We start from the raw sequence: 244,644 nt of genomic DNA on the forward strand, positions 1-244,644 counted from the left end.
TAACTGGTGTAGAGGAGAATTGAAGAACCCTTCCCAGGTAAGAAAGACAGAAGTGTGGCATATAGTGAAGGCTAAAAGCAGACCTGATTCCTTGATCAGGTCCAGGTTCCATCTGAAAAAATAATGTCTATTAGGTCCTTGAGAATCAAACACCTATCTATCTATCATCTAAAGATCAACGTAGTGAGACAACCAGATAAACTTCCCCTGTGCAAATGGGCAAGCATTATATCTCATGGGACACAAGTGACAAAATCTACACAACCACAGCTAAGCAAGGTGTAGCTTTCTTACTCTGGGTGGCTGTATGGTAACAGAAAATCATCACCTAAATTACAGTCTTCAGAATCATGATTTAAGACATAGAAAACAAGAAAAGATCCACACCATACACAACTCAAATCCAGAATGAGGCCCAAGAAGCAGAATTTCAGTATTTAAGCTATGGCCAGAAAGATAAAGGGAATCTCCCCTCATTTTGCAAAGTACTTAGTGACTTAAGAGAAGACAAATACAGAAAAAGTTCCCCTCTCCAACAAAAAATAGTTAAACACTAAGCCCAGACTCATCTAAAAGAGAAATTCTAAAAAATGCTATCAGCAAAACACAAGGTAAAGTCTGGGTCTCAGTGCTTTAGCTTATGGCAGCAGAGTAGGAAGTGCACAGATTTCCCTTGGATATCATTAGAATTGTGATTACATCCAAGTCATTAACCAAGACTAAACACAGGGCAAATCACAATATGGAACAAGTAACAGAACCTGGTCTGAGCCAGTCCAAAAAATGCCATGAACCGTCCTACCTAAAAGAGACAGAAAAATGTATCTATCTTTACAGTAAGAATATTTTTTATTTTAATTTTATTACCTTCATCTCCTTCCATGCTGTAACCTTACATACTCAAACAATAATGGAACAGAAAGATGCCAAATACTTACCTTGCTAGCAAGTAAGATGCAGAATCTAAAATACAGATGTTAAAACCTTTACCAATAAAGGGCATTTTGCTGCCACAGTAACAGTCATTTTCCATCCTGGTTTGGAAAACAATACAGATTCTTTCATAATGAAACTCAAAGCACTTACACTACACTAGAGGAAGCACTATTTATTCTAAGACAGAGGTGATCAAGTCTATTACTAGAGTCAGTTATATACAGTAAGTACTTCCTAATATAACCATATGAGACATATGTCAGAAAACAAAATCTACAAGGAAATTAGTGCTTTAAAATTTAAACAGAAAGGTAAGTTTATAATGAATGACAGTAGAATCTGATTCATCTTCCTCACAAGTCTCATCAATGGATTTCACACAAAGAATGAATGTCACTAAGTTTCCACAGAAGTATGCAGATGACAACACAGAAGTCACTGTTTTCAAGAGGTAGATACAAGGTTTAATAGGTGCAAAAATGTAGACTTCACTGAAGAGCATGGTCACACGTGATTCCACGTACGACGACATAATGAGATTGTTTCCACTATCCTGTTCTCTTTTCAGTGAATTAATAGCAATTTTAGTCAAGATGATGACTTATGCTTTTAATTAAATTGAAGAATCTTGCTATAAAACTAATACAGGGCTTACACTTAAAAATAATGGCTTCACTGGTCAAGAAGGCATGATTCATCCACTCTGCCAGATGGGAAGAGGCAATGAGCTACTACAGATATTACTGGTCTGGCCACTTTTGAAACATACTCTTGCTTGAGTAAAAATTCTCTACCAGAGAAATCCTAAGGGTTAAATCCACTGCCCATTGACATCAAGCAACATCATTATTCCTCAGTTTCAAGTGACTGAGCCTTTAGCCATTTCAAAGGGCACTGTGGAATGTGGCAGTGGACAAACCTTTCAAAGCAAGCTCATTTAATCCTAATTGCTGCTAAAAACACTGTAGGAACTCAAACCTGTACAAAGGTATTAGACTTCAGTCTATGCTGCAAATGCATAAAAATACCTTTTCTTAAAGAAGATTCAAATTCCATTGCATGCAAGTCAAATCTGATTGAACGGGCTGGGTAACAGCCATTCAGGATTCTTGCAGTATGTTCAAACCTTTGTAAGGCTATGTGAGCAGCAGATCAGCAGCAGTGTTGATAAAAGATGGCACAAGAGGTGTGTTTACACCCACCCACAGAACTCCCCAAACACACCTCCAATGCCTTCAAGTTCCGGATTCCTTGTGCAAGTAATAGAGTGAGTGGGTAAAACACACCCTACACTTCCTCAAAACAGTGGACTGATTATCAGAGTTTGTGAACAGAAGGACAAGTACAAGACTGCTGAACTGAAGACAACAGAGCCCAGATTCAATTTCATCTACTGTGTTTTTCAGTCTTCATGGCTACAGAACTAGATAAATCAGCCTTTTAGCAAGGGACAAGTAGTTCCACTGGAAAGGACGCAAGTTTTTCTCCTTACAAGCATCAAACTTATGCAAACCAACTTGCTGCTTTGCTTGTATTTGGAATTTCTACTTGACTCCAATTCATGCGTCGAAATGAGCAGTTTTGTTTCCAAAGCTGCTTGTTCAGTGACAGAACAAAGTGACATGAGGACAGCTGCCAGCCTTAAAGCTAACACACAAATTGGTTTTGGTCAAGCTGATCTGAAAGTAATTCTGAATTGATAAAGAAAACTTAGAAACGGACTGGATTCCATTATTTATAAAGTACAAATAAGAGGGCAACTATAGTTACCACTTATAGTTACCAATTCCACTTATGATATTGTGGTTTTACCCCTTCATTTTCACACAACTGATCACTTTGCAAAAACTTCCCAAGACAAGTGCACTGAACCTTGTCAAAAAGGCAAAAGAGAAAGCAATAAGGGCAGTGACGTACATGTGGGTTTTTTATTTCTGTATGCAATGTAATGTTTAGGCACGTTGTTTGGGACGCCTTCTAAAATAAATCATTGGCCATTGTTTAGAATATCCTTTTGGCTTTAAATACTGGTCAGGAAAACAAATTATGTAAAAAATGAATGAGTATGACTATTACAGAAACAAAAATGGTTTTGCGTCTAAAAGTGCAGGAGTATTTTAACCCTTTCACCAGACAATGTGGCAATATAGAGTATATTGCTTCTGTTTGTTTGAGAAGGCTGTTGGAATTTTACACTGACATAGAAAATTATAAATTACACAGAATTAGTTTCCATAATCACTATATATATACACAAACCAGCTGTGAAAAAACTGGTTTAGAACATACAAATGAAAGCCTCACACAGATCAGTACAGTGAAATTACCAATTAACATGCTCTGCTGCCAAAATTTGTATTAAAAACACTATTTACTTTTAAAATGCAGGTACTGTAATTACATTAGCAGCATGAGCATTTCTTTTACTTGACTTGTCTAAAAGGATTATAGCGTTTTAAATACGCAGATTGTTCTGAAATGTTCCATTGTATAATGCTTGGTATTAAACTAAATCTTGGTGAACTGTTTAAAGGCAGGTGAACCACTTAAACACAACAAGCCATGTGCACTCCAAATATTCTAGTGTTTCACCTGGAAGGTATTGTTTCAAGCAAACTAGACTTAACAGAACATATGGCTTTACAGTAACATCAATTTGTCAACTAAGCTGTTGCAATAAATACTTAAAATCTCTACCAATAGACTTACATTTGTTGATCTGTTTAGAACAATACAGAAAACAATTACCAATTAAAAAACCTGTTGTAAAATGTTGAACACCAAAAAATTCTTATTTAAATCACTTTTGTCAGCTAAACCAACCAAAATAACATTTATAGGGCATTTCAGTTTCAGAAAAAACATGAATTTTCTTTTTCTTTTTTACAAGGTGAAAAATGTAAGAAAACTGCTAAATACTTTGGTCACACTAATCATCAAATAGTTATGTCTCAAATACATTAGATTTTTGTATTCACTTTTTTATAAAACTATTCTTACAGCCATTTTAACTATAGTAACACTACTGTCATCATTACATGGGTAGCAGGATCTTATTTCACAGGCCCCCCATTATTTAGAACAATACAATATAAACATACGCAAAAATTATTGGTATTTCGCAATGTGCAATATTTTTACACTTATGAATTTCTGTACAATGTCTTAAAATCTAGAATATAAATGTTGCTGGTCCTGATTCCTTGCGAAATTAGTGCAGCAGTGACTGGCTTCAACAGGGTCTAGATGATATCCTCAAGAAACACTCAAACACCTGGACATCAGTTCTTGCTCTTCAGCCAAGGCAGTAGACATCATGTATCATACAGGGCCATTAACAGATGCCTCTCCTAAATGGGTGTGTTGATCAGTCCTAAGAGGCCAAAAAAAGAAATCTAAGTATACAAAAAAGATTCAAGGCAAATTCAAGTAGGTGCAATAAAAAGCAAATAAAAAACCAAGAACCCCAGATCCTGTGTAGCATAACCCATGAACTGAAGGAAGGCAACATGTGCTAATAACATGCTCATGCCAATTATCTTCTGCAGTCCAGCATTTCTGGAGTCCTTATTTCCTGATTTTAATAGCACTCAATTAACTGAGCACACCACTGAAGAACATGTGGTCTTCATTAACTGATATAATAAGTGATCTCTAGAGATGTGGTATCTCAGAGAATTACTAATAAATAGCACATTTCTGATACTTATTCAAATCTTATTCAGAGGCAAAATGTGATATCAGGAGAATTTAAGGTTGCACTGGAAAGCCAGCAGCTAAGACAACAGGAAAAAACAACAGCATCTTAAAAAATTGCTTTAGTTATTAATCTAATCTACAAAGAGCCTTTCACAAGTACTTTGAATGTCAGTCCATTAGGATGAAACTTCCATGAAGTATGGACGAAAATGGAGAGAAAACCTACAAGAGTGAAAACAGTAACAGTATATACATTTCTAGATAAAAGTTTAGTGTAAACACGGGCTCAATTGCTCTGGACTGGCACAAAGAGATCAAACCAATGCATGAGGACATTAAAAATATGCAAGCAACAGAGGTTAAAAAATCTCAACTTCCATTCAGTGCAAGTCTATGGAATACATTTGAAGATTCTCTAAAAGAATGCAAATACTGCTTGAAACTACAGATGAGGAAAGTTACCTGTAACTCCTGTTCTCTGATGGTGGACATCACAGAGAAGCCACTCTGGGGTCCGTGCTCTACATGCACATGACCAGCAGGAGCCCCCTAGCTAAGTCTTTGGCTGCTAAGCTCTAAAAACACTTTTTAAAAAACATATGTAAACATTAGAGAAAAGACAGACACCACTAGACAAAAGCAAACACTTTTTAGAGAAATCTGGAAGGTAAGAAACAAATGTTGCATGGACAGGAAGTGTGACAGTCTACACAACCATCACTCACTTATTAACTGGAAAAAAGTCCATGACAGAACAGGGCTCCTAGCAGAGATTACCCCTGCTAGCCACCAGCCAGAGACCTACCTAGGGGACTCCTTCCACTAGTCATATGTACATAGAGCCCCAAAAGCACCATTAGGTTTATCTTGGTATTTACCCTGTGCTTATGAGGATCTACTGCAACAGCCACCTTTAGAGAAAGTTCTGAGCTTCGCTGAAGCCAGCAGGATTCACTGAAAGGAGTTCCTTGAGACTTCCCACAACCTAAAGGCAATCTAGCAAACTGCTAGCTCTGAGAACCCTGTTGGTTCAGACAGGTATCTCTACCCAAAAGATAATTACCTAGTACCTACAATATAATGCTTATAAGTGTTTAAAAAATATTGTCATCTTGATTAAGACAGCATCTATAGGAGACACTGTGAAAGAGTTTTTGGGTCTCCCACTTTACGTATACAGGGTTGTTTTTTCTCATTAGAATAGCCTTCTTGATCAAGTTTGAGATTTATGCAGAGCAGGAGGTTAGAAGAAAGGAGCTACTTAAATACTGGTTCATAAACAAGTCTTAAAAACCAGAATCTAAATTTGTCAAACACACATCTCTTTAATCTATCTAGAGTACAATCAGAACACGCAGTAGAGTTCTGTGCATCAATTCACTATTCTAAGTTGGTAACATCTTCACAAAACAGAAAGGGGATATTTACAACTCCCTGCAAGATAAATACACCTTTGATGACTCAAGAGTCTTAGAAAGAACTGAAAATTCAACTTTTGAGAATTTAATAAAATAAAAGCAAGCACATTTTTAGAGTGAGCTAAACTCAATCTCTTTAGATCAATCCTGTTAGAAAAGCACACAAACTGATATTTAGAGAATTGAATGCATCCTTGAATGCAGTTACCTCTGTTCTGGACTGCTGTTAGTAGGCTGAAGACCTGAAGGGACCTCTTCTGCAACCTCTGTATTCTCTTCTACTACATATTTACAAGAAGGATCCTGCGAGGTAGTCAATTTTCCTTCCTCACTTGAAAAACAAAACAAAAGCAAGTGATTATTCAACGTATTTAACTTTGAAGTTCATTTATAGGGAATTTCAGGCAACAGGAGAAAACTGAGACGGGTCCATATTTCACATGCAAATGGATTTTAAGTCATGATTGCAATATGAAGATCAAGCACATGGCTCTAGAGTTTACAAACACCTAATGATGCACTGGTGTTTACATCCATTAAAACTTAACTGGATAAAAGGGCAGGAAACACAGTGATTGCAAGTAGGATCAGAAAAGAAAAAAGGAGTCTATGTGATGCCTGAAGTGATAACAATCATGATCCTTTACTATACATACCGATAGGATTTCAACACTCTGAAGCCAGAAGTATGCAAAAATGGAAGAAAGTATAAAAGAAATTCAAGATTCCCTCAGAAACCGGCATTAATAAAGTCTGTCCATGAAACACACCAGCAAAATCATTAACTCATCACTATCTTACATAATAAACTCCCTAGTAACTCCACAGTGAATACTATGTATGGTTTATGGGCTACAAAGACTGCAGCCCAATCTACTTCATAAACTTCCTCTTGTAGACAAGAACAAAGTTCAGTGAAAAAGCTGTACACTCACACTATATAAGACAGTACCATTTAACCAGGCAGCCTCAAAAGTCATTAGTGAACAATCTTCTGGTTTGCCTCTAAACCCAAACTTTTCTGCCTTTCTATTCCACCCTCTTCCACCTCAATCACACCATTATGAGTGAACTAAAATACAAATTTGAGCATATATACCTGCAAGAGATAGTTATAAAGTAGCTCTGAAGTAGACAAACATCAATCTTATACCTCTGTAGCAACAAATCTATTTATTCAAGAAGTGCCAATCTCCTCTGCTGGTTTTCTTCCTATTCTCACAGTTCTCCTTTCCATGGATCCTTTAAATTTCAATGAATCCTTCTCTTTTCTCCTTCTATCCTGCAGCGCCTGCAAAAATACTGTCTTTTGCATTGCAATCTCTCATCACGTTTTCCCCATCTAAGCTCCCCGTCTCATTTGCCTTGACACTCTCCGCATTCCTTCCAAATAAAATACTTGTCACCATCACCATCGAAAGTGATGTCCTAGGTTTTTTTATTTTTTAAAGATGCAGTCTCTGCTGGCATTCTTCATACTTGTTCTCCACTCTGAACTAAGTTCAGAAATCACATTTTTGTCCTTTGCAGCTTTCCACAAATTAACTACTGTGCGTATAAATCCCCTCAATATTGACTTCACACCATCAATTTTCTATTGACAGAAACCTAGATAAAGCTGAAGTCTGGAAGCATCCTTCCTTTCAAAAGGAAAGGCAAACAGGCCAGAGTAGGACTTCCCCTCACTACTATAACTGTCCCTTAATTTAGACCTTTTCCCTGTAAGCTGGTTTTAAAAAATGCCATTTGAGCACTGACTCACTATGAAGCTGCACATGCCTATCAGAGTAGAACAGTCTATACATGTAAGACCTCATCTTTGAGCCCCCTTGTATGCTCCTTTGACATTTCCCTTCCAAATCAAGATCCAAAAAAATTTCAATATACAATAGGCCAGAGTGCCTGGTAATCTCATCTGGGTTCCATTTCCCATAAAAGATTAGACAGTATAAACTTTCAAGGTCCCTTCTGACTGGGGCAATTCTATGATATTGCCTCCCTTTGCACCTCTATGTCCTTTTAACTACAGTTCCAGCAGGTAATTCCATGAAGGGAGTCAGGAACTGTCACCAGATACTGCCTCCTCATGTTAGTTTTTGCACCAGTATCACAAGTCACACAACTTCAAATTGCATGTCAGCTAAACTAGTTTAAGGAGAAGTTTAAAGACACCATGGATAACTAACCCAAGTTTGTGAACATCTGAAAGTGAAGACCATGCAAAAGAATTGTGCAAAAGACAACAATTCTTTGTTGACACATCATTTACTAAATCAACAATGCACTATGGATAGCTTCATGTGACATTGATCTGCATGGAGTCCCAACACCTCTCTAAAGTGCTGTGGTTCATTCCTATATCAATGCCATTTTATTTAGAAGCACTGTGCAGTCACAAGTTTTCTCTCCTCTGTGCTGAAAAACCATCAGAAGTTCAGTCACTCAGATAACCAAAAGGATGGAATCAAGAGTGACAGAAAACTGTTTGGTTTTCAAGGTCTATTCATTTTGGATAGTTCAGGAATTAACTCCTACCACCTCTCCTAATGAAGTAAATTAATTTAAACAACAGGAAGTGTAAGGAGTAACACTGGAAAAATTTCTTATACTGGAATCGAGTCAGTGTTGATTTTTTAAGCAATTTCCAAGACATACTGACAATTTCTTTTTAGTATTTAAAGCTAGAATAGGGACAGATACTAGGAAGTTATTCTAGAAGAATGAGAAGAGGGCTGCATGTTGAAACGCTCCAGCAGTGTGTTCTTATTTGTTAACATCAGGGTGGAGCCAGGACACATCAGCTTCAGTAAAGGCAAAATTTTTGCATGTCATACTGTTTGTAGCTTCTGTTTCCCTACATAAATATTTGATACTAAACAAAAAGCACTTGATCATTAAATATGAGATCACAATATCTTAGTAGATGGGATGGAGTAAACAACACTGAAATATGATTTATTCTCATAAAAGGATTGCAGTGTAGATATACATATAATATACAATTTGACCATGTTGCAAGACACTTATTCCTAAATCTTTGTGTCAAACGACAGCAAAACTACAAAGTTGTTCTTCCAGTTATTCTAGAATTCCATGTGCCACCTGAAGTCTAGAACAGATTTAAGACCATTGTGCATCCCACCAACAGTGATCAACCTAAGTGTCTGATGAGCTACACTGAAAAGCACTGCCTGGCTGGCCTTCAATTTCTGCCTTCCATCCTCCTGGATAAGAAGAATGAAATTCCAATCCAAACCTAACAATTCTGTGCAAAATTTTAAAAGCTTCGTTTTGATGTGCAATGTTAAAAGAACTGTACATGAAAAATGCACAATAATGTGCATCAGGGACAAAAGCTGAGTTAGTCCTCTGCTAATAACCTTGCACTGAAACTGAGGCTTGATAAGTAAAGTCGCATGTTAGAGTAACTAACTAGAAGTCAAATTTCAAAACAACTACTTTGAAAGGTTTCTAGTAAAGCCTCAGGAATTATCACTTAAACTCTCTTTGGTGATACAGTGTTCCATCAACAGTGTTCTATTTACATGGTGGGAAGACAAACAGGCATTCTTACCTTTTGAAAACGGCGGTTTCAGTTTTAGCATCTACAGTTAGGCTCAGTGTCTCCTTCATGCTGCCATTCATGACTGTCTCAGTTACCTTGTCTGCATTTTCCACATCATCCTCTCCATCTGAGCTGGCCTCCATAGCAACACTTCCTGGGGCTGCAAGCAGAAACAGAAGCAATTTAGCATATGGCTTGTTATGTTTCTATTCCATGTGCAAGCACATAAGCAAATATATCAAGAACAGTATTTCTGCCGTTTTGCACACTTCTTGAATTCTTTGTTACAGAGAATGCATGTGGCACTTTCTGCAAGAGCCACATAGAGAACATGTGGCTTAAGATGGCTTAAGAAAGAGCCACAGTCTGTAGCTTTTTTAATTTTGACTGACAATGGTTACTGCAACAGTTTTACCTAAACAATGCCTTAGTAGGTGACAAATTATTTTCCTGTACAGTCAAATTCATGACAAGTCTACAGAGTACAAATGTGTCTTTAAGCTTCCTAGTACTGACAAATATTTGGGATGTTCAGTGTGCCTGGACTTCTCACCTGCATTTCTTGCTCTCTCTGGTAATAATAGATACAAAAAAAAGCTCATTGAAGTATTTTTGTCCTTTTACCAGTTCATACACGTAAAACAAACAAATAGGGCATGCATACTGAAGGCAGCTTTAGAAAGGCATGAGCAGGAAGGAGAAATTTGAGCACATTGAGGCTACTGGCCTATTGCCACAAAGGTCAAGACTGGAGGCTACCATTCTTTATGGGCATCAGCTGAGCTAAAGGCTGACACAAGTGAGAAGATTCTCTAATCGAACAAACTTACAAACTTTGTTTCTTTGTAATGCTTTTCTGTTCATAATGTGCAAACTGTTTAGAGGGATCAGTACACTGGCTCTTGTTTTAAATGGGAAACTATTTTAAACAGTTTATAAATTCTTTGAAGAGACACTTTTAATACTTGTCAGAACAGCAGCAGAGCCAGAGAGGAGTCCAAACCTAAAATTTTAAAGTTCATGCAGATTTTTCTTATGTACAACTCCTATGATCAAGCCATTTGCATTTAGAAATGCAGTGCAGTTTACTTACTCTCTAGCTGTGTTGTAAGAGTAGTTGCATTTGCACTCAAGGGATCACCTGGATCTGTGTTTGTTTCCATTTCCACAGGAGAATTACTTCTTAAGGAGTCTTTTGAGCTTCAAGCAGAAAAAAAAAACTTTAGAAACATTTCTGAATAGCAAAATGAAGTGTTCTTAAAACAGTATTAGTTCTCTATGAGAGCTGTAAGGCCTAGAACTATACTGAAACTGAATTAAGCAAGTTTGTTCTAAGAGTGCTGGAAAGACGTACTAAACTGAAGTCTAGTAATGCAAAATGCACCAGAACTGAGCCGAGGGTGTTTGATGGTAATCTTATTTTCACTTGACTTTGTTACAGTACAAGTACTAGTGGACATGTCCCTGGTAACTAAGGCATACAGGTATTACCAGCTCCTTGCAGTGTTTCGAAATTTTTTTAACTGGTTTGCTAAATGCATTTTTCCAATTCGATAGCTCTCTATTTAGACTTTTATACTTTTTCATACTTTTATATCTGAGCTGTTTTAATGCCCAGACAGAAAGTCAAAAGTTAAATGTATAAAAGCAAAGTCTTCCAATATGAGAAGGAATTAGTTCTTGACTGCCAATATTGCCAACTCAAAATTTACATCTATTTAATTAGGTACATACACAAGAATTCAGCAGAGTGTAGTGTCAATCCAAAAAAGAACAGCATTATTTTGGGTATTATCAAAATCATGCAGAACCAGTTAACCTAGTTATCACAGCTGCACAACAATATGACATTTTAAAAAACCCAAAACACTAGTACCCACCCATCCTGGAAAGGGAGATCATACAGACACATGCTGTTGGGACACACAGTGTTATTCAGACACTTTACATACACCCGCAACACAGGCTCGTGTAGAGATGGACACTCCAAGAAAACCAAGCTCACCCTGAATAACATGAGGTAAAAATAATGACATTTTTACCTCAAAGAGGATGTGAAGTCAGAAAAGGAAGCCCAGCCAGTTTCTTTAGCTGGCACAGGTGCTTCAGTACTCCACACAGCAGAGCCAACAGAATCCAGAGTGGCACCATGTGCAGTCTCCATGGGTACATCGAAGTTCGCTGACCAGTTAGGTGCTGAAAAACCATCACCAGGGTCATTAGGAACAAATTTCTATAAAGAACACGAGTGCACACATGCCTAATACTGATTCCCTCTATGTACATTTCATAAAGAGAAGCAAGATTCAGAACTAGACTTGAAAGCACATGCAGAAAAAACCTGTACATCCTGTTAAAAAAATTAATGTATTCCCTAAAAGGAAAATTCTGCTAGTAAGGCAGAATTTTAAGATCAGTAATTCAGAGTACTCCGCTAAAAAAAAGTTTATCTGAAGAACAAAACTAATACAACATTAAATCACAAGTACAATCCTGCTTTATCCTTGAAATTAACCTCAATATTTGTTACCATTTTTCGAACTAATTTCTATAATAATAAAGATCACAAAAGTTTTTATCCCTTTTTCAATTTCTTGAAATAATTTCTCATGCACTAACACCACTGCTAAATTTCAGAAAAGTTTAAGGCTTTTTACAACTTAAAATATTTATTGATATTTAAATTTGGGAGCAACTGTGAATAGCATCTAATTTAGGATAGGTCAATTCAAAAAACTTCACCTACCCAAGGGAAACATGTTTTTCATTAACACTTACATACAAAAAAACAGGCTGAAAAGGAAGCTCTGACTAGCAATTAGAAATTCCAACCCAGGCAGATATGGGAGGAGACCCACATGGATCAAAACTTGTTTGACACACAGATGCCAACGACACCAATCTGACAAAAGAAAAGAAAACCCTTAACTTTTCCTTCTAATTTAATTCCTTACAGTCTAGATAAACACAGGGCTTTTACCTACAGACATTGCCAGTTTAACAAAAGCCAGTTTAGTCTGACTTGAATGTGAAAACTTTTCAACCTATTTACATCAGTTAAGATTCCACAGAAGAGTCTCCCAATGTGTATCTTTCACTCACATTTGAAACCAGAACAATGCAAATTCACTGAGCTTCTGTAGGAAGTCTTCTAAAAGAGCATTGTTAGACAAAAAGCTGGTCTGAAAGGCTTCCAGTAAAAATATCATCTTTTGGGTTTGGATAATAACACATCAGATTATTGTAGGCATTCAATATTTATAAACCAGCATTTAATCCTCCCCTTTCTGACAACTCCTCCTTTTGTAACTCTTGAAGAGTAGAAACATGAATTTTAGAGAGAGTAAGTAATTTAGGACAGGTAAGGAATTCCAATTTCCCAATATGTGCATGCTCTGTGGCAAGTGAGAAAGACTAAGACAGTTGGAATAAAAGCAGTCAACAAGGAAACTCCTACAAAATCAGGCTGCTAGATCTAACAATTTCCTATAACCCAAAGCTCCAGGGGAAAAAGCTACGTACGTTCACTTAAGTCTACTTCCATTTTGTCCTCTGTATTGGTGTGGGATTCGAACAAATCTTGTTTAGTTCCATCCTCTTCTTCAGAATCTGTACTTTCTTCACTGTCTGTACTGCCCGAACTTCAAATACAAAAAGAGAGTTTACATTCTGGTCTTAGCATAACACCCTGGGCACAATGAAATACTGCAGAGTTTCAGGCTAGAGAGAATTACAATTATTTCTGACAGAATACTTGAAGTATAATTTTTAGCTCTTAGTATTCCCCTCATTTCTCTCTCAAAGAAACAAGGTTTAAGATTTTTCACTTGATCACATGAAGAGGCTTTCAGCAGATATCGAGGGAGGGTGCACAGCCCTGAGTTGTAGGGACTAGATTCTCCTTCTACTAACTGCATTTCCCTTTGTTCACAGCTGTACTGGTACTGTGAGGACAGCAAGGTCTAATAGAGGTATGAAGCTGGGCTGCCTTGTCCAAAGCAAGGACAGTCAGGCCAGTTTAAATGCAGAAGGAAAGAATACACACCAGGGAAAAAAACCCAAACCAACAAGCTACAAAACCCAAAGTGCATCTTCTGCAAATTATGGCTGGAAAACAAAGCACTAGAGCCACATCTCCACCATTTCTCCACAGAATGGAAATACCTAGTTAAGCTGGACAGTCTGTACTAAGAGACAGACTGAACCAGAGGACAGGTGTATTACTGCAGGCTCACTACACTGCTATTTGGATGAGAAACACCCTTCTCACCTGGACCGCCTCTGGGACTCTGGTGCAAATGCAATATGTTTTTCTTCCCAAATGTCTTCTTCATCAGAGCCACCATCATCAAACTGCTGTATCCGCTCCTTACAGCATGCCTCAAACAAGGCTATATTGCCCTAAATACAGCCAAAGTATAAAATCCATAATACATTAGTAAACATCTTGATAATACATGACTAATCTAAAGACAATCTTAAGCATTTCTCTAAAAGCAGCAGAAATCCAGAATGCCTTAATTTAAAGTTTGTCAAGAAAATGCACAGTGCTGCTTGTTTTACTTGGCTACTAACAAGCTGAGTGGACCACAGAACACTTAGGAGCTTCCATCATGTTTAAAAATGGGATGTGGGAGTGACCCCAAAGAGCATTCCAGAAAACCAGGGCACAAAGTACTCCAGGCTTTATTTTCTGTACTGGGGGGTCATTTTAGCTCAACCAACAAATAATATTGAGGTTCAGAGACTCTGTCCTGACTTTCCTGTCACTACAATCTCACTGAAGATTAAAATAGCTTCTAATCATAAAACACAAGTGTGCAACATGCATAAATCAGATCTAAGCCCAATCTTAAACCCAGTTATACAAATTAGAAGCAATTATAATATTGATTCTTAAGAAGCAATTCTTAAGAATTCTAACACTGATTCTTAGAAGCAATTCTTAATACTGATCAGAAAGAACAACAGTGTCTTCCAACTAGCAAATCTCATGACATGGGAATAAGGCAGGGTAATTATTTTCCAGTGATTTCCACTTAAAGGAGTAAATATAACCACTACCAAAGCTCAGACGTCATGCCAAAGCTTAAAAGACAGTAATTTTTCTGATAATACTGGAACACATACTTACACTTTCATTTGTATTGAGGGTAAAGTTGATGTCTGAAACCCGATCAAAAGAAACACTACAAGAAAAAAAAAAAGGTACTCAATTAAACAGGACTTTCTATTGTGACATGAAGACATTTAATTTCTGTTTGGTTTCTTATATTCCAATAATCTAAAAACAGAAGATAAAAGACAGTCTCCAACACAAAACACTCAAAATTACACACCAAGGAGACCTGGCATTCCTGTTATTTTTTTTTAACCATTAAAATTTTTAACAAAAACACAGAACATTGCCATCTACAGTTAGGTGTATGCAACAAGTCTAAACAAGCATAACTGAAATAATATACCCAAATCTCAAATACTGTATTGCTATGCACTGGAGAAAACCTAGGCCAAAGGATGCCTAACCTGACTATGCTCTACCATGATATACCTCAAAATCCTGCAAATACCTGAATCTGCAGTTCTAATATATTGTAACTGATTTCACTCTTCTATCAAAGGACCTTTTCAACAGGAAGGAACAAAATGAAAAATAGTATCAAGTTCTGTTTCTTAACAAAAGAACCCCAAAAATATTTTTTTAACCAATCAGTGAAATATTTTCCCAAACATAACACTATATATTAGGCTTGACACATCTTTACACGTCAGAAGAGTTCATATATTCTTTGTGTAGCCATGAGTGCATTCAGCAGAGCAGACATTACTCCTCCTCTAATATTCATTGCATTACAAAGCAGGGAAAAAGTAAGTGGTCTAAAGGAACCTAAGTTGCTAGTGTGACTGTATTACTGCACAATGCTATGCAGGTAACTTAGAGTGCAATTGATTCTTGCACAGAAGGCATAACTTCAAAGTAACTTCACCTACAGCTTAATTCAACTCATGAGTACATCATCAGTGTACCTGACACAAGTCTTGAGACCTCTTCTTTCTACCAAGAGAAGAGACTTCCAAAGGCATGAACTTAAAGGAATTCCAACTCCTATCCTTCCCAAAATCCATTTGCTTCTAACAAAGTTAAGGAGTATCCTGGGTTACCTCCTCTACCATCATATCTTAATCTCTAATCTCAGCAGGTTCTGTGGTGTAAAAAAGCAGCAATGCTTCTTGGATGGAAGACACAAGCTTCAGTCAGACATCACTTACTAAACATGTCTTATAGAAGAGCACTGAGATTATTATAACACCCTTCTAAAAACCATCTTGAAGTAATGCTTTTTATTTCTATCTGCATGTTCTGGCATCCCAAGCCATAAAATCTTATAAAAATAATGATGAACTTTATCCTCTCCAAGAACCCCCATTCTCCCCTTTTCCCTTTACTTACAAAGAAAGACACCAGCTTTTCTGAGGGGTGCTTTTTATTGTGTGCTGGTTTTTGTCTAGTTTGGAGTTTTTTAATTTGACCAAGACTGTTCTCATTTCCTCATCTTTCACCTAAGACTATTTGTAGAAATCAGTCTTAACTGCCTCGACCTTATAAAGAAAGGTAGATTTACAATGCCCTTCCTTACTCTCCCCTACAGAAAAGTACACTCAGAGACATGTTGTTCCTGTCATCCTTTCCAGGAAAACTCAGAAGCAGAGCTATTCATCTGGTCATCAGCAGGGGAAAAAATCCACTTTGAGACAAAGTGAAAGTGACCCAAACAATATCAGGTCAACAGAGAGCCACAGCTGTCTGTTAAAAAGCAGAGTTATAATTCAGTTTTTTGTTCACAACACAGTGTTCTCAACATTGGCACAACCAGAAGATTAGAAAAATAAAAGAAGCTGCTGCTTCCCTCTGTTCAGGGAGGCTTCTATCAATGCACACAAATGGCACAAAAATACAGGACTGATTGGCAACTGCTTCACATCAGCAAATGTTTGTACTTATCACCAGCAAAACCACAGCCAAAAACACAGTCAGAAAGAAAACTCACAAGACTATAGTCAAATTCAGTGTAATATTGTACTCACTTGCCAATGTCATCTTGATCAGCAAACTTCTCATCGTTGAAGCCAAACTGGTCAATAAAATTGGACGTCATTTGTTGCATCTGATAATCAGAAAAGGCCTGGCAACCCCAGGACCAACGACAGTGATATAATGATTCTACTAATACTCTAAAATCTATTTGCCCATTTTGCTTCAAAGAAATAAAAGTCTATCTAAACTAAACATAAAAGGACAAGAAAAGGATTTGTCTTAACCTCTGAATTTTGAAAGGTAGTATCAACTACAATCCTCCTTATATTGACTGACTTGAAAGCCAATCTAACAGCTTTTAATAAAGAAGTTAAATCCTTTAACATTAACCAGCACCATTCCAGCAGCCCAAAGAAGTAGAGAAACAACACTATATAAAAGAAAAAGCTGCCTTTGCTCAAAATAACATATAATTGTAAGTGGTAAGAACTAGAAAAGTAAATTATATATAGATACTACAGCACAGTTGCACATTTATTATGCAGATATCACTAGCAAAATCGGTCTCCGGTACACACACCAGCAGCATCTATTAAAATATTAGAAGAATTAAACCACTGAACATTTTACATCTCAGTGCAGTGTCACTGACACAACTGTGCTGGTTTTTTAAATAAGGATGAGTGTCAACTGCCAGCAGATTGGTATATACACTACGGTACATGTGGGCAACATCTATCCCAAACAACAGCTTTTGTCTCTTATTTCTCAAGACTATCATTAAATTATAAATTACTATACATCCCCTAGGGACTTTTAGTAACATTTTTTCCATGTGTAAAGTCAGCCAACACTAAGATATTCTAGGAAGTAAAGCTGTCATGTCAACTCTTTGTTTCTTGCCCAGGTAGCTGAGGGGACACAGTATGGTGGTAAAGTTGAACAAAGTGAATATGGAAAGAAAACAAAAGAACAATCAAAAAACCCCAAGTTTAGATCAAGGTATTATGAAAATTGAAGGAAAAAGAAAAAATATATAAAAGGAGGAGGTATACAGCAAGACAAACTTGAAAGAAGCAGCACTGGACCATCTGCATTTCTCCAGATTAACTACCTGGAACTGCTGGGATTGCCTAGGCACAGCAGGTCACTAAGGGGATGCATGAAAAGCACAGAGATATTAGAAGATCTTACTTTCTCACTAAAGCTGCTAAAGATAGCACCCAACTTATCAAGTTTTTGTACAGGTGCATCTTATAGGTACAAAAGCACTTAATCAGATAAAAATGCATCAGATTCTTTAAGACTGAGCCACCACCCACAATTCAAACTTAGGCAAACAATTATTTATTATAAAAACTATAGAAAATGCATAAAATACCAAAGCCAATATTAGATTAGGTAGTTACTACACAGCTTTTAGTGTGATCTGAAAGATTTTGGCTAGTAACCCCGGCAAATAATGCATCTAAAGCATCTGATTCCATCTAAGTGATCTAGTGGCAATCTTGTGCCACAAGGCTCCCACTCCTTCACTACCAGCAAAAGAATTCAAAGAGATGCTTATGAGTCTGGTAAGACACAGTTGTGTGCATGCACACATGCCTAGGTTTTAATTTAAACTTTCTAGATTTATATTTGCTTGTGAGAGAAAATATAAGTTCCACTGCTTTTTAAAAAATTACTTAATTTACTTTTACAGAAAGAGCAACTTAAGCTGTTAAAAGAATTCAACTCACCTGCTGCAAAGAAGAATCCTGTGAGAAGCCAGTTTCTTTAAAGTCTATTTCATCATCACTGGAAGAATGAATGTGGCAAGTAGTGACCTAGACAAATGAATTGGGTCGTTGGCATAGTAGATAATGTATTTGTTTGTTTCAGATAAAAGAAATTGTTTTAATGCTTTGTCTTTCTATCCTACTGAAAACTGTGGAGTTTGGAGATAAGTTTTCAATTAAGTTTTACTGTTACTACGTCAAGTACCTCCAAGCACATGATTATGTATCTAAAGAGCCAATTAGTACCATATTTTATAAGATTAAAATTCTTCCTCTTTACATGATCCTTCTTTTGGTCTTGACCAAGACATAGTTTCTACCAAGAGGAAAAAGAACATTCACCTGCAAGCCCTACACACTTCTTTGCATTCACAAGCTCAAGAAAAAATGCCTTATGTAGATCTTTTGGACCTGTTCACAACTTGCACCATTTCAGATGAATTTCTATTGCTCTATTGACATCTGTTAACATCACGCTCCAGTTAATATTTATGTTGAAATAGCAAATTCAGCAATTAATTATAGTCCAAATAACAGAAGACCAGCAAAAGTTAATGAAGCCACATGCAAATCACACATTCCTAGAGAAGTCAGGTAAAATAAAATTCATGAATTGGTCTGTTGACATCACAAACTGCCTCTGCTTATTAGAGTCTCCAAGTGATTACTCTTAAGACTATTTTTAACATGATTACACAAACCTCTTCTACTTGAGTTAAGTGTTTTTCCAAAAGTGTAATTGCTACAACTGCAAGCAGAAGAAATGTGGCAGGTGCACAACAGTAAGCAAAGTTACTTAAGCAAGGTCAGAAACACAGGCAGTGGAATGCAGGTAGCAGTCTTCTGTTAAGCTTTTACTGGGTCATTTACATCCTGTAGAGAAAGCAATCAACACCAGTGCCTGCACTTTTAGTTTGTACTCTCAAGCAGACTGGAGTTTTCAAGGACAGGACCTCCAAGAGGTAAAGAAATCCTCCTCCTTGCAGATTGCCTGGGATTAGCTACACTAGGCAATGAGCCAATTAGCTATTACAAGCTGATCATATGCATTATGCCTGCACAAGTATTAACAATATGGCTTTTGTTGAAAAGTAAACTAAAGAATTATCAGTTCCATAACTCAGCAACTAGAGGACTCCTTAAAAGTACACTGGGTTTTGGAAGACTAACAGTGCTGCTGACAGAAAGAAACTGTCCAAGTAAAGCAGCAGCAATTTTCATACCTTACCCATCACTACTTACCAGATCCACTGTATTCCTCTTGTTGGTTTCTCCTAAAGAGCTTGTGCAGAATGTTTCCCATCGCTCTCTCACCTCCTCTGGAAGCTCTAGCACAGGAAACAAAACACCAAACCAATTAGAAACTATCAACAATGAAGCATGACTTAATTTTCAAATATTTTTTTCTGCTCTACCAAAAATACTGGTAAGAAAATACATACACATCCTCCTAAATCCATAAATGTAACTTCATCCAGCAAACAAGTCCTAATTAAGCAGGTCAGCATCTCTTTGCATCTATTTCAGGGAGCTTTAACACTGTTTGAAATTAAAATACTTAAGCATTTATTTAAGGACAACTGCTTTAAATTGGGTATTTCAGAAGTAATCCAGTTATTTTCTTCGTTAATCCAACAGCTGCCTTCTAATTTAAGTTTCCTTAATATCCTGAGCATTTGATAATGAGAGCCCTGAAGTTAAAGTTAGGACCATGAATTAATACCTTTGATGAGCTGCTGGACTAGTGTGCTGTTTGGCCCCTTATCTGTACTGTGCACAATGCAGTTTGCTATCCTTGTCAGGTGACCCATGTAGCCATGCCTTCTTCCTCCTTCAGCCCTGCAAGAGACCAAGAGTTCATCTGCTGCACTCAGAGCAGCTCTGATACCGTATGTTGTTGTAGAAGACTGCCAGAGTCAAGATGGTACACAAGACAATGAACTGGGGTTCTTAAGTTGAAGTTGCATCCTAAAACCATAGATTCACAAAAATACTTTAAAATTTAAGGTATCAACTGGTTTGACTTCACTGAGCCAGTTTTGGAGATTTAACAAGGACATAAAGTACCAAGAAGGACATACAAGTGTTAGTATTGCTTTTGTGTGTGTGCAGAAAGCAAAATGCACAGCATTAGCAAAATGACAGAATTAGCAAGACCCCCTCACCCAGCTAGACAAACCTCCCATGACTGAAATCTTTGTAAAGCGACAGCAGCTCATGAAGTATCTTATGTTATGCAAACACAGATCACATTATTTATTTTCCACCGTTATCATCTAATATATGAGGTAACTGAAATTATGTTATGTCTATGCAAGATATCATGAATAAATTACCACAGTGTTTACAGCTTGCTTAGGTAACAAGCACATTCAAAATAAGCAGCATATAACAGCAAAGGTTATAGTTTCTAATACAGGATATGACACAGAATGCTTCTATTTAACAAACTAGACTGACTTGACATTGCCTTGCCAGAAAGTCTGGAATACAACTGTATCTTTTGTTAGCAAATGCTTATTAATCCCAATGAACCAAACAACTTTTACTATGTCAGATTTTTACCAGCAGAACGCAGTCACCTTTAAGCTTCTGGAGCTGCTTGAAATAATGTTAAGTGACAGAATATAAAAGGACTAAAAAAATACCCATTTCCTGAAACACCTAAGCTAAAAGTACCATTAAAGATTTATCTTTTACAGCTGGAGCCACACCTCTACAAAACTGGATAAAGGAGTGAATTCATTACAAGTCTGTTTCCAGATAAAAGTACTACCTAAAGTCTGAAACACTATTTTCTTTATTAGTATTCCCAAATGTGAGACTAAATATTTAATTAAATCATTCATATGATAAGCACAGGATCAAGAACAGTCTTATCCAAGTAAAACTTTTAAGTTTTAGGTTGGAATTACAGAGAAAACTTTTCATATTTCTCTCCTACAAGAACCTAATTGCCAGTAAAGTTGGCAATCCCTTATAACCGCAGAAGAATTGATATAAAATGGAAGACATTCAGGAGAGCATGTTTTCTACAGTTAAATTTAGTGCTTTCCTTTTTCTACTTCCCCCGCTCCCCTTCACCATCCTTATTTCCAGGTCAGTTATATTAACCATCTATTTACTATCTGATTCACTTCTGATACGAACGTTTTGGGGAGTGGAACGGTCTCAACATTCCACTGAACCAGCAGCGCTGCCCCAGCTAGTCAATTCAGTATTTTGACAGGTCAGAACTAACATTTACTGTTCAGTACCTCCAGAGCTAAAATTATTTGGCCTTCGCAAGAACATTTTACCACCTCAGGTGACAACTGCGGATTTTTTTTCCTCCTGCTACAAAAACAGTTTCAGACCATATTAGCTACGTGAAGCTTACATTCTTTCAAACACATAATTTTAGAAGGTATTCTATTGCTGAGGAATTCACTTTTACTATTTAGGAGTCTGATGCTCCCCAGTATGTGATATGCTTTGATGTGCTCACAAGTAAATTCCCAACTGCTGACTGGGGAAAAGTATCTCCTGTCCCCTTAAACCTTACAGTATGCTTATTTTTTACTTGAACATGGGTAAATTTAAAGATCATAGTAGTATCTTTTACATGGCAAGAATGACAACTCTTGTGCCACAGGAAAAAGAATTAGAATGCTACCAAAAAGTACAAGAGAAAGCTTTAACCCAAATATTAACATACAAGGATTTTAGAACTGGCTAGATCACTTCAGAATTGGTTCCACATTCATTTCACAACTCAAGTCTGATTTAGACAATTGCAGGGAATGAGGAAACTAATTACTCACTGTTTCTTTTCATTCATCTCCCATGCTTCAAGTATTCTTTCTATTAATTGGCACTTAAGGAAGAGCTGTCAAAAAAGCAAAATATGCTTAGTAGAAGTAAAATGGAACACTATTTATGCATTTTACAGTGGATACTAAAGTCTGCAAGACTATTAATTTCAAGTTCAGGATCTATACTTTCATTAAAGGGTTGAAAGTCCAGCAGTCAGATCACAACCAGAAACTAAAAGCTAAACCTGTATTAATTCTACTCTGCTTTCTAAGTGCTGAGTTGTTGGAGTAGCATAAAGGTACTGAAATAGCAATTTTAAGCCTTAAAAATAGGATGAACTTCAGGGAAAATATATACTTACAGCTCTTCACCATGCTCACTTTGGAGCAACAAAAAAAATCTACTCTATGGCAGTTTCACATTTAACACTCTGAATTAACATTTTAAGTAAAACCAGAAAGACATTCTTTTTCATTCTATACATTAAGTAGAAAGGGGTGTATTTTATGTAAAATTAACTGCAAGGAAATGGGAAAATTCAAGAGATTCACAAAACACAACTTACATGTTTCAGTAAGAGATTGTCCCCATTGGAATCCTGACCTGTAATTGTGCCATTTTCCGAGTTTTCAAGAGGACTTGCAAGAATCAATGCAATACAGATTTCTACTTGAGTATGCAAAAAGTTATTCCATGTATACTTAAAAAACATGTCCTGAAAAACAAATTCACCAAGGTTTACACAAACCAAGATACTTTCATTAAACATAACCAACAGTCTCACCCACCTAATCATTTGAATGACTACACTGGAAGAAATCTTAAGTTTTGCTCTAAGTATTTTTGTACAAGAAAAAATTTGTGACTCACAAAACCAGTAACTTTTGCTGGTTTTGTGAGTCACAAATACTTACCATTTTCTGAATGCAAGGAATACTATACTGGATCAGAACAAGAATGCAACTAACTGGATTTATTGCACGGGTCACAAGTAATGCACTTTCAGACTATGAAGACAGGGAGAAGTAATGTCCCCTACTTACATTCCTTCTGCCAGCTGCAGCCCAGAAAGTCCCACAGTCAGAAGTGTTATTTATGACCTTAAAAGTCCTTGACTTTTCTGAGTTCACTTAACTTTCTAGTATCTATAATACCCTTCTATAAATGTGCTCCTCACTTCAGTGAGATTCCTTATGAAATCGTATCTACCTGTTTCAAACCCATCATCCCATACCTCAGATAATCTAGAAGCAGTTTAACATTATTAACAAAGTACAAGACTAATACTGAGGTTGAAATACAAAAAACAGCTTCCATTTAGTCAAGTTCCTCCTTCTCCACATTTTTTCTCTTAAACACAAGTAAGACTTTTGTCAAGCCTAGTTATTTTAGGCTACTCACTGCAAAATTCTAATGACTACTGTCACTGGAAAAATGTAGTGAGTTCTGGAAATATGTGCAGTGATTAGAACAGTATTGAACAATTTTAGTCTCATTCTAAGTACAGCTAAAGGTCTTCCATCTATCTTCAGTCCTCCTAAACTAATGATATTCGCCCATAACTTTCCTGAAGCCAAGTCTGCTCAGTAAAACATGTGCTTTTTCAGCAAACAGCATGAAGCACTGAGGTTTCCATGGCTACAATGACTTTTTTTTTAATGTAAAACCTGCAACAGAAAAGTCTGTTCAAACCTCACTGAACATAATTCACAAAATAATCTACAAGAATATGCAAGCATTCATAGTGTGTATGCTCCCTTAGACAATGGATCCAGGAAAAACTGCAGCTACAGTGAAGTCAGCTATTTGTATAAAAGTTAGTACCTGTATGCAAACCCAATTGTGAAGAAAAATTGAGATGAAAACATTTCAAACAAGCTGTAATAATCACTCACAGGAAAAAGGGGATTTGGACTAAAATCAGGGAAGAGAAGGTATTTACACTTTAAGCTTGCAACTGCCAACTTAGAAGTTTACGTATTGTTATTCAGTAACCAGCTTAAGTTCTATATTATTTCAAGTTGTTTTTTAATCAACCAGCATTTGGATTTCTTGGGTGAACCAAAACACAAAATGCATCTGCTACAGTGGAAGTACTCAAAGTACATGTTCACATCAGCAAAGAGCAATGAGTTAGGTAACTGAGTTGGTTGTACACCATCTAGCTTTGAAGTTTGAAGGAGTACAAGCTACCAAAAACAACTGTTCCTTTACAGGACACTGCTGAAATACCATTCCGTAGGCCATATATTAAGTGAGAAAAAGGGGCTTTGAGGGAAAAACTTAGGGAAAAAATTAAATAGCAATGAAGCCTTGAACATAAAGTTGAAAACTCGAGAACATCCAGTTGAAAATAAGCTTATTAAGAAAACCACTTCATGTATTTATGAAGGTGTAGCAAGTAAGAACCATTCAAGTGGTCAGAAGAAAACACTTCCCTCAGACAGATTAACATTAAAATCCAGTATTAAAAGTTCTTAAACAAAGCAACAGACATCACAATACAAAGGTGCTGAAAAGTTATGCTGGAAAATTAAGTTAAACTGGAAAATTATCTGGAGAGTCAGAAAAAGCAGACAAGATCTCAACAGCAATCCAAAAAATGAAGACAGCATAGAGTTCTTACCAGTATGACTCCTATGCTGTTAAGTTCTATAAGCTCCTGATTCACACTGCTTGTATTTGTCTGTAAAAGGCTAGATATTAATCTAATCACATTTAAACGTGTGTTTCCTACAGGTGGATCCAGTACACCCCAGGTCGTCTTCATGACACTTTTCTGAAAAAGAAAAAAGTTTCATACATAAACCCATAAAAATATCGTTTAAAAATTCAGCTTATCATTTCTACATACAATAACTGAGCAGTGCTTAAAAATAGATACATTTAGTCCTTGAGCAACTGTTTTACCTTCATCCTACAAAAACCCCCTATTTTTAATTCCAAATACTGTGGCTTATTTTAATTCCACAGACAGGAAGCACTAAAATCAGTCACATGAAAGCTACAACTTGGTAAAAAAATGATTGCTAACTACAGACAGGATCTCAAAGTAGATGAAGTCTACTCAACCTTGACAGGAATTATGAGATAGTTACTCAGAAATAATTCTCATTCAATCCAGCTATATTCTACATTGCTACAATGTACAAGAACAGCTAGGTGGACAGTCTAGATATATTATAATGTCTCAGCAAACCTAACTTCATATATTTAAAAACAATTTCATATTCATTTTTCTGTTAAAATCTGCAGCACCCAGTTCAGGGTGCAGTGCTCCAACTGAAATTCTGCCAGTAAAAATGTGAAAATGGATCACAGGTAAACCCCCCTATTTATACCTTTTTTTTATCTTTGGCAAGAGCATGACAGAGGTAAGTTTATTAATCAGTTAAAAAGCCCAAGGAATTTAACATGCCTAGGGTGCAGAGATGTGTCATGGAGCTAATCTACTTGGGTCCTGGGAAAGTCAAGAGAATTGCACAAGTCTAACGTGGGCCATTCCAAAGTTCCAAACAACTGCAGCATCTATAGTCTGTGTTTCCTATCCAGACTGGATTTCCAAGCACAAAATCCTCCCTTGAGAATACATAGCAAATCTCTTTTTGTTGCTTTTAGAAAGGAGTAATTGCTCCGAGGTTACTTTGCTAATTAAACCAAGTTTGTGCTGGAAAAGCACAAAGCATTGCTGTTCATGATTACTGTTTGCCTGAGCCAAAGCTCACAACAGGCTAGGAAGTAGCCTGGGTGCCTGCCTGAAAGTTGTCAGATTGGGTTTTGTTTATTATAATCTGCCTAAAACAGACACATGGTGAGGAGTTCTGCTTCAATTAATTTGTTAACGCAAGATTTCACTTACTTTTGGAGGCTCAAGTAGGAGCTCATGGAAGGATGAAAGTCGTGCTTTTATGGCTTCTAGAACACTTTTGTTGACAGAATATGTGGAATTGCTCATGCCTGGAGGACAGATCTCTATATGACCTTCAAATCTAAAATGCACATAAGCAAAATTTGGTAATTAGTACCAAAACTAGCTGTAAAACATCTCTGTAGTATGTAACTGTTCTGAAAGGATGTGAAAATAACAAAGAGGCAAAAACCGCAAAAGCCTAGGGTCACACACACATAAAAATTAAGTGTGGCATAATGGTTGAACAAGAGATTTTCCCAAACACTAGCCCTAGTATTTCTAGGTTTATTGTGCTTGAAATCCCCAAAATAGTTTTGAGATTAAAAAATACATTTTAATTTGCTTTATTGAAGCAGATAAAGAGCTTCATTTGTCTATCTGAAACAACGTAGGTTGAATGTACCAGAGAGATGTGTTCAGCAGTTTCTCCAAATTAAGTTGCAACAATATTACACAAAACTTTTAAAAAGTCAATATTCAGTCACTGCACTATACCTATTTATTCTATTCCCTGTATCCAGAAACAAACTGATGAAATGTATTTAGTCTGATCTATTGGTACTCACACTAGAAAAAGCTGAAGGAAGACCAGTCATTTGGTGAAAGTGTAGTAATGCCAACCACACTCACTTGATTTACTCCTTCAGCTACAACAGGTCACAGAAATGGTTTGGTCTCAAGCACAAGGAAAGCATTTGCTACTGCAGGCATAAACCAAGTGAAATAATAACACTTACGTCTGTCGTCTTGTCTCAAGTAAGGTCAAGAGGATTTGGATTGCACTGACAATTGCAGATTCGTTTTTTTCTTTATGAAAAATATTAGACAGAAGCTGCTCTATTATTTCTTGTCTGAAAAGAAAAGCATTGGTAACAGATGAAATCACTTCAGGATAGCTGTTAGCAAAAGTAACTACTATTTGCCCACATAAAAAAGGGAAAATGGAATACAGAATCTTTTCTGGCAGAAGCATTCACTTAGATTAACTTAAAAGAAGTAACAGAACAAAGCTGAAGTTTCCCATATTTAGTCTGCACGGGATCAAGCTGACCTCCACACATAAGATATCGTTCAATTGGGCAGCACAGGAAATAATTTAGTGAGACAACTTCTCTCCCACATTCCCCACTAGAAAATCCTCCAGGTGTCCTCTGCTTACTTGCCAACTTATTTTTCACTACACAAAAAGACAGGTAGTCAAGAAAATTAACCTGAAAAGAGCTTGCCATTTCTGAAGATTTTCAAGGTCAAAAGTTAAAAACTAGTTTCTTATGAAGTGAGAATAAAATCAAAAATTCAAACCAACTTACTTCTCTAAACTTGCAAGCAGTGGATCTGGTTCTGAACTGTTCTGTACTTGTAGCATCTGGTCTCTGCTTAGACGAATAATTTCACAGAGTGACTGTGATGCATTTGAATGCCTCTGAAACAGAAAAACAGCACTTTGCACTACAAGAATAACATGCTAGACTCTAATTCTTCAGTTTAAAAAGGTAAAAGTTTCAACATGAACAAGAGCTCTCCCACTCAAAAAACATTCAGGCAGTAGCTTTATGCCATAACTAACCTTTAACAAAACAAAACAAAAAAAACCAACCCTTGAAGCACGAGGCAAGAATCTATTTCCAACATTAAGGTGGCAAAACATGAGAGCTGAATCTTCCAACAACTCCAAGTATGCCTAACGCTTTGATATGGATCTCAAAAAGGGGGTAGGGAGGTGAACAAAACCACCAAACCTTCCTCAAATAACCACACTTAATACAGAAATCAGCTTACTGAAAAAAGCAAGCAGAAAACAGTAAAACTAAAAGTTCTAACACCATGTTGTACAGCTGAACAGACAGACCCAGGAGAGTACCAGTGCTGCCTTAAATTTTAGCTTTTCTATTTTTCAGGTCCTGTATTGCACTAGTGTGTAAGTGAACTTCATAAAGTGTTAGCAAGCTCACTTCACAGTTTGGTCAGACAAAATCCTTCCAGGCCTGAGAACCAAGGTCACCATCACAGCCTCAGGCCTGAAAAGTATCAGCAAAAGTGAATCGAGAGGAGAATCAAACCAGGGCAACAACTTCATTATCTCAAGCTATAATTGGACAATTAACCTCTGATATGCAAATAGACCAAACTTCCATTGTCTGAGAAAACTCATGACCGCCGTCCATCTTGGGTGTAGCCTCTGCGAGGCTCCTGCGCTGCCCAAGGTGTATCTGCTAAAGGCCTTTAATAAACACCCACTTTATTCTCTAAATCTGTCTAGCCTCTGCGCTAGGTAGCCAGTCCAAGGCATCATCAGGCCAATACTTACATCTTCATCTTGAGATGGATGTACGATTTCTACAAGCCGCTGGATAATTCTCTCCTCATTCAGCCACTGTAAAAATGTTTGTGGATGTTAATAAGAATTTTTCCCAAGTGAATTAATTAAATGAACTCATGAAATTGAAAGGAGCCTTTTGACAATTGCCATAAGTCATAATGTCAATACTTCTAAATAAAGATTAACAATACTTCAGAACAAAAAGAAATCTAAAATCAGTATTTCACAGCCACAGTAAAAAAGAAAATCTTAGGTTAATTTCAACAAACTTTGATGCCAAAATGTGTTTGGTGTAAGTTAGATACCAATGACTGGGGAAGAGACCAGCCACTCGGGTTCTAAGTTGTCCCCAGCAGCAGCAGAGTTTCACTGGAAAAATATTGGCAGCTCAGAAAAAAAAAAAACAAACAAACAAAAACAAAAAACCAAGAACAAACAAACAAAAACCACAAACAAACAAACACCTACACATCTAATTTCAGCATATTCGAGAAATAAACTTAGTTAAAGCCAGCAGAAGTGAAGCCAGCTTAGAGTTCACACATGTCAGACCAAAGGTCTGCGATATTTTACTTACATTTAGCACTTCTTGCCGGGGCTGTGGAGGTTCTATGCAAGTCAGTAGCCTGAGCAACAAGTCCATGATAGCAGAGGTCCCTATGTGCTTAATAATGAGGTCTACAAAATCATGCTTCCTCTTTAAAAAATCTACAATCTGGAAATGAAAAAGTAAGCTTGTATTTGCTTCATGTATTTTACATAATAAATTACACCAATCACTTTCCATTTCACTCTCCTATCAAAAATAGATGAGAACTTCTTAAACTTCTGCCACTTAAAGCCTTCAGTACAAAACAAGATAAAATAAAAGCCAGGCACAGGGCAGATCCATACTACAGGCAGTATGTCCTGGGTCCCCTCTCAAACCCAACTGGCTGACCATAACCTACTTATAACCCAAGGCAGAGTCAGGTTTTCTTTTTGATATGAATCAGTCTCACCTCTGCTTAGTGGGTAAAGCTCAACACAGCAAAACTCTTAATACAAACAGTATCTCAAGTTTGAGAACCAAGTCATTGCAGCTGTTTGCAATATTGCACCACATACATTGAGCACAAGAGCATTTCTGAGCAAGGACTCCAAATGTTTTTCTCCTTGTTCTAAATAATTCTTCACACCAAGTCAGGACCACTATCACTGATTCAAGTCATTTACATTTGCTTTTAACAGCAATAAATGCAAATATGATCATATAAAACAGAGCTAAGCCAAAAGGTAGGCACTCAAACACTCGCTGCATAAATAGCTCAGGCAAATCTGAATCAAATACATCCTACTCATCCAAGTGTATTTTTTAATCGTGTGCATAATGAAAAGGGGTCTTCAGTTAAGGTGGAACCTGAATGCTCTCTTTCGACTCTGCTGCTACCCCTCAACTGTATATCTTAAAGCAGAATTGCTGAGTACCACAGCTTTATTAGAGCACTTGTAAAATAGGAGAGTTTACAAATAGTTACCTGTTCTGGTTTTCTGCTGATAAGAATACTTAACACCTTGCTGAAGAAACTGGCCAGTAGGGGGTTTAGAGGAGATTCATTTAAGAGGAAGCTGTACAGTTTCAGAAGTAAGGATTCTTCTTCTCCCAACCTATCATTGATCTGTGAGACATCTGATGTAAGCAGCTCACATGATATGTTTGGGTATCTGGGGAAAAGAAAAAATCATCCATCACTCATACATCAGAACTCTCATACTTGCACCTCTGAATTCAGAACCTGGTAATGCATCTGACTAAATTTTCAAGCAGGGGTGGTCTACACTAAAATAGCAAACTAACACAAAGTAATAAAACTGCACATTCAGCCTATAAGCTCTGTTTTCATTTAAGAAGGGCACTACTTCCATCTTCAGTAGCAACAGAACACTTTCTGAAAAAGGAGATAGTAAGCTTTCGTTTCAAGATCTATTGTTAAATCTATCTCTTCAAGTACTGACTTATTTGCTCTACTAGAAATAGGCTTGGTTTTTCAGAAATGGTGAAGTTCTGCAGCTAAGAGTGTAACTTATTTCACATTATTTTAACACACCATTTTAAGAAAAAAAGCACCTTTCTGTACAGACAACACTAAAATAGGCCAAAAGCAGTAGAAGTGCTTGTCTACAAATTGCTAGATGGATTTTGAGCTTGAACCTTCTCAGCAAGCCAGAAGTCATGGCCATACACTCTGGAAAGGAAAACATCAGCATTGAGACCTTAAGGACATTGTTCCAAGGAGTATCACGATCTTCTAAAAGGTATCTTCAAAACATCTTACAAATCAACAAAACAAAGTTAACCATTCAGTTATACTACCCAAAAAGGGTTTTCCATTGAACTATATTCTTAAACACAACTACAGGAATCTTAATGCGAGTCCTGGTTGAACCTTTTTTTAGCAACTCCTTTGGACATGAATTGGTTTTGAAAGCATTTGTGGATAAGAAGCTTCCATTTGAAAACCATGCATATATTAGAATGATTTACTTAGAAGTTCAATGAAGCCTCTTGAAAACATACTTAATCTCAAACACACCAATACTGTACTATATACCAGTACATAGGGATTCACACTCTCAAATTAACTAGATTTATTTAGTCCTCTTTCCACCTTCCAAATCTCCCCCAACTCCAAAAGTTTTCCTACTTATATCGAATTTTTTCATCCATGTCTTGAGGTGGCTCTTCAATAATAAATGTAACTAAGTCTTCCAAACATTCTGACTTCAACAGAAACTCTATAAGTTTGCGATTCTGAGCCTTGCACTCCTGTAGAACATCCTCTTCATCCATCAACTCCTTCAGTGTTACATCTTCTCTCTCTAGAAGGGTATCTATGTGCGATGACGAATGGAGATCAAATTTCCAAAACATGCTGGTCTGTGTAAGAAGAATAGCAATATATTAGCAGTAGGTATTATTCTAACATCCAAAGGTAAGAGTCAGGCAGGGTTTTACTTACATGAGAGGAATGTACTAATTTGCATTAAAGAAAAAGGTATGAAATTTGCTTTTCCCATTCCTTGTTTTTAATCTATGCATTGAGTCAGAGATTCAGAGCTATTTGCTCAGCAATTAATCGAGCTGGGTGAAGATGAAATGGACAGAGAATAACTGCACTGAAATACCACCCCCACCACTGAAGAAAGCATCTATAAAGGTAGAGGAATTAAAAGAATTTTAGCTTGCAGAGAGCATACTTCAGAAAGGAAGAAATAATTTCAACACTACACTAATTGTCCCTGCCTCCACAAACTTGACAGAGGAGGAATAGCAAAGGCCAAGATGTGTGACACAAACACGTCAAAGGCAGTGGCCCCAACCCCTGAAACACTCAAAGAGGCTGTAACAGATCTGTAAGAATTAACAACTTCACCTTTTCCTACAAAATGCTTTGGCACCTCTATATCAATTCTGTTCCTCTAAGACACTTTTTGAACAGTTGCTACTGAGACAACTGTGCTATCAGAAAAGAGTATTTCAGTCTACAATATATCCAATAAATTCTTGCTTTCACCTCTCATTAAGCTCCATACAAACACTTAATTTCTCTCCAGCCCTGAAAACAAGGCTTTCACATGATATTTGACGTCTGACACAGTATTAACTGGGCTTATATGAATGCAGATTTTAATTGGACTGAAAAGAGATACTAGAACACAGTAAGAAAAACTTTCCTTTCCTTACAATTGAAAGCAGCAATTTTGAGAAGCACACTTAAAGCAAGAAACACTCCTTTTGGTCCTTTAGTAAATATTTTCCACATGTGAAAGATTAAATCAATATATTAGTTACTGCTGTGCATTAGCAAAATCAGCTGCGAGGACATGTAGTTAAGGCAGGGAATTTCAGTGAACAGTATTATTTTAGCAAGGACATTTCTGTCAACTGTAGGCTGTATACAGGAACAAGCTTAAAGGCAATAATCCAACTATGCTGTTATCATACACTCAAAACACCCCATAAATACAGAATAGAAATACCCAATGCTTTTGCAACTAAGAGGCAGCATTTAAGCACTTCCAACTTGAAATTGATTCAGCATGCACATTACAGCTACTCAGAACAGCACTGTGTCAAATTTAGTAATTGAGCAGTTTGGAAACAGAAACAACCTCAAGGATCTAGCAAAACCTTTGCGTGTAAAATCTTTCCACTAGCAAGACTTTCACTATTCATCCTAAATATTATAAAGCTTGGTATATTCACTTTCGAGACATTTTAATTGCTTTGAGGGTTTTAATTGTTGCTTTAATCACTACATAGTGATCACCTTACTCTGTTGACCTTTTTTCAGAAGTTGTAACATTCATAACTGACCTTAGATTACACAGCTTTCTGTTTATAAAGTCATGGATTCAAATAAAATCAATCAGGTAATGTATAGATTTATTTGACTGCAGTACTGGTACTAATCTAACATCCCATGTAAGTATTAAATTATTAGGAAGCAGAAAAAAACCTATTTTATACTAAAAGTATTAGTAAACTTTCAAGCAGGGTTTAACACACTTGATCTTACAAATTAGCTTAAATCAACTCATACAGTTATGAAAAACACCAGCTTGTGGGTAATGCAAGCTACACACAAACTTACTGTCAGGAAGTGAAAACAGTGCATTATTAAAGCCAGAGGATATTTTTTGTGATTGGGATTTTTAAACCTCTAGAAAGTAGATCAAATCCCTCCCCTTGCCCCAATTAGTGAAAGTACCATGCTCATAAGTAACCACTTTCAATGCTAATTCAAGATGTAAATACTTCCGTGGTGATTAATGCTCATTTCAGTAGCTTCAATGTATTTCTCAGTCAGTTATTTCAAGAGAAATTCAACAATGGAAAAGAGCAATAACAAAAAAAGAGGCGTACTACTGCAAACATGTTACTGCGTTATTTCACAAACTGTCTCCCAGGCAAGCTCCTTTAGGGGCTGCTCCCTCAATATGTCAGGTGCCGGCCACAGATTATTCCATCACTTCTCAACAGGAGCCCAGGTCCTTTGAAATAAGGAAAAATAAACAACATAAACTGTGCCAAAGGGAAAGTCAAGGAACCCTGAAGAGAAGAGAATTTTCTTAGGCATTATTACTGACAGTAATCTAGAATCAGCCTAGCATAGTTTTGATTGGAAATTTTAAAATCAAAACATGTTACTGCTATTTTTCTCAAAGCCTACTGTTCTACCCTCCCTCCCAAAATCTACTAATTCTGAAATTCTGAATCATCATCATGCTTTTTCAAATTTCAGTCCCATTAACAACGTTAGCATTAGGCCTTCTGTCCAAAACCCAAAAGTGTGCTCCTTCCAAAACTTCACTACCTGCAAATTTACAAAAAACTCAATGGGTCAAATGGGTTGTATTACTCCCAATGTTACCTCACTTTCAGTCAGAGCAGAAAAAGACATTTGGACTTAATGCAAGATACAAAAGACTTCCAAATACGAGACATGCTCAAGATTAGAAACTACAAGAAACAAAATAAGCCAAGATGATGTAAAAACTCATGTGGAAAGACAAAATATGTTAAAGTTGGTAAAGATGCTGCGTGTATTAAACTGTCTTTGGTAACATGTTAGTCTTCTGTAATCTCTGAAAGTTCCCAGGAAGCAAGACTGACATCCAGTTCATTAAACAATATTTACAAAAGTTTACATGAAGCTGTTGATGCACAACTTATGACACTTCAAGATCCTGAGTAACATCTAATATCCATAAAAATATTGGTTTGTTTTATTAACTAATATTGTTAACAGATTCTTCTCTGAATTAATGCTAAATAGCATTCCATGTAATAAACACTTGACTTAAATCTGAAAAGAAACAAGCAGTTCAACAAAGCAAAGAAAGCCTGCTTTCAATTGCTGGCATTGAGGTAACTGAAATTCTCACTTTTATTATGTGCTAAATGGAAGAAAAAGCTTAGAAATAATCCTTTCAGACCAAGAAGGAAAATTAAATCTTCCGTCTGTCACAGGGAAAGAAAAACACACAGGTATTTTTAACAGTAACTCATCAGTGGTTCTTTCTGGAGGTCAAGTGCTTAAGTGGCATTTCCATCAAAAAAGGTTGGCAACAGTTGTATCACAAAGTCTCTAAGCTACCTTCAAGGGATGGTAGCTGTCACACACACCTTTCCTGAATAGCCATATTCCCGTTTTCAAGCTACCAGACTAAGATGTGAATTCCAGTCAGAGAAGCATATGGTTTTGGACAATGTCTCCTAAACTGAACCTTTTACAAAACAGACTAACAAGTCTTTAAGGCATTCAGAAGTCTTTCCAGTAAATAGTAAAACTACAGTAAGCTGCTCCTTTGAGTTGAAATTTTAAGCATCATACTTAGGTTAAACAAACATGAGAAGGGTGTTTTACACTGAGTTCCTTCTGACTCAGTACCTCAGATTTCCATATAAAAGTGAGTAGTGGCAGCTCCAAGCAAACATGGGCATCTAGACCAGTGTAGAAAGAAAACCAGGATTTCAGTAGCCATTTGAAGGCTATTTACCTGATAACTACATAGATGTCAAAGGCATATACACAGAGCTTCACTAAGGAACTTGACAGATTTTACTGCAATGGCCAGTTTCATTTTTCAAGCAAGAGAAACTTTTAAGTGTATCAGTGTCAAGCTGAAGATTCCTTAGTATGTGAAATTCTGAGAAATGCTGTATATAAAGTTGTAACAACTACTGCATTATAAAGAACTCAGAATCTGTCACTTTTCTTTGTGCACTACTGAGTTTTCTTACTACAGAGTTCAAGTACACAGATGGAAAAGAAATTCAGTTACTTTTGCACCAACAAACATTTCCACAATTGAAATGCATCTTAAGTGATGCAGCCTACTTCAGCAAAACAGGACTTATAATTTCCGTGCAGCAACTAGCAAAAGCCAACCTAGTTGTTGGATGCAAGGAGAGCAACCACCAAAGGAGTCCTTGATTTTAGGAGGGTCTTGCACTTCTTAATGAAACAAGCTTTTCCAATGCAAAGAATCCCTTGCATCCTAAAAACCAAGTAGGTAGGGAAGTTTATGAAGGATAAAGTAATAGTGAAGATAATTTATTAAGCTTTTATCATGAAAAATTTTGGTAGACTATCTTCTAAGACCTTTAAACACATTAAGAGATTTATTTCAAATGCCAAGCATGCCCTTCTGCCAGCTTCATATAACCTCACCTAGTTACTATCTAGGTATGTTTAGTGAGATTCCAGTTTAGGGCAGGAGGTCGCCTTCCTTCAAATCAATGGACAGTAATGAGACGCTGTCCTAGCATTTATAAAGTGCTTCTTTTGACACTGAAAGTGGACCATTTGTTCAAAACAAAACTAAGTATGAATGCACCTCTGAAAAAACTTTAGAGCCGAAGAGAATTACCAGTGAAAGAAAATGACAGAAGACACTCTAGCTGCTACTTTTTAAACTGCCTGTTGTACTCAGCAGATCATCACCCATTGTAAACTTGCAGTCTACAAGTGCCTGTCCTAACCTATTTGGAATAAATTTCTTTTCAATCAGAGCAGTGAGGTTCACTGAGTACTATTAGCTACAAAGATGTAAGTTGGTGTTCAAAATCCCTCATTTTAATTACAGTGCTTTACAATTACACCCAGCAAGCACAAAAAAAAAAAAAAAAAAAAGCAGTAATAAGCTTTCGTGGTACAGTTGCCACATTTCTTAAACAAAATATAAGATCAATTTGACACAGAATACAAGTCTCAAGTGAATACAAAATAACATGTAGCTGTTTCTTCAGTGTCAGACCAGCCTATTCACATCACAAACCTGAGACCTAGTGGAAAAGAAATACTTCATTACTTATAATAAGCTAGTGAAGTTTCAAAGAAACTCTGTGAAGAAAGGAACAAATAAATGGTTTGAAATTAATAGGAATTAAATAGAAAAGAAAACAGAAACACCTCTACCTCAACAGTTTAACACATAGTTCTAATACCACGCACATTCCTTCCTAGTCCACAGGCATAACAAACTAGAAGAGATATTAAAAGGGAAACAAAACCAACCAACAATTCCTTCATGGAAGGCTGGGAGATCTTGTGTAGGCTGGCTGCACTTCCTTCCTCAGAGCAGGATTTCTGGATGCTTCACCCTCTTCTCAGCCACTGCTGGACACAGGGGGCTGCAGAGTGGGAGGTTACCAAGGATCTCTGACCTTCCTGCAAAACTGCTGCCACTGTCTCATGCAGGGGAGCCCAGACACAAGATGAAGAGCAGGCTGAAGCTTAGGCACACGAGAGGAGGTCGAGGGCAGTCCCTGTGTCCAAGGAGCAGCAGGAACAGGGAAGCGATCCCTGAAAAGGGGACCTCGGTCTACCTAAGCCTCCCTCTCCCACATGAGCACATCTCTTAGGCCACAGCCTCCCAAGCTCCCAGGACAGCCATAGTTGGCCACATACTGCAGCCAGAGTGGCCTCCTGATGCCATGACAGGATTCCTTCCAGACACTATAGTCTTTCACAGCACATATGCTCCTCTGCTAACTACTATACTTTCAGAGGGTAACTACATCCTCTTGAGAGGAATGCAGGAGATGCCATGTGGCAGTCTTTCCCTGACTGTAACAAAAACATGCCAGAGAACTGGATGAAGACAGTGATCTCCTAACACGCTCTTTAACAAGGTACCACCTCCTACTGAGGCAAGTTATTAAAGGAGGGACTTTCATTCCTCTATCAGTCATGAGAAGAAGGAGCCTGCTATTGTGACAGAACAGTTAAAAATGAAGTGAAATCACTTTTACCCTCATTTATCAATCTCAGCTGCACTCCTATCTAGATGAGAACTAGAAAAACACATCTGTGAATGAGCCAGCAGCGTACCCTGGTGGCCACGAGGGACAATGGTATCCTAGGGTGCATCAGGAAGAGTGTGGCCAGCAGGTGGAGGGGAGGTGAGCCTGTCCCTCTATTCTGAATAGTGCTATGGTCAATCTAATCTCCACGGTTCAAGCGAGAAAAGGAGCTACTGGAGAGGGATCAAGCAGAGGCCACAATGATGGGCTTGAGGTCTGGAGCATCACTTATGAGGAGAGACTGTGAGAGCTGGGCCTCTTTGTCCAGACAAGAAAAGACTGAGAGGACATCTCATTCTTGAAAACAAGTATCTAAGCTGGGTGCCAAGATGATGGTGCTGGACTCTTTTCCATGGTGCCCAGCAACAGGATAAGGAGCAATGGCCATAAACTAAATGACAAGAAATTCCATCTCAACGCAAGGAAGAACTTCTTTACACTGAGGGTGACAGAGCACTGGAACAGGCTGCCCAGGGAGGTCTGGAGACAATCAAACCCTACCTGAGTATGCTCCTGTGTCACCTGCTCTAGGTGACCCTGCCTTGGCAGGAGGGTGGACTAGATGATCTCCAGAGGTTCCTTCCAACCCTAACTATTCTGTCATCCTATGATTTTTTATATAATACATTATATATATATACACACACACATATCATATGCACATACACCCCCCCTTATGACTGAATGCCCCAATAATCTATAGCTTTGACATGAAGTATGTAAATATATCCAAACTAGTTCACGTTTACTCCAAGACACCAATCCCTCAAAATTCAAGAGGTCATAACTGTTCAACAGAAGTACAAAAATCAGGTGAAACTACAGTCTGCAGTGAATTTACAAGAGCAATTTCATACCAAGTAACAACTATATCCTCATCAATTCCTACACTATCTCAAACCACTGGTTACTAAGTGTTAATAAATAAAGATCTTAATTACATGCAATAATTACAAATTAAGACACTAATCTCTCCTGCTCAAGTAGAGAAGATGAATCATTTTCTAGTCATTTCACATCAACTGCCAATTACTAATTTAAAATATCCACTGGTCACAGAATTCAGTTAGATTTTTTCCTATTCTGAATTCTTCCAATTAGCTTCAAAATGAAAATGAAGATATTATTGCACTAAGAAATGCACATGACTCCGTAATAATATAAAGTGCAAGCTCAACAATGCATAGGTACCCAGAAGACACCTTTGCACAGAAACATGAAGTTTAGTACCAAAAAATTCAGTTGCAAAAGGCAGTATTGCTTCAGTATAATAATCTATAAACCTCACTCATATCTGCTGTATGTCAGTTCATGCACACATTTGCTTTGAAACTTTCAAAAAGGTTGGGCAGCAGATACACTTCCTGGCACAAAAGCAAAATGCTGTAAAACAAACAGAACATCCACAACTGTGTGTCTGGAACACCCCTGATTGTCACAGTGAACCAAAGCAGGGTGCAGAAAGATAGTGCAAGAGCAGGGTAGGTTAAAAGACATAAGTTAGAATCAGCCAGCTAGAAAGTAGTCGGAAAAAAGATGCAAGAAAAGGGAATGCATGGCCACAAAGCCTGAACTGAAGAAGGAACTGCAACTTAGAAAGTGATAAATGTGAACTTACAAAATCAGGTGACTTTAGTGGACATCAGGGACATGAAAAGTTTACAATTTAAGTGGTTTCTGAGTGCTTTAGGATAAGGCTTTATAGATGCAGAAGCTAAATCTACTGCTGTAGGTGAAGTTTAATAGTTTCTTACCTGTTAAAACACAAAAGTTTTTAAAAGTTAAAAAATCAGAACGTTTTGATTCTCTCAGGCTTCTTGCCCATTACAGGGTATCCTGGCAACAGCAAAAATATCTTTCAATCTACAGTACTAGCAGATTAGCAGGACTGAATTAGCATTGAATTAGATGAAGCAGATTTCTTCCTACAACGACAAAAAAAAATTGTATCATTCAATATTGTTAATAGGTTCTATTCAAAAGCTTGACAACTGCACAAACACTAAGGACTGTTTTGCAACAAATATAACACGTGAACAGAGGAAAGAAATAACTTGCTAGGAAGAAAAGTGTCAGTTCAGCAGAACATACACTGAAAATAAAATGAAAAGCAGCATGTCATCTGAAATACCTATTTACTTTTAAACCAATTTTAACATTTCCTTCCAGTTTTGGGAGTCAAAGAAGAAACTTCACCTCACTGAAATAAAACTGCCTTTATAATTGTAATTCACTGAAATCTAACACTAATCCAGATTTTAGGAAAAAAAAACCTGTTAGCAATTTCCCATAAAATAACATCTTCAGATCTGGAAGACCTGAAATACCCATTACTAGAGCTTTCTGCAGTAGTTTTTTTCATATCTTCATAACTATTCCCTTATATTAATGTCATTTATCCACAAACCTACACAGAAATAAACTAAGAAGCATTAAGAATGCCTGTTAGGTAGGAAAAAGTCAATAAAGAATTCAGCCAGTTTCCATCTGAAAACAGGTCAACTTCAAAAAAACCAAGAGACTACATCCAGGCTTCCAAAGCAACAAGGTAAATTAAGACAGCATTCAATCACCATTATGAAAATCTCTACTTCTGATAGTTTAATATTACTTTGTTTTACAATGGAAGAACTACGAGCTCTATTAAGTATCCTTAACTGACTTCAGACTGACACTTACCTGTCCGTACTCTAGTCAACACCAAACAAGCAAGAAAAATCACCCTACAAACTGCTTTTCCTTTCCAATTAGCTGTTTGTAGTAGTTGCAGGAAGAATTTCTGAAACAAAAATTCACCTTCACTTTCCAGCATTTTGAGGGGCTTTTTGATTTTGCTTTTTAACACAGGTTTCAAGCAACACAATTCTTCAGTTTCTTTTGGGAACATGGGTAATATTGTTAATGGAAAATAAAGTACTAGCAACTAAGAAGAGGAGCAAAATTAGTGGCATGTTTATTAACTCAGGTCAGTGACTACACAGTATTTGGCATATTCAGCTAAAAAACCCCAACTATTCACCTCAGTAGCTTTTCAAGTATTCTGATTAATTGTATTAATTTTCCACCTTCCATGTTAAAGATAAGGAGCTGTGTCTTCAAAGCTGGTTTTTGATCTTTGCAGGTGATTTAACAGATGGTCTGTGTCAACCTAAAGATCATAGATTCAAAGAATACCTTGGGTTGGAAAGGACCTTAATTTCTCAGGTTATTTTAGCAACCAACATACACATGAACTGAAGCTCAGTGTAATACACTGACCATAATTCTCTTAAAGGTCTTTTAAATGCATTTTTCCACCTGCAGACCTTGAGGTCTCCATGCCTGACAGACCTTCCAATACCCTGTGAGTCAAGTGATGAACTAGAGCAGAAAAAGTAAACAAATTTTCTGGACTCAATTCACTTCACTGAAGTTTTGTAGGTTATTGTTCCTGCATTTTACAAGTGCACCTATGTTCCAAAGTAGAGCTCCAAAAAGGGAGAGAACATCACTTCTTCAATTATGTCATGTGGAAACAAAGTAAGAAGCCTGCTTAGCTTAATGCACTTTCAGAAGAGTTTACACATTCTTAAGATCCACAGATTTCAATTGCTAGTGGAACTATCCAAATGAAAACCACTATTATTACTCCCCTTACAAGGATGTCTTTGTTATTTCTCTACTCTGCTTTCTGTTTGAAGACTTCAGTGTCTAAATACCATCGTCTAACACCAGAACAGTTGGCTTCTGAATTCATTACAGCAGGATTACACAGTAAATTAGACACCAGTGTAATTAAAATTAGCAAGATACTTGGAGTGCATGTATTACAGCATACTCTGTGAAGGGTGTACCACCAGAACCCTGCTCTGGTCAATCAGGACTTTTTCAGTCCACCTCAAAATCTGCAAGAGTATAGAGGCTGGTCTAAAGACTGACTTACACTTAGTGGTACATATGGTTTTTTAACTCAGACTGCTCCTCTCTGCAGGACAGATTGGGTACTGCATTATGAAAAAAGGGACAAACCCTCACCCCCAAAAACTCACAGGAGGTCTTTCCATAAAGCAATGTAAAAAAAGAATCACCTGACTGGATGAGGTTCAAGTCTATTTAAATCTGGCTTTCCTACATCCAGGGATGGCTTGCATTCAGCAATAGTTCAGCCAAGTTAACACAGTCCTGTCATGAAGAAGTATCCAATGATGGAAGGTTAAAACCTTAGACCTGAAGGTAACATGCAGGATGGAAGCATTGTCATGTGTACAGATGGATTACATTCAAACACAGAACTATGAAGAGTCATCACAACCAGGACCACATCCATGTTCATGTTTATGTAATATACCATGAAATAAAGGAAGGCACAACTACCCAGGGTATGATCCATCTTCACATGAAACACAACAGCATGGCAAAATCTCTTTTAAGTATTACCTAAAAAACTTTGTTCACACATTTTTAGATAAGAGAAGTTAACAACCATGTGTCCAGTTGCCATAAAGAGGACTAAACTGATTTTATTAATGCTGCATGAACTGGGCCATGTCTGTTTCTAGAACTATTCCCATGCATCTCTATTGGCCCAAACATTGAAACCAACCAAGAGTCTCTATGGATAGAAACCAATGCAACATTTGTGCGTCCTGGTTAAAAAGTGCAGGAACTGCAAAGCTCCTGAATAGTGCTGCTCTTACAGTAATTCTCTGCATGCATTAACTTATATAACTTCATATATCTGAAATAAAGTTGTTACATAAGCTTGACAAAACCACTAGCAGAACACCAGCATCTCTTCTCGAACGTAAGGGCCTGGACTACAATTAATAAAGGGAAGCACAGGACATGGGATGGATTAGTTCTGTCACCTCTCTAGGCCAGAAAAAGTCCAAGAATTTTTATGCAACACACATGAAAAACAGCTGAAGCACAAAATAGTAGAGTCTTTTCCCTTCTTCCACTGGCTTACTGGCCCAGAAAGATTCCGCCAGTGAAATTACAGGCTAGCAACACAAAACTGTTTAATGTAACATTCAGGCAGAGCACTGTGAAATCGTAACTTAAGACTCAGCATTGTCCCCTACCACAACTCTCCAAATGCCAGGTGAGAAAAATCAAAGTAATGAAAAAAAAAAAAATCAAAGGAGCACTTCTGGTTAGAATACTCCTGTGTTACCACATGATCAGGAACATCTCTTCCCAAAAACTTTTAAGTAACCCCTTGGACAGATGGTTCTCAAAGACACTTGTCCTGAAAGTGTTGTCCACAACCATCAATTTGGTAGTGGTGAGAGCTGAAAGGCCAAGACATTGGTGCATCTGAACTAGTCTAGAATTCTCATCTGTAAACTAATTAAGTTTATAGAAAAATTGTCATGATAACCAAGGCAATTTTTAAACACAAAGAAGCACCTCACTTAGGTCAGGACTTAAACTTTGAATGCTTTGGCTATCAGTTCCCAACACCTTGCTTAAAGGATACATTTGTACACTGAAGTGTCACCATCCACACTCAGAATGAGGATAAGGACTGAAATTCCTCATAGTCTCTCACAGGAGTGCTTTAGGATGCTAAATTAGCTTATGCAAAGCAGCTTTGTTCTACTCCTTGCTGTGCAGTCACCCTCTGTTGGCTCCCCAACAGTGATGAAACCTCTGCCAAGGCATTTCCAAAAGAAAAAAAGAACTACTCCAAAAGTGGCAAATGCAGAAGGAAGGAGGGAAAAGAGTTTTTCTGCCATGTCCATGGGATGGAACAACTGAAAGGGTCTATCAACCACCAGGGCCAGTGCAGCCAAAGAAGAGGGAACACACCATTAGGGACAGTGCAATCAGATCTGACTCTTGCATCTTTGCCCTAAATTATATCACCACAAGCCTACTCAGAGTAAAAGCTCTTCTGAATCCAATACATAAGATGGGTGATGTTGAATTTGGACAACTCAGCATCAGTTCTACTGTTGTCTCAACCAGCTGATAATTTGCAAGTGCAAATGAGTCCTGAATTCCTGCACTGCTACTCTGGAAATGCAAAAAAACCCAGTAACACTGACTCACTGCTTTAGCAGTAAACTTAACTTTTTTGTTTGAACATTTTAGAAACAATTACTGTAATTTAAAGGCACAGCCTGAAGTTGAAAGGCATGAATTTTACCGGAGTTTTCTTTTATAAGCATGTGTTTTATTCTGTTCACTGTATTAGTTCAAAGACAGCATGAGTTTGGATTTTTTTTTTCCTCAAGTTCATCCTCCTACTCCCCTTGTGGATTAGGCCTTGAAAGTTGAACATAAATCAGATTTTGAGGCACACAAAAAATACATGGGGGTAAAAGAAAGTTACTTCAGCAATTGCTAACCAGGACACCAGTGTTCCTTACATATAGACAGTGCATTCAGGTCTATTTGCTTGATATTTTTCATGCAAAATACCAGTCTTGTTAAAAAGAATACTTAAAGACCATTTGCAGTTCAGAAAAGGAGGTCAGCCTCTTCTAGGAGCACATCAATGTTTTGTCTCCTGAAGCTCCAGTCAGCTACAGTTGCGAACAGGAGTGGACTCTCGCATGAAGACAGCAACTTCAAAACTAAATCCTAAGCAATTGTAACTTCTTGCTTAACTCTTCACTTTCATTCAAGGCTTCTGGGACCTGCTGTTCAGGTAACCTGAATTTTCATTGTAAGTCACATGAACTGCACTAGTTAAAGGCTATGGGCAAGAGTATCTTCCTGGTTTCCTCAGGCTAAGCTCTACAAAGCCATTAAAATAAATGTTGACAGCTGCAAGTTCTTAAGTTCTTTTAATTAGGATACCAGGAAATGCTACCATATCCTGAAAAAACTGACAGAACTATTCAACCCACCCTAAATGCACACACTAGCTAAATATTCCCTTAATGACAGTATCATAAGCATGTTTTGCTTTTGAGAATGAAAGTTAGAATCCCTAATACTCTTCAAAGAGTGTTCAAATCCAACATCATGAACAGAAAACTTGAAGATATTTCTTCCTTTAATCTTTAATTTAACCAAGTTAAAACATCTTTTATTTTGATTTGCTTATGGGCAAAGACCACTAAATTGACTTGATCTACCACAGACCTTAAGCTCCATATATACTTTTTCCTACAATACCAGCATTTTTGATTCTAACAATACAATCCCTGGGACAAAAGTAGAAAAGTTCTTCCAATGCCAAGAAAGAGAAATAAAACACAGAAGGAGCACCTCAATACAAGGGGAGTGATGCTACTTTAGCATACTCACTTCTCTAGATTTTGGTATCCATACTTAGCAAAATTTAGTGCCATTTGGAATCTTACAGCTTTATTTGACCCTTTAACCAAACAAGAACACTACTTTCCTTCACAGAACATACCCTATATATTCAGGGAAAACGATCTACACAACAGTTTCCCCACCTCTGCCGATATCCTGAGGATGAAGGTAAGTACATAATAAAGAAAAATATTCTAATACATATGAAATGTCAATTAAGTACTGGATGCTGAACAGTCAAATTAATTTATCACTCGAAGACTAAGAAAGCTGAATGGTGACTCAATATCCTCCTTCTGTAATACAGAGTGCTACAAAGACAACTGCCCAGTAACTGTTGTTACTTAAACAACAAGCTTTAAAAAAGAACGACCAGCTTGACTTTTCTGAGACTCATCTTAGAAAATTAAGAAAATAATGTTTTTAAACGGGAAGATTTCACCAATTCTCACCTACATAAGTTTAATGAATTACCGTCATTTTTATTTAGGTACCTGTAAAAATATGTTTCAGAAAAGAAATTAGAAACCCAGCAAAATCATGAAACTTCAGTGCAAAATCTTTCCCAGTGAAGCCTGAAGTGGCTATTAAGCTAATGTGATCTTTCTTTCCCAATCCCCACTCCCACAGGCAATGTACATTTTGGAGACTCCAGTAACTGAGTTTTGCCATGCTGTCCTTTTACAAACCACACACACAAAGCAATCACACATTTTTTTCGGCACAGGTGCCTCTGGTGTCTCAACTGAACAGAAGGAATGCCTTCCCCATGGAACTCTTCTATTAACTCTTCTATTCGGACAATAGTACAAAAATCAGGACTGCCTAACAGAATAAGACACCACCTCCCAAGTGCAACACTCACCCTAGTTTAAAGAAAAAAAAAGCTCAAGTTCCATTAAAAAAAAAGCCAAACCTACCATCTTCTCTGTGACCTTAAAAATCATCTTTTCAAAATTCTACTTCAATGCTTCTTGAATTAAGATTCAAACAAATCAGAGGAGCAGATTTCTTTGAGTGCCTTTCAGAATTCTATGGCAGATACAAGTGGCAACTGTGGAGCAAGTGTGTCTCAAAGATTTAGCAGCAGTTCTTAGTAATACTGTTTCCAAAGGCTGATTAGTCTAAAGTTTTACACCGAAGTGATCATCAGCTGTGCAATACCATGAGGACACTAGTATATACTTTCAAATAGAGTTTAAAAAATCCATTCAAGCAATATGCCACAGTTAAGGGACACAGTGTCCTTCTGAAATTACCCTTCCTTCAACTGGTTGTTTTGCCTTTCATTTTCTTTGTGCCCTTTCAAGAGAGGGCACACAGTATCTCACCATAGTACTTTAAGCAGCCATTCCTTCCTAACAGTTCTTTCTCTTAACTACCAATCTATCAGCCAACAGTTTTCTCCTGCTGCAAGAAGAGCCTCAACTCTCACCAAGAGTTCTTTACTAAGTAGTTCTTTACTAAGAATTACTGAACACACATAGTTATAACTAATCCCAATGCAAGACTGAACACAGCACTGATAGGATATAGTTAAAACTACAGCGATACCCTACGCCTACTCAAGGGATTTAAAGCATAAAGTTTCAAATAAACCAAGCGACTTAAAATGCAAGCTCAGAATTTAAAATGGTATTTACTACAGCATTACATGATAAAGCCCTAAAGAGAAATGCCCTGCTGAGCCAAAGACTTAGAAATCAATTTACTTAAGAACTGAACTTAAGTCTTCTATTCTTTTCAGTAACATTTGGGGTTCTACACAGACTTTTGTCAAGACAGTCTTATTACCATTCCAAAAAGTCAAGTCACTGCTATGCCAAGTGGCACAGAAATTAATTTAGTTTGAGATGCCTTGAAGTCTGTAACAAGACTTCTTAGGTGGTTTCACTCAATGTTCACTACCCACAATTTTTTTTTAAAAACTACATTTGTATAACCTATAAACCCTTATTCTTATAAGGATGAGATCAGCACCACATTATAAATTTTTATTGTCTCTATAAATAATTTCATTCCTGGCTGCACGGGGCTACAACTTCAACATGGGAGGAAAAAAAAAACCAACCCCATTGCATTCTAATCTCCAGCCTTACAGCTAGGATTACAAATTAAGATTCAGAATTCCCAAATCCAGAAGAGGGGAAGACAGGACCAGCGCATTTCAAGGGAAAAAAATCTTGTACAAGTATTAATATCATTGCTTTCACTTTCTGTTATGCCCTAAAAGGCATCCAGTTTCCCATAGTGAAAAACAACTCCAGGTGTTTCCTATAAAAAAATATATAAATAAGTAAATACATAAACCCCATGGGTTTTTCAGACTTTGAATCTTTTTTCCACAGACACACTCATACATAAAAGATTCAGAATTATTCTTGTCTGCCTTCAATATCCTATCTCTCCAATTCCAATCTGGGCAACTAAATTCCCTAGTCGGTAACCAAGGCATTAGGGATTAATTTATACTTATAACTTGCATTTTTGCAAATTATAAATTTGCATTTTTGAAGCAGAGCATCAAAGCCAAGTGTAACTGGTATTCAGTTCATCTATGTTAAAGTTCTTTGGGTTTTGTTCTCAAAATAAGTAACATTTAAGTACAGCAGGAGGGCATACTGGATGAGGCAGACACAGGAAAAAAAAGTACTGAAGTCATATTAAGACAACTGCACCTGGCACAACTACTGAGTAACTAAAGCAATTAAGCATTAATTGGTTGAGAAGTTGTAAGTTCAGTCTTCAATCACATATTACTCGTATCAGAAAAAATTATTAACTTTAATATTGTGACTCTAGAAGATAGCATTAGCCCTTAGAGCACAAGCAAGCAGCCTGAAAAGATACATTTAGTTTTTTGTGTTGATCATTATGAAATGCAGATCTCTCACTAATGTTACCTTTACCAAGTCCTTTATCAAACATTTCACCAAATACAGTGTTTGGTGAACAATTTTTTGCTATTTAGATGTGGATTACCACTGTTAACAAAGAGCCCATCATCAGCATCAAATACACACAGAGAAGGATCCTTTGATGAATGTTTGCTGGACACAGCCAAAAGGAAGAACTGATACTTCACAGCCAACACACTGTACCTTCTACAGCTGTCCCTCACAGACAGGAAAAGACTCCTACATGTCATCACCCCTCAGAGCTGCCATGAGCAGTGACAAACTCCTCCTTTGTAAGAGCCAGAAAGAACAGAGAAAGACAGACATGGCCAATGGGAACAAAACCCCTGAGCTGCTGCAACTTCTAGGCGCACTTCCATCTAGATTGACCAGCACTGACACAACATGGACCTTGAGCTCCTAAAAAAGGAGATGCTTTAGGAACCCCCCCTTACTTAAAAAGTGGGTCTCTTCCTGCCATCACCACAGCTTTGCTTTAGCTGTCTCTAAACTTTCAATTCTTTTCCAAGAAGTTTGGTGACAACAGCTAAAGTTGTCAAAAGTAACCTACTTAACCTACTACTTCTCATTTTCTAGAAGACTTACTTAGCTTTCAGTTACATGGACATCCAGCAAGTCCATCAAGACAGTAGCAGAAGAAATAACATGAATTCAAATTCTGCAGTTCAAACCAGACCTAGAGTTCACAGCTGAACTCTTAAGATGGTCCAAGTAGTAGGTACATGGTAAGCAAGAACAGAATATGGAGAGCCCTATTTCTCCAAATAACAGAAGGAATGAGTTCTGTCACCAATACCTAACCTATGATTTTTGCCTTAATGAAACTTAGAGTAACTGGGAAAAAAAAACAAACAAACAAAAAAACCCACAAAAAACTCCTTTATTTTCCCCTGCACTAAGTCGACTGGAAACACAAAACTTGGTTTCCACTATACTTACAAAAAAAGCAAATAGCATTGTATTGTCACCATTTCTATGAGGATCACTAATTGTGTAAGCACACTGCTAGAAAGGTGCAGAAACCCAGCCTGTGGAGGCAGTGGCTTACACCCCTTTCACAATACAAACAGAAGTGGAATAATACCAACTTATAGCAAGGCAAGCCTTGAGAGTATCTGCTACTCCCTTGTTTTCTGCTCTAACAAAGGTTCAAACCAGTTACAATAGAATGGAAAATGCAATCACACCTGCACCAGCATTGCCACTGCATAAAGCACTACCTGAAAGTTTTAATCTATCAATTAGGTTACTCCCACAAGAGAGAAATGTGCAACACGACTGAGGATTAGTCTTGGGCTTTGCTCTTCTAAAGGAGCATCCTGTACATTTACAGAATAGTTTAGGAAATAATGGCATTCACTTCAAAAAACCACAGCAGAAGTTAAATTTGTACAACAAAATCTTATTTTATATACCGGTATCCAGTTAGAAATCCTGCCAGAGGTCACTCCAGAAGGGAACTCACCCACTGTGTAAGAGGGGTGGGAAGCCTGTGATTCACTTCTGTAATTAACAATCAGAATGCTTTTAGTACTGAAATAGCTATTCTAGAACATATTTAATTAATTCAGAACCTACTTTCTACTAAAAAATTTGAAGTTTTCATCCTCCATCCCAACTGTGCTTGATTACTAAACTGGAAATCCCATGGCCACCTCTCAAGCCTCACCTAGGACAGACCTGGGCATCCTAAAAGGGCTTTAGAGATTTCTTCATGTTTAAAAGCATCTTTTGGCACAGGTGACAAGAGATGGCCTATGGTGCTCCTGTGCTCATTTTCAAGAAGGGCCAGTGGACACAGGGGAGACACCACCAGGCCATGAACTCCACCCTCCTCACAGATGCACAACTTAAATTGCATAAATCCTTGGAACCATCTCGTTCAAAATGAAATTGGATAAAGTTTTAAGAACCTTTCAAGGAAACTAATCAATCCTCAAATCTCACCACTGGACAGTTTCTGCTTGTGCATACATACAGTTTTTATTCTCCTTTTTTACTCTCCTTCCCTTAATTAATCAAATCCCCACTTTGCATTTCCCAGGCATTCTTCTGTGCCATTGTGCCTACAGGCCTAACAACATAAATCTCCCCTCCAGTGGAGTGTTACAGCTTCACTGGTCCATAAGGTTGTATGCTAAGGTGCTTTTGCTATTCTTTTCCACAGCTGGTATGCAACATATCCCACAGATTCGACACTGAGTATTTCAAGTTTAAGAAGATACATCCATTTAACAGAATTAAGGGATGACTGTATGAACTAACAACAAGAAGAAAAAAAGTCAAAGGGCTAGGCAGGAACTTTTTCACCTATTCCAAATCACATATACCATTTCTAACATGCTTCTTGCCATGTTATATATGCTAATGAATAATCAAGGGTCACAAAAAGGCTTATATTTCATACCAACAATTTTTTTGCCAATATTATGTGAAGAGCTATTCCATAAACAGGCAAGCTTAAACCACATGTCCTTCCAATCTTTTCACGTCAGTCTATTCCACTTCCTGATAAATGTCCCAAACTAGCTATAAAGCTACATATAATATCCAAGAGTAGAAAAATATTTTACTTCAGTTGCTTAGTAGCATATGGTTTCTAAAACAGATGCTGGCACCCTGACACGCTACAGAAACAATTAAACATGCTATGCAGAGCTTTCAACATGATGTTCATGTTCTCAATGCATCTTCTCCCTGATCTTTCAGGCTTGCTTCCCACCCCAAATATATCAGGATCACTAGTTTCTCAAGTTCTTTGCTCTATTCCTCCAACTTACCAAAATACAAAGACACAAGTAAGATGTTATTTCCCATTTACCCCTACTTGTTTAATTACTGTGAAAAGTTTTACCAAAAACAGTGGCTCTACAGCTTGCTCTTTAGAATCTGGGTGTGAGATATTAACATGAGATAACAGAGTATTCCTAAACCTGGAATATGAGATACTGGAGTACACAGCAAGTTTAAGGACCACAGGTGAAGGTGCGACTACAAGACTAACCTAGAGGGCACACAGCCTGCTGAAGCCATCCTACCTTGCCACAGAAAGAGACCACTGTGCTCATACCAGCACCTCTTCTGCCCAAGCACAAAAGCCATGGTTTCCACCATAGTTCCAAAGGCCACAAATTAACTCAGTTACCCAAGAAAAGTGAATACAAAAGTGAAGACAATGATGTACTATGCTGAAACACTGCTCTTTGCAACCATATTGCAACAAGCCATTCTTTAGCTTCCATCTTTAACTGTGGATTTAAATACATACTGCAAGGCTTTTTAAGCACTTGAACAAAACAGGACATTAATGGATAATGGGAGGGGACCAGACACTTCTTCAACACATTTCTCCCTTCTGACTGGCTGGTTTTGAGCCAGCTCTTTAGCATTTCACAGTACATTCATGTCAAGCTTAAGCTGAGTAAATAAGCAAAGATGTTGAGCCATAACAACAGAGTTCACTCTCTAAACATCTGCCAATACTAAAGCTACATACACAAATTTCTGCTCTAATACTGCTAAATTCAGGCTCCATCTACTAATTCACTTGAATTTCACTCTTGGAACATGATCTGATTCCCTGAGTGGTACAAAGGCTATAGCATCACCTCCTTTAAGCGCAAGACAGAAACACTGCAAAGGAAAAAGTCACTTTTGTTCACTTCAGCAACTCAGCAGACGTGAGCAGTTTGCAGGCAGTATTGTGAAGAGACACATAAACTACTCAGTATCTTTAATTCCATAAGGGAATAACAGCTACTTGAATTGTATTTTTTAAAAATCCAAAGCTGTGCTGCTTACAGCAGCTTACCTACAAATCTAACTGGCTTGTAAAGAAGCTGTAATGCACTACCCTACTTAAAGGCATTCCTGTTAAACAGGTTGCTTTTCTGGAATTTCTAAACTACACCTTTCAATTCACTCATAGTTTTCCTTGGTCATTGTAAAAAGACCTCACCAACAGTTCTTCTGGCCAAAACACTATTTCCAACTAGTTTTAGAAAATAAATTCCTTTAGTAACTCCAGACAGTGCAGGATTCAATACCTACACAATCTGTTTTTCAAACAGAAAGCAAATAAGAAGAATCCCTTATGTTCAAATAATATCATAGATGGACAAAACAAGTAATTTAAGTGACCCTAAACAAGTACTTAAAAATACAAACTATCAAGAAAAACATGTAAACTGGATATCACTTTTGCATGGTGTCTCATTAGCAATTTACATACTGAAAGGTAATTCTGCAGTGTTATTTTCTACTTGTATAATAAAGAAACTCTTGCAAGCTTCAGTTAGTCCATGTCTTGCTACTGAAAACATAAATAACACAGAGATAAATAATCAGAGTCTTATCTGCATGTCTGCTGCACTGGAAATAGACCATTCAGTTCAAATAACTTCAGCAATCTTTCTGGAACACTGAAACAGAGACTTCCCATCTTTCAGCATGCCAGAAAAATTAAAAAAAAACCCACACAGGTATTTGTGCAATCCAAAAACACACTGCACTGTTAAGAGTACACTTACTCATTTCACTGAAGGACATTCAAAACCTAAGTAATACCACCACCAGTAACTAACATAATCTTTCATTTTTAAGTTGTCAACATCTCAAAGGATTCTTTTCAAAATCTATCCACCTACTCCTAAGTTTTCTCCACTCAGAACACTTTTTTTAAATAGCAACACACCCATTCAAAGTATCCCACTGACTTAAACAACGTTTATGCTGACAGAAATGATCTTTAGCCTCAATTGCACTTATGTCATACAAGATAGTCTCGTATGACACTAAATAGACTAAAACACTAATTCCCTCTTACACTTTGGAAAGTTCTTAGCAACCAACACAAACAAAACCAGAAAGACCGGCAGGCTCTAAGTGAGATTTTGCCAAACGCATTTAACAGCAGTTACAGCTTACCCAAACGCTGCTACGCTCTCACACCAGTGCAGTTCCAAGCAGCCGCCCTGCTAAAGGCCCAGAACAGCCCCGGTCCCAGCCGCGAAGCCCCGCGCGGCAGCCGGGGCAGGAGCGGCGGCGGGCAGGGAGGGCTCCGCCGCGCGGCCCGGCCTCCCCGCCGCGCTCCGGCCCCCGCGCCCCGCAGCCGCGCCCCGGCCGCTCCGGGCCCCGCGCTGCGGCTGCGGGAGGCCGCGCACGACCGGCCCCGGCGGCCCCGGCCCGGTGCCGCCCGAGCAGCGCCCGGAGCCCCCGCACGGCCGTGAGCGGGCGCCAGGCCCACGCAGCCGCGGAGGAGCCGCCGCCGGAGCGCTGCTCCCCTGGAAGCGGCGGGGCGGAGATCACGGCGCCGTCCCGGCCGTACCTCGGCAGCGCGTCCCCCGCCACAGGCCCCGGGTGCCTCCGCTCAGGCGGGAAAACCTCCGCTCGCCACCATCACCGACGCTCCAAGATGGCGGACATGGCAGCTCCGGCGAGCCCTCCTCTGCCTCCGCCCACCTGCCAATCACCTCGCCCCGGCACCGCCCTTCTCCGCGGTTTGCCCCTTCCTATTGGGTGCTGTGCGGAGCTCGGTCTCTCATTGGCCGCCAGGTCAACGTCAGTCTCCCATCTACGCGACTGCGACAGGGTGGGATGCGGATGGCGGCGGGCTCTCGGCTTCCCCTTGGCCAATCAGCGCACGGGGCGGGTGCACGTCGACTCCCACCTTCCCAGCCTAGCAACAAGGCAACGTCACGCTGACGGGCGTCTCTCTCGGCCAATAGAGAAAGCCGATTCCTTTTAAAAATAAACCCGTTCCCTCCAATCCGGAGCCGAGGCGCTCGGAGGCCGCGGCGGGGGGGGGCGGGAGCCAGCGGTGGCGGCCGTCCCGCAGCTTCACCCGCCGCGCCTCGCCATTGGCCAGCGCGCCGGGCCACGCCCCCGGGGCGCGCGCGGGCGCCGAGCTGCCTGACAACAGGGCGGCGGCGCGCGCGGGCCGCGGGGGCCCCGAGCGGCCCCGGCCCCGGCCCCGGCCCCGGCCCCGGCCCCGGCCGCCTTCCGCGCCATTGGGACGTGCCTGTTCCCGAGCCTGCCGCCGTGCAGGTGCCCGTGAGGCCTCTAACGCCACCCAAGATCCGGCAGAGTGTGTTTTATAAAACCATAGGATCGTTAAGGTCAGAAATGATCTACCTTTGAGGTGATCGAGTCCAGGCGTCAACCGGCAACACCGCCTTGCTTATCACTAAACCATGTCCCCAAGTTCCACCTGCCTTTTGAACATTTTCAGGGATGTTGATTGCAGCACTTCTTGGGAAGCCTGTTCTTAATGCATGACAATTTCTTCAGTGAAGACATTTTTCCTAATATCCAGTCTAAACCTCTGGTGCAACTTCAGGCCATTTCCTTCTATCCTGCTTGTTGGCTGGGAGAGGAGGCCAACCCCCACCTGGCTACAGCCTCCTTTCAGGCGGTTGTACAGTGGGAAGGTCTTTGACCCTCCTTTTCCCCCGGCTGAACACCCCCAGCTCTCTCAGCTGCTCCTCACAGGACTTGTGCTCCAGACCCTTCTCTGGATTCACGCCAGCACCTCAGCGTCCTTCCTGTAGTGAGTGGTCCAGAACGACACAGCGCTCAAGATGTGGCCTCAGCAGTGCAGGGGGACAGTCACTGCCCTGGTCCCGTGGCCACGCTATTCCCGATACAGCCCCAAGTGCTCTGCAATGAACCTGTGTGAGATCCAGGGCGGGTGCCGTGCCTCAGCCTTGGCAAGCCTCCCCGTCTGCCACCTGCGAGCCGCTGGTGTGGCTGCTGCTCTGCAGCCCTGCTTGGCTGAGCACGGCGGGCAAGGGGCTCTGCTCAAAGCTCAGGTGGCACACGCCTGAACAGGCAGCCCCTTGTGCCCTACAAGTGGCACAGGACACCCACGGCGCGTGTTGAGCGCCCTGTGTCTTAAAGGCGTGAACAATTTCTGGTCAGCCAGGATGCTTTGGCCTTCCCTCACAAAGCCTCCCGAACCACCTCTGCCCAAAAAGCCGGTGACCCCTTTGGCTCGAGCCCCTTGGCCCCTCATGGCAGCCTCCCTGGTTTCAGAACGTCACTGTCAGGATGACATCTGTCCACCTGTTGGACACTGCCCAGCCAGGTTACCATCAGATGTACCTGACTCGCCTGGTGTCCACAGGTTTTGTCTGGTTTTGGTGGGCTTTTGCCTGGCTTCAATGGGATTTTGTCAAGTTTCAATGTGGTTTTGACTGGTTTCTTGTTAAAAGGGCATGGGCTAGTTAAGGCAAGGACTCAATTTATTTAGTTACACTGGAGAAAGAAACAACAGAGCTGAAATGATAGTTTAGCATTAGGGCAGTCCTTGCAGGCCTCTCATGTAGAGGACATGAAAACTGAAGGGTAGCACTGTGTTTATTTCATGTACTGAAGAGAGGGGAAAACAATATATTTCTTTACCTTCATTATGAATCAGCAGTCTCAGATAAAGCAACTCCACTGTGAATAATGTATCCTCACATCTTTCACATGCTCATCTGACAAAGTTAAGCTCAGTACAGTTGTACTTCCTTCTGAAAAACAATCAGCAGGTCTGCTCCCATTAAGACAAAGCTAGTGAGAGAGACAAGAGACAAATATTGAGGGTGCTGCTGCAGAAAGCAGCACCTTTTTCAGTGATCCCAGCTAGAAATGGGCTCAAACCTTGGTCTACAAGAATAAGGTGCTAATGGGAGCGTGTCTCTACATAAAAAATCTTGGGGTTTAGACAAAGGGACAGTGTAATAGCAGTGTAAACTATTTACAGCCTTTGCTTACCTTTCTCTGTGTGTTCTTTTCAGATGAGAGGGACTCCACATCTCCTTCACAATTCTGTCCAAGAATTTCAAAATATAATATAGGCTGCTTGGGGTTTCTCTAAATACAGAAAGATAGGTTAAGACACTTGCTTCTAAGGAAAAGTAGCTACCGGATTTACAATAGCTGCAAACAGGCTAATGTGGCCTGGCCTTTGTGCTTTGTCCAAAGGAAACTCTTGCCAGCTGCTCAGGTGCTTGGTTTCATAATGCTTATTGCATAAAAAGCTGACCACAATGTCAGCCTTCTTTGTGTTCCTGTGTCTTTCCCACCAGTTGACCAAGCTTTGCCTCCTGTCCTCTCTGCAGGCGTTACTGGCTCTCCCGAAGACTGAGTTGCAGCGTGCATTATCCTACTAAGAGCTGTGCCTGTGCTTGCCCCCCTTCATATATCAGTCTATTACTGCTCAGTAAAACGTCCCTGTTTTACAAAACCCCTGTGAACAGAAGCCCTCCCCAAGCTGTGAGCCTGGTGGGTTGTTTCTGTTAATAGGATATTGTTGGCTGCCAGCACAGACACATGATCGTCTCATTCTGCCTGAATAAGTCAGTGGAGCTGCAGCAGTTATGGGTACATGTGATCTTAATGTGTCACAAACACATGGCAAAAACGCAGCAGCATGAAATGTATTTGCTGATATCTACTGCACAGTTAGGTCTCTGAGTGTACAGCCTGATTTTTGCTTTCTTTTTCATGTAAGCACATTTATTTAGTAAAATGTAAAAAAAAAAAAAAAAAAAAAAAAAAAAAAAAAAAGGATTATCCTCAAAACAGTCGACATGAAATGGGACACTGTATCTTTATTCAACATTTCAGCTGATGGTCAGTCCAGAAAGCTCTCTACTCTCTAAACTGTATTTGTTCCACATTTATTTTAGCTGTCTTCTTTTTGTTTTCTTTCACTGTGTCTGCTTTTTTTGTGGGGTGGTTTTCTTTGTGTCATGCCACTTGTATGTTCCAGAAGAGAGTACCGGCACTACCTACAACAAATGCAGATTTCACAATATAAAGTGTGTAGAGGCAGTTCTAGTTGTGTTGTCAATGACAGCGTGTAGGAAAGACACTGGAAATTGTGAGTAGAGACTTAACAGGAAAGAATGGGTCTAAACAATGGATGGATGAGTGTACCATGTTAAATGGCATCCCCAGGACAAGCAGGTGGGTTGTTAAAAGGATAATGATATTATAAAAAATATATATAACATATATAACATATAATTAATATATAATATATAACATAGAATATAGAATATAGCAAGCATCAGAAGTGGTATCTGGAGAGGGGATTAATAGCTTGAGTGTAGAACAGCTACAACAGTAAAATAGTTAGGTACCTAGTATAGTTCCTGTAAATATTAAGCATGTCCTCACAGATAACTAAGTGTTAAACTTAGTGCTGCTGTGGACACAGCCTATATCGTGAGCAAATGTGCCCTGGCAGCAAGGGATGCATCTCAACTCAGAAGAGGCAGGATAATATTTGCACTGGCACATATCTGATTTTCATCACAATTCCAGAAAAGTTTGGGACTTCATAGGCCCTGTTCTTATATTAGAGATTTCCTAACAATGTATTTCTAAATCTGGATTTTGTGCAATTATTTTTTAGAACTACAACTGTCCAGGTGGAACTGCCATTACTCATATAAGTTGCTAATGGCAGGGCACTACTACCTCAAGGTAGAAACACTTCATGTCTACAAAGAGGATCTCAAAACACTACTGAACAGCTAGGGGAAATGGGCAGGTTTTGTGGCTTGCCCAACATCACACAGTAAGCTGAACCAGAGGCAAAAGACTGAAATCCTAGTCCTTTATCCCTGGCAGTTATGTGCAAATCTGAAGATCTCCACACCATTCCTGTGCCTGTGATTACAGGCAAATCAGAAACAAAAACCTAGCCTGCTTCAGGTGACTGTAGTATTTTATTGCTGGCAGGGAACTCTAACTTTTAGGCAATGAACCTCAAGCTTGATGGTGTTTTACTAAATCACTAGGCTAGGGCTTCAAGTGTCAGTATCATAACTTGGTGATGGCTGCTGCCTGTGGCACTTTGAGAGACAGCACTTCTGATGAATTCTTCTACTCCCTGGAGGAAGCCACTTCCTCAGCATAAAGTGATAGGCAAATAAAAAATGACAAATAATCAGCCTGCTCAGTCACTGTCACCCCATCAAAGGATGCTGAGCATGTTTCCTCAGTGTGCATCTATAATCCTTCAGCCATAGCTGTGCTCCCTCCAGGAGCTGGAGGGCTCAGGTGGGCTCCCTGCTGGTGCCAGGGGAAGCATTTCTTAGGGCTTGCTGTGACTCAGCAGCTCTGCCACACCTTGGAGAGCAAACTTGTCTTCCCAAGAGTGGCACAGCCTGCCAAGCCAGCTTGTCCTGTGGCTCTGCAATTGCTGGATGTGACAGCAGAGGAGGGCAGGCAGGACTGTAGCCTTTCAGCAGCATTTCACCATTAGCTGCTGCTGCTCCTACAGAGCCATAATGTCAGACCGCGAGCATGTGAAGTGTGTTTCTGCTTCAGCTCTGCCAAGACAACCATAGTCCTGTTCCTACCAACATGTTGTCTTCCCTTTGCCCCCCAGGGCAGCTGAGGGATCCTATGAGAGGTTGTTTGTTTCCAGTTTACCCAGCTTGCAGACTTGGGTTTCCCACAGGCACAGGGAAGCACCAGTGCCTGCAAGGCAACAGGAACACCTGCACACAGGTCTAGAGCTGAACCTCCCCAGTGGTGATATCTGGCTGTTCAATCAACTCAGGCATAAAATGAAGTCATAACTTAACTTCTTTTAATCTGGTTGAAGTTCATTCTTCTGAGCACTACAAGTTACATGTAGGAAACAGACACAGAAAAAGAGGGACAATTGGGTGCCTTGCACTAGAGTCCCCATCTCTGTTAACACTGAAAGAATATTTATAGAGTAAGGTCAGCCAAGACAGAAACACCTCTGGTTTAAACATAGCCCTTACAAAATCCATTGTTCATCTTACAGTTCAGGAGAGAATAAAGCCTATTAAAGAATTTTAATGATTTAATGTTTAGCTCAACATCTTATTAAAATTGCAAAAACTAAGTAGCTTCAAAAAGAGAGAAGGAGCATTTCTGAACAATAACTTCATGGTTATGCTGCTGAGGGTGAACATGGATGTTTGACTACACCAGACCCACAAGTTAATCCATTTAGTTGAAACAAAATGTTCAAGTTCAGTTTTCTAATCTCATTTCAAGCACTGATCCTATTAGCATTTCTAAGGCAAAGCTGCTGGGGAGTAAGGGTTGGACCTCCATACCATGCTTGTGGCCCTGCTGGAAAGAACCAAGGCATGGAGGGAGGTTTTGGCACCAATCCATTTTGTTTTCACTTGAGAGCTTTAGCCATCCCCCTTCCATCTCCATGCGAGACCATATATCAGTATTGGTCATCCTTTTCTCCCACCTGCCCAGCACTAGCAATCAATGGCATATCACCTGGGAGCAAAAAGCAGACAGGACCTGTTAACATTGCTGACCTGCCAGCAAAGTGCACAGTGTGAGCCCAGCATGCAGATATGGGAGCCTGCTGGGTGGCTGCACAGGAAAGCTGTCCTGACTAATCAACCCCATCCCTCTTGGGATGGATCCTCTCTTTTTCTGAGAGGATGCTGAAGATTGGCAAGGTGTGCCAGCAGTATGGGCAAAGCACTCCATTTTCTAAAAGCAGAGGAAACAGTGATTGGTGAGGACATGGTCAAAAGGCAATTTGACATAGTTTGTTGGAAACTCCATAAACCTTATTACATGGGAAAATGGGTGAAGAAATGGAACCCTAATGATCCTAAACATTAGGTCCTGGTGCTACCACTGTCCCCCTATGTATGCAGGGTGGTTTCCCTTGAGCCTTTTGGTTATTTTGTTGAGATAAAAGGGTTGGAGGTTATCTCCCATCCAAACGTAACACTTAGGAATCATGGGGAACAGGGGAAGACCTGAGTACATCAGTTATTAACATCAGAAGCAAATTATGCTCTAGTAACAAACAGAGTGTGTACTGTAAGCAGAAAAAAATAATGTATAGTTTCCAACAAGCATGTGAGGCTGAAACACAAGTCCAGCCATAAAGGTGAGCAGAACTTAATTTAATATCTGTTAAACAACATACACGTGCAGTGCCCAGTGCAGGTACAGAGAAATTGTCTTGGATGACTGGTGTACAGCACTGCTCGTCCTTCACTGGTCCTAACTGTTAGGAGCCTGGCAGCACCTTCCCACCCCAGGAGAGCTTGTAATCTGGTGATTATAGGTACATTTGGGAGGTGCAGATTGAAATTTCCATGGCAAAGGGTGCTATATCACAGTCTCATTAAGACTTGTATAAAAGGAGCACCATCTCCATTTCTTTTCCCTCTGGCTGTGCTTCAAAAGAAAACATACCTAAAGACTCTTGAGCTGTAAAGAGTCCAGTATCCTGGAAGCAGGCCTAGGATTTGGGATGCTGACCAAACTGAACTCCTGGGGACTCAGGCCAAATGATACAGAGCTTCTGCACCATGATTCAGATGTCACCTGTCTGACCTTCTCAGGGCCCTCCCAGGGACTTTTTGATACCTTAAAGCTTACAGAGCAGCTGAGCAGGGGGATTGCAGGATTGCAATTTTAGACTGCAGTGTTTTAATCCCATTTCAAGCACTTAAATGCTTTTGATAGAGATACTAATATGACAGAGGAGAAAAGAGAGCAGAAAGCTGCTAGACAGGTACTTTAATACAGATCCCAGGAGAGAGAGTGTTAATTTTTCTTCTGCTTCATTAGATGTGCACTAGGTACTGGTTTTATTATGTAGTTACCTATTAAAAAAATGTCACACTGTTCAGCAACAGTGCTAATAACAACATAACCACATGACCACTCTGGTCTAATGATAGTCCTAAACCCGTGTTATCTTTTAATAGCTAAGCTGATTAAACTAGCACAGAGGAAAAACAAGTTAGAGAAATTATCTTCATGGTACTTCTCCTAGGAAAATTAAGGTGCTTTTCAAGCGTGCAAAGTGCATATATTGTGTCATTTCCCAACCAGCCATGATACAGCTGCCTAGTAACTACGGAGTTTCTGTGAAATGGTGGCTGGGGACCGAAAGAGATGATAGAAACAGGCTGGATTACCCAGGCAAACTTGTGAACACAGTCATCTAATCAGGTGCATGTCATAAGCAGCAGTTGCAGGTTATTTTTGCTTTAAGCTTTTCATTTCTCTTTTCTTTCTTCCCCTTCAACTCCACCACGAAAAAGGGTATGTCATTCCCCCAAACTGGTCAAGATCAAAATTTGCACATAGTTTAAGTACTTCAACCTTGAAATTCAGAGCCAAACTCTGTTTTTAACCCATTGTTCCACTGGGTAGGAAGCAACAAAAGAAGATGTTTCCCTGTCTCAATGCCAGGAAGGACCACTATGATTAGCTGACCTATCTTTTGAGAACTACGATGACTAAATGAGCAAAGAAAATAGAAGGTGGAAAAATAGCCTTCACAGTACTTCAAGGAAAATTAAGATGCTTTCTTTATCTCAGCTCCATTCTCTTCCTATCTATCCTGACCTGCTGCCCTCATGTTGTAGAACATGTATGCAAAGATGAGGGGTGCCTGTCAAAGGGATTAGGCTCCTAAGAAGTCTGAGTGCAATTACCTCTGCAGGTAGTTCCCATCTCTAAGATAGGAAATGCCTCGCAGAGACCTCATGACCCACTTTACTATGCTATTTAAGCATTTTTAAATTAGGAACGTGGCACAGGCACATTAAGGATGCCATATCCAGGCTGAACAGAGCTTGAACTAACCTTAGGATGGTTCAAGAAAGATGCCAGAATGCAAAGGTAGTTCTTCAGCCCCTGCTTGAGAACAAGTATCTTCAAACTCAATTGGTCTCACCAAGGACTTGACTGTAGCAAATGTGTAACACTCCCTGAGTCTTCCTCCAAGTCTGGATTTTAGATAGCTGATTTAAGTCCTATTGTTTGAGGATTTCACCTGACAGCTTCTTTCCAAAAAGTTATTTCACTGTTGGTGTGAAAGAAATAGGACGTCAAGGAATAAGACTTTTTTAAGCTATGCTTGGAACATCCCACACCAGAGAGCTCTGAAGAGTGCCTGGTAACTGTGATACCCCAAACAGATAAATCCCACACCCATATGTTTTCTGCAGCATTTAAAGTATTTCAGAAGTTTCTCTTTAAGGCATTTCAAAATCTATAAAAGTTCAGAAATATTCTGTTTTCCGAACAAATTATACAAAACAGTAAGAGTCCATTGTTTTTTTTCCTACCTGAAAGATCTTTTGTGTTACTGTGAGTCCAATAGCTTTTATCCTGTGGGGATAATGTCGTGTCAGGAGTGATTATTACGTGCTAGTGCTGCTTTTATGTCTATCAGAATTTGTCCTTTTTTTTTTTTTTTTTTAATTAATAAATTAGAGAATATAAATACTGAATGACTCTACCCTGACCTGACTGGAGAAACCCACCTGTATCTCACCTCCTTCTCATCCCATCTGTCCTGACCTTCTTGCCCTCATAGCATGGGATTAGGTTCCTGAAAAGTGTCGGTGATTGCAATTAGCTGTTCGTGTAATTTCAACATCTGAGGAAGGGAGTGCCTTGCAGAGACCACCTGACCTGCTTCAGTCATGCTATGGAAACTTTTCATGTTGAGAGACACAGGCACCCTGAGGGCCACCAGCTCAGAAGTCTTTGCAAGTGTCTGTCTTACAAGGACTCACAAAGGCATCAGCTGGGGTTAGTACTCAGCCTTGAGAATCTAGGCCTAAATAATGTGCATAAGGCTGCTAAGAAAAACCTGCAACGTCTGTCCAAGCCTTGCCCATGGATAATAAAATAAATTCTGCTTTTATTGAGTGTTTTTCATTCAATTTTTCTCCTTTTCATTAGCCTTTCCTCTTATGTGATTGTATATACGTTTATGTGGGTAATTTTTTTTTTAATTAGTCTCAATTAATAGCTCTGTCGGGTGTGTTAGAAAAGCTATGTGTGTACTTGGAGGATTTCTGTCAGGCTTCTGAGGCTCATTCCTTGCTCTATTACTCGGCTTTGTTTGTGCACTGATGTAGTGTCGATTTTCAATCACCCCCCGAGGCAGAAATAGGTGACCTACTTTTCAGCCCTGGACATCTGCTAATGTAACCGTCCCTCCCTCTGTCCTTTAACCCCTTCTTCCCTCCTTCCCTCTCTGCAGAGCATATGCCGTCTCCCAGCCCTTCCAGGGACCTGTGGCTGTCCTGCAGACTCCTTTAGGACCGTGGGGATCGCTCTGCAGCAGCAGGCAGGCAATCTAGGAGGCAGTGCTGGGGCAGGACTGCAGGCACAGCACCAAAGAGGGCTGCAGTTCTGCCTCTGTGTTACAGAATGCCTCAATAGCATCCCAAAAGCCATCCAGGCCCAGGTACCAGCTGAAAAGTCTCAGGACACCTCACCTTCTCACAGCCACCCAACCACTTCAGGGCTGACCAAAAATTAAAGCATGTTATATGGTGTCTCCGTTGGGAATTTTCCCTTTCACTGAGGCAGTGGTTCCTCCCAGGGGCCTCCTCTGTTATCATTGCTCTTATGAAGCAGATATTGGGTGTTGCCTTGTAATCTACTTCAACAGCAGTTTTGCTGGCCTGGCTAGACCCTTCCTTGCCCTGTGTTAGGAACTTTCAGCTGGAGGCAGCAGGGGTGTTTGCTTGCACTGTGGCTTTTTTAGGCAGTGCCAATTGCATGCTTTGGCTCTGGATGGAAGGCAGTAATCTACAAGGTTGTCCAGACTCTGGTCTTGCTGGCCCACAGCATTTGCAGATTTGCAGATCAATAATGACAAAGAATGTGGAAAAGACAGTGCTACTTAATGCCTTCTTTGCCTCAGTGTTTAATAACAAGATCGGCTGTTCTCCAGATACCCAGCCCTCTGAGCTGGAAGGCAGAGATGGGGAGCAGAACGAAGCCCTCATAATTCAGGAGAACAGGTCAGTGACCTGCTACACATTTGGACATACACAAGGCTATAGGCCCTGATAGGATCCACCCAAGGGCACTGAGGGAGCTGCTGGAAGAGTTTGCCAAGAGATCAAGTACCCTCAGTCAGTCCACAGATGACACCAGGCTGGGTGGGAGCATTGACCTCCTAGAGGGTAGGAAGGCTCTGCAGAGGAGTCTGGACAGGCTGGATCAATGGGACAAAGCCAACTGCATGAGGTTCAAGGTGAAATGCCAGGCCCAGCCCTTGGGTGACAAAAACCCCATGTAATGCTAGAGGCTGGGGGGAAAGTGGCTGAAAAGCTGTCAGGTAGAAAAGCACCTGGGAATGCTGGTTGATGGTGGCTGAACATGAGCCAGCAGTGCCCAGGTGGCCAAGAAGGCCAATGGCATCCTGGCCATCAGAAATAGTGCGGCTAGCAGGACTAGGGAAAGGATCTGTACTCGGCACTGATGAGGTCACACTATGAGTCCTGAGTTCAATTTTGGGCTCCTCACTCCAAGAAAGACATTGAGGTGCTGGGGTAAGTCCAGAGAAGGACAACAGAGCTGGAGAAGGGTCTGGAACACAAGTCTTCTGAGGAGCAGCTGAGGGGGATGGGGATGATCAGCCTAGAGAAAAGGAGGCTCAGGGGGATCTTATCAGTCTAGAGAGGTTGTCACAAGGTGGGAGTTGATGTCTTCTCCCAAGTGACAGGGCGAGAGGAAACTGCTGCTTCAAGTTGCAACAGGGAAGGTTTAGACTGAATGTTGGGAAAAATGTCTTCACTGAAAGAGTTGTCAGGCACTGGAACAAGCTGCCCAGGTGATTGCTGGAATCACCATCCCTGGAAGTGGTCAGAAGGCATGTGGATGCAGCAATTTGCGATAAGGTTTAGTGGTGAACACAGTAGTTCTATGCTAATGGTTAAAGTCTATTACTTGTAGGTCATTTGCAACCTTAATGATTCTAGGATTCTAAGAGTGCAGTGTTGCCAGGTGATTTTTGTACGGTGACCAAGGTCAGATTCTAACCTGTGGCACCCAGGACTTTTGACTGGTTTTGCAATGCATATACATTTCCAGTTTGGTTAGTTTATTGACTATACATGTCTCCCTTCTCACAAACAGCAGGTGGCATGTTTTGATCAAGAATATAATTGCTCTGTCAGACTCTGGCAGGGCAGGGGAAGATGCACAGTGATTGGGAAAAAAATAATGCAGTGGAGATGCCCTTTCACAAATTTTTCATTTTAACTTCAAGCTGCCATGAAAAAGATCCATTCTCCTGGGGCAGTCCTACCTCTTCTTGCTAGTGATGGTCCTACAGGAAGGGAAGTGTAGTGTTTCCCCTTGCAGCAGCCCAGATGAAGGTGCTCAGGCACCTCAGCCTGTGGGAGGGACTGAGAATAGAATATGCCCCTGCTGACACGCTGCTGCATTTTAGACATTTGGTGGAGTCCAGTGGTGAAAGCCCACACAATGTACAGAAGGAATTAACAGCCAGGGCCAGGAGTAAACGCTGAGGTCTAACTACTTATATGTTCTCATTTAGGTCACCAGTTGCTGCACTCCCATATGCCTTCATGTACAGGGTGTGAGTTCACAGACATTTCACACTTCTGATTTCCAATGCCAGGAGGAGGAGGAGGAGGAGGTCTTCAGGCATTTCATCAACTACTAAGAGAAAGGCCACCTAAAGTAAATCTCTGCCCTCTGGACAGGAAAAGCAAAGCAGTTCTAGAAGTTTGATTTCATTCTTGTTGAATTAAACTCTGGATTTCTGCAACTGATAAACAGCACATTTTGGAGCAGGATTTGCTTGGACACATTATTTACAAGCGCTCAGCCCTGAGTCTGGCTCTTTTCAGCTCTGCCAGCTCCTGCAGCAGCCTTGGGACACTATAGAATCATGCTTGTGTCCCTGAGGTTTGATCTGCCCCATGAACGAAGCCTTCACAAAGGACAGGAGGATCAGCACAGCCTTTTAAGCCTGTGGCATGGAGCAAAGCTCAAAGAAGGGACAGTACAGAAGTGATGAACAGGGAAGTAAATGCACATTTTCTACATGGGAATCTGGCTTGACTTGGGATGTATACAGGATTGATTTCAATTCAACAGAGTCAGGGATAGTTGATTTATCAGGATTCCCAAACACTCTTATCTAAACATATGTAGAAATGATAAATATATATCTAGAGATATATAACACACACATTTCATGCATTGCAATTGCATTTCTATGCAATTTCATATACATAGCCTCAAAAAGGAACAGTACAGAAGTGAGGGACAGGGAAGAAAATGTATGTATATATGTGTATAGACAAATCATTATTTTCAACAGCACCAAAAGGATCAGTTGTCAGAACTTCTTAACATCAAGCAGAGATGCATCATTGCTGGGTGTCTTTCCTTTCAGAAGTGAGCAGCAAAACTCTTCCAGCCCAAAGGACCAGAATGTCTGTGCACACGTTGGGCACAGGCATGTTTCTTATTAAGAAAAACAAAATAGTCTACATGAGAGAAATTATTTCCACCTACTGTCAAACAACACTCAGTCAGCAAACAGAAGTAGCTCCAAGAGTCTGCATTTACTCCATGGTAGGCAAGAAGAAAAGAGAAAATGACAGATATGCTTATGATTCCCTTTACTGCTCTGCTTTTTCCTGCTGATGCTAAATCCTCCCTATGCCCTTGACAAATGCAGGTGTCTCTGCAAACAAGTGCTATAAGGACATTATTTTCTTTCTTTTCTCCCCCAAAAGATCATTTGTTCCCTCTGGGCACTTGCCTTTCCCAGATTCTCATCTCAGGATTTCCATACCTTCCACGTTTCCCTCCAAAGAAGAAAATGAGGGGGTAGATAAATAGATTAACTTGTTCTGAAACCTGCATAAGCCTCATGATATTAATGCTGAAATCAGACACCAAACAAACTGTTGCCTAGCAGAGATGCTACTTCCACCGGCAAAATGGGGGTTTACTCTTACAGATTTTCTAGGGCTGAGAAAAATTAGCAGCAGCAAAATATTGCCATGTAAGTATTTCCTTAGTTGGGTTTTATTATATATCAAAAATCTTACCCTCAGGAAAGCTACACCCATCATCAGTGTTTACTCTGAAATCGCATGCGGGGTGGAGAGAGGCTGGGTGATTCCCTCTTGAAAAGGGAAACTCTGGAGCTGTGTTTACTTTGGGAAATGAAGTTTGGTGAGCAACTCTTCAGAGCAGATGACTGTGCCACCTTGTGGCTTTGCTTAGTACTAAGCTCTGAAGTATATGTATATTTTAACATGGATGTCTCCCCATAAATGTCAGATGTGGCCAGGAGGACTAGGGCAGTGATTGCCCTCCTGTGGTGGGCACTGGGGAGGCTGCATATAATTTGACAGGTTCCAAAATCCAGAAGTGGTTGACATAAAAACGTGAGGGTAGAACATGCCACTCCAATTTAAATAAATAAATTTAAAAAAAAATTTGAAAACACTAATGCACCTTCAAAATATACTGAAATTTATAGTGTTTTAAACAACCTCAAATGACACAGAACATATGAAGGAAGTGAAAATTCCTTTTACAATTACTGTCATTTAATTTTCTCTAGCCAGAGATAAAAAAACCCTTTTAGCGAAACTGGAAGAAAATATTCTAAATATTCTATCTAGAATTCTATCTAGAAGCCATCCTGTGCTTCTTCAGGTCTTTCTTCCCCAACCTTAAATGCACTCCTGGCAATGAAATCCAATCTTCTGTTGTAAGACTGAAAAGATTTTGTCCCTACACCTGCTACTGTCTTTACCAGGCCTAACCTCTGAGAAGTACTTCTGGAACAAGACTGAAGATGGGATTCTAGCTGCTTCCTTGTTGGCTGCATCTCTAAGAATCCAGCAGGATCTTGAAATAAACTAGACTCTTCAAATGCTAAATTCACAAAACCTACCCTCAGTTCTAGGTGGAAACAAGATACCAACTTATAAAATGAGACTAAATACAGTATCTCTCTCACAAGGCCCAGTTTAGGACAGGATGCACATATTACTCAGTCTCATTCATTACCAATTCCTGATTTTTTAGGTCTGGTCCTCCAAGCAAGTTTACAAGTAAAGACAAGTGGGTTCCAATTCAGCTTTCAATTGAAGTGTGCTGCTTCATCCTCTACAGATAGCACAGTCAGCTTTCTACATTTTAGATTCTCAAACTTGGAACTTCCCTGAATCCTGTTTAATTCTTCCTGAGTTTGCTCACACACAGCATTCATCCCCCAGGTAACACTGTTCCCCAGGAACTGGGTGTAACACACAGGTCCTCTGACCACTTGCTTACCTTGCCTCTAACTTTAGACTTCAGTGTTTCATGGATACAGCAGCCAAAACCGCAGAGGGAAGGGGTAAGAATGAGGACTAAAATCCATGAAATACTCACATATCTGCCAGGAGTAAGCTTAATATTCAGGTTGAGAAATGTAAAACACCTGGGCTTCAGTTTATTGCTGGGTCCTTTAGCATATCAGGCATTAACAAGAAGGAATGGGAACTGAATGGGAAGGGAACCTTTTTCCCTTTTCCCCTCACTTCTGAGAAGAAAGGATTTCTTTTCCAGTCAGGGAAAAGTGTGGCAGGCAGAGGGAAGGCTTCCACCATTGGTTTTCAATATCTCAGGCTTGGCGAGCATTGTGCATGTAAATCAACCCCTCTTTGTCCACTTTTTTACACTTTTGTTACACTATTGTTACACTGCTGTTGTTGGTGGGGGCACTGAATTGGAGAGTACCATTCCTAAACCACGACAGCACCTCAGCTCATGAGTTCCCCTCTATCTGAGCATTTCTGTCTAGTCTGGATCCAGGGAATCCAGCTACTGCACTTTGCCACTCTGTTGTTCCCAGCACCTGGGCTTTTGGTACAACCACCTACAACAGGAAAGAGAAGCTAAGGAATATCAACCCTTCCAAATGCTACAGGCTAGGTATAGTATTGGAATTGACAAACCTTTGAAGCCTGATGCCCAAATTCTATTCTCATTTTTAATGACTGCCTATGTACAATGACTACAGTAAAATGAGCATAAGCACTAAATCTTGTGCTTGTATCCTTACAACCTAGAAGGAATTCAGATAGCTATGAGAGAAATTGTCTAAGAATTAAGTCCTAATTAATCCTGTAACAATAGCCTGGTAAGCCAAATTAAAATACAATGGAAAGTATTGTCCCTGTTCTCATGAGTCTTTCTTATACCCTTCTAGGCCATGCAAAGTTCAGTACCTAACATCACTCCCCAAGTAATAGATTGTCAAAGCTGTTGCTAGCCCTTAAATCAGATTTATTGCCAAAGTAGCTTTGCCTTTGGGAAACTGAAACAGAAGGCATTAACCCCAATTAGGGCAAGCCTAGATCCTGTCTTTACAGTCTGTCCAGAATATATGAAAACTGTTGACATTTTTCTATTCCAAAAGCCACTCCAGCTTCAAGCCTATTTACTATTCTTGTTAATTACAGACAAGAGACTGGTCTCTAATTGCAAGAGGAAATTCAAGACCTTATCCTGCCCTTGCCATGCCTCTTCCAGCTGTTGTGTTCTGTGAAGAATCCATCAAAACCCAAACTGGCCAGACCCATGTAAATTGCTTGTCCTAATCTTCACTGTAGCTGTGATCTTAGCCAGCTGTGATCTGGCAATACCCCTTGCAGTTACGATCCTCACTTCATTTCTTCAATATACTCAGAGTCCAGCAATTAGCCTGGCTCAGCAAACCTCCATTTCTCAGATGCTACCTTTGTCTTCAGTCTTAATTATAGACAAGTGCCTTTTTGTGATGCCCAAAACCACAACAGCATTGGCTCCTGTGCACACCAACCCTCTTTCCATCTGTGCTTTCTGAGCACAGCAACCAGCAACCACCCGCCCTCCTCAGTGGAAGGTTGTGTGCAGCTCTGTGCTGTCAGCAGGGATGTGGGCAGCCTGCTGCAGTGCTGCTCCTGCAGAAACCACACAGAATGCACTGCCTTCCCTCCACCCTGCTCTCCACAGCACCACCCATGGCCTCAAAGGCTGCCCCACCATTCCCTAGCCATTCACTCAAAGGACAACCTGCATTAAACCCCTCAGAGCACAGGTGGGTGAAAAACAACCAAATCTGTCCTAAAAAGCATTAGTTTCACATGAACTCCTCCCCATAACTCTACACGGGCTTTTTGGCAGCGTGTGGGCACAGTTAGCTCACTGTATGGGGTCTGCTGGCATGGAGCTCATGTTCCCAGGTCAGCTCTCATGGTGCTGTGCTTTGCATTGTTGGTAACACCCCAGTTGGTGTTGTGGCTGCTCCTGAGCAGTGCTCCCACAGCACCAGTGCTGTTTCTCCAGCAGTAACCCCTCACCAGCAGGTTGGGGGGTGGGCAGGATCTTGGGAGGGGACATCTCCCACACTGACCAAAGGGATATATTCCATGTGACACGATGTATGCTATAGGAGAAAGCAGGAGAAATGAAGGGCATTAGTTATTTATGATGTTTGTCTTGTGGAGCAACCACCATGTGTATGGAAGCTTTGAGGCTGGCATAAAGCATGGAAGGAGATCCATGGAGTTGAATTGTTTAGGACCAGGCTGTTCTTGAGCACAGCTGTGAGCCACCCATGCTGTGGCAGAATGCATTTCAACCACTTTAGCCACTTCCTAGCACATCCAGACACAGTTATTCACTTCAGTCCTCAGTGATGCTGCACAAAATCAGCCAACACTTTGCTCTGCCCCGCCACAGACAGTAACAGCTGGGGCAATTTTGTAAAACACCAGGACCAGTGGATTTGGAATTAGGCACCCTTCCCTGTGACCACAGGTTCAGCCCTGGGAATGTATTTAGATTCTGTTCAGACAAATGATATACCAGTGCTTAAGAAATCTGTAAGCTGTGGGAGTGTAAGGCTATAAAGATCCATCCAGACAAGTGAGCAAGCTTTTCTGGAGCAAAAAGAAAATACTGTGTCCTCCTCTGGTTTCAAGAAGCATCTGGGATTAAGGCACTGAACAGTTGGAATGGTAGGTATGCTGTGCAGAAATCTGTATTATTGTGTGTATCAGACACCTCCCTGCAACCAGCCAGTGACAGACAGGGTCCACTCCAAGAGGACCTTGTGCATCTTACAGGAGAGAAAGCCTAGCTACAGCCAGGAGTTCCAGAAAGACGAGTAGGGCTGTTCTGCTTCATGCCATACGAAATCCTAAAAGTCTTTCTGTACTTCTAGGTAATTTGGTTCAACTTTTCTAACACAATAGGATGATGAAAGGCCTGTTCCAGGCTGAGCAGAGCACCAGAAGTTCACATTTGTCATTTTCCTTCAAGCTACAAATCCATCCTTATCAGTGATGGTATAAATCACTAGGTGTAGGCAGTCATCATATGGCTGCTCCAGGCTCCATTTATATTAAGCATTATTTGCAAGAATAACGTGACTAAGAGGAAAAATCTTTTTGACATTTTCTGGTTCAGTATAATGCAAAATCTGGAAGAACGTTGTAGGAAACAAGCGGGTCGCTGAATGTGTATGCTCTATTTTTTCTCTAGCCTGGAAAAATCAGAAGAAACAGAACTGGACTTCACCACGACTGCTGATGACTGCTCAGGAACACTTCAGTCTGAGTCCCATCTAACCAGCACACAGGAGAAGGGGTATCTCCACTAAAAATCATTTTGACTTCTAGGGTAAATCTCACAAATCTGAGACCACCAATATTGACTGCACAAATCAAGACAAAACTAGACTCAATGGAACTAGTTTTCAAGTATGTTCACTATAAAAAAAAAGAAGTCATTATTTAAAAAGTTTACTTTGACATCCTACAGCATCCGTTCAAAAGATATAATACAATTAAAAAAGAAATACAGATCAGATCTGGCCTAGTCAGAACATTTGAGATTGTTCCTATATAGTGTAACAATTTTTATAAGGTCATGATGCTGCAAACTTGTGGTACGTTCTGTAGCTAACAACTCTGATTCTAAAGGTGATTTGCTTTCTGGCTCTCACTGTTGTACATTTTAAAATTAAAACCAAGGAGACAGCACTATCCTTATCTTAAATAGTCTCTAAAACAGTTGTGATACTGGATGGTTGTCTCTACTGCAGGTGATGAAACAGCTTTTGCTCATAAAATGGCTGCTAAGCATTTCTTTTTAAAGCATTTATTATAAAACAAAATCCACATAATCTATAGTACAAAAGCAGAGTCTGTTATCTGTACAAATATTTATACAAAATACCAGTTACTTCAAACAAGCCTTTGGTTTTGTTAACATAAAGAAACATTGTAGTTTCATGAGCAGAAAATTGTTAACGTACAATGGTCTGAAGTGATGACAGCCTCAAAGATTTTTTTACAACAGTATTACCAAGTCGTTTGTGTGTTAGAAGGCCATGCTTGGAAAAATAATTGCTAAAGACTTTCTGCAACACAATAAAGATTTTACGGCGCTAATGAAAATTGTGACATGCTGAAAACAGCATTAATTTAATCCCCAAACATGTAAATATCAGTTACTGGCATTTAAAAAAATTATATGTATTTTTTGACAGATATTGGGATGTCTGTTGAAATAGATATGAATATATAAATCAAAGTTAACTTGAAAGAATGCATTTGAGAGGAACTCCAATATATTACAAATTCAAAACATGCATGCTCTAAAAAAAACCTCCAAAATGGTAAGCTTTCAGTTAGTTCCACAACTTGTGGCTGTATGTATTTTAACTGAAGAGAACCCTAACAATAATACAAAGCTTTGTTAAAACCAGCGGAGTACAATCTACGTTTTTTCCCCCCCAGTTTATATGTTAATCTGTTTAAAATACACAAGGCACTGAAGTATTGGGTTTGGTTGTCTCTTGAGGTAACAAATGCTACAAAATGATACACATATAAAGCTGTAATTATTAGGCTGTTTGCAGAATACACAATTTAATATAAATATAAAAAGATTACGTGTGGGTTATATAAAAATTCTTGGTACTCTTTGTATATTCCTGTACATTTACAATAGCAGCAATTGCGATACAAGTAGGTGAGGAGGGAAGCAGTCTGGGTTAGACTTGTGTTTATGATACCCCCCAAATTTCACACAGCCGTCCTCCCGCTTTCAACACTTTGATTTACCTCCACAGGCTGATGTACAACTATTTACAGGCTGCAGGATCTCGGTACAAATCAAACGGGAACGTGGCTCCCTTTGTCCAGCAGCCAGCCCAGGAATGCTATCACCAGAGCGGCCTCATCCTTATTTACAGAAAGGTGCATCAGTGGGAGCACTCGCTTTTCAGAGGTGTCAATGGCGCTGAATTAGTCTGTCACTGAAGCTGTCAAACTTGTTTTTCTCCTCTGACAAGTCCTTCTAAGCACATTCTCTGCATGTGTTTTGTCGATATAAACCGACCCGTTTAGGAATTGTCATTATAATCTTCTATCCACCAGGATTCTGTGTTGGCTGGTGAGGACCTAGCCCTGAGGTGGGCTGCAACAAGGTCTGTGGTTCATGCTGGGAACAGCCAGGATGTTGCAGCTTGTCACAGGTGTTTGGGAGCACTGTCAGCATGTCAGGACATGGCATTTTGAAGGATTTTGTTGTGGAATGCAGAAGACATATCACACTGGTTTCCATCATTCCTATCAGCAGGCTTAACACGGATTTTAAATAAATTTTTCCTTTTGGGTTTTTTTCCTTACAGGGAGTATGATTCTATGTGAAAAAGCCCACAGCATAGCTGGCCAACCTCAAAATAAACAAATGAAAGAAAATCACCCTTTAGAAAATCTAGAGTAAGTTCTCAGGAAGGAGAGGTAGAAGACCTAACAGGATTGAAAATATCTATGCCTATTAAATATTTCTTTTAATGTGTAGTAAATACCTTGAGCTGTTTAGCTAAACTTACAACTTCTGTAGAAAGGGAGTTTTATATACAGCGATGAACAGAAAATGTTGCAGTACCTAAGGGAACAGCAGCAGAAACAGCAGACACCTCTCAGAGTGTAGGGTTCAGCCTTCCATGAATCTCTTATTGACAAGGCAAATTTACAAGGAGGATTCTACTTATAATTCATAATTGAGTCACAACACATAACAACCACCAAATGACTGAGCTGTAAACAGTTATCTTTGACTGTGGCTTGTCTAAGGCTCTGTCCAAGCATGGACCTTTATAAAACATTCTTCAGCACTGTAACAGCAAATATACTGCTTCCAATTCAGGGCTCTGTGCCAGCATGGAGTGCATGTTATTAATTATTGGGAACGTTTGCCTTCTGTTCTCATTTCCCAACATTAACGGATATAATTTGTAGTACAATTGGAAGCACAGTTACTCATTTAGACTGACTCAACATAAACCCCAACAAAATTACAGAAGAGATCTGCTTCCAAAAATTCTTGAGGCCAACAGGACACACAACTTTTGTGATGTTTAACTGAGCACACTTGTGAATTATCACAACATGCTGGAGAGGCTCTGAGGAAGGGCAGACAAGAGCCCTCCCCAGCAAAGGGATCTGACCCTGCAGGCCACAGAGGAGTGACAGCAGCCCAGTGTGACCAGCTCTTACTTGAGTGCTCCTCCTTCCAAATCCTTTTCCACTGCTGTGCATAGAGTGTCAGAATGTCAGAAGCCCCAGAATCCAAAGGCACCAGTTGGCATAAAAATGGTGAGAACATCACGAGCCCTGGACCTTGCAAATGATATTCTAGATACCAGGTGGAAAACAGATCTAGGGTAAACAAGCCTGGAGATTTCCAGAAAGCCCATCCTCGGTCTGTAAAACAGGTATTGAGGGAACAGACCATTTTGTTGTTACTTTGAAAAGAATCACAACTTTTAGGTTCTGATTAGTGCCTGTACCTTTGCAAAGCACAGAAATTAAGGCTTATTACTCAAAATCAATACCATTATTCCAAAAGAATTTTGTTTCCCACTCATTTCTACCTTCCTCTCTAGAATATGTTGATAATGGCATAATCACATTCTTAGACACAGAACATTTTGTACTATAACACTATCCTGAAGAAATTATTATTTGTCATACATACAGTGCTCTCTAGTGATCTGCCCAGACAGAAGAAATCTGAGTATCTAAGTAAGGCAGCTGGGATAGAGCTCATAGTGTTTCCTCAGACTCATCCAGAACAAATTCACTACCCCTATTTATTAAAATACAAAGATGCGGTGGCTATAGTCTAGTCTAGCTCAAGTCAAGTTATAATTTGCACAAACTGTTCCTTGAAATGAAGGAATCCTTGACTGTCAATGATTACTTGTCCATTTACCTTACAGCCTCACACTGCTGCTACAGCTGCCCTGCAGGACAGGTAAGCTGCTCTCTGCTGGGCCATCTGTCCTTTAAATCTAACGCAGAATCAGCCATATCATTTGCCCATTACTGGCTGCTCTCCAGACACCATTCCTTGTTACACCCTGAGCTGTTTCAAGTGCTAATATGCAGTCACAATGGGCTCAGAAAATAGTGGTTGAAAACACTGATTCAAGTACTCACTAGCTCACACAGGTAGCTGAATCACATGTATCCCTCTGCAGGTTATTAGGGTAGAAGTCTTAAAATGTCTCAATTAGCTTTCTGACAGAAAACTTCTGAGTTATTAAAACCATGCTTAAGCCTCACCAAAATGCAACTTTCCCTCACACATTTCCTATTCATCCCTGAACTGCCAGAATTTCTCATATGCACTCTATAATTCCTTGCAAGTCCTTCTCTCATCCTTTTCTAGAAGAAAACAGCACCTATTTTCTATGTTTTAGCCTGAAAGTTCACAGGATGGAAACCACTAAGAACACAGTGGGGATATTCTGGAAAGAAGTAGTTCCTGCAGCTCAGATTTTCTTCCTGGTCTTTTCTAACACCAGGAGTGCAGTAATCCTTTTAAAGTATATATAGTCTATAGCAATCAAAAATAATATTTAGTATTTAAATGTTAAGATGCTAAATTTGTATACAGTCTTTTTTGGAAAAGACTTTTAATGTCAGTAATATGGAGCGATGTGGGACTTTGATTTTCATCACCAAACTTCAAGTGCCTCAGAGAAGGCAATTCCTCAGCAAACCAACAGCAAGAGGCTATGAATGTTCAACTGAAATAAAAATGTACACTTAATTCACCCAATTCAGCAAATGCTTCCTTCCTTCTTAAAACCTAAGCTCCAAAAGAATGTAACTCTTAAGATAGTTCAACTCTCAGTAAAAATGCTAATTTTCCAGGACTCAATTCCAATGTTTCTAATAGGATACAAATCTTCAGATGGAGTGGTCAGGATTCTTCTAGTTATGGCTCTTAAAAAAGATCAGTGGTTTAATGAAAAAAAAATTAAGTCATTCTTCATCCAGTGTCATCACAGGAATACAGGAAAATTAATGTGGTATATCTCTAAGCTAGAACTGTGACATGAAACAACTAATGAATTCATTACAAATAGTGAATAGTTATCAAGCAGAAAATTATGTATGCCATGAAATTGGACTACCAACTGCTGTAATGCAGAACAAATACTCTTTTACACAATTCATGTGGCACATAAAATATCCTGTGGATGTATATTCCTAATTTAGTTAATTGAAACATGATCACATGAGAATTGCTTTTTTTTACCAAACCATCAGTTCAGAGACTGGCTAAGTCACTCCAAGAGTAACAAACTGTGACCTTGCCCATCCCAGCACAGTAAAAAATTGCTAATGTTGATAGAGGAAGAGGAAAGAACCCATTCTTCAACTCCATTTCTGTACTCTTCCCTATGAAAAATCATCCTCTTTGTGCTTAGTTTCTCAAGTAAAAATTTAGACATGAAGGTAGTAAAAGCTACTTTAGGAGCTTTAGTAACACACCAGTGACATCACAAATGCTATCCTCAAACTATGCAGACAGGAAAAACAGATCTGAAAACACAAAGTGGATCAGAACACAGTGGTCCCAGCCCTTCCACCACCACAAGAAAGACCTCTCTCCTGGAGTTGTAGTGTTTCTCTGATGTGCTCTCAAATAACTTGCTTAAAAAACCCAAAGCCAAGTACCATTTTAGTTCAAACAAGAAAAAAATGTTCATTGTTGCCATCAATATTAAAGCTGTTGAAGGCCCAACACATCTGTTACTGAGCAGCTGCAGAAACAGGTGCAAGTTTGCATATTCAGAGCTTCCCTCAGATGTCCCAAGCAGGCACTCACATTATCATCACCAGTGCTGAATATATAAAGTGCCATACAATACCCAAACCCTTCTGCTAGAGAGAAAGAGCAATTAAAGCAAAAATTTGTCTTCTGAATTTCAAAGGGACTGATTCTAGCTCCCCCATTCCCTAATTTTTTTTTTGCAGGAATGGGAACAAGCACTTTGTTGATCTTGATGTCCTGAGGTTACAGCAGTTTGTACGAGTTAATCATTTTTATATCAACATGAATAGAAAAGAAGTATTTGTCTTTTCTCCCTCTTCTGTTCTTTTTTACTACCTATTTCTAAGTCTGAATCATGTGGCAAAGTTTTGTGAGATATGTCTAAACTGAGTTTTGATTTGAGCTACGTGGATACCATTTTTCTACAAACACCAGTTAAAACCCAAACAACTTTCCTCATTTGAATACAAGTGACCATTTTGTTCCACTTTGGAAAATGAATATTAAGAGATGAAGCAATTCTCTGATCAAGTCAACACAGGTGAACACCTCAGAAACCTGGCCCAGTGATTACAGGACTTTTGAGAAAAAGAAAACTAGCACTGTGTTTTAAGAAGCAGCTGACTATTACAGCTTCTTCCCAGACAGTCACCAACGCTTCACAAGGAAGACGAATGATCTTGGTTGCATCACTATTAAAATGGTGAGTCTGACCCAATCTGCAGTTTGTTGGGCATTTCTCTTAGCTTAAACAGCACTTCAAACTTGACCATTGCTGTCACCCACAGGTCAGTACAACTGCTTCTGCTACCATTCACCCAGTCAGGTAGGAAACTGGTTGGGCCTAAACCAAATTTTTTAGGACTGATCTTATTTAGCCTGAATGAGTTACAGAATTGGCCATGTGCAGAGTGCCACTGCCATGAGGTAGGACGTGATGCCTGTGGGTTTAGTTAACCTGGAAGGTTTGGCCAAGAGAAGTGTTCTTTCAGTTCAATGCTAAGCAGATGGAGAGGGAGGTTTGAAATTCAGGTCTTGGCACTCAAGTTCTGCTGGGAAGCATTCAGCTCACTTGCAAACAGGAGCATCTAAGGCTTGTGATCCTGCATGTTTTCTTCCAGTGGTGGGGCAGGGATGATACTGACAATTGTATTTAATTTTTTTTTTTCTCTAGGAATAAGCCTGCATCTTTCTTTAGATGACCCCTCCTCCTACAAGCCACTTAGTTTTCTTGTCTCACATTAACAAAAAGAACTACATACACTTTTTGCATGTAAAAAGGTGACTTAAAATGCAGAAAGTTTCAACATTCCCTCCCCAAATCCTTTGGAGACTGAGTTAGTTACATGATTTTAAAAAGGCAAATATGGCACAAAAGAATGGAAATTAAGTTAAAAAAATCAATTTTATAAATATTCTTCCTCTGTACAATTTTTCACAGCCCCACCCCTCCCACCCATTTTTATTCACATTTAGTTTTGTTTAATTCCCACCCAGATTTATTTTTAAATCATAAAATATATATTTTAAATCTGTTCATATTTTAAAATATTTACAGGAAAAGTTCCTTCTGTTGAGGTCATGAAGAGTCTGTACAAGGAGAGGGTGGAGGGGGGTAGAGGTGAAAATAGCTTCGTTCCGTGGCAGGAGATGGAGGGCAGCTTTCTTCTGCCGACATGTACTGACTGCGAGGTGTGGGTGGAGGGGGATAAGGGTCTGAGTCTGAATTTAAATCTATATAGTATTTGTTGGCCTTCCATCGACTCGTGGTATAGTCACTGTCACAGACATCTGTGCTGCAGGGGGTTGTGGGTGGAGCTATCCCTCGTATAAGGTACGGCCTGCACAAAACCAAAAAAGAACAAAGCACGTGCATTAGTTGCAATCTGGGGAGAAAAGAAGGAAAAAATAAAGAGATTTAACAGCTCAGTGTGTTCAGTCAAGATGCCTGCTCATTACTACGTGAGCCTTAATTCAGACTCAGAAAAATCCAACAAGTACCTGAACTGTGTCAATTTTGAATGGCACAACTACCCTCAGCCAGCAGCACATTCTTCCAGCCCCTAACCTACCAAAGGAGACCACTATGACCATGTAGCCCAATCACTAACAAATAGGCTTACTCATGAAAGTTTTAAGATAAGCTTAAGAAAAAGAGCAGAAAACACCAACCTCTATACAGCATGCTCAGGGACTGTTACATAGAAATATAATGTACATAATTTGAATGGTCATTTATTAAGAGAGGAAAAGATTTTTAAATGAAGTCTGAACAAGATCTAGAACTAAAGGCAGATAAATAGAAGATTTAGCAAACCTTTTTATCTGAACTGTACCTGTAAGATCTTGTGTTTGAAGGAATGTTTGAGGAATAAAACATCTCTGCGTTGTATAAGGAGCGATCGGTAGCTGGGGAAGGAGGAGGGTTCAAAATCTAGAAACAACAGGAAAAAGAAGTGTGAAATTTTGAGTTAATTACACCGTCTTATTTAGATTGAAAATAGTATTTATGCCTTCATCCTGTCATTCATCCTTATTCTAGTTTGCTCTCCTAGCTGCTTGGATGTGTTAATGCATTTTTAAAGATCACAGATATTCATTACAAGACTTTACTTTGGACTTAGGTACTGTGCAGACCTTCAAAGTTCTCAGTACAGGGAATTTTCTTCCTTGCCACATCTGTTATTATGCTGGAAGGGTGGAATAAAGCTGGAAATGAGAACCAGTTTGGCTGAATCTGAGTGCACTTCCTTGGACATAAGGACTGATAGCATCCTCAGCAGATGCTATTGGAAATAAAGTATGTTCAACTCCCAGACCCTAAACATGTCCCCAGTCAATAGTAGGGTCAGGAACCCAAGTTCCTTTACTATAACTAATAAAACCCCATCCTTCCCTGAATGCTTAATTTTTACTCTTGTTCTGTAAACATAACATTTGGCAGAGTTCACAATGCAAAAAGCCTGTAAGCTAAAAAATATTTATAGCCTGTCTGTGTGTGCATATAGACAGCATACACACATATGGCTCAGCTATGAGTGCTTACACACGGTTACTGGTAGCCTTCACACAGGGAAAAAGTTTAGCAGGCTTCAAAATTATTTAGAATTCTTCCACCATCAGGAAGCTGAACCTCTGACACAGCCATTAGGACATTGGCCTAAACCCAAGAAAAGCATTTTATCTCTTCCAGTGTGGAAAATGACACCATTGCTATTGATTGCTACTCATGTGCACATCTTGTACATTGCCTGCCCTGGGCATTAGGCCAACTCATGGCCTGCCCCATTGACCATCCTTCCTCTGCCTCTGCTCTTCTCCCACAAAAACACTCTAAAATCACTGGAGTGTAGATCATAGTTTGGGTCTTCACTGTGCAGCATCCAGCAAAGTGATTCCTGACCTTTGAGTTGAGCTCACTGTCACTTATACTGACAAGCCCTGTGCCCAGATTCATGTGAAGGGAGGCAAGCTTGAATAGCCCCTCTTTGCCAGCTGTGGGGAGTGATGAGTAACTGCCCCAAGAGGATCTTTCAGAATCTTCTTCCTTGGAGGAGCACTGCAAACTACTTGTGGATTCACTCCTATTGACACCCTGAGCTGCATCAGTACCACTTCACGTGGAGACTAAATACAGCAAACAGTGTCAGCCAGGATGCCTGTAGCCAGGTTCTCAGGTATATAAACTGGTAGAACTTCACTGACACTGATTCTTTCCTAGTCTCTATTCACTGGAGCACCTCTCAGTGCCACTATGATGTGTTAAACAAACCAAAAAAGCTAAGAAAACTAAGATGCTCAGATCTGTCCTTTTGATTATTATTACAAAGCTGGGTAATTAGCTACCAGGCAGAACTCACCAAAACATTTGGATTAAGTAGTACCTTAATGTAACAAAGCCCTTGCAATAGCTTCCCTCTAAGAACCCAGCATGCCTTTAATGAAGGAAATGCTGGTATCATCCCTGCAGGTCCTGGCTGACATAGCAAAGTGTGGAAAAAGAAATCCCAGCAACAGTCAGATTTACTTAGGCCAGAAGTCAAATGGAAGAGTTGATCTTTTGGCCGACACAGATCCCATAGAATCACACAGGCAGATCAGCACTTGTGTTTTTTCTGTTCATCCTTTTTAGCATGGTACTGACACATCAATCAGGTCTAGCATGAAATTGTTCAAAACATTACAGAGACACTGGTGATGCATGAGACAAGCTAAATTAGAAGGGCTGCTGAGTTCCTGAACATCTGCTTCTTGATGGCTTCACAATGCAAGAGCTAAGTACATATTTTACCTTACCAACAAATAAGCTCTTTTCCATTTTTGCCCTTCTTAAAGGGAAAGAAAGTACCTTTGTAACTGGCCGAAATGCTATCAATCAAAATGCCCACACAGAGCATAACAGCTTATGTGTAAACACAAATGCATGTATACCCACACAGTGTGTGGGCTCCTGATTCAATACTACACAAAAATCCCCTCCATAGCTGGCAGATCAGCTCTGGCAGCTTGTTGTGTGTGCCTAAAAGCCAACGGATGTATTGCTCAGAAGCACAATGGAAAAAAAATGTCATGACAAAATATGCTGTCAAACAGGAACCTTTGCATGCCTCTCGCACATATTCAGAGAGGACTCTTTCAGAATATACATGTTGGAATTTGTGAAACTGTGATATGAGGATGAGAGTTCTGTCACTTCCAACACTCAGAAGTCAGAAATGCAGCTAAATTATAGCTGATAAAATGCATGCAAAGTAACCTCTGCATCACCCTGCTGTACAAGTGTTTTCCCCCAGTGCACGCACTTGGTTTTCTGAATCAACAATCAATGCTTGATCTAAACAGCAAGTCAAGCTTATTTCATGCACGTTTGTATTCCAGTCCCCTTTAATTTTTCTTGCCTTATTATTCCATGTGTGCCTGCAGCATTAGGCAGTGCAAAATGTCATTGGGCCACAGCCATCAGAGTTAACGAAGAACAAAGGAGGTGTCATCTCCAAGGGAAGAACAGAAGTATCCAGAAACAAACCAGCTGAGTAGCACTGATAACAAAACATTTTGGACATCACAGAGCACTGTATAATCCTGATGGACTACAACAAAGCCCTTTTGTGAAGTTCAGCAGTGTCAAAATGGGCCTGCATATCACAAACAGTAACACCCGAGAGTTGTTAACAGTTGTTAACATTTACTTTGTAAGCACAAAGTTTCACCTTTCCTTTCTTCAGAAGCAGGCGATACTTAACTCACTGGTGTATTTCCAAGACATACCTGTGGATAGAAAGTGGCTTTAGTGCTGGATGAGCTGCTTGAAGATGCTCCAGTAACATGGTTTCTGTCATACAATGGGGCACCACTGCTTCCTCCCATGAGACTCATGGAGCTAATCATGGACTTCCCACAAGAGATGCCTGCATTGAAACAGAGAGGAAAACAAGGTTAGACAAACCATGGTGTTATCTATCAATGCCAATCAGAAACCAAATCCCTAGCTTTGCAAACCCATGCAATCATAATGGCTGTCACACCTTGGGAAGAGTGCTTTGTGCAAAAACTTCATGATTACAAGGAAGGACACTTTTTGTAAAGAAAACATTTCACCCTCAGACCACCTATTGTCTCACTGCAGCACTGAAGTCACAACCTACTATCACACTGCTGAGAAAGGAATCTTCAGAACAGCTGATCCAAACTGTTCATCCAAATTAACAAAGAAATTTTCCAATTAAAGAAACTTAGGCAGTTGCAAAAAAAAAAAAAAAAAATACAAGGCCCAAAAGAAACAAGCTTGAGACCTCCAAAGTTTGAATTTCCATTGCAAGAAATTCAATTGCAAGTAAATGAATAACTGCAAAACTCAAATATTTTTATTAAAAATAATCACAGCTGAAATTGAAAATCAGCAGAGAGAAAAGGAAGGAAACCTGAGTTAAAGGAAAATGGAAGACATAATTCTCCAATCTGTTTTACTATATACTATATATACTACATATATATATATATATATATATATATACACACTATATACTCTCAACTCAGACAATTAATTTTCAGCTTCTTCCTGTCAGACTATTCAGTGCTAATGTAAGAGTTAAGTCTGGGAAGTTTTCAGAACTTTTCAAATGCAGGAAATATTTATTACAAACAGAATAAGTATTTGCAATCATCATTCATGATTATATATCCTTCTCATAAATGCCATGGTATTAGAAACCTGTGTTTTCTTTATAATTAACATATATAATACGATTTTCAGCTGTTGTAACTTGTCACAACAATATGGATTAGAAAAAGCTAACAAATATGAATGAGAATCAGAATGACAGCTTGGTTTATCACCTACAGAAGTACAGATGAAAACCACTGATACTTGCTTTAATTAAAAAAGCTTTAGTGCAAAGTCCAATTTAAAACATCCCTGCAAAGATTTCACCTGCAATTACTTCATCCTCTAATTTTATTTCCTACCACAAAAACTTATTGATAACCACAGTAACGTAATTAAGCAGGAATAGCTGACCATAGCCATTAAAGTGCAAGAAAAGCGAATAGATTTTACATATTTGATTCAAATGACAGATTGATCCCAGAACCACCGAGCAGATCAACATCTAATTTCTGCTCTTTGAAAACTCCAGCAGCCTTAATCATGTGTAAAACTCGAAATCCAGGCAATGCAGTGGTACTGATTAGATGCAAGCACCCTTACCAGTAAAAGTGCCATGTTGAGAGCTTCCTGGAGCGATAAAATTGAGAGGGACGTGGGGGGTACCACTGACATACTCATGTGGAAAGGGACTATTGGGCCCGGCGTAGCGCTGGCACACCACCCGCTGGCAAACAAAGTACATTCCTCCCATGACAAAAAGGGACAGTATTATCCCAATGACAGGACCGATGGCACTGCTGTGTGGCTGTGACTCGTCTGAGGCTGCCTTCGATTTTTCTGGAAGGAGAGGAGAAAGTTAAACACAGTCATTAAACATGGAGCAGTGTACATGCTGCTGTCCTGGAGCTCATTCAATAAATCAGTCAGCACACAGCCATTCACACAGTGCCTTTAAAAGCATCTGCATCACACTCAGGCATCTGTAACTCCAGATATTCTGATTCAGTACACAAGACTTCATGCTTCCTCTTCCCCTCCATACAGCAGTATGAGCAAAGTACTCTTCTTTTTGTCTAGCATTTTATCTTGTAACAGGATTACTTATCTTGATAGAACAACAGTCTAGAAAGTTTCCTTTTCTTCCCTGCTCTCCAAAGTCAATGGGTCAAAGATAGAGGATACTTATAAATATTAAGTCCTTAATCAGAGAGGACTGCTCTCTCAAAAGCCATTTGGACTAGCAATAACATGAAAAATCAAGAAAATATATCAGTAGGGAAGTTACCATATATACTAAGCAATGGATGTCTTCCTAGCTAATACAGGCCTTAGAATACTTTTCCTTCCTAAAATATGACTTGCTTTCAAAGAGACCCCACCTTACAAATTGGAAGGAAAACACAATCAAAATATCTCAAATACTTTCTTTACTCATTATTTTTCCCCTTATGTAGCCAAATGTTAAATAATAAGAAGTGCTGCATTATTTGAGATGAGCTATGCCTCACATCTCTCCCTGATTATGGGTAAAACAGTCAAAATTCTTGCCAGATAAACCTGACACCTCTCTGTTTTTCACATCTGCAATGGTCTTCAGGGAAAGCAAACTTTTCCATATGATTCATACATTTATAATGTTATTCTTTAACATATACTAACAGATACATTCAAAAAGTGAAGAAATCAAGATAAACGTGCCCAAATTTTACATGCTCAGTTCTAACTATAGACCCCTTCCCCCTTGATGAAGTTGTAAGAACTGAAAGGGCTCATATAAGATTCAGGCCTTCACTTCATAAAATTTTTCTCCAGTGGTTCTGGTTTCCACTTCAGCGGAAGGGAATGAAAAACTACTGAAATTGGAGACGGAAGATAAAGGAAATACAAACATCTAGCAATAAACTCTTAAGAGCTCAGCATGCAGAACTTATTTCTGTCTTAAAGTCTTTATGTTTTTCTCACACTTATTAGTGCATGACAACTGTTATGTCAGCTAAGGTCCTAATTTTCAAATAGTCAGATTAGTTAAGCCATGATACCAGAAAAAAAGCAAAGCCAAAATTAAAACATATTCCCAAATTAGCTATTTTAAAACACACAATTCTCATTTTGGTTAAACCTAGCTTCTTTTGAATGCAAGATCCTTATCTAAAAGGTAGCAATCATTTTCATTCCCTACTTTGGTTCTTTCCCTCAGTCAAGTGGGAAACCACAGAATGCTCTGTTCCACAAAGAGGTCCAAGAGACAATCCTATGTCTACATAAAGACACATTTAAATCAGTTAAGACCTAATTGCAGGACTGGGCCCAAAACGCAAACAGGAAACAGCTGCATTAACTTGGCAGCATGAAAGTTTGCCAAGAGCATGAAGAAACTGAGTAGGGGAAAAAAAACAAGTGTCCTTATATTAACTGGAGGAACTGGATGAAAGCTAAAGAGATAAATGGAAGATGTGGGAGAAGCATGTTCAGTCTGAAATTTCCAAACGTTTCTGTTTCCATTATTTTAGCCTGTTTTTCTATTTACAAGTAGGGCTCCTTTCACCATTCTTACTCATGAATACACTTTTCCTTGCAGTATCCACCATGAAGATGGAAGGAAGAAACAATGCTACCTTGGACCAAACCTGGCAAACCCTCCTCTCATCCCAGTAGAGGCACAGCTTCTGACAACTGGTGCTTCAAAACGTGACAAGATCTAAGATATTAAAAACTTCACAATCTGCTAAGGCTGGTCCTACAGGCAATGTAAGTGCAGCATTTCTCTACACAAACCCAGTGCTAGCTATTTGTTCAGAATGAACTACAGACAGACCAGCACATCTATTTGCTTTTACTCTAAAATGCTTTGTGTTTCAGCTATTTTGCTAAACCACTTGTGTGATTCTAAATGCTCACTGCATCTGCCCCATTGCCTGAATACTTCATGCTCTGTCACCCCAACAACAAATCAAGAGAAACTGTAAGAAGAGCAAAAGTAAGCGAATTTTACTGTCTACTTTGGACTGCAAAGTAACAGACTCTCTAAGGACTAACACAACAGCTGCCATCAGCATGTCTGTAACTTGCATGTACCTACTGCCCTGAGAATTCAAAGTCACATTTTTCCCAGAAAAATCAACATCTCTCCATATATTCTTTTCACATCTGCACTGTAAGAGACCAGTTTGTGGTCTCTTGTGGACACTTGCCCATTGCATGTTAGCTCCTCCACATCATTAGCCTCCAGTTTGGCCCTGTTATTGCAGTGGATAGGGCTGCACATTTTTAAAAGCCACTCCAGGCTTAGCAGCAGCTCTCCAAGTTCCAAGGTACTGAGCACAGCCAAATCAGGTTTCCCTAAGGACAGTTCTGAGGGCCCTTCTGAAGTATTCTTCCCTGAAAGAATATTGCTCTGCAAAGACCAGGGCTCTGCACAGGGGTGCAGAACATGCCCAATCACAGCACCTGAATGTCAAGAAAAGCCATCTCACCACACATGAGCTCGTCAGAGCCATCCATGCAATCTGGAAAGGAGTCACACTGCTGCTTCAGGAGGATGCACTGGCCGCTTGCACACCGGAACTGGTTGGGCAGGCAAATTGCTGCACAGAAAGAAAGGGAAAATCAACTAGTGACAGCACAGGAGCATTCGAGCCTTTTGAGAAAACTGAAACAAGTGAGTTTCATATTATGATCAGGTAGGTGTCAGAACACTGCTGTGGGTAAATTGCAAGCCTGTGTATCTCTGGTTATACCCCCTTGCTGTTATACCTCTTACTCAGTGGAGCAAAAATAAAATTCTGGTCCAAATAACTCCCAGTCCTTTCTCAAATCAGTCCTGCTGGGGCAAAACTAAGATAAAATCAACAAGAATCTCTTACATTACCTAACAAAGTGTAGTTGATCACCTGACATGTTAACAAAATGTAGTAATGTGGCATATTATAAAACCTTATGTACTCCATACCTATATTGTGTATACATAATAGATATATTATGTATAATATATCCTTGCTAAGTAACTGCTAAATTTCTTATCTGTATTCAGGAACTTCTGACTTAACAAAAAGGACTTGTATCTATACATTTCAAGAACAGTTAGAATCCCAAAGAGATGCTTGTGTTAGAACCACGAGTTCAGGAAAACTGATCTTACTATCACAATCTGCTTCATCAGATTTATCTTGACAGTCGATTTCTCCATTACACCGCAAGTGAGCATCAATGCACTGTCCCTTCTCACACTGGAACTGGGATGCAGAGCATATGGGGCAGCTATCTTCATCACTCTGGTCATCACACTCAGGAAACCCATCACACCTCCATGCCATTGGGATACAGTCAATCTCTCCAGTTGCACATGTAAACTGGTCTGGGGAACAAGTTGGAGGTTCTGGAGAAAGAGAAAACAGATCAGATTTGTATACTCAACCTTATCGCTTCCCAACAGAGTTTGTCAAGAAAAGCACTTATTCTTTCCCTGGAGTTCTTCTGTGACTACACTAAGATTCCAGCTTAGAAGAAAACATGATTTTGCATAGGGAATGAAATTTTACCAACTTCATAACAAAAACTGGATGCATGCTGATAGAAGAAGTTTGCTTTAGCAGTCAGGCACTGTACTAAGTACAGGAGCTACAAATACTTGCTTTTTCTCTAACAGCCACATTTTGGAAGATAATGTCATACACATAAATTCAAAAGAATACTCAATTTCTGATTGCAAACCAGATTCTAAACAATTCTAATCCCTGCAATTATATTAGCTTGGACCAATTCTTCATTAAAAAACCTGACACATCAATTGGCAATGAATTCATCTAAAACATACAACATGTAGCTTCTACAGCATCTGTTTCGTTATTTTCCCAGTGGTTTTTTCACAAAAAAAATTCTGAGTCAGTTATGAATTGAAAAATATGAATGGAGAAAAAATATCTTTATAGGACTGGTAAACATTAAGTTAAGGTCTCTTGCTGGAAAGTGTCCGGGCTGCAGGTCAGTGAATGTTCAGAGAGCAGTGTAAGGAGCACTACAGACCTGCCCCAATCTTATATTCTCTCACTACAGACACAGACCACTTTAACTTATGCACAGCCATTTTTATGTTTGTTGGACCTAAAAAAGCTGGGATTTCCTTCAAGTTTGACTTTGCGTGGACCCCAAGACTCTGGTATCACCCCTTTTCAGGTCCATACTGTTCAAGTTGCAGTGAGGCACTGATAGCATTAGGCAGCAGCTACAACCCCATACAGAGATGCAACAATTATGCTCTTATAAGGCATCCATAGTTGCTTTCTTCAGAATGTCAGGAGACAAACACAATCCAGGTCAAGAATCTATTGCAAAAAATGCTCCAAATTCTTACATACAACAAGTTAGCACACAATTTTCCATCATTGTCATCAATGAAAGAAACAGACAATGGGCAAATCCACTCAGTTGTTATCAGTAACAATTAGTTACAGTCAAAAAGTGGGGGCCATCTCAAAACACCCCTGCAGCAATCACATACATTTCCACTGATTTGAAAAGCTGCTGGGTCAAAACCCTGTGACATAATGACATCATTTAGCAGAGGCAGCCACTCCTCCCCACAGCTGCTGTTGCCCAGTAATGCTCTGAGTAGATATTCACCACTTGGATTAAGAGAGAACCACATCATACCCTACCTATAACAATAGTATGATCAAGCTAGAGGTGTGCACTGGATGGTAACACTCCTCTGGAAACCCAGTGGGCTTTTCTTAAGATTCAGGCTCAGGAATGGACTTCACAAAGAACCCAGCAAAAGGAAAGTTTCTTAGCTGTATGAGTATTTTTTCTCCTGAGGGTGGTGCTAAAAATTCTAGAATTACATGCAAACAGTTTTTAAAGTGGCTGTCCTTTCTTCATTAGGAAGGAAAAGTTGAAGAATGAGACAAAAGTATAATCAAGAGTTTGAAAAGCAAAATGCGAATAAAAATCAAAATGTGCTTGGGTATTGAAAAAATTATGATTTTTTTTTTAAGGTCCTCATTTATGATTATTTGGAGGAGCAATATGAGAATTATAAATGTAGCCAGTGACGTGACAGCTGTAGATAAGATAAAGATGCCAGACACACACATTAAGGTGAATTATATTTTGATACAAGTGTGCTGTTTGGATAATTCAACAGACAGATCACTACTTCTGCATTTAATGTTGCATTGTGGTTGCTCTTGGCAAGAACAAGTTTGTATTAAAAAACTTGACAAAAGCATTCATAAGGATGTCCAGAACATGGACAAATGTTCTGCAGCCAACTAAGCTATTTTGAAACACTGGGTAGTGGCTGTTACTAGGACAGACAAGATGGGTTAAAAAGTTGTTGCAGGCTTAGTTAAAGATTAGAATAAAAAAAAAGGAAAAATAAAAAAGATACTGAAATGGAGGCCCCTGAATTTTTAGATTTATAGCTGAAAATCCAAAGGAGTGGAATGTGAGACTCTCTCACTGTCCATGTTGTGCAACAACACTACAGCAAGAAGTATAATTAGATTGATCCACCCTGCCCTCCCCATGTAACCACCACTACTCTAAAGCCACATAACGTGTTGTGGTCATGGGAAAGAAACCAGTTTATCATGGAAATGACTGTCCCATGGGAGTTCAGAGTTCAGCCAGAAAATGAAATCCACAGCAAAATAAATACATGAGAAGAAGTCAAGAGGACCAACAGAGCCAAATAACTTAAGATATAAGGCCTCCCAAAAAAGAAACAATGTTTTGTTTTGAATTCCCTCTGCAGGTGTAATGTTAACAGTTTTTAAAAAATACTAGGATGGTAAAAATGAAGGCTAAAGGAAAATCCTACCATGTGGAAAGAGGAGAGGTACCTTAATTAAAAAGAACCTCAATAGAGCCTACATTTGATAAGTAGCCAGTACAGTGTTTCACATTACAAGGCCAAATTAATTTCAAAGACTGGAGTCTCATACTCTGGGAATCATAGGCACAATTTCTGCTGCTAGGTCATCACAGATTGATGCAACATCATCTTATAAACACTTGTTAAAAGCACAAATCTGTCACACCATACAATTATAAATATCTCAGTAGAAGCTGCAAGCATTTTAAGGTCAAAGAAAAATATTCTGCTCAGAATGAGAACTCACATGCACCCAAAACCTCAAGCAGAAAACAGCTGGTAGAACTTCCAAAAACTAATTTAACACATGATGCAGCACAACGTGTACAGAAAAACTGTGTGTAAATCCAAATTTTGGGTTGGAATGCAACCTCAGCCAACACATTTTTGATATAAATTGATTAGCAGGCTGTTAAATGTAACTCACCTCCACATGTTAAGAGATTCTGTAGAAGCACAAGGTGCTCAGGGCATGAACATCTTGGAGTTCCATCTCCTTTGGCAATGCAGATGTGTGAACAACCACCATTGTCACGGGAGCATGGATGCACAGCTGGTGAAACACAAAAAAATAATATTATATAGCATAAAAGAGATTATAACTATTCCTCAATAGGACAAAATAAAAAACTACTCACAAACCACTTCTCTCTGAGTAAGCAAGATTTCACTACAAATTATTAGGAAGATACATGCAGGATTTTTCAGTTCAATGCTTGAAAGATGATTTATTACTTCAAAAGGACTATATTTCTCCCAGTCATAATAGAGCAACTTGATCAAGTTGAAGATGTCCCAGCCCATTGAAGGACATTGGAACTGGATGACCTTCAGAAGGTCTCTTCCAACCCAAACTATTCTATGATTCTATCATATGGAGAACTTTCTTTCTACTTTCAAGAACTTCTAAAAATAATTTGGGAGCTGAGGTGAAAAGAACTGAAAAGGCAGATTTGAGAAGGCTGCATTTATGTCCTACCTAGATCCCCCGCCCTGCATTTCTAGGGTAGGCATCAAGAAACAATGTATGTCACTGCAGATTGCCAACCTGCAAAGCCCTCAGGATTTCTCCTTTGAAGAGCTTTTAGTATCTAATGCCTCAACTTCCCTGTTCCTCACAAAACTGTAATATAGGCACAAAGATTTTGGGGTCTTTGTTTAAAGACAGGAAGCTACGCGTTTGTGTTCCCCATCAGTTACCCAGAAGCACTGACAGGTCCTAAAAGAACAATTTTTAATGAACATTAGGTGGCTAAGAAACAGGCACAGAGATAGGAGGCCACTGTCTGATGACCACAGCCCAAAGGAGTCAGAAGAGAATCAGTCTCTTGCCTGCTTATTCAGGCTGATAGCTAAGCATCTGCTGCAGCAATCTATGGGGCTTACAGCCTGTGTTATTTGTGATGCTGCTCAACAGTGCATTCTTTCCTACTCCTCAGCACCAAGAATTTACACGGGGAAAAAACTGTTTAGATATCATTTTCAATTTCTCTGCCAAAGTTGTTTTCCAGCTATCCAGGCTTCTCAGCAACCTGCTTTCTACCTTCAACAAATTTATTAGTTTATACAGTGTTTCAGGCATGAGCTGCTCACAGAAGTGCATGCATATATACCTGCACGTGCATATGTATATTTACTCCCCTGTTGTAACACCTATGAAATCACCTATGTAGAAATTTTTCAGTTGCAAAAGAGAATTCCTTTTCCCTATCTTAAATAAACACAAAGGGAAAAAAAGCAAACCTCTTTTTTAACACTGTTGAGAATTAAAGAATTTTTTTTTTCTTCAGTCAGTATTACCTTTGAAATATACCAATATATGTGAAATGTGTGAAGTGGCACAGAAGAAGAAGAGCTAGGTATTGTGAAAGAAAAAAAGAACCTCTACGTCATGATTACCCCATAGAATCTACTACAGTTTAAATGCTTATGTTATCTGATTTGTAACACCTTACCCACATACACAAGTTCAAAAATACTTCCAGCCATCACAGACACTAATGTATGTGACACAGAGTGTTTGTTGTGAAATTGAATCATTTCTTCTGAAAATAATGCACTATATACCAGTGTACCTTCCCTATTTAAGACAACTCATCACAGGCAACAGAGACCTCTGTTTCCCACATTTTGTTTGCAATTTTATATTCTCTTTTACAATCCTGTTAAATAGGAGGAGATGTAGGTTGTCACTTTGAGGAGTGACTGCTTGAAGAGATTTCTGCACTCTCCGCCAAACCACAGTAATTTGGACCACTAATCCAGAAAAAGAACATCCTGCATGCATGACCCCTTTCATATGCGAGTACCTAAAATGCTCCACTCCTGTTGGGAGAAAAATTCCCCATCCACAGTACAACTCATTGTAGGAGCTTCCTTCCCATTTTTCCTCCCTCACTGCAGACTTTTGCATCATCCTCTGTGCTGAGTCAAACCAGACATACCTTTACACAGGAGTCTGAAGCACCTGGAGAAAAGGCAAGTACAGCCCTTTTGGTTCTTATTAGAGTTTTTCCAAGACCTATTACTTGACTGTACTTAGAAAATTAACAACCAGAATTTTAAATAGCTTTTAGACTGAATTCAGTGTCATGTGAGCTTGCACAAAGCAGGTAACTCAGTGCCACAATATCACATGTTCCAGCTGCGCAGCAATAGTCCCCTCAATAAGAAGGAGAAATTTGTTTCTCCTCCTCTCCTGCAACCCCGACTGGTCAAGTTGAAAGCATTCCATGGCTTATTTGAAGCCCATGGCAACGTTATTACAATATCCAGCTGGATGAGGACTTTGAGATACAATGACCAAGACATCAGATACCGAAACTTACAGAATTCTTCCATATCAAGCTCTTCCACAGCATGAATGCCTGTTAGGTGAGCAATCCTGCCTTGAATTCTAGTCCTTTTGTACCCATTCACTTTCTCCACTCTCTCAATCATCTGCTGCTGACGATCAATCCAATACAGGTGATTCCCCAGCACAGTGAGTCCCATGGGCTGAAGAATGTTGGAGTCCTCCAGGGTCACTCGGTTGGCACCTGAGACAAACAAAAACAAATAATAATTTTACACCAGTCAACTTCTAAGTTATTCCTTAAAAAAGAATCACAAAGCAACATCCCAGCTAAAACCAAACCAAACCAAACCTTGGAGACAGTGAGCTACAAGGTCATTAACTTCATCTGTCTCTGCTTGTTCAGTCTCATCTCAGGTAAACACTACCAGTGCCACGTCTGGAGGGCAAGCAGATACAACACAAATCCCAGCTCATCCCTGCACAGCCTGGCTGGTCAGCCAGCCATACTCAGCCCCACACTGACATCTCTGTTATGTGAGCTGAGTGGTCCCCAAAGCTGATACAGACTTGGCCCAAAGGTTTTACAGTGCACTCACACACGGTGCAGTACATTTTTTCTGGAATATATAAACAAGAGCAAAATACAACCAATTCAGTTTCACCGCCATTACTCAAATAAAACATATTCATGATGCAAAGCAAGAGGCAAGTACCAAACCTTGTCACAGCCTATATGACAAGCACAGATATATGATCAAAAAACAAAAGCACTTCAAAAAAACCTCAACTTTTTTTATTAGCAACCCACCAGAAAACCCAAATTTTAAATGACTCAATATGCTCCTAAATAGGAACACTGTCAAATGCTCAGGCTCTCTGCTTTATAAAAAATGTGTAAAAATCTGCTTTAAGCCAATGAGTAAAAAGAGGTCAAGTAAAAATGCATTTATTATCAGTTTTCACTTTAATTACTTGCATCTCCTTATGCAGTCTTCTACTGCATACTGTCCTACACTTAGAGTCATTTAGTTATTGCTTTTATTATTCTTTTCTAGGGTGAGGATATTCCAAATTATTCTATTAACTCACTGAAACCATTCTGACCCTGCGCATGCCTACGTAACTGGATATATTTGAGTCAAAAAATGAAAATTTAAAACAAAATCATAACTTGGAGCTGCTTCTGCTGTCATAATTAATTTTGGAACGATGATCTTATGTCTGCTTGTATATAAAAAAATGTAAATTTTTAGTATCTACAATGAGATTATAGAATCCACATAATAAAAATGCTATGAGAACTGGATTCAACTGATTTGCTGCATAAATTATGCAGCTCTCAGCCAAGCATGAGCAGATTCTATTAGTTTTGCTGTTAGAACAGCTCCAGAGGAGGGTCATGAAGATGACCAGAGGGCTGGAGCACCTCTCCTGTGAGAACAGGCTGAGAGCTGGGGTTGTTCAGCCTGGAGAAGAGAAGGCTCTGGGGAGACCTTAAAGGAGCTTATAAAAAAGAGGGAGAGCAACTTTTTGTATGGGCAGATAATGATAGAACAAGGGGGAATGGCTTAAACTAAAGGAACTTAGAAGACCAACTTTTGGTCTAATTCCAACTGATAAATTCCAGAACCTTGTAAAGAAAACTGTTAGATGGATTTATAGTTCTTTCATCCCTATCTGAAAGTTAAGCACTGGACATCTGAGATTATTCCTTGATTTAGCAAGATGCTGTTTTAATCAGGGTACAGTGCAAACTTCAGGGATCACCAAAACCATGTCACCTCTACAGGTCTACAGGGGAATAATAAAGCTACTAACTACCAGAATATCTAGACCAGTTTAAGTGGCATGAAGGATGCTACACACAATTTTGGTCTCATTTATTCAGCAGCCTTAGTTTATGCTAAAAACCTTTTCCTAACATATGCCCATTTTGCTCAGAAAATTATTTTCTCAAAAATATTTTTTCAAAAATATTTTGCTCAAAAAATACTATTTAGAGGAAGTAATTCAAATCAACATCACTTTGGCTCTCACTTCTTCAGCACTACCCAGTGCTTTTAGAAGTCAACGATGAACTGTGCTCTCTAAGATCCATGATGTGCTATTGCTTTGTATATGGAGTAATGCTTTATATTACTAATGTGGGACAACTGTGATGAGTTGGCATCTCTCCACTATGTTGCAGCAATGTTGTTTCAATGAGCTGTCTTCTCACCCAGATTAGAAAAAAAAACCATTGCCATTTCTTCTGTTTGTTTTTTTTGAGCTACCTTGATTTACTAACTGTAAGCTCCAGAGAAAGAGAATCTGAAAAGTATGCAAACTTTTCAAACCAGTAAAAAAAAAAAAGGGGGCACAGAGGAGGTTATTTAGGGGTTCCATGACTAACAACTCTTTCAGAACACATCAAAAGTCAAATGGCTGTCTTGGAGGATGTCAATCATTACAGTCATGTCTATTCTAATTACATCAAAGATGGGAGCCCACCAGCAATTGCTGTCTGTGACTGCCTACACAGAACTGGCAGCGGTGGAGATGAAAGTCACCAGGGTCAGCATCAAAGAGGGAATGATGTCCTGCACATGCTAACACTGTGCTGCAAATGTTTAACTTCATACCACATACCTGACAGGTCACAGCTTTCGATTCGCTTCAGATCTGCATCCACCCAGAAAAGCTTTCCAAGTTTGTTGTCAACCACCAGTGCTACCGGTCGGATCAAGCCAGTTGTAAAAAGCACTTCTCTCTCTGTGCCATCCAGGGCTGCACGCTCAATCTTGGGAGCTCTCTCCTGCATGTTGGTGAAGTACATGTACCTGGGAACAGAGACAGCACCGCTGAACTGGAGCTCCAGGGACAGGCAATTCCCCTTTGTGCGCAGGGTCTTGTAACCCACCTTGTAAGTGGGAATGGTTTCACAAGCATGGCTGTGGTGACTGCTCCCAGGTGCAAAGATCCAGAACCAAACATCTGCTAACTGACACACTCAGCCTGAAATTAATGGGATTTATCTCCATAAAGTGCCTCAGCACTGCTCCACCAGCAGCGCTGCTCCTGCATGGAGTTGGGGGTTGTAAGAGACTAGCACAGACCTTCTGCAACTCTCTCTGGGTAAAGCTGTCCCCACTTACAAATCAAAGTCCAGAAGTTCTTTCTGACAAAAAAAAACATTAACCACCACCTCCTCTCCTTCCAAGTAACTTTTCCTTCTCAGCAGTAAAATTTCCTACCAAACTTGAGAAAAGATTACAGAAGAACAACTGAGGATGGCATGTTCCTGACATCTTAGTTCCATGAATTCTTTATATCTGTCTAAGCCAGTTCAGTTGCAAACAAAAGCAGTCTCTGTCCTCCTCATGCATAGAGAAAAAAGGGTTTGTGCACCCCCATGACAAACTGAGACCTCTTTAAAGGAAAAGTCCACTATTTTTTCAGTGGTGAGTAACATGGGCACACTCTCCAAGAGCATGGGCTGCATTGCTGCACAGCCCCTTTCCTTATGGCACAAGGTGTGGAGGCAGCAGTCAGAACATGCACCCAAGGGAGATGTGGTGGAAGGAATTTCTGTAATCATGGCAGAAGTTGTTGAAGATCACTCATTCAGCTCTCCCAGATAGTCACAGTGTTTAACATACTGTCTTCCTCATTTTTCCTACTTTTATTTAGAAACAGATTTAGTGTTAAATCACTTGAAAACCTGACCAGAAAAGTTGAGAGTTTTAGAGATCAACAAACCCAAACTCCCATTTTAATGGAGAAAGCAGATAAGCTTTTATAAATACAAACTATATCCAAGTGACTTAGTCCCAATAAGATTAGAATCTTTCCTCTAATCCCCCTCTCCCCACGACAGCTTTTGAACTGAACAGAGTACAGTGGTATAAAACACTAGTCATATTAAATACTCCAGACAGAATCTCTGGGTACTACTGTATCCACACATTTGTGAAATATTGTCATTCAACATCTGTCAAGCACATGGTAAGCCATTTAGCAGTAAACTGGGATTTAATCTAACTTATTCAAGAGACCAGTAAAGCACCATCCATCTTTGACATCTAAGAAGGAAGCTAGTAACTACCAGAAGCAGAGAGAGTGTCTGTTGAATCCAAAGCTGCTTTGCTTTTCCTCCTGTGGGAAATCACTCTAGTGCATCCAACCTCCTTCAATTCATTTCAGAGGTTTTTAAGATATACATTACAGCAGAACTAACTTAAGAATGTATAGAACATAAGAGGTTTAAGTGTTTAAGCTTATACTGCTACATTAGCAGGAATAATACCAAATTCGAGGCTCCTTTCTTTACCCCTGGAAACATTTGTTTTATGATGACTAAACATTTATGATCCAGATTCTGAGGTGATACAGATTCTCTTGTTTTTGCTATCAGGTGGCAGGGCTGTGCATCCACACAGAGAGCAGTAGAAGGTGGTTTTACTTTGCTGTCACCTGGTGCCTCACACATGGCTATAAGAACAGAGGCAAAGGAGACAACAGGAAGAGAAAGCTGGATACCTCCAGAACCCAGAACTGGATAAGGAGTCACTTACACCCTGAACAACATTCAAAACTTCTCTTAGTACAAACAGACAGATGCAGCACAAGATTCCAGGCACAGAGCTGGCACACGCCCCAGGAGCGCTCTGTACAAGGTGCAGGACGGAAGCTCACCCCCGCTCTGCGTTCACTACGATGGCTCTGGGCCTGTCATGGTCCCCCCGCAGCACCATCCCGATGGATTCGCCGTTCAGTCGGTGCACATTGACAGAATTGGTGGCCTCACAGGTCCAGTACAAGGTATGGCTGTATATATCAATGCTGAGGTCGTGTGGCTGCTTCTCTGGGTTCTGGCTTTGGTTTGGGGTACTCATCACAGTGAAAGGCTGCAAGACAACACATCGGCAATGATTTCCAGCCATTACTCTGATGATTGACACTGATTGCACAGAAAGCATGGTTTACCTGCCTGATGATTTATAAACCTCTAAAACCACAATCCTAAAAACATTCAGTAATTCTCATATATAAATAGAATATCCATGAGTAAGTGCTGACAAGAGCAGGTGACAGTGATGATCCCTTGGTGTGACAGATAGAAGAGCATAAATTAAAAGCACACAAAAAGACTGAAATAAAATTATATACAAGATGTACACTTGCCTGGGTGCCATCATCTTTGGCCCTTTTTATAATATTCTGGCGCCCATCCACCCAGTAGATCAATTTATCTAAGGGATCATAATCAATAGCCTTGACGTTCCTCAGACCATGCATAGGTAGGATGATATCTGGACTTTGCTGATCATCAGGTATCATCCTGCTGATGGCAGATTTCTGGCTAAATAGCAGGAAACTGGCTGGGGCTGAAACAAGCCAAAACAGAATGCGTGAGAAAGTACAATTCCCAAAAATATATTCCCACAGAAGAAAGACAATATTTAGAACAAAGTCACAAAGAGACACTAATATTCACAATGAAAATTAAATAAATCGTAATTGGAGATTTTTGCTATAAAGTTGAAAAGCTTCTTTCTGTAGTTATAGGAAGAGATCAGGTTAAATGTGCAGGACCTGCCTTTCAAAATTTCACCCTTTCATTCAGTTAAAATTGCCTCATACGCTACTATGCACACATTTTATATTCATGTGCCATTTTTACTGGAAACTTCAGTTCCTATTGGACAACCAGTCCACAGGCAGCCTCATAATATCACATGCAGGGAGAAAACAAACTTATATGTATTTCAAGTGCATCTGCAAGTAGAGCAGACTACTTAGGAGTTAGACTGCTTTACTGAGTGTTATTTTAGCTGACTTTATCAAGCATGTAAAAGAAAAAGACATTTTTTGTTGGTAATTTCTTTTCCACCCACCTATAAACTTAGGTAAGGAGTGGGAAAGCTTCACTTACACAGCTGAATCACCTAGAAAGCAATTCGGGTAAAACAAGAAAGACCAGACTTGACTGCGCTGTCATTTCTAAGTCTTGAAATACAAATCTTCATGGCTAGTACATGTTACAAAAACGGATATAGAATTCCATACTCTGTCCTCATATTAAAAGATTACTTTTAAAGTCAGAACCTTTGAAACACACTCGAGACCCCTTTCCGTTTGCATCTGGGAACCACAATCACTGAAGAACACAATAGCAAACAAAAAGGCTTACAACTACAGTTCCTGCTGTTGGGATCCAAGGTGTAATGAGCAGCACAGCCACACCTAAATCCATTTGGGATGGCAAGGCACAAGTGACCACAATGGCCATTATTCTGCACACAATCATTCAAGCCGTCCTGACGAGAAGAATGGAAGACCAATATATCCATCACAAAATCCAGATGGCCCTGAATAAGTGTCCTGTTCTTCCCACTGGTCTTGTCTGCTCTTTCTATGCTGTGAAGATTCCAGTCTGTCCAGTAAATGTAGTCACTGTACTGGGTTAATCCAAATGGATGAGGTAGATCATCTGCTATGATTTCTCGTTCTTGTCCTGCAAAAACAAGGATAATCAACCAAAAGACAATTCCCATGGCATAAAATGAAGAGTGTGACTGGCCTGCAGAAAAATCTTTCTCTTATTTTTAAAATAAAACCTCACTATCCAAATCAGCATCATGGGATTCTTTATTAAGTAGTATCTGCTCAAAAGGTAACATAAGCAGTTGCATTCAAAAGCCCTACCTTGATACCCTCTTGCCTACAGAGTAATTTTAAATGCTGCCAGTATATTGTAATATAAATAAATATTACTTCATATGTCTCATGTTATCAACCCAAATAGACATTGAAAAACATATCCAAGAATACTATCAGCTCCAGTAATCACTTAGGCCAATAAAAAAGCTCATTAATATGCATGAAAGCAACAACAAATTTGGGATTCACACAGAAACTGCTACGAGAAATTATGTTGCCTCACTCAAGAAAGAAATCTTTTGCAGTGCAATCTAATGTAGAGCTATCCCAGGAGTTCAAGAAACCATTTGTTTGGCAGAAATCAATACTCTCACATTCAGTGGCTCAGTTAGCAATATTTACAACAGATTTAACACCTTCTAGAGCATGGTCTCTGACAGAGATGCATTACTGAAGCAGATAAAGTCTTACTGCAAACCACCTTCCTGAACATTTTCAAGCATAAACCTCTATGAATCTCTGCCATCAAATGAAGATGCAGCCTTTAGCAGCACCATTCCTCCTGTCTCAAACTTCTGATGCTAGACTCTACAGAACACCTCACTTTTGTTCCTCTGCCCTACTTTCCATTTCACCGGGACTTGAGAAAGAATGAACTAACCATAAACCAGAACATGAGGCCATTTCCTTATAAGCCACCAGGTCTAAATAGAGAGGCAACCTCCCCATGTAACTTTTAGGCATCTAAACTCTCCAAGTTAGGGGTATAGATATCCTGCATGCTCTCAGTTACTTCTTAGAGCAATTCTGATCCATAGTGATGAATGCAGGAGAAAGACTCTTTTGAAGGAAGCAGATAAGCTGTATAATTGAAGAAAAGCTCCCAACAGTGTGATTTTTTCCCCGCTGTTTATAATGTCCAATATTAAGCTGGAGCAGCATTCAGAGTGCTTTGCTCATCCCTTAACTGATGAGCCCACTTGTTACAAGTCTACCCGAGTCTTTATAATCTGCTGACTACAAAGACATTGTACAACATGAAAGTGAAGGGGCACAAGTCTATGGGGCCTGATGGGATGCATCCCAGGTTCCTGAGGCAACTGGCTGATGAAGCTGGCAAGCCACTGTCCATCATATTTGAAAAGCCATGAAGTTGACAGTGACTGGAAAAAATGGAAACATCATTCCTATTTTTAAAAGGAGGGCCCAGAGAACTACAGATCAGTGAGCCTCACCTCTGTGGCTGGGAAGATCATGGAACAGATCCTCCTAGAAGTAATTCTAAGGCACATGCAAAATGAAGGGCTGATCTGACACATCAGATCAGCCAGCACAGCTTCACTAAGGGCAAATTGAGCCTGACCACCCTGGTGGCCTTCTACAATGGAGTGACTTCAGAATCTCAGAATTCTCAAGATATGCACACAGAATGACACCTTAAAAAAAAACCCAACTCTCTAAAAGTATCTTCTAACGGATTAAAAAAAACACAACCAAACAAAAAACCTAGTTGCAGTGAAATTATGTATATTGTCAATCAGAGCACACCCCTTGTATGAATAAATGAAATTCTAATGGAAAACACGAGAATGTGTAAAGTTGTATCTGGAACACACTGCAGAAGTAGCTGCACAACCTTTCAGCCTCCACAAAATGCAAGAAGTATTTTGGTTTAGAACTAATACAACTGGTCTGAAGTCAGAAATAAGAGATAGTACTTCAAAAGAATATTAGTGTTCAGGCTAAAATGTCAGGGATGATGTACAATGAACCTGTAAGTTGTCCTCACTTTAAGAACTCAGAGGCCATCTCTGCTTTGGTACAACACCGTTTCACACCAATGGAGAGAAATGACATCTCACCACCATTATAAATCATCATACGGTCATTAATTTATGAAGGTTTTTAAAATTTTCTCAAACACTTAACTCTCCGTTTCCTTTTATAAGAAAATATACACACAGATTTACTATCAGTTATATTGCTCAAATTTCATATTATTCAATTACTTTACTTTGGCCAGTGCATATTTCTGTTCTGCCTGGTGCAATACAACATTAGCTTACCCAGCATATTTGATGACTCAATCATGCTTGTGTCTAAGTCAGTCCAGTAGAGCCTTTGGTCCACATAATCAATAGTGAGGTCGTTGGCACGCCCCACTTTGTCCACCAAAGTGATGCTGTTTGTCCCATCCATGTAGGCTCGAACAATCCTGGGTTTGCCTCCCCACTCAGTCCAGTACATGTATCTGCAATGAGAAGTGCAACAAAAAACAGGCATCAGCCAGGTATAGCTGCATGCTTTCCCTTTCTAAATTTCTTTGCAGCACTTGAAAAAAAAATAACCCACGTGGTTGTGTGCAGCATCACAATACTCACATTTTACACAAAGGCAGAATAGTATTTTTGACAATTATTAATTTTTCATTGTAACCCTGCATTGATTGTGGAAGGTTTATTGCCTTTTCAAAGACTATGAAGAAACAGAGCTGTGCCAAATAACTCGTTATGTACAAGAACACCCACACAAAGCTTTGAAAAGCAACAGAGTTCCTTACCCCTTGGTGGGATCAAGAGCCAGAGACCTTGGGTTGTCCAAGTCCTTCCACACAAGGACCTGCCTATACTGTCCATCCAGGCGAGCGACTTCGATGCGATTGGTTCCAGTATCTGCCCAGTAGAGGTTCTTTCCCATCCAGTCCACAGCCATTCCCTCAGGATAATCTAGCCCAAACTCAATCACATGTTCAACAGAGCTCCCATTCATGAAAGCTCGGCTTATGGTCTGGAAAACAATGGCGTAAAAATATTACAGTGCTTATGGATACTCCAGTGAAATAAAAAGGAGTAATTATCATGAAGTTTGGTGTACAAAAAGAAATTAGTACAAAAAAAACCCAGTCATTGTTACTTTTTAAACAACTAATTTCTGTTGTCAAAAAATACAGAAATTCTCAGGAGAAAAACACCTAAATTTTCAGAAAATTAGTGGTTTCTGATGGACAGACCAAGACATCTGAAGAGGACATGAATTTCAGAAAGCAGTATGTAACTGCAGATTCTTCCTTGACCCCTCTCTCTCTCTTCTATTTGCACACAAGAAGCTGTTTTTTAAAAATTTATTTAATTCACTGTCATGTTTTAGGTCTCAGAAACCTAATGCCATTTCAGTGGCATCTAAATTAAATTGTTTCTCATAATCAGTCACCTGGAGCATGTCTCCATGAGAGCACTGATCCCATCTACATTTTAGTTATGCACACTCATCAAAATAAGTCATAGGGCAAGGACTGCACATATAATAAGTCACTCCTAACAGCATTGAAACAACCCCGAGGTAAACAGTAACTTCCAGGACCAAATACCTACCCTTCCTTATCAGCACTGAGCAATGCCTGCCAATATTTCAGCTACTGATTTCTTAATTATTTGACACATTGATGTGTAAGGGTCAGAGACATTTTACACTTTTAAAGGTAAATGTAAAACCCTGAAGTAATGTTGTGTACTTTTTGAAAATGTGTCCTCCTATAACCAGAGGCTGGCAGAGATCAGGGAAGTGGTGGGCACTGAAGGAAAGGGAGATCACTGTGAGCTCAGAAGTTATAATACCTGCTCCTAAGCTAGATGTGGGGGACAAGGGGAATGACAACCCAAAGGTGCTGGAAAATACCTGGTATGTATATGAAAATACAGTATGCTGGAAAATTCGGGAGGCAACAAACAAGTTAAATGTTTTCTACTCCTGCAGAGTGAGACTGCGATCTACTCACTGATGCAGCTGAAGTGATGTGCTTTCCAGTACAAATGGTTAAGATGTCCATAACTCCTGCTCTCCACGTGCTTGTGTGAGATTTATTTAGTAACTGTGTCTACAGTGCACTAATTTATTACACTGGCACTCCTCCTGAAGGAACGGTGTCCACACCACAAGCAGCACTGGTAACTCTGAAGCACGTCCCTCAGTAGTCCTCACAGAGAGGCTACAGAAGCTGCCCGAGCCCTGCAGGCTCCAAAAGTGAGCTTTGCCACGTTATGGCTTGGGCACACTGGCAAGGAAACCCTGATTGCTCTTGGAAAACCTATTAAGAGTCTAAATAGAATAATTTAGTTCCAGTGAAGTGAATCTGTTATTTTCTACCATATCCTTAGTTCACTTCAAAAGGCCAAGTAACTCTGATGAAGAGCACAACCCTCACTTTAGCATGCACCTGGATGTGTACCAAACATCACAGGAAATGTGTTGTGGGGAATACATTGAGACAGAACTGGGGGCAGGTGGGCCTTTAACACAGTGTGGAGGAGACTGGACAAGTTCCCTGGCTTTTTCTGTGCCAAGCTGAAGCCACAGACTAACAGCAAACAAGCCAAAGTTCACTTGTCAAATGTTAATACTGAGTACAGTTGTCTTCCAAGTCAAAACTGGAAGAGGGTAGAAAACTCAGGGGGCTGCTGAGCTCAGTGTTTAAATTACTCTACCCTGACATAAAATCAGCTTTTCTACAGCAGATACATGCTAGATGCAACACATCCAGCATCCAAGATTTAGGCATTCGGTACGAGCAGACACCACTCAGGATTTTTCTTTGAAGCAGGAAGATGCCTGTCACCCTACTGTGCATTCAGCAATGCAACTATCTTCATCTCCAAGGGTCTCCTTGGATGCAATTCAATGACAACACTGGCAACTGCAGGACAGATCATGTAACAGAGACCTTTGTTAGATCAAAGTAACTGCTCTGTGGCTTTATATTCAAGGAATTCACACATCAGTAATACCTTCAAGCTAACATCAGTCCAATAGATTCTGTTATCAGAGACATCAAAATCCAGAGCAGATGCTTCCTTGACTCCAGTAAGGGGAATAGCAACATCATTATTATTGGTTTCAAGGGAAATCCTATGAATTGCTGCTCTGCTTGTGAAAACTAAGAAGGCTTCAGGAATGATGCAAGTCTTCATGTCACTCAACAGCTCAAGGCCGATGGGACAGGCACACCTGGCCTCCTGGGGTGTAAAGAAACACAGATGGCTGCAGCCTCCATTGTTCTCTGCGCATGAATTAGTTCCTTTAAAAAATAAATAAACAAAACAACAAACCAGAACAGATATTAGTGCATTGAATTAGTTCCTTAAAAAACCCCCAAAAAAACAACAACTAAACCAAAACACATATTAGTGTATTGTGAAGGTAAAAGGGAAAGGGGAGCACAGGAGGTTGAGCAAAAAACCAGTATAATTTTCCAAAATAAGTTAACACTATGGGTTGTCAGCAGGGAATTAATTCTAAGTGGATTCTTCCTGTCTACTCAGGATTACAAAGCTGGACCTATCCCTCCTATTGTAAAAATACCATCTACAAACAGATCTTTCTTGTCTCCCCAAGGATTAAATTCCTTCCCTGAAGACAGATAATTAATTAGCTACTTTTCACCAAGTACTCCATCTTTGTATCTCTTTGAAACCACCAGCTTTTACAAATGTTCAGTGATACAAAAGGGTGAGAAAAGAGCTGGATAATCGCAGTTCTTTCCCACCTGTTTAATTTAAAGCTGAGAAGAGTCATTAGCAGAAGCAGTTCCAACAAGATCACCACAATCTCACACTTATTTTTCATGTGATGGGGATGGAATGTGTAGGGGAAAGTAAGGACCAACACATAAACGAGTGCCTCTCTCCATCTGCTGGAACCAAGGATTTAGGTATTTTAAGAATGTTACCACACACACAAAAGAAATTCTCAAAGATCAGTCTCAACCAGGGTTCTTTTCATTTTCCCTATTTTAGGGTATATGTATTTCAGATTGATGCCATTACTCCATTGAGACTCTTCTCATGAATTTTAACAGCTGACTAATGAATCTGTTTATTGCTATGCCCAAATTCCAGTGTTCCAGGTAGCTGGAAAATCTGTGGTGCACTGAAGCCAGGAGGTCCTGTGACAGTTGCTGCACCGTGCCAGCAGAGGACCTAAAACACTGGCTGCACCTTTCAGAGATGCAATGAAAGGACATGGAGATCCAGCTGCTGACACTTTGCTAAGGACAAGTTTTAGTTGTTAAGATTTAGGTACAACTGAGATGTTAAGAGTTAATATATAAGTGTCAAATGCTTTGGGGCAGCGTTGTAACGGTGACTGACTGTGCCTATACCACCCAACAGTGAAAAGCATTCTGCTAACAACATGGGACTTTGCTCTGGAAGGGAAGAGCAGCAGGAAATAGAGCATTTCTGTGAGAATAATGATTCCTGTAGCATAGAGCAATAAAATCATCATAAAAATTCAAAGAGTGTAGTGAAAGCTGTCACTAAAACCTGGAAGCAACTTCTTTTGCAACACTGTATTTTCCCAACTTTAGAAACAATAGGTGCCATTTTCCTTTCAAACCCATCAGACCACAGTTATTCTCATGACAAGTGATCAACAGCTGCTTAATGAAAGGAAGACCATATGAAGACTCCTACAGACCCATGCTATGTTGCTCATGCTTACCAAAAGCTTTGGTGACACTCGTTGCCTTAAGGCCCATTAAATCCGGCAGCTGATCGATAATGATGTCTCTGCTGGCCTTTATCTTATGAACTCTCTCAATGCTTCGTCTCTGCCAGTCAGTCCAGTAGATGTAGTCCCCCAGCAGTGTGAACCCAAATATATGTGGAAGCTTGTCTTCTAAGAGGGTTTTCCTCATTGTTCCGTCAATATTTATGACCTGCGGATGCCAAAAAAAAAAGAAAAAATAATCTTCTCTAATGTAGGTACAATTAAAATGGCAATATCAGTTGTGTTTTGAACAGCTACTGCTACGCAAGTACCTCTTGATATTCCCAGCATGTCCTTCCCATGATCTGTGACTGGGATTTTAAACAGCTTCCTCTTTGCTATTATATGGAAATTGTTTATTCAGACTCATATTAAATCTGTACCTTGTAGGTGATTATGCTCCCTTCACCATGCAGTGCTTTTATTTTCTTGTGATTTAAGGCTCTAACTTTTAAATTTCTAAGTGTTTGAACAATAATTATTTTTTTATTACAAATATGTGTAACTCTATTGTAGTGTAATATTAAACCATGTAATGCCTGAATGCTGGCAGTGAAAATCAACCATCACTTTTACCACAATTTTAATAGAGTTATAAGGCTCTGTTGATATACAATAAACGGCAGAAGCACCTACAATTAATTTTTTTTAACACAACCAATGACAATTACCACATCTTTCTAAACTAGCATATGAATTTCAATACATTCATGCACACGCGGTAGATATACAAATAAATTTCAAAATGAAATCTCCACTTAAAAACCTTACAGATTTGTGAAAACAGTATGCATTTTGATTTGATTGGCCATAAAGGAAAGTAATTTCCCCAAGCTGAGCCTGTTTATCCTATGACTTTAACTGCTGGGTGGTCTCTCCCTGTCCTTATCTTGATCCACAAGCCTTTCATTGCATTTTCTCGCCCCTGTCCTGCAGGAAGTAGAGTGACAGAGCTGTTTTGGTGGGCACCCGGCACCCAGCCAAGGCCAACCCACACAAGGGACATGCACTGGATCTTCCAGCTACCACCAGCCAAACAGCAGAGGTGAGCAGTCAGCTACCACTAAAACTGTACCCACCTATGGCATGCACAAAAATCATCCCTGTAACAGTAGTGAATTTCAGCAGAGGCTATAATGTACACCTCTGGACTCCTTCCAGACAAAATGCCGCCTGCTGGAGACAGTTAAAAATAACACTGGCATTCCTGCAAACTAAGTTTCAAGGGAGCTTTGTATCTGCCCATCAACTTATGATTCTTCTACTACTGGATAGAGTAGCAGACACTGAAGATTAATATCTTTTTATTCTGTTAAGCTAAATAGAGTACATTAAAAAGAAAAAAGAAAAAAAAAAAGCTGTATCAGTGGTTAAAAGCCAAATGGTTCTGCAATTATGTCATTACATCATGTCCAGGCAAACCCCAAATGCTCACTTATGTAGAACACTATCAGTCCCACAGGCAATACTGCAGGTTCAAAAGTTCCTCACACATACTCAGGTGCTGGAGCCAAGCTGGTGCCACACTAAGTAAACAGGACACCACTTCCCTTACAACAGTGCACCAGCAGGATGAGGATGAAGCTTCCACATTTCCATCTACTTTTACAGAAATGGATAGTAGAAGTATAATTCAAATAGTAGAGCTGCTGACTAAAATGTACAAGTGAAGATTGAATCCAAGGATGCAGACACATTTACTGAAACCCATGCACATCTGTGGATGTTGCAGATTACACCAAGCTATTGAACTTCACGAATCTCATGTGGTTCAACAAGGTTAAGTGCAAGATGCTGCACCTGGTTCAGGGCAAACCCTGGTATCGATACAGGCTGGAGTATGATGGGATTGAAAGCAGCCCTGCTGAAGATGTGGGCGTGCTGGTGTCAGCCATGTGTGCTCATGGCCTGGAAAGTCACTCATATCCTGGGCTGGATCCAAAGCAGCGTGGCCAGCAGTAGAGAGGGGTGATTCTCCCCCTCTACTCTGCTCTGGGCAGGCCCCACCTGGAGTGCTGCATCCAGCTCTGGGGTCCCAGGACAAGACAGGTTGAGAGCCAGTTCAGAGGAGAGCCACAAAAATCATCAGGAGGCTGCAAGACTTCTGCTATGAAGAAAGGCTGAGGGAGTTGGTGTTGTTCAGCCTTGGGAAGAGAAGAGTGACCTTACTGGTGAGACCTTACTGCAGCACTCCCAAATTATACACTGTTCAACACAGTGGGAAAGGAGGTCCAAAATGTGGAATCAGACCGCAATAAAACGTTTAATAGCTTACATTTTGGCTAAGAAAATGATGGAATAAATGTTTGCTGTCTCCCTCTCCCAAATGTTCCTCCCCAATACTACAGGCAGAACATCTACAAATCCAAGCAGGCTTCCCCTGGATGCAGAAAGGGCAGCTCTGACTTGGAGGACTTTTCTGTGCTGAGAGGAATCGAGCCCTCTAAGTGGTAGTTAGTTCAAGGCAACAAGCAGGAGATGCTAACTCTCTCCCTGATATGATCCTACTGTACGTAGGAGCCAGGGCAAAGCTTGAACAGGGAGGTGTCACATGCAGGTCAATTCAGGTACATGTACACAGTCTTTACTTCAAATTTTGCTGCCATCCACCTTCCCAGAGATCCAGCTCCACTCTAGCATATCAAATGAAACCACAAGGATTCAAAGTAAAAATCTACAAACAGGCTGCACAATACGGCCAAAAGTGTTGCGGTGTGTCTCCTCCCTCCCAAAGGTAAAGTCCTCTCTCCTGTCCTCCGCCCCCGGTCCCAGGAGCCCTGGCTGTGAGACAAGGTGTGGAATGATCGGTAGATTCAAAAGATACTCCCTGCCCCCTGTGGCCATTGGTCAGCTCAGGTGTCTCTTCTCCCCCTGGGACCCCTCACCTGGTTGGTGGCTACCTGTCCCTGCCCCTCCCCCTACCCCCGGGTTAAAAGGACGCTCCAGCCACGTGGCGAGCCCTTCTGTTGGAGCTGTGACGGGATTCAGAACTTTGTAGCTGGAATAAACACTCTGGATCAAACCCTCTGGCAGAAGTGACTCCTTCCTTCATCATCGCCTAAAGTCTCTCCACTGAGGAATACCATCCGCTGGGGCTTCTGGCAAGCTTGCAGCCGCCTGCAGCCTCTGGGTGAGCCGAACGGTGTCGCTGGGGTAAAACCACCCCAGCTGCCGCCTTTTGGACTCAGCAGCAGGACAAGTCCGGGCAGGTCTCCGTCGGAATATTGGGAACCCCAATAAAAAGCACAACTCCTGCTGTTAAATCAGCACTTCCCATTTCTTCAGAGGGACTGGAATAATCTCATAAGACCTTTACTCTCTCCTTTCTAAATTCAAACATCTTCTCAACTCAACAGACCACTAAAAGTCTGTGGAAATAGCACACCATGTAAATATCTACCGTGTTCTGCTGGTGATATTGGGACTGCAAGAACCTTTATAATGTACATGTACAACATGGAGGAAAGACAAGAAAAGATAGTAAGATACCATATTAACTCATCTTTTAATATCTGACAACTAAGATCTGCTGACTGCAGACAAAAGGGACGACTTTAGGGTGCAATCCTTACAGTTTAGCACAAATTGACTAGAATAGGCTTTATTCTACTCAGGGTTTTCTTTCCCTCTCTGTAAGTGAAAAATGGATCTCAAAGGATAAATGAAACACTAAATGTGTTGTGCTTTACACATGAAACACTGAAAGCTCCCCTTGAACAGCGTCACACACTGAAAGCCCCTGATTAGTCTCAAGACTTCAATGACAAATGTCCTAATGAGGCCTTGCCAAGCTCAGCTAAAATCTGTTGTGGGCAAAGTGAAATCAACATCAAACGCCTTAATGAACTGAATTACACAAAAAACACAAGAAGGTGGTAAGGTGTGATTTTTTTTAGATGCTGCTGCAATGTATGCAAAATGATTTTACAAATATTTCTAAATATAACACTCAAAAGCTCTTGGCTCTTTGAAGAAGATTAAAGTAAAACAATGCAATTAAATTCCACACATCAGCATGATTCATGAAGTCAAGCTGTACTTCAGGTGCATCTATGAAGAAAACAGCTATTCAGCATAGATTCAGCACATCTTTCAACAGAACAACAAAGAGACCTATAAGACCTTACCCCTCTATTTCAGTCACTAAGATAAAATTTATTTGATTGCTAAAGACAAAGATGCAGTTAAATGGAAATCAATTCTTGGGCTGAGCTAAATCACTACGTGAGCAAACAGCAGGTTGGCAACAGTAAAATTACACGACTGGCATATTCAGGAGATTCACGTGGTGGGCTTGCAGCTCTGTGAGTCTTGCAGATCTTGTAGAAAGCTGCATTTTTGCTGCAAGGGTGCCTGAGAGCTGGACAGGTGGCTCAAGGAGGTTGTGGAATCTCCACCATTAGAGCTATTCCAAAGTGATCTGTTCATGGCCCAGAGCACCCAGCTCCAGGAGACCCTGCTTGAGCAGGGCTTGGACCAGCGGAGCTCCAAAGGTCCCTTCCAACCTCAACCCTTCTCTGAATGGCTTTTAAGGATTTTCACCAGCAGACTCCGGAATGGCACCTCAAGTGAACATACACAGCCTTCTCTAGCTCCAGAAAGAACTTGTGAGACAGACTGGGTAGGCAGCATAGAAAAGAATACAGGAAAATCAACAGGGAAAAAAAAAAAAAAAGGAACTACATAGAAAACTCCTTGAGTAAAGAAGCCTGCCACAAAAAGAGAAGAGTGAAGCAGTCGTGAGCAGTCTATACCACAGTCTATATTCAGCTGAGTGTAAGACATTCATTATTATTTCCAACAGCTGAAACACAGCCACCTTTCATCAATGCTTTGGGATAAAAGCAAACACCTTTTTTTTTTTAATGTCTGAAGGGGCTTCATGTCAGGCATGTATTGGCAGATACTAGCAAGCAGAAAAGGGAATAACATTCAACCAAACAGTACCAGAAACCATATATCAAAAAAAAAAAGAGATGGATGGACAACAGACATATCTGGTCATTTTCCACAAAGATGGGCTGCTTGAGTCTCTTAGCAAACACTTGAGTATAATCAAACACTTGAGTATAATCAAGAATTTGTAAAGCAGTTCCTTGTCGTTGTCCATAGTTCTGTCCCCCTTGACAATACTTTGACTACCTGGTAAAAGCTGCCTCACAAACAACACTCATCAGGTTTCTATTGCTACTACATTTCATGGATTACTCCTACATTGTGGCTCTTCTTTCAGACAAGTTTTGATGATGGCATGCATCTATATCATTATTTTCTGAATTCTTACATTGCTTGGTTGGTTGCAGCTCCAAACTATCATCACCCACCTACATTCAGAGCAAGCTCTGAACCAAGAGAACACAGAGAATGAATCCCTACAATACCGTGAGTGCAACACCCCTGCTGAACTGTGAATAACCATTTGTTCTTTGCAAATACACATAGTGACCCATCACCACCCTTTTCTCTCATATTTTTTTCCTTTCTTTAAGAGACATTTCTCACTTCTCACTGAAGAACATGTCATTTTACCTTGCTGAAGGCACAGCACACATCTCAACACACATCTCTATGGCTACACAGATGGGCCATATTTTTACTCATAATACAAAAGCCACTTTGAGATGCTCAGCAAAAAAAAATTACAAAGAGGCTCACTGACTCTCAATACTTTTTTTTTTTTTTTTTTACAATCTCCCTTCGGAAGTACATTTACAGTCTCCTAGAGTAAAGCACAGCAGTGGTGGCAAGCCAACCCTGATGCTTGGCTCTCATTTGCAGCTGTGGTGGTGGCCTGTCACAGCTATCAGGGCAGATGTGCCAGTCCTTAGACAGGCAAAGCAAAGTAGGTGGTGTGAAATACCAAATTATAGCCATTGGTAAAAGAGCTCACACTCAAACATTTTTCTGACAGTCTTACAAAAGACTCTACAATCAGCTTCTTGACAGAATACCCTAAAACTTTGCTTCAAAGGAAACGACTCCAACATATTTTCTTTATCACTTTGTTCTGACTCATGCAAAATAAAATCTACGCCTATAAATGAAAGTTAGATAGTTAAGTAGTGACTTGTCAATAACCCACAAACCAACCCAACCACCTATAAAGATGACAAATGCAACAGAATATAAATCTACAGAATAAAAAGTGGTACTTTATAGTGATCTCCCATTTTCTCTGTAAATATAAACAAAACATATTCTTACCCTGTGCTCATACGATCACCATATGAAGCAGTTATTTATTTGCAGTGTTGATCTGTTCATTTTTTTCCCATATCAAATCACCATCACACCTAGTGTTCTCTTAGGAATTCACAACATTTTTTTAGTTCCACAGAGAGTACTGCATTTTCAGACAGACTTTCCAAAATACAAGCACATGAAATAGGCTCTAGCAGGCACCTAGCATCTAGCTAGATGGATGAACTTCTTGTTGGAAAGGCTGTGTTAACATGATTGTGATTTTGAACCCGCTTATGTTTTATAAGCCTCTTCTAGGAGTAGCTAATGTTCTTCATGAGTTACATCAGCCGGACATTTCCAGAACTTTTTTCTGCTTACAGGATATCAGAGGATTAAGGGTGCAGCTGGTCAATTCTGTAACTTACCTCTCATAGGCAGGAACATGATCACATACTTAAAAACTACTTAAAAGGAGAAAAAGTTAAACAAAAAAATAATTTATGGCAACTTGTGGCTAGCCCCTAAAGCATGCAGAAACTACCGAATTAGTATTCCAGTTTTATTTTTAGGTAGAAGCTGCTTACTTAATGCACCTGAGGGAAATTTTACCTTCTGATAATACATTTTCATTCTCAAATTCTGACCACTGTGAGTTTAAAGGGACATGCAACAACTCTGAAATTTAGCTAACACCATTATGAAAACGATATGCCTTTCCAACTTCTAGATAACTAGTCTAGGAAAGGTGAAGAAGAATTTAAACTTTTCACAGGAATACTTTTAAAACTCATGTATTTTAATTTTTCTCTCCTGATTTCCCATTTCTTCCAAGGGACTGAAATAATCTAGTAACATCATCTTTCAAAATTCAATCATTTTCTCAACTCAACAGACCACTAGAAGTCTGTGGAAATAGCACATCATGTAAATATTTACCATGCTGGTGATACTAGGACTGCAAGGACATCTATAATATACATGTACAACATGGAGGAAACGCATGAAAAGAAACACAATGAGCTTGATATGAAAAAAAAATTGTGGCAAACTTTTGAGTCCAAAAAACCAATCAGCAATTTCAGCAGCCAACTGGAATTTCTTAAGAAGTCAAAAGGATGCCAAAAACAGCAGACACAATACATCTTGACATAGAAAGTGGCACCAATACTGGTCAATCTTTCCAAAGAAAGAATCTGTCTCCTGTCCAATGTTACCATGCTTAACATTAACTTGCAACGAAATATAAAATGAGATAAATGTAGTATGTACTACTGCTATTTTAGTCCTTTTTGTTTCCTTACCCCAAAATACGTGGATTTTAGTAGTTTTCACAAAAATAATCTTTTATGTCACAGCCAATGAGAGGTTCCTGAACAATTGATTGAAAAACACTGGTCGAGTCATGCCCCCCTCCTGAGGCCTTACAATGCAAGGTCTCCTGCAGTCAGCCTTTGTCCACAGCAAACTGAGATTCAGCTGCTGGTGTTTTGTCCAGCACAGTGGGAACTCTTGCTCAGAACTCAACTCCCTAGCATTGCCCTGGAGAATCATAACACATTCTTTTTCTCAGCCTCAGCACAGTGCAATTATCTGAAGTCACCTGTAGCTCCTCACACCTTCTTCATACCGTGCTAGGCACTACAGTGCTTCAAAGAGCACAGTAATGACCCCTTATGCTCTAAGTCACCACAAGTGTCATGCACAGAAATTCCACTGGAAGTCAAAGGTTATACAATAGACCCTAGATTAGCTGGTATGTCCATTTATGGCACTACACCTGGAAGAATGGATGCTTTTATCCTCATTTAACAACCTATCAGCAGAAAACCAGGATTCAGTTTTAAAGAGGTGGGGACGGGAAATCTACATTTTAAAAATAATTAATTAATGGCAGTGTTTCCCTCCCTGAAGGGCAGCACAACTGAAAACCTGCTACTACAGGAGACTGGATTTACAAGAGAAGGACAATGAAACACCAGTAACTGAAAACATTTTCACTGTTTTGGATGGCTTGTTTTTTCAGGGATGTTTATTTCTAAAGGAGTTCTTTCTGTAGCAGACAAGCAGCTGCTCCCATGGCAGCTCAGGCTAGAGCAAGAGCGATGGAGTAGTAAATGAAAAAAGTAAAGCATTTCATGTGAGCCACAAACACACTCCTCTAACAGTGTATTTTAATATAGCTAAAGGGTAAAGACAGAAATGCTGATGACTCAACTCCTATCTCCCAGGCACCCAAACTATATGGATCAATTGTTGTCCTGCCATGCCAAGGGAAAGCCCCTGAGCTTAAAAATAATTGAAAGATGAGAGAGCTATTCAGGTAAATAGCATATGCACACCCAGCTTCTCTTCTTCTATAGATACCTGGTTTGGTTCACTGTTGGAGTTAGAAAGTAGGACCAGATGGACTTTGGCCTCAGGCCACATGCCCTTTTAAAGTTCTAACTCAGTACTCTAATAGAAAGTCCTGAAAGGAACAAGAAGCAAAGCTTCCTTAGAAAGAAAGGCTAGAAATGACCATCTGAGGAAAGTGTTTCCTACCTTCTGATACTAATTAGGAGGGGAAGAATCTCTAAATTGGAATCCTCAAGGCCCCTAAGGTCAAATACAATTTTAACAGTACTCAGACTCTTAAAGGAAAGAGAGGGATCACAGGAGATCACCAGCTACACCCACTGCTCCTTGCTGAGGTCTGTCAAATGTCTCTTCAAACAATACAACTCTCAAGTGCAAGAGGAGAGAAAGCTTGAACTGACTAATGCCAACCCAAAACTGTGTCTCACATTAACAGTAGACAGAGTTTGCATCTAGACTGGACATGGCATTTCTGGTTCGTAATACTTTCAACAGAAATAAGAGGTCAAAAGGCCAAGCCAATGCTGTCCAATACTCCAGGCCTTGAAGGAACTCCACCAAATATGACATCCATATGCAGCATTGAGCACAACAGCATCCAGCCTGGATGCAACTTTATCTGTAAAAGCATCTCGAAATCACAGAATGTTAAGGGTTGGAACATAAAGACATAACCCTACTACTGCACTTGTTCATGTCATTATCTTTAGGAATATGTGGCATAAAACTGCTGCCTTTTTTTTAAGCAGTATAAAATCAAATCATCAAAATTAAACAAAACTACTTGCAGTCATGTTACCAATCTACTTGCCAATACTTGCACAGAAAAGTTTTCAATTAATCAGAAACACATACTTAAACTTCATTTAAAACTGATGGACTTTCTGACAACAAAAAAGCTTTAAGGAATCATTTGTAAGCTGCCTATAAGAACACACAAAAAAAATCTGCATGAAATTCCTGAAATCCTGAGCTAGGGCTTAAATGAAACAAAACAAAACAACAAAAAAAGCAGTTCATCTCAGTTACACAGAATGAAGGCAATGCAAACTTTTTTCTCTTTTCTTCAAGAATTAGAGACAAGTCTATTCTCAACTTAGAAGAAGCCAATGGCAGAAATGAAAAATGTTGCAAGGGTATTCACAGAAGTATCCTCAGGAGTCAGATACACAATATTAGAAATCACATTCTACTGGAAAATTAGTTTAAAGCTGTTTCTGTGAAAACAGTTACATAATCAAAGAATGTTTCCTGAAAATACTTTTGTGTAAAAAGAAAAAGGAATCTTAGCATTTTTCAGCCAAGAAAAACTGAAGAATGGTAATTCAAACAGTATTATTTCTTCTCAAGTTAGTACCTCTAGAAATGCATTTGAAGACTTCCAGCTCTCTTTGCTTGTTTCTTGAGGGATATGTGAATGCAAGAAACTGGTTCTCCTGGATCTTGTTGCTACCAGTGCAACATTATTTGATATGCCTACAAAAAAAGTTCTTAAATTTGATTCTCCTCTTGCTTGGGAATAAAAGCTACAAAAGTCAGTGTTGTTCCATAGGTATCTAGAAGAAGTGCTAAGTCTTCTTTTCCCCAGGTGAATGCTTGGCTCCACTTGAGAAAACCGAAGCCAGCACTAAAGATTTAAGATGCTCACTTGCCTCTCTTAACACAGCTGAAGTTATAAATTTATTACACAATAGCCCTGCAACTTCATGATCATTTTCAGCCACTGGAAGAGACAGTTCAAGAACCTTTCCTACACATCAAACTTTGCAGATTGCTCTCATTTCCTCCTCTGCCAGCACATGCCTTTCTCTGGCTGTAGAGCCAGACAGACTAAGAATTTGATTCAGTGTAAAACCTGAAACTTGTCCTGTCCTCTCTCAGTTATAGTGCTGTGTGAATAAAGTCCAGGTGAAGCAAGGCAACCTAAGACTGAGCCTTTCTGAAACAAAGGAACGGCACATTCTTCTCCTGCATTCCAGTTTCAGACTTCCAAAACAACTGAAAGGTGTAAACTGTTTAAAATGACAGAAATATGGTAAAGAACTACATCTATTGGTCATTCATTCATTTTTGTGGGTGTAATGCACACTACATCTTATGAATACAAGTAGCTTGATTACCCTTGGACAAAGCATTCATGCAGAACTTGAGGCCCACAGAACACTGCTTTTTCATTTAGACTTTCCTGTGGCAAGGTCAATGACAATCTACACAGACTGTACCAAAATATCCTGCAGTGGGGGAGGAACAATGCCAAGGCACCTGCACATGCTGGGTGCCACCCAGCTGGAAAGAGAAGGATCTGGGGGTCCTGGCAGCTTGGCAGAGAAGGATCTGGGGGTCCCGGTGGAGACCAAGCTGAACATGTGCCCTTGCTGCAAGGAAGGTGATGGTAATCTGGGCTGCATCAGAAGGAGGGCTGCCAGCAGGGCAAGGGAGGCAATTCTCCTCTACTCAGCACCACTGAGGTTTCCCCTGGAGTACTGTGTCCAGTTTCATGCTCCTCAGCACAAAAAGATGTGGACATGCTGGTGTAAGTACAGCAAAAGGCTACAAAGGGGATTAATATCTTTCTTATGAAAAAAAAAAAAAAAGCTGAAGGAGATACATCTGTTTAGCCTGGAGAAAACTCAGGGGGAAATCTCACGAATGTATGTAAATACCTGCAGGAAAGGAGTAAAAAATGCAGGGCCATACCACTTCTCAGTAGTACCCAGTGGCAGCACCAGCGACAACGAACTCAAACACAGGTGACACCCTCTGAACATCAGGAAATATTTCCTCACTGTGAGACTGACCAAGCCATAGCACAGGTTGCCCAGGGAGGCTGTGGAGTCTCCATCCTTGGAGATACTCACAAGTTATGTGCTCTGGGCAACCATTTCTAGGTGGCCCTGCTTGAGTGTGGGGGCTGGACATGACCTCCAGATGTCCCGTCCTGTGTCAACCATCCTGGGATTCTGTGTGACTGCCGTTTAATAAAGCCCCGTTAAACTAAAAAACAAGGAGTGCTTCCCACCTCCACTATTTGCACTCCAGCTTGTACTCTGTAAATCCCTTCACATTGTGGTCTCCAGCACATATGGAATCCATTGTGAACAGACAATCTGCCAGCCCTGAAAACAGCAACACTGTTATAAAACAAGAAACTTCAACCCCGGCTTTGGCACAATTATGTTAGTAAGTCTCAAATATAGCCATAAGAGAACAAAAAAAAAAAAAAAAGCCTTTTAAAAAATTAAAAAAAAAATTTGTTAAGATTGATATAATTAGATTAAGGAAAAAAAGCTGCACCATGGCAAATTACAGAACTTCTAATTTCTTTTCCAGATTAAAAAAAAAGTACTTCAGAACTTAGACTTACAGGGTAAACTTAGATTTCAAATATATTTCCAAGCGTTGTTTAAAGCTTATGAATATTTAACAATATAAAATTTCTGTCTGGTTTTCCAATCTAGAGGTAATTACTACTCCACAGGAGTAAAGTCTCCCACATGTAGCCTAAAGCGGCATCTTTCTAGATAGTCTTTGTAAGCATATTCTGAAGTAAAAATAGGTGATAATCCACTCTGAAATCTTGTTTCTCTTCATAGCCCCACACCTTTCCACACACTTGACAAAATATTTAGTAGTAGAAGAGGAAGAGCATCTGCAGTACCATCAGAGATTACAGAAGACTTTGTCACATCTATGTGGTTTCATTCAATTAAAAAGCCTCACTGTAACACATTAGAAAAATCTGAGGAATTGTTGTAGTTGGGCAAACCTGCATGCCACATGTCAGACTAGCACAAGACTTCACACCAAGGATGTCCTGGATCTAAAAGTCATTTTGACATAGTAATGAAAAAAGCTTCTTGACAACAACAGACTGTTACCAAAGAGAAAAACAAATATATTTCTCTCACTCAGTACTACATGGGTTCAGGAAACTCTTGTGATCATAGTTTGAGACATGGGTATCAGACCCAGCTTTTGAAATATCAGGAGAAGAGACTACTAGCAAACAAATATTCCTCAGACATATTATTATCCTCCTCTTATTTTACATTAATTTTAGGAAAGCACTTGCATACTTTAAATTTATTTTTCCTAGAGCTTGTGGTTAATGAAAGCAAGTGACTTAGATGCATTGTCATTTGAATTATTGAAAAAGCACATGATGGGGGCAGGGGAGAGCTTCCTAACCAAAGACCATGGTTTCAGGGGCTCCCAGTGCCCTGTCCATGGCACTCCTTTTTTCCCCTGGTGTCTGCAGGCTCACACACCTCCTCTATGAGTACACGCGTGGGCAATGCAAAAGTGCTTCTCCTCTAAGAGACAAGTAAAAAGTGACAATGAAATAAACAACAAAAAAAGAAGTGTAACATCTGATTTTGGTGTTGCAGTCGCTGTCTTCTCTTTGCAAACTGTACTAAGTATTTGAGCACACTTTTTCGGCAGCGTGGTCAAGATGCAGTCTACCTCAACATACCACAGCTAATATTCCACTCACTCCTACAGCCAGCTTTAAAACAAAGCAGCTCATAAAAAGGCTAGACAGTCTATTTTAGCTACCTTCTGCCTTTTCATTTAAGAAGTCTGCTGCAAAAGCACAGCAGATACTCAGAATGAGACACTGTGCTGCATTCATAGTTCATGAGTTTAAACCATTCCCTCCAGCCTCTCACTCAAGTCGAGCTCCAGAGAACGATGGCTGAGATCCAGGTCTTGAAAACATGGCACCTGCAGGGGTCTAGGTATTAAGCTCCCAGTACCAGCTATAACATGATTGGGCTGTGGAGATACCACCTCTACCCTTTACCACAGACCTCTGTCAACCCTGCATGTTATTTAAGTAATTTCTCATTGAGCAACCTCAGTAATTGCCAATGGTTTTTATTTTCATGATAATCTCCATCAAGTTTGCAGGCCTGCAAATGGACACAAATATTCAACTTATTTTCTGAAGTTAGGTTTAGACCTTGGTTCAAATGGCAGGACCCCACACTTGTGAAGCATTCTAGTCCTGTTCCAAAAAGGGCTCAGCATTCCTGCTTCAGCTCCAGCTATCCTTTTAATCTTCTACCTTGCACAGCACTCCTGGCTTTATGGAAAACACAGAATGAAAGGGTGTGTTTCAGGGATGAGACTTGCCTCATCCAAAACCTGGCCCTTGGATGTCCACCTGCACATGTTTTTCTGTCTGCTCATGTTTTATTTTTATATAACTTGGTGAAAATAATTAATTTCTACATACAATTCATCAGTTTCCCTTGTGGAGTATCTCCCACTGAGGCACTCCCAGAGCCTTCACCATTGCTGACAGAACAATGGCAATGGGGAGCTGCAAGCCAAAGACCACCTAACAGACTTCTACTCTGACATAGACTGAAAAACCAGCATTCCTTCAACTCTGAGAGTTAATTCCAATCAAATAACTTCTGGAAAGAGGAAGCAGACTTGTATGTCCAGAAACAAATGGATAGGCACAGGGCAATGGCGACCAGGGATATAGCTGCAGAAAAGAGAAAATACCTTGCACTGGAGCTGCTCTGTGTTCCAGTGCGTCCTTCCCCACCGAGCAGAGAATTCTCAAAGTAGCTGTGAAGCATCAACAACCCCTGAGTAGTTCAATGCCACTGTCAGAAGTGGAGACACACATTTTTTCTTTGTGCAGATCTGGACTTAAACACAAAGTTTTGCTGTTTTTAGACTCTATTTGAACATGGCAAATGTGGTCACTGTTCAGAAATAGCTGAGGATGGCACCTGGAGGGTTTGCAGTATCTGAGAGGGGCCAGCAGATGTGTGCTTCTTGTTCTGGGGAGAAAGGAAGATCTGTTTGCCAGTTTACTGCACGCAGCACCCAGTCAGAACTGTGGGATCTGACTGTGCTCACCTTGACTGCTGAGGGTCACAAGATCTTTCTCCTCTTCATCAAGTCACTGCTGATATGACCACAATCCACATTACACCCTCAACCAGAGTAAAAGATGAGGTAGATAGGGAACTTTTGTCCCAACAGAGCTCAAGGGAAAGGGAGCAAAGCAGAACCGGGGTGGACAGATGCAAAAGTGGCCAACAAAAGTGAGCCTAACTAGTCTGGTTGGGGCAGAGCAGAATGCAGCTGGAACACAACCAACATTAAATATTTATTTAAAAATAAGCAAACGAGAGCCAAATCACTAATTGCATCCCCAGTGTTAACACTCCTTTTCTCCAAATGCCATCCCTCCTGATTCTCTTAACTTCTGGAGACTCATGAACCTTTTGTTTTACTCTGTGAGGAAGAAGTAGGGTGACTTCTTCCTTTGTTCCTGCTACTGGCCACCTGCAAGACTGAACTAGTCTCTTCAATTCAGTGCTTGTGTCTCTTCCTCTCCCCTTTTGTTTTGTCTATTTAGCTATTTAGCCTCGGGGCTTTGTGGGTGGCTGCTTGGGTATTGTGCTAGGTTTGTGGTTTTTTGGGGTTGTTTTTGCTGTTTTTTAAATCTTTGGTGAGGCAGGGGATGTGTTGTAGTTTTTATTTGGCACTTACTTCTTCAGCTCTTGGGAGACACTGACTGGGACAGAAACTTGGCCTAAATTGAAATATAAATGTTTTAAGTTACTCTGGGTTTCAGAGAAATGCAAAAAATGTAACATGAATCCCTAAAAGGCTTCAAATATAAGGGCAAAAAGCAAGCTACAAAAAGTCATTTTAACTCCCCATTTTAAAGCAGATCTTCAGGGGAGAAGAGCTGTTATGTGCATGAGCTGCATTGCCTGAGGCAACGGGACAAACCCTGGGTCTGGGTTTAGTAACACTGGAACACCCACACACTGTGTTTTCAGACTGTGACTGGCATCAGCAATCCAAATTAAAAAAAATTCAAAATCTTCTATTTCTCCCTATCAGGAACTTTGTCATGAAAACACACCTTGGGTCAGGGCTGAGAAGTTTCAGGATCTGGCTATATGTATGCATGTGCCTATGAATCCACACAGATATACACACAGATATCCACACACACATTAATATATCTATTTTTTTCTCTGTGTGTGCATGTATGTGCATGTGCGTGTTTCTAAGATGTTCTCAGAAATCCTGTTTCCTGTTGGAAGATTCAAAGACACAAATAACCCACCCATGGACAAATCAGTTTCATATTCTTTACTTCTCAAGCCAATTTTTCCTGGTGCTATATAATGAGATTTTGCATTCTTTGTGCTTCATTGACTAATTAGATCAATGCAGGCTACTCCCCCTGTCCCTCCCTTTTTGTAGTAGGGACTTTCATCGCCTGTAGCTACACAAGTGTGGTTGCTTTTGCCAAATACTTGGAGATACTGCTAATGGCTTCATTTGAACTCTGCATTGCTGCATATTAGTATGGAGGAGGGTGGGTTGTGTATTTTAATCCATACTGTGATTGCTTTGATGTTGTTTGTAATGAGGAATATGGGTTTATTTATACATATCAGAGTTGTTATAGGAATTTGTGCTTCCCAAAGGATTAGATTTCCACTATCAAACAAAACACAGTGTATACTTAGAAGAAGGGGGAGGCTAACTAGAGGTCAATTTTCCACTCACAAACTACAGTGCTTAGCCTCTCAGTTTTTTCCATCCATGGATCCAAACACTTTGTTCAGAGAGCTATCAGTTATCCCCACGTTGCGTGCAAGAAAACAGTCAGGACACCACCACACACTGCTGTAGCTCACATGGATGGTTAATGCAGCATTAGTGAAGTCACAGGAGCCACTGCTGCCTCCAGATTGACATTGCCACGCACACATTAAAAAAACCACACAGGAACTACAAAAAATAAGGATGTAAGTTTTACATCCTTGCCAGACAGTGGATAAGAGGGTAGAAAGGATAAAGTTGAAGGGAAAGGTGGGCTGAACAGGTTTTTAAAAGGAATACAAAAAATTTAACTAAGGGACTATGTATGGCTCCTGTTACTCCTTATTCCAAATGCTGAGACCACAAAACTGCTGCACTGCTATTTTCTCCCTTCAAAAGCTCAAAGACAATGTACAAATTATTGCAATTATTTAATCTTGAAATTAGGCATTTATGCCAGAGGCAAAAATGAAACTTATCTCCACAATACAGAAAAATGATATCTCAGTGCTAGTCACCAGGATCAAGTATTTTGTACCCAAAATAGAGATAACTGTTCTGGAAAATAAAAACAAACTCACCACTAAATGAAGTTTCTGACACAGCTCACTCCCATGTAAATTTAAGCATAACTGTGTACCAGGTCTTACTGTACAAAAGCCTGGAAAATAAATCTGTCTTGCGAAACTGAGTTTTGCTTCTCAGCTGCAGGGGCTTTTATCATTTCAGCTTCACAAATTCCTCTCAGTGTCATTTAACCATTTACTTTTAACATGAGGATCTTTTATAATTACACCATTTACAAGGGGAGAAGACCTTTTCAGAATACTCTGTGGACTCTGTAGAGCTTCCTTTTCAGAGCAGATCTGCATGGGGTATAGCTTTGTCTCTTCAAACTTATTCAATACTAAGTTTTGACCAGTTTAGTTACTTGTAATATTCTGGTGGAAAGAAGTTTAAAGGGTGAAAGTAGAGGGGAGAGAGAGCAATGGTGTGACAACACTCCAGATCTGGTAGAAAAGGCACTTTTACAGACCTCTCAGCACCCACAGTCAGATACACTGCACAACTATGGGAGGAAGAGGGCTCATGGACACTGCATGGAGAACCTGGATGCGCCTGGGTGCCAGAACTGCGCTCTGCACTCATGGGTGTGTGAGAAAGCCTTCTCCTCTGCCCACTGAGAACAGCACATTCTCATCACTCACTAAGAAAGCTCCTGCAATTGCTCCTTTATTTAGGGACTGCAAACACCACCTGAACAAAACCTCACAGCACTGCTGGCTGACAGGACTCATCTGTATCATTCTCCCATCACCCAAGTGACCATGGTGAAGTGGCACGGCGCCTCTCCAGAGCAGAGGGTAAGGACAGATGGACACCCCCAGTCGCGTGTGCCTGGCACTGCGACAGCCCCAGCTGAACACTTTGGGTTTTACCTGCTACAGAAAATGGCTCAAGGCCATGCCTGAGCCTCAGTTCCCAGCTCACTGGCAGCCAGGTCACAGAGATGCACAGAGCCCCCTGTGTGTCAGCAGAGGCACAGACTCATGGAGAACCTCTTCCCCTGGTTTTATTACATGTGGCTGAAAGCAAGAAAAAGCACTGAAACAGACCAAAATGATGAAATTATTACCCCTAGATACCAAGTTGACTTAAAAGAACAGCATTATTAACAAGCATTCCACGCATCTATTGGAAAAGTATGGGGGTTTTGAGCATAAAAACATGGGAGGAGGCAGCCACTGTGACTACAAAGATAGCAGTTTCCTGTTTAAATCTGGGGCTGTATTTAGACTTGGTGGCTTATCGTCTGAGAAGTTTCTCTGGATATAGGGAAGGTTGATTTGTTTGTTTATATTAAGGATAACACAGTTTCCTGACTTGGATCACAGTGTTTATATTTGCCAATTTCATGTCAATTGTGAGTAAAGAAATCAAGTAATTTACTCAAAGACTGCCTGTGGTGAATTTGTTCAATACATCTATCCCCAATTCTTTTTATAAGAGAACTGGCCATTTCCACGCAAAAATATTTTGTGTTTTGGAAATGCTTGGACTATGCAGCTGTTAAATAGTAAACCATTAGATACTTAGAGGAAATTCCTCTCAAAAAGGAAACTGAAAGCTGGTTTGATCATAGATAGGAGACTTCCCATGACCTTCCACTGCCTATATCAGAGTTCCAACTCTATATTCAAAATGAGACTCTTTTTTATGCCTTGACTGTGAACAGCTGGCACTGCCTACTCTCCATTGGTTCTCTAAGGACCTGTCAAAAGAAGCTGCAACACGGACACAAAAGTAATTGCAAAAAGCTAGGGTGAAAACTTGAATCCATTTTTTTGAAAGATACCAGAGTGAGAAGGTGACGAGCAAGATGCTTTTGGCTTGTCTAGTACTCTCCTCTCCAAAGCAAAAGATATCCGAGAACTTATTGAAATGAATTTCATTTCACTCTTTGCTGGGGTCTATTGGAAAAGCTTGAGTCAATTTACTTTAAGTCACCAAGGCTGAAAAAGACAGTGGTCCTCAAGTTGATTCACCAATGGATTTGTTGCTCAAGTACTCAAAGACAAGCCAGGACCGGGATGTTACTGGAATAAACTGTTTGAGTCTCATGTGCTGACACAAACCTGTCAGATGTTAACAGCATACAGCTGCAAAGGGCCTCTTCATCCTCTTGTACAAATGCTTGTTTTGGCACAGAAAAATGTGCATTTGTACCAAGTTTAATCTGGAGAAAAAGAAATTAACTCATAGCATGAGTATCCCACTCCACTTTGGAGACAAGACATGTTTAAGAAGTCTGTCTGCTGCTCCCTCACTAAATTATTTGTGTTTTATTATCAATCTACAGCAGCAAACTATCTTTGACCTCAGCCATCTTCCCCCTCCCAAACCTCACTCTCCATCTTTCATCTTTTCAGAATCATATGTTATGTGTTTTCAACTTCTTTGTCAAGATGGGATATCCACCAACAAAACCAACTTGAACTTTGCACTGACAAAGCTGTCCTGTGCCACTGGGTGCTTTATTACAATCACAAATTGAAACTTTCAAAAGCCAGGAAATAGATAATGAAGGTACAGACTAATATGACCTTTACTGTGTTCTTAAAAATGGTAACAGCCAGCATTGTTTTTCACACATTGTAGCACAATCAACAGGTAAATGATAACTATGAAAATGAAGGGAAGGAAAAAAAAAGTGCAGCTGTCTTGTAGATCCCAGAAGTAGAAGACAACAAAAACCATGCATGAGAAGCTCTTGGCCACACAGGGATGACATCAGGTGCACTGGTTCTGTGGAACACATGGGGTTCCTCCTCCCTGTGAACTGTCTCCATAGTGGGAACAAACAGGTGACAGACAAGGTAGAACTGTCCCAAGGGTGTTATGTTCACACCAAAATGAAACCCCATTCATGCAGAAGCACCATACAGTCAACAGACCCACATTCCATAATGGCATGACTACAAAATGTCAAAGACAAGGAGAACACAACGTTGCTTTTCTTGCCTGTATGGCCATGCAGGAAGCAAAAGGCAAATGCTTCCACTGGGAACAATTTTGACATTTGGTCTGCTGCTGGATCCTCCAAGGTAGATTCACAAGATCAGAACATTAAAAGCGTAAGTCAAACCATACAGAAGAAAGAGCAGAAGCCAAAGGAGAGGTGGTGGCAGTCTACAAAGATGCCTTAAATTTCATCTGCTAGGAACAGTAAGTTTGCATTAATGCAGCATTTCATAAACCTTAAATTAGTAAGGCTTTAACAAGCTAGAAACAGTAATCTTCTTCCATTGCTGGGGCACAAGATGCTGAAACACTCAGCCAAAGGTCTTGCAACAAGTCAGTACAAGTACCACCTACTTTTGTTCCCTGGGGATCTACTTTATGCTGGAAGATTTCCCCAATGCAGCTCTGCCAGAAACACCTACTAGCAGAAGAACATCTCATACTGAAGGAAGGAGGAGTGATGGTGCTCTCAGGATAACACGAGTGCTCTGAGCAAATGACCTTCCTGGCCCTCAGACAGGCTGAGGGACATGACTTCTTCCACTCTCCTAACCTTCCCAACTCCTAAACTTGGCCCAAGACCCAAATCTGACCATCTCCCAGCAGTTCATTTAATGCCTCAATTTAATAATCTGTGAAGTTAAGCAGGGAACATCACTGCCCTTCGCAAGAGCTCCTCAACTTTGTAGAACTAGGTGGTACAAACTTTAATCCTTCTCTAAATGGGAAGTACATATGTTTCACTGCCGCACAAGATGTACAAACTTTAATCCTTCTCTAAATGGGAAGTACATATGTTTCACTGCCTCACAAGATGCTCTAGAAAGTTGCTGCAAAATACAGCATCTCCCTAGGGGAACAAATCCAAGCCTGGACCTTATTAAACCTCTGCTAAACACAACCAGCCTGTAAGAAAAAAACCAACAAAAGCAAACCCCAAACCCAGGAGACTTGCAATTACTCCTCTGGGAGAATCTTCAGAAAGTTCTGGTTCTGACCTCTGCCATCTCCAAGATTCCCCAGGGAATCAGGCATTAATTGCTCATTCTTCTGTGCCCAACATTTCTGAATCACTAAGGTAATGTCACGCCTTAGCTTGGTCTTTCCATTTTTAAGTAGGAATTCAGCAGGGTGATGTACATTTCTTGTACTTTTTTTCTAGTTCGGACTAGTAAAAATTTCCAAAGCACAGCACAGCCTTCGAGAGTAACTTCCAATCTAAGCATAAATTCACAGACACGAAATTTCCCGGCTGCCGTGGTTTCTACACAAGCTGTCCAGGCAGTGACAAGCTGGGTGCTGAAAATTTGTTTAAGTTGACATTATTTTTGTGGGAGCTGTGCAAACAAACCCAAACCATTCTCTTTTTAATGCTCATGACAAATGTTCACTTGCATTTTATCAAAGACACATTTCTGTGCTTTCAGTCCAGGTCCTGCTTCGTGTTGCTACATGCAGGGAGTACTGGCTCTACATTCAGCTGCTGGCTGCAGCTTCTCTTTAAGAAGAAGAGAAGCTACTGATTTTTACTGATTTGATTTAATAATATGCCATCCATTAATATTCTGCTCTGACAACAGACTCGGGTTGTTCTGCTCTTCCCAGTGAGGATGAACCTGCACGAGAAATTCGAGTGCTCAGAAAGGGTTATATAGTTAGAACAAGGTGTATGTAATTATCCTATGCTGCTATATGACAAGACCATTTTTCAGTGGAAAGCACAGAACTGCTTTTCTAAAAAGAAACACAACTTGTTTTCCCTTCCAACAAAAAAACCTGACACCTGCCAAATCACCAATTCATCAAATGGTTCACAGATGTCCATCTCAAAACCGTTTAAGAACATGGGATCCAGGTAAATTCATACACTGCTCCACACTGAGGTCCCTCCGATGGCACTGAATGTCACCCATCCTCATGCCACAGGCGAAGTGGATGACACCTACACTGCCACAAAGATGCACAGCTCCCACTTCCATACCATGCTAACAGGAACAGGACCATACATCAGGCTGGACAGCAAATTACAGGGAATATTCTTTCCTAACCCCAGATCCTTCTGAGTCTGCATACACATACATGGCACATCAAGAACCTCTTCAGACAGGATTTTCTTTATCACCTCAGACAACAGTGTCATGCCTCCAGATGTGGCCAAGGTGAATAGGTCTTCTTGGTTACACACAAGACACACAAACCTTCTGCCTCCTACAGGAACGCAGCTGGAGCCATGAGAGCTAACAATACTGCTCCCTTACAGGGTCAGACTGAAGGAAAGTAAAGCAAAGACAAAACCAAAGGATCACAGAAGGATTCAGTAAAAACAGTGTTAAAATAAAATAAACATTTTTATTTATAACTTATCTCACTGGAAAAGGCAATTACATCACTTTTATTGTTCACAGGTAGCACATAATTTGGATGAGACAAACAGCCTTGGCTTCTGGGTTAAGAAACACTCACATATGAAAGCAGAGAGGACCAGAAGGTAAATTAGAGGACTGACCATCCACGCTGTTCGAGCACAATTTGTAAAACCCTTCTAATTGCTAAGGGAAGCGAGACCTGGAACCAAACCAGATCTTTCATCAATTGGTGAAATTGATGCATGGAGTTTGTCAATTCTGATTATCTGATGAAACAAAGATCCATTCTGAGATGTTCTCAAGAAGCATGGGGTTTGAGTGGGGACTCTGCTCATGCAGAACTGTAATAACTGCTGGGGCCTTAAACAGATGCAGGGGCTACAGGAATGGAAGGTGACAGCAGGGTAGCTGGGCCCACAGCCTCACTGCTTGAACCAGCCTGATAAGGAGGAACCCCAGGGAAGAGGAACAAAAACCTGTCTAGAGACACATCTCACCCAACTTCTCTCCAAGGACTCAGCTTTTGTGACTAGGGCCTGCCCAGTGCTTCACCTGCTAGGTGACAGCATTGGTATTTTCAAAATAAGATTAAAATATTAATGTATTTGACAAAAAGGAGGCCAGTTTTACATTAGAAGCAACTACCTAGGTTCTAATGATGTCCTTCCTGGAAAGTTTCTTCTTGCCTTAAATTTGCCAAAAAAGTTTGTTATTTTAACAAGGAACAAAACCAGATCCATAACTAGGAGAAAAATGCACTCTGTCCTTGCCACCCATTTTACAAATCATGATGTTTTACTTTTAAACACATAAAATCATCTTACCAATAAATTTAAAAACACATGATCCAAAATTCCATACAACCATGAACTAGTGGACAACATAATTAAAAATAAACCAATGCAATATCCGATCTAGGAAAAATGCATGTTTTTTTAATCTGGAAAGTAACTTTAAGTCAAGTGAAAAACTCAAAGGCAACTCAGATTAATAACTGGCAAAATATAACCTGAGCAATCACTTGTCTTTCTAAATTAAGAGCTCTGCTCAAGGGGATTTATAAAGGTAAAATGACAATGATGAAATGACAAGGATCAAGATGTCCCAACAGTCAGAATCAAGAGAAGGAAATTAACAACTTGACTATATTTCTCTACAAAGTTTGTTAATTCATTTGTCCAGCTACGAAAACCTCAATTGAGTGACACGGACCATCAGTTTTAAGCTAAGAAATTTACAATTTAGGAAACTACAAAGAAATTAGATAGTATAGAATCTCTTATCTCCTTAGTCTGGTTGGCAGTCGCTTAAAAACTGCTTTCCTGGTCGTGCTGAAGAGCATATTTCTTTCTCTGCTTTTCCTCTCTTCTACTAGAAATGTGAACAGCACCGACATACTGCTCCCCTTATTTCCTGTCTGCTGTTGCTCTCATTTTTACATTAGCACTAATGCAAAAACCACTTGAATCCATGCAAAGGCTGGGCTTTAAAAAAAACCAAGGTATTTGTCAACCTTTTAATTCCTCTGTTAAACAAAGGAAGAGAAAAACCACTCACACAACTAGGTTTCCATAAGTAATGGAAAGAGCAATGCAAAGAATCTATAGACCCATTCTTTAAAAACTATGAACAGGGAAAAGAAGACTATGAAAAAGGCTGCCCTTGTTAGTTTTTTTTAAGGTAGAAAAAAATGTGAAACAAAAGATCTGAGGAGAAAATAAGAAGCAGCTTTCAAAATAACACCACACAAAACACCACTGTGTTAGGAGAAAAACGGGGAAAGGGTGGAAGAAAAAAGGAGAGGAGAAAAAGAAAAAAAAAAGGGGGGGAAGAAAAAAGGGATGAAAAACAGAAAAAAAAGCCAATCCAACAGCTTGAGTGCTAGGATCTTTAACACTGTCAACTCACAAACCTGTCAAACATTTTCCTCCCATCTACTATGTGTCTTTCTTCAATACTACAGTCTTTCTGAAAAGATGAGGGAGAAGAAAAATGATTGCACTGCATTTACATAAGTGCACAACACAGGAGATTTATCAGAATTTTTTAACAGCCAAATCAACCAAACAAATTGTCTGCAGAACTGCAACAGTAACCTATTGGAGCTCTTACCATCGGCAACATCACAAGTATGTGGGGAGAATCAAATCTTTTATTATAAAAATCAATCACAATTCCCATTCTGTTCCTCGATCTCTTTAAAAAAAAAAAAAAGCCACAAAAACCTGAGTGCTGCTAATTTAGCCTTCTCACTAAAGAATGAATACCAGATAAAAAGGGAGCCGACAGCTGGCCCAGAGCCAAAAAGAAGGCTTTCAGGCACAAAAATTGCCCAGAACAATGTTCTGCACTCAGAATTTTTTTACATGCAACTCTGTACAGACATGACAGGCATATCTGGCAACATGGCTAAGAATATACATTTATGATGGAGTACACTGCCTTTTAAAAGGAGAAATAAATTAGAGATTAACGCCTTTTATGCAAGCTGCAAGGAGAAGAATTCCTGGAGCAATTCAATTCAGCTCAAGGAACAAGGCTTCTTTCAAAAAGTCACCCTTTAACTGAGAAGGGCGCTTCTTTGCAGGGAGTCTGAACTGAGAAATACGCAGCTCCTTGCTTTCTATTTATAGTCATTCAGGCAGTGAATAGCCTCATTCCAAATGCCACAAGGCATACTCACAACCTTTTATTCCAGAGACCTGATTTGTGTTTCATTTCAAAAAGTCCAGCCTGATGAGGGAAAAAAAAAACCCACAGGAAAAAAAAAAAGAGAGGGAGGGAGGGAGAAAAATGGTACGCGTCTTGCAACAGAAACACTTTTCCCCCCAACTTTTCCTTTATGAAGCTGGTGCTGGAGAGTGTGGAAAAGATGGTGGGTTTTTATTTAGAAACTTCCCTATGGGAAGGGAAGGAAAGTGGGAGCTTTGGAAGTGGATGCATTTTTACTCGTTTAACACTGAATGCCAGTTGCCCTGCAATTTAAGCAAGTCTGGGGGAAGGAGAAAAAGGAGTGAGGGGTGAAAGCATTTCAATTACTTGGCTTTGAAGGACCCTTCTGAATGAGAAAGAGACAGAAAACACTTGTCAAATGCAAGTTCAAGTGAAAGCCACTTCTGCCAATGAAGTGTGCAGATGGCTGTGGGGGTTCCGCTGAACCCTAACTGGGCCTCTATTATGTCTTTATTGCTCACAAAAAGGCCAGGGTCACCTCCAGTTTAGAATAAGTTAGCATCCTTTCCCACAGAATGACTCTGGTCAATCAAGCCAAGCAAAGGAAGTCTTCCTTTGAGTGACTGCTATCCCATCAGTGCACTGAAGAATTTTTAGAAAGGATAAATAGACACAAAAACCTTTGGTCTCATCCACACTACCGACATTTATCAGAAAAATTTCCCACCACTGCAGGCAACCTTGGGAGAACTAGGGTAGGCTGGTGGTGGCTGTCATGTGTGTCTGTTAGATTTCTCTCTCGTTAGGCCTGGATGATATGAGTCTAAAAATGGTACTGACAGCTTTCAAAATTTCACTAATAAGAGGTGGCATGAAAAGCAAGTTCCACACCTTTATTTGTAGTGTGAGCTCTTCAGAAGCATGGGAACCTCACCAGGCCAGCCCAGCACGCCAAGTTTCCTGTTTCTCACAGCATCCATGTTTCATGTGTTTCACAAGCAAAAACTGCAGAAATTTGTGCTGACAGGTACCTGTGGTACCATCACCTGCCCTCCCAGCGTTGCTCAAGACAATCCATCTGGAACATTCCAATATGATGTTCTGTGGTGTTGTGAAATACCATCACTAATGCAGATGGCCTTAAAAAATGACCCAACAAAGCTGAAACTGGAGGTTGGAATTTGTGTTTGTGGCAAAAAATATTTCTGTATTCTTCATTTAAGAAGTTCACATCTAAGGTCACTAAACACCAAGAAAGGGTTCAAACAAGAGCAGGGGGAGGACTTTTTTCCCAGTGAAAAGTTAGTTCCCAGACTATGGTGACAAACAAAACATTAGAGAAACAAGTCTCTTCCAACCCTTCTATAAGACATTATTCACGAAATCACAACTCCTGGGCAGCAAAGATCACCTTCTCTCTAGGTTAGAGGTAAGCTCTATGGCAAATTCAGCATTTCTCTTGAGAAAATACAGAAGAAAGTAGGAAAATTAAATCATTAAAGGAAATCATAGCTATTGACAAACAATATAGCCAGTAACTTCGAGACGGTTACCAAATTAAAACCTCTCTCAACTATCCTACCTGTTAGTCTGGCAAACTCAAAGTTACTCCAACTTCCATAGAAGCCAACTTTTTCTCAGCAACTGGAAAAAGACATACTTGTTCTGTGCTAGAATATACATCAGGCTCCCTTAAAGAGAGGCTCATTTCCACACTTCACAGGTACAGAAGCCTTTGTACCACTACATACAAAATCCCTTTTTTAAATACAGGAAGCTGATCCCAGCAATGGAAGTAAAGCAGAATTCTCCCCCTAGCAAGAGGAAAAGGGTGATTTGAAATCAGATAGCCTAAAATAATTCTTTAGGGAGAAAGGAGAGCCCCAAACATGTAAAACTCAAATAACTCTTCAACTTTGTAGTTTAAATACATCCTCAGGATTTCCTCTCGATAAATATGGCAAAAGCTGCACATACAGAAGTAATTTCTGAGCACTCCACAAAGACCAAATTTAGAAGTTGCCTGTCAGTTGCTTCTTTTTTGAGTTGTCCCTTTAAAAAAGTAGTACAAACCAAAAGAGTTCCTGGATAATTACACAAGATTTAGAGGGCTTTATGGCAATACATCAACTCCAATAAATCACAAATTGTTATAGATTAATGTAAGTTCATACGGGTAGAAATTTGAGTGTGGAAAGACTCAAAGGAGGATTTAAACTTTATGGGTTTTTTTCACTTTGAAGCTATTTGATACAGTACCAAGCAGGGCACAGAAAAGTTTAAGAGAACGTCTGATAAAAACCATCCTATGGAAGGATCTCATTCAATAAAAACATTATTTGAAAGTTTTCTATTAGTGCATTAAGTGATATGACTAACATAGGCCACATCATCTCCTGTATCATCTAGGTGGGACAAGAAGTCCCTGCTGCAACTGCTTCTACACAATGGGGTTTTGCTGCAAAGCTGGTTTTGCTCTACTTCTTTACAGATGAGAATTTCTGGTTATTTATGATGCTGAAGGTAAGGTCAACTAATATGAACCTTGCACTTGGAACAGAGAAACAGAACTCCTTGATGCTTTTCGGTTCCTGAAAATTGAAGAAGGGGGAAAGAGAGAAGGCTAATCCAGTATCTCAGCATAACCTCTAAGAAAAAAATCTCTTTACTACAGAAAAGATTTTCCTTTATTATGGAAAATCCATTTATGCTCAACAGTAGCCCAGACAACAGTCTTCACTTCAGACACGTAGCTGCCTTTTCCATATGTATGGCCTAGGCTGTGAAGAAAAGAACTGGCATCTTGAATTTGATTTGTAGTTAGTTATCTGGGAAATGTCAGCTTAAAGAATTAAGAATGTGCTCACGGCACCTCGTGCTGCCAAGGAGACACGGTACATACCTTGAGGACTGAAGCCCCCACACCCCTGTCAACTGGACCGCTGCATTTCAGCCAAAAGGTGATAAAGACCAGACTAATTGAGTCTAGGTCATCATTCACCTGCAGAGGCACTCCACCATCGCTCCCCATCCCACCCAGAACAGCAGAAAAAAATTTTCTCAAGAAAATTTTGCTGAAGAATGGAAAGCTTTATGTATCTCCAAGAGCACTACTGAACACAGGATGGAACCAGCCACAGCTTGGATGTGTTCCTTATAATAAATACTTTCTTCTTCAAAACTGTCATACCTTTCACTTCTCAGGGCTCAGATACAAATTCACCTGGCAGCTAACACTGAAAAGGGACAGAAGGAAATTCACTTTCATAAGCTTATCTTCTTCCCTTTGGTCAAAGAGTCTCTCTGCTCTGTGAACACTTCCTTTCTTCTTAGCTTAGAGCAGAAAGGTGTGACCCTCCTGTTCTGATCTAAAACATCTAATTCTGTGAAACTGGATCTGACTTTCTTCAACAGCTCCCATACTTGGCAGAAGTCCTCTTAGAAGTAAACAAAGCTCATGTGGTGCAAGGCATAAAATAATAATTTCAAAATATTGAAATGCCTAATTAAGCAGTAAGCAAAACACAGACAAACTGATCTTGTAATTAGAAGAGTGGTGCTAGAACGCTCTATGCTCCTGAACAGGAAATGTGCATTGTTTGTTGACAGATTGAGGCTGGCTATATTTCTGTGTTCCAGAAAGATGGAGAATCACATCAGGAAATCCTGAACCACAGTTCAGGGTTTAGAAACATGTAACAGACTCAGAAGAGTTTAAATTCACTAGAAGCCATTAAGATCTGAAATCACTCACCGGTCTGACCTGCTGAGCACTGCAGATCATTGTATGTCATCTCGGCAGTCTGTTCCACACTACAGACTGGTGTGTTCAAGGCTGGACAAACTGCAACATCATTTCTATGACAGCAAATTAGTCAAGATCATTCCAAATATGCACAAGCAGAAAATTCTTCCTTGCACAGGAAGCTGAGACTCCACTAAGATCCCTGGGAGTCAGGAATGAGGTGCTTACTCCTGACCCCAAATCTGGTGATGAGTCTGGTGTTGCAAGCAGAACACAATCAACAGACAGATGAGAGTGGGGATTCTTAAACAAGAAAGAATAAAGATCCTTTTCCCCTGGCTGCCAGGTTTCTTTCTTCTTCCTACAGGTGCACACGCCTGTGAGGCCGTACATAATTTTGTAGAAATTGAACTTGTTTTAGTCAAAGATACAGCTCCCCTCCCTCCCTGAAAGTCTATGTTCCATCCCAGCAAAGTCTCTCTGGGAAAAGCAAACATAACTGATTTATCATCAGTCTTATCAAACTCTAAGAACTCACAGAATTCACAGAATAACTAGGTTGGAAGAGACTTTCAAGACCATTGAGTCCAACCCATGCCCTAACACCTCAACTAAACCATGGTACTGAGTGCCACATCCAGTCTTTTTTTAAACACATCCAGGGATGGTGACTCCACCACCTCCCCAGGCAGACAATTCCAGTACTTTGTCACTCTTTCAGTAAAAAAGAACCCTGTAACAACATTTTAAGGTAATCCTTCCTCCAAATGACTCCTCCTATCCATTCTACAATGGCTACGTGGCTCCTGGTCTAAATCTGGTCTCAAGCTCACCAGTAGAGATTATACCCCTCCAGAAGCTTAAAAGATAGTTGGTTATACACCTGGTCTTTGGACACTGCTACAAACAGAGCTCTCGTGTGACAGAAGTTTGCTGAGCAGCTCCCTTCAGGCAAAACAAAAAAATCCCCATCCACCTACAACAGCATTCACGGTTCCTCAAGCTAAAGGCAGAGCAATACAGAGGCCTGACAGCTACTTCAGATTAATAAAAACACAGAGGTATATAATGCTTACAAACCACACAGACAATTCCCAACAAAAAAACATACCCAACAGCCACAAACATGCACACATGTCACACCCCCAACAGCACAGCTTAATGCCAGTCAGAAGAGGAGTGCATTGCAAACAGAAAAACCACAAGTGGCAGCATCCAAAGGAGCTGCAGGAATACAGAGCTGAACAGAGCTATATGAACTGCAGGGACAAGCACGAGGTTTGCCAGCCCAATTCCGACACGTGCTATTCAACATTAACACATTGTATGTCAACGTCATGTGATGCATATCACTTCACATAGGTAGCACTTGCAGCTGGAAAGGATGTGATCTACCAATTTATCACAAGTAAAAAATATAGAATGTAGTAAAAAGTATAGGAGATACATATCTCGTTCATCTAAGAACCAATGTTAGCTTCAATTCATAACATTTCTTTGCCACAGTTTTAAATTGAATTGAATCGAATGTCACTGAAAAATTTAAAAAAACCCCACTGAAATTAAGGCTCCCTCACTGTTATAAATCTAAATAATTTTATTAATGCACCTGCCTGTTTAGACTAATCTAAGATTGTAGAGCTATTCTTTCAGTTAAGGGGATCCTGCATTCCTTATTTCTATATCCATTTAACTTTTCTGTTCTCATATATTAATATAAATATGCAGTGTGGGAATTATTTACATTAATGTAAGTATAAACTAGGTCTTCTAAAATGCATTTATATTGATAGAAAAACAACGCTTTGAGATTTTTACAGCTAATTATCATGTGGCAACAAGTTTAAATTAGTTGTTCTCCCTGTAAGATTTGCCTGTTTCAGTAAACCACTACAGAATGTCTTTCAAGTAGTTTATTACATTGCATAGGTTTTTTTTAATCCTTTGCTGAAAAATGAAACACACATACAAAAATGTATCAGTTATGAGAAAATGTTTAATGTATACACTAAATACTGCATATTTTAGGTCAAATAACTGGAAAATAAAGTGTAATATGTGAAGTATACTTGGACTTGTTTAGAAAAAGCAGCTTTAAGTTAGTTCAATTATTATTTTTTCACCCCAGTACAACTGACTTCTACAAATCTTACTCCTATATTTAAGTTGCAAATTGTTTCAAATAGCCTTTTACATTATTTATGCAGAATGTGATCAACAACACACTAATTATAAAGCTTGTTTCTTGAAAATTCAAGGGCAGCCCACACAACTACACCTGGGAAAGAAATTCCAGTGAGCTCCATGATCATCATCTAGTGCTGACTTACACTTAAAACACCCTATAAACTTGCAAAGACTTACTGTATGTGATAGTTATGTGATAATAGATCTCCCCCCAAAAAAACCCAAATGAAGGACATTTGTCAACAGAGGGGAAATGGAAGGGGGTGACGAGGGGAAGCTGCCAGAAGGGATAGTCTGCTGAATACTTATTCCAAGAATATTGCACAAGCTCAACTAAAATGCATACATAATGACAGGCAGCTGAAAATTTCATAATTGCTCATTATGCAACTATACCTTAGGCACTTTAAGCAAATACTGAAGAAATAATACATGGGAAAACCTGGCTTGCCAGAATTTTTTTAAAGAAGAATTAGGAAACTATACACATGGGCTTTTGCTTCTCTCTCTGCTGGAATCTTGTAATCCTTATTAATCTGCTGTTTGTTCCTGGAAAGTAACTTTTCTCTGTCAGTAAAATCCAAAGTTCAGCTGGATTAATCCCTGCCCTTTACTTGTAGCTGGAGCTGTGTGGACAAACACATGATTTCAACAGACACAACTCAAAATTTGCTATCTAATTTCTATTTGCCATACTCTTTGTCAAAACAATTTAAAAAAATAAACCTAAAACCTGGGAACAGTGTTACCACAGGGTGCCAAATTTGCAGCGAAAGCCCCGCAGGCTCCTGTCACACAAAATTTTGACGAGCCTTGCCAAGTGGTTTCTTCAGGATGCAAACTGCTTGCAAAGTGACTGGGTCCTTTGTATCGCAGTTGAATGCTGCAGATGGGAAGGTTAGCAAAGGGGTTTTGACAGGAAAGGGTAACTGCTGTTTTCACCCTGTGAAGTTCTCCATGCACAAATAAAACACAGTCTCCTGGTATAGGGTGATGCTTGGTGTCCCCTCAACAGCTCTGCAGAGATTATTTTCTAAATGAGGAAGAGTGCACCCAAAAGTAATGTCACCAGAACGGAACAAAACCACCCCTGAAACCAACCAACCCATCCACCCAGGGACATTCAGAGGGCATTTCAAACCCGAGGTCCAGGAAAAACAGGACAGGTGCCTTCAGCCTATCAAATTTCCAAGCTGTACAAAGTTCATTCACTGTTTAAGAACTTTAAATTCAAACAGGCCTTCCCAGTGAGAGTAAGATGACTCCCTGCAGATCTAGAATACCAGAAGCCAGAGCAGAATACCAAGCAGAGATACACACAAATATGCACAAGCTATATTCACTCTCGTGTTTTGTTCTATGTAGAAAGCAGCTGAAGGCATGCCATGTGATGAAAGCAATACTCAATTACCATCTAACAGCAATTTTGGGATCCCATCTTCAGCACAGACAAGGCAGCACTTTCTTTGCCTTCTGCAGTAGAATGCAGCCGCAGAGTGCAACTTTCTGAACTGTGTAGGGGCAAAATGCTTGGTTGAAGACTTCCTTCTTCAGGAGCCCTCAGCATAAATCTGAATGTCATTTAAGATGAAGCAAGAACTCCCTCCTTGAAGTGTAGCAAGAGAGTAAACCACCCAAAACATCATCAGCTTTTTTTCTTCCTTTTGCTACCTAATGAGCTACAAAATAGTTACAGCTTACTATTTACCATCCCATTTATGCTGGTTTTAGGTGAGAAAAGAAAGTAAATTTATCCAGTAACATGCTTCAAGGTAGTTGTACATGTCCATTGGGAAAAAAAGAGAAATCCCAATACCCAGCTGGGTCAACTATAGTATAAAATATAAATATGTATCCTCAACTTGAAGTCAGCTGATTTTTGTTTCTGACAAGCTGTGGATGCAACATACATACATACAGAACAAATCACTGAGACATAGTGGCTGCTACTAAAATGGCATGTTCTTGGCAACAAAACACAAGCATGGGAAAATGAGTTTATGCTGAATGACTGCAGCAGCAAGTGAAACTGGAAACGCCCCACCTCAAACGACATACAGTGAAGTTTTGTGTGTATTAGGGCCAGCAGTGTAGCACAAAAGAAAACCAGAGTGAATAAAAAGCCCTTACATTGGTTTCTCTGGTTTTCCTAGACTTTGATGTCAAACCAAACAGGATTGCTGGATTTGCTGCCTGACAGTGAAGTAAGACAGATTCAATAGATTGCTTAACCCCATGAAACACAAGGCAGCCCCAGCTATAAAAGGTGGCATCTGGAATGTTCCCTGTCCTGCAAGCTGAAAGGTAAGGGGAGACAGGATCTCTCTGGTAGTCATCAAACTCAGTATTAGCTACTGCCAAACACTGAAGTTAAATTTCTGGAGCTAGCAGACAATCTAGTTTACTCTCTTCCTGATGGCAAAACCTTTAGAAAGCAGTCATTCCTCAAAATCTATTTATCTAAATTATTTATCAAAAAATGTTGCATATGCTGCTACCCCAAACAACATTAAAACTCAATTGATTTCACAGGCCGTGACCAAGGTAGAAATTTCCCTCCTCAAATTCAGGCACAGACTGCCTATATTGTTTTCAAAGCACTAGGTACATTAAAATTTACTTCTTGTCCACAAATCTGGACATCACAATCATTAACATCCTGAAATATGGCTTTCCAGGGCCTCCATATCCACTGGCTCCTGTACATGAACTGTCTTTTGCATTCAGCAATTTTAGATAGCAGTTCTAAGCACCACAGACAAGCCAAAACATCTTTAACAAATTTTACCTGAGTGTCCCAATTTGTTGCAAAAGCCTCAGGTAAAACCTGAGATTTCAAGCAATTAAATTACACTTGGAGCAATGTACGCATAACAAACATACTATTTCTTGCAGAAATTTTCTGAACCACATGAATGTACTTCCTTTCTTCTCAAATATGTCTTGTTATGCTAAGTATCATTTTAATATTAATGAAACAACAGACTCCTCCAAAAATGGGTAAAGGTACCCAAGACAAAAACTGCATATGAGAACTGCACTTGTTTTCTACAAATGCACCCAAGTATGGCTCTCTTACTCACCTCAATTTTATCTGTTTTTGCATCTCCCCAGTAAAGCTTGTTTTTCTCAAGATCCAGTGCCAAGCCATTAGGCCACCCAAGAGAAGTATTCACCAGAACTCGCCTTTCTGAGCCATCCAAATAAGCACATTCTATCTTTGGACTTTCACCCCAGTCCGTCCAATACATGTAGCTGTTAAAAAAAAAAAAAGAAAAGAGAGGAAACAGTTAATGCATGCAACAGGCAAGACAAGAGTTAAGGTCTGTGTTGCTTTTGAAAGAATTTGCTTTTTGCTTCTCCAACAGCAGCACACCAGCCAGCTTGAACAGCAATCAGTGAAGACAATATAAAGTTTGAGCAGTAAATAAATTAAACTGCTGAAAATATGCAGTGGCCCAATTCCTTCATAGTTAGGATAACACTGAAGATGCAGAGAAAAGAAAATTCAACCAAACACCCAATGTATAGGTTAATTGAGGAACATATATTTAGAAGTCACCTTTTATGTACACACTTATTAAAGGGATGAATCAAGGGAAAACCAGTCATTTCCTGAATATCTGACAAACGGTACAGGCATCATCCTGCAATTTGCACATTTTCACTTTCAGGAGACCATAAGCTGGATCCCAAGACCTACCACAGGGCTCTCACTAAACACCAAACTCACCCCATTACAGGATTGAGCACTATGGCTCGAGGTTCATCTAGGTTTTCGGAGATCAGTATCTTCCTCGATGTCCCATTCAGCCGGGTCACTTCGATGCGGTCTGTGCCAGTATCCGTCCAGTACAGGTTCCTGGCCACCCAGTCCACAGCAATCCCATCTGGATGGTTGATCTCCGTGGTCACCAGAGTCTGGGCTCCGGTGCCATCAAGATAGGCCCGACGGATTGCCCGGACATCATCATCAGTCCAGTAGATGTAGCCTTCCACAGGGTCATAGTCAATGGCGATTGCATGTCTGATGTTGTCTATCTGCAGAATAATGTCAGTGAAATCCGGCATGTCCAGGGAAATCCTCCTCAAGTCAGTTCTTCTGGCGAGCAGCAAGACTTCCTCAGCACCTGGGGAGAAAGGCATTCATGGCATCATTTCCATTGCTACTGAGGTGAAGATGTCAGTAGAGCACAGCAGGCTGTGAACTGTGATTGTCACTGTAATAAGAAGAGATTTCCTTAAATAAGAACAACAAGCTTTCATGAAAATAAAGACCTGCTTGTATTTTAGATGACAATTTCTCCCAGCCTTCTAAACTAACACAGACTATTGCAATCTGTTTCTAGAAAAAAAAAAAAAAAAAAAAAAAAAAAATTTGGTGGGTGCAGGTCCAAATATTTCATCACATATAGAGACTTGCTCAGCCAAATGTCTCACTAGCTCTATCAGTGCACTAGACAACTAGACAAGTTTTCACACGTGCCCTACGCAGTAAATGACAGGGGCTAACAGAAGACTGGAGTATTTTGTAAACAAATTCCATTAATAATTTACTCCAGACAGTCCAACAAGAAAACAAGTCACAACCACAGCAAGTATTTCTCATTTGGCCACAGATGATGCAAAACAATTTTAAGGCAATAGGATTGCTGTTCTTTTCTCTCCTCTATTCTTTCTCCCCAGTGCAAAGTTTTCCTGCTTGTGGAAAGAGTGCCAAACAACAACTTGGAGTACATTTCAAGGACAAATGGCATCTTCAGTGTTGACTGACACTGAAGTGGCAGCTTCTTTTATTAATGCAAATAAGGGCATAGACAGCAAATGTGCAGTTGCTTAATAAAGTTTCCCCACATCCACCCATGCATGCTTCGGTACAAAAAGTATGTGAGTTTTTTCCTACTTCTCTTGCCAAGTTTATGCTGAGTATTTTGAAAATTGACAAGGAAATTTTATTGTTTAGCAATACTCCAAAACTGGAAACCTAAATAAATGTCATTTGTTGTATTTCATCCAGACCAGCAAATGCCACTAGGAGGTGGCTATTGCCAGTTTCCCCCAAAAGCTGAGATTGAATGAAAATGGCCATCAAGGGGACATATCTAAGAATAACAGAAATTCAAATGCTCATGAGAACATTCTTCAAGAAATATTTCACACCTAGGCATGCTTATGTAGTTCTGGAGACACAGAAGTTGAATCTAATTGTAAAACACAACCAAATTTACATTCACTATGGGTGCTGGATTTGGTTTTGAGTTTGGAAATCAGGGTTTAGCCTCCACGTATCATCTCAGAACCTCTGAAAAGAAACAGTGCTCAGGGCACAAGTGTATAATGACAGAAAGGATCTAAAATAGCAGCATTTTAATATCATTTAAGAACTTCAAACTACCTCAAGCCATCACAACTCTTGGATGAAGCAGTGCTGCTCTCCACCTTGCCATGGGCTGCTTGTTCTCACTTCTGTATCACCCGGTCTCACGTGCAAGCACAGCATGGCCTTGTACCATGGCTGTGTGCTGCAAACCACACCAGAGAGCTGATCCAAGCAAAAACAAACTCAGTAGAAATGAAGCCATCAGCTGAAGTTAACAACCAGACCTGCAGAGCTCCACAAATGCTTGTGCTGGCACAGTGAGGGGCTCCAGCAAGAATGCTTCTCCCAGTCAGCATCAGCTGACAAGGTCTGGTAAGGACAGCATCACTTTGAGGCAAGGCTTAGGTAGAAGGAGCGAAAAAAACGACCCAGAGCTCAAAAAACTCCTGGAGAAAAGGGAGGAATGAAAGCTCATTCATTCATGACAGCAAAGCAAGAGAGACACAGCAACTACAGCAGAACCAAATACCTCATGTAACAAAGTTTTATGTCTAGCTTCTATACTTCTGAAATATTTCATTATGGGAGTCAAAATAAAAACTGGTTAGTGCAAGTTAAGTAAAAATTCAGGCCTCAAAACTCAACATGGAAAGGGTGAGGCATCTGGTCATCTAAGTGTTGTACAAACACAGGAGGGTTTTAAATTATGAGTTTAAAAAGACAGGCGAGACATTGGAGTTGCTTTTCATTTAAGAGAACACCTGGAACACGTGGCCCTCTGTCTCAGGGAGGATGATGAGCGAGTCAAGAGTTTATGGGTTAGGTTTAAAGAGCAGAGCAGGCAGGGTGATGCTGATGTGGGTGTTTGTTACAGGACACCAGATCAGGAGGAGCAAGTGGATGAAGTCTTTTACAGACAGCTGGAAGGAGCCTCACAGTCACACACCCTGGTTCTTATGGGTGACTTCAGCCACCCCCATCCCTGCTGGGGAAGCTGGGCGCACACAGTGCACAAGGATCCTGCAGAGCATTGATGTCAGCTTTCTCATACAGGTAGTGGAGAGGCCAATGAGGAAAGATGTGCTGCTGGACCTTGTACTAACTAACAACAAAGAACTGGCTGGGATGTGAATGTGGGGGGCAGCCTTGGCTGCAGTGACCATGACATGGTGCAGCACAGGATCCTGCAAAGAAACGGGGTCCTGAGTAAGGTCCTGAAGAGATAACTGATCTCTTCAGGCATCTTCTTGAAACAATCTCATGGGAATGTGCCCTAGAGGGAAGAGGGTCCAAGAGAGGTGGCTAATACTCAAGGAACAGCATGGCAGCTGTTCATACACCAAGAGCACTCAAGTTTATAGCCACCTTAACCTCTGAATTTCCACTATATCAGTGTATCTGCAATCATAACCTTAATACTGAAGTACGAATATTGTGAAGCAGAGGACCATCAAATACATGCCTAGCAAGTGATAACACAGCAATTACCAATATTACGTGTATTTCTAGGATAACCAACATTACAAGCCCCATTGCATGGGAACAAACAGATAAGAATCAAATGCATATGTTTTGCCTCTTCACACAAGGGATTGCAGGGTCACCTTGGTTCACTGTAAACAAGTTCAGAGGAAGCAACCCTCAGTCTAAGGCCCTGATTGTGTCTAGAAATGCTTGACTAGACAACAGGCTGAAAGACACTGTTAACACCCCCTAAAATTCACAAGTAGTACCAAAACAGCCTTGACTTCCTCAGAGCAGCAATAATTAGACTCAGATTTATCTCATCCAGCTCTGTGATAGGTTCACGTCTGCATAAGACCACGTACTTATTTGCACGCAAAGTATTGTTTTGACCAGGAACAGGACAGCCCAGACACCATGAATCAACTGCACGACTAGAATCTTCTTGCAAATCAAAAGAAACAATTTGTTTCTGACACGTTCAGCTGCTCTGACTTTTTCCTCCAAGCAAACACTACTGCAGATACATTCCCAACCTCAGTTCTGTCCCATGGACATATACACCTCAAAATAAACAGGATGAAGAAAACTTCTCCCTGCTGATCTAGCAAACAAAAAGAAAATCTTCAGGTGACAACTGGGACATTTTGTTGGTAGTTGAATGAGATGCCTCTTGGCAATTTCTTCTGTTTTCTAACATACCTTTAACTGAGGCTTGTGGGGAAAAAGAAGTAATAAGGGGAATGAGCTACCTGGGTAATTCTGTAGGGAAGCTTAATATTAAGTGAAATACTACACAGAAAGATTCTTGACAGACATGCACCTACATCCTTGAACAATAAAATACATATGAACAGAGAAAATGTTACCACAGCATGTATCACGACGTTATACCCCCCACTTGAAAGCCTGTAATAGATTGTTATCAGAGGTAAATGTTGATAGGTGCAAAAAATCCCGTCTTTTATTACAACAGAATTTAAAATTACAGTTGGTTATAACTGTATTTGACTCCATTAACAAATTTCTGCTAGAGAGAAAGAGTTGGCAGCAGGCTCTGAGCACAACACCAAGAGATGAGAACTTGACACTGGTTCTCTCTAAAAATCTGGACAAACACGCTTGTCTGGCTCATTAGTTTTATCTGCATCATGGAGGTATTTTGATTATTAATGTTGGTAGGAATGTTTTCAAGGCTGCAGAAGTGTTGTGCTGTGACTTGCCCAGTGTTATCCTAGATACCCTAGAATCTGCTCAACACATTACAGGCAGCAATTTACCTAGTGCTAAAGTGCTGTAACATATATTTAATTAACTTCATTTTCAAAACCTCTCTCACTGCAGTCACTTCTCTAACCACATGACCAAGAGGTTCCCAACAGAACTGCTAACTGTTACAACATGGTCATTTAAAGCACCACATAATGAACAGAAGCCTTTTTGAAGGGGAGTGGGAAATGCAAGCTATTCCAACATCACAATTGCAGCAACCAAATACTTCAGCAGAAGTTCATGAGAAGTTTTCTATGCAAACCATAAATAGAAAAGCAGGAGGAACTAGATCAATCTAAAGTTTCCATTTAGAAAATATTTTAAAATATCCTTATTCAAATTGTTTTACTTTTTCAACTGGTTTAAATTTTGAACTGCTTATTTTTCTCTACTCTATTCAGCTCAAGCTTTCTGCAGAGCTTTAAGAGAAATTTTTAGTAGATCTAATAACCATAAGAGCTGATGAGCTCTTCTGGTTGATGTACAATCACAGAAAGGTGTGGGTTGGAGGGACCTTGAAGATCATCTAATTCCAACCCCTCTGTCATAGGCAGGGATGCCACCCACTAGATCAGATTGCTCAGAATCCCACCCAACCTGGCCTTGAACTCTTCCAGGGATGGGGCATCAGAACAATATCTGAGTTTACAAAAAAAAAAAAAAAAACAAATACAAAGACTCTAAGCTCTATTTACAATTAATAAATCCTAAAGAAACAGGTAAGGGGACTTTTTTTTTTTTTTTTGCACTTACACAAGATGCTTTCCTGCCATACTCAGAAATCAGTATTTTTAATATCTATGGTAGGATAGCATTCTTGCTTTGATTGGGTTGGCTTGTGCTTTTGTTATTAAAAATTCATGCTTCACTGCTGGAAATGGCAACTGTGCTCTATTTGCAAAACTAACTGCAATCAGAGCTGACAGCAGCAAAACAGGCCATCTTACCAGCTTGACAGGACCCTTTTTTATTCTTCCCTTGGCCCACTTCACATTTGACAAGTAACAAGACATCTATAACACAGTAACAAATGCTCCAATTTATTCACCCAACCTAAACATGTGGACTGCAGAGGCTGCCTCTGTTAATCTTTGCCAGAAAAGGCCATGCTATTCCTTTCCTATTTGTCTGTCTGCTAATTAGGCTAGAACAATGACCTATTGTAGACCTCATCCCCCCGTTTTATGTATATGCATGAGCATGCACCTGCACGTACAAACTCCGTCTCACTGCAGCAATTCTGGAAATCTCTATACTTGTGGGGAGAAAATCAGATACACTCTAAAAACAGGAAAGATTTTAGCTCTGCTCCAAAGAACAAAATGGTAAATGCTTTTTGAAAAGACTGTGTTAGAAGTACTTTGACTACAGGCAACTCCCTCACAAGCTGAGCACAGCTACCTCAGCACTCTTGATAAACGAAAAAGATTTATCAAAAAAGCAAGGGATTTTGTTGGTTGCTGCAATACAGTGAATTACTTAGCAAACTTCCAGTGTATGGGAAAAGGGGGCCAGAGTATGGTTTTGGGAGAAAACATGGAGCAAATGAATACTGGTAACACTGCCACACTGCTTAATAAGTTTTCCAATATTCAAAACAACTATGACACCTTGTACAAGGGTTTAATATTAGCCACTCTTCACACCAGAAGAAAAATGATGTCATGATCTGGCTGGATTTAAATCAACAAAATTCTGTAAAACCCCATTCTTGTTCCTCAGCCTCCCCAGAAAACAGTAATATTTAAGGAGTTGAAACAACCTTTAGCAATACCTAGAAATAAATGGAAAATCTTTTTATACATTCTCCTTGGTTACCTTACTAGAGCCAGTTGCAACATGAACAGCACTGTGCATTCCAGTCCAGGTCTTTATTTATCTTTCAGTCTGAGAGGAAGACAGGACTGCTTCTTCTTACTGTGTGACAGTGGTGGGCTGGGAAAGGCTGGCCGTGTACTCTCCAACTGGACACTGCACAAGCAATTTTAAACCAAGGACCGCGTGCAGTGGGAGTGTGCAACCAGCAAAATAGAAACAGGAAAGGTTTCTTTGAAAGAATGTTTTGAGTGGCCACATTCAGACAGGACTTGATTTAATCGAAAGGTAAGTAAGCATAAGGAAAACTAACAATTGTGACAAAGAACGGAAATACCAGAGCACTTACATAACTCATAAATTACATCATTTCTGTCTGCATGTTACAGTGAAAAGCTATTGTCTCCTGTTTCTGCCACTGTCATAGCAGTAGACTTCTAACTTCGCCTGAACCAGAAAAAACACCTACAAATCAGAGTTTTGACACATTCACACAGCCACCAAAATGAAATCCCACAAATGGAATATTAGTTAAACTGCACAGCTGATAAGACCATTAGCACAAAGCAGCTGACTAGGACAAAAGTAATGTTTCTTCCAGAAAAAGCTGTTGCAGCACAGACATCACAGTTACCCTGTTCTAGTTTAGGAGCTCCTGTGAGACATGCTCAGTTTTACATGCCCAGTACTAGTGAGCACAAAGGTTTGAGAAGTTACTACTGACAGAGTAGTAGATAACTCTTAGGAGGATTTACTCAAAACAGCATTAATATAAGTCATAAATGCATTGGTATTAACCAGAATCAAAGGTCAGCACAGCCATCTGGCTACTGCTGTACCAAGCAAAGAAGCTTCCCTTACACACAGGTTTCATCCAAAGAGCTCAAAGCACTTGAACAACCAAGTCTTACTCTACCCTGGGGTCTGTATATTCTCTGTGCGCTTTAAAAAAAGAGAAGAGGAAGTTGGAAATGTTAAGTGGTAAATCTGTTACCTCACGGATGCCATACTCCTTACTTCTACTCCTTATTAGCAAAAAAAAAAAAAAAAAAAAAAAAAAAAAAAAAAAAAAAAAAAAAAAAAAATTATTTACATCCCTTTGCACAGAATTCAGCTCACTGCGAGCCATAGGAAGAAGGATGGGCCAAGAAAAAGTCTGCCAAAAATCCCTATTGCTAGAAAAAGGGTTGGCTTTGGATTGTGGTGTTTCCTCACAAAGCAAGGTTTGAAAGTTTACATGTACCTGCTCTCTGCTGGGGATACACAATTCCACTGGCTCAGAATAAGGAATCACTGACTTTGGAACTGACAGCCATTTTGCCACCTAGTTTCTGTTAAACAGAGTTTTGGCAGTAACACCTCAAATGCACAGGGACAAGAATCAAAAAATCACTATAACTCAACAAAACACATAATTAATCTATTTAAAAAATGAACTGAAATACAGTAGGTTTTCTACAATCCCACTTCTATTGACTTCTAATTGCAGATGTTTCCCATTCAGCAAGAGACCTTGAACATATTAAGTTTCTTTGCACTGCTGTCATCCTTTACACAAACAGAAATAAATACTTTATACCCCACGAGCCCTCTCTAAGGCTGAAAACTGTGTAATGCTTTGAAATTTAAGCATTATTTACTGTATGCCAAGTCAGATGGAGCCCCAGAAAATTCAATTCTGAGCTAACACAATCAAGGAAAAAGCAAAACAGCAAAACAAAATGAACAGGAAAGATACAAACAGCTGCAAATTAGGGTTTGCAAATCTAGGGAGAGTCTCAATCTCACACTGATGCAGTAAAACAGAGAGACAGCCACCCAATGCTGGAAGAAGCAGTCAAGCCACAGCAGCTTAGGCAGTTATCACTGGGTCTTGGTGACTTTGCCTGTGTATGCTCCCAGCACAAAAATAATGTAAGATAACAACGTTTACATGTAAACCTTTTCAGTGCAGACCCAGGGTGTGGTTCTTTTGCAGCTTAAAACCAGATTCAATCCAGAGACTCAACAGAGCTGAAAAGGGAGAGCGTCGCTATTTCCTTTATACACACCAAAAAAAAAAAAAAACAAAACCAAACCTAAAACAAAAAACCCCTAACCACAAAAATAAGCTCTAACTAGACAGTATTTCAGAGTCCTGGAAAGTAGTCATCAAATTGAAACATGCACCAACAAAGCTTGAAAATAAAGTTTCATTCACCATAGCCCCAGAAAACCACTGACAACAGAACTAGAAGATGATGTGGCAGACCTTCAAGAATGCTCCTCACTCCCTTCAGGTTTGTTCCTTATGGCATGTTCTTAATGGCTTTTATGTAGTGAAATTTTAAATAAGGACATTTCCATATGAGGCTATTTCATTTTGTCGCTACACAAAGTAGCCCCATTCAGAAGCATAAAAGTTGCTATGAATAGAAAATAATGTAATATTTTCATATATCAAATAAACTCATCAACGTAACACACTAAATAAAGCAAGGGGAAAACAGACTCAAAGATCTACACAGGAATGAAAGGAAAAAATTCACTCACTAAATGGAGTGGAACAAGAAGAGGTAGATTTCCCTCTAGATTTCCCTCAGGTACCCATTACTGAACAATTTTTAATTACAATCTTGCAGTTCCAACAATTCTAGGATAAGCAAAGGAAGTACAAAACACCTTTGGGAGTGCAATAGGGAGAGAAGGAATGAAGAAAAAGTCACCCAGCTTCTGGATAACATCTCCCTACAGCAGTCAGACACCAGGCACAGGGCAGAAGACACCTAAGGAATCAAAGCATCTTGCAACCAAGCCCATGGTTTTCCACAGCTGCATTTCAATCACAGAGTTGTCAACAGGGAGAGACAGATATGCAGTTGGCTGTCAAGGTTCTAGGAAATAAGGTAAAATACAGCTTTCTTTTTGCTTTTTTATCTCATGATAAAACAGATTAGGACACAAGTGCTGCTTCCCAATGCAGCCCCAAATCTATGATAGAATGTAATCAAAGTTTATCTACTGATACACCAGGTTTCTCTCCCAGCATCTTCCAAGTGCTAAAATACTCCAGACAGTTGTTCACTCAATGCCAGCAGAAGCTTTATCAGGTATTTGAAAGAACTGAATCTACAGCAGTTATCCCAAATAACAAATATCTCCCTGACCCTTCTCTTTCTCAAAAGGGCTGTTTTTCTCAAATTAGTGGTTGATCTACTTCATCAGAAAGTCTGGATTATCAGGAAGACATGCTAGCAAAGAAACCTTCTCTGGTGGTTAAATGCATGAGGTAAGTACTTCACCATGAAGGTTTTTTTTCTGCCAGCTTGTCTTGCTTGGAGGCTTAGTTGCTGTAATAAATTCATGACTGTTCACCAAGGAACCACAGACAAAACTTTAAAAATGTATGATGTGCACCAAGAAATACAAAGGAGAGGAGAAGATGCTAAGTGCCTCAGCATTTCTTCCCTCAATACTCTTCTATCTCCTGCATATTAAAAAAACACTGTATGCCCTGCAGTATTAGCCAGCAGGTTCCAAAAACAGTTTTCTATTTTGCAACGTGTAGAACGGCAAAGAGAAATAAGACGCTGGGAATAGTAGCCAACCCTGATCAACTGCCTCAACAACAGGATCAAGGATAGAAAAGGGTAACTGACTGTTCAAACACCTGAAGCAAGTATTTTCTTTTCCAGTTAGGAAAATATGGGGGCTTTTTTTCTGGTTTTCATTTGGGAGAACAGAATTTCCTCATTTATTTGAAAAACTGCAGCTGTCACACCTTCCTGACAGAAACCTACAACTTCTAACACCATACAGGACTAACTCACAGCCAAACTTTCCCATTTTCAAGCAAAGAGCAGTTGCCTTTCACTGGAGAAATGCCTCTGGTGAGTTGAGGTGAATGCACCATGTCTCAAATGGCCACTTACATTCTGACATAGCAGGGACAATATTATTGCAAAAAGCAGCTGGCTATTTACAACATCTAGACTGAAATATCTAAAAGGAACTAGATTTCTAAAAAGTACCTAACAACTGAGGTACATGTGAGGAGCAGGAGCAGAAGAGGGAAGAAATTCTCCTTGTTACCACTTTAAAGCAACCAAACTCCTGCCACTGACTATATAAAAGTTCTAAAAATGAGTAACTTTTTCATTTGACTCACATTATGCTTAAAGCTCAATATACAGCAGCAGTTCTCATGCTGGCTTTAAGGAATGCTCATGCTGATGCACAGCAAGAGTTTCATTTCCACATCTCAAGCAGTGTAAACCCCCTTTTCTGTAAGGGCAGATTTGCTGTGGTAAAGAAGCCACTAAGATAATTGTGAATTCAGGTACCTGTCTCACTGTGAAACCTGCCAGCTACCTCAGCATTAAGGCAAGCCACTAGCAGGATTCCATGCAATCATGGATATTTATCCCTAATATACTTTTGCACAGCCTTCAGGAAAAGGCCCCTTGTAGGAGCAATCCATTATCAAGCATTGCATGAATAGCATCAGCTCACAAATCTGTCCCCCAGCACACCGGCATTCACTTTTTCTGAGCTCAGTAATAGTATCAGCGTGAGCAGAAGCTGAAGCACCATTCCAATATGGTCGCTTTTGCAGCCAAATTCTTTGTCTTCAGCTATGACAGTGGAGTATTTATGTTTTTATAGCCCTTCGTGAAGACAGTTTTGCTTGGTCTACTTAGAATCACAGAATACCTCAAGTTGTAAAGGACTATTGAGTCCAACTCCCTGCTCTTTGCAGGACCACCTAAACCTAAATCCTATGACCAAGAACATCGTCCAGACACCCCCTAGCTTAGATCTACACTGAGCCAATGCCTAGTGTATTAAAGGAACATACTTTAGTTAGCACTGCCCTTACTTCCAGACATCACTTTTTGTGCAAAATTCAAAATATCAAAAGCATTTCTCCAAAACTGTGACAAACTTGGATGTTGCATTTGTCATCTACTCTTTGCATGGCATGCAAACACATCTATACCTCAACCAGCCTTATGCCTTCTTAGCCAGAGGCCTCTCACATTACTTTCAAACACAAGAAAGGCAACAGAATTATGACCTTTCCCAACACAAATGGAAAAACAAACAATGTATCAGAGTAAAATTAAATCTCCAAGAGATTCCAGTGTCACAGAAAGGCTTGGTTTGTTTAAGTTTGTGTTTTTATGTGGAAGCAAATAAAAAAGGTTCTTCTTAATAGAGATATAAATTTGGTTAGAGAGGAATTTAGATATGTAAAATGGATCAAGAATTAATGTTATCCAGGCCATGTGAAATTGCTGCAATGAATTTACATAATGAGTAAAGTAAAATTCTGTAGCATTTACTGAAACATTTTATCTATATACTGCACCAAGCATTACATATTTAATGAGAAGCAAAACAAAATCCTGAAAAATATTTTTTTTAAAACTAGTGGTCCATAAGCTTCCAGAAGCTGCATGGATCTGGACTAATTCTGACATTGTGTAGCTCTGAGTGTCCTTGCTGAGGTTAAAAAAATAGAATAAAAAAGAACATTAGCTGAAGTCCCAGTTTATCCTACCTATTACAGCTTCATAGCCATAGAGCCAAGCTAGTAGAGACTTGTGAGAGCAATTTGTGGAATACTGAAAATATTCTGCAGGTATCAGCCCTGGATAATATGTTTTAAAATGCTATCCAACTAATTCTAGTTCATATACTTTGACTAACTTGATACTGTGATATCAGGAAATTATGTGCAATGAAAGTAATTCCTTTGGGAATGCAACTCTGACAGGCAGAGGGAATTTAGGAAGTCGAGTGACCGCTTACAGGAAATATATCCACTTAGAAAAAAGATGAGGCTTTTGACATTCCTTCAGAAGGCCTGCAGTGATAGCTTTATGCCAGTGACACTGAACACGGCAGAAAGAAATGACGTATTTTCCAGAAATAAGAGAAACATGCTGCTGAATGCTGTTTACAAAAACCAGCTCAGTCTTGGAAGGATGCAGACACATAGCTGCTGTACAGGAGACTGGAATCAGGGTTTAATCACAGTTAGCTGGAAAGATGCACAAAATACACCTAGACTTCCCTGAACGCGATTGAACTGAACCACATGGTGAAGCCACAGAAGGAAGGAAAAAGCAGGGGGAGTTATCCAGTATTTTGAGACTGCAGCTTTGCCCAGCAAAGCAAAACAAACCTGCTCCACAAAAGCAGAACAGGGTACAAAGATCCAGCTCCATTTATCTGGAAACATTCATTTTAAGGGGTACAAATTATACCAGAGCTGGGGTGAGAAACACATAAATTCGTGCCATTCACTGTGCCCTGTGGAAAATGAGAAGCATGAGGAAGGTCCATCTGCTCAAAAGAGGTGACAGGTATCACCTGAAGTCTCTGCCCTGCAAGGTAAAAATGGAGCAAATAATTTACTATTGGAGAAAAGACAGACAAATGTATTAATGGCTACTTTCTCACAACACTACAAACTACCACTGGCCCACCAAAAGAACTCACTAAATCCCAGGAAGGGAACCCCAGCAGAGAAGGAGAACGAACCGCTTCTTGAAAGGAGACATTGCACACAAACAGAAGACTCATGAATCAAAATAATTCTGTTCATATAGAAAAGAAATGTGATCCTTAAACAATGAAAGCAAGAAAAAATTCAGGATAGTCCTAAATCAGCAAAATTACTAAAATTTTGTCCCCAAGCTTGTGAAACTTCCACCCTTTTGCTCTGCTTTTAACTGGCCTATTTGCTGGTAGAATTACACAACCCTTCTAAATGACTGCAACCAAATTTTGGTTCCTCTCTCAAATATTCATGCAATTGCTCAAGTCAGCTTAGGAAAGGCTTTCAAACAAATGAACAAAAAACCCAAAAAACCAAACAAAACACAAATCAAGAAAACTACCTAGTCTAAGAACTGAAGCTCCATTTGGAGACAGGAAATTTCACTACTCAGTTATTCTTGAAAGTTACAAGGTGTTACCAGTTCCTACTGAGTAGGCCACTCTCCACAGGCACAACCAGAACCATCAGACTCTGAGAGGCTTTACAAACTGTGACTTCATTACCTTCTATGCCAGCAAGATTAGGTTCAGGTACCTATCTAAAATCATGTATTTGACACACCCAACACGACAGTAGTGGTCCAACACAACCTCCTAAGTAACTTCAAAGACCAGAGCTTGGATGTTCACTTTGCTAAGAGTACATGGTCAGGAGCAGCTGATTTACTTTCCAAAGTTATAACCCCTTGCTTGTTGATATGGGAACTTCAAGGTAATGTAGAACATTTTCAAGCCAACAGAGGAAAACAGACCTAGCACCATGGGTCTGCAAAACAAAAAAAATTACCTGCACAAAACATGTACATATTTCCAGAGGAGAACATACACTTGATGCCAGTTTGTTTCTATCTATCTATTTACCTATCTAATATCCACTATAAGTGATGGATATTTACTGTAAAGGTAGTTTGTAAAAAGTTATTCAGAGCAACTCTTTAGAACCAGAGAGAAAGCAAGAATGAACATCAAAAGCTAAAACTACAGGAAAATGAACACAGGCACAATACTTAAGGTTCCAGCATATCAATATTTAGTTTAGTCAAAGTATAAAAATCCAGAGTTTCAGAGTTTCATTACATATAGGTGTAACTCAGCAAGGCAAATACTAGCACAGCCTGTCCTTGAATTTGTATTTTTTGTTAATTACCTAGGCCCTTTACCATTTGTAAAGAGCTACAGAGTGCTCTCATCTGAACATTACCAATGTATGTATACTTCCATATTCAAGAGAGCTAAAATCACCTAAGCACCCCAGGGCTTTTCTGCTCAAGAATTCTTTCTGACAGATATATACAGTAACATTCTATAGTTATATTTGCACCAGTAAACTCCCCACGTGGACAGGGATTTGGAGAGCAGAATGCTTTTTCCTTCTGCAGATAAACCCCCAGCAGCTTTTGTGTGATTCATTTAACAGCCTGAAATCAAAGAAGCTCATATGCCCAAGTGACTCTGTACTTTTGCACCTTTGCCCAAGCCAACAGGGAACAAAATGAAGGTGGTCAACGCCCGTGGATCTGCAGCTCCTGCTACAACATCACTACAAAAGGCTCGTGTGGAGAACAAAAAGTCAGTTCCTTGCAACCAAGGAGTTAATTTGCAAGATGGGAAAGAGAAGCACATGGATGCTGGCAGAAGGCACACAGGGCAACAAAAGATGTGGAGCTTGGGAAAGAAATAATCCATAAAACTGAACAAAAAAGCTACATTCTTATGCAAAACCAGATTTCCTGTTCTCATCCCACTTTTTTGCCCTCCTTTGACAGAAAACCCTTGGCAGACTGTCTGGCCTGACAATGGAAAGGTGAAAACACAGTATAAGCAGTCAGTCCTGCTTGTGCTATCTGCCAAAATGCCAAAAGCAGGCTGACCTTCATTCCCACTGCCACAAACATGAAGTCAACACGAACATCTAAAAAGGTTGTCCTGAGCATTCCGTGAGGGGTTTTTAAAAGCTGCAAAAGGGAAACTTTCCAAAGCTGGAAGGAGTAAAGGGAAAAGTCTCTTAGCAGCTGCAAAACTACCTTATAAGCCTTTCAGTTAGAGTAGGATGAGCTAATAAAACCAGCCCTTAAACCCTGGAGATTCAGTGTTTAAATTGTGCTTCTGGTTCACAAATGAAAGGCATCTCTTATGCATGCTCTAGTACACAGAGGAATCAAGTCACATCAGAAAATGATTATATTATTTGACTAGACTCAAAAGCACACTGGAGACAGGCAGCAGAGTCAGCAGAACACTCTCCAAAACCTTGCCTCCTAGTGTTCTACCACTATATCAATGTTAGTTGCCTGCTTTTGTAAGATGCATTTTTAAAAAAGACTTGTCAATCAATGAAAAACAAGTTTTCAAAGTATACCACAAGGCTCATTCAACCTGTGGATACAAAATACACATCTAGTTACACTTTCTAACTAAAAGATATACTCTAGCTATTATTCTCTAAACAGCTGTTTACTGGCGACACACAACCCTGTCCTACTTCTCAGGGACATGGGCAACTCACCTAGCACAGTATTTTCCCAGTTCTCTCAACAACTCAGCCACCACTACTTTATTATAGATCTCTTCTGGACAACAAATAGGAGGGAGCAGAAGTTTCTCCACTGTCCAAATGGAAAAATGTCCTACATTAACTTACTTCTAATAAAATCCTTCAGCAATGGGTTCCACATACTACTTCATTCCTACAGAGAACCAGCAACCCTAAACACAGACAAAAAGTCTCTGATTTCTACTACAAGGGATTACTTTAGTTCATAAAAATCACTCTCTTTGGTAGCTTGGTGGGAGGTCTGAATGCAAAATGACATTTCAGTTTATTAGGCAGCTCCTCTCAACTCACTTCTTCAAGGATGAGCTCTGAAGCAGGGAACCCAAACCACACCAACACTGTGACTGTAGAACAAAGCCAAGTTCCTACCTGCTTTGCACGTCCTGCCATCGTCTTCCAGCTGCACACCAGTGGGACAGGCACAGCTGTAGAACGGGTCCCTTGGAGACAGCAGGCACAGATGGGAGCAACCACCGTTGTTTTCTTCACATGGAGTGTGAACTTCAAGAAACAAAGCAGATTTATTCTAATTTTTCTAGAAGCCCATAAGCTCTGTTTTCTCCATGAGGAAGAAATTACAGATCCCAAATGACTGGCATAAGCTTTAGTGCTAAAAACCAGAGGAATCACAATATAAGATGCTTGATTTCCCCCCCATCCCAACATCTTAACTCTAGGGGCACCTAAATCGAGATGTACGCAACTGATGGGACAACCAGTTCTATAAAAGACAAGAAAACAACAATTTGTACAATTCCTACATTACAGTACTGTTGCATGTACAGGACAGGGATGGATACATGAGAACTGAACACTCCTTTCTCCTTTAGATGGAGAAAAAAAGACATGAAACTGTATTAATAAGTAATTACTGGTAAAAATACTTTATATTTATAAAAAATGCTTGCAACTTTTGCAAGATTTCTGCAAAATTGTTGTTTGAATCATCATCTGAACTACTTTTTATATAAAATCACAAAATGTCTGGCTAATTTGACCTTTGTTACTTCCACTGACACTCACAGAGCAAAAAAAAAAAAAAAAAAAGGTGAGGAAGGAATCCAAAATCCAAGCCTGATCTTAATGAAGTCAATGGCATCTGAGCTATTTTCAGCATATGCTCTTTCTCTGTGTGCTGTATTTTCTTTGTGACTGACTCAAATACTATGACCCAAGGCTGGGACATTCCTGGAGCTAAAAGCAATAACAAGAATTCAGCACAGACAAACTCTTATCTGGAGCTGTGAGATAGACCAGGGTGCTGTGCATACCCAGCAACCTCATGAAAACTTGCACATTTTCCATCCCCAAGATGATCTCCAAACTCCTTTTGCTTACTTTCAGGCCTGTTTACTCACATCCTATTAACTTCTTTAGAATAACAAATGTTATCTTTAGGGAAGCAGATTTTAGAGTTGGCATAAAGAAAGAAGCCAGTCCAAAAGGCAAGAGTACTTCCTCTGGACAAGAGTCAATTCTTCCCAGAGCTACTCAGTTGTATACATTTTACAACACTGATTTTAAATCCCATTCTCACAATCCTAAAAAAACTCCAAAACCTAGACTAGCTGCCACATGGAATCACATGAACATACAAATTATATGCAGCTCTACTCAATTTTCAATACTCTACTTCCTTTGAAGTAGCACGAGAGAGTATATAGAAAAATAGAGGCACATGTGTGTTCATATGAAAGCTCATAACTAAAACCCTTCCACACTAAGACATGCACAAACTATTTGATATGTATCAAGTTTGGACTGCAAAAATAGCACTTATAAGTACAACATGAACATTATATGTTTTGTGGCAATTTTACTTATTAAAAAAAGTAATTATTATAAACATTTCTTACAGTTGTCTTTAAAGCAATGGCATTAAAAAGATGACAGGTAAGTTGGTACTGTTTCTGTTCAAATATTCCAAACCAAAAGAAGTCACTGAAATACTGCACTGGATTTTGGATTTTGCTACCAACTGGGACAGCGAGTGAGCTCACACAAATTCAGGCTGGAATACTCAAAGCAAGGCACAGGATTCAAGCACCTCTACCTTTAGCAACCAATCCCTTGACAAGAGTGCAGAACTTTGAAACTCCACACTGGCCACTTTCCTGAGTGACATTGTCCCTGACAGAGAAGTACCAGTCATGCAGGGCTTTGAGGGAAAGCAGGACGTACAGTAGGGCTGCCGGTCCGGGCTCAGGACCTGGATGTCCATGGGCGAGTAGAGGGCAGACAGGATCTCCCTCCTCTTCTCTCCTGTCCTTTTGTTACAGGCGTGGATGGAGCGCGTCTGCCAGTCCGTCCAGTACAGAGTGTCCCCAGACAACGTCAGGGCAAAGGGATGAGTAAGGCTACCTTCGACAACTTTTTGCCTTTTTGGGAGAAAGAGTAAGGATTAAAAAATTGATTGCTTTCACTTGTTACCACACACACGAAAAAATTTGGCTCTGTAGAAACTCATGTAGGAACTGTCGCATTTCAACAAATTCACAGGACCAGGAGATTCAGCTGGTGATAAAAGTGACGAGCAGACTGAAAAATGTAAAATAAGGTTTTACCCCTTCACAGCAATAAGGACACAAACATTGGGTTTCAGAGCATCAAAGTATCTGATTCAGGCTCTACACTGACCCCTTAAGTTCCTTAACTTCAGGAGCTGTGCAAATACCCAAACAGAAGTGACTTTTCAAGGAAACTTAGGTCCAAAGAGCGCTCCTCTGATTACAGCAGTATATGACATATTTGCTCAGAACTTCAGCTGCACTCAGTCTTTTCTCCTAGCAGAAAAAGGCAGAAATTACCTCGGAGTCTCATTAAATGACCTCCTCTTAATTTTGTCTTCAGCTGAAGTAAGTATTTTTCAGACTAATTTTTAATGTAGGGCAAAGGTCAGTTATGCTTTTCCTAAAACTAAATATTTATAATTAATACAAATCAGAAACATTTGAGGTGGTTTTTCAATGACATACAGCCACACCTCCGAGAATTAGATGAAATGGAAGCCACAAAACACATGACATTTCTAACATGTTTTCACAGGATCCCAAAATTTATTCCTGTTGCAATAAATGTATGTAATTTAGATTCAGTAGTTTTGAAGATATTTAGTAAGTCAGAGAAAAGATGCTGGACAATTCCTCAGTCAAAACACTAGGTACTCAGTTTTCACAAAATCCATGCATTTTATGTATACACAAAGGTATGCACACACCTTTCAAACCAGTGTTGTGACACAGCAAAGCATTATTCAAAATTTTTCATCATATGACTTTGAGAAAGCTGAAGTCTCAGTCTCATCTTGAAGGAAAATGAGGAACTTAATTTTCTTATACCTCTATTAAATCTACATTCAAAATTTTTCCACTGAAGATGTTTCAGGAAAAACAAAAACCAGCTAACATTTGGCAGGGAAAGGACTGTTTTATTGTGAGCAGCATAGGTAATTATCTGCATTTTCCAGGGTAGAAGGGAGTAAAAAACACCTCCAAAATTCTTGATATATATTCAGACATGGACAATTTTAAAACAGACTGACACATGCACAAAAGTACTGGCATATACATGAGAAAACAAAATTATTAATAATCTTTCTCTTCTAGAGATAAAATTGAAACGGTTCTAAAAATTCTGCCTAATTACCACTACTTCTTACCATAAAACACAACAGAATAAATACAAATACTAATTTCACTTTCTCTTTCCACTCTCACCATTGCTCTTTCCTCTTAACTAATAACAGCAGTGGCTGTATCCTAATATTGTAACAGCTGCTTTCCAGTATGTATTGCCCCTATTTCCATCATTCTTAGATATCAAGTCTCCCTTTCTCCTGTAATTACATCCCTTGAAACAGTTCCAGAAAATGTGGTTGCAAATTGAAGCTTGCTAAGAGGCAGATTGCTCCAGTTACATTAATCCACCACACAGAATGCAAATTTCCTTTTTATTTAAATTTTGAGGTAATCCTGAATGGATTCTGGGATGGGAGGGGTGGAAGCATTTGAAACATCATAGATTTCTTTATTGTCATGGATGATTGAAACTTGTCTGCTCCATGTTTAAGGAACAGAAACAACTTCTGAAGTTACCATCTAGTCTGAGCCCCGGCTGAAGCACACCTTAACACCAGAATCCACGAGTTCCAACTTCAGAGACGTCTGTTTCAACATTGATCAGTGGAATGGAAAAAGGAATAAATAAAAATTTCATTTAAAAGGAGTTATGATTAAGATCAATCTTCATGGCATCTTATCAATATCCGTTACGATTTCAGAGTTATTATTTGGACAATACCTAAAAGTTCACGTGCAGTCAGACATCAAGAACTTCCAGAATGCACCCTGTACAGGGATATTCTGACCTCAAGTGTGCATTTACATGCTCTAGCAGCTTAGTAAAATATTCAAGAGTGACCCAATTTCTTCTTAATGCAAAATACATTATTTTTTTTCTAAAATACTGTTTGATTTCTGGTTCAGTAGAAATCTGTTTGGGAGGTGAGGCATTGATCTATCACAAAGTAATTTGAATAGATTGATGGAATTAATATATTCAAAGTCTTGCTTCCTTTCAGGTGGCCTTTCTCTACCTTAAAATGAGCAGAACAGATTTTACTTACCAATCAATACTTCAAGATTTACACGCATACGCAAGTAAATCTGCACAATTTGTATGTGCACGAAAACCCCAGAAACGGCCTGGAAACCTCAAACTCTGCCCCTCACCCCCAAATCAGAGAAACACATTAATGGTGAATTATATGAAAATCCTTCTGTCTACAAACCTGCAGCCAGACTTGGAGCTACCTCTGCCTTCCACAAAGGCCTTTTCCCTCGTCTCTGCTCTGGACTGTCAGTCAATACTTGTCACTTACTACAATGCCACCATTATCCAGTTCTTACACAGTGCCCTCAAAGGAACTTGAGAATGTTTTATAAAGGATGTCAATATTGCTATTGCTCTTTTATGACTGTGAAAATCAGGCATAGAATGTAACTCAGGAAAAAAAAAAAAAAAAACAAAAAAAAAAAGTAACACCATGGAAAATTTTTTCGGGGGGAAGGCATATTATTCTATTACACAGATATGCGTAAAATAAAACTCCAACTTTTCACCAAGGCAAAACAATTTTATTGACATAGGCATTTAAAATGTTATGAAATCATGAAAATGAAAATGTAATTTAAAACTACCTGAAGACCAGATAACAATGCAGAGATGTTTTGGCAGGACATTTTACTGCATGTGGCACTCATCCTTCAGGACCAAAACAACCTGCCCATTGAGCACTCCACCGAATTGAAGATGCAATCTCAAATGCCTAAGTCTGCCCTGCCTGAAGTGTCATTTCTCCATGCCTACAGAAGCCAAAACTTAACAGCACACTTGGACAGCAGCCACCGAAAAACTTCCACACTGTGCTTTCCAGCAAGCTTTAGGAAAATCTGTTTCCTAACAGCTTGTTGTTTGAAACAACCCAAAATTGGTTAATTAATAGGCATGACATAAAGGACATCTCTGGATGGGGCCACCGACAAATGTGTCTCAATGTGTATTTCTTGTTGGTAAAAAAAAAACACATTAACAATACTGTAAAATCCCAGTCACAGGTTAAACGTTATATTTTCTAGGGTCAAGAATAAGCATTTCCAACTATTTTCAAGACAAGTAAGAGCCTAAAAAAGAAGAATCCTGCGGTACAAGAAGGTTGTGAACAGTCTATGGTGAAATACTGATACACTCTTACTCTTAAAACCAGTTTTATAGTATGCAAGGTTATTTTTTGCAAGGCTATTAAGAACTGCATTTTTAAAAAGCAATAAGGTATTTGCATTATTCTAGACTACTGGGAAAAAAAAGTCTCATTTCAAAATGAACACAGAAAGTGAGAAATAACTTACACCTTATTATAGACCAAAGAGAGCTTACCTAAAGGAACCATCCAGATTTGCCCTATGAATGAAACTCAGTTTTGCGTCAGCCCAGTAAAGTTTCTGCTCGTCGAGATCTATCGTGAGTCCGTTTGGCCAATAAATATCAGAATCAACAATTATCTTTCGCATGCTGCTGTCCATTCCTGCCCGTTCTATTCGGGGCGTTTCACCCCAGTCAGTCCAGTACATGTATCTGAAAGAGACACACACACAAATGAGGCCACAAGACATGCTGGGGTAGCAGCTCTTTGCAAAGCCTGTAGTGCTACATACATAGAGCAGGGTATAGACACCAGGGTTTACTCCCAAAACTTTTACACACCTATTACAGCAAATCAAACCCCAGGCCCACAGGGCACAAAGTAAGTCCTTCATGAAATCATCTCGCAGGTTTTGCCTCTGTGTATTTACCATTCTCTTCCAATCCTGAGCAGTACCTGATTGTTATAAGCCTTTATAACTGAGTATCACCCTTGTGTGGTCAGTTATTACAGGTTAATATCCTAAATCGCATTCTGAAGCAACTAATTACCTATCCAAGCAGGCAATGAGCACAGCTTAACCTCCTTTTGCAAGTCCATAGAGAAAAAAAGAATAAAATCAAGTGTCCTGAAATTTGTTTCTGTCAAAAAATAAATAATGAATCCATGAAACTTAGAAAGACATTAAATTTTTGATATTTTTTTTCCCCATTTCCAGTTTCCCTGTCACTCCACCAACGGGCAATTTAAGCAGCCTGAATAGACTTACAATAGATTACAGCACGTACTAATTGGAAAGGACCAGATCAAAGTGTGGCAAATCACACAACATCTGCATGAAAAGCTGAGATTGTACAGCTACAAGAGAAATGGTCTGGTGAGAAGAGGACAGCCAGTTCACAGCTGGTAAACATTACCCAGCATCACATATCCAGCCTGCAAGTTCCCCATGCAAACACAACGCAGCCAGCTCCTAGCACAGCTGCCCCAGGACGCTCAGAGAAACTCTGCTTTCCCAATGCCACTGCAGCTTTTTGGCCATGGGTCTGTGTGAGAAAGCCTTTGCCCTGAGGAAGCTCTCAAACATAACCAGGGATCTGTGCACTGGACCCATCACCTCCCCAGGTTCCCCACACAGTATTAGATCAACAGGGGCACCAGCTGGGCAAGAGCACTGAGCTGCATCTGAGCCAAGCCCTCCTAACACTGGAGCTCCAGAAAAGCGTGGTAAAGAGACATCTATTCAGCCCTGCACAATGCTTAGCCAGATGTTTCATAACCTGGATTATCTCAGACCCTTAGCTCCCCTCAGAAGACAGCACTCGCTGTGTAATCACAGTAGGAACCACGAAGGAAGTAAATGAATGTGGACTGTGAAAACACACTTATACAAAAAAAGCTTTATGCTTTATTTTATGAGAGAGAATCCTGTCCACACTTCAGGGATGATGTAGGGACTACATTTGTAATTGCTGTCATGTTCTTCTGCAGGGTGGTCTCCCCTTTGCACAGCAAGATCCTCCTGCAAACTGCAGAGGCTCTGCAGCTGCTTTACCTGCAGCTGGGGCCATCATTTCAGCCAAGGAGGAGCAGGCAGCTCTACAGTTATCACCAGCAAATGTCCCTCACAGCACACTTAACCTTAAAATGCTCTGGTCTCCATGTGCATCCTCCACCCCAGTTCAGGCAGATCTCCAGTTCCGGGCCACTCACAGCACCTACGCAGCAGCATATTTAATCATGAGCAGTTTACCCCACTGGAGAGGGGAATATAGATAACCAGACAGATAGAAATTGCTCGCTTGTATCACAATACACATACACCTGAGTGTGAGGTCAAACAAGTTTTCTAGTTGAAATAAAAACCTTCCACGCAGGTGAGTCCACCGGTTTCTGAGATAGCTCACATTAGAGTAGCTGAGGCACATTTACGTCCCCAGATGCCTTCCAAACTTCCTCAGCTCCAGCAACCAGGATAGACTGACAGCTCCTGAAAAAGCAGCAGCAGTAGTTGAGAGCTGCCCCAGTTCAGAGGACAACCTATGAATGTAAATTGCCACTCATTTTGGTTTTCCTTAACAAGTCAGGCTGTAATTTGTGGCAACTCAGACTGCGTGAGGAAGCAGCTATTGACAAACAACTAAAGACAGAAAAGCAGACATCAAAAACCTGTCTGCACAACCAGCTGCTGAATCACACTGTGAAACTGATATGGCCAAATACCCATTTTTGGTCAGGTCTAATCAGTTGTCTGATCCAGCTCATCTGCAACAGCTTGCACCACCTGCATCCAACTCTACAGGAATAAAGACAAACAAAAGACAGACTGTTGGATGAAGAAAAATGTGGCTACTAGAAGTGACTTTGGGCCATATCATGTGGCTATTGAAATGTGTAAGTGCAGACTAAAAAAGGAGCTTAGACCAAAATTAAAAATCCCATAAAAGTTACCGAAAAGAAAAAACAAAGGAAACAAAACTAGCTAAGTCCTATTAAACTCTTAAAGCAGGTTAAAAGGATAAAAAAAATCCTAAATTTTCATGGAACAAAATTCCTCCCCTCAGGCCTTCCATTAAAATTTCAGCCTGCACTCTCAATGCATTCAGATGAAGGGAAAAAAACCAAATCTGTAAACCAAAGGGCCTTCATGGCTTTTCTATGATATTAAAGGAGCTCCAACTCAAGAGCCTCTTCCCAAAAAACAGTGTCATTTAATTTCATAGGTGATGTGTGTTTACCCTTGGCCTCACAGAGGCTGCTGTACAAAAGTAGTACTTTCAAATTCACACACAAATTTGTCACAGGAAAATTACATCTCGACATTTCAGCTCATTACCAGGCACCAAGCTCAATGTTACTCAAAGGTTTAATACTACATGGTATTAGCAAAGTAGCTGCACCACAAAGGAAGGGTTAGCAGGATGAAGATGCACTTAGACAACATGGAGAACAATCTGAATGCAGGCAGCCTTCTTTCAAAGCTCTTCTATCTCAGCTGGACTTTTCTACAGCAACATACCTGTCACCACCTTGTCCTGACAACAGGGTGTCTCTGCAGTCCCTCAAGTATCATAAAGCTGATCTCAGTGAACTTCTCAGAGTATACTGAGTCTCTGCACTAATCAAACACCTAAAGAGGTAAAGGTTTCCTTCCCTCTGTGTGCTCCACAGAATCCCATGGTCCATCACAGGAGCACACGCCAAGCCATGGAATGGCAAATACAATTTTTGCATCCTTTTCAAAGATGTTTCTATCCTTTCATCAGGCAGCAGGTGCTGAATTGTCAAGAATTCTAGGAAATTTGCTCTGGTTTGGGGATCTCTCAGCACATCAAGACCCTGAATTGGGAGTGTGGTAATCAATCTAAGAAGCTGCTCCTACGGCAGGGACTGATCTTCTCTGGTCTAAGTGAGCCCATTTAAAACCATTCCACTGCCAAATGAAGCACTTCTTCCCTGGTGCCCACCCCTGGTGTTGACATTAGTATTGTACAAGGAAATAAAAATGAGAAAACCCAAAACCTTTCAGTTACCTTAGCAAATCATCAATCTTACCAATGTTTCTGCAGCAGCGGTGCTTAGACAGAAGGCGCAAATAACGGCAGCAACCAGCCAGCTGAAGCCACCTGTGAAACTTGTCCAAAGAGGCACTTCTCATCAACTCCCCCTAGGCAAGTCACTCATTAGCTCAGTCCTTTCCATCCCTCCTCTTCCACCATTCTCTAGCCTAACATCTAGGCTCTTTTGACTTTTTTTTTTTTGCAGCACAAGGCATAACAGAGCACTGGACATGAGACTCTACCAGGCCATAAAATGTCATATTTTAACTGCATGCCTGTGAGGGATTTTCAAGAATGCACAAAGTGTCTAGTTTTCCTTTTTTTTTTTGCCCTCCTCTATTTTGAGTGACAAAGCTAGTTCAAACTAAGGTAAAAATACAGTGTCCTGGCAGGAACACAGAGTAACCTGAAGACAGAATTTTTTTTGCAGAAGTTATAAGTCCTAAAGAAAAGAAACATCCATGGTTATTATGGAAAGAATGACACAAACTTAGCTAAACCAGCACTGCAAACTTCACTGGAACAGTAATATGAGAAATTTTTGGGGCAGGTGGAAAACCTCCTTGCGATGATTTGTGATGAAGAAAAAGACAAAGGCTAACTATCCTTGAAATAGCCCATGGATCTCATTAAAAATATTAGTCTCCTGTCAAAAGTACTGAAATCTGCTTGCACTAGCTGGTTCATCAGATAAAGAGGAATACAGGAAAAACAGTGGAGAAATTAAAGATTTTAGTAATGTCCTGAAGTAATAATTAGGCCTTACAGCTTGCATCTATCAAATGCCTCCAGTCTACAGGATCAATTCCTACACAAAAGCAGACACTTTTGGTTGGAGCTTTAAGGACAGGGGAAGAACATGGCAAAAAGCTCCAAGTGGCTTCTCAGAGAAAGAAATCAATCTGGATGCTTTAACAGTTTATATGTAGGAACTGATTTGATTCATCCTGATTTAAATTAACCTTAATTCTGGAGCCTGGAGTGATAACTGACATATTATTTTGGGGGCGGGGGGGGGGGGGGAAGAAAGGCTTTCCTGAATTATATTTTTTAAAGAATGCTCAAGAGAGCATTCTTTTTGACATCTCTTACTGACCTCAGTATAAAACAAGCACTTTCAAACAGTCAAGATATCATCAATGTTTCTGGGACAAATGACGGTTCAGGACTGGGTTTTTTGTTTTTCAAATGGAACCTATTTTCCAGGTGTCCAGTAAATTAACAATCCCTATCATTTTCATTTCACTATTTAAAAAAACCCAAGTATTTAGCCCAGATAATATTTCAGAAAAATAAGTAGACTAAGCGAAGAATGTCAGTCTGGCACTACCTGTGCTATTATGCCTCCCAGTTTTTGAAGCCAGCTGAAAAGATGCACACTGAATAACAATGAAGAGCCTAAGGCAAGCATTTGGGTATTTTTTTGTTTGGTTGATTTTCTTCATGGTGGTGGTGTTTTTAAATGTAAATTCCAGAGTTTTAAATACCCCTGGGCCAGGGCACGCCATAACAATTGTAAGAAACTAAAAATATCAAAACTAGCATCTTTGTACACATTAGGTCGATCACATTTTAAGACTGAGATCTGGCATCTGAGGAATTTTATATCCTCCTTGCATTGCAACAGGTCAACAAAAGTCAAACAGCACTGAGGCTGTCCCAGAAAATGAAAACATGAAGTCCTAAAGAGCTAATGAGAGAAAAAAAAAAAGCCCTTGTGAGCAAAATTCACTGCTAGGCAGCTATCCCAAATCAATACTCTTAAAAAAAAAAAAAAAGTAACCAAGCAGCACTAGAGAAGCTCAAAACAAAAAGCAGTCCTTGGACAAACTTGTGGGTTACTTCATTTAGTTCTTCAGAGATGCTTACGTGTCTTCCCCCCATCACTGGTTTTAAACCTTGACTCCAGACTTCCAAGGCAGAAAGGAAGAAGAGGCAGGGCAAATAAAGGAACTAACATCAAACAATAATTTCACAGCACTTGCATCAATTCTGTCCCTAAACTGATCTGGTGTCCCTAAACACCTCTTTGCTTGCACTAAAGAAAAAAGCTGGAACAAAGCAGAGCAAAAGCCAAAGCTCCATCAAAGCTATGATGTAAATGTACACTTTCTTCTGAACACACAGCCACCATCCAGTCCAGCAGCCAGAAGCACCAGACCCAAGAGAGTACATAAAATTCAGTTACTGCTCTATATGTAAGCACATATATGTAATGTGCTACATATATTACAAATATATAACATATATTACAAATATGTAAGCTCTATATGTAAGCTGCAAGCTTCACAATCAAGCTTTCTTGTCAGATCTTAATTAAATGCAATTCAACTGCAGTCAACAAGTCCCTGGGTTTTGGCACATAAATTACCACACTGAATCAGGGCTTAAATGGTGCTTCCCTCCTATCAGAAGAATGGGACTGAAAACCACCTTGCAAAAACAAACAGATTTTGAAGTTGGCAAACTGCACCCCAGTGGTTTTTTTGTTGGCTTTGTTTTTGGGCAGGTTTTTTTGTTTGGTTGGTTGGTTTGTTTTCTTTCCCCTGCTTAACTCATTTTAAAATTCCAGGTGCGGGAGCAAAACCAGAATGAAGACCACATTTCCCCTCAGTCTTAAAGCTGCAGGTCATTCCTTATTTCCCAGTGCTTCATGTCTCTTGTCATCATTTTCACAAAGATTAGAAATCAGGGCTGAGCCCTCCAAGAGCAGCCAATCAGCCATCTGAGCTGGAAGGTATCACAGACATAATAAAAAGCAGCCAACGTTGCCCAAACACTTTTTCCATCTCCCAAAATGCAGTACAGTTGCCAAACCTTACATAACCTGCTTACACAAAAGGGGCCAGTTGTACAGATGATATAAATCAGTACAAACTTCTCCAATTTCAACAATGCTCTTGAACTTATACAAGCCCATGGCACAAAACAGGAGTTTACAGGAAATTGCTATCAAGTTTAGATTCCTGCACATTTAAAACTTACTTCCCCCATCCCACCTTTTAAGCTACAAAAACTCCACTGTGAAATTAAATATCCCCAACTGTTTACAGAAGAAAAGAATGTCTGTCCCACATAGTGTTAAGCTGCAAATTACTTACTCAAATTACCCTTTTTTCTTTTTTTCAAGCACTGAATTTTGAGACCTGGATGTTCTTGACAAAATCATTACATCAAACCCAAAAATATGCCACCGGAGGTAATCATTACAACTAATCACATTGTATTCAAAAATGAGTACAAAGCAAACAAAACCCTTGAGAACCAGCCTTCTCCACTACAGTTTTCCTACAATGTCTTTTATTCTGATTAATTCTTTTAAAACACACACTGGTTAGATGTCCTCAATGATCTCTGTGGCCCTCTGATGGGCTCACACCAGCATGTCCATGTCTCTCTCCTGCTGAGGAGCCAGAACTGGGCACAGCACTGCAAGGGTCATTTCACCAGCTCTGAGTAGAGGGAGGTTCTTGATCTGATGGCAGCACTCCTTCTGAGGAAGCCCAGGTGTGCTCTTGGCTTTCCTGACAGCAAGGGCTGTCTCATAGTCAGTCCACTGACCCCAGGTCCCCTTCTTCTTTCACAAAATGGGATTTATTTTAGGAATGGGAAAAATAGTCCAAATCTCACTACATTCAACCCATTTTAGGACACGCTGCATACATTCAAAATTCAGGGTATCCTGACATGAAAAGGATGAGCTGCTGAACTCTCCATCGGCTTGTGAGCTAGACCCAGTCATTACTTAACTACATCTACCTGAAGTTAAACCTAGATTTCTTCCTTTCTTCATAAGGAAATACTGAATTAAAACATTGGGGCAGTGAAAAAAATTGTATGTACACATTGTACTGACTTAATGGAAGATGGGGTGCAGCAAATGTATTCAGCAACAGCAATCCAACTATGTAAGTCAGGTGCTGGTGGCCCTCTTATCCACAGATCTCACAACTGCTGAAATGTTTAGCTCAAACCAAGGCATTTTATGTTTCACTGTGCTCATGCACTTTAACTCAATGTTTAGGGAAAGGTATACTACAACTAAAGACAGGAATTTGTCAAGGCATGCAATTTAAGTTTGTTCATTTGCACCCTTGTAATTTCCATCACAGTAACAAACAAAACCCTGAGAACACCCTCAGCAGGTTACATGGAAAAATTCTTCCTTCAGCTTATACTAATGCTTAATTTTACATGAAAAAAAAATTAGAAACATGTTTTGAGTTAAACCAAAACAACTCATTCATGACAAACAGAACAGTGCCAGTCCAGCCAGACCAACATGTTGAATATGCCATGATCTCCACATTATGCAGCCATAAAATGCACCCAATTACATCATCTAATCAAAGAGCTTCCATCACCTCTTTGGTGCCAGTGCATTCCTGACTTCAGCCAAGAAACCACTGCAACACACTCTGGCACTGTGACAACTAAAGCCATCCTGTTGCTCCTTCTGCTCCCTCAAGAAGTGGTGTAGAAATGTAGAACATAATGTAATTCCCAAACTTAATAAGACTAAATGTGCACAGGGCAAAGAAGTATCAGTCTCCAGGATCCAGGATAGGAAGAATCACAGAAAATGTAGCAAAAGAAGAGTGCAAACAGGGGAGGGAGTTCAGTGGGGTTTTTAAGGAAGCCTACACATTTCCACCTCTTTCCCATGCAATTTTGGGGTGTAGGGGAGAAGTAAATTACCTTTTTCCTATCATCTCTGAACAGGCAGGTCTGCTCTCAAATGAAGCAAAAGGTCTTAGAACAATATATGCCCTTCAGTCATATATATGAGCAAGAAAAGGGAGAAATAAGCCGAGGAGACTAATGAACTATTTAAAGAAAGGCTGTCACCATCAAGGACAATCATCCAAAAATTAGAGTAAATAACAATTCCCACAAAAACCTCAAGTTTCTTATGCATGAGACTATTTGCAGCTATTTGGAGACCCATATCAAAAGCTTTCCAAGTCCCAGAAATTACTGCCATACCAAGATACTGGATATGACTGTGAACCAATTTTACAGTTGAGTACTTTTCCTTCATTTTAAGATAATAATTGTGCTACTCATATATTACAGAGTTTCAAATAACTAACCAAAAGCTTCAAAATAATTTTATACTTGCAATTAATTACTAACTAGAAGCACACAGGATATAAACTAATCTCTAGCTTTCAGGCAGCAATAAGCATGTTTCACTCAAAACCTGGGCATCTTCTGAATTTTAACCAAGCAGACCTGAGTTAGGGTTTCTAAAAAGCACAGTCTTTACTCAGAGGATGTTTCTTGCTTTTCTTCTCCACCACTTGCAACAGTCACAAGTTTTTCTTCAGTATTCCCTCTCCTTTCAACTATTCCAAAGGAGATTAAGATCAGAAGATACACTGCTAAAAAGATGCCATCATTCATGCTTATTTGTATCAGAAGCTTCAGTCTACTGCAGCTCATACAGATCTCAACAATTCCAACACAGCAAGCCAAGATGCTTAACCTTTAGTACCTGCCATGCTGCTGTGTGGGACCAAGGTCCTGGTGAATCATCAGCAAACACCACTGCAGTTTGAAGGGCTGACATAAACACAGTTGTGAGTTAGAACAGCTCCAGGTCTTGCTCGTGGCTTTGCTGTCACACTGAGGAAACACTGGATTAACAACTAGGCAGGTCTGAGGCTTTTAATTTTAGACTCTGAACTGAAAATTTTCTAATTGAGATAGCTGTCCCTTCTATACCCATTTTTTAATATCCCGTTTGGTGCATTTACCATCTAATCCTTTCTTCGGTGCCAGCTATACTTTAGGTCAATGACAGCAACTGCTTGCAGATTTTGGGTGATTTGCCATAAGCAACCTGAGGCAATGGCTAAGCCAGGCTATGGCATGCAATCCCTTAATGCTGTTCAGACATGATTAGGCTTGTTTTAATCTCTGAACTAATAGCCATTCTGCAGAATGCCAAAACAGATGATTTATTTTTAGTACTCAGTATTTTTTTTCTTATTGCTGCATTCTAATTTGTATCTTATTTCCTTCCCCTGAAGCTTTGCTATTTCAAAAGGAATTGCTCCATAAATGAAGTCAGCTTCTGTGGTGGTCCACTGGCACAGCACTGCCTCTGCCCAACAGCCCCACACCATGCCATGGAAGACTATTTAAGAATGAAAATGAGGGAGGAAATGTAGACAGCAGTTTGCAGCTTTTCTTCAGTCAGCCAAACCAGTTCAAAGGTCTTTATTGTCCTCTTTCATCGTTTCTACAGATCTCACCAGAGTCAGCAGGCCAGCTCAGGTATGGCAAATTCAACAACCCCAGTGACTACACCAAGTGATGGCTGTGGTTATACCCGCACCAAAAACCCCACAAGACAGCACACCTTTTCTTGAGGCAAGCAATTTTTATCTTTCCTTAAAATAATAATTTCACAGACCTTTCAAAGATGTCTCATTTAGCTCTTTGTGCTTCGGCAAATACAGGGGGCAGAAATTCCCCAAGCATTATTGTCTGCTGAGCGAGACAAACTACAGAAAATACAGCCTGGACTTGGACAGTAAGCTCACCCCAGAAGGCAATACAGCAGCCATCACACAAGTAGGAACAAATTCAAGATTTATATTAACCAAAGTAAATATCTCTAATACATTGTAGACTTCAATAATGTGAACTCACTACTTCATTAAGCACTTAGTGAAAATCAGATATGAAGATTATGGATATGCTACAGATCCTCAGAATCTGAGCCCTGCGTTAAATGGAGAAGGTAGCAAGCATTGAGACTTTCATGTCACAGATTTAATGACCCTTGTCAACACACATTCTAGGGTGTTCAGATCTAAGACCTTCACTACAGGACCGAGAATTAAATCATTTGTTTTGGCTACTTATTCATGCATTCTTTTGAAGACTTCTTTTCAGGAAATTGAAGTTTGCTTGCCACAACATGTGATAAAAACTTGTTTTTCAAATACATTCCTCCTTCTTCAGACAATGTTCACGACACAAGTTCTTTGCACGGCATTGCAGGGAATTTGAGCTACCTCTTTTAGCTGGGCTTGAGTAAAATCTTTACATACAACAAATTCAGATTTGTTAGAAGCTGCTATCCAGAAAACATGTAAATACTTATGCAATGGCTGCAAATTCAAAGTTAATAACACCAACACTACTGAATCCCCCATCAGCGGTCTACCTATCAAGAATGTATATAAATGCTAATGTTCTACAAAACACTACCAAGAATTTAGCCTAAAGTCCTCCATTATACAAACAGCTTAACATACCCAACAGCAGGACTGGAATCTAAATGAAAAGCACCAGCATCAGCAAATTTGCAGAAAAATGTTTTGTAGTATCCTCTGTCTTCTTAGTTTATCCTTCATGTCAAGGAAGAATAATTGGATTATCACATATTCTGCTTCCTTTAATTCCTAGAATATACAGTGGGTCTAGCAAGAAAGTTTTAATGTGTATGGAAAGAATGACGTTATGTATTAAGCTAACTCCTGTTAATTATGATGCTTTTTCAGAGTATCAGAAGACCCTGTACAAAGAATGATTTTCACCAGCTCTGGGAAGAAGAGAGACCCACAGATAAGCTTTAAGTATCTCACAGCTTGCCTTAAAAAATGAAATTTTAGGAATGCATGAAATTTTAGGGGAGAGGAATGTCTCTTTCTCAGTCATAACTGTGAGATAATCACTGCCTTTAAAGAAGGAAGACAGGCTGAGTGTGCAAAAGATGCAGCTCTCTCTAAAAATGTGACTACGCCACAATCATCTGACTTACTACTTAGGAAGCCCATCAGAACACCTGAAAAATCATACTCCTGAATGTCAACTGGAAATCACAGAAGAACAGGCTTCAAAAGGAAACTCCAGAAGTCAACTTCGCTCCTCTCCAATGTCCTAAGGCTTGGTCATTACACTTCTGGTGTTCCTGAGAGATGACGACTGTATATTCAATAAGTTCTTCTCTATTCTCTCAAAGAATAGTCTATGTCTTGAAGGAACACACTCAAAATGGATTACAATCTACTTATTAAGCAAACACCACTGCGGGCATAACACTCCGCTGCAAACACCCCAACACACAGTCCTCCATCCACCTCTGCAGAACAGCCTTACTAAAGCTAAAAGACCAGAGAAGGTTTCACCATTCTGCACAACATATTATTATCTCGAGAGAAATCAGATTTGTTTGACTTGGAGCCTTCTAGACAAACCCATGTTTGGGTACTAATAGTATCGGCTAAGCATTTGCAATCTGCTTATTTGTCCCATTTTGCCTCTGGAAACCAAAGTTGACTAATGAAGTTTTCTTCCTCATTTTCTAAGCTTCCCACCCACACTTCTCTAGTAGAAACTGCTAAAAGGACAAAATCACTTCCAAACTGAAAACAAATGACTGGCCACTGACAGATTGCCTCAACCAGTTTTAAGAACCCTAGTCTGAACTTCATCACATTTCATATCCAGAAAAAAAACAACAAACTTACTCAGGTGCTCAGAGTATTAGCCTAGTATTATTATTTTCTTAGTATTAGGAACAGTATTAGCCACCTGATTTCAAAAACTTATGAACAAAAAGTCAAATAAAAAGGTATTATTAAATGGTTCTTTTCTCCTACTGACACTCACTTTTCTTCCCCTGAGAATACCTGGAGCAAGGAACACATGATTCTATGTGAACTCAACCCCAGAGCCTGCTGTGCCAAAATCACCATTTCACAAATGCACCTAGGAAATATTTCAGAACTACCAGGTGAAATGATGTGGTTGTAAAAGCAAACATAATGTTTTATTCCACAAATATATGTGATGTCTGATTTTTAAAATTTTATTTAAAGTTTAATATATTAGTTTTTCAGGCAAACCTGTCTTTAATTCAACACTTAAAGAATCAGTCAAAAGGCAAGGAACTGCATCCACTTAGGAAAAGTAAACCTGGCACTGGCATTTCAATGCAAATTGCCATACCACTCTCTGCAATCCACCTCACCATGAAATACTCAATTTAACATCATATTCTCTCTTTAAATATACTACTGAACTCTACATCTAATTAATCAACATTAATTAATTCTGCATAGATTACTTGCTGTCAGAATACAACAGTATTCCTGTTAATTTATTTAAAACACCTCTATACAACAATTTGCTGTGGGGAGAATTCCTTTCACCTAAAGGCACCTGTAAGGAAGGCAGGATTAAGAACCCCTCTGGAAAAGTCCTTTGGCCCAACAAAGTCACTCCACTTCCCCTTTCACTGGTAATGGCTGCACCTTTCCAGCCATTATCTGAAGGATACCAGCAGCTCCAGCATTTGACGTGTCAACAAAACTAAGGATTTTGTTTCTTTGGGTACACACAGTTTCATTTAGCCTTTGTATGCCCTTTATGTATTAATCATAAATGTACCTGTAACACCTCACATTCATCTGGAAAATCTTATGCAGGAAACACTGCAAAAATAACCAAAGTTCCAGCCTGTGGCATGGAAGGTACTGACATGGTCATCTTAAGTTGCCCTCTGTTGCCTAGTTTCCATTTTCACTGCTCACACACTTGAAGCAGGTAGTTTCTTAAGACACTGTCCATCTCCCAGAGCAGGATAAACCACCAAACACTTTATTTTTATGGTTTATACTAAGCCCTTGCCTTAACTCAGTATCATTTTGCAAAGAGATCAGACTCAGTGAAAATACCAGTTAATGCCAGATTTTCCTACAGATAAGAAACCCACCTATCTATACCCTAGAGGTAGATAAAGTGATCTCTGAGAAAGTACTGTGAAAATGGCAGATGATCAGTGGCAAACCAGCTCACTTGTGTGGATCCATGCACACAAGAGAAATGCACTTGAGTTCTCTTTCCTCGTTTTCATGGGGGTTCATCTAGCACAGCATATCTCCAGTCATCACTGCAATAAATGCCAGGCCCAAAGGACACAACACCAGCACTGCTTGTGCACAGGGAGAGCAAAAAGCACATGTGAAACCCTGGGGAGGGTGGAAGAGGGAGGGAGGGAGGAACCATGCACATACACAAGTATTTTTAAGAGTGACACATGCAGCCTGTACTCTTAATACTTCTTAATATGGTTGCTTTACAGCGTTGAGAATCCACAGTTTCACCTGGATTCTTTTCCTTGCTGGCACAAACATTATTATTCAACATCATCACTTTAAAATACTCTGATTTTGTTTACCAGAGCATAGCAAGTGAGAATTCCTGTTTCAACACATGCAGACTTGCACATGTTGCTGTCTAAATTAAAGACATCACATATAAAATCAAAGTTAACTTACTAAACAAGATAACTGAGAAAATCATAATAATAATAATAATAAAATGCTTGGAAAATTAATTACTTTTCCAAAGTGCAACGGGATAAGCCAGGTAATTATACTGGTTGAATATTTGGCTTGGCACCTAAGAACCAGCTGTATTTTTCTTTTTGGCTCAAGGTCTGGGCTGCCATTTCTTGCCACAAAATATTTAAGTTCAAACATATGTTCAGTTATAGATCTTGAGAAAAATACCTTGGGAAAATGTTAAGCAAAACAAAAGGCTGTGTTCCTTTTCTTTTCAGAACTAAAAACTTAACATAAATCATCACCATATCCATTTAAGCATTTAAGCCAAATTAATATTTACCCATGAGCCGGATCCAAAGCTATTGCCCTGGGCTGATCAAGGTCTTGCCAGAAGAGGACTTTTCTAGATGTTCCATTGAGATTAGCTACTTCTATCCTATTGGTTTCTGAATCCGTCCAATAAAGTTTTTTCCCAATCCAATCACACGCCAGGCCATCCGGGGAAACTAGACCAGAAATGATGACATTCTGCACCACATTCCCAGTTTGGTTAATGTAAGTTTGCTTGATGGCTTCTTCACTCACATCTGTCCAGAAAACGATGCCTTGTGAATACTGGAAGTCGACCGCAGCAGCATCCTCTAAACCACTGACCACCACGGTGGACTCCAGCTTCGTGCCTCCAGCATCCACGAGCCGAACATCCCGCCGGTTGGCAAAGAGCAGAAAGGGAGATGCTACAGAAGGAAAAAATGGAAACATGTTAGCATCACAGGCACCTACAGATGTTCAAAAGCTGACTATGTATGTGGCAGAGGATTTCTTCTCCCAGACTGGCCGGGTAGGGAGTACAGAAGTGTCACCGTATCTAAAAACCTCTTCCTTCCCTAAGTCAGACAGGGGTGTAAAAGAGAAATGGACGAGCACGCCCAGTTCTTTATGTAGGGGATGTGAGAAACATCTTCCACATAGTCAGGAGTTCACATCAAGACTTTTCAACAATACCTTCAGCAACACTTTCCGTCTGTTGCTCTAACAACAGACAAATTAGAACAAATTAAGTGTTCATGGTTTAAAAGCTTGGTTCAACCAACTGAATTAGTAACAACACACAGAAAGCAAGCTCTGAGGCCTTTTAGCAGCAGGCTGAAAGCCAACAGCACTAGACACAACACCCTGAAATGCTCCTACCAAGCGCCCTCCCAAACAGCAGAAAGCATGACAGAGTTTCAGAACTCCTGTCTTCTCTCCTGCACCACAGCAAGAGAAATTCAAGACAGAGTTTGAAGGCAGACAATGGCATGCGTTGGGGGTGTTTGTGAAGACTGCTGTTAGCTGAAAGAGATCGAGAGAAAAAGGACAAAGGTTTCCCAGCTTCCCCCATCTCACCCCAATTTTTCTAACTCAAGCAGCAGCTGCTGGAGTTCTACACCTGTCAGTCACCTGCTGAGTCCCAGCTCCACGTGCAACCACTGCATTCAACGTGCTGCCTCCAACGCACAGTCAGCACAGGTCCAAGCACTTGCTACTCAAGGAACAACACACAGAATAGAGCAGCATGTATTCTATCTCCTGTGGCTCCAGGCTGTCATATAAATACCTTCAGTTTTAAATTCATGTTACTGTATGTAATATGTAAGAGTTATTTCTTGATATTGTCTTTCAGATTCAATTTCTCCTGCACTTTCTAAAAAAGAAGACAGTTTATACAGTGTCTGAATTGAGGTCTGCAATGCTGGCTGCCCTCTCAGATGCCATTGCCAGTCTTGTAATTCCGGCTCTGACTACATTCTCACTGCAGAGTGTGTGCCTCTGCACATCCTTGACAACAGCTAATGTGTTTATGTGCAGGCCAAGGACCTCAGCTGGAATATACAACTCAACTTCAGATGAGCTCAAAAACATGCATAAAAATTCAGAGTTTTTATTATTATTCTCCATGGTCTTTTTTTTTCCCTAAGCCAGGAAAGAGATTGTTTTATTTTGCTTTTTGAAGGAAGAGTATGCTGACGTAATTTACATCACCTGCTGGTTTTAATGACCAGCAAAGAGAACCAGTTGTTATCATTAATGTTTCACCGAAGATGTAGTATCTTTTTTCTCTACAATATTTAACTCAAGAAAGTTTATACAGCTTGAGGAGAATTACTTGCTAAGAAATTATGTCTCAGTATCCCTCCTATTTGATTTTGCTGGCTTGCCAAGCCCTTCTCTCAGTCATCTTTAAAAACACTAGGAATAGTATCAGGAAAATCCAACAGGTTAGTTATTGCAAACAGACAAAAAAAGTCTAAAATACCAAGTGCTTGTTTTCTTCTCTTCAGCTCATTGGTTCCCCATAGCCACGTCTGTTTTAAGTGGCACTGTATTAAACCATCTGAACACTTGGGAAATTTCATGTTAGAGGGCTCCAAGTCACAAATTCTATGGGGCAGAGACCTTCTCAAGTTATGCACACTGCCTCACAAAATCAGCCCCACATCCAGACAAAGATCAAAGCTGCAAAAAGCCTATGTAGAATTTTTTTTTTTTAAATATTGTCCCAAAAACATGTTTAGAGGATTCTGAATAGATGGATTTTCCATGTTAAAGGCATTATTAATGCTACTACAAAGGAAAAATGAACCTGAAATATCAAGTCCAATCAACAGCAGAGGAACTCAACAGCTTCTTAACTAAAGATCAGACATGAAAAATGTCTAATCCAATCAGTATCAACATTATTCCAGCTCCCCATCCCTTTCAGCAGATTTCTTCCCTGCTGATGTACACAGTGGGGCAGCAGCAGGCAGATAAGGCATTAACTGCCGTGCTCTCTGTCACTTCTGTCCTTCAGAGATGTCCTGACTGAAGTGCAGCCTCATTGTGCTGGCCATGAGCACCCAGCGGGGAAATTACACTGTCCTGCTTGCAGCTGTGTTAGAACTTCACTGCACTATACACTCCTGTAAACTGATAGATTATTGAAAATGGCCAGGCTTTATCCCCTTTAAGAACAAGTAAGTGGCCCACTTCCTTTGGGAAGGACTAAAAGAGAAGGCAGAACTCTGGTTCTGAGAACTATTATTCACTTCTCTGCTCCTCCCCACCAGCCTATTTTTTTATTTCAAATTTTATTTTTAAAATGGTTACGGAGCCCTTTTAAAATAATACTGGTTGGGAAAATAAACAAACAAACAAGAAAAACACAAAAAGTCCAACAAAAAACAGTGATCTCTACAGTAATTCTTGCCTGAAATGCTGCTGAAGAAAGCCCATGTCTCTCACACAAATAAAAGAAATAAAGCGAAAGTCCGAAAACTACCTAAATGTACTTTCACTGTCTCGTATTTATCACGTCAGGTCAGAATGTGACGGCTCATGAGCAGGCAAAGTTAATTCTGGTAACTCTGCAGATTCCACTAAATACAGTTTCCAAGATGTTGCAAGAAAAGTTCACAGAACTTTTCAAATTTTCAGCTTTCCCAGTTAATAAGCAGTATATCTGAAAGAGACAGCTAAGACAACAAATGTGTTTCTAGAAAGATACACACATAGCATTTAGTTTCATGCAATTACTCAACAGTTTAGCAATTCAAAAGATATATTCATACTCTAGAAAATTACAACCAACAGAGTTTTTAAGGCATGAGAATGAGAAACAAAGCTCAAAAAGTATCAAAACAAATGGCATTGATAAAACACTTGATTTGCTGTGCCATCAATAAACCATGCTAGGGATACAAGGCCATCCCACCCATACAGGGTACAAGTTTATTTTGAATCCCACATGAAAGTAGAATCAAAACTTCATTTCAAGAATGTGAAGACCAATCTCCTTCTAAATCATACTGTCTTCTCAGCCCTGAACTGGGCTTGATGGTCCACAGAATACTCTTATCCTTGATGCATTTAATTCTTTACTGCACAATTCCTGACAAGGCAAACTGGATGCAAGTTAACAGGAGTTTCTAAGGAGAGGGACAGGGTAGACCCAAAAAAACCAGCAAAAATTGGCTATCATTAACCTTCAAATGAGCTTATTTGTTTCACAGGAGGAAATCTCCTTTCCTTGAGAAGTTATTCCACATTTAGAAGGTTAAGGGATTCAAAGGAACATTGAGTGTTATGCTCTATTTTGATCAGCAATACTCTTGACAACTGCAAATTGCTTGAAAAGGAAAACACCATTTCTATTTTGAAAAAATAGAAGAATAAATAGTGAAAGGATGAATGCTGAATGTGGAGGATAAACTGTTTCTTCCAGTCTATTAACCACCTAATTGAAACGACATTTTAATGTAGTCACAAAAAAAGAGTATTATTTTTCAGTACAATTTGAACGGTTCATATTTTTCCATAATAGGCAATATTTAAAATGTCAGTACATAGCTGCAGTTCACAGTCTTTGGACAAAACAAAAAAAAAGTCAAACCTGAAATCCCACAAATTTTCAAATAAACTCTAAAGAGATAACAGCCTGAACTACACAAAGTTACAGAATTTCTTCTTGCAGCAATTCTACAGTCTTACTTGGATCAGGCAGTACTTGATCAAAACCACTTCATTCTAGAAAGACGTATTATTTCTGTGCAAAAACCTACCAATTTTCCTGTGGTTTTCTGCTAAGTGGAAAACACCCTTGACTTGACAATGTAGTGAGCTACCTACACAGAAGCCTATTGTACAACTGTGTGAAAACAGAGCTTCTCATCAGTCCATTAACTGCAGAAAAGGAAACACTCCTGATCAGGCAGGGTAGGAATCAAACAAGGGTTCAATTTCCAGCTTTGCCTTTGATCCTTTAAATGCTCATTCCTTGTCTGTGGCCATTTACTAAATTTTAATTGTTTCACCTGCATCAGGAAAGTTGTTTTGTGAAGACATAACTTAAGACTGGAGGATTTGTACGCTTTTGTATAATTTATTTATCTGGTTGACCACGATAAACAGTATCAGTTTCTGAATTTAGTCATCAACTTTCATTGTTTTATTTGTGCTCATTTAGAGCACTTGAATTTTAATAAGTGCTTCAGGGGTACCTGTTTACTGTTAGCCTCAGTAAACTGACATGGAACAAACAACTAAAAAATGCACTACATGGTCTTTACTATTAGTTTCAATAATGGCTTTCTAAAAACCAGTTTGACAGGGCTCAACATACATATTAAGACCAAGATGATGAGTGATAATCAACAGTGTATTTGTCATCAGTTGTTGGTTTTTTGCAAAGCTGCAACACTTCTAAGACAAGTTGAGCAAGAGTTTTCAAAAGTTATATTTATACTACTGCTTCATATTTGTTGACATGCCTATATTTTGTCTCCTTCCCCTTAAAGCCAAAATAGAAAGACATGGGAATACTGAGGCACATGCATGATTTCTACTCTTGAAAGGACCAGAAGCACAGAACAAACACAAATCCTATGAATAGCACAGGAGAAAAGCCTAACTTACCAGTTCTTAAGCTGGTTAACTAGGCTGAAGTTCATGGAAAGGTTTAACTGTGATTTTAAGAAAAGCAACTGAGGATCTTGGGAACCTGGCACATAACATAAAACAAGGGTCTCATTTTAATAAGCATACAAGCGAAAATAGCCATCCAAAATTACAGCATGTGCACCAACTTATATTTTAAATATTATTTCAAACCTTAACAGGACAATTGCAATGGAGACCTCTGCGGTTAAGCCATCTGTACGGCTGGACAAAGAGAAGAGCATAATTCTTGCAGCAGTCAATGTCCCAAACCACAAAAACATTTATTACCAAAGAGCACAAAAACCCCACACACCCCTACCACAGGCATGCAAGATGGTAAAAAACAAACATGTCAAAACTTTTGCACCCAAGGCTGCACCATGTTATGGAAATTCTTAGGCAGGATAAGGAATTAGCGTGCATCAGCTCTCTACACTTAAAAATAGCCGCTATGCAGAAACAAGACTGTGTAAGTAGGGTCCTAAGATATAAATTAATTGAAGAAACCACTTCTACAACACAAAGCGATCCCTCTTGTCCAGCTCTAACTCTCTGGAGCACATGGAGGCTTAGACCTTGGATGTCATAGAATCACGGAACGGTTTGGGTTGGAAGAGACCTTAAAGAGCATCTATCTTCAACTCCCCCCTGCCATGGGCAGGGAGACCTTTGAATAGGTCACTCAAGCCTCATCCAGCCTGGCCTTGAACACTGACAGGGATGGGGCACCCACAGCTTCTCTGGGCAATCTGCTGCAGGTCTCACCACCCTCACAGTGAAGAAATTTCTGCTTAATATCCAATCTAAGCCCACTCTCTTTCAGTCTGAAGCCATTCGTCTATGTTCTGTCACTACATGTTCTCATAAAAAGTCTCTCTCCATCTTGCTTGTAGGCCCCTTCAGGTACAGCTAGGTCAACTCAATGCCTTCTTTTCTCCATATTGAACAGCCCCAATTTTTACTGCCTTTCCTTGCAGGAGTGGTCCTCCATCCCTCTAATCATCCTGGTGCCCCTCCTCTGGACTCTGTAGCAGGTCAATGTCCTTTCTGTGCTGAGAAATCATCAAAAGATAAGACTGAATGTTGATCTTCCTGTACTAACTGCACGTACTCAACCCAAGTTTCAGCTTGCCTGGTAGAGTCCTCTGAAGAACACAGGGCTATGGCTGTCATCCTCAAAACACATTATTGAAAATAAAGTGAATTCATTACAGAATATTCTTGCTCCAGCACAGAGGTAGGTGGTAGCAGTTTTAGGACACAAGACTAAAAAAAAAAATCAGGACTCCTTGGTTTCACTCCCACACATTTCTTCCCCTTTAGCAAAGAACTTGAACAGGAATTTCAGCCCAACAATTTGTAAAACTCATTCCTCCTGCTACAAACATACCCTTCCTTCTGCTATTAATTATCTCAAAGGGATGCAGTGAAGCCACTCATGCTCAAGTAAGACACTTGAAGATATTCCAACAAAAGGCTCAGTGATGCACTCAGCTTTTCATTCCTGAATGGCTAAGACTTCTCTCTGTGAGCTGATCCTCTCAGTGATGGCTGGTTTATAGCAGTACTTGAAGAGGAAAATACACTCCTTCTCCAAATTACATCCTATTCTTCTAGCCCTCCTGTTCAATCCATTTGATAGAAATTTTGCTTTCCAAACCATGAGGTGCTCTGGTTATCAAATAAGGAGGATTCATTTCCATTTTAGCTGATTTTACTTAGAATCAAGGTCTGAAATCCAGGATGAGACCACTAAGAATATCATACATCTACACGCATTGTGTACAGCCAGTAATTTTTGTAAACTTTCCTCTTCACCAGCCTATATTTTATATTATTTACATGGTCACACCAGGCATAAAATGGTGTGCAGTAATCCAGTCCACGCTAATATCCCATATTAAAACGGTATTTGGCAAAAGTTTTGTTTATATATGCTAAGTATTATCTTGAATACCACAAGAGAGACAGGGTCTCAGGGGTCAGATCTGTTTGCTATCTGGCTACAGTAGAAGCTGTTCATCCACTAATGTACCTACAAGAAGTGACATGGCTTTAGCCACAAATATATTTGGAAGTGGGTTATGTAAATAAATTACACAAGTTTAAAGGAGATCTCATTTAGCAGCAGCAAGTCGGAAAGGGTCCACAGAAAGTATATAAAAAAGGTTTAAGTGGGTTTAGAAAACATATGAAGCTTGTTCTCATCAAGAAGAGGAGCTGGGAAGGCTGGAGATAAAATTATAGTAAAACAGATCAATCAGCAAACACTTTTATGAGAGGCTGAAGTTCATTTTTTCTTAGCCAGTGGAGAAAGAACACACTGAAGAAACTAGATCAGGTTAGGCTTTAGTGGCTTTCCTTGATGGGGAAGAGAATGCAGACACAATGCAGAGAGGAACATGTTCTGAAGATACCGGAGCACACTACAGAAGCCACAAAACTGCTTGCAAAAGGTGAATTTTAATAGCAGTTGGAAAGTCATTCCTCAGGTATGGTTTTTGTACAGTTAATTCCTGCCTCAAGAAAGTAGTTTCTTTTATGTGTCTTGAAATCAAAAACTAATTTAAAATATATTTTAAAAAAATTTTTAAAAAGAGCTCCGTGGACTGAACTCCCCACACTGCTTCACTGAAAATCTTGATTAAGGGGGATTGATTGTGTTTATGCCAGGTTTTACACAAAATAGTTTTGAACTTCCCAGTAACTCACATCACTGTTTCTGTTGCCCTCCTGAAATAGATGAATTTAGTAGCTTTATCAAATAGTAATGTTAAAATATTGTTAAATAAACTTTGAGCTACTTTTGTTTTATTTTTTAAATAAACAAGCAGCAAGTCTCTTGAAGATCTTGTTATATTTTTCGCATTGCATAGGGTTCCCACACGCACAATAATGACAGGGTTTTAGGAGGATGAGAGTTACTTCAGACCACTGGTTTTGTTTGGCAGCCTAGTTTTTAAATAATAATGTTAGCAGTAACAACAAAATATAGCACTGATTATATACCATTTCATCTCCACTGGCCGAAATTAGTTCATTTCCCTTGGCCAAGAGATGCCAAAGTATGTCCCTGAAGAGCATGCTCTGAAGAAGTCCAGCAAAGGTGTTTTACGCAAATTATGAAATTTAGGATTTGTTCTACTTAGCTGGGTGGCAATTAAATATTTTTAAAATATCCAACAACATCCTCTGAACTTATTCATTCATTATTCTTCTGTCCTGGTTCTGGTTATATTACCTACTTAAAGTAAAAAAAATTTCACATGTCAAAAAAGCCAAGTTAGTGGATTCAGTGTGCGTACTTCAGTGCACTTGCACCTCAGCAGATCCTGGAAGCAAGCTACATGTGTTCAAGACCACTTTTATGTGGACACATTATTTTAAAGGAGGGTTTCCCAAACTCTCCCTCTTTTCCCAAGACCACCCATTAAGCACACCACACAAATGCCTCTTCTGGTGCACCAGGCAATGGCTCTCTCAGACTGCCTTTAGTACTGCTGTAGCAAATACTGCAATTGGTTACATAGGTCAGCATATTTCATCTTCTAACACAGCTTTAGCAGCTGGAAAGGACGACAGCCAAGCCCATGTGAGCTGACAGCACTACAAGGACCACCAAGCAGCATACAGAACATATTTAAAGATCCACCGAAAAACTAAACAAAACCCAAAATATCAGCTGTGATTTGGGGACACATCAACTTACAATGAGATATTCATCAGATAAGACTTGCAAGCACTTTAAACATTTAGAGAAGAACATGATTCACTAGATCATAAAGCAAGTTTTATTTGGTCTGTATTGTTAGAGGAAATTTCTAAACATTATTGCAAAACTGGTTCTTGGCAATCTCTCTCTCCCTGCAATACACAACTGGTGTTCAGCCAAACAGTTTTGAGGACTGCAGCCTCATGCAATCCTGACTAGCTAATGTTAAGCAGACAAAATCTCTGCAGCCTGAACCCCCACATCTTCCTGACCTCAGGAAAGTTCTCACCCGAGCTTTTTACCGAGGTTAAAATATACATGAGATTTTCCCAAAAGCAGTATACCGTTCATCACCACTTGTTTGTTCTTCTGAGGCTTCTGCTGCAATTTGCTATTCGAGAACCACAACGCACATGACAGCTAAAATACAAATATACCATCTACTGGGGATTAGGGAACTGGCTTCAGACAGACACCACCAACGAGCTCTGGAAACTAGTACTCTGAACATGGCTGCTAAACTGAGCATTCTCCAATCTCACAAGTCAGCTTTTGAGTTTGGTGCTGGTTGGATTAGAACCTGCACTGAACTCCAAGGGAGCTTAAATGGACAATTTCCATCAAACTTCAATGATGATGGTCAAAGCTCCCAAGGTATACTGAAAATCCCACTCTGAATGAAGACAGTAAACTCCACAAGAAAGTGAAAACTTCCCTTCTCTGAGAACAAGTAGGCAGCAGTACTTCACAGGTCTGCATTGGGAAGTTTGAGTCCAACACGATGTCAGAACAGAGGAACTGGAAAGCAGAGACCCATCACACACACATGGGTGATCCACTGGCACCACAGCCAGCCTCCAGTCCTCCTCGGCGTTAAATTAAGAACAGTGTGACACAAGGAAGGCTGTCACAGTTCCCACACACCACCTGCTATTTCAAGATGTACCAAGCAACTTCTGCAGAGCCATCACAGACTACTGCACTGGATGTTCACCTCCTGCAGCTGTACAAAGCTATGGTCTATGTGCTGCTGCACGTAGAGTGGAAGATGCTGTAAGCATTTACAGTTTATATCCCTGGGCCAAGAAAACTAATGGTACAGGTAACCTTTAATGACAAATTACTTGCACTGAAGGAAGAGGAGTCTTGCTTTGTAGTGTTTCTCATGCAAAAGCCCATAGTGCCCCTACCTCTGCCGAAAACTCAGTTCAGAAGTCTCTGACAACCATGTTCTGAGGCAAATCACTCAGCAAGTCACTGACAAGATATCATCATAGAAAGAGAGATTCTTATCACAGGCACATTCACTTCAACAACGGGTTCATTGTTTTGTCAGTGAGGTTTCACATTTTGATTAAGGATTCTTTAAAGTACATACCTGCATTTTGCCTAATACCATTAACTTCACCAACAACTGCTCCAATTCCGTAACAATGTTCACCATATTCCACACAGGACTCACGGCAGTTTTCTTTGTGAGAATTAATATGGCACTCTGCTTGTACCCACAAAAGTGGGATACAGCCTGTCCATTGAGATTTCTGGTATTTTCTGATTTTAGAATAAGCAGAAGTGGCACTGAAGTAGTCTCTTACACAATACTGCTGTTGGGCTTTGCCAAAATGGGTAAGTGCCGAAGGCAGTGCTTAAAAATAGGGTTGGGGGATGTGACAGGAAAAAAATATACTTGGATGTTTCACATTCTGTGATGCAGAGTACATGGCAACAATTTTCCTGTTGTTATTCTAAATGTAATAGGCGTGGATTTCCCCCCACCCCCACAATATGCTCCACAATTTTAAAACTGCAGAGCAAACTGAAGATTTGTCCTACTTCTGCATAAACTGGTTTAGAAAAACTTGGACAAATGGGTGGCTTCCTTGAACATCTAAACATTACTTTTTCTGGGAACAACAGTTCAGGTCAATCCACAAATGGAAAAATCCCTGCAGTGTCCCCTTTTTAGATTCTGGATGTCAATGGGAGCAAGGTTCTTTTCTGTTGTTTTTTCTTTTTCAGTATTCCTCCTTGGTTTGGCAGACAGCTGTCTGGCCAATAATAGTAGATTACACAGTGATGAGGGTTCCAAACTTTTAATGGATAAAATAGCAGTTCTACATAATTTGGAAAATTTGGCTTGCAAATTTTATCCAGGGCTTAAACAAATACAGGCTTGACAAAGGTATGCTTGTTTCTGATCTGAATTGTTTCCAATTTTTCGTTCCAGTTCCAGATGTTATGTTAACTCCAAAAAACAAAAATCTTTAGAAAGCTGAAAAAAAGATATTTTATTTCTATTTCCACCAAAGGTACAATATGTACTGTATTTGCAAATTGCAGAAAAAGAGACTCAGAAATAGCATGTGCTGGATTCAGCTGCTGACAAATGTTACTCATTGGAACAAAAATGCAGTCAAGTCTCAAATGTAGGTTCCACAATTTGTCATGGTTTTCTTCTAACATTTAAGAATATTCCCAAATAAAACCACCTTGTTAAATGGAACCTGCTACATGATACTGAGCTTTAAAGGGTGTAAAGTTAAGAGAAGATTTTAGTGCCAACTTGTAGACACGACTTCTGAGTTCTGTGCAGACTACGTTCCAGTCAAATATTCAAGATTTAGGTTTAGTGAGAGCTTGTTAGGAAGGAAAAAATAAAGAGGATGAGGTGAAAAAGGTTATTTCAGATAATGATACCTGCAACTTTGTGCTTGTACTTATATCACTGGTAATACCTAATTTACCATCTCAAAGGCAGTAAATAAACAGAACAACCTGTTCCAAGCTTTGCAGATCACTCCTTGCAGAAGATGACTCTGCTTTAGCCAAGAACATTGATGCAACCAAATCAATTCCTTATGGCTCCTTTTATCTTTTTAAGGTCAGTATTTGTCATGCAAGTTATCTGGAGTGTTTGTACTGATGGAACTACAAAAAAGAAGATCTTCTGGTAGCTTAGCTGAAGAAACATAAAATAATCATCTATGTTATTTGTCTCTCCACAACGTAAAATTTAAGGACATTTCCAGAAAACACAGTTGCTAGCTCAAATCCTCCAGAATAAAAGAGTCTCCACATTTGGAGAAGTGTTGATAATATTCAAAAGAAAGCAGATTGCATTAGTTCTGTACCTAAATTTATAGACTGGTAGTTTGTATGTGCAAGATGGGAAACATGTTTTAGAATTCAGCCCCAGAATGCCTCATATGGATTTTGGAAAAGGTTTTGAGTCTAGATAATTATCTAAAAATTAAGAAAACCTGAGAGGCAGTGGAAATTTGGGGCTTTAAAAGGTAAATTACACAGGAGATGTTTAACATTTTTGTTTTGTTATTTTTACAGCTAATTACTGCTCAAGATTATTAACTGGTCACTTTCCTTGGCGTCTGCAGAATTGTGTGACATGCATCCATTCATCCATTGATACAGTGGTGTATAATCAAGGATGAGAAACCCAAAAAAGAGACTAAAAGCAATATTAAAGAAGTGCTGATGTGGTGCACCAAGAGAAGGCTGTGAAACTGCAAAAAAAAAAACTGCAAAAAAAAAAAAAAAAAAAAACCCAAAAACTGTGCAAATCAAACTGCAGCTGCACTGTGTTAGGAGGGATCTTGATTTAAATATGCCCTTAGCTTTGGGCTGGGTCAGATGGGGTTTGTTCTGCTGTCTGATTGAATTGGCCAGCCATTCCTGTCCCTCCCCACTGGCATGTTACTCCCCATGCCCCTGTCTCCTGCTAGGCCACAGGTGTTTTAGTATCCTGAAATCTGCCCATTTGACTGCACACACAGTTGCTCTCCTTGAGCTGATCCTGTCAAAAGGATCTTGGTTTCAAAAGTCATACAGATTTTATAAAAAGCAATAAGGCAACTTCTTTGCCCAGCTCAGCTGCAGCCAGAATATTGCAGACAGACCTGCAGAGCACCTTCTCTTATGTGTCTTGTCCACACAGTGCTCAGGGGAAGGAGCTTTAGAAGAGGTTTTGTGCTTATAAAAAAGAATACATTGGTATGCATAGGTCTGCTGTACTCCTATGCTTTAGGCATAAACCTAGCCATGCACATACTCCCAAACTAAAGATTTTTAATTATTTCCATGTAGAGCTACAACAAATTATTTCTTATTTTTCAAGTTAACCTTATTTGCCTCTTGAAATTTTCATGCGAGTCTCAATAACATCTTAGTGGCATAAGAAATTAACTGTCTGCACTGCATAGGCAAGAGAAGCTGCCACAATGTTGTAGAATACTCTCATATTACAGAAACATAAAAAGCAGGAGAGGTACTCGAAAAGCATGGTGCACCTCAAGTTTGACAGCAGGTTAACTCCAGAAAGAGCTAAGATATAAAAAGAAAAAAAAAAATTATTGTTTTCTTCCCAGGTCATTTCAATACTTAATTCTTCCTTTTTCTTCTACATGATTTCCCCACCTGAATAAACAGCCAAGCCTAATTATTTTTTTAACCCAACATATATCTGCCTTTCCCAAACAAAAAAGGAAATGAATGTCTAAAAAAAACCTGAAATTCATTGTAAAAGGGGGTGAGGGGGGATCAGAAGTAAGTCAAATTTGTCTCTGCAGAGAAACACGGGAGGGGGAAAAAAAAAAAGGAAACAACAAACTTTACACAACATGAACTGTGGTCATTCATACTATGGAGACTCCTACAAGCCAGAATTGTGATTTGCACCCTGAAAGACTCCATGTGGGCACACTGGGAAGGACTGTCACAGCTGACAAACTTGCTGTCCAGAAACACAAGGCAAAGAATGAAAGGAAACCCACAGAGGACCAGGATTAAGGGTCATGCAGTCCACAGCACATCCAAGGCAAGAGCCCAGCATGCTAATCAGGACCACAGTGGAACCATAGCCAGTGGTTTTTTTCCAGACAAATTAACAGCTATTTTTCATACCTCAAGCTACCTTGCAATTTTTTTTTTTTTGTACAAAAGGCATAGATTTTACTATGATGAATGGTTTAGGAATTATCTCAACCACCCCAAATCTCCCATTCCTTTGCAGCCTAGACAAGGTGTACTGCAAATAAGAAACAGGATTTCTGATAAACAGCAACAGGATTTCTGCAGAAGGAAGGGCACGAGCCTGTAAGCATTACACAAGGAAGCAGTATCGTGCAGGACAGAACAAAATGCATTTGTTTATCCTATAACAAAACTAACTCCAGCAATGTATGGCCACGAGTGATCTGATCATCCTGTTTCATGCACCATATTGTCTTTCGCCCCCCTTCATTTGCACTGCTTAGCTGTGCCTTCATTGCTAAAGAGAAAGATGTAAATTTTCCATTGAGATAGCTATTTTAATATAAAGGTACCCGAGGAGAACTGGAAATTTTACATCAAGTAAAAAGTCAGCGGCATTATTTCACTCCTCACCCAAGATTTCATAAGCTGCGCAGAATTGCACTGACTCTATCGGGAATTTCACATCAAGATTGCAGTATCAGTGTAGTAATAACACCTGTTTCAGCAATGAAGACATGACCCAGGACTTTCACAGCAGGAACATTTCTCTCTTGGTATCTGGAAAACATCCAGGGCATTTCAGAGAATGGTATTCCTAACAACTATTTCAACCACACACAACAGTTGAGAAAAATTAACAAATACTGCAGTCCTTCAGACACCAGACTGGGCGTCTGAGGCAGAACACACGTAACACACTCACACTGCAATGCTCTGCCCAGCACTGAACACACTCACAGCTGCACTAAGGAGCAGTGCCATTTGTCCTGTCTGGTGAAAGCCTTTTAGCACAGTAAGCTTATTAGAACCAGTTTTACACCTCTTCTATTTCCAGCTGTGGCAGACTGTTTCGAAGTTAAAATGTCCTGGATCCCATCCTCTCTATTAAACTTGTGCATATCCTTTTGCTTATTAAAAACACAACAAAATACAACTGTTAATACAAAAAGCTATGTATGACCCACAGCCTAAAATCATGTTTCCAATCCAGAAATGTCAGACACCAGCACACTGTCAAGTAGCAACTGCTTTTTAACTTTTCATAACCAAGACTGTGCAGCAGACTGTTAATAAACATGAAATGCAACAAGAAATGAGCATTTGCATTTAAGTAATTCCCTCCAGGTATGAATGACAATGACTAAATACAAAACAAACATCTGCCCTCTTATAATACAATAGGAGCTTATAAACTCAATTTAACCCACAGATTTACATGCAAAGGGAAGGGCTTTTTCCCCTACATACTGAAGATGGAAGATTTGCTTAAAAATATATTATGCTCCAAATGTAAGGCTTATGTGAATAGTTTCAAAAGCAAACAGAAGACAACTTAAATTTCATTTGTGAAATGCAAGAAAATTGAACATGTTGTCTGCATTCACCTAACCTTTGATGTACTGTCTGAAAGAGAAGGCTGAATAGCCAGAGTATTGTTAAACTAGAGGAAAAACCTACCTTCTCTAAAAACTACATGTAAACTAGACCACAAAAGCATTCACTTTTTATGAAAAACTGCTTTTTCCTCAAAAACACCAAAAAAACACCTACCAACAAAACCAAAAACAACAAAAACACCCCATGCCTCACCAAACAAACACTCGAAGCACAGTTGACAAAAAACCCTTCACTTCTATACTAAACTGAGGTAGCTCCTGTAACTAAGTAATAGCTCAGAGTTAAGGCAACCATCACCTTGTCCTAACAGAAAATACTGTAGTATTGCAACAATAGTAGCACCAAGTAGAAATAGGAAAGCCCTTTATCAAGCTCATCTGGTACAGAAATGAACTAAGATGCAAATGAAAACTGAAACTTTTTCTCCTTTAAAAAGGGGACCTAAAATCCAGAACTCCCTACCTATGTCAGTCTTCTATTAATTACCATGGGCAATATGGGTCACCCTTGATATCAAGAGACTTCACTTGGGTGAAGGAAGTAACTCACTTATGAGGACAATTCAGAGGGTTTTGTCTCCTTTGCTGTGACCAGTACTTGCAATGTGGAGCAGTACTGTGAGATACATGAATCTCCTACAGCAAGGAGATTCAAAACCACCAACTTGCTTTATAAAAGCTACCCATGGGCCAGTAACTGCAAGTCATTATCACCAATTCACTGTTGGGCATCAAGAAGCTCTGTAATGAGAAGATTCTTTACTTGGAGGAAGTTAGGGCACCTAAAACCTCTCAAGAATATCTTCCACTGATTATAGCATTAAGTTGTTTCCTTTATAAAACCTCATAATGCAGAGGACATTTTTATATAGATATAAACATACATACACACATATATATATATGTTAATGAGATAATAAGACTTGACATCAAATTACACCAAACATTTCTAAAGACTACTTAAACTGAAATTTTCAAACCAAAAACTTCAGCTCATGCATTAATTGTCCAAGGACACCACAACATCAAAGGAGAAAACATCTATCTACTCCAGAGAACAGTTAATCCATACAATTAACCCTCCTTCACATCACATCACACTATAAATGCGAACACATGCTCCATTTCTGCATTGCTCAGAAGATTCTCCAAGATGCTATTCTTGTCACTAATGAGGTGCAGCACAAACAATTAAAGACTTGCAAAAATAACACAGAGAGCTTAGATTTTTTTTTTTATTTAAAAAAGAACCCCCAACACCCCCAACGTCACAGGCTGTGCAACATGTGAATTGCATAGAAACATGTGGCATCATCCTTCCTTCAAAGTTGAATAAGTTAGACCCATCAAATCCTTGATCTTTCAGTATCACAGTTTTATTAGACTAAAGAAAATTTAAGTCACATTTTAGCCTATGTCATTGATCAGTCTCCCTCTTTCCCCTCTCTGATGCAGGGATTTATTAATAATGTTTGACAGAGGGGGGAGACTGGTGTCAGAAGAACAGAAGGAAGTTAAACCAATAAAATAATAACTAAAACAATGAGTAAGGATAAGATATCCCACAAAACAGAAGATAACTAAGCAGGTTACTTTCAGGCCTAGTTTACTACATGGCCACACATTTTTATGCTGTCACTAGAAGGAGCACAGAATTGAAGCAGAATGCTACTTCAACTGAAACCACTGGACAAAACACTCCATTTGAAACACAGCCTTGTCCTAATCTACGCCAGGTGTTTTCAACAAGCTCCTGGTTTAGTGTAACACCATCAGTTACAAAAAGTTCTCAGTAGCTCTAAAATATATAAAATTAGTAAATTCACTGAATGGCATTCCATTGCTGCAACTTCATTTGCATTATCTTTGCCTGTATATTGTATGAGAGGGGGAAAAAACCCACACACACAAAAAAAAAAACCCCACACAACCATTCTCGAGAATTAAGGAAGGAGTAATAGAATCAGTTGTTGGGTTCTGGTTCAAATAAGCCTCTGAGGAAGAGTAAAAAAATAACTAAAACCTAAAGAATAAACTGCAAATAAATAAAATTCAGGCCTTTTCTGGTAGTGCCTATCTTACAAAGACATAGAGAGATGTGCTTTGAGGTAGCCAATAGACAAGTTTCAGGAAATCTTATTTTTAACATGAACTTGCAGCTGTCAGAACTAGGAAGTTTTGTGCCATTTCAGATACTGGGAAGACTTTTGAAACCATTACTGCTTGGCCAGTGCAACAGGTGGAGATGAAGTTGGGAGATCTGTAGGATCCAGGAGAGTCTGACCAGCCAAACATGGGAGAAATCATTCTCTGCCTGCCTATCTATGTACACTCAATCTATTTGTCAGTATTTTGGGATCATCCCAGCAAAAATTTTCCTCTTAGGATTAAGCAATATTTATGACAAGGCTTTGAATAAATTAACATTCCATGTTTCAAAGTCTTTCTGAATAAAGATAATAAAACACAGTCATTTCTGGCCACATACACAAAAGAGATCTTACAACTGACATCATACACATCAATAACTGCAAAAAAAAACCCAAAAAAACCCGCAAACAAAAAAAAAACAACCAAACAAAAAAACCCCACACCGGTTTTTCTTCCCATTCATCTTACCTTCCCGGTGAAGGTCAAAGATTTGGAATTGAATTTCAATAGCTTAAAAGCTAAACTTTCATTAAAAGAAATGTTGCCAAGCACACTAAGCAAACACAATTTACTCAAATACTCACAGTAATCTGTTCCCAGTGTCCTGCTGAAGTTTAAATACGAAAATAACCCTGTGAAGTCCATTCCCTTTAATAAACAGCCAACATTAATTCAGTCTTTGGAATAACAAACTGGTGCTAAAGTTTCTTTTTTCAGTTTTAAATGTGTGCACGTAACATTTAAACATCGCCCACTGTGCTTGACTGCTCTATTCTTGCATACAAAACACTTCAAATTAAAAAGAAAAAAATTATCCATATTAGTTCCTGGAGGAAATCTGAGGTTTTTGTAGAATTTGGTGTACTGCTTCTGCCTCACAATAAAGCAGAAGACAAGTTACACAGTAGAAAGCACTGCATGCACCTGTAATTCAGAGCACAGCAGCTGACAAGTTATATTTTTATCCCTGCAACTTCCCCAAAATCTCCAGTTGATGCCCAAGACTTGAGAAACCATGCAAAGGCTTTTCATTAGTAATGGAACATCATATGGTACTTGCACATCAGCAAAGAGACACCTGAAGTCATTTTAGCTTCCAACAGAGACCAAGGTTTTAATAATAAAATTTAAATGAGTAAAAAAAACCCTCCAAAAAACCACCCAACCCAAAAAAAACCCCAAAAACCACCAACCCACACAACAAAAAACCAAACAAACCTGCTGCTACAGATTCAAAATAAGCAGGAAAGAATATGTAAAGCAGCTTCATCACAACAAATGGTCAGGGATCTAAAGACCTGGAGAATTTAACAGTAATTAAAAAACAGAACAGCAGAATTTACAAGTAACAGAACAAATTCCTACCCCACAACAGTACACATGAGTTGAGTGTACCTGTCCTACATCATGGCTTCCCAAGCAAATCAACATTTTTCCTGCTGTCCATTCAAACAAGTCCTCCCACCCGCCTCTGCCTCATTGCCAATCAAGGGCCAAATGTGCCTGAAGGATACTCTTGCCATGTGACCCAAAGTGTTCCCACAGACTGCTGGAAGGCTTCCCCCCTCAGAAACCACCATTAGTGGACAAAAGGGTCCTAAGAGGCTATCAACAAGTGAATGGAAATATGACATGTTATAAACAACCAGCTTACATCAAGATGTGACCAGCAGATGCGAATCAGTAACGTGAGCCTGTAACTCACTCTCAATCCCCATAGTGCGAAATGAGTTCCAAGACCAAGAGGAATACAAGACCATAATAAAGTATTCCAGAACTAATCTTTGTGGGGAAACCATTCCAAAATACAAGCACCCCAGGGGAAGTAATTGTGGAATAGCTGTTAGATTTTGAATTCATATTCTACCTCAAACAAAGCAAGTTTTGTTACCCTACAAAAGCCTGATAATCAGTACAAGGAAGGAGAGTCTAACAGGCTCCAAGTAAGTTCCTCAAAGTTGAACACTTCAGTACATCTACTTTAGATAAAACACCTTCTACTATGGCCCTGCAAGAGACTGCACAGAATCCCAAGAGTCAGAAAAGCACAAAACACAGGGCCCCAGAATCTTTACCTGAATCTACCAAGTGTTTTCTACTGTGGCAGAAGCAGGCATTTTGCATATATAAGAGCACCACTGTCAGAAAGCAAAGACTGCTTGGAGGACCAAGTCAGCTGTATCAAGAACTTACAGTAGTCCACATCCTCCCTCATTGCACACAGACTTCCTCAGGAAAAAAAAAAAAAAAAAAAAATCCCAAAGAGAAACCACCCAACAGGCAAGAGGCCAACACTCACAAAGATCCCATAGCCATTGTTCAGAGAAAACAAGTCACTTGCATCATTCCCCACATGCAATAAGCTCTGGGCTGGCTGTATTCTGCCTCTGAGGACCAGCACCAGATGTGCTCTGTATCTCCACATGCCAGGAGTTCCACAACCTGGGAATCAGCAACCAGAGTTATTTTCCATGAACTAATTACTGTCACAAGATGGTGAAGGACAAGATGTGTCAAGGTGGTTAATACCTAAGGTAAATGAATCCTAGATCACTTACGTCTTTTGCAGGTAACAATGAAAACCTTAATTTGGACCATGCAAGTTGAGAGATAACATCAACAAGAGGCCACAAGCAAAGTATTTCCATGTGCTCATCTTCTCTCTGTTGTGCCCTAGACTGAATAAAAAGCAGCAATCCTCAAACACACGCTCAGCTGCAGCTTCTCCAGTTTTACCAATTCTGTCATGGGTAGACAATGTTAGCGGAGCCACATGCTAAAGGGACAGCAGGCAGCTTTTCCGAACTGCCAGAAATAGAAGGGTGGTTTGGGGCTGGCTTCTTGTTTGGCTTAGGGTTTGGTTTTCTGCCTTTCATTCAGTGATGCTGCCTCATCATCCTACTTAGGGAAGTAACCCAGCAAGTTCCCAAGAGCTCTCCTGAACACTGGGTAATAAAAATTACCCACCTACAGACAGTTCAGCCTTTAGCAGACTTGGTTCTTCACACAGTTGGGGTAGAGGGGGGAACAACACAAAGGAAGCAGGTAGAAGTTTTAAAAACAATATACAAGATGTCTGCCTAGAAGAGCTTTCAAGTTAAAAAAAAATACTACCAATATAGGAAAGTGATACTGCATGCAGAAATTGTAAAGTAAAGACTGCAAAAGGGGTAGAAAGTGATTATGCAAGGTCAAATATTTAGATGCAGAACACTGATCAGGCATACACTATTGATGAATAAATACTCATTGCCCTGCCTTTTAAGGAATACTTTACCTATCATCCTGTTAGTTTGAGGCTTCATTCCTCTCTAATGGAACAACAGTCATTAAGAGAACAATGCAATGGAGTCAAACAAAGTAGGGTTACTCCTAGATGGTTATTTAAAAACCATATGCACAGGAGAAGATGACTCTGAAGTGCTTCTTGTGTAAAACACCCCAAGATGCATTCAGAGACCATTTCTGTATCACTGTCACCTGTTCTCAGACAAAATGCTGTGAGATCACAGAGCTCAGGCCATGCTTTGGTAACACCACCAAAACCAAATCCAGGTATACTGAATTCCAGTCCCATACTTGGCAACTGTGAAACTCTCCTCACAATTCTGTATCAACAGCTAACATCAGGCATTCAAGTCTACACAAAAAGTATGGTTGTGGTTTTCTGGCTTATGGAGATTTTTTTTTTTCAGAAACAGGAGGTTATTCAATAACACAGCCATTAGAATGAAAAGGGGAAAAAACAGAGCAGGAGAAACTGGTTAACCAAGTGTGCAAGCACGTGAGAACATAGATACTTATTGCATATATGCTCACACATAGACATATGAGGAAAACCTCCCCACCACCACCCTGTCCCCCCAAAGTCTCCCACTCTTCCCGGTGTAAATACTTCACCATAAACTAGCCAGGACCTTGCAGAAGATTACTTCTGCCTATGTCAGCATTTTTCTGAACTAGAAGCAACTCTGTCTCTGTTCCAGAAAAACCAAATGGTCTGGTAGCTACACACAAGCTACAGAGCTCACTCGAGCTGTCTGCGACTCTTAGCGAACACCCGCAGATCATGGTTTATTCACTGCAAGTATATCCAACACTCACGTCTGTGCTGGTGTCTGCGCATTTCTCCAAATTTCACCAATAGCTACAGTGTTCACAGAAGTTATGAGAACCCTTAAGAATTCAGTTACTCTATTCAAAAAGCCTCGAGGAGTATTTCCTCACTTTTTAGAGGATGTGTGGTTCCTCCTGTTAGTCACCATACCTGGCTTTTGCAATTGAAAAGTGCACCTTTTTAACAGCATCACAGAAAAACTTCTCCTCCCATGCAGGTTCCAAAGTCACAGCTGACATCGAGTCAGGGGTTTTGTGGCTCAGGATGGGAGGGCTGTTGAAGATAGGCCAGATGAGATTAAAATCCAAATTCATTTTTAGAGGCAGGGAAGGATTGCAAATGATTCAATTCCAATTTATTGAGGCTCCACTATAATTTTGCCTGCATTAGCCACACCCTACCTACTCTCACCATGTAGCTTGCCTAAGTAAGTCCAGATGTGTAACTGTTTCTGAGTATGCCCTTTCTATCACTGAACACCTGCAAAATGGAGATTTAGAACATAAGTAATAGTCTACAACATTCAGACAGTAAAAAACATACTGTTAAAACCCATACTGTTAAAATTCCCCCTAACTACGTATTTCTTTTACTCAGCTTTTGAAGATGCAGATAATGTATAGATATTTTTTAATCATCCAAAGCTGGGCAGACTTTCTAAGTGGAAAATGCCACCCATGTGCATTTTCATCCTCTTAGCTCTCACTTGGGAACACAAATAACTCAGCAGTTTAATTTGCTTTTATATCTTTTGAGATAGGTGCATCCAGGTAAGTCAGCAATACAGATTTCTGAGGTTAAAACATTTTCTCTCTGGAAAAAAAAACATGGATGCTTAAACACCTCATACTTCAAGGTGCTGAATTTCAAGCAGGGGAAGCAATCAGGGAAAAAAACCTAAAGCAAAACTATTTCTATCATTTATATAATATTTTATGCTGCAATTCATTCCTATACGGCAGGCGACTCTGAGCTTTTTCTAAAACAAGAAAGTTTTCAACTACTGAAAACAAAGCAAAAGGTGACAGAGAAAATAGGAAACTTGGTGGCCATGAGTAAACTTCTTTAAAGGGGACAGAATACATAAGTGACACTTTATTTGAAATAACTAGTTACACAAAGCCTCCAAAGCTCTTGGAACAATACGCACAATGTAAGTAGGGACCAATATACATCTAACACTGGGTAATTTATGATTCAGTGGCCAAAGGTGACACCTTCTTTAAAACAAAGGATTAGGGGTTTGGTTTTTAAGTTCTGCTGCTTTGAGAAGTTCAAGAAACAGCATACTGACTTTTGTATTAGCTTCAAGTGCTGAAAAAGAATACCAAGTATGTCATATAGACATTGCCTGTTTATACTACAGAGAATCAATCTCATAACCTCCATTTCTTTTCTTCCTTGAGTCGTTCGCTGTCATCACCAGAGACAAACTGTTATCCAAGAGGCAAACTCTCACTTTTTCTCTTCCTCTATAATGAAATGTAAAACAAATAAAAAGACAGCTCTATTTCTGAATATGTTTTCCTGGCATCAGCAAGACACTGGTCTAAGTGACTGAGCCTGTATTGGGTTGGTGTAGCAATGTTTTGGTAATTGAAGGGGCTACAGGGGTGGTTTCTGTGAGAAGCTGCTGGAAGTTTCCCCCATGTCCCATAGAGCCAATGCCAGGCAGCTCCAGCATGGACCCACTGCTGGCCAAGGCCAGGCCTATGGCTGGTGCTGGGAGCGTCCCCGGGAAAATTACAAGGAAAAAAGTTATTGTGTAGATAACAATGTGTGGTGAACTGACTGCAGCCCCCTTTCCTTGTCCCTCTGCACTGCTGGCAGGGAGGAGGGAGAAAATCAGGAATAAAATTAAATAAGCCAGGGAGGAAAGGAGGGGCGAGGAATAGGTATTTTTAAGATTTTGTTTCACTTCTCATTATCCTACTCTGATTTGATTGGTAATAAGTTGAACTAATTTCCCCAAGCTGAGTTTGTTTTGCCCATAACAGTACTTGGTGAGTGATCTCTGCCTGTCTTTACCTCCACCCTTGAGCCTTTTGTTAAACTTTCTCTCCCCCATCCAGTCAAAAAGGGGAGAGATAGAGCAGCTTTGGTGAGCACCTGGCACCCAGACAAGGTCAAACCACCACAGAACTAACAACAGTGTTGTGAAGACAAATACGCAGCAGAAACATTTCCAAATGCCACGGCTTTGCGACTGTCCTTCTAAAGCAATCACTTTTTGCCCCAAAAAATCTTATTTTTGTATCTGCACAAAAACTTGTAGAAACTGTCCTTTATCAGTTATTTGAAAATAACCCTTGAACAATAATAATTACAGTAAAGACATGAGGCCTTTCACATTGCCTTGAGTATCATTTATGCTCCACTTCTAGAACTAAAACTAGAGAAATCAGCTTAGAAGACTTTCTTAAACTTGCCACACAGATTTCAACACTCAACAGCCTCTTCAGACAAAGTCTGGTTACACAGGAACATGCCACAGCTTTCACAACAGCCTAGAAATGATGGGCTGAAGAAAAACAACATGACAAAGTGCCCAAGCACCCCACTGGTGCAAGAACAGCAAAACCTCATAACAATAAGGCAGTGGCAGAACACTCACTCAATGTCACAAAAAATACCCTTCAGCCCTACCTGAAGGAACAGATTTAAAGGACATGTTACTTAGAAAGTCTGAGAAACAAGGAAAAAAAATCCTAACTACAAAAAAATCAAGATACAGGCGGCATAAGCCAGAAAGCCCCCAGAGATGTGTCGTGGTGGGAGCCCTGTAAAGTCTTTACCTGCCCCACGCACAACCCAGCTGTTTGCTTCAGGAGCACATACTAAGAACAAACAAGGTAGTTCTGATCACCACCATGATAGAAAGTCCACTAAAAAAGCATTTCATCTCCTACAGCAAGGCCGAAAGGAAGGAACTTGACCTTCTTGATAGCCATACTCTACAGCATGATGTGTGATAACAAAAAAAAAAAAAAAACAAAACAAAACCACACAATTTAATTATATTTCTTGTATTCTAAAGATTTTTTCCCCTTCTTAAGGCCAGCTAGTACAAGTTCAATCTGGAAGAACAGAAAATAATGTCTTTGTGTAAAGTTAATGAAAAATAGTACAAGGACTGGAAAAAGCATCCATGAAACTGGAATAATAATTTCCACAGAAGGCATGCTGAAGTTATTGACCAGGATTTAAGTTATTACTGCTGTTAAGCATAATCTGTGCCTAATTCAAGCCCTGGAGTATATGGCTTAAGCCATAAATACATACAGAATTCCAGAGGAGTTCTCAAATGATGTATCAACAACCGATAGATTATAGCAGCACTGCACAATTTCATCATCTGAGTCTTCTCAGATTCTTCACTCCTTTTTTTTTTTGATTTAGTTAAAACCAGCACTGAACAGCAGATAAGAAAAAGAACATCTGCAAAATCACATTATAGTAACAGTATTTGATTCCCAAATCCCAAAGCCAAGAAGTTCACGAAGCAGGTTCATTCAACCCACTGCTACTCATCAGCCCAGAGGCGCAGAAACACAAAGCAGACAACACTCACTCACACTCTCTGGCCTTGCTTTACTCTTGAAAACACCACAGAAAGAAGAGGTCAAGCTTCTGTCTCTAGTGACTGCCCCCTCCTTCCTCTAGTCTAATTCTTGAAGGCTGAGGATCAAGAATCCCCCAGAGCTAATTTATCATCTTAGCTATCATGTGTAACAAGTCACTTCCAAATCCTGTATTAAAAAATGTATAATGCATCACATTTAATGCAACAACATGGTGAAATAAACAAAATGTACAGTCATGGCATCTAAAGAAAGGGCATGAGAGAACCTCTGGAATCACCATTACAAAAGGTCATCAAATTCTAAGCCATGTGAAGAAATGTCAAGATAACTAACTCAGTCGTTTATCTCCCGACAAAACTCAAGCCAACAGGTGTCCTGTAAGGACAGAACTACTAAATTAAAAACACTACACTTTCACAGAACTCCTTATGCCCATTAACAAGAATTCATGAGAAAAACATGAAAATCAAGACCTTTGTGTAACCAAATAAAAACCAGAAATACAGTTTCCATAGTTCTACTTTCCATAGCAGAGGGGAGAGTTACACCTTAACACACTTGCAACTTCCTTTCCCCAGCTGCATCACCTTTCATGACAGCTCAGGAACATCACACTTGATTTATTGAACAATTACCTGGTTTACATCTATTGTCTCAACAGAAGATGAGAGTTCAAAAATTCTGCCTGCCACAAAGACAACTTTTGTCACTGTTTAAAGTAAGTGAATTTTAACTGGGGAAGCTCAATTTCCTTATGTATAATAGATAAATAACAGATGCCATCCTTGCAGAACATTCAGAATTAGCTAAAAATACATACAGCATTTCAAAAACTAAAAGTGCCAAACAGAATTCAACAATTATTATTAACCAGGCATATTTTAAATACACACGCCAACATTTAAGCTTCTCAGACCACTGGCAATCTCACTAAGAACTTACTACTGCATCTGCTGTCAGTGCTGTTTATTGAAATAGCAAAAAGCCTTCATACTGTGAAATGAAGACAATTCTGTAGCTGATTTACAGTCAAGAAAGCTCTTTTCCCAGTAGGCTATTTCCATTAAGTTAATCTAACGCACCACAAATTATTTATTGGTTTGAAAGCAGTTTCAATTGCTTTAACACTTTTATGATCCAGAGCAAACACACCAATTTAAATCAAGCATGTGTCAATTCATTGGCATCCTTGCAAAAGTTGCCCATGGATTTAACATGAATACAAAATGACACCTTACATCTGCCTGTGCTGGCAGGCAAAGAGTGAGTCAAGCAAGAATAAAGGAAAGAACAGCTAAATTAAAAATCTTGTTTATTACATAGACCCTCAACATCCTTACCAGCCCATCACCCATTCCTTACACTCTTTGGAGTTTCTCAGTCGAATTGTGTGGCTTAACAGATAGTTTCAATCTTTAGTAAACAGAAACCACAAAGATGAGACACTGCTAAGTTCCACATTCCAATTTTTCTGAGACAAGAAACCAGAAGAGCTGTTGGCCCATAAGCTCCTAACAAACAACTGTACTGAACAATACTTTGTGGGACATAGTTCCCATTTTCTTTCCTGCTCTCACCACAACTGTTTCATCACACAAAATCTCAAGAATTGCTAAAAATATCCTTTGACTCTATCATAAGCTTTTCCATAACCTAAGTTAATGGCAGTAGGACTCTCCAGAATTACTTTTTCCAGTATACAAGTCCCAGATGTGAGTTATCAGGAGATGGCACATCTTCATCTTCTTCAGAAAGACCTCAGTGTCCAAACAGCACATGGGTTTGCCTAGCCAGCATCTTAATTATTTGCTCCTATCCTAAGTGAACAACCTTGCAGTGTTGTTAAGACAGCCCTGTTAGAAAGAATACATTAAAAAAAAAAAAAGAACAATCCACATGCCTCAAAATCTAAGAAAAAATGTTGTTTTCCACTGTGCACAGTAGAGCTGCATTGTTGCTGGCCTGTGCCACAAACTTGGGGGAGTAATTGTTGTACTGTCAATCCTCCCCTGAAGCTCAGGTTGGTACTTATTTGAGATCTCCAGAGAGGTCTTAAGCAGAAAACAACACCCATTTCCTTCAAGGGTTCTCAGTGCTGTGGGGTTTTTTTCAGCCACATCAACTCCCAAGAGAAATTCTGAACTTACAAAAGCTAAACATTTTGACTGTTTAATAGCCCTTGGGTTACACACATAAGGAAAAAAAAAAAAAAAAGAGGATTTCTTAGAAAGATGGTATTGTAGGTAACTTTATTTCTCTTCATTCTAAGAAGGAATTTAAACCTAATTATTGTCCTTAGTCTCAAGATGGCAGGCTGCTTTCATACAATACTGTAAATTCACAAGAAATACTGATCTAACATGTAACTAAACCTTGTTATTATAGCTGTTTCTGAGCACCACCAATTGAAATTCACGAAGCGAAATTTATTTCTGTTTTGACAAAAAGAGAGAGAATTGCTTTGAAATGTACAGGGCTGGGTAATTTTTAACTAGAAGCAGAGTTAGAGTAGACAGTCCTATAGAGTAAAGTCGGGTGTGTCTATATTCCAGGAGAGGTTTTGTAACCTTTATTTCTTGTTATGCTGCCAAATCTTACCATAACACTAAAGGATAACAAGTTCCCAGGAACAATCTCTGTTTGCTAAAAAGTTACCTTGGCTTGCTTTATTCAAGAAACATGCAGGATTGAGAAAATTTACAGCTGGGACAAAATCCATAGCCTGTTTTACTAACAACTACATTATAAACAGCTAAAATAAAAATTCTTAAGCTAAAGCAGTAAGAGGCAAGGGTGGAACTTATGCTGAGGTATCAATGAAATACATTCATGTTCTTCTAAGTACTGACTTTATGTGTCATGCTGATCTACGTATTTCAGGCATCTGTAGTATGAGTGATTTTAAAGCATCTCTGTGTGCTTTAAAATAAATCTAAATAATTTAATTTAAAATGAAATAGTAACAAATCCGTTCACATACCATACCTAAAGACAGTTAAGCCCATTTAACTTTCCCTGGAGAAAGAAGACTCAGTGCTTTGAAAGTATGAACTTAAACTTCACAGTCAACCTGAACTTTCACTATTTCCTCACTATTTCAAGAGAATTTATGACCATAATTTGTGACAGATCCTCACATCATTCTAGTAATAGTAATACTAGGAAAATAGTACCTAGCTCCCTAAATCAATGACAGACTGACTGAAATGGTACTGAAGTGCACTTGAGGACTCCTACATAGCACATTTCCCTGTCATAAAATTAGTAAGTGATTTTTCCTGCTACATTCTACATTTAAACACAGGAACAGGTTTCCCTAGCTATAGGTTATCTCATGTAAACAGTAAGGATTAAAAGTCATTTTAGGGTTGGTTGTGCTCACATGCATTTTTTATTTCATGCTGCATCCCTAGTTTCAAATATTTGCAACTACCACAGCTCCCTGTGTCACACTTCACCCTTCTGTATCCTGTGTTCGTTGGTATCAGGCAAATAGTTCTTACATTAAAGAAAGCTAAGATACAAACTCACTATTTTGGGAAACATTCAAGTGCATGACAAGACACAGTTAAGCAAGCATTTGTGAGTTTAAGTAAAAATATTTTTTTCTTGAGATAGCTCTTAAGCAAGAATTATCTCAACTTACTTGGACATTTTAAGACCCCACATGAAATACCCACTGTGCAACAGTAAGAATCCATAACTTACAGCATTTTCACAAAAATGAAAAAGCATTAAATACTTTGCATGAGCAAGAAATTCCTCCCTTCAAGGAAGGACCAAATGCAATGTTCATTTTGTCTTTTCACAGTGAAATGAGTCAAGTACAAGCCATATCTGAAACAGGTTTATCATTATTTCAAACCACATAAATAAAACCACTCCTGACACCACCACATACAGAGTAAGAACTCAGAGCTCTACAGCAAAATTATTTCATAGCCAGAGTATTCAAGATCTATTACAACATGCCAAACTTCAGGGAAGCTTTAGTGCTGCAGAAGCTCCCAGCAGATCCCCCAATCGTGCAGAGATGCATTTACATATTTGTAAGATAAGCACATCAAAATACTTTTAATAGCTAAAAGTCAGGCATCTCCTTAGAGAGTAGGGATTCTCAGAAGGGGAATTAAATCCACAGAGAGCCTCTCACAGTACATCCATGCTCCTTCTAAAAGGACAGATGAACTGTCCTTAAAAGTACTGTCCGGATCAACACAACAAAACCTTCCTAATAAGCAGGCAGAACAAAAGCAATGTCATTAAGATCTGTAACTAAGACTCCTTAACTAATTATTAAAAATGGTACATTTGTAGCCGAGTTCTTCTGGGCATGTTAAGGAAGGTGACTGTTGATACCAAACATACACTATATTAAATTAATCACTGTCTCTCAAACGAGGTGAAAGAAAACCAAACTCCAAGTCAGAACTTATTCCTTAGTTTTATCATGAACTCTTATTTTCCTAAGAATTCCAAATGCAAAGTTATCTCTTTTTTAAAAAAGGATTTTTCTATTAGAACCTTTTAAGTAAATGTAAGGAAATCCTTTAAGGAGCCTTCATGTAAGAGCCCTAGAAGTCAATTTCCACCCTCCACCCCCCCAAAAGCTACATTAGCTTCATTCAGCCAAGCAGGAATGTGAACATCTTCATACAAACATAAGTGTTCAGAAAGAAACAAACCACATTTCAGGTTTTCAGAAACCTTTTATAAAGATTGTGGCAGTGTGTATGGAGAAGGTGGACCCTGCGATACAAAGGGTATCTTTTTGACATAATCCAGGCAGAATAAGCAATACATAATACACACCCACACAGAGCTCCAACTAAAAATATAGAATGATGATGCCAGCAGAATATGGCCTGTTCTCGTGCTCTAAATGACAGTTCTAATAATTACAGGAGGTTTGAAAAGGTGGGTGGCCTAATAAAAAGAGGCCCTGAGGTGATGTTCTGACAGCCTTGGCCGCACTGCCGAGTTTTCTAAACTGCCTAGGAAATCACAACAACCAGGCTTCGGCTTGCTCAAGCACCGGGGTGATGTATCCAGGCAGAGCACATGCAGCAGCAAAAAAACAGAAGTCTTGCACATGCAGCTCGAACTCCCGGTCTAGGGCGAGACAAAGTCGGGAGCAAAGCCGCCCGCAGCAGAAACGGAGGAGGAACGGACACCGTCCCGCTCCCCACGGATGCTGCGGGCACAGCACCGCCCCCGCTTATTTGTGATTTAAACGGATTAGCACACTCTTGAAAACGGGACGGCCAAGGGAAGGCGGAGGGCAGGCTCCATGCCCGGGACGCGGCACCCGGACCGCAGCTCCGGCATCGCCCGCGGGGCCGGGCCGGGCCGGGCCGGGCCGGACCTCAGCCCGCCGCGTCCCGCCGGTCCCTCCGCCGCAGCGCCGCCCCCGCCGCCCGCCTGCAGCCTCGCAGCGGAGCTGGGGCGAGGGGGGAAACACAGGGCACGCACACCAAACTCGCCTTCCCCCCACCCCCTCCCCGGCCCGGCCAAGAGTTTGAGCGACACCCGACACCGACCCCTCCAAACTCCACAGAAATCCCTGCCCGGGACAGCGGAAGGACGGGAGTGGGGGGGGGCGAGGGGGGTGGGCGACTTTTGTCTCTCTTTTTGCAACTGTGCGCGTTTACCTGAGCCACCCCTGAGGGAAAACCGCCTCGCCCCCAAACGGGATATGTCCCGAGGGAGCAGAGAGGAGAGGCCTCCTTTTCCTGCGCACCCTTTTTGCAGGAAAGAGGGGCGAGGAGCAATAGTTTCGGGGGGGAACCGGTGCAGGCAGCTTCCCGTCCTCCTCCCGGCCCGTCTCGTCCATGTGCGCGTCCCGCGCCTCCGCGGGAGCCTGGCCCCGCTCCCGCCCCTCCCCGCCGCGCTCTCGGCGGAGCGCGGGGGAAAGTTTCCCAAGTCCGACAACAAAAGGGACAGCGGCGCTCGCCTCCCCGCCCGCCCGGGCCCCGCGACGTCCCGACGAGCTTACCCCCGGCCGAGCCCGGCTCGCAGCGCAGCACCGAGGCGGCGAGGAGCCGCAGCAGCAGCAGCAGCGGGAGCGGCGGGGCCGCCGCCGCCTCCATGTTGTGCCGCCGCAGCAGCTGCCGGAGCGCACGGAGCGTCTCAGGCAGGCTCCATGCTCGGGGCGCTGCGCTCGGCGAGGAGGGAGGCGGGGAAGGGGGGAGGCGCTGGAGCCGACCTCCTCCTCCTCCTCCTCCTCCTCCTCACGCCGCCGCCAGGGAGGGGGCTGGGATGGAGGATCCCGGCTCGCACCGCATCCCGGGAGCGGGCGGGGGCGCACCGTCCCGCCGCGGCGCGTCCCACGCGTGGGAACACCTGGCCGCGCGGGGAGGAGGTGGGGCTCTGGGGCTTTCTTCTTTATCTTGTTAACTCGTTCCTGCTGGAGCAATTACTCCAGAAGCAGCCGGGAAGGCTGGAGAAGATGGCTCGCTGCGCGTTCAAAAAGCAACCTTTCGCTGGTGGATTTGGAAGTTAACAGCGGGGACGCCCGCCCCTTTCTCTGTCTCCAGGAACAAGAGTGGTTGCTTTCTTCCCGAATGGAGGTTCGTTCTTGCCTTTCTCCCCCCACCAAAACAAACATTTTATTAAGTCACTCTTCCACAAAACACTACTTTTCAAAGAAAAATGTATTCAACAGCAGTCTTTTGTTGCCTTTCCCCCCTCCCTGTTAAGCATGGCACCTGCTCCTATAAACACATTACCACCAGGAAAGGCAGAAACTGCACTGTGGCAGGGCTTGGTTTGTGCCGGGCCAGGTACAGAGGGCTGAGAAGCGCCCGGCTCACACTGAAACATCCCGCACCTTTCTCAGGCCAAATACTGCCCCCGTCTCTCTCACAGGAATAAAACCAAACGGCATAAGTCAAGAATTTTCATTTAAATGTCCATTTTTGGGCATCAGTGTCCTTGTGCTGACACTGATCTGACAATAAGAAAAAGGATTGCTAGATGGCCTTGTATAGAGGTGGAAATCACAAGGGTCGGCCCAGCATCCCCTTTAAACAAGTTTTTGCAAGTCTCAGAGCAGGAGCCATAAATCACAAGCAAGCACTTAGCAAATGGTTGTCACATTTTAATAGTTTCATTACATTTCAGAGATTAGTGACTTCCAGATTGCCCTGTTGCCACGTACTAATTTATCTGCCTTGCTGTAGGTGCTAGAGCAGCAGCTGAGATTTCTTTTTGGTGCCCCATGGACCCCTGCCAAACTCAAATACCAGGATCAAATATTCAAGAATTAGTCTAAGTCCTGTTGGTTACTTGATTGCAGACGTCCCGTGCAAGGGAAAAGGCCGAGTGTTTTGATTTGGTTTGTTTCTAAAGTCAGCAATATTCAATGTAGCTCAGAAAGCAGTTTAAACATTCAAGGGCTTACAAAGGACTTATAGTGCTGACATTAAAGATCACCTGTACAGGGGAAAGGAAAGGTTTTCTTCTCTCTCTTCTGGTTTAACATATAGAGAACATGTATTTTAAAGAGGGCTCATTTTAGGTGGCATTTAAAACCTAGAATAATCTCAACTTCCTTGAAGGCAGGAAAAGCAGAAGTTGGTCTTTGGTGATAGATCTGTAATAAACTGGAACCCAAATCTAGCCTGCTGTAAATCATTAATGGAAAAAGTTTGTGTGAACACCAACTGAATGAGGGTTTTGTTTTGCATCTGCTTAAAGAAATTGCCCAAGACCAGACAAATAGCTGGAAGAAAGATTTCTTTGTTGAAGACAGTGACTGGACTTTACTTTCGATGGGTCTAACCTCCTGCAGTGTGGAAATTACCCAGCAGTCCTGGCATGGCAGTAAGTGAGGTTAATTGAAGTCAGAGGCAGAGAAAGGGCACATGAGGCAGTTGTGCTTTCTGCAGGCAGAGGGGAACACTGGGGTTCCCATCCCAAACCCTAATCAGCTTGGGGGCCATATACAAAACTGGTTTGTGTGCCTGGAGGGAGAGCCAGGCTGTCCTGTGGTGGCCTTAACAGCACCAGAGCAATAGGGTTCCCTGCCCTTCCTCCCCCTGGCCCTAACAGGGTCGGGGATCAGCTGCTGAGATGACCTAGCCATGGCTCCAATGCCAGCACCAAGCCATGTGGAGGGGGTGAGTTGAGTCTGCCCACAGGCTGCTGGAGGGCAGCAGCAAGTTCTCTTTCAGCTTGCAGCTGCTCCCAGCACTTGGTAACTTGGGTCCTAAGGTCCCATACTAAGATGCAATAGCCTGCTGCTATCCCTGCTCCATCCGAGAGTTGATTATCCCCCTATCTGACTCTGTGAAACTGCATGGTCAAGTTAGGAATGGCAGCAATTTATACCAAAAGGGAGAGATAGCAGCATGTGAGCAATTAGCAATTTTAGACTGACTCACAGTCTAAAACAAAATGAGAAGAGAGATCAGGCCATGGAGGCAGGCAACTAGGGAAGAGAATCTTACATCTTTGGGCCTTTAACCATAACACCTCTGCCAAAAAAACATTAAAGACATTCATCTAAAGCGATGGCAAATGCAGTAGCAGCCAGGAACAGTCTTTCTCCAACACAGAAAATGCCATCTTAAATTTAGATAATATATTGTTAGGGGAATTTGGAGGAAGTTATGCAAACCTGAAGTCATGAGCTGAGCAAGCTGCCTTCCATCTATTTTCCAGCCCTGCAAAAATCCATCCAGCAAAACCAGGGGAGGCAAAGCTGTGACATTCCCAAAATGCCCAATGTACGTATTTTTGCAAGAAATTAAAAAAACACTGTAAAAATAAACAAAAAAAAACCCCACTTATCAGGATAACACAAGCATAATTCTATCCTTTATTTTAATTGAAGAAAGAGGGATCTCTTTTCATACTGCTGTATCTCACAGTGTCCAAGAATGCAAAAACAAAAAAGCCAATGCACCATTTCATCTAATATTTCTTGTGTGATTCTGGGCAAGTCACAGTCTAACACCCCCTCAGTTTCTCTTCCTACAATAAAAGGAGCAGAGGGAATAGTTTTCCTAACTTTCATAATTTCTGTTCATAGTTTGTCAGAAACTGCAGCAAGTTTGGAGCCTGACTGTAGGAAGCAGGAAAGGAGGGAAATCCAGACTGGGAGGCCAGCCCTCCCCTGCCAAGGTGTAAAAGCAGGTCAGTTCCTGCATTCTTCCATTGCCATTCCTGGTGGGGAAAGGAAGGGCACACAGAGATAAAGGAGGGAAAACAAAGAGCTGTGTCTGAGCACCAGGATAATGTAGCCACCCCACCACAGCTGGGAAACTTGGTTTGACTGAAATGCTCCAGATGTTTCTGCATGTTTACTCCTCCTGGATTTCTCCTTCCTACTCCAGTTTACAGTATCCTTCTCTCCCAGCTGCCAGAGCTGTCTGAGCTCCTGTGGAGCTAACATTTAATGACAACTGCAGAAGGCCCTAAATTGAATCTACTGTTTTACAACTGACACCCAGGTTTATTTCATGGTGAATATCAGGACCAAGACACACATTTTTATTCCTCTGGAGCAGAGCAGTTTAGTCAAGATGAAGTCACTAGACCCAGATAGACTGAAGCTGCTCTTTGGTGCTTTGCAAGGAAAAGGTAAAGTGATCAGTAAAAAACAAAGACACCATCAAAACATTTTTCTTCTTTACTTCTAAAGCATATGACAAAATAATTTTCCTCTACCCACGTCTCAAATACACTTCTTCACCCTTTCACTCCCAGCTTCCAGTTTGAAATTGTGTGTAGGGACCTGTATTCTCTGTCCCCCTGTATCAGAAGAGAAAATGTTTTCAGGTATTCTAGAACATGTCCGAAATTATAGCAGAAAGTATTATCTGGATATAGGTTCCCTCATCTCCTCAGAAAAATAGACACACTGAGAAAAGCATATCTATGCATTCAGCCATAGTTAAGATTACCCGTCCTGAGCAGAAATCTGAAGTCATCTTGGTAAGGGGTGGGTTTGGTTCTGAGGCTGCATGGGGCATTTAGGTGTTGCTTTGGAAAAGGTGGGTTTTTAGGTGCCAAATAATACTTAACATTTAAACCTAAATCACTACACTGCCGCTCATTAAGTTGACTGAAAGGGAGGGAAAGTGTCACCATCACCACCTTCTTCTCCATAAAGAAAATGACAGTAAGAAAAATAACTTTGTTCGTATCATGCAGTTTCCCTGGCATTGCATGATGACAATAGCTTAATTTTTTCAAAGTAATTATTCCCGGAAATATTTCAGCAACCCAAATTTGTGTGACAGTTTCCTTCCCCCTCCCCAGATCAACTCTGACATGAACTAACAGTTAAACCACCACAGTGTGCCATGCAGACACAGTTTAAAATCAATGCTCTTTCAGCCTGTGGGTTTAAGGCCCTTTTAAGGCAGTCCTAAAAGAAACTATGAAAAGGAAGTCGAACTTTATAGCATTTAAAATGTCTATACAGAACTTTTTTATGCTTATTGGGAAATCTTTAGGATTGAAAAAGCTTGAAAATCTTAGGATGTTTAGTGAAAGGTTAAATATTGAAGAAAACTACCCTTTTCAGGCAGCCATGAGAAAGAGCACAGGTGCATTATAGGTATAAGTGGCAAGCATTAGGCACATGATTATCTTACATTATAGTACGTGTATACTGGAAAACTTTCCTGCACAGAGAGGGCTCCAGTGCCACACCTGAATTGCAACCCCAGCATTCCCAGTGTGGTGACCCCAGCGAGGTCAGTTATGGAGCCACAAACAGGACTGGGAGATCTACAAAAAAAAAAGGTTTTTTTCAAATCGTTATGGCATTTTTTTAAGGGAAGACAGTGCTGCAGGTAACCTAGGTGGGACCACAGAAAGAACAAGACAGAGAACGGCAGTCTCTTAGCATTTGCCACTGCTTGAGATTTTCTGCAATACCCAGGGCCCATCTGCCAGCAGTTTCTGCTCCAAGAGGGATAAATAGGACACACATGCCAGTAACTCAAATACAGGGAAATCAGAAGACACTGTGAGCCAAGGGAGCAGAGTGCTACAGGACAGAGGCTTCCTGGCAGATATGAATTTAAGGAGAGAGATAGCTTACATAGATTTGCAAGAGGAAAACTAATATTAAAAAAAAAAAAAGTCTGACAAAGGCCCCACTGCTATCTAATTTAAAAAAAACATTTAAGTGAGAAGCGAGTGTAAAGAGCTTGTTCCCAAAATCTCATGCTGGCTAGCAACATCAGGAACAGAGGGGCTGCCACTGCCTGAGAAACATGTCACCATAAAAAGTTCTGAAAACATAAAAATAGTTCAGTGGGTTTTTTTGGTGGTGATACTTGGACTCTGAATGCTTTTCTGGTTACAACTACACTCCCTGCTACAGCTACCAGAACAGCAGTCACTGCATTTCCCTGCACTGTATGAGCTAAAGTTTTTCTATAGAACCCCCATGACAGCAACATTTGCAAAACTGCTTGCAAAATTAACTATGAGTCATCAAAGTTCTGTATCAAAAAGAGGAAACATTGTGAAGGGGCATGGAAATTGATTGCAGAGGAGAGAGATGATGACCATCTTCAGTGTCCAAAACTAGGAGTCCTTTTTGCCCTGTAAAGGCAAAGTTGTGAAAGACTATCTTTTACTACAAGCAACATCAATATTTCTGTAGCAAAAGCAATAACAAAAATTAAAGAAGTCATCACAAATAAACACTAAAAAAACACCTATATGAATCATAGAATTGTTTGGGTTGGAAGGGATCTTTTTAAAATTATCTAGTCCAATACCCCTGCAATAATCAGGGATACCTTCAACTAAACCAGGCTGCTCAGAGCCCCATCCAACCTGACCTTCAGTGTTTCCAGGGATTTGGCATCTACCACCTCTCTGGGCAACCTGTTCCAATGTTTTATTACTCTCAATAAAGCATTTCTTCCTTACATTGTGGTGGTTTAGGCCCAGCCCGAAACGACTATCATGCAGCTGCTAGCTCATTCCCTCCCACCACCCTGTGGGGAGGAGAATCAGAATACAAACAAAAATCATGGATTGAGATAAGAACAGTTTAATAAGTGAATTAAAACAAAATACAATAATAATAACAATTACAATAACAATACTAATAATTGCAATGAAAAGGAGAGAGAGGAGTAAACCCCAAGAAACACAGGTGATGCACAAAACTCCTGCCCATCACCTGCTGACCAATGTCCAGCCCCTCCTCCACAGTGATTGGTGGCTCCAGGCCAACTTCTCCCAGTTTCTATACTGAGCCTGACATTTTAAGATCTGAAACATCCCTTTGGCCAGTTTGGATCAGCTGTCCTGGCCATGCTCCCTCCTTTCTTGTGCACTTCCTTGCTGGCAGAACATAGGAAACCAGCAAGTCCTTAGAGTCACACTATTTAGCAGTAACTAAAATATCAGTGGTATCACACTGTTCTCATAATAAATCCAAAGCACAGCACTGTACCAGCTGCTAGGAAGAAAATTAACTCTATGCCAGCTGAAATCAGGATGCTTATATCCAGTCAGAATCTATCCTCTGTTAGTGTAAAACCTTGTTCTATTGCAAGAATAGAACAGTCTGGCTGTTCTAAACAGTCTGGCCCCATCTCTCTTAGAAGACCCCTTTAATAACAAAAAAAGGCCACAACAAGGTCCCCCCAGTCTTCTCTTCTCCAGGTTGAACAACTCCTATTGTCTCAGCCTTTCCTCATAGCAGAGGTGCTTCAGCCCTTCAATAATTTTTGCAGCCTTCCCCTGGAGCCACTCCAGCAGGTCCAATAGCCTTTCCTGTGCTTGGGAGCCCAGAGCTGGATGTAGTACCCCAAGTGGAGTCTCACCACAGCACAGGAAAAAGGGTAGCATGAGGAGCTTTCTCCAAATGCAGTAGTCATCACACAGAACCGCCTTGAGAATACAAGAACAGATGCTGAATGGGTCATGGAAAATTGATGTGATTTAGGGTAGCATATTTACATGCCCCTGCACTGCTCCAAACATATCTGCGCTTCACAAGTGTCTGGGTACTGAGGAGAGCAACAAGAGGTTTTTTGAAGGAAGAATAAACACAATTTGTATTCATATAACTGCCAGGTTCTGCCTCACTTTACACCCCAGCCAGCTGCAGTTGATAGACACATGTAAAATAGCAGTGCATGACAAGAATACGTGACTGTCATACCCATTCATAGCTTCAGGGACAAAGCTCACTGCCACCATTAAAATCATAGAACAAGTAGGATTGGAAGATGTAGGAAGAGTATCAGAACAACCTGGTGGTGATGTGCTCCCTGAAATAAATTATTGAAAGGTCACACACTGAGGTAGGTCTTATGACATTTTCAGCATTAGAAAGCTGCTCTTACTTTTTGAAGCACAAAAAATCTTGTAAAGTAGGGGTAAAGCCATGCTCAGCTAGTTACCATCTGACTAATTTTTGTGGGTGGTTAAGATGCCAGGCAAGACTTGCTCTGTCCCATCAAGATAGAAATCTTTCCACTGTATGCAGTGGGAAAGGCCCTTATGATATGGCTCAGTGCCATGACTACTTAAATATTAAAATGGTGGGTGTCGAAACCAACCTTGAATGCATTTACATCAATTCTACCTGCCATATGCTCACTGACAACACTGGGAGCAGTTCCTTCTGGGATTACACTGCATGCTCCTGGTGGCTGCCAAACAAAGTAGAAGTTAAGGGAGGAAACAAAAAGAGAAAAGTGACCTGTGGTGGAAAGTTGCAGACTAGTGTAACCTAGAGGGGAAAAATCCCTGATAAAGTCTCCTACAAGATTTATGTGTTCCTAGATGTCAATACACATGAAAATTCATTGCATTTAACATTCTTTTGTACAGTACCTGGTCTGCACTTCATAACAAATGAAAGTACATAGAATCATAGAATGATGTATGTTGGAAGGGACCTTAAAGAAGAGTTAGTACCACCCCCCCTGCCACGGGCAAGTATGCCTTCCACTAGACCAAGCTGCTCAGAGCTCCATCCAGCCTGGCCTTGAACACCGCCAGGGATGGGGCATCCTCAGCTCTCTGTGCAACCTGTTCCAGTGCCTCACCACCCTCAGAGCAAAAACTTTTTCCTAGTATCTAAACTAAACCTACTCTCTTTTAGTTAGGAGCCATTTCCCCTCATCCTGTTACTATATGCTGTAATAAAAACCCCTTTACGTCTTTCCTGTAGGCTCCCCTCAGGTACTGGAAGGCCAGAATTAGGTCACTTCAGAGCCTTCTCTTCTCCAGGTTGAAAAACCCCGATTTTGTCAGCCTTTCCTCATAGGACAGGTGCTCCCTCACTCTGATCAGCTTGGTGACCCTCCTCTGGAGTCGCTCCAACAGGCTGATGTCCTGTCCACCCTGGGGACCCCAGAGCTGGACACGGCCCTGCAGGTGGGGTCTCAGCAGAGAACAGCAGAGGGGCAGCATCCCTTCCCTCCCCTGCCCAGGCTACTTTGGATGCAGCCCAGGGCACGTTCGGCTTTCTGGGCTGCGAGTGCCCATTGCCTGTCCTGAGTTTGGTGTGCGCCAAGGCCGGCGCTGGAGCCGTGCCCGCAGGGAGCCGCGTCCTGCGGGGCCGAGCACCTGCGGGTGGCAGCCCTGGGAGCCGTGCACAGCCGGGCTGCCACCTGCCGTGCCACAGCGAGCACCTGGGGCGCTTTTCGTTGTGGACCCCAGGGCGGTTTTCATCGTTCATTTGCTCCTCACGTTTGTTTTGGGGATTTGTTTGTTTGGTTTGTGTGGTTTTTCTTTTTTTTTAATAATTAGTTTTCCCTCTCTCATCTCTGCTGGACAAAGCACACTGAACCAAATCAGTGCTGTGTCAGCAGCTCGAGGGAACTCCGGTCAGTGACCAGGAACTCACTGCAATGGGCAGTATCCAGCTATAAGGATTGCTGCTACTCCTGGAAGAGCCATAATTCTAGTGATGAAAACCTGAGCTCCTCTTGGTCTGTCAAAACTATTTAAAGAATGCTCATTTTCTTTTACAGACAGTCCAGGATTAATTATAAAATTAACATACTTTTGTACATACAGAACTACAAAACCTGTTTTCACTTCAGAGTTAATTTGAGTTTCAAACTCTCATGTGCCAGCAGGTGGCTGTTGAATTTCTGTTGTAAAGAGCATGGGAGAACTTAACAGGCTGAACTGTATGCACAGCGATAAGCAAACACAACAACACTATTTCCGTGAGCTTCTCTACCCTCTAAGCATCAAGCTGGTTTTGGGGCTGGATTTTCTGCATCTGTTAAGTTCTTCATAGAGTTTGCACCTTACAAACCTCTAGCCCCAGAAGAGAAGCTTAAAGTCATAATCATGGCTATCATCCTGTTGGGGGACTTCAACAAATGGCATCTGCTGGAAAAGTAGCAGAGCAAGCTGTGGGTGATCCAGGAAACTCTTGGAATGCATTGAGGATAAATTCTTAAGCCAGGCAAGCCAGGTAACAGACATCCCTGCCAAAGGAGATAGATGCAACACCAGACCTGTTATTCACTAGCACAAGTGATCTAATTGGTGACATCAAGCCTGGAGTCAGCCTGGGCTGCAGTGATCCTGCATTGGTGGAGATCACAGTCCTCAGGAATATGGGTCAGGCAGAGTAAAATCAGGCCACTAAATTTTAGGAAAGCAAAATTCCTAAGTTTTGCTTTCTAAGTTCAGTAAGACCCCCTTGAAAGTGCCCTTGGGGGCAAGGGGGCAGAGCAGAGGTGGCAGGTCTTCAAGAACGCTTTCCACAGAGCACAAGAATTCTCGAACCCCACACATGAGAAATCAGAAAGGTCTTGACTCATGGATGAGTCAAGACCTGGTGGTCAAAGTAAAAGGGCAAGAAGGAAATGCGCAGTCAGTGCATTTTTGAAACAGGGAGAGGTATCCTGGGAAGAATAGAGGGATATTGCTTGTATGTGTAGAGATGGGGTCAGCAAAGCCAAGGTGTGGCTGGAGCTGAACTTGGCAAGGGACCCAAAGGATATTAAGGGCTTCCACAGGTATATCTGCCAGAAAAGAATGTCAAAAATGCACTACTTCTGATGAACATGACTGGCAAACTGGGAACAACAGACAAGGTGCTCAATTTTTTGCCTCATCACTCTTCCCACACCTCTTGAGTGGGGCAAGGCAGGGACTGAGGGAGCAAAGTCCCTCCCACTGTAAGAGAGGATCAGGTCTGAGACCACCTGAGGAACCAGCTGAAACATGCCTAAGTCTATGGGACCTGACAAGATGCGTCCCAAAGTCCCAAGGGACTTGGCAGATGTGGTTGTCAAGCTACTCCCCATGATACTTGAAAAGTCATGGCAGTTGGGTGAAAAAGGGAAAAAGGAAATGGCATCCATCTTAAAAAAGTGTAGAAAGGGAGATCCTGTGAAGTACTGACCTGTCAGCCTCACCTCTATGCCTGTGAAGATCATGGAACAGATCCTTCTAGGGCTCAGAGCAACCTGATGTTGATGAAGATGTCCCTGCTCAATGCAGGGGCATTGGACTTTATGATCTTTAAAAAGGTCCCTTTCAACCCAAATAATTCTATGATGAGATACTGGGCATATTCTGGACCTTACAGTTTTCCTCCACCCATCTTTATCTGATAATAGAAGTACATGTCAAAAATACAATATTTGCCTAACATAAACACATATTAAGGCAGGATTTTTGACAAAATAATACAGCAGGTACACACAGGCACAGTAACATGAAGCTGAAACACCATTCAGGAGATCAGAACTTACGCACAAGAATTTATGTAAGGCTCATAGTTGTACTAATGAAGTATCAGCATGGCCTCAATCCAATTAAAATACAGAACACATGATGTTCTGCTTAGGAAACAGAAGGATTAAAGTTTCATTACTTGTTGGACTTCTATGAGATGAAAACAATTGTTTCAGCCAATGCAGCAGAACAGTCTGCTGGCAAGGAGGATGTGACTGAGTTAATGTCTTCAACCTCTTCACTCAAGAGCCAAGTGGGGTCTTCACAAGAAACTTCTATCAGCTCTATCTTCAGTTTACTGACTTCACTTCAGAAGCAGGCTAGCCTTGAAGTTAACTTTGCTATACTGATTTTCACAACCCTCCACTACACACACATCCACCATTTCTGAGTTTTCTTTGCTGCTCTCTTCCCTGAGGGATTTTATAAAACAAGCATTTTACCTCCTCAACGTGGCTGGTAAATTGGAATAAGATCTGACGGAGAGAGCAGAGATGGTTGGGGTAAATTCAGGCCATAAGAAAACAATTTAGAAACCGAATGATGAAACTTAAGCCAAACTGAAACATGATGGTGGTTACCTGTTGTAATCAGGGGAAGCAAGGAATGAGCCGACACAAGAGCACAGGCTGCTCCACAGGTTGTTCAGCCACATGCAAGAAGAAATACTGTAGATGCAAAATCTCTGAAATCACTCAGAGGAGTATTTGATGCTGACAGTAGTGAAATGCAGTGAAACAGGAAAGCAAGGAAGGAAATTGGTAGAGAAGGAGCAAACTATAAAGTCTCAGAATCTTAGGAGAAGAAAAAGTGGGAAGTATAGTAAAAGCAACCCAATGCCTGGGGAGAATGAGTTCTGAACTCCAGTGATTTCAGAAGGCTAATTAATTACTTTATTATACTATAACTATATTACACTAACAATAACTATCACTAACTAACTAACCAGAAAACCTGTGACTCTCTCCCAAGAATCCCAACACAGCTGGATCCAATTGGTCAATGAATCCAAAACACCCATCACCAGAATCCAATCAAGCAATCACCTCGGGTAAACAATCTCCATACCACATTCCACATGGGCACAAACACAGGCACAGATAAGAATTGTTTTCTCTTCTTCTCTCTGTGCTTCTCCAGGAAAAAGCCCTGAGAGAGAGAATTTTATCTCTCTGTTCAGAGAATGTGAATGCCACAGGGAAGAGCAAAATAAGTTGTTGAAGATGAAATCAAATGAAAATTATTCAGCTTCTGTGAGGTAAAAAGTTCATAGGAGCCTCCAGTCCTTAAACAAAGCACATCTAACTCACAAACTGTCCTAATGCATAAAGAGCATGGACAAAGAGACTAAATCTTATGGTACTTCAGCAACCTCCGCCACAGAGAGGAAGCATGTCAATTCTGGAAAAAGAGATAAAAATTACAAGCAATGATGGTACAGATGTACAGAGATGAAAATCAGAGAGGCCATGGCAGAAAGTAACATACAACCAACGGAGAAAAAATCATTTTAAGGCTTGCATTTGTACAATATTAGCAAAAGGAAAACAAATGATGAACAGATCTCTTAAGAGGCATTGAAAGCTTTTATTAAACATCACTAAGCAAGGAAGTGTTTAATGAATTTTTTTGCTTCAGTGTCTATTAAAAAACTGCTAGAGATCAGGCAGTCAGCAAAATTAATACCAGCAATATCAGTAATATTTAACCTCAGGTTAGAATTAATAAAGAATAAAATAGATATGCTATGTAGCTTTTAGTTGGATGAAATGAATCCAGAGGAATTTAGAAGAATCCTCAGTGTCATCAGAAGTGGTATCTGATGACACACAGGACCAGGATGCTTCCAGAAGAGTTGTAAAGACAATGACCATCTTAGAAAAGGGGAAAGGGAGGAGTCAGAATTATGGGTTGCTTTGTTAAACTTCAACTCTAAGAAAAAACAAAACTGACAAACCACGTGGAAGCATCTACCCAGTATTTGGGAGGTAGTTAAAATCCCACCCACAACTGACATGAACAGATCCAATGAAGTGTGTTTCTTTCTATGACAAAGACCTTGTAGACACACCAGGCAAGCACAGAAAACCACATACACTGGCTCTTCTGAGGGGTTTAACAGTGTTTCATGTGACCTTGGCAAAAATAAACTGGGAAAAATAAGGTCTGGATAAAAATATTACAGAGTAACTGAGGTATTCATTGTAAAAACTGCATCAGTAGCTGCAGTGTCCAGCAGTACTGGCAGCCCAAAGGAAGGAGGACTGAGAGGAGAGGTGAGAACAGTATTAGCTGCTGTAAAGAGGAAAAGAATAACCTACCCTCCGTGCCCTTGGTGAATAGCTCAAGTACAGGCATCAAATCACAGCAAGATGGGGGCCTAGGGTTTAGATGAGGAATAATATTACAATGTTACACATTCCAATTCTTTCTATTTTCTCCTCATTTGCTGTGTAAGCCTTCGGAAAAAATCAGCAGATGTCAACATTAATTGCCATGAAATAGTCTAGTCAAGGCATAGTTTTTCGGCATTTTTAATCATGCTTGTGCATAAACCTTCTCCACTCAGGGAAAGGAGAAGTCACAGGTCTGAGAGGCTGGAGAGTTATATTCTGATTGTATTCTCAGTTCAGTACCTGATCTGCTAAATAACTTTTATTTGTGCTTTGGTTTTCCCACCTATAAAAGGGTGGGAATTAATCTTGCTGCAATCTCTGAAATACACGCAATTCTACCAGTGAAGCCCACTACGCAACAGCTACACGCAGGTTCCATCAGTTCCTCTCATGAAAATCAGCCTGTATTTACCTTTTATGCACTAAAGGAATTTCATGATGCACTGCCAGCTCATAGGAATGGGCACAGTGGGCAATAGTGCTTTGCTCTATGCAGTCTGTGCCACAAGACAAGCCATGCTGACGTCTGCTGCTATTGTGAGAAGACACCCTAACTCAGGAAGTACCCAAAACCAAATGGCAATAAAGAGAAAAACACAACAGGAAATAAGATTCTTAGCAATTGGGCAATAACAAGCCAAAGTGGAAAGTTCCAAGTGGCTACTTGCAAAAAAACCCCTTGCATTTTATCTGCTAGCCTAAAATAAAAAATTAAAAAAAAAAAATCAACCTCAAGAATTTATGCCAGGGAAAGAAGCATCTATGAAAGGGCATAATGTCTGAGAGCATTAGTACATGTAGGCTGTAACAGGTTATTAAGCAGCTTGGCATTGAGAAAAGCCGAATGTTTGTTTCCAGACCTCTAGAAACTGCAGGCTGAAATATGACCATGTGTCTACTTACTATAAAATATGAGGACTCCTGGGGTTTGAACTAAAAGGTATGTCTTAGTCTGTGAATAATTTGAAATGAGAAGAAGGCAAGTGATGGGTAAATCTGTGGCAGTTAACTTAAGCAAGAAGCTGTGAAAAGAACCCAGTGTAGTGCTGCTTGGTCAAAGGGGGAAAACAGAGAGGCAAGCATGGGGAAATCTGCCTGTGCCTCCTCTCTAAGTGCCTGTACTTGGAACATGAAGGTTTTGTTCCCAAAGGACCAGAGAGGCAGAAACGAGAAGCCACATCCTGTGGCATTTCAGCTGTCTGGGAAGCAAAAGCCAGACCTACTCTTTTTTGCAAGTATTGCAGACTGGGGAGCCAAAAGGAAGAGAGGTCTAAAGAAGCAACATCCAGGCTCATTTGAACTGTGCTTTATCACCACCTTCTCCTCTGCTACCATGGCTGGCACATCCTCTGCACTGTTTGCAAGAGCAAGGACATGATGCCCATTTTCTTACCTTGTGCTCCAGCCCAAAGTGAATCTGAATGTAAAACGTAGAATACTTGTTCCCATTTCTCACCTTTATTTTTAGCCCTTCCATGTGATTAATAATGATGATTTGGAACCTAGGGGGAAAAAAAGAAATGTTGAAAGAAAAAGGATGGGGGAAAAGAGAGAGGAAAGAAAGAGGTCACCTGAGCAGACTTTTTTTGTTATGGCAGAAATGAAAAAGCTAAAGGTCTTAGCACTCAAATTTCTGAGAAGCCCGTGATGTTACAGAGGCAGTCTGTGCTCATCAGCCTTTGCTAAAGTATTTACTTTGGCTCCATGGCTACCCTGACCCAAGCTCTTGGCACCAAGATAGCACCATAAGGATCCACCAGCAGACCCCTGGTAGGAGAGGTGGTCATCAGGCTGGTTTTCTGGCACTGACCTGGCTTATCCACTGGCTACCCTGCTCCCCATTACCACAGCAGTGTGCCCACAGGGAGCAGAACAGCTTTTGGCTCTGATCTTATTTCCCTGCTGTCTGCACTAGGAACTCTCCTTTATTTGCTCTGTAACAATAAGTAAGTATCCAAAAGGATTTTGGCAGAGCTTAGAAATGGTGGGCACAATCCACTCTGGAAGAGATGGGAGCAAACAGCTTTCAATAACATGATGATATTGGGATATTATCATTGCTAAGAGTGTCACTTCAAGAAGTGGCAAAAGTCATTCACCCCTTGTGTCTAAATAGGAGGACAATTAGGAAAAGCGAAATATCCTAATATCTTACACAAACAATCCTAGAAGCATCATGGTCCTCTTAAATGGCCATAAGTGCTCAGAAACAGAACTGTATGTTCAATTTACACGACAGGGCTCAACCTGTGCCTGTCTGCTACCCATAATTTTCTTTTTCCTCCTGAAATATTTTAAAACTCTTTGTCATTCTTTACAGAAGAAGTGAGGGCTCAAAGATACCAAATGTGCAGGAGTTCATAGAAATAGTTGCTTTGTATTCCCATAAAGAGGAAGAGAGAGGCAGGACCTAAACTCTTCTTAGACACCAGAGAATCTCTAGCAGTCAAGACCCTTTACTGGACTACCATGTCCAGGTAACTTTTCAAATCAGATCTTCTCTCATTAGGCACTGAAGGCTCCAGCCAATTCATAGGAGAGCAGATTAATTCTGACACCTGCCCAGGCAGCTACAAGCTAAATCTCTCACAAACCACCAGCTACGAGTTGAACAAGCAATGTTCAGAAGTGCTTCAGCATTCACTTCTTGAGAACAGGTATTTAAATTAGACTGGCAGTCAGAGAAGCATCAAAATAAAGGGCTGAATATCTTAAACACCTGAGTGCACTAAGTATGGACAGATTGGTCCGGGACATCACTCTTGAGAAATGTGAGCCCAGCTGCTCTGCATTCATAACATCAGGATAGCTGACCCCACGCCACTTGGGCACAGGGAAGTGTCCCCTTTTCCCCTGGGGAAGGTCCTTCCAACAGCCGAAGCAGCCCTGGCCTACTGAGGTGAGGATGGCTCACATCTGGGTCACTACTGAAATCCAGTGAAGCAGCTGCACAGGAGCTCATCCAAGAGGTCCCATCGAGGAGGAAATGCACAGCACAGTTAGAGAATGTCTCAGTCCTGCTGGACAGCTTTGTTCCAACACTAGGATGATGCACTGAGAGTTTTCCTCAAAAGTGAGACCAGAACATCCTGTGACTGCAATACTGTTATTTCTGGTGCCCCAGACCCTCCCTTTGCCAAACTCATCACCGGTAGAGGACCAAGCCGCCTCAGTACTCTGGAGGGGGAGGAAAAAAATGATGAAGGTCTGTCTCTCTTCTGTTTTCATTGCAAATTGCATTCAGTTTACATGAACACCTCTTGCAGAAAAAGAAGCTGATGCTGTACGTGGAAGAGCAGAGAATGACTAGGACAGCTTATCCAGAGCAATGCAGAGTCCAGCAGGAAGGGCTGAGATGTGGCTGCACTGCTCATGCTTTGACTGCAGCCTGTTGCCTGACCCTGGACATGTTATTTCACACCTCTGCCTCCTGTGAGCAGCAGGTGATAGTGCGTGCCTGTGTGCTGCCACATTTCTAGATCGAACTCACAGAGCTCTCCTGCACGTCCCTTAGCTCCCCTTTTACCCTCCATTCCCTCTGGCAGAAATCTTGATGGAAACCCAGCAAAGCAGCGATAAATACCAGCACTTCTTCCACAGTACAAGCTCAAGCTGGCCTGAGAGCAGAATTTAGAATAAAATTTAAAAGGCAAGCATCACATTCTTAAACACAACCCATGAAAAACAAGTGCCCAGCCCCTGGAACAGCTGGAAACTGCACTGCAGTTACTGCCAGGTGAGGTCAATAACTTGTTATTTCAGTGGAGATGGGGAAGAAAGAGTAACCTTATGCCAAATTGATTCAGGTGTCACCTGGACTTAAGAGATTTCCAGTGTCCTCCAGGCTCCCTCCACACTCATCTCTGCCTACTTTCCTACATCTTCTACGGCAGCTCCACCATAGTAAACAAGGTTTCTTGTCACCAAGTCCTCCTCTTGCTCTCTTATAATGAAAAACAGCTGTGGCAGGCATGTCCAAAACAAAGCTCTACACATTCCTGGTGGAACTGCCTCCTCACTGCCAAAACCCCCAGACTTTATATTTACTACAGAAAATTCAAAACACAACCACTTTTCCTCCTCCAAGCTGTAATTTCCTCCTTGACAAGCCTGTCAAATTTAAGATTTCACTTACTATTCTTATCTCAAGTATCTGCTTCCCCCCTGCCTCACCACTTAGCAAAGCTGACAGCTCTCCAGCACCATGAACATTGCTATAAGTAGCTTCTGTGGAGCAGAGTAGGACATTTTCCCTTCTCTGAAAAAGACTGCAGAGAGCGGTTTGAAGTAGAGATAGGGAAATCACCATGACACAACAAGAACCCTTCTGAACCATACTAGACCTTCTCAGCAGGTAGACCGCTGTTTAAAGCCAGGCAGGTGGTAAACACCTCTCCTCTCCTGTGTTTCACTTCACTTTCTGTTTTCTGATAGCTTTTCCCAGAAACTAGTGTGGCAAAATTCAGAGGGAAAGCCTGGATTTTGGATATTTCAGGCCAGGTTCTGCAAGGAGAAACAGTCTTGGTAATTCAGCTTAGGTTTCAATACAAAGAAAAGAGAGAGGGGCCATACTGTGAACCAGTGAACATTTTACCCCTTGTGTTTGACTGCAAAAAGCCAGGCCTTGAACTTGGCCTTTGCACACACAGAAGCAATTAAATTTATTTTTGTAGGTTGCACTCTGAAAAACATGAGGACAAACATGCAAGGACCTGAATGACTCTACAAACCCCACTGAGTGATCATCTGTAAATCTTGCTACTCACAAGAGAAAAAAACCACTGTATGCCAGCCACTGACATAGCCAAGACATACAGGATGAGTTCGGGCATGAGCAGTGCCTGTCAATGTGCTCTGTAATGAAGTGGCTTTAAGAACCACAGTGATCTCTGAGTGAACTAGATCGAGTCCCACACAGCCCTCAGCTGCCACACAGGGGTTTCAGACAGGTCCTCAGATACCCAGTGGGGTATCTTTCCACAGATGATTACTGGTACCCACACCACCATTCTGCTCCTCTTCCTCCCCCTCCAGCTCTTCTCAGTCACTGCCAAGGATGAGGCTGGTGATGGAGCTTAGCAGAAACCTCTCATGAGCAGGATCCCACTCCACCAGTCACAGATTGCAGTCTGGAAATGGTGAGGGGAGCACAGGGATGTATCTTGGCACAGTCTGTGCAGCCTTTTGCAGAGAAGGTTTCTTAATTCAGGCTGTGCTCACCCCTTAGTCTGGCCTGAGCTTTAATACATACTCCTGCAAATTGCTCCTGAGGTCTTGTCTGCCTTTTGCTGCTCAATTCTCCTCCTACCCAGCAACCTTTGTTACAAGAACAAGGGCAATCTGAGCTGCCAATGGCCTCAGTGATAAAGAGAAGGAGTGGTCACCAGCCAGGGGAAAGCAGTAGCACTTCTTTCCTGACCTTTTTTGCCAGTTGATTGATAACTTAAATTGCTGGCCTGGAGCTCAAAGTTTGCTCCAATGTTATTCAAACAAGCAAGGGAAAGTCTGAAATCAAAGCCAAGCAGAGGAAGGTCAAAAAGCAGTCTCTTCTCCCATCAGACCTTTAAGAACATTATTTCTTGAACAGACAGGATATTTTAAGACTACCACCACAAGACTTGCCCTCCTTCAAGCTATCTTCAGGCAACAGTTTCCATAACACTGGAATTCTGGAGGCTTAGAAAGTCTTCTGTCAGCCTGACCGCCAAAAAGCAAGTTTTCCTACCTTTTAACTCCTACCTGGTTCTCCTTCTCAGTCCGACTACTTTGCTACACAGACAGCATGATAGATCACATACTATGGAGAGATCATTCCCCTGCCACATCCTCCTTGCTCCAGGTGATCCAAAAATCACTCGGATATCCCAGGAAGCTCCATCTCAGAGTACCTAGAGGCCATTAGTAGCAAACACCAGTCTTCATAGGACTCTCTAGAGCTTGTACCTGAAGCTTTTTGTTAAGCAGGGAAATCCCAGCCACATCCACAACCATCTCAAATTCCACCTCCCAATGGGGTCCTTGGCCAATTTACTGCAGTGAGTTGGTGAGTCTGTTAGCAGAAGTCCCCAGAGGGGTGGTTTGGAAACACTTGCTCCTACCCACCCTCACAACAGGTTTTCACAAACTACTGGCAAACCCTGATATCTGCACTCTTCCAGCAGAAAGAGGTAAATCAATATACCCAACTCTTTAGTGCCACAGCATTCCTAATTTCTTACCTAATACAAATCTACCAATAAGAAGGAATCAGCCCATTCTGTGTTGGCAGGAGATGCTCACTTGACCTTTGGCTAGAGCACTGCTGTGGCCACAACCAGTCTGGCTGCTCCAGTGCCTCTGAGCCACCAGGTGGGTGGCCTTAGGGAAGAACTGAATCAGAGACAGCTTCTGGCCACCAGTTGGCAATCAAAGCCAATCTCGGCAAAATCTACATAGGATGTGGTTGCCAATATTTGGTCTATGATTTCCTGTCTTACACACAAATTTATTACCCTTCAGTATAGATGCAGGGCCGCTGTATGATTTCTACACTTACCAGCTTCAGCACCCAGCTGCGCTCTCTGGAAGATTCCTCATAATTTTCCTGAGTAAGCTATGGAGAATAGATAGGAAAAGGAAGAGAAGAATAACATTTTCATGTTATCTATAGATACATCTGTACAGCAATTCCCTTTTTACTTAGACCTATAACATTACTGAAGCAGAGCAATCAGGGTGGATCTCTTTGGGAGGAAAGTGCATGGGACACTTCTGTGCAGGAAAGAAGTTTTAGATTAGGTCAAGGAATAGTCAAGACAGGGGAAAAAAAAGACAGCTTTGGTGATTTCAAACTATAATCATAATATGCTTCTTGATCTTTCATTACCCTCAAGAATTAAAAAATTTGCAACCTCATTTCTAAAACTTCAAAAAACCCCATAATATATATTTACTGTTCTCTTCCAAAAACAGTCCATGAAGCAGGACTTGTCCTGGCACAGAATGCTGTAGTGCTTCAGTCTTCCAGAGCAGTGTTAAACCTGCAGGTCACTTCAGTCCAGGCACAGTCCTGCAGAGCCATCCCTGCTAACACTTGGACCAGGTCTTGCCATTCTGCTGTTTTGGAAAAGCGTATGTATTAAATACATGCAAGTAAGCGTGAATGATATAGCACACAGAGAACAGGAAAGATCCACTATTTTCAGGAAGGAAAGGGGAAAAGAGAAGAGGTTATTACACTTCTCTTACCAGCAGCCATGCTGCTTTGTTGAGATGCAAGAAGTCCCTTTTACAAAGTGCTAGAGGCTATATGGTCACATCCAAAGCCATTAATTCAGGTCATGCTTGGAAGAGAGGCAAGAGATTATGGTAACCTTTGCTGAGGACCTTGTGGAGCTGTAAGAGTTTTAAGTAATCTAGCTTTAGAACTTGGCACATCCAAATACCCACACTCTTGCAATACCTGCAGCAGAACCCCTCCATCTTTGAAGCACCACGCAGGGGCAGTCCTCAGCCTACAGCAGTGGCCTGGAAAGCTTGCAGACAAGCAGGAGAGCCCCAGTGAGATCCACCAAGAAATTTTCCCTCCGTTTTCCTCTGGTGGCACAGCATAGCACAGGGACACCAAGGCTGAGGGTGCTACCAGGAGACAGATTGTCATCCAACTCCCAGCCAGTTGCTGGAACCCAACAGCCCATATGCCATGGAGTCACTGACTCCTGTGAGACCCTGCAAAGAAGGATTCAAGGGATTTACAATGCACTACTAAAAATCAAATTTTTGCATTACCTCCTCCCTAAGCTTTCAAGAAATCAAAAATTTCCAACAATTATTTTAATTGTTATCGGACATATTTCCCATACTCACCCTTAAATTTTCAGATGAAAGTTTTGATCCTTAAGTGATTATCTTCTTTGTTTAGCTGGATGGAACTGTTAAGGTGAAGAATTGGCAGACTAATTTGGCCAGGGACCAGCATTTAATATTTACTTTCTCTTGTAGAACCATGAAACAAAGGTTGAAAGTGGTTCTTGGTGTAGCCTAGTAGAGGCAGTAATAACTTCTCAAAGTTCATGGCCCATGTGACAGGAATATGCAGTAACTGTCCACAAGCGTGCTCTCATTCCCTGCCACAGATGAAATGAGTCTGTTTAGACCCTTAGTGAAGGCAGGCTGCTGCTTCTGTTACAACAAAGATACAGGACAACTCCAAGCAGAAGTGGACAATAACAAAGCAAATTTTTGGTTGCATATCTTGTGAGATGAGAGCCAGGAGTGCTGGCTAATTGTCATAGTTTCTCTAGAGAAGGTCCATTTTATTCTAGGATTTCAGGAGTGATATACATTTGTTTCTCAAAAAAAGCCAGTGCTGCCACAGGTTCATGCAAACATGCATGACATGGAGGACACTTGCTATTTCTCAGAATGCAAGAGCTGATGGGGAATAAAAGGGGTGGGAGCAGTGGTTAAGCTGCCAGGCAAACACATCTGAGACAAGCTGTGGGAAATATGTTTTTCGTGTGGATAGCACGTAAATTGAGGAACTCAATGTCACCAGATGCTTTGAAGATTAACCATAAAATTTGTCTAATCTCTTTTCCAGTCAATTGAATTAGCCCATCAGGGTCTATTAAATGCGGTGAGAGAAATGCAACCTCCAGTTCAGGAAGTTTTCAAACCACTGATTGCTGAAAGCTGAGTGTGCCTTATGGAGGAAGCATATCCCAATTTTTAAATTTTCCCTATTCATTACTGGACATATGAGACACCCAACAGTGTTTTGTGTGAGTTGGTATTAAACGGTCTTTCTACAATTATAGACCTCTACCTTATCAGAGTTTTAACCTCTCTCAAATCTCTCTCACTCAAAACATGATCTAGTTAAAGGAAAATTAACAATATTGATAGCCGAGGAATTATGACCAAGAAAAAAGTTCGAAAGAACACACTTGTTTTGCCTCACAGGAAGAAAATTAGGACTATATGGTAAAACACTAACTACAAACTTTTAAAACTCAATTACATTATTCAAGTTGTTCTCTGCCTGAAGAAGAATATAAAAGGCTACATTTATAAAAAGCAGGACTTCAGTTAATAACTCCAATAAAATCTATTAATTGTAAAGTTAGTTAAGCATTATAGTAGAAATAGATACAGAATCCTCATCATGTAGGATCTTCAGGAACAGGTGTAAACAAATCATTGTCAAGATGTCTTGATAAGGTCTACAGGGTGGTCCAAGTATGTTGATGCCACCTCTGCTCATAGGCAGAATTGCATGATTTATCATGTCTTTTCCAGCCTACGTGTCTAGGACACCCATGGATTCAAGATGCCAAGACTGAAATTAGCAAAGACTAAAGAATGAGAAGTACAGATGAGACAATACACAAGGGGACTCAGAGCTGCCCTTAGAAAATATTACGTTTTATCACGTTGTCATTTCTAAAGCCTTGTGAGAATGTTCAAAAGAACTGCTATATCTCATTTGATAAACACTCAGCAGTAGGAGAGGAGGGAAATCTGCACTGATGATGATAAGCTGCTCTGATAAGAACAGAACTGATACAACTCTTTTTCCAGTAATATATGCCCAGTGTTCACTGTGATACTTTCAGTTAAAAATCCTTCACCTCCCCTGTTTCATGCCCACCAGGCAAAAAATATTGCTTTGCTGCTAGTTGAGAGTTGTGTGTAGGTTGATCATCTGTCTAGCACATGTGCTAGGCTGGCCAGCCCACATCATGTTTGTTTGGCAAAGCAGATCCTGGGGCAGCGTCACTGCTGAGTCCTGCTGGCCTCCTCCCCGCTCAGGGCACAAACCTGTGCTCCTTGCTTCTGCCCACCCAGCAGATTCACTGAATTTACAGACACTCAACTACTCCCCTGATTACAAGTCCTCTGCCTAATTTGTCATGAACGGGCATCACTGGAATCATCCTAGGAAATCAATTATTTAAGTAGTGATTGGTTCACCTTCCGGTTTCAGTGGGATCCAGCTTTCCTCTAAGCTGTTAAATGGAAGATTAAGGGGTGATATGACAATAGTTTAGATGAACCTACTTTTCAAAATAGAGGGTTTGCCATTACCACTGACAAGGATATAATAAACACAAGTTGTCACATACTAATATCTTAGAATTATTTGGGTATGCCTTAATAATCTAGATTGAACACCTATGTCATGTGCAGGGACGCCTTCTACTACACCAGGTTGCTCAAAGCCACATCCAACTTGGCCTTGAACACTGCCTGGGATGGGGCTTCTCTGAGCAACCTCCTCCAGTGTCTCACCACCTTTAGAGTAAAGAATTTTTTCCTAATATCTAATTTAAACCTACCTTCTCTTTTAGTTTAAAACCACTACTCCTTGTCCTATTGCAACAGTCTGTCCCCATCTCTCTTATAAGCCCCCTTTTAATACTGAAAGGCCACAATAAGGTCTCCCTGGAGCCTTCTCTTCTCCAGGCTGGACAACCCCAAGTCTCTCAGCCTTCCCTCATAGGAGAGGTGCTCCAGTCCTCTGGTCATTTTTGTGACCCTCCTGTGGACCGACTCGAGCAGGTTGGTCCTATTTGGGGGCCCCAGATGCCATATCCTGATGCGGTAACCTGACTAGCAAAGGAGTGCACATCTTTAACTTTATCCCAGGACTTTTTATATCATCATTTCTCTCTTGCTCTCACTGCAAACTGCCTTCAAAGAAATACGCACCAGACTCATGTGGACATTCTCTCTGTCCTCCAGCCATCTCCAGTTTCCCAACATCAGAAATGTCTCATTTCTGGCCCAGGTTTCTTCCCCATGTTGGCAACAGTGGTGCTTGCAGGTAATAATCTATTAGCTATAATTAAATAACGGGTGCTGCCTTGGGAATTGGCTGCTATAATCTGTTGTATTAAAAGGATGAAAACATCATTTTGGTCAGACAGTTTACAGGAGAGAACATGATTTACAGGAAAACAGATTAAATTATGTGCAATTAAATAGCTGGGGTAAGTCTCAGGGCTTGATCCAGAATGTAAAACACTGAAGGTAAAACAGACAAGCAGGCAAGAAAGAAACCTTGTCACGGCCCCTCTCTCTGCACAATCTGCCATCTCCACTTGAGGCTGAGATCCACATAGATTCTGGCTCATCCAGAAAGGAAGATGCTAAAAATTGCCAGCATTGCTGTGGGCAGTAGCACTCTAGCCACTTACAACAAAGCCAAATGACAGGCAGCTTCAGTTATTAATGGCTGCAAACACCAACCCTCTCACCACTGCTGTGCTTGCTTCAAATCTGTATCATCCCCTGCCTCCTTTACTGAGTGCAGGAAGGATGTGGTTCACCAAGAATCATTTCCCAAATTCATCCCAATTGCTCTATTAATTATCCTTTAGCTTCAACATGAGGAAACAGTTTCTACCTTCTGCAGCAGGTCTATTTTTAGTGAAGCATCAATTTGCCTCTATTTTGTTATCCCTCACTGTTAATCCTGCCCACACAACAAATCTGGCATTGATCACTTGTGGTAGACAAATATTTTTGGCTTAGGCTATGAAAGAGGCATGAGGAAGGTTGTACAGAAAAAAAAGAGTCTTAATAACCAGAAAGAGTATCATTAGAAACCATAATTCATATGGAGAAAGCAAAGATAGCAGAAAGAAAACAAAAAGGAAGGGTGGGGCAGAATGTGTTCTTAGTATGTGTTTGTGAATATAAATCAACAGAAGTGACAAGAATCCCTCAACTTCTGCAAGTGCAAATTCACATCAGCAAATTCAAGTTCATATGAAAGAAGGCTTCAGTTTTGGATAGCATTCCTGGTGTTTCAAAGACAGCCCTGCCTGCTACCCAAGACCATCCCTTCCTACAAAACCATGGACCTAGCTCAACAGAGGAGAGTAAAATGATCTGTCAGTCTTGCCAAGAAAATACTGCTCTGAGTGATGGCCCTGCTACTTAAAAGGGGGAAAGGACAGGGCAAAAGAAAACATCCTCCTTGTCTGTATTCATCCACCTTGTAGTCTCAGTCTCTAATTCTGTGTTCTGTCCCTCACCCAGCCTATCTGACCAGACCTGCTTTCCTTAGAGAAGGTCTGAAGGTGAATCCAGAGCTGGACTAGATGCAACTGATGAAGCAGCATAAACTGTGTCCACACCATAGTGCTTCTGTTCCATCATCAGGATTTAATCATTAAATGATAGAATTGTTCAGTTTGGAAAAAACTTCTAAAATCATTGAGTCCAACCATCATCTTCACAACTCACCTTGTAATCTAGATCTTCTTTGAGATTGCCCAAGCTGGGGAAGGTGAAAAAAAGCAGCATGGCCAGTTCTCTTTGACCTGTATTCTCTGTAATGGTGAAGGACAAAAGACATAGTAAACTGATAATACTAACTGGAAACTTTATCTAAACCTCTACCTTTGTGAGCTCAGCCTGCTTTACACAAGCCCATCCACAGCGCTGACTCTCTGCTATGGGCTGTTAAGGGTTTGAGAGCCCTGGAGTACCCTGAGGTTACTGCTGTCTCTAAACCCCAGCCTGTGAGAAGCAAGGGGCCTCTCAAAATTAGGCAAGCCAAAGAAAGCCTGAAACTTGATGACTGCAGTTTAATGGACTCAGGACAGCAAGAAGCAGACTTGCCTCTGCCTGAAAAGATCATTACAGCTATAGGTCCTGTTATAGACTGAGGAATCCATAGCACAGTAGGAGGCAAAGACAGAGGCACTGGGAAAGGCAGAAGGGACAAAACTATTCATAAACTGGTTATTGCTGTGTGCATACACGCCTAACACTTTTATCCTTCAGTCACTATTTTGATCTATGCTAGCCTGGGATATGCTCTCCAGCCATGGTGTGTGCAAGAATGGAAAATAATCCTCCTTTGATCTGGAAATCACATATTCCTGACTGTGACTGCTGAAAGAAACAACTCTCAGACAGGCCAGGTGTTTAAATAGCTTGGAACTGGAATTTACTGGCAGTTCAGCAGTTAAACTGAGCCACAGTTTAGCAGCTGGTAAACTTGGACATCTGCCAGTGCCCTAGAATATTAACCATTCCTGTAAGTCCGTCGCATTTTTGTCATCTTCTTCTGGAAAACTGATGAGCTTGAACCAGACAGAGAAACAAAATCTCAGAGATTACTATAATCTGTCCAAATACACCAGCTGCCTACAGCTATGAGTGTGTCCACCCCTTCAAACATAAACCTGAGAGAGGGAAGCTAAACCTTGTGGCAAGACATTTATCTTAGTGCTATGGTCCAAAAGAGTCTTCAGGAAAGAAGCACAGTTTGGGAGGCAAATTAGTAACCCAGAACAGCTCCCAAGACTGCTGTCAGTAACTAGGAGGAGCAGGAAAGGAAGGTTATGAGGCTCCACCTAGAAGTCTGCCCCAGAGCCCCAGGCCAAACGCTGCTGCCTCCCATCCACTCCCCAAGGTGTGGCCAAAACCAGCGTAATCACCGCGCCCTCGCCAGCTCTGTGCAAGGTTCATGGGCACTGCTGGAGTCCTCTCCCGTCATCCTCTCCTCTGCATCAGCAAACAAAAGACCCGAGATAATACTGGCACAATTTTCTTCTGGATTCCCAAGTCCATAAATACCAATTTAGCTGGCTTTTTTTTTTGTTGTTGTTGAGTTTAAGCAGAGAAAAACTGGCCTGTTTGGGATTCCTGCAAAGAAGAGCTGAAGCTAGTGGCAAGTTAGAGCAGAGAACTGTCACATATAGAGGATAAGCCAGGCCTCTCAGTACAGAGGTAGCACCTGCTGTTTAAGGGAGGTTGCTCAGAGGCTTTCAGTTGAGTGTTCAGTTATGGTCTCCCTAAGTCATCTTAGGTATGTCATCAGTTCTTCTTGCATCCTGTTTTTCCTCATCTGTGAAATAGGAGTAGAAAAATCTCTTTATTTCTCTACTTTTTTTTTTTTTTTTTTTTTTTTTTTCCTGGCCAGATACCATATCCTAGAGAAGTTCAGGACTGATTGTGGTCTTAGTTAAGACTTGAGGCAATGAGTTCACAGTAGAGCTGAGCTTAACCCAACTCCAAGGGAGGCACACAGAGATCCCTTCCCATCTTCAGATTTTAATTTCTCCTCTTCCCACGGAGCAGATACATCCATTCCCACTGTGCTATCACTGCTAGGACGAGGGAAGTTTTCTGGAAATGCTCTCCTTCTATTTCAACAGAGCAGAGATGTTTAGTCTTTGTTTCCTCCACAAGCACCACACCTAAACATAAATCATATTTCAGAAGGGGGAGGATTTTTTGGAGTTCTTTTCCCCCCATTTTAACCTTTTGCTAGGGTGTGGAAAGTGAATAATCCCAACTGAGCATTCCTTACTTAACAAATTTACAGTTGGCTGCTTAATTAGGAATTTAATAAATGTGAGTTAATTATCTCTTAATTAGATTGCCTTATTAATGCCCATGGCCATAAGCCCTTAGGGCTTTCAATCTTATTAGATCTCAAAAGCTAGGCTGAGTCAACACTTGAATAAACAGCTGCCAATAAAATACCTTGTGCTGCCAAAGGTGGCATTTGAATTTTACTTGACGATTCCCTTCCCAGGTTGAACTCTGTACCTTTGCACAGTGCCAGCTAATCTCTGCTCTCAGAGGTTTCTTTTCTGTGTGAGATGCAAAGGAGAGAATAGACCACTTTTGACAGAGCTCACAGCAAGCAAAGTTTTTAAAATCTTACCGGCCAGGCCATATTCTAGCTGCAGTAATTACAGTTCCCTTACTGAATTCAATCTTCACTAGAAACCTTTTCTCCACTTCTGAAGAGCTGTTGTGCAATGCTGTCTTACACTGACAAGGCCTGTCAACATGACAGATTTTTGGCATCTTCTTAGGTAACTGAAGTACCTATAAAACACTCCTTGACCATCTAGGACTCTCATTACTGTTAGTATTAGAAGAGAAGCACATATGGACAGCTCTCACTTCTATTCCCAAGTGGGTCTTTTCAGTTATAAGCAACTTCAACCTTTTCAGGTGGAATTTTGCCCTTCTGGTTTCTGCCAGAAAATTTTTTGGAAAGTTTGGTTCAGCTGTTTTTTTTTAGTTTTAAGACAGCGAGTAGGTGGGGGAAAAAACTGTTGCTACATTTTAAAAGTTAAAATAAATATTCTGTCACCTTGTCTTAAGCAATCACTCACTTTACCAAGAAAAGGGAACCTTAAAGTTGGCTCACACATGCACTCGTTAGTTTTCCAATGAAAACACATCTCAAATTAGCTGAATCACATCAATGCCTGCTGAGCTAACCTACCCCAAATCTGCTACTTAAAATCCGGGAACAAATCCAGAGATGAGTGTCTTAGGCAATAACCACTCAATAGCAGCAATGGTGATAGAGGTCATGGCCCTTGAAGGCTAGAAAAGACTCTCTATTTTTCAGAGCCTGTTCTTGAGGTCAAAGGAAGGTGATTTGAAGGAAATATTGCATCCAACTCCTGAAGAGGGGAAGATGATGCTGGAAAAAATCCTGTTCTTGCTTTTGGTTCAAAAAAGTAAAAAAGCAATTAGCACCTGCCCCTAAAAAATACAGCTGTTAATTCAGTACAGAGTAAAGCATCAGAAACAGCTGAATCAGTGCACTGCAGATGAGGCAGCAACACCTGGGAACAAACACATGATGAGGTGACAGCTCAAAAAGGGCCTGTATCTGACAGAACAGCAGCATGAAGCCACAGGTTCAACACAGGGCTCTTATCCAGCTAGCAGAAGGAAAAGTGAAAAGTTCCCTGTTTTTGCAATGGTTACCCCACTCCAGAAAAGGTTAGAAACAGATCTTTATGAAAATCCATGGATTTTAGGTTTTTGTACTCAGCTGACCATCTCTTGTCCTTTCAAGGCATACTGAGACTTGGTACCGCGTTTTCTCTCCTGCAATGGGAAGTATCCATTGTTTCTTCTATGCAAAACCACTGCAGGCCTGTACACATTTTTGCCCAACCTGGCAATAAATAAAAGAGTGTTTCCTGGCAGGCAGCTTGTTTCTCTTTCAAGCCACCCTGAGTGGCTTTGCAGCCAACATGGACTGCTGTGGCACAGCACACCGAGCAAACACCCTGAACAGCTTTGTTTGGGGTTGACATCTCTGACAGGGAACCAGTGCCCTGTGGAAAGCTGCAATGCCAGACTAACACTACCTTTGGAGCAGGACAGCTTCTGTTTTCCTTCCCCTTTATGACAGATCCTTCTTGTGTTAAAACAGGAGAAGATGTATTGTCAGAGATGGGGTGGGAAGCAGGAACTGGACATGAGAGGCCCAGCTACTTCTCTTGACTTCACCACTCTCCTCCTCTGCCTCCCTAAGTTAGTTGCCATTCCTCCACATTCCCTCTCTGTTGTACTCCAAAGCTGCCTAGGCTGTACAGGTCATGAGCTCTTTAATCCATGCAGCATCTCAATATATGTATGCTTCCAGCCTAATGCAATGGGGACCATGGCTAAAATATTTTAAATAATTAAACATCAAATAATAAACCCCATATTGTATAGGAGGGGCTGGTCAGCTTTTCTTCTATGTACTTGAAGGGTAAATGCTTTGTAGCACAATTCTGTGCCAGTGAAGTGCAACATTAAGGAAGCATGTCTTACTTGTTTGTCCCCAGATGTAAAATACCTCTGGCCTTTGTGTGACAGCCACAGAAGGATGGAGGACACACCCCACCAGTAAAGTGTTTCAGAGCATGAGCAGCAAGGCTGGCTCTTGTCACTGGAATTCATGTTACTCATTTTCAGACACCTGTATCTGGGAGGAACAAGGTACAGCACTCGCCCCTCCATGCTCTCACCCATCCCACAGCTGCTGCTTTGCCAGCTGTCCAGGCCCACATCTCCAGGCAGTCTCACAAGCAAAGGAACCTGGTGCTCTTCATCAGCCTGTCCATGCAAGGACCGCTCTTCCTGAGCAGGCAGCCAAAATTCAACAGATGGGGTGCTTGACACAAATCTTCAAGGACCTGTCTCCTCTTCCTTCTGTTCCCTACTTCAACACAGTTTGTTCTACACAGCTTGCTGAACACTCCCTTTTTCTGCCCTCCCTGACTCTGGTGAATAAAGCTGTGAGAGCCACAGAGAAAGAACAGCCACCCCTCAGCTTATTTTCGGTTCTCCTGGCCCCTTCTCTTCTGAGTCAACAGGGGAAGCCTCCCCAGACACCAAATACCAGGGACCCCCTTTTGCTGCCTGCACACACAGATCCCCCAGAAAGCAGTGCCAAGGACAGGCAGTAGCTCTGGCCCCACAAGTGCCAGGCCACCAGCACACACACGGGGAAGAGGAAGTTGTTATCAGGCCCCAGTAACACAAAACAGCTGTGCTTGGGTAGGGCAGCTACTGCTCACCCCTGCTGGGGGCTGAGCAGCAGCTGTGCTCCAGAAACCTTCTGCTTTAGCTTCTGCTCCGGATCCAATGAATAAGGAGGTACCTCAGGAGGCCCCAATGAAATCAGCACCCAAAGTCTTCATTTGCCTGAGCTGTTTCAGCAAATCAGCCCACAGACCTTACTAGCAGGGTCTTTTTCTGAAGACACCTCTTTCTCTCTGAGTTCTGCTGGCTCAAAAAGGGGATGCTGCAGCATTTCCCAGTAAGTGACAATTGTAGATAAAATGTATTGGGTAGGCACATTGGAAACCTCGGGGGAAAAAAAAAAACAACCAAAACCACAAACCTGTCCGTCTCAGCCTTCCACTGACCTGCCTTGGCACCTCAGCCCCACCTCAATTTACAGCACAGGTTGCTCTGTCTGTCCCACACCCTTGCTCAGCTCCAGCAGTGCAATTCAAAGCCAGCTGCTAACGGTAAGGGTCTCTTGTGAAGCCTTATATAAGCACCCAAATGAGGGATCTGCACTGGGAAAAAAGCCTTCAACAAGGCTATTCTAGCTAGGTGATGAGCAGAAGACAAGGTAAAGTGATTTAAAATGCACCATCCCCAGAGGTACTGCTGTCTCCTACCCAGTGACTGTTTACCTGTCAGGAGCATGGGAAACTTGCAAAAGGACCCATGCAAAAGCACTCATGCAATCTCCTCTCTCCCAGAGTACATAGGTGGCCCAAGCCAAAAGGTTGTACAGAAAATCATTTTCTCTATGTCAGCTGCTAAATTTATCTGTGTAAATATTATAGCAGTAGGTTAACAACACAGGCTGCATCCCCACCCAGCCCACACAGTATCACCAGGCAGGCAGGTCAGCTCCAGCCCAGGTTTCAATTAAAGAGCACATTGCAGTTAAAACTGTCCCTGCCTGCTTTACTTTGGGGTTTAAAGTTCCTCCACAATGCAGCTGCTTTTAGTGCAGGTTTATTATTAGTCTCATCTACATTATGGTCTCCTCAACCCACTGGAATGACCAGGAAACCCATGGAGAGAGAAGAAACAGACACCACATGGCAGTCCTGGAAAAAGGTGCACGGCTATTTGATAAGTGGAGCTTAGACTTAATTAGCAGTGCTAAAGGATTTGTAGTGTAATAAATCTCAGAATAAGAATTAGTCTCCCTCTGGCACTTGGCTGGTCATTTTTGGCAGGAAATGACAAGACATGAAGGAATATTAAACCTCACAGCTCAGGGCTGGAGCGAGAATCAGAGATGTGGAGGAGACATCTCGGACTACTTTTTTTTTTTTTTTTTTTTTTTTTTTTTTTTTTTTTTTTTTTTTTTAAACAGGAGAGATCTTGCATTTTCCTTTAAAAAGAGCCGTGACATCTGTGTTGGCAATAGGTGAAGAATATATACTTCAAAGTTGTTGTGGAACAATTTCTAGACCAAGTCATGCCCACATGAACACACACGTTGAGGGTGGGAAGGAGCAGCCACAGTGGGCATCCACACACCACAGTGGGGACATGAGGCAACCTCACCTCACTGCTGCAGCGCTCTCTCCTTAGTGACAGGCATCAGAATAGCTTTAAACCTAAGTTAAGTAAAGGACATGGTAATGTAGCAAATCTTTACCCAGTCCTGTGGGTGACTCTGCCACATGGATCTGCTCAGCCCAGTGTTTTCAGCCAGCAACTCAATGGGGAGGCAATTGACTTGAGCACAAATATAACATACCTCAAAGAATGTTTCTGTTCTGGCTTTTAATTCCCTCTGCAGACAGTTCTGTATAAATGCATTCAAAGGAATATTTTGCTTTTATCTGGCCAGCAATCATGTACACCCAGAAGCATGAAGAATAATAGCCAAGTCCAGTTATGGAAGGACTGTTCTTCACAGAAATGCCTGATCTTCTTTACCTTTAGCATGCACACAGATCTCTCCAGCTCACATCATTCATTACTTCGTCACAGAAGAGTTCTCAGGTCATCCTTTCATTGCCAGGAGTTTTCCTATGCTACATTAAGTCTGTAAGGATTTGAACTCCTGTAGGGATGCTACTCCTTGCCTTGGGAGATCATTACAGGATTTGACAGCTCTCACTAACATTTTCCAGCATTTCCTGCTGTCAAACAAAACTGCAAACATTCAACAAAAAGTACACTCTACCAAGCCTCACACACACTGATGGCAGAACCAAGGCTCACAGCTGGAAAAAACCACATGGGCTGTCCTACTGCAAGCCATGTGCATCTGCTGCCCATGTGGAGCCCTCCATCCCTTTCAGCCACTGCTCCCCTTCCTGCTTTGATTCACATGGATGTGATTTTCAACAGGTGAGATCATCTTTTGAAAAAGTTTTATGTTTGGCTAAAAACAGGCACCAGGACTGTGATTCAGGAGAGGCACGGAGGCTGTGTTCATGAGGCTCACCATTTCCTTCCAAATGGGATGCTCACTGTGTGTCACAAACGGCTGGTGTATGAGATTGCTCTTTCCTGCAGAAGAGTCTCTCTACTTCTCCTTGCAGACTGAAGTAGGATGAAAACTATAAAGCTTTCCACAAAAATTCCCAAGGCAGTTTTGGACCACAGGAATCTGCCTGACCCTCTGCAAGATGCTGGAGACTTAAACCACAGCTCAGGAAAGCTCCATTAAAAATTGACCCACTTCAGGGTGCCATTAGCAGGGAAGGTCATGGTGTTCTGAAGATCTTTAGCCCAATAGTACTTCAGTCTAAATACTGAAGACATGTAGGTATATGTAAAAATCAATACATCGGGGAATAAAAAGCTGAAAACAACTTGCCTTGAGCTCTTACAACATCTCTGCAGTACACTTTGACCCAGCAATCAGGAGAATGAGATAGGACAGCTGGCTTTTTTCCTGCAGATCAGACAGCTTTTTGGCTGGAACCTGTAGGCACTGGCTGTGGCACACACAGCACTGCTGCTGCTCTCTCACTGTTGGGAATACTCACCAGGATGCATGCAGGAGCAATCAGCCTAGAGTTGTCTTCTACCAGCAGCAAGTGCCCATAGCTGAGCTGGTCAGAAGTACACAGTTCACCCAAAGTTGCTTCCATTTACCCCCTGTCCCTTGAACAACCATATTAGCACCTCCCTACATAACAAGCTTCCCCTAGTTCTGATAAAAGTCATCAGCAAGGATTTCAGCTGCTCCCTAACACTACTGCCCTTTACACAACTATCAGCAAAGCTTCCTCCCTGAGCAAACTCTCTTTTCTGGTACTTTACAGGCTCATCTGTTCCCTGGCATCACCTGGATCACACAAAGTACCACACCAAACTAAGGACAGTCTTGTCACTGCCTGATGCCACAAGGGTGCGGGACAAGCTGGCAGCCACTGCGCACTTCCCAACTCCTCTAGTGCAGTAAAAGATTTCAGTTTTGCAAGAATAGGGGAACTTCTGCCCCATGGTACAGCCCACATTGGTCATTAGTCAGCTGCTGAGTTCAGCTTAACTGCAGTGACCAAGGATGAGCAAAGTTGCTCAGGAAAATGCCTATAGTGGGTGCAGCACTTGTGAGAAATCACAACATAGGTACTTTTGAAAACTCCTGCTTTGTAATCTGCAGCAGTGACTGCAATCTCAAGATTTGAGAGCATAATTTAGAATGTGGTTAAATCTTGATTGGTTGTTTTTTGTTTTAACTAGCCATGATAGTCACTTCTAAATGTGAGCTTTTTCCAGATGAATAAATACCTCCTCCTTTCTTTTCCTTTCCTCAATGTTACAGAGTTATGTTAAAATTGTAACAGTATTCACACTCACAAGCTTTGGCTATAAGATCAGCAGTAAAGAACAGGAACAAGTTGTGTGAGTCCATGACCCTCAAAAACAGTGTAATTAGTTTCACCTGTCCCAGCTTGAAAGAGTTAAAATAATTTAACCACTTTTCGTGAAGACAAGTTATTTGTTTGCTTTTCCAAACAGATGGTATAATCCAGTCCAAACAGCTTTAGCCCTCTTAAATTTGGACCAGGAGGATCCTGGGCAAGTTCTGCGTGCTTGCAGAACCTCTCCTTTAAACATCGTAACACAAACATAACTCCAGCCAAAGCACAAGTTGAACATCACCCAGGGCTAACCAGGAAGCCCCGGATCAGGCAGAGACTTTTTCCCAGATCCTTTGGGGTTTCCCTGCCAGAGGGAGGTTGAACAGACAAGCTCTTGTGGAGCCCCGCAGCACAACCTGCTGGCATTTCTCAGCCAAGGCAGGGCTGCTCTAATCACATCACCCAGCCCAGCAGCAGCACAGAAAGACAAGATCCAAGGACGTGAAACTACAAGGACATCGACCCCAAACGCTGTAGAACAAAGACCAGCTTTCCCCACTATAACCAGCTATCCAGCAAGCCCAAAAAGTCAAAGCAATCCCTAACCCTGAGCTACCTAGTCCTTCCAGCAGACAGGAATCAATACAGCTCTAGGCTTTGCTGTTCTTCAGCCTGGTTTCTTCTAGAAAAACACAATCTTACGAGCCCATACTTTGTGCAAGATGAAAGCATTTGCTTTTGAGCCCACGGGCCAACTTCAGCCAAGCACAACAAAGGAAATTAAGTTTCATGAGACGCAGAGGCCATGGAAAGGAGACAGCTGGAGTTGCCCTGGTCGGGGAAATGTCGCAATCTGAACTTGCTGTCACAGCTTAACTGAGTACCAAGCAGCCGCCGGCTTGCAACAACTAAAATATCAGAGTATTGTCTATGTTTTTGTCATACTAAATCCAAAACATGGCACTGTACCAGTTACTTAAAGGAAAATTAACTCTCACCCAGCTGAATTAAGGACACTTGCCTTTACTGCATACCGGAGAACCCACAGTGGAAAAAGCCCTCAGAAATGCTTCAGCACTGAAGGTCTCAGGTTTCCTTTTTTGATGCCAAAAATAAGCAGCCACTAGACAAATTCAGAGAAACCAGGTCCATGATACCTCCATTTCCAGACCTTCCATTTCCAGACCTTCCTGAGCATTTTCCAACTACATGCAATAGCTGCTTTAAAGGTCCTGCTAAAGAATTCTGCATATGCTCTATAATCCTCTGAACACTACATGGCATATTGCAAACTCATATTTGCAATTGCAAATTTCTTTCCTACTATTCCTTTAAATGTTTTAATATTCCATTACTTCCTTTCTTCTCTTCTGTCTAGAGCAACGTCCTTCTAGTACAGGTAATTAAACAAAAGGGAGGTGGCATTTAGAATTAATCTAATCTAATTCCAGGATGTTCCTGTTTTAGGCCATACAACAGGTTGAATCCCAATATGCATCAGATATGCTTCACAGCATCTGTTCTTGGCAGATGTCTTCTAGATAACCTGGTAGGACCCTATCTATTGTTATATTGTGAATTCTGTAAGCAAGCTTCCAAAGATGTTGCATTTTCTCCCTTAACATATTATTAACTATTTCAACACTACACCATGAAATGCAGTAGATGGGCCACCATTTGTGACTTCAAAAGCAAAACAAGGGAAGCCATTCCAGGAGGATGATTTTAACCCAGAGAGAAACAACAGCGTGGCAGTAGAAACAACCAAGTGGATGTTTGCTGCTGGTGACCTACAGCTCAAAGAGCCAGAAGGGAAGAAATCCTAATTGCTTTAGATTTGCAGATCAAGTCACAACTAAAGAAAAGCCCTTTAGAAAACTGCACATGCAACCCACCTTTCACAGTCCCACTGCTCTCCTTCAACAAAGCTTACAAGTAACTAGACAAAACACAAAGTTGACAATCTTTACAACTGGGTCTCAACGTACAAGTCAGAAAACACCTCCAACCTTTCTAAGCCAAGGCTCCAGCCCAGGTTTTTATGATTTGGGGTTTTTTGTTTGTTTTTAAATGCCTAAACTGAGCTATTATGAGACCATTGGGCTGCAAAGAAAAACCTATTCAGCTGGCACTGCAATTTGAGCGCCACAGAGATAGGACAAGTAGTAATGGTTTTAAACTAAAACTGGTAGATCCAGACTAGATATAAAGAAGAAATTTTTCATTATGAGGGTGGTAAAACACCTCAACAGGTTGCTCAGAGAGGTGGTGGCTGCCCCCTCCCTGGAAACCTTCATGGTCAGGTTAGACAGGGCTCTGAGCAACTTGGTCTAGTTGAAAATGTCCCTGCCACAGCAGGGGGCTTAAAACTAGATAACCTTTCAAGGTTCCTTCTAACCCAAATCATTCTATGATTGCATGGCAAAGAAAGATCTCCACCTTGTATGCAGAAATGCACTGAGGTAAGACTCATTCTGGTGCTCATCCTCACTAAAAGGCTCAGTTTCTGTTGAGAAAGTAATTCAGACCTGGAAGTGCAATAACTCAAGTAAGAACAAAAAAGACAGGCTGTGCCAGTATCTGATGAGGAGACCTGGATGTAAACATACCACGGCTGTGGGAACTGCATCAAGACTCTGATGAGCACTCACCTTCCTGTAAGGACCTGCTAAAAGGCCACAAAGATTTTTATAGTGGTGGCTTCATTTAGCCATGATGTACTTGTAATAGTCTCACTATGTCCATGAGAAACTCCCCAAGACTCTTGTAAATAGAATTGTAACTCAATTCCAACTCTTGCAATTATATCATACCCGTGTAAATTATCCTTGAAGGGTTTTATTTGTTTTCAATATACCAATCTTCAAGTTTTAGAAAAAACTCAAGACTTCAAGTAATGTCACTTTCCCTTCCCTTCCTAGTCTCTCAAAGAAATCAATACAAGAGCCTAATATGTCTTCAAAGAGATAAATAAATACCAATGAAACTTCACAAATTTCCACTCCACAGAATCTGGTGTCCAACTTCAGCTCTGTGAATAGATCCACAGAGACCAAAAGATAAAAGGCCACAGTGAATGCAAAGTTCATCAGAAATTTCCCCATTTGCAGGATAAGCAATCACAAGTCTGATGATCATAGCTTGTGATTGTGGAAATGGCTCAGGCAACTTAGGAAAAAAACCCCAAAAATACTGCAGAGAACCAGCAGAAAAGCTTCAACACTGACCCTTTATGTAGGAAGGCACTTCCTAAAGGCAGGAATTCACTACATAGACAGAGAAGGAAGAGCACTATTGCCTGGATTTGTCCTATCAAAATGTATTTATCCAAGCTGCTTAAATGAGGAGGAAAAGAAGTGAGCTGAGTCTGAGGTAAAGCTCATCGTCCTACTTGGGAGATGGCAGGGAGCCAGCAGACAGCTCTTGTCTCAGTATCTGCAGCAGAGCTCAAGACCACATGCTTAGGTCTGTGGTTAGTGACTCACCTGCAATTAAGGTGAAACCTGAAATCACTATGTAAAGATAAATCTCTGGACTTGCTGGATGTAGAGCAGCATCTGCCAGACATGCTAACATCTCAACACAATCCCAAGTACCTCAACAGGGTACAACTCCCAGCTGTGCTGGGGGATGTTCCCAGCACCTTGTTTGCACAGATGCTTTACATGGGTGGCTCCTGGAAGACGGAGAAATCGGAATTCAGTTCCCTTCTGCTCAGGGCAAACCAATTAAAAGCAATCTCAAAATACAATAAAATGGAGACCCTCAAAAATTTGGCCCACACCCTCCCCCACAGAAACATGGAATAAGTTTTGTGGCTTATACTTCAAACTTTCCAAGGAGGTAGACTCCCCAAACCACACTACCCCTTTACCCTGAGAGATGCTCTAACCTACTGTCTGCTGCCATGCAGACAAGGTCCCTGCAAAAGTACTGCTAAATGCACCCTGATGCTGAAAACCAAGTGATCTCACTTCCAAAGCAATCTCTTTCCTCAACACCCTCTACTTGCTCAAGTTTTGCCCTCAAGATTTGTGTTGGGTAAGATTCAGGAAAATCTCTCCAGCCTATTTTGTTCAAACAGCCCCTTGGCTGTGTTTCTGCTTGTGCTCTCTGCAGCTGTTTTCACAGCACTCTCAACTGACAACAAAGTCATCTACAAAGCAGCCTTTTCCAGGGTAAAGGCTCCCTCCAAATTCCAAACAGCCCAAAAACTTGAATAAATAATCAAACTGGAACTCAGCAGTTCAAATTCTGAGGTTTGC

The 244,644-nt window shown here is 40.5% G+C and overlaps 2 protein-coding genes and 1 long non-coding RNA gene across 19 annotated transcripts; all 3 read right to left on the reverse strand.

Annotated features, from left to right (window-relative positions):
* Positions 1-2,850: 2,850 nt before the first annotated feature.
* PPP6R3 (protein phosphatase 6 regulatory subunit 3) lies at positions 2,851-53,061 on the reverse strand. Of its 17 annotated transcripts, XR_011000128.1 has the most exons (27): positions 52,807-53,053; positions 39,063-39,233; positions 33,364-33,491; positions 31,142-31,374; positions 29,975-30,161; positions 29,035-29,172; positions 28,446-28,511; positions 27,448-27,560; positions 26,875-26,988; positions 26,087-26,216; positions 24,854-25,006; positions 22,793-22,942; positions 22,236-22,300; positions 20,156-20,271; positions 19,675-19,760; positions 18,394-18,480; positions 16,705-16,802; positions 14,753-14,807; positions 13,889-14,019; positions 13,141-13,259; positions 11,661-11,814; positions 10,712-10,818; positions 9,628-9,778; positions 6,710-6,727; positions 6,262-6,384; positions 5,098-5,219; positions 2,851-4,309 (listed from the first exon to the last, which is right to left on the reverse strand). XR_011000128.1 is itself a non-coding variant. In XM_068193791.1 (26 exons), the coding sequence occupies exons 3-26, from the start codon at positions 33,373-33,375 to the stop codon at positions 4,258-4,260; spliced, it is 2,607 nt and encodes an 868-aa protein (XP_068049892.1). In that variant the 5' UTR covers positions 33,376-33,491; positions 39,063-39,233; positions 52,807-53,052; the 3' UTR covers positions 2,851-4,257. The 17 variants fall into 17 exon arrangements, 12 of the variants coding, with proteins under 12 accessions (XP_068049892.1, XP_068049886.1, XP_068049889.1 ...); XR_011000129.1 differs by lacking the exon at positions 6,710-6,727 and having other exon boundaries at positions 52,807-53,050; XM_068193791.1 differs by lacking the exon at positions 5,098-5,219 and having other exon boundaries at positions 16,705-16,751; positions 52,807-53,052.
* A 1,757-nt stretch (positions 53,062-54,818) lies between these two features.
* On the reverse strand, positions 54,819-62,474 carry LOC137475926 (uncharacterized). Its single transcript, XR_011000135.1, has 3 exons — positions 61,098-62,474; positions 55,239-55,337; positions 54,819-55,034 (listed from the first exon to the last, which is right to left on the reverse strand). It is a non-coding gene; the product is annotated as an uncharacterized lncRNA (long non-coding RNA).
* Positions 62,475-71,431: 8,957 nt separating this feature from the next.
* On the reverse strand, positions 71,432-206,359 carry LRP5 (LDL receptor related protein 5). The gene is made up of 23 exons (XM_068193808.1): positions 206,177-206,359; positions 175,112-175,508; positions 160,919-161,116; positions 157,166-157,362; positions 155,354-155,485; positions 139,747-140,143; positions 139,097-139,268; positions 105,342-105,558; positions 103,628-103,917; positions 101,407-101,633; positions 100,913-101,097; positions 98,377-98,700; positions 97,368-97,570; positions 96,879-97,090; positions 94,833-95,023; positions 92,236-92,445; positions 89,835-89,960; positions 86,672-86,908; positions 86,007-86,117; positions 83,134-83,370; positions 81,696-81,835; positions 78,764-78,861; positions 71,432-78,268 (listed from the first exon to the last, which is right to left on the reverse strand). Exons 1-23 carry the CDS (start codon positions 206,268-206,270, stop codon positions 78,007-78,009), a joined length of 4,857 nt encoding a protein of 1,618 aa, XP_068049909.1. The 5' UTR covers positions 206,271-206,359; the 3' UTR covers positions 71,432-78,006.
* Between the last annotated feature and the right edge of the window lie 38,285 nt (positions 206,360-244,644).

Source organism: Anomalospiza imberbis, chromosome 6 (genome assembly GCF_031753505.1).
Source record: "Anomalospiza imberbis isolate Cuckoo-Finch-1a 21T00152 chromosome 6, ASM3175350v1, whole genome shotgun sequence".
In the NCBI taxonomy this organism is placed as follows: Eukaryota; Metazoa; Chordata; class Aves; order Passeriformes; family Viduidae; genus Anomalospiza; species Anomalospiza imberbis.

Coding starts and splice junctions, on each gene's coding strand:
- PPP6R3 (XM_068193785.1), bottom strand. Junction 30,162..31,141: donor GATGAAAAAATTCGATATAA/GTAGGAAAACTT, acceptor TCTTTTCCCCAG/ATACCCAAACATATCATGTG. Junction 22,301..22,792: donor ACAATCTCTTACTGAAACAT/GTAAGTTGTGTT, acceptor CTTTTTTGACAG/CTCTTCCTTAAGTGCCAATT.
- LRP5 (XM_068193808.1), bottom strand. CDS start 206,270: ATGGAGGCGGCGGCGGCCCCGCCGCTCCCGCTGCTGCTGCTGCTGCGG. Junction 98,701..100,912: donor TGAGTCATCAAATATGCTGG/GTAAGCTAATGT, acceptor TTGTTTTTGCAG/GACAAGAACGAGAAATCATA. Junction 78,862..81,695: donor AAGCCACTTTCTATCCACAG/GTATGTCTTGGA, acceptor TGTTGTTTCTAG/ATTTTGAACCCTCCTCCTTC.